The 283962-nt window shown below is 40.4% G+C and overlaps 3 protein-coding genes and 1 long non-coding RNA gene across 11 annotated transcripts; 1 reads left to right on the top strand and 3 right to left on the bottom strand.

The window, feature by feature from the left end:
- Nucleotides 1–23618: 23618 nt before the first annotated feature.
- On the bottom strand, nucleotides 23619–26096 carry LOC116238292 (uncharacterized). The gene is made up of 3 exons (XR_004168934.2): nucleotides 26010–26096; nucleotides 25671–25742; nucleotides 23619–25147 (listed from the first exon to the last, which is right to left on the bottom strand). It is a non-coding gene; the product is annotated as an uncharacterized LOC116238292 (long non-coding RNA).
- A 78954-nt stretch (nucleotides 26097–105050) lies between these two features.
- On the top strand, nucleotides 105051–239109 carry ADCYAP1R1 (ADCYAP receptor type I). 7 transcript variants are annotated; one of them, XM_090143276.1, is made up of 19 exons: nucleotides 105051–105433; nucleotides 139405–139573; nucleotides 163129–163234; nucleotides 187953–188060; nucleotides 200756–200791; nucleotides 201406–201447; nucleotides 202675–202778; nucleotides 203254–203351; nucleotides 203798–203930; nucleotides 205819–205972; nucleotides 209657–209717; nucleotides 214733–214802; nucleotides 215522–215613; nucleotides 220623–220664; nucleotides 226766–226819; nucleotides 229588–229668; nucleotides 234956–235085; nucleotides 235284–235325; nucleotides 238752–239109. In XM_090143276.1, exons 2-19 carry the CDS (start codon nucleotides 139523–139525, stop codon nucleotides 238959–238961), a joined length of 1614 nt encoding a protein of 537 aa, XP_089999402.1. In that variant the 5' UTR covers nucleotides 105051–105433; nucleotides 139405–139522; the 3' UTR covers nucleotides 238962–239109. The 7 variants fall into 7 exon arrangements, with proteins under 7 accessions (XP_089999402.1, XP_089999403.1, XP_089999401.1 ...); XM_090143277.1 differs by having other exon boundaries at nucleotides 229585–229668; nucleotides 238765–239109; XM_090143275.1 differs by having other exon boundaries at nucleotides 229585–229668.
- Nucleotides 175777–177362, bottom strand: LOC116238208 (uncharacterized). 2 transcript variants are annotated; one of them, XM_031607767.2, is made up of 3 exons: nucleotides 177198–177362; nucleotides 177023–177083; nucleotides 175777–176854 (listed from the first exon to the last, which is right to left on the bottom strand). In XM_031607767.2, exons 1-3 carry the CDS (start codon nucleotides 177360–177362, stop codon nucleotides 176271–176273), a joined length of 810 nt encoding a protein of 269 aa, XP_031463627.2. In that variant the 3' UTR covers nucleotides 175777–176270. The 2 variants fall into 2 exon arrangements, with proteins under 2 accessions (XP_031463627.2, XP_031463626.2); XM_031607766.2 differs by having other exon boundaries at nucleotides 175777–177083.
- A 14151-nt stretch (nucleotides 239110–253260) lies between the features above and the next one.
- Nucleotides 253261–276653, bottom strand: LOC116238269 (vasoactive intestinal polypeptide receptor 1-like). Its single transcript, XM_031607842.2, has 13 exons — nucleotides 276564–276653; nucleotides 267593–267692; nucleotides 264606–264713; nucleotides 263748–263857; nucleotides 261537–261634; nucleotides 260641–260773; nucleotides 260116–260269; nucleotides 258671–258731; nucleotides 256943–257012; nucleotides 256000–256091; nucleotides 254895–255024; nucleotides 254045–254086; nucleotides 253261–253449 (listed from the first exon to the last, which is right to left on the bottom strand). The coding sequence occupies exons 1-13, from the start codon at nucleotides 276609–276611 to the stop codon at nucleotides 253261–253263; spliced, it is 1335 nt and encodes a 444-aa protein (XP_031463702.2). The 5' UTR covers nucleotides 276612–276653.
- Nucleotides 276654–283962: the final 7309 nt, after the last annotated feature.

Raw genomic sequence — 283962 nt, 5'->3', positions numbered from 1 at the left:
AGATGGGGATTCATCATTCTTAAGTATTACACGAAAATACAGTGAAAGACAGCTCCTGCTTTCAGCATTAAAATGTCTGAAATGAGATGGCAGGATAATGTCAGTAGTGAAGAGAGCAACCTGACACCATGAAGAACGTCAAGGGCAAAAACAACACAGACATCAGATTGCTGGAGCTTTACTACTCCATGAGGTCATACTGGCTTCCCACTCAGTGAATGCTCTAAATAAATGCCAGCTATGGGTAATGAACGCCATTACTCTAATTAAAAACAGAGCCTAGTTTCAATGTGTGCCCTTTGAGGATATGCCTGGACTTCATCCCCGTGATGATTGAATACCTTGGAATGGCAGAATCATAGAATCATTTGAGTTGGAAAGGACCCTTAAAGGCCATGCAGTCCAACTCTCCTGCAATGAACAGGGACACCTACAGTTCCATCAGATGATCAGAGATATACATGCCATTAAACTCCTGATTAACTAAGAGACAGAGACAGAGGTACACGTGGAAATTAGGAGGGAAACAGGATGAAGATTAACTGAAGATTAACAAAATCTATTACTTCTTGTCTTCTCAAAGCTAGGCAAAAGAGCAAGAACTTACAGCTTTTTTTTTTTTTCATTTATGCTATCAAAAATTAGATGAAAGCTATGATAACTCTTCCCTTCCTACATCCCCTTCCCCATTCCCTTCCCATCCTTCTATGATTCTATGATTCTACAAGCATGCTCTGACTGAAAGCACTTGGGTTTAATCACTTTCCTACTATCTTAACCAAGAAAGAAAGAAAAAGAACTAACCCAAACTTACTGATTAAGTGCACATTTAAGTGGTGCTGCTTATGCAGCTCAATTCCCAATGAGAATTTTGTCTTAGAAGGGATTCTTATGTCAAAAACAGCAAAAATAAAAAGGCTTTTCCTGAACTAAAAGTACCTTAACAGCTTTCTGTACCAACAGACTGAACAGTAAGCATAAATGCAGCTGTTACATCAGTTATGTATCAGCCTGACAGGCCTAAGTATAGCTAGTTCTGCTTGTCTTGTGATTAATCTCAACTAAAAGTAGGTGACAGTAATTGGTGTTGTTGGGAAATGAGTTCTCCTGAGAAGAGAGCAGCTCTGTGAATGCATAAAAATGCAGCACAGCCTGGGCTGAGAGCTTACAGCATCAAGGCAAAACTCCACATCCAGAACCGGAGAGAGAAATTATGCATCTAATGAAATATACATCTGAGGAACCCCTTTAAAATATTCAGCTAGAGTCATCCCTACCACATCTGGGAAGGCAAAAGAATTGTGTTGGACAGTAAGCCACTTTTAGTAGGTTGCTCCAAAAGTAATGTCTCCTATTTATTTCCATGAAAAAAAAAAAACAAAACAACTGCTACAAAGAGCACAACAGCACTGTTTGGTAGAGCATAGTCTCAGCTACAAAAAATTATTTTTCAACAGTCACCACCACTCGCTATGCATTTTCACCAGCGATGAACAAGAGTCTGCATGCTGCACTTGTACAAATCTGCACTGGCAGAGATGACCCCCTGTTTCTGTCACCACTGCTGAAACGCACCCCCCACCCCCCACTGTGCTCACATCCACCTTCTGATACCCATAATCCTTGCCAATGGGTTCTATTTTTCCTCACGGGGGAATTCAGTGTGACATCTTCATATGCACTTTCACATCAGATGCCATTCTAGCAGACTGTCCCTCTGCTGCCATCTGTCACAAGGCAACAAAATGAACTGGAATATTGGTGGGAAGGTTCAACCTCCACTGCCATCCCACCATCTTCCTCTGACATCAAGGGCCATCATCATAAAACAGGAGGCATTATTTTTGGAGCAGCCCTCATAAATTCTTTTTGTAAGACATTTTATCTTTTCTTTCTAAAAACAGTTTGATTTTTTAGTCACAAATAATGTAACTTCTGCTTCTTGATTTCTGCCGAAATAAGTCTCTAGCTCTGTGCTTTAATTTTAGTGTGACTGTTGAGAGCTGGAGGTGGAGGCATTAACAGATGTTAACTGAGACTTCTCTAATTTTAATCTAATAATAGATTGAGTGGATTTGACAGGATTGAATGAAACAAGATATTATTCGAGCTTTATTAATACAGCTCCATTAACAGAACATAACACTTCTATCCTATGTACTGCTGATCAAGACAAATGTTACAGCATGCAGAGTTGGATACAGATGATGTACGAAGTAGAAACAAGCAAAACAAAGACATATCTGCTTTACGGCTGAATTGTGGAGTAGGTTGGAATACAGATATTCACTTTTGCCTGAAGCTTATCCCTATTTTATCATGTCTGAGCTCTACTTATGCTTGTCAGCTTGAAAACTAATTATTTACCTAGTGAGTCAACCATGAAGTTTTTAGAAGGCACATGGAAATGGCTTTGCTGATGGCTTATCTTAAATCTGCTTAACTTTCTGATCACCTTTATATTTCCAAAAGACAATCCAGTATTGAATGAAAGCCATACCTCTGCCTCTGGTTCTGCTTTTCCAAAGAGAGCTCTAAGGTTTTGGTTTTACATTGCAATCATTATGTATGACCCATTGCTTTTCCCTCTGAAACACCACCTTAGGCTTTCAGAAAACTTCAGGAGATTCTGAGCTATCAGAGAATCTTTAAAGAGTAATAAAGGAATAGTGTGAGTGAGATGTGGAACATGCTGAAACAGTATTAGACCAAATTGCATTTATAAGGAGGTACATATATGTGAACTTCATGTCTACCACTTGGAAAAAGTGGTAACATCTGAGATGTGGAAATGGCATATTTCAGCATAATACACCAAGATCTTTTGTCTTGGGGCTTGCAGGTACACGAGTTTCCAAATTCAAGTTATCTCAGCATATTCAGCATGCAAAGAGACCGTCATTCAAGACAATCTTCAATCAAGATCATCATCTCCAAAGTGAACTTTCCCAACTTTCTAATTTTCTGAAGGATGTAAATATGATAAGTTCCTAACTTCCTGACTGTACTTTACCAAGAGAGTGGTGAGGTGCTGGAACAGCTGCCCAGAGAGGCTGTGGATGCCCTGTCCATCCCTGAGGTGTTCAAGGCCAGGTTGGATGGGGCCCTGGGCAGCCTGGGCTGGTATGAAATGGGGAGGTTGGTGGCCCTGCATGTGGCAGGGGGGTTGGAAATTCATGATCCTTGAGGTGCCTTCCAACCCAAGCCATTCTGTGACTCTGTGACTGAAAGACTGAATAAAACAACAAATCCAGGAGAATTAGGCAGATCCTTTAACAACTATGCATATGTATATATGTACATATGTGTATGTGTCCTGAGCACCAAAGCAGAAGGATCTTTGGGTGAAGCACATTCTTCTGTGTTAGAATTAGCATTTCATTTCAATTTTTGATGAGCTGTAAGTTAGAAAAAGTTCTCCATTTCTTGCTTTGACCCAATTAATTTCTTGCAATTTTTTTCTCCATGCTCAACTCTGTTATGGATTTTATGTACCCAGATTCAGCATCTAGAAGAAATAGAAGTTTCCGAATAGAATTTTTTGTGTGGGATTCTAGCTATACAGTAGGAGTTTTAGACATTGGGGGTTTCATTTCTGGAAGATAAATAAATATGTTATTGCAAAAGTGTATTAGCCTTTCGTCTTCAGAAGGCCTAATGAGAATTTTCAGTAAGAATCAACAGTACTGATAGGGAGGAAAATGAATGTACAGAAATAAAGAAGACTGCTTTTGTTGAGCTGCACAGAGAATCAAAAGAGTCTGGGCTCAAAATTAAAGTACCACAGTGCCACTATGGAGAGAGAGGATTTTAAGTCAGAGATCTGAAAGCAGAAGTTGCCTAGAGGTGTCAACTTGGGTCTCTGGCTAGAATAACTGACATGCCTTTAAACATGAAATATTCAGTCTACGAAATCATGCCTACACCCTTTCATCTCTCTATTCCTGCTCCAATAGCTTCAAGTTCTTGGAGTTCTCCTTGAGTTTTGGGCTGGAAGTGGATAAATCCTGCTGTTTTGGCCATATTCATCCCAACTGAAATCAGTTAATTCCTGTTTGTGAGGAGTTTCACCTGTTCCTTACCGGCTGCTTTTGGCTATTCTGATTGCAGTCAGTTGTACTGATGCAAGTTTTTAGGTTCAGTGGAAAGTAAAATGGCCTTTTGAGAATTACTAATGCTCTGTTCTTCTTCTTGATCCACTTTCCTTGTTGTTGGTTTATTTTTGGGTTGTAATTCTTGGAAGATGATCAAGATTCCTTTCCTGTTTAAAATTGAGAATTCTTTTGATGAAATGTTTATTCATAATTAACCTTAATCCTCGGAAGTCCATTTCATGTAGTCTCTGATCATCCAAAAACTTGATGATAAACAGGAAGACTTAATTATCTTTGAAAAAGTAGCAAAAACTGAGACTTGATTTCTCCATGGATAGGAAACCAGCTATCGAGTGTCGAGCCTAGATTTGCCTCTCTAAATTAGTAGATACAGAACTTGCTCCATGTTGAACTGTGCTTACATGCTCAGATTCAAGCCACGCATTGTTACTGATGGAACTGCCACTGGATAGCTTCTGCCATAGACCTGATTGTCCATACTAGCCAAAGAAAATACCTTTCAGCTTTTAATCAGTATTTTGCATATCTGTTTGAATATGACTGTCGCATCTTCTCCCAACTTGTGACTTGTTGTTGTAGTGAGTGTATAGGTTTTGTGGAATTTTTTAATAAAACTTCAGAAAATCTATCTTGGAGCACGCAGGTGAAGGGAAAAGGAAGATAGTGATATTAGAGGAATGTCTGGAGATCTGAAATTGAAACAACCTAATGTTTCTTTGTAAATGGGAAAAGATAAGTCCCATTCTGTCTAAAACAGGAAGGAAAATCCCAGAGAACTATTCCCATACATAAACCAAATAGCATATGAATAACATTTACAACTTCAATCTATCTTCTTCCTTGGAGATCCCAAATCACAGTAGATAGACTGCATCATGCATATTATTGGAACTCGGAAGTTGAAGTAGGTAGAAGCAAAGTAACTGATGAGCAGACTATTACCTGAGCCAAGAAAAGATCCTGTGTCTCTAAAATTAAGGCTAGTGTGCCAGCAAAAAATGGTCACAACAGCAGTAAACCATTATAAGTAGTTTTTAAATATAAGTTGCTTCTGCTTTTCTGGTAGCAAGATGCTCATCAGGTTTCTAGCTAACAATTCACTTCTGTTAGTGGAATGGAAGAATGAGACTGAGTCAGGGCTGAGACTCCAAACATTCTCAAATTGCTGCAAACTCCAAAAATGTTGATTTCTGTCTGTTACAGGAAAGAAAAAATGAAAATGAATAATAGGAAAAATAAAAAATAAAAAATCAGACTTGGAGATTTCTGGTCTTTCCACTGAACTTCCCTTTGTATGAGTCAGAGGAAGGTGTGAAATTATAAGATGATCACCTTGCAAAGATCTATGAAAATCTAATTAGATAATCAACCAAGTCTGAAGAATGATTCTTCTCACCCTGAAGTGCACATCTAGAATAGATCAGGCAGTCAAACCTCAGAATTGTTGGCTGTAAAGTGAGGTCAGCACGACCAACTTTGTTGCAGAACTTCACTGCAGATGTCTAAAGCCAGATGAGAAGCATCTCCTCATTTATTAATTCAAGCACAGTATTAATGTAGTAAAGGACAAGCACACTAGCAAAGGCAGCGAAACAAAAGCTCTTCTGAGTAAAATCTCTACTGAGATAAGCAGCAGAGATGCCAATGATAAATTGGGCTGCATGTGGAACACAATGAAAAGTATTAAGTTGGAGTGCATTGACTTGTGTGTGAATTCATTCAGTAGCTTCAAAGGGAATGTATGTTCAATTGTGATGGTTTGAGGGGAAAAAATGTATTGTCACAATCGAAAAAATTCTAGTGCCAGAAGATAAAGGAAATCGTGGAAAATCTGTTATATGAAGGATTCAGAAAGACTGGGATTGTTAGCATTTGGAAGGAGACAAAGAAATACAGCAATAAAAGCTGGGTTCACTGTGGTTGTGTGCTTGTTTTGTCACAGATGTTCAGGGCACTAACTACCCTAACAATGGCATCCCTAAGATTGGTGTCCAGATCTGGGATAGTCACCTTGGGCTGCAATAGGAGAGAAAATGATTATTCTATACTTCCCATTAGCAAGTGATATTCTTCCACGTCTTGGGAAGCAGGGTCTCAATGTGTTTAGCAGACATTTGGGAGGACAGACAAGTTGAGAAGTGGTACAGGGGGGTCTGCTTCTCCTCTCACTGTAGAAATGAGCTATGGACCTCACTATTGCATCAGTTGAGTGACGCTGCTCCAAGATGACTAAGATTCAAAGAGAAACACAGTGATTACATGCCTGAAAAGAATATCCAGATGTAGCACAAACGATAAAATTACACAGGAAGGCTATAAAATCTTCAGATTTGAAAAGATTAAGCTAGCCTTTATTTTTCGTTGCTCGGAAGAGATAATCTGGTTTACAGAAAGTAATATCTGCTTATTACGAACCGTTTTACACTTCTCTCCAATCAATGTTCTTTCTCAGGAAAGAAGTCCCTAGGCTATTTCTCTGATCCTGTATGGACATTTTTATGTTGCTAGAGAAGATGGAAGTCTCCATTTGCATTTAACATGGGATTTCCTCTTCTAGATGGAAATCATCCAGTCTCATTGATTAAGTGCAATTTTCACACTCTTCAGTACAGCTCTGCGGAATTTAATGACTGCACCCAGCCAAGCAATATTCTCTGGATTTGATTCACTGTACATATTAATTTTAGAGCTTGTCTCAAAGAACCTTCATTGATTTCTTCATCATATATATACAAGTCTAACCTTGTTTGACTGGTTGCCTGAAATGCAGTGCCATTATTCAGTAAAACAGGAATTAAGACAGGCTGATGTGGCTGAACGGAATTAACGGTTTAAAAAAATTGTCTGTCTGTGTTGATGCATTTGAGAAGAAAAGTGTTGGGGATTCTGAGCACAGTGAGACCTGCAAGGCAATTTGTAAAGCAAGTTACTTTCAAGAAAAAAAAAACCAAAAAACCTGTCAGAATGGTACAATGGTACATTAGGCATGATCTGATAATAATCCCCAAAATCTCTAGAATGGATACAAAGAGTAAATCCATGGCTGTGATAATGCAACTATGGATTTCTGACCTCGTGGATTTAGAAGAGCAACTAATGCCATTGCCAAACTAGTTTAAAGCAACAGCTGGAGGTGTGTAAGTTAGACTAGCTGAAAAGTAAATGTTCAGAAAATGTTTTGAGATTTCATGTCATTTCCTTGTGATAGAACACTCTGAGGCATCAGCAACTTCATTTTCCATTGTGGTGAACTTCATAGGAGAAGATTTAAAGACAATCTCTATATGCTTTCTTCCAGAAAAGTATGAGCCTAATGACCCATTTTATTAAAAGCTGAATTCTAGGAAGTCTAAGTAGTCATGGTGTGTTTTTTATTTATAATGCTTTCATCTGTAAGCACTGTTATTTTTGTCCTTATCCTGTACCTTTTACCAAGCTCGCTCTTCTTGTTATGAGTAATGACACATTTTTCAATAAGCACTTGTTTACTTCTTTTCTCAGCACTCTGCAAAGATCATACATCAACTAGGCCTAGGTCTCAGAAAAAGACATTGTCTCATCATGCAGTGTTTGGGAACACTCTGAAATACCCCATGAGATCGTAGTGGGTGTGGGCTGAGGGTGGTGCAACACAGCACTGAGCCAATTCCAGCCTGGCAATGGAATTGCTCGGTGCTTTGTACCATTGTACCATGACAATACAACTTTTTGGAGAATCATCTTTTCCTCAATCAGTTATACTGAGAAATGTTAGCTGTTCCCAGATTATTGGTGTTTCTACACCATGCTTTCAATTCCAGTGCTGGTTTGTGAAGAAGCAAGTTGGGGTGTTGGCATACATAACATAAATATACCTTGGCAATGCACACCATTCAATCCAGCACATTTCAAGCCAGATTAATGGCCTCCTATTTAGCATTTCTCAGTAGCTTCATGTCTCATCTCACTACAGAGATTGATGATAAACTTTGGAGCACCAGACTGAACTGAGCAGAACAGATTAAATCCTGTTGCGCTGTAAATATTAAGATCTTAGGTTCTAAAATACACAAACTGATCTAATGCCCCAAAGTATCTGGCCGATATTGGTGAAAGATGAATAATCCTTCACTGTAGCCCACACAGTGATGACACCTCTTTATTTATTATAAGGTTGAATTTATTCACATATTTCTTGGGAGGAGAGGTGAGTTTAGCTCTAGAAATAGCTACTCTGGGATACAGATGAGTAACATCTTAAGCTCATTAAAGTATCATGTAATTCCTTCTCCTTAGCAACCCATGGAAAGTCCTGCTCTTCACTCATGACTTCAGGCATTTTTTCCGAGTGGTGTAAACTGAAATTAATGCAATAAATTAAGAACGTCTGAGAAGCTTTTTTTAAAGTATAATAATTACTCTAACACATCATTTCCTGTTATTTCACTTTTAGCAAAATTAGCATGTCAAACTTACTTAAGTCTGCAAGACAGATGTCAGAAGTAGTAGAGCTAGTTGTGAGATATTCCACCTCCAGAAATTACATTGATTGGCACTCGTGCTCCACAGGGTGCAAACGTCCCATTAGCTAAGCTATTCTTATATACTCATGCACAGTCTGATAGAATCATAGAATCATGGAATATCCCAAGTTGAAAGGGAGCCACAAAGACCACTGAGTTCAACCCCTGGCTCCACAGAGGACCACCCAAAATTCAAACCCTGTGTCTGAGAGCATTGTCCAGATACATCTTGAACTCTGGCATGCTCAGTGACATGACGACTGCCCTGGGAGATGGTTCTATGCCCACCTTTCTCCTTATATCCAACCTGACCTTCCCCTGTTGCAATTCATTGCATTCCCTTGGGTTTGATCATTTGTCACCAGAGATGGGAGAGCATGTGGGTGCCCACCACCAGCCTGGTTCAGTATACAAATTGTGCTGGTGCTCACTCATGGAAGAGTTTAGAGGCAGGTCAGCTTTGTAGTGATGTAACCCTGACACATTCTTCCAGTCTCCAGTGATCTGTACTTTAGAGGCTTCTTGATGTTAGTAACCTTCAATAGACTTGAAGCCATTGTAAATTTCTTAGGAGCTGTCTGTACCTGAAAATGTTTAGCCTCTGAAGTATCCTTTGACAAAGAGGTCCAGTAAAAAAAAAAATAATATATATATACACACACACACATATATGTACACACATATATATAAATATATAATAAATACAATATATATAAATATGTTTTATGAAGAAACATGTGCTTATGATTCTATCCATGTGGATCATAAAAAAACATCATTTCTGTTTTCCCAAGCAGTCTTTCAGAATCTCTCTCCCTATTATTCTCATAGTTCAGGTCAATTTGATAGCACTGGACCTGCAGAAACTCACAGGAGAGTACATGAATTCTCCAGTACCAAATCTCCATACAGAGTGATGAATTTTTTTCATCTACAAATTGGAACAAATTTAAAAATGTTCAGCCAAGTCTAGTAAACACATCTTAGTGTTTTCTGTGTTTGATTTTAGTTCTTAAAGTCCTTACTTGTACATCATCTTACACTGTTTGAACCCCAAATCTGATCATCACTAAGCAGCAGTGATACTTTTTCACCTCCAGAGATTCATATCCAACCAGAGAACTGTGGGTTAGCCCTGGTGCCCAATTTGGATTCAGGAGACTTTGCTGCCCTTAATGGAGCTCTCTCCATTTACGTTAGCCAAAAAGCTCAGCTTCCAAGTGAGTGTCGAGTGAATCACCTCTTGATGTGAAGTGTTCTTTAAACTAGGAAAGCCCATTTCGTGTTGCTCCTAACAGCTTCTCACTCATGCAGCTGACACTGTTCTCAGCTTCCTCACAAGCGACACGCAAAGAGGCTACTTGAGCACAAAGTAGGAGCTGAATAAAATAGAAGCATGTCTGTGACGTTACCATAGCAATCAAAGTTCATGCCTGATGCCAAAATGGTGCAACTATAATCACTGATCAAAGAAAAGTGCCCAGTCGCCATGGCAACTCAGTAAGGCTTGTCCTTCAGTTTTGATATCTCCACGATTCAAAGCAAATAAAGATATCAATCAATAAATAAATATCTGCTAATGGTCAAAATAATTAGAGATTCTGCATTTTAATATTACCTATGACTGTGACGTGGTGAAGTCAAACAAGTCACTGAAACGCCATCAGCAATTCCTACAGCTTTGCTAGTAGACCATACATGCACCACAAACACACTGGACACTGTTATTTTTTTTTTTCTCTTGACATGTGAAAGTATTTCATGGCCTAGTGCCTGCTGGCACGTGCTTTAAAGCATCTTCTTAGGTGGCGTGGGGATGGCTTTGATGCCAGACAGCCTGAGAATATGCTGCCCAAGGACTCAGAGGTTTCAATAGTTCTGAAAAGAACAGAGTAGAAAAAGCCTTCATAACAACAGCAAATCCCAGAGGAAGTCACTTAAAAATTACTATGTTATTTTTCTTAATGTAAAAGTATGATTTCTGCATTTACAGTGTGTATGGGTGAGGATGTGTGTCTGTTAGCCTGAATGCCTATTAACCAGGAGTTAAAAATACCAAAAGTCCATTGAGGAGAAGAAAATATTTTAATATAAAGTACATATAATTGGCAGGACACTACTGAGAAGCTGGATTTTTGCCTGGACATAAGTCAGTCCTTATCACATGATACAGGCACCAGTGGTTGCGTTTCTGCCACTAGCATTGCAAGTGTGGGAAAGAAGAGAATCAAAGTAAAGAGCCCACAATTTCAAATATTTTATTGAAAATAAGTAAATAAATGAATACAAATCTTTTTGTCTTCCCCCTTATATCTTCTGCATTAGGAGAAAATAAATGTCTCATATCATTCTTCATTTCCACTGATCCCAACTGGAATGCAATAGCACAAAGCATTTTTAAGCAGTTTCAGAAGCTTCCTTCTGTACGCTTTTTCCGTAGCACAACAAGTTGTTCAAATAAATCCAGGTTTTTCTATGTATCTTGCAGATACTCAGCAATGTAGAACCTACAGACGCTAATGAAAAAATGTAAAGAAAAGATTGGTAAATATCTTAGGGGAGTCTGCTACTTCTTCCTTTCTGGAACAGGATGTATTTGTGCTTTCACTGCAAAATGCTCAAAATATCAATCTGAGCATTAGTTCTCGCCTGACAAACTCCTACTACTCGAATTGCAGAACCACTTGCCAGGGAGTTATCTATGACTAAGTCATTACAGTTGGAGTGAGGACCTACTCAATATTTGTACACATCTTTTATGATGATGTATGAACCGATAAAAAGCTTCTTTTCTCAATGCCCTCCCTGTCCTTAAGTATGACCCTAAATATTAACTACCATGTAGGTAACAAAATAACCTTGGCTGAATCGGATAGTTTGATAGTATGAGTGATTTTGTATGTATGACCCAATATTCTTTTCACTTTAAAATCCCTTCAAAACTTCATCCATTAGGAGAAATGGTTGTTTATTCCTATCCTCTGTTTCCGACTTATACAAATATTTACCCACATTGTGTGGGTATATTCAGTACACCCTCTTATATTCAGTATATTTAAAGCAAGTTTGACTTAACTATGTAAGAATACATAGTAAAAGGAAAAAAAAGTAAAAGTTTCCCTCAAGTAGGAATGGGTATTTGATCCATGTAAGGAAAATTCATCAGTCTTCCTGGGAAAGACTCTTGGAAAAAAAAAAAAAAAAAAGCTTTGATCAGTTTCAAAATGATCTCAGATTAAGACATTAATTGAATAGAAACTTGTTGTTTGAGAAAGCTCTAAACTGATAATCCAGTTTCAGACGGATATTCAAATCAACTTTAAGAGCCCTATAGAGTCAAAGGCTTCCTTCCAGGTCTTCTATCAGCATTTCTGCATCTGCTGTGGAGAAAGACCTTCTTTCAGAAGTACTGAATGACCACTCCTTCTAACTTTAGAGGCAACGTAATTATAAATACATTTGTTTCTATTCACTTGATGCAGCTATATATTACTTTAAAACATTAAATACTTTCTTAGATGCCTAACGGTTGCAATACTGATGGCACTCGACCATTTCCATTTAAGAAGTCTGATGTGAAGCAGCTCAATACCAGATCAGTCCAGACGTGAACTTGCAAGGCAAGAAAGGCGACTCGTACAACTCATTTCAAATACATTCCAAAAATACAAGGAAGATGACAGGGTGATGTGTTCTGACATTCCCAAGGTCAAATCAAATATCATTTGTACACTCCAGCAGATATAATGTTGTCTTTAAGAGTAGTTGTTATATCATTATTATCATTATTATCATCATCATTATTATTATTATCATTATTAACTGGTAAGAAATGTGCACTTATATTTGAGTCATACTAAATATGTTTTCATGGGCAGTCCAGCTGTGCACAGATCTTGCATGATGGACACCATAACCACCACCTGGCTCACACTTTACTTTCAAAGAAGTCGTCTTGGTTTCAGTCTGGCTGTGATCAAGACACTGCTTCCCTGTGTTGAGCATTCATTTACACCTCATTTGTGAGATGAGGACGACTGCTATGTTCATTTTATCACAGTTGCAAATGTGCTAATTGTCACCTTCCGCATCGTATCTCTGCCCTCCCAAGCAGAATGGTGGAGCTACTCCTTCAAACATACGAGGGAGAGTGGTCACAAACCCGATCCTTCATCAAAGCAATACTTATTCCCCATTTTCCACTTCGCCAGTCCTATGACACCTACATTGAGTCATATGCTGAAGTAGCACAAGAGATGAGTAATTAAAGCTTTGTTGAGTGTTGAAAGATTCTTTACAGTGGAACAAGATGTCTTTGCACATTTATAATGGCTCAAATGCATCATTCATTAAGGGGTATTGCTGTCGTTCAGAAATGGCACCTTTGAAAAGAGATTTCAGCTGGGGCTGCATTTTAGCAGAGCTTTGTGTGTGATTCATGTGAAGAGTCAAATGCTCATACACATGTATATATTTATATATATATATGTATTTCTGTATGGCAGATGATTCAGGCTTTTATTTCCCAGATGGCTGCTGCAACCTAACATTTCAGAAGCAATGTTAAGATCAATTACATAATTCCATGCATAACAAATTTTTCCTGTCTCATAAAAACATTTGTCACTGTTATGAGTGAGATGAAGTGGATGAGTAAAACTTTAGGGTGAGTGCTTGCAAAAGGGCAACCGTGTAACCTTATGGCTTCGGGGTTGAATCTACCCCAGAGAACTAAATCTGATCCCTTAAGTCAATAGAGGATCTCAGTGAGCCCTGACTCCTAAAGCAGAGAACAGAGGAAAACAACTGAACTCTATGAAGATTCAGAAAACTTGAAGAGCAGAAAAAGCTTTGGAAGCGGAAAGCTGCAACCCTCTGACAAATGAAATATGAATATACCTTCACCTCACCTCACTTTTGCCAGCAGAATCTACCTGTTCCCAGCTGCTACACCAAACTGAATGAGTAGAGGTGACCTGAGAAGAGAAGACCCCCACGGATTCAGGTGCAATTACTTGGTTCAGCTGAAAACATCAGTAGTGCGTGTAAGAATGGAATCCCAGAGCCACAGATAATAGAAAATACTTCCTCCTCTGCTGAGTGCTGAATTGAAGATCTGTTGGGAGATTGCTGCTGTTGTATGGCTGAGGCCATTGTCAGCTTTTCACTGAAAAGGCTGCGCCTGAATAAAAGGAACAATTTTTAATGATTTGTCTGAGTTGATTTTAGCAAAAGCAAACACTGCTCTGATATGCCACCAGTATTTCGATTTTTCTACTAAATTTGCTTAAGCTCCAGCTTATGCCAGGTGTAATTGGAGTGTTTGAAATGATTATTTCAGGAAGTGATAGCCTTCTTTTGAGATGGCATTTGCCCAGGAGAATTAAAATGAACAGAGATTACTTATGACACCGATTGATAAGGAATGAAAATGTGCAACTGACACCAAAGGCTGAGGAGAATTATGGCTCAGATTGATCCTCAGAGTGTGACTTTCATGTAAACTGAAGTAATTCTCTAGTTGTCTTTCTGTCTCCAAGCACTGCAATTCTAGGAGGATCCAACTGACATCTGCCTCAGATGAAAGTCCACTCAGATAATAGAGACCTCATGCAGTGACCACTAAGCAATGTAAAATTGCCATATATATTGCCAAAGCAGTGGAATTAATTAATAACCATAATAATCATCAATGGATAATTTGAATTTCTCAAGTCAAAGACTAAGCAGATCCTACCTCTCTGTGCACTCTATGAAGCTTTGGATGATGTATGTAGAAGGCATTCAATCTCCTCAGCTGTGCTGGATGCAGATGTCCCAGATGCTTTACCTTTCCATAGTCAGAAGTTAGCTATATATGCATATGCAGCTGTGAAGTGGAGATGATGCAAAGTTGTATGAGGTGTGTGGAAGCTCAAGAAGGATTATCTCAGTAATTGTGGATATTTTTCAATATAATGATAATGTTAGAGAAGAGGTACTAAACTTCCTTCAGTGCTTTTCTTTTACAAGAAAAGCTTGTATTATCTACCAACCAACCAACCAACCAACCAACCAACCAATTTACCTACCTACCTACCTACCTACCTGTCTGTCTGTCTGTCTGTCTGTCTGTCTATCTATCTATCTATCTATCTATCTATCCATCTCCCATCTATTTGCCCCAGTATATCTGACTATCTTTCTATTAATTTACTTACTTATTGGCACGTTAACAATGGCTTGGAGAAACGTAGTCTGAAACTGACAAGTATCTAGCCCTGTTTGTTGCTGAAGACATATATTACAATATGGAAAACAAATGCTATTACACTTCGCAGTTGATTCAGGGTTGGGTAGGCCAGGCATATCAAGTGTTTGATAATTAAAGAGCAGTCTCTAATACATGGCTTCAAGTCTTTCTGTCTTGAAGGGGTTAAAATAACCCATTGTTCTTTCTTGTTGGAATACATATTTACTGATATCTCAGGACTATTATTCTTGCTCATCTCTGTTTTCTGAGAGAAATTGAGCAGCTGCTATTATTGATGAGCCCTAAAGGCCCCTATCTCTGCTCAGGTGTCAGATATTAATCTTGAAAACAGTAGAGTTCTTTAGATTAAGGGCTGGAGAGAGAGAGAGTTTTCTGCCATGATGTAAATGGATGCAGTGATTTTTTAAAAAATAGATTGAAAAGAAAACTGATTTTTAGTAGCATGTAAAAGCTCTTATTTATAACAGCAGGATATGTATTTTCTTACTTTTTTACTGAGTAATAATTGGGTTGTCTTGTTAAATTTACTACTACCAATCTGGTGTGTTGAAAGAAAATACTATACTCTCTTTTTTCCTCTTTAGTTTATTTCCTTTCTCTTTCCCTTTAGAATGTTTTGAATAGATTACTTTATTTATTTTTATATGTACTTTTAACTATCAAGTACCTCTCTTGGAAGGATATTCTCTGCTTCCTGGTGTTATTGATGGTACACCATGCTCTCCTGTTCTCAAAATCTTCTCTATCTCAGATCAGGCTTAAATGAAAGTGCAGAGCTAATACAGTGTGAAATAAGCAATTACCATTTTATGTTTTATTGGAGATCCAAAATGTGTGTTTGTGGATCTATTTAGACAAGAAAACTTTGTTTTCAGAGACGTGGCTGATTTGAGTCTTCGAAATGATGAATCTTGAATTACTCCAGTTAGCAATGCCTGAATGTTGCATCAGGACTGGAGCTTCACAGAAAGGTTATGATCTACACATACCTAAAAACACTGCATTTCTTCAGGGAAAGAACGGATGTGAAATCTTCACCTCGATTTTGGGGAGTTCTTTGCTGTGCCCTTTATTATTTTCTCATTCACCTGTTCATGATAGTCTACTATCTGTGTATATGATAAAACATTCCAAAACAAGTGGATGCTGCAAGGTGGGCTCAGCCATGCCGTCATGGAGGACCTAAGATGGTGCCATCTTAACCATATCAGACCCAATGCATGTTCCAAACAAGTCTTGATCAAGTGTGCTTATTACACAGGTGTTCCATACCTCCTACAAATACTGGTTTACTATAGTTTAGAACCACGTCAGGCACTGATCCTCTGACCTCTCCTAACAAAATCCTGTTTTAGGCTTTTTACGGTAATACAAGCAATGTCAGCTTCTTAAATTCTTTTGCGGCTCTGGAAAAATGACAAAATCAAAAAGAAGAAATGTTAACATGGTTTTACTTCTGAGAGCTGATAATCAGCGATCTACTGCATTTCTGTTTGTGTTTTCAACAGTAGGTTACTCTCCATGCAAGCAATGTGAGATCCTTGCTGGTTTCTCTTACACCATGTTTAGCTCTAGGCAGTCTCACACACAGTCTTTTACATGTCTGAAATTCTCTGTGTGAACATTTTTGTCCTTTCTTAAAATATGCTTCTCCCATGAAGCGCAACATAAACATCTTGCCAAAACATCCACCCATTTCTTTCTCCATCTGCTGCTCCTTTTTTCCTATTTGGACATTAGTATCTAATTTTAGATATATCCTACCAGACTGAGGGTGTTCAGCTGAAGGCTAAGTTAGAAGCCTCGTCATCAAATCGTATTTCTACTATAGGAGAAGGAGAAATAGCACGTCTTTTTCTCTTTATTTCCTTCTTTCATCTCACACTTGCTTTGGAGAGGCCCCACAGTGCCCGTCTGGCTACCAGCTGATTCTCTGGGAGAGACAACATGAATAGAAGCTCAACTGATTGATTTTTCAGTTTGCTTTCCTAAGCAGACATATCTTTAACAGTAAATGGGAATATATTTTCATTAGGATATAAATAATGATGAAATCTGTTGTGTTTTTAGATTAGACTTTTTGTTTATTTTTTAAGAATTAAAACAGAGGAGGAGGATTGCTGTCAGAGCTTGGATTTTGAAGGCATATCAGATTTTCAGTAAAGTTGTGTATATTTTGTGCATGAGATAAAATAAATATTAAATAAAAACTAATTCCTTAACTCTATTTATCTGGTACTGATATCATGAAGAATTCAGGATATTTGTTCCCCTCATTTTTCACCTGGTCTCATGTTTTTGTATAAAAAACACATTTATTTTTTGTTTCAAATACCAACGCATTCAGCAATTCCTCTTCTGAAATCACTCATGCTGCTTTCCAAGAAGAGAAGATGATGGTGGGGTGTCTCTGCTTCCTACAAGAAGGTATAATGTAATTTCCTTCAGAGTTTTAAGAGTCTTTCCTACTTTGACTGAAACTGCTGCCCCCATACATGCATAGTATTTTTGTTTTATCGCTGAGCATGTTTTTTAGGTTCTATGCCAGAAAAACCCCTTAAGATTGCATGCATCACATCAAATGTGCTCTCTGCGTGTGAACACTGCCTGAGCTCAAAGGAAAACATGTTAAAGCCGTCAGGAAACTGTTGTTTTCCAGATGGCTAATCAAATGAGGGACACAGGCACGCAGGAACTCTCTCCAAAGGGATTTATTAATAATGGATGTTACTGACTTGCAGCGGAATGGGACAGAGAAAAGGAGAGGGAATAAAGCTGATACCGAGCGCAACATAACAAGGAATCTGAAAGCTGCCTGTTCCTTTTTAAAAATATCATTTTTCATAAATGTGCAAATGTCTTGATAGATTACTTGCTTGGAACAGGAAATAACATGAAATCATGAATAGTAATTAAAAAAAAAAAAAAAGAAGAAGCTGGGCTTGAACAGGAGCCATTTGCTGTGAAAGACAATGGAGAAATTCATAATTGTTGTCTCAAATCCCTTCCAGTTGAGCTGTGAAAAACTGTCCTAATGAAGCCTTCACTGGAAGAAGTGTCATCTTGCATCTGTTCTAATGCAGGGCATTTCTGGAGAACCTTGTAATTCATGACTTCTAAGCATTGCATAAAGATAAGGAGCTTCTTGCCAGATGCTGGGATGCACCAGAGATCTCCATTGCCATGAAGTCCCATTGAACACACTCAAAGACCAAGCACTGCAAGGCTCTTGGAAAACAGATTCAACCTGAAGACAGAATTAGATGACCTGAAGAACTGGCTGAAGTAGTCTCAGCTGCAACTGGGAATGACTTGCCCTCAGATACCTATTATGGCCCTCCCTTGATACCATCAGCCCCTTAACACTCACCACATGGGAATCCATGCTTGTGTTTCTGCTGACAGTGTGTCATATCATAGTTTATTGCATAAAAAAAAAAATTATTTCAGTACTTACCTGCCATGCAGTAAGTTATTATTGTTTGTCTATTTTCTCCTGCATAAGCTTGGTATACTGGCACATAGACAGAGAAATCAGTTGTTGTGTTACAGCATTTAGGAAGTAAAGCTCAAATGTTTGAAAAGTTTCCAATGGACATAAGCAGTTCAGAGGCAGGAGAGGAGGTAGAACCGTCTGGGCATACTGTAAGATTTAGATGTGTTACATTTTACACATGGAAGATGTAAAAGCGTATTTCTGATAACTTTAATCTAATACTCTCAGATACCAAGAGCAGCAATGTTCGAGCAAGTGGAACTGTGTTAGCTCAGTGGGAAACCTGGTAATTATTTGGATTCCTAACTTACATGCTGTACTTGCCCTGCTATTACTGCCCTCCCCAGCTGTGACCTTCACACCTCTCAGTCACACTTCTTGATAACCTTGGAAATGGACTCTTCACTGCTTTCCTCGCTTACGTTAAAACTGAGACTCACCATGAAGTTTGTTGCTGACTTTTAACTGAGTCTGGAGGATTCCTGGCTTGTTTTAGATTTTCTTTTAGTATGACACAGACGTGGCTTTATCTTCAGTGTAGTTCTGGCTTGAGTGGCTATGTTTTTGATACCAAAAGTGCAAAACAAAATACAGGAGGCAGAAATAAATATTAAGAATGAGATCAGTGAAGCTGGTGGGAGGATGACAGAAAACAGCCGTGAGCGGAAGCATGGACATTTCTGGATGGATATAAACATTTTACCCATGAAGCCAGTACAGAGGTAGAAAAAGCAGCCCAGAGAAGCTCTGGGAGGATTTCAAGATCCATTCAGAATAAAATCTGAGCAACATTTTCTGACCTTGCTTTGCACAAGAGTTTGTAATGGAGTCCTCCAGATGGATGAAGACGTGAACTACCTTGTGATCCCAAGCAGGAACAATCAGAAAACATCCTGAAATATTTGAGAAAGGGCAGCTGGATGTGTTTATATTAAGCTGTTTCTTCACATTCCCCATAGTACACAGAGATCTGTTCTTAGAGAGGGGATCATACCTTAGAACATCTGTCTTAAAGAAGCTTGGTAAATCACACCAGCCTTTTTCTGGTGAACACACAGAGCACCCTGTGATTGACTTAGATCAGAATCCTAACTTTCACAAGTCCAAACTTCAGTTAGATAAATCCACCTTAGGTTCCAATTTGCCCCTCAGACTGCTGCACAGAGCTATTAGATCAAATACTGCAGTAACCACTTTTTCATTGACTGCAGTGGATTTCTCATGACGTCTCTAAATTATAAACTCCCCGTGAGGCTTTCTTTCTTCTGTTAAGCAGCAGTGAATGAGCAGGTGTGTGGGGTCAGTCCCTCCATACAAATACATCCCCCTTATGTGCTCCAGTCTTGAATCCGTTTTTGCCTTGAGCTCTCAGTCAAGCAGAAAAAGTCTGCAACCTATCTCAGTTTCACTGATTGCTGTGTATCATCTGTAACCTCAGGACTCAAAATACATACACATGAAAAATATTTCAATCGAAATGTTCAAGCAGATCCTTTGTTACATTTCTTGCATGGTTTCCAAAACCTGAAAAGGCTTGAAACCTAAAATATATAAACTTAAAAGGAGAGGTTTTTCTTGATTTTCTTCTCCTTTCTTGCTTTGAATTGGATGAAATGGGGCTAAAATTTGTTTCTGTGATTGAGCTTATACAAAGCTGCATACTCACTGAAAAGTCTTTGATTTCATTTCTTTATTTATTTATCTATTCCACGTGTATCTCTTGTAGCACTGAATTCCCCTCTAATTCTTTGTGGACAGGGGATTTTCATTTTCGTGGTTTAGTTATCTAATTTTCTATGACCATCTTCCCTTTCCCAACAAGGAGAGGAGCCTTCAGCATTCCCTTGGAAGAGGAAAGGGATCATGGAACACAGTTATTTCTTTTCGGTCATTTGTGCTTTCTCTTGTGGTGCTGATCAAGTTTGGTTAGCTTGGTCAATGAAAAATATACTATTAAAATTAAAGTTCTGTAGCTTTCAGTACATCCTTGCCAATTGTGAATTAGCTCTTTGACAGGATAACATTTCAGATTTCACTTTTCAGTAATATCTTCTCCTGCCAAAAAAAGGTCTTTCCAGTCACAACATGTTTGAGAGCCATATGACATGTCTGTGAAGGCTGCCTTGGAGCACCAGTATGCAGCAAAGCTGAAAGTATTCTGAGCCAGAGCTAGTGTGGAGCCTGAAAGCATAGGAGATGCAGGGCTAGGGAATCCTTTGCATTACAAATTTAGCAAGTAGATGCAGATTTCTTATCCTTTACTGTTTCTTTTCATGGTTGGGTTAGGTTCTGATATTCACTCCTGTTTTTGAACAAGAGCCCATTGGCATGTAAGATGCATATATAATCTCTAGTTCAGGAGTAAGCATTTTGTTTGCCTTCAGCGTGCTGACTGAGGTAATTATGATCTGATCTTTAGCCTCCCCTAGGGCAGCTGTGGGATATTTTATAGGATTTCATACACTCATATCTCTAGCACCACTCCTTTGCAAGAAGAGAAAGAAACATGATTCATAGCAGATTTGACCTAAATTGCTAAGGGCTGAGCACTACACAACTGTCACTGTAATGTGGTTGCATGGGTTGGGGTCAAAGAGTGCTAGAGACTTCTTAAGCCCTCTTCAGCCACCAATAAATCTGTCCTGTGTTCAGACACACAGAGTAGCTGGCATAATATCTCAGTACAAGCAGTCAGGAAAGTCTCCCCACTGCACCAACCCTGTTCCCACATTCATCTTCTGCGGTCCAACTCGTCCATTAGCTCATTTCACCCCGAATCTGAAAATCATTTCTGGGATGAAAGGATGATCTTTATAATTTGGTGAGAATTTTAGTAAGAAATTTGTTTCAGTTTCAGCACAGCAGAGATCGTAACAAGTGACAAAGTGGCCAAAGTCCCCATACACAAGGAGACATCACTGTGACCTTCCAGTGCTGAAAAGAAGCTTACAAACAGGAGGAAGATAGACTTCAGGACAAAGAAGAACAGCTTTAAACTAAAAGAGGGGAAATTTAGGTTAGATGCTAGGAGGAAGTTCTTTACTCAGAGGGCAGTGAGGCCCTGACACTATCCAAACCTCCATCCAGTGGATGGATGTTTAAAGGGAATTTTACAAAGCCAGCACGTACAAAAAAACAATAAAAAAGAAACTTCAGGCTAAAAAGTTTGTCTTATGAAAATATGAGATTTTAGAGGATAAAAGTCAATACCACCTGAGGTCTGGAAAGCCACACTACTGAATATTTCTTTTGGTGGAGTGTGCTGTGGGATGGTGTAACAGGTGGCTAGATAAACTGAACAGGTTATTTACAAAACTCTGCCTTTCTGAGTGGTTCAGTGTGTGACAAGAGATCATAACTTCTGCAGAAGAATGATGTTGCATGGAAAATGGGATATCAAGAACTGGTTCCCTTCATGGGCTAACTCTTTCACTCTTTTTTTTTTTTTCAGACAGCTATCAGTTAACACTCAGATGTTAGTGATCCTTAATAGTAAACTCTGTAGATTGTGTAAGATGTAAAAGTCAAGTGAAAAACTGCTCTTAGTACCTCCATGCACCTTCTGATTACCAAGAAAGCTACTAATCCTATAGGTGAATTTGCTGTGATTCCTTGTGAATGACACAAAAGACACATCGTGGCTCTTTGCTGCATTCATCTCAAAGAACGTAAGAAAAATTACAGCAGAAATGTTCTTCCTACATTAAAAAAATAATCTTAAAAAATCCAGAATGACTAAGAGAAAATAAGCAGATAATAATTCCCTGAAAAATAAACCACTGAACAACCGGCCACTGAACAAAACTGGGAAATCAACCTCCAGTATCATTAAATGGTTTTACTTGCAGGCTCTTTGGTTCTGCAGTAAGAATGTAATTCAGTGTGAACTTTGGTAAGAGGATTTAAACAAAGAAAATCGAAGCAGCCAAACCAATTTTAGAAAAGCTCTTGTTTTATGCACTGCACAGGACTTGGTAGAAAGCCAGTAAACATGTGCCTGATGGGTGTTCTGTTCCCTCAGAAATGAACTTTGGACAGGAGCTGCTAAGCACTGTGGCCTGATCCATGACTGCATCCAAAAATATCACAGCATCTGGTTCCTACGCCCTTTCCATTCAGTTCTGTTGATGTGTGGACCGTCCAGATTCTCTGAACAGCACCACAAAAGAAGGGGTATTCAGCCCCTTTTCCATCCTTGTTTCAAGTGGAACCAAAGCTTTCACTTTTGATTCAGGCAGCTTTTATTAATGAGCTTGGCAGGCAGTTTTGACTTGCCTCATCACCTCTCCTTCCTGCTCTGCCCCTGCACTGGAGTTGTACCAGAGACCAGAGGCAAATGAAGACAAGACCATCCAACTGGAGGTGATGGGAGTGAGGCAATTGTGGGCATCATCCAGTGCCCTTCTGTGAAAACTCTGCCATCCACTCTGGCTTGTATCTCAGATGTATGGCAAAATGCCTTTTGCAGAGGCACAGGGTGCCCTGGGGAAAAAGAAAGAGATCATTTGAAATCTCTGTTAGTCATGCACAATATTTGCTCTGGGCTTGTCATCCTCTTTCTTTAGGTGGCTTGGTTTTATCCTCTTATGAAGAAAAAAAAAACCCTTATATCTTCCAAGCTGATACATAATCCTGCCTTCAGAACTTGAACTGCCTTGCTTTTGCCAAGATGGAGTGCTGTACTTTGGGTTTTAGAACTCTTGCCTCCCTTTGAAGGTGTATTCTCTGCTACAAAAAGGATGCAGACTGGCCAGAAAGCAAACTGCATCTATAAAATTATTAGAAGCATGTGTTTCCTTCCTCCATAGTACTTTAAAAGAGTGGCATAGAGTACAGATTCCTTTCTGTTACAGGGGACATTAGGCAGGAAACTATTAGTATTAGTTCTTAAAAAGGAGTGTTTTAACTCCCCCAAACCAGACAACAACTGAAACAAAATAGAAAAATGAAACCTTAGAAGGAAAGCAGGAAGGAAAGGGTTCTTGACTGCAAGTCAGGGCTCCTGAAAATAGTGTTCTATCATCTCATAATCTGCTCTACCTCTGAAGTGTTGTAGGGTAACGAATGAATCTTTTGGCAATTTTGTACCTCTGCTTTCCACTCGTTAAATCACTGACAAATGACTTTGTCAGCCTGCGGAAAGTTGTCGAGTTGTAAACCTTGGGGTTAGAGATGTGAAGAGGGGGAAAAGAAAAAGCTGTGCAGGGAAGCCTTTATTTCAGTGCTCAGAGATTAATGCTTTAAATTGCTATTGCAAGCTAGTAGCAATGATGAAGAGTACATGTTATAGATAATAATGAGATAATATGTTTGCATAAAGTCCAGGTCTATCTCAAAAGAAACCTGTGGATTTACATCTTATTCTTTATCACTAGATTTCTCATTGGCCTCAGGCACTTTTTTTTTGTAAAGACAAAAGCTGCACTGAAAGTAATGCCTCCTAATTTATGACGTTGGCCCATGATGACAGAGGCAGATGGTGGTGGTACAGCAGAAGAGGCTGAATCTTCCCACCCATATTCCATTTACATTTTGTTGCCGTGTGACAGATGGCAGCAGAGGGACAGTCTGACAGAACGGTGTCTGACATGGAGGTGCATATGAAGCAAAGGGGTGTCGTTGAATTCTTTCATGTGGAATCATTGGCACCCATGGATATTTGTCAATGGTTGCTGAATGTTTATGGAAACTACAGTGGATGTGAGCACAGCAGTGGTGACAATGACAGTGGGTCACCTCCACTGGTGCAGGTTTATATGAGCATGACATGCAGCTTCTTGTTCACTGCTGGTGAAAATACATAGCTAATGGTGGTGACTCCATTTAAAAACAGCGTTTTGTAGCTGAGAATTTGCTCTATCAAGTAGTGTTATTGTGCTCTTTGCATCTGTTGTCATTTCCATGGAAATAAATTGGAGGCCTTAACTTCTGAGCAGACTTCATACATGGACTCCACAGACCTGAGCACCATTTACCCTGAAATCCTGAAGCCTTGCCCCCCCTCAATCATCTGGGATTCTTCTGTGAAGGCATTAAATATTTTGTGTTAGTGAAGCAGCCAATGCTTTCCTTCCCCTGGATACAAAGCAAGTGGAAAATTTCTATGTTGAAGTCTGGTAAGCGTGTCTAGTGTCTGATGTTCTGGGCACATAGAGAACATGAGGAAAAGGCATCAGTCGGCTTTGTTATAAATGACAATATTTAGAGCAAGGCAAAAAATAGACCAGCTAGTCTTTTTCTCTACACAAGCTTGCCGTAAACAGTTTTGTGCTGGATGAATCTCACCATTCAACTCTTAATAAATTCCAGGCTGGGATTTGAGATTTAACTCTCTAAAGGGTCATCAGTGAAAGGAGGATCCAAAAAGCCACAAGCTTGCAGGGTACATAAGAGAATTGCACAGGTCATGTAACTTTCCCTTTCTGCAAAATCTTTGCCCTGTATTTGTATAAATGGATCATAGTCTACAGATGCAGAGCACAAGGAATGTGCTCCCAAAGGAAAAGATCACGCAATTCATTTTGTGCAACCAAGTGAAGAGGATCCTGATATTTAAGATCTCATTCAAATTGCTTGAAGTGGAAGGATGTAGTCTAAACCATTCCTGGGGCTTTACACAAACACTGTAAATACCATGTCCCACTGATATTTGTGAGTGACGTGCTGAGAGCTGATGGAGGGTTTTTTCTTGCAGCTTAGCAACAAGGAGTGACTGGCAAATTCCTCTGCTCTTCAAAATCAATGCCACTTTTCTGGATCATTTCCTCATCTTCACAATCATCTGTCAGAACAGTAAATTTACAATATGTTCCCAGGGTCTGCTGCAAGCTTTGATAGTTAGAGGATGAACTTAGCCATTTCAAAGTCAAACATATTAAGGTTTTGGATCCAGTACAAGCACTAGCTTGCTGGTGACATTGTTAATTTGGATGCCTTTTGTGCTCCAGACAGCTTTTTACTTTGCATGCAAAATATCACTGTGAGAACACGCACTGGTTGATTCATGCCCTAACAATGCATGTTTTTTATTTTGTCTCTATCTATTATTATAGCACCTGTGAACTTTAACCATGGATCATCACGATCCTGTTGTGCATCACAGAATAAAAAATAGACTCTGTCCCAGTGAAGTGATTGCAACTAACAAAAATATAGCAGATTGAGAATGGACACTGATGAGTGGGCAAGCATGGGGAAAATGAGAGAGAGAACTCATTTTCATTACAAGTGTAACTTTCGACAGTAGATTTGATATTTTTTTATTGGGAATTAGGTGGAAAAGAGCTATGTCTACAGGTACTTACAAGGAACGTCTCGAGAGCCAGAATTACCAGGTACTTCTTTGTATCCATTCCAGGCAGTAGGGATGCAGAAGTCTGTTGGAATTAACTCTACTTGGTTACTGAAAACTATCACTTTTGCAAAATTGAGTGCAATGTAATGCTGGTTTTCATTAGAAAGGTATACTGATTTCCTTGAGTTGAAACACAAAACACTAAATTGAGAAACTCAATTTTATACCATCTTTCTATACAGAGAATAAAATAATGATCTTCAGTTACTCTGCTTTCTTTTCCTGCTTCATGTAATTACCACAAAAATAGAAAACCAACGCCCCCTACTTATTTTCAGGCCAAGCTTACCTTGTCTTAGATAGCAGAAAGATACGGAAGCAAGTTGCCTTTTTGATTCCAAGTCAGTCTTTGATCTTGTATCAAATGTTCAATCCACAATTAAAAAAAAAAAAAAAAATTACTTAATGCTTTCATTGAGAATAAAAGAACCTCAAAATATCTCAACACTCCTTCCATTTCATAAGACCTGACAATTTCTCACTTCAGAACATCTCAGATAAGCAAACACACCTCAGCTGTGTATGGGGAGGACTTTAAAAGGAGGTAATGAGTGGCTTTTGTCAATTACACATCTGCAACTATTTACACTTTCTGGGCCTGATAATAAGGTGAGGCTCAGCTCTTAATAGGCACTGTGCTGTGGCTTTTCTCCAGAAGGAAGGACTTATTGATCAGATATGGTCTGATTATTTTGGTTCTTATGAGACACGCCCTAAATGGCTGAAATGATGCTTCTGAGTTTCATCATTGGTTATGTCACTGAAATCAAAAAGCAGCTTTAGGAGGCTACCTTCTTAGCATGCTCAAATGTATTTCCTTTCCATGGAAATTGGGCAGATTGTTCTGCAACTGGTAGCTGCAATATAAGGTTTCTCAACTTCATTTTTATCAGAAAATGATATTCAAGTAGATTCCAAGTCTTCGGCAACTGAATGTTTGCAGCTTATTTGACTCAAGCCCTCTCCATGGTCCTAATCTTGTTATGGTATTACTGATCTCTGTAAGTCAAACTGCACTTTTGAACAGCCAGCAAGTCTAATTTAACTGTGTTTACTGCTTCAACTTCAAGATCAAGACAGACTGAGAAGACTCCTTTTTGCTAGGCATAAACTAGAATACGGGAGGTTCTCTCTGCCCACCAGGAAGCATTTCTGTGTTGTGCGGGTGATATAAGGCTGGCACAGGTACCCAGAGAGGTGGTGAGGTCTTCTGCTTGAGGAGGAGAAAAAAAATAAAATAAGAAATGTTATAAACTATTGTGATATGGTAGAACTGTGATTAGAAATGGAGTGGAAAGGTTTTATATTTCTTAGCTTCATAGAGTGCGTATTCGCTGACCTGGCTGTTGTGTGATAGTACACTTGATAATCAAGTGTCAGTGCTAAGTGGGTAACTGTGATGGGTTGTATGCTTTTCAGTGATTGTAATTATTTGAATTGTATGCAAATTTAATTTAATTAGCTGACAATACGGGTTAGAAAATAATGCCTTATTAGAAGAAGAAAAAAGAATAGGAGAAGTATCTAATATTATTGACAGATTTAACTATTCCTCTGAGGCAAATAAGAGTTTTCCTGCTTTCATATGGTCCACCTTTCTCCTTACTAGGGGCACTTTAGGAACTTGTTACCACTTAGATTTCTGGCCTTCAAACTTCAAGTATATTTACTTTCTCAATGCAAATCTATTTGTGCATATTTACGACAGGATTGTCAAGGCTTTTGCTTTCTAGTTGAAGTACTTGAATTGCAAAGTATAGTTGGATTTTTAATGTATTTTTGAACACCTATCACCTATTTGCCAGCTCATCCTCTTCTCCCACAAATGCTCAAGGGATCCTACAAGGCATTGTGGTGCCTGTTAGGGTCTGTACAGATAATCCTATCTGCACTTATGTTGCTGTATTGAGTGCAAACTGGGGCACTGATTTTGTCCAGCACAAGAAAGTGAGTTAAGTTGGAAGCTAGGACTCTGAAGGACCCTTGTTTTTTTCTATAATCCATCCACATTTAAAATCATACTGATTATTTGCCAACCTGTGTCACTTTCAGTTCTGGTAAGTGGGAAGTGTCCTGAGTCACAGTGAACTTTTATGTAGTTATCAATAAATTCTTGGTTTGTTATTAATTGATCCCTTTCTTTTTCTTTAAATTACTGTTAGCCTTCTGGCTGTCAGAGCTTCTGTGTGTGTTAAGATGCATTTTCTTTTTGTCTGTGGGATTTTTGTGTATCCAGGACAGGTTATTGAGAAACTAGACTACATGGCTGGGATTGCCAAGCACTCCATCTCCTCCTCTTTGATGAGGATGGCTGACCAAAAGGAATACTGTCCTTCACACATATAGTTCTTGAGCCTACAGCCAGCCTTAACCAATGTGCTTTTTTAACCTAACATTTCATTTCCACTATCTTTGACTTCTGGCTTTTTGGAAAAAGATCATCAGAGATGTTTTAAAGACTGAGTTCTGTAGATGAATCATGTTGAGCTGTAGTGCTTGGAGAAGTGCATGAAGGATGCTGGAGAAAGGGGGAACCTTAGTTTTGGTGACCAAAATAAAAGGCAAATACATCATTTTTCAGTTATGTGCTCCAGTTATTTGAATTTTATTTATTATCCAGTGGTTACAAAGATGGTGACATTTGCAGCTTCAGTCAGAATAGTAAAATACTTAATGACAAAAATTTTAAGGTAAGTATTAATTAGAGCAAAAGCATTCTTCCTGCATTCCAATCATTTTCATTTCCACGCTGGGCATATTCAGTTATTTTTAATGGTCACGTGTAGCATAAGAACCCATGACAATGTGTGTTAATTTATGTACCGACAGCTGATGCACTGTTCATATTTCTGTCAATAAAGCAGACTTCTCCTGGGCCCTGTATTCTTACAGCATGAGAATGTTTGTGCAAAGTATTCTTATTGTGTTTTGCATGCAGTCTTAAACACTCTGGAGATCACTAAGCATATGGTAAGTATTAGAAGGGATTCATTTGGAGGCCGATATATAGCATTACTTGGTCTGCCCTTAGAGGCATCGTGTAATCTGAAGCACGATTCTGCTGTTTGCTCTTGATAGAGTGGGAGACTTTGGCATCATCCTTAATGAAAATATACAGCCCAAAGGGCTAATCTGCTGCTGCTTTGAGGCTACAATATGATGATTCTGTATCCATTTCCCAAACCTTAAAGGATTCTTCTGATCGTTGTTTCTGCCAGGGATTTGTGAATGAGCAGGAGAATTATCTTTCTAAATCCTCAGATGATTGCAGTAGCAGATGCAGCGTTTGAGGTGTAATAGCAAATTTGTATGATGTGAGCTCCTCTGATCTGGTCTGACAGCATGCTGACAGTCTGGATGTTATCTTGCACTTCCCATACTGGATTAAAACAGCAGCCAGCATTGAAGAGAACAAAAGTCAACAAACTTATGACTTACTGCTCTCAAAGTAATTGAGTATCAGAAAGTTTGGAGGTTTTATACATGTGTATATACAGGAGAAGACGTAAGAGATTCAGGTGAAATTGCCAGTATTTTCTATTGTTAATTTAACCTTGGGGAAGTTATGCAATCAGTTTTCTCATTTCATGCAGTAACAAATAGCTTTAAGCACTGTCATATAGGCACAGAAACAAGAAGATTGTGTTCAGCAAAGACATCAGACGGATGTGTGAATTTTCAAGTACTCTACCACTTTTCTCTTGTCTTGTGGTCTCTTCTGTGAAGTGTTTTCTGCAGTGACAAGAGGACAAGAGGCAAATTCTGTATTCCAAGGTATGGTGCTGAACAGTTGCAGCCATGGTAGCTGAATTTCTGAATAAGTGAAAATTTGCACAGGCCTTCTTTGCTTTTTGAGATATGTACATCTGAACCTTGGTACCTTCTTCTGAAACTGGGAGAAAGGCTGCCTCTGTGTGGCATAACTCAGCACACTCGGTGCTGCTTAGATATGTTACTACCTCAAAAGCAGCCTTAGTTCTACGTACATCTTGGGCATACAGCCCTGGGCAGGAAGATCTTCTTCTCCTTCCTGTTAGCAGGACTTTGGAAGAGCTTGGAGGAAAGGCTCGTTACGTTTCTGTGCCTAGATACAAACCTGGTACAGGAACCTGAGGCCACTAATCCGTTTTGAAACCACTGTCCAAATTGTCTGATTTGTGTGAGGGGATATTACAGATCAAAATGGAGATTCTGGGTGGTGGTGTGAACTTTCCAGTCCTGATGTAAGTAAAGTAAGTGGCCTAGACCATGCTTTGAAGGCCCACAGCAGCTGGGATTGAGTGCAATAGATTTGGTGTCTGAAGCAGTTATATCCAATCCCTTATGGTGGAAAAATTTTACATCCAGATCTTGCTCACCTTGTGAAAATAGGTAAAGCAAGGATAACATTATTAAACCAAAGAATGTCTAAATAAAGTTCTTTTTCTCCTGAGCATTGGGGGAAAAAAATAAATAAATAAATAAAAAATATTGAGACAGTGCAGTTTGAATAAGGATATTTCCATACCTATCTTTCTAATGTCTTTTTTTTTCCCCCAAGAAGATAAGTGAAAAAAAATGACTTGGATGTGGTAATGAAGTTCTACTAGAAAGACATTCCCAGCCCTCAGTAGCTCAGTATTTGCTTCTTTGTCTGAACGCGATTCACATCCATCACTTACCAACCTTTCAGGCATCTAGCAGGTGCCAGAGAAACAAAAGATAGGTCCTGAAATCCTTGATGGATGCCTGTAGAGCAGTGCAGCTCATGTAACAAATGGTCCACTACTCAGGGTCTTTTCATTGCCTTTGACTTCATCATGTGAAATAAGATATCCTTGATCCACTTTTTGCCTAATGGGTGAGACAAGTAGGTTTGGTATGAAGGTGTGAGAGTTATTACTGAGCTGTAATCCTCTGTACTAATAGAACTTTAGAAATTGGTAGTGATTCCTACCATGACCACCAGTGTCAGTCAATGTATCTTGAAATAAGTGACTCTTCAAGTGCTCAGAAGCGTTGGGTGATGCTGCTTTCTTCTTTCTAATGCTAACAAAGCCAAGCCTGTTCTCTTCCATCCTTCATTTACCCTTCTTCTTTGCTTATGGGGCATTATATACTATGTTTCCCACAAGACACTACATCTCAGCTGCCCTAATACTTCTTCACTCTGTTCTGCATAGCCACGATTAAACCACAAATTTACCCTGACTTTATTTCACAACATTCTATACTCTGACAATTCTTGTATGTGACAGGTGACATTGTGCACAGAGAAGTGATCGCTGTTAGATTTGGCCATTGGCTTTCACATTCTTGTTGGAGAATTCTTCTGCTGACAGTGGTATTTAACTGTGTTTGTAACTTGCCTGCTGTTGGCTCCCAACGTGGTTTTCATCTGCTTGCAGAAATAGCTTCAAAATTTGGTTCAGATTAATTATCTCTATGGTATCTTCCAATTTGGCCCTTTAAATTCCTTCCCCTGTAGCCTATGGTGGGCTGGAGACAACTTCGTTTTGTTTCAAGAAACAGTATTTAAATAATGGTCTTGTGCTTTCCCTACTATTCTCTACTTTTTCCTACTTGGAAATAACAAAGTCCTGTTTTGTGCTGTGGATAGTGTGGATAAATACTGAAAGCAAAATGTAAACTGACAGCAGAAAGTGTCCATAGATTGAATCTTTTCCCAGAATAATTATTGTTTCTGTATAATACTTCCTCTCTGAAAAGGGTGATAAATCATCTCAATTGTGTTGAAAATACTTGTATTTTTAAAAATGTAAGACTCGTCTTCAGTTTTGTTCCTAAGCTGATTATGTTTTATCCAGCCCATTCAGAAATAACATCAGACCCTCTAAATTGTGACATGGATAAAAATTGCATGAAATGAGTGCTCAACAGCAAGGGTACCCAGCAGGTTGCTATCAATCAGTGCAAAGCACAGCCTTACACCTGAAAAGCTGAAGAGATGGGAAGCCCAACGAGATGATGAACTGGATGTTTAATCAATTGTTGAATGGAGAATTCTGGAGTCACTGCAAGGTAAGGGAGGGGAAAACAATATCTGAAACTTTGTCTTCTTGACCTTGGAAAGGCCACATCCTGCTTCCACAAGCCTATTTATTTGATCATCTCAGTCAAGAGGATTTCAACTGCTTCTTGCAGAAAATGAAGTCCTCACCTCTGCTGGTTCTCTGATGCAACGCATGCCTTTTCACCACTTAAATTACATGCACGTATAAACCCTACTTAACCCTCTCAGAGTTGCTGACACTCTGTGGCATCTTTTTTTTTTTCTGGTTGACTTTGTATCTAGAGATGGAACATAGCATACAGAATTAGTGCCTTCAAACAGTATAGTACAAAAACAGCAATGTCATCTGAATGAATATTTACTTATGTTCATTTCCTCATCAGCTTGTTTTTTTCACGTCTGAGACTAAAGAAAAAGGCCAGAGATTTCTTGGATAAGACAGCCATCCCCACCCACACAATCACTGCTGCTCATTTTGTCTTGCTAATGGACACAATTCAGGAATTTCCTTAATTGAAGCAAGAGTATTTATTTATAACCTGACTGATTTTTTCCTTTTTCCATTAAAGGTAGAAAAATTTGTAATATATCCAAAAATACCCAATGTCTCTTCTGAAACAAATACTGCTTGATCCTTTAAAATCATTGTTGCATTTCTAAATTCTTTTTTCCCTACTATTTTAAGAAGACATTGCCCATCCATTTTAATCTCATTTTTAATATATTGTAACTTTGTCCTTTACTGACTTTGAAATTCAGCCACATTCTATTCAACCTGATTGTCTGGTGATTACCATGATTATTACTTTGCCTTACGTTCTGTGTAAATGCAGACTTTTACTACTGATGGTTAATTATTCCCATCTTATTTGAATAACACAGCTCTGTATAGCTATGGTACAATGGCGTATTCTAGATAACAGCAAGAGGGAGCATTGGTCTGTCAGTGGTCCATCTACCACTTCCTGAATTAGGAGAATATACCTTCATTATAGCCCTCAACTTCCTGCTGTCCTTTTCTGCTCATCACAGTTTTTATGTTTTCCATTTTCTTCTTCACCTCTTTCCCAATATTCCTGTTATTTACTGAGATTTCTTTCTGTCCTCCCTCTCCTTCTATTTTCCTGCTCTTGTTCTAATAGCAAGTCTTAGTCCATGTTTGTTCTTCTCAGTGTCTCTTCAGTTGACTCTACATCAGTCCAACTTCATTTCCTCCCAAAGAGAGGGGAAGACTGATGTGAAGCTGATGTGTCACCATTCTCTGATGTTAATGTGTTGTTAATATTTTTTCTCCTCCTCCACTCTACAGACTTAACTTCCTCCACTGCAGGAACTACTACTGAGCGCTGTGCTATTCTGAACTCTGTTTTCTTTGAATTGCTCAACTCCCAGTGGAGGCTCTTGGCCATGATAAACTACTTGATAAAATTCACTTTCAAAATTCATTTTAAAACCCAAATTTATTGACAAAAGTCCTGATCATCGTCTGAAGGATAAAGGAATTTTCTCACCTGTTTTTCTACTGTTGTTCGAAACAGTAATTTTCCTTCTATAAAATTATTCATGTGGATTCCCTAGATATTTAATTAATACATATATGTACTTTCCAGTTAAAATGCTTTCTTGTGGTCTCAGTCACTATCTGCTTTAATTCTTTTCTTCATAAAACATCTCCATAATATCTAAAAATTAGAGTTTGTTTCAGTTGAAAATTTCTAATGAGAAGTAAAAAAAAAAAAAAGAAACTTAGCAACTGAAAGCCGAAATTAATTAAAAATGAAGACTCCTTAGAAAGCAGCCAGGAGTTCAGACACAAAAACAAGGAAACTTTGAAGAAGTAATGCTGGGAATAGGGAAAAGTAAAAGGAAGTTAAAAATATAGAATCATAAGAATTGCAGAATTGTTACATAGTTATTATGCTCTTTAGTTTGAGCCTTAATCTATGAATATCCTAGCCACAAGGAAAATGCTTGTTGAATGTTTTAAATATGTACAGTTTCCTTCAGCATAGCAAACATTAAACACCAATGTCTTTTTTCATGCTGAACTGCTGAGTCTTCCTGCCCAACATCTTTCTTGTTACTCATGATGTACCCTGGAGGACATCAGTGGATGTTCCATACTTCCTGATTCAAAGTGCCACCTTGGAATGTCATCTCAATTTCAGTCATTTCAGTCAAGCATATTCAGAGATTAGCCATAGCACATTGTCTTTTTGGGTACCTGGAGCTATTTTTTTTCTTTGCCAGTGTGGTGGCTCCTTTCTTCCACCAACAAACATCCTCAATTCTGTTGAAAATGCTGGTTTGATATTTTTTGGGTGCTTTTTTTTTTTTTTTGGGTGCTCCCTCTCCCTCTTTCTTTCCCTCTTCCTCTCCCTCCCCTTCACTTTTTTTTTTTTTTTTTTTTTTTTTTTAACTCTTTTTATTTTTTACCTTGAGTAAGCCTCTTGCTGCAGTTTTGGACTTCAACATAATTTTATTTTCTGCTCTGCTTCTTTCACTCCCCCCACCTGTTTGTTTGAAAAGCTCAAAAAGAAGACGATTTCCATCCTGTGCCTCCTTGAGTACAGCTTCTATCATCTTTATGTTGAAAAATGATCATTGAAGTCCCGAGGGCTACTTTCCTTCATTTTGAGTAAATACACCTTATTAAGGTCCTTCTTTTTCTGTTGCTCGCAGCCACGTTTTCAACAAGGACAAAAATTACACAGAACATGAAAGACAGGGATGCTTTTCCTTTGTTCCATATATGCTGCCTGTAAAAAGCAATTAACCTTTCTGGCTGTGATCCTATCGCTGTCTCTGAGGGATGAAAACTGATTTTTAGTTTGAGAAGAGGTCTGAGAGATGCTGAAGCTGTAAGTGCAGAGCTCACAGGTTTTTCTGAAGGTAAAATACCAACATGAAAGGTCGAGGGAAAACAAATGGAATGAAAACGTCAAGAAGATGTTTGAGTCCAAAATCTGAGCTGCATTATTTCATTTATCTTCCCAGATGGAATGAATAAACACTGAAAAAACACCACACAATTTCAGTTGTCTCTGAAATATCAGTAACATCTATGTGCATTAGCTTTTGCTCAGGGTAGCATTGGACAGCCCAAGGAGCACTCCTGGGCATAACTTTCATCTCTTTACTTTTTGTGCTATCAAAACAATCCTTTTTTTTTTTTGAACAGGAATATTTAAGAGTGAAACCATTCCCTGTTTTTCTGCTGAGGTGATGTTACTTAGAACGGAGATACAGCTTGCCATGCTCTGCCACTCAAATTGTCACTTCTAGATGCATTTTCCACTTTATCGCTTTCAAATTCAGCATTGGGCTTTTCCCACTGGGAAGATCAATGAATGTCAGATGTTTTCAAGAACCGTGGATATGTGGCACTGGGAAACACAGCCAGTGGGCATGCTGGGGGTGGGCAAGGCTCGACGTGGGGATCTCAGAGGTCTTTTCCAACCTGAATGATTCTCTGATTCTATGTTCATTGTTCTCTTCATGAAGATACAGAAAAATAGGCATATGTACTAGAGGTCACAGTATCTAAGACTATACTTGCTGTTTCTGATTCTCCAGCTGGACGAATAAAATTAGAGGATATTTTATAAGTATTGGACTAATTCTTTGGTGAGCATAGACTGTTGCTGACAGGTTTTTAAAGTGTTTTAACAAGTGAGAGGCGTAAGATTGACCGATGATCTCATTAGTCATAGAATCATAGAGTCACCAAGGTTGGAAAAGACCTCCACGATCATCCAGTGCAACCATCATCAATATTTCCCACTAAACCATGTCCTTCAGTACAACATCTAAATGTTTCTTGAACATCTCCAGAGATGGTGATTCCACCACAGCCTATTCCAGTGCCTGACCACTCTTACGGAGAAATTTTTTGAGTTTGCTTGGTTTTAAATTTGCAACAGTCTGTCATGTTTGTGCAAGTTATACTCAAGGCGCATTAAAGACGCATAATACAATATTGATTTTTCTCTTCATTTCAGCTACATATTTCTTGCACGCATAGCCTAGAAAATTTTTAACTTATATTTCATTCCTCCTACTCTCAATATGTATTCTTATCAGTTACTCTAAAAAAAAAAAGAATTCTCAAGCTGTCTTTAGTATAACTAAGTCTCTCAGAATGCAGTTTCTAAACATGAATGTTTATTTTTCAGAACAGCATCTTTGTGCATTAGTAAAAGAGGAATATACATTTGTTGTCCAGTTTACAACGTTGGGAACTCAATGAAGAGTCATAAAATCATAGAATGAATCACAGAATGGCTTGGGTTGGAAGGGACTTCAAAGATCATCTACTTCCAACCCTCTGCCACGGGCACAGATAATAAGAACAGCCCATCACTTAATGAGTAGTTGACAATATTTCAAAACTCACTTCCCACTCAGTCTGTACAGCTGATCTTTGATGCATGTTAAGAGGGGACAGCAGTAGCAGTTACAGAATTCATCTGGTGAGAAATACACCCATTTCCTTACAAATGGCTGAAAGACAGATGCTTTTTGAGTAAAATTATCACATACATGAAAATGCACTTTGAATTCCTAACAACACTGAAAATAAAACCTAGCAGATTGAATCCTGATTATGTTTTGTGCAATACATAAATGCATCATGTCAGCTTTTATAGTTAACAGATGTCTGCATCTGGGTCTTTCCTTTTTTCTTAAGCTTTTGTGGTAATTGCATGGAACTGCAACATCCTCTATAACTAAGCAGTCCGTAGTGCTGATTCCTAATTTCTGTGCTACAACCCTCATGCTTAACATTTTGCAGTCGTTTTTTTTCACAGTAATGGGATCTTCTTATCTTACTGCTTTCAACCCTCCTCCACATGAAGAGCACTAAAGCCTCCTGAATGCCATGGTTTATCAAAACTAGGTCGCTTCCAAAGCTCCAGCTATGTTGAAGACTGTCTATGGATAATGTGACTCCAGTGGGACATGTGAGACCTCTGAGGACCACTGCTCATAACCAGCTACCAGTTAGTCTTACATCTATTAATGGCTGCCTCTGCAGCCTGCTGGTATGGCCACTTTTTCAGACACCTGATCCAGTCCATTTTGGCTGGAAGGATATTTTGGACAAACAAAGAGATCTTATGCGTAATTTATGCATGCAAGTAGATTGCCTCTGTGCTGGGACTTATTTAAGGGAACAGTTGCTTAGTATGCATCTAAATCTGGAGAGGTAGGAAAGGTAGGGGGCTCATTGTTTTTCAGTCTTGTGTACTTTACTCCTAAGAACTGTTGTTCTCCCAACCAGCCATTCCCTGCCAAAATAACTGGGGAGATTCTCCTTCTAACCAGGAGGTTCCAGCAGTACAGACACAGCTCCAAGGCAAATAACTCCTCCTCCATGCCTTTATGACAGCAGTGCAGCAGCATGGTGATAATACCTCTGTCCTGCTTTGTGGGCTGTTGTGCTCCTGCTTCACGGACTTAAGCTATAAGAGATTATCAGAGCTAATTTACAGACAAACTTTGCTGACACCAGGCACACGCTTTCCCCCTGTGTCTTGCTCGCTGTATGAACCAGAACATTAGATAAAAGTCTTTTCAAGGTTGGGTTGTCGGTGTTGCTAGGTTACCACTCTGCTGCAGAGCTTTGCATGCATATTCACAGAATGCCTCGGTATTTTTCCCCCCAAAAAGCCATAAAGTTCTTATAAGGCATAAAGTTCTTACAAAACATGTAGTTCTGTAGCCACTGACAGAGCATTTCCTTCTGTTTGTGAGGTGAGTTATGCCATGAAAATACCATCGCATAATCTGACGTGTTTTCCTTCATACGTTGCAATATCATCTGTTTCAAAAACATGTACACAACTGCTGTGTGCAGCAGCCAGGCTGCTGGTGGACAGTAATCACCAAAGAAAGCAGTTCTCACATGTTAGTGCTAGACAGGAAAAAGCTCTTGAAAATAAATCTTCTTTTTTTTCTACTTGTTATTTGCCCTTGAGATCTACATGTGCACTGCTGAAACTAAACAGTGGTGAGAAACAAGCACTGTTGACAGTAATCTATACTATTCAATTTTTAGCATGATTTCTGGCATGGTTTGATCTAGAATCATAGAATGGTTTGAATTGGAAGGAACCCTTGAAGACCATCTGGTCCCTGTGATGCACAAGGACACCCATAGCTCCATCAGGTGGTCAGTGGTGCCCTGTCCCAAGGTCAAGGGATGAGGCACCACCACCTCTCTGGGCAACCTGTGCAGTGCCTTATTATAAATAACTTCTTCCTTATATCCAGTCTAAACCTCTTCTCTTTTAGTTTGAATCAATTTCCCCTTGTCCTATCACACTGATCCTGCTACAGAATCTGTCCCCTTCCTTCTTACAGACCTTTTAGGTACTGAAGGCTGCTTTCAGCTCTTCCTGCAGCCTTCCTTGCTGCAGCTGCACAGCCCCAGCTCTCAGCCTGTCCTCATAGGCACGTGCCCCTTCCCTCAGGTCATTTTCATAGCCCTCCTCTGGACACATTCTACTGTCCTGTTCTGAGGACTCCACATTTGGATGCAGAATTCCAGGTATTCAATCCTTACACCCCCAGCTTGTGATGATAGTAGGAGTTCCACAAACCTGCTGTAGCTCTTACCCTTGGCTTTGTTGAATGCCATGAAGTTCTCTTGGGCCCACTGTTGACCTGTCTAGATGGCTCTGAATAGCATCCTGTCTCTCAGGCATTTTGACCACACTACACAGCTCAGTTTCATCTGCAAACTGCTGAGGGTGTTTGATCCATTGTCAATGATCCACCTGATCCACCATCAATGTCATTGATGAAGATGGTCTCAGCACTGAGCCCTGAGGGACACCACTGTCACTGATCTCCATCTGGACATTAAGCCATTGACCACCACTCTCTCAGTTCAGTCTCACAACCGGTGCCTGATCCACTGAATGTTGTGCCCATCAAATCCGTATCTTTCCAATTTGGAGAGAAGGATGCTGTATGAGAATGTGCAAACGGCCTTACTGAACCCTGGGTAGATAAATCCATGCTAACAAGAAACCCCCAATAACAGATGATGAGGCACATTTTGGTGCCTGTCTGAGAAAGGTCTGTTCTGAACAGGTACACACATGACCACCGAGTTCTGAGTAGTAGAAGACTTTAACACTATGGAGCTGCAATGCTGTAACATTTCTTAACCATGTTGTCACTTTACGACTTCACAAAAAATTGATCCATTCATAAAGTAAAAACAATTCCTCATAATGGTCCTTAGAATTCTGTAACAGTTGGCCTTCAGGGATCAAGGTATGTTCAAGGTTGTCACCTCAAATTTCAGCAGAGACCAACTAGAAGGATGTTGTGGCAAAGTGTGGCATTTTACATGAGGGGTGATTATGTTTCTAAAGTTTGAGGATTAAACTTCCCAGGCTCTGGAAGAGTTCTGGTTTTCCTCAGTATCTGCTATCAGATCTGCAAGCCTCAGACTTCAGTGACTCCTTTGCCATTTCCTCATTCAATATATAGAGAGTCATTATATATCCAGATCAGTGGCAATGAGTCACAGACATGAAGGAAACCTCTCTCCAATTCTTGAATTGCTTGGAAAGGAGCCTCTTTTTTGCTGCCATACAAATCCATGTAACACTCAGCACCTTAGAAATAACTTCATACATGCTGCTATTACATATGGACACCTTATGCTACATATGTTGCATATTACTATGTTGGTATTTAGCATTTGTAGTTTATATTTGTATTTTATTATGTGTATTTTTCACTCCCACTACTACACAGCCCATGGTTTGACTACAGCTGTCACTTCAGTTAAAACTTACAGTGACATTTTCACTTTCTACCCTGCAGGGAATGAAAATGTGGTCCACAAACAAAATATTTTCCATCCAGTACACAGTAAAAATGTTTTTTGTCTTTGTCATGTCTGGCTACTGCTGTATATAACTGTCATTTCTTTTCTTCTTAATGCTTTTAGGCAGTGTCAGCTTTCTTCCACATGCCAGGCTCTCCTAGTAGAATCACATCTCTGGAGGTGAGGCAAATAGCAGATCACGGAAATGAGAAAGCTTTCACACGGAAGACAGTTTGCTGATGACACATGCTTGTTTAAGGCATCAAAGTTCTCTGCAGCAGGACCAAAATCATCTTGCATTGTTGGCCAAATCAGAATTGTTCGTCCAATGTTATGGTTCTCAGATTGGATCAAGCCAAATCATTGAGTGTGAATCATGTGAATCGTTGAATCATAGAATCATTAGAGTTGGAAAAGACCTCTAGGATCATCTAGTCCAAACATCCACCAACACTGCCCACTGAACCATGTCCCACAGTATCACTAAGTGGTACTACCTAGTACCAGCTGCTAGCTTTAGGTAGATTTTATGAAGATTAAAGAATGTTGGTAGTGACTGAGTTGGATTATCGTCCTCTGTATGCTGCTATCACCATTATCTGTTTGTTATAATAAAGCTATTTCCTGAAAAAGAAGATGCACTTGTTTCTGTCTTTTTGCTCACTGAGTTCAGGTTTGATTTCATTAGGCCAAACCCAAAATTTTAAAGTTTGTGATGGTTGCTATATTTAAAATAATATATTATTTTCTCCTTTTCAGTGTTGATCTTCCCCCAGGATGTTTGATGTGAAATATGGTACCCATTCTCATCCAGGTGCTTATCACAGAGCCTTACAGAACCAAGCCTGGATCCCTCAGCAAGGTACAACAACTAATAGGGCATGGGATTTCCTGCAAATTCCTGACACTGCTAAACCAGCATCAAGATGGCAATTAAAGAGAGAGGAACAGATCCCAGAGGTATTGACTGAGGAGTGGATTTGTACTCATTAATGTGTTGTCCTCTCTCAAAATTGAGTCTAGTTATTTTTCTTAACTCCACATGACTTCTCTAGGCTACTTGTTCTGCTTTCAGAGATGGAGACATTTGCAGAAGCTGAAATGCTTAACTGTTGGTCTCCACATGCAATTTTTGGAATTTGCAGCTGCAAGCCTGAATTGCATTCATTAATATTGCTCTCCTGGTGATCAAAACACTGGCCAAAATCAATCCAGTGGGAATCAGAAGCAGAAATTGGAAGACTCTTGATCTGGAAGATAGTATTTGTGGAAAAGGTAAAGGTTGAAGTTGTGGTTGGTATCTATATATGTTTCCTCCTGCTATTTCATGGACTCTTCCTGCAGGTCCTTCCTTACAAGCCAAGAGGGAAAACAAATCAATGAATGGTTGCCCAATCTTATTAGACTAGACCCACATAGGGTGACATCTGGAGAAAGCATCAGTGCTTCAGCTAGAAATGAGAGAGAAAAGAGAATGAGTCTGCACGATGAGTTAGAATTGACTGGAGGCACCAGAATGGAGCCATGCTGAATGTTTCTCCTACAGAGGGGACATCTCTGTGTGCTTCTCTTCAAGTCCTTCGTTCTGTGCATGTGGGAGTTCTGTCTTCACTGGCATAACCCATAGGAAAAAAAAAAAAAAAAAGATGCTCCATCCCTCTGTCAGAACAGCACAACCTAAACATGAAGTTCCAAACCTGAATGTTTTTATGAGATTATTCTCACGTTCAGTGTCTTTTTGCTGGATCACAGAGAAGTTTCCACTTTGCAGAAAAAATGGAAGATGCTATTCAAACTCTGACCCTTATGTAATGACCCTTCATGAGAGAGGGAACCAGGGAACCTACATCGGTGTTTTTCATGGGCAGACATGAAGGAACACTCTGTTCCTGGTCTGTATGTTTATATTCTCTGCTGGATTTCAGAGTGTGGTTCTCCCTCCCTTTACTGGAATGAGGTGAAGTCCTTTGCTAAATCTCATTTTACCTGAAAACCTAAACTTCTGCAGGTACCCCATGCACAAAAATTTTCATCCCAACACAAGGCTGTCTCTTGAATTCAGATATTCTACTCCCAGTTGCTGTGTTCCCACAGCACCTTCTGTCCTATGAAATGGACTGATCCTCAATGAACATTAAACTTCCTCTGCTTTCACCAAGAATAAACAGCTTCTCAGATGTACCTTGTTATCTTGGCAGTGCTATGTTCACATGGCTGTTTTAGCTGCCAAGAACTTTCACAGGCCACATGCAGGATGTTTGAAAGAAATTGTTCCCATTTTTTCTCAGATACTTCTCAGAATGTAGGCACTGATGTGCCTTCTCAAGGCTGGAGAGACATCTGTGATTTCGACGAGAAAGTTTCATCTCTTGTCTTTGAAATATCAGCAAGGAGTGTCTCAAAAAGAAAACATAATAGACTTTCATTTTGCCTAACATCCAGCTAGCCACAGGGTCTACCAGCCTGACAGCTTTTTCATTTCTTTGAGAACTTCTGGTATTTTTTTTTTTTCTGTTCCTGCTGGGAGCAGTTTCATTATCAGCCCAAAGGTACTTCAAAGGCAGAAAAGCAGCCCTAGGAATCTACACTGGCTCTTGAACATGTGCTTTCTACTTGACATTAGCATATCTGGGTTCCAGAACAATCAACTTTTACTTATTTTTTCTTTGTTTTGGCTTTTTAAAAATTATTTATTAATATTTCTTGCTTTAATAAACAACTTTTACAAATTATTTTGTTCTTCTTTCCTTGTCATCCTCACTGAATCAATGGAACAACTTAATAGCTGGAACACTGCAACTGCCACTCCTCCAGATTGGTGTTGATGGAGTATAGATTATTACAGTGAAAATGACTGCCATGTGCATTGAGGAAACCTGTAGTTATTTGGGATAGAACATGAGAGAGAGCAGAAGAAGAAGAACTGAGGTGTTGAAAATCAAGCAGGCAGTAATGGCAATTCCAACTTCCAGTGCCTTGAGGAATTGTCCGCTGTTCTTCCTTTTCTCTAAAGTGTGCAGAAGAGAAAATCTCATCACCTAAGCCTCCCCTTGTTTACCCACCCAGCCAACATGGAGCAGCATACACAGAGGAAAATCTGGCTGCTCTTCTCAGAAGTTTGCATCTGGCAGTTATCTCAGATGTTTGTCTATGATTGCTATTGACCTCTTCTCCCTCATAACTAGCAAAAGGATGAGGAGGAATGGCCTCAGGTTGCACCAGGGGAGATTCAGACTGGATGTTAGGAAATATTTCTTCTCTGAAAGAGTCTTCAGAAGCTGGAATGGGCTGCCTAGTGCGATGGTGGAGTCATCATCCCTGGAGGTGTTCAAGGAACGTTTTGATGTTGTCCTAAGGGACACGGTTTAGTGGGGAAATATTGCTGGTAGGTGGGCAGTTGGACTGGGTGATCTTGGAGGTCTTTTCCTATCTTGGTGATTCTATGATTCTGCGATCCTATTTGCAAAGTCCCAACTCCATTGCCATGCAGCTCTCAGTGAAATAGTTTAGGTGAGTTTTTTTGTTGTTGTTGTTGTTTGTTTTTTTCTGGGGGGTAGGGTCTAAATGAACCTCTTTGCAATGTTTTATTCAGTTCTCCCCTCTCTGCAACTCACATCTTTCCCATTTTCTTTCCATCCCACTTCATGCTCATTTTTCACTGTTCTCATCCCTGAAAGCTCCTGTTCAGCTCTTGTTTGATTGCCAGCTTCTTTTCTTCCCTACCATTATATTTTATTTCCCATTTCCAAATCAACAGTCTTTAACTTTGCCTGTTGCAGGCGGGTGGCAGAGCCTGCACCAGCCTTAACCAGAGAGCTTTTTCTTTGTCAGTATGCAATGACAAGGTTAGTTTTTTTCCAAAGGCAATTCAGTTTTTCAGAACACCAGCAGGCTGTGGAATCAATACATGCAGTTAGATATTTTCAGTTTTAAAGTGTGGCTCCCAGCAGAGTTGTGTTAACAAGGTCGGCAAACTTACAGTGCTTTGAATTTGTACTGGGAAGGAAGGGTACAGTCTGAAAACTGAACATGGGGTAAACAACGCATGCTGTCTTAACTGTGTTTTTGACAAGAAGTTTTGTACTACTGCCTTGCACTACTATTAATTAGTCATCTAAAAAAGCTATCAGTAATGACGGAGAGAGCAAGTTAAATTTTAAAAGTTATTATTGGATTGACTGTGCTGTACCACTGCATTGAACAATGAGCCATGAAAGCCATTACAGCACAAAGTTTCAAATTGAGTTTATAAAAATAAAATGCTGGAAGAAAAACTGCAGTGTAATCTTATAGATGACTTCTAGGTTTAGTACTCACGGGTGTCTGGAAAGTTTCCAAAAAAAACCTTCCAATAAGTAAAGAAGAGGATTTCATGAAGGAGACATGGCTCCTCTAGATCTGAAAGTCACATCTCAGTGGTGCCTGGTGACCAGAAAACCTGAAAGGTTCAAAGGAGAATCACCCTCCTGTTATCGAGAACCCAATCTCTTTGGTTCACTGTCTCTGAAATATATGTTTTTATTTATGCTTATAGAGTACTTTAGGGAGGGGGAAAAAAGGTAGTTTTTTTCTTTTACTGCTGTTACTTTCCTAAGGAGAATAAATACTGTCTGTTGTTATAATTTATGGTCCTATTCCATTACTGTATGGAAGCTGATGTTCCTTATCTACTGAGATATGAATTTCCATGACTGCATGGAGGCTGTGGACCAGGAAACAAACTGAAGAAATTTTATGTCAAATTTGAGACAATAGCTTCTTGTAACTCAGTTTCAAAACCAAGGAATGTGAAAGGATGGTCCTATTATTCCCATGTGTCACCTCTGAAATAGTAGCTCCAATGAGAGCCCATAGAAACATTGCTTTATTCGTGGAGGATAGAATTATGCTCATAAGTGAATTGTCCACTTATCCACACATGCTAATTCTGGACAAGGCTTACAAGAGAAAACCACCAGGGCACCTAGATGGACAAAACCATTGGATGAGAAAATCTGGGAGACAAATTTGGTCTCACCATTTACTGCCTTTTTTGCAGTGCCCAAGCCATTATATCCACTCTGGAACGGATAGATAAATCCTTTGGAAGAAGGGATTTGGTAACAATGCGCTGTGAAAAGAGGAAGAATTATGGCACTGCTTGAAGATGATCTTTCAGTAACTAGTTGTGAGAAATCAGTGGTGGAGAAAATTACTTTGGATATGTATCTGTGTGTTTGCTTTCAACCTGCTCTTTCTGTTGCCAAATGAGGACGATATCAAGTAACCTGTATCCAAAAAACTGACTCAGCGGTCTAGATACTGTGGGATGTATATATGTCAAAATGAGAGATACAACATTTTTCTTTCTCCTGATACTAAAGTGAGTCAACATGCCAAGAGCTAAGAGCGCACAAGAAGAAGTGAAGAACATAAATGCATTTTGAAATCAAATTACAGTCATAAACAGAAGACAGTATATGTCCAGAATGGTCTTTAAAGATCTTATACGCCAAGAATTTAAGTTTTTTACAACAATATTTTCTAGCTTATTCATTTCCCTTCAAAATATTAGCAATTCCCTCATTCTGCTGACTGTTCCATAAAGAATAGGCCTGATGTGCATTCAAGTTGCATAAAGCACCTCAAAAAACTAAACTTGAGTCAGTAGACAAGTTCTAATGTGAAGACTCAAGGGCTGTTCCTGATACTTCTAAGGTTTTTAAGGCCTGACAAGTGCCATTAAAAGCTTCTAATATGTTCCCTTGTACAAAGCAGGGCATATTATCTTATCCAGATTTGCAAAGCTTTGAAAAATGGATCTCAGTTTCAAAATTACAAGGAAAAAATGCTCATAAAAGCACCTATGATATTTCTGCCTATTACTTTAAGTAAATGAAAGTTTGCAAATGGACTGAAGATAGCAGAGAGTTTCTGGAAGATGAGGAAAGTGGCAGGTTTGGAAATTGAGTTTTTAGCTTTGAAAGATGAGAGAGTGAACTAGGAGAGGATTTTGTCATGCCACTGACTTCCCATCTGATAACACACCAGACAGTCACAGGGTTACAGAATCACAGAATCACAGAATCACAGAATGGCCAGGGTTGGAAGGGACCTCAAGGATCATGAATCTCCAACCCCTCTGCCACAGGCAGGGCCACCAACCTCCCCATTTCATAATAGACCAGTTAATACCAGCCCAGGCTGCCCAGGGCCCCATCCAACCTGGCCTTGAACACCTCCAGGGATGCACAGGGCATCCACAGCCTCCCTGAGCAGCTGTTCCAGTACCTCACCACTCTCTCTGTAAAGAATTTCCCCCTGACATCCAACCTAAATCTCCCTTCCCTTAACCTAAAACCATTTCCCCTTGTCTTGCAGTTATCAACCCTTTCAAAGAGTTGATTCCCCTCCTCTTTGTCAGCCCAATGGACTTTTGCAATATGTAGCTCACTTTTCTCTCTTCTTTCAAGGCACAGGAAATGGAAGAAGTAAGAAGTGCCTTTTACATAAAATAACCTAGAGTGTTTGGGACCATCAGCTGGAAGGATCTTGAAATGCATATGGCTGTGTAATGTGGGTTCACCATGGAAGTGACTGAGGTGGGGAAACGTATCAGGAAAATGAGAGATTCACTGACACCCTTTGCTGTGCTTTGCAGTGATGATGTCACAGAGTGAATTGGTCTCCCCTAATCCCTCACCTCATCCATCCCTTTTTCACCATAAAGCACAGAAACTGAAGACCACTCAGAAAGCATTAGATCTACTGCTAGGTAGTCAAAGCTGAAAGAAGGCCCATTTTATAAGCAGCAGAAATAAAACTGGCTGACTGGTGTTTAGCAGAGATTTGGCACAGAGAGCTTGGGCTGAATGTGGCCTAGTTAGAGAGCCAGCAGTATTTTGCAGAGGCTTAGGAAAACCTGTACTCTTGCCTGCAGTCAGTTGGAGTGAACTTAAACACCACGTAACACCAGATTTTTAAACTCATTCTATGCAAACTTCCAGCTTTTTCTTAACTCATCTATTTTTTATCCCTTTTTCCCTCTTCACACTGCTGGCCAGATTTTCTCATCATTGGTGCCTTCAGTTCTGCAGTAATAACATCTCTGCAGTTTGTTTGTGTTCTGGTTGAGTTCATACTCCATAGAGCATTTTCCCCAATGTCAGCTGGATCCTGCTGGGATCCACAGAGCGGCTCCACATCTCTGAAGTCTGTAAGAGGCAGATGGGTATTTTTCTACAGCAAAACAAAATTGGATAAGAAGGAAGCTGTGGCATCCAAGCATTACTGGTAGGATTGACGATGGCAAAGCGAAAGGCTGATCAGGTATGCTGTAGTCTATAATTATTATTGTTGTTATTTGTTTTCTTCCATTTTTGCAGTTTATAGTTGTAGAAGATGGGATGACAGGAACTGCGACATCCCTGACAGGAAAAAAAATGCCTTTGAAATAAATGAATGAATCCTGTACTCACTGAACAATGATACTGAACCTCTCCTTGCTTTGATGATCCCGTGTCTGTGGCAGAAACATTAAATGAACATTTGGACTCTTTTCACATTTATCACATTCGTGTGCAGACTCACCTCCCCCAGCACGCTGGGTTTTCAGATCATTAGCACAGACTTTCCAGCTGAGTAGAAACGTCTCAAGGTGCATTCAGGTGGACCAGTAGGATGAAATGCCATCTTCGTTCAGTGTTTGTGATGCTCTTTGTATTGTGGCAATCCTGAGAGTTTACCCGGTGTATCATAACAAGTAAGAATGGACTACTATCTGGTAAGGTGTGTCAGCCTCAAATATATATACAACTAAATTGCTATGCAATGTATAGATAAAGATGCTATTAGAAAGGGTGGGAAAGACCTTGCTGATGTGTCATTCTATAGCAGCTAGCAATAGAAGGGAGAAACCTACAGGAAATATGCAAATCCCATTGGAAAACTGGGAGGTAGCCTCTGAAGCACAAACTCTCACTGCTTTCAGAAACACCTGCAAAGAAAGCAAGAAGATGGGAAATGATGGTAAACGATTCAACTCCTTCTTCCCTCTTCTCCTTAGGTTACTGTTATCTGTACAGTGTGTGAAAGGCTTGTGGTGATGGACAACCTGCAGAGGGACTAAACCTGATGTGTCAAACTCTTCCATCTTTTACTCTTCTCTACAATACTTCAACTACAGTGACTTTTGCCCCTGGTTTTATATGTTAGACTCGATATAAAATGCCACCTGCACATGTTTTCCAAATGGCTGAAGCTACTGAAACAGGGCCTCCCTTTTTTTTATAGCATTATTTATGTTGAATCATTTGACAACACATCATGGTCAGTGATGATACGTCCTTCAGCATGCAGTGCTCAGTTACTGGCAGAATTAATGGACTGGCAGTTCTCTCACCTTTGATTTGATAATGGTTTTCCCATTCTGTAGGCTGAAAAATCTGCAATCCAAACTATAGAGTGATGAATGTGAATCCCTTGTTTTTCTTGGAGTAGAACCCGAAGTCTTTGGGGCTACTCTCAGTCTGTTCTAATGATATTTAATAATAGCAAGACTTTGGTTGGACTGATAAGTCTGGAAATACATTTCTTACAGTTCTGATGGAATCTGTTTCACTTCAGTTGACGCATCAGACTTTTTTTCTGAGAGTCTTTTGGGCAAGTCTGTTTACCATGATTCTCCTGAGGATTTAAATAGCAGCATGAGAAGTGAGATACCATATTAGCTTCCACAGTATGAGCTGTCACCTTTCAGTTTATGGAGGTGGATGATGTTTGCATCCTGGCATGCCTGAGCAATGGTCTCATTATCCCAACTGATGGCAAACAGCTGTACCACTTCTCTGACTGTAAAACTGACACATTCATATACGTTAATGGGGTGCTGGTGTCTCTTGTTTGTTCACACAATGACACTGACTGTTAAGCATTTGTGCTGTGGTTGTGGCTGTTGTCAGCTGCTGCTGGCTGGGAAACTGGAGTTTCAACCAACACGTCAGTGGAAAGTGCAGAAAAAGGCACTAATCAAAATGCTTGCAGAAGAAATAAGTTCATCTGATATCTTCACACCATTTGACTGTCTTCACTTGGGAGGGGAAAAGACTTCAGGGCTGTTTGAAAAATGTCTTTCTGACCTCCATTTTTCTTGTCTGTTTCATGTCATGCAGGTTCAACGTGCTTCAGCATCTGCTGGGCAGCTGCAACGCTTGCCAGCTGCACAACTGATTAGGGAAGTGCAAGATGCCTTGCATTAATGCTTTCTGTAGAGCAGCAGAGTCATCGCACCGCCATGGGTTCTGCTGTCACTGACATGAGAAAGAATCATCCAAAATTCTCATAAATGTATTCCTATATCCTCTGTGAAACAACAGCACTGTTTCTCTGATCAACCAGAAGCTGTTTGGGACGATGTCTCCTTTGTATTATGAAACCAGAGGAATTACAGAGATGGCTAATGAACATGAATGCATGTCTACATAACCATCCTCCATACTTAAGTCAGTTGACAAATAAGACTATGGATCTTGGGAAATGTCTGCCTTGCAGGACAATGCACTCTGTCAATAAAATTATGTTTTATGAACTCATTAGGAAAGAGAATAAACATGAAAAACAGGGGCTCAATCCTCATCATACAGACTAGCCTAGTGTGAATTCACTAATTCATCGCTTAATGAGGTCTGTAGCTCACACGTTTTCTAACTCATAACTCATCATTTGCAATTCATAGCTTGTAACTCGCAAGACCCTGAGCAAAATAGTTCCCTAGCTGGTAGTGAAAATGCTCATTCTTCATCTTCCTTCATGATGCACATGCTCCCAGTATCATACCAGGAAGTATGAAGCTATCTGATCTGCTTCAAGACTTTTTGGGTAAGCTGATATATCTATACCTTCCAACTTGGAAGTTCGGTCTATACCACTTCTGTATTGATGGTAGGTGGATGGTTGGACTGGACAACCTTAGAAGTCTTTTCAATCTCACTGATGCTATGATTCTGTGATTAAGTTAGTGGATTCTGAAGAAAATTCCAGTCAATCAATACACAAGGATTATGGCTGCAGGAATCAGCAAGCTGCAGGTGGTAGCGGGTGCACAGAATCATAGAATCATAGAACCACAAGGTTGGAAACGACCTGTAAGATCATCTAGTCCAACCATCTTCTCATTACCACTGCTACCACAAACTAAACCATATCTTGTAGCTCCTCATCTGGGCACCTCTTGAACACTGCCAGGGACGGCGGCTCCACCACCTCCCTTGGCAGGCCATGTGTAGACATAATAGCCTACAGTTCTCCTGTCCATCGTGTCAGGCCTACGTGTTGCTCTCATGTTGACCTCATGGCACCACTCCGAGCATACATCAGCCCTTAGCTTGGTGTTAGCCAAAATCTGAGTAGGAGCTGTGTGAACAGACACAGCAATGAGCTGGAAAACTCCTGAAAACGAGACAGGAGATGTCAGTAAGAAGTAGGTTTTTCAAATGGTCTGTCATCTGCATGACATAAAACTGCATAATCAGCTCTGGGATTACCATCCTGGCTTGCCCTACGTGCTTTACCTTTTTTTTAACATGAACTAGATTTTGCCCTGAACATTAGTGAGGTTTTTGACAAGTGCAAGTTGAGGATGTTCAAACCTGGTAAAGACTGTATAAATCTGGCAGAATAAACTGAGGCCCGAGTTTTGAAAAATCAGTACCTGAGGTATGCTGCATGTAGGTGCCTTGTGTTTTGGGTACTAATCACAGAAGAATGTACAGGAGTTGTTTTCTGAATATTTCTGAGATTTATATGGTTATATATATTTTTTTCCACTCTGAGTGAAAGGAGACAGCGTATTATCTATGATTACTATACACAGCAGTCTTGTTTACAGAATTAACCTGTGAGCAGATGTATCAGTCTACAAATACCCTTGAAAGGCATTTCTCAGAACAGATATTTTGCATACAAATGGCTACATAAAATAATCCTGAAATCTTTCAGCCAGTTTAGAATGCAGCCAATTGAAAATGCATGCCTGGGATACTTCACAGCTGCCTCCATGCTGGTTTCATAGGCTCATCTGGTGGCTAAGGAGCAGGAACACAGGTTTTGGTGCCTCCAGGAGCAGCTTTGTGCCATGTTGTGGACAGTTTCTCACCTACTGCCAACAGAGCTTCCAATGCTGTGCATGTGGGAGGCAACATTAACCACCAGAGCTGACACTACTGTTCAATAAATGCCGGCAGGATAAGGAGAGGTGGGGGATTCTTTGGAGGAGGTATTGATGTTTCCTAGGCAATGCTGACAAAAGCATGCCGCCTCTAATTGGCTCCACTACAAATATTTACAGCTGTGAAAGGAAGTTTGCTGATCCCACAACGGTAGCCATGGTTGCCTATCATTTTAGCTGCTGTTGTGCTGGTTAGAAACATGAATAAGTTGCAAGAATCCCTTGCTGGCTTTGTAACAGGAACATTTGCTGACCCAAATGTAGAAGCCAATTAAGCTTGAAAGCTTCTGTGTGTTTTTCTGGTAAGTTTTGCCATTTGTCCTGTTCATTAGCAAAAATAACATGGTGAGAGGCTACAACAAATGCAGGGCTGGCTCATCGAATCCAGAGCTAGTTACCATTTATACTGATTGTGTGTATATAAATAACATATTATGCATCAATATGATATCAGTGTGTTTCTGTATTAATTACAATTCTCATCATGGCACTGTCTGTACACAAGCCTATGTAACCAATCAATCCCTTGAAGTAGAAGTGTCGTACAGCACATTTTAATATTTGTTCTGAAATTACCTGCTCATCTGTGAGTGTTCTCACCCCTGGTGGGTGGGAAAGAAGGTGGAGGCAAGCTTTTCTCAGTGGAAGAGCAAGATGCAACAGGCACAAACTGAAATACAAGAAATATATCGGGTAGTGAGACCCTGGCACTGCCCAGAGCTATGGGTGCCCCATCCCTGGAGGTGCCCAAGGCCATGGGTGGGATTTTGGGAAACCTGACCTGGTGAGGGGCAACCAGTCCATGGCACGGGTTGGAACTGGATGGGCTTTAAGGTCATTTCCAAACTAAGCCATTCTATGAAATGTCTTTTAAATATAAGAAAAACCTTCTTACCATGAGGGTGGCCTAACACTGGAACATGTTGCACAGAGAGGTTTGGAGTCCTTGGAGGTGTTTGAAAACCAACTGGGTGATCCCTGGGACAACCTGCTGTATGTGGCCCTGCTTACTCAGGGCAATTGGATGAATTCTAGCTGACCTTTGTAATGTTGAAGTTTGTCTGTCCTGATGCATACAGATTGCATGCTTATTTTGTGAGTTGAATCTGAATACAGCTGGTAGATTTTGTTTTTCAGAAAGTGACAAAAGTGACATGAAAGTGTCCATGAAAGTTTTAATCGCGCATATCCTTGTTGTTAGTTGTGTGTTCTAATGGAAGAAGATAGGAAAACGATTTGACCTGCTTTCAAGACTGAAGTAGTGCCACGTTTTTCAATAAGTTAATGTCCCCAGAGTTTGCTAATCCCTGCATGCTTAAGCTTCAGCAAAAAATAACATTTTCAGTGAATATCCAGGGTGCAGAATTGTCTGGCAAACTGAACAGCCTATCTTGATAGTCAAGGGCCATTAGCTTGAATGTTTGCATGAGTTTGTCATGGGCACTGCAGTAGGCAAGGCTTCACGTTGACATTTAGTGCTGAATGTATTTCTTTTCAACCGGATAAAATGTGGGCTGCTGTATTGTGCTGATATTTATTTCCTGATTTCCAGCCAGTTTCTGAAAGCGGTTCACAAATTATTAACATCTGTTTACTTTCAATCTAACTCTAGAAAATCCTTACTAGGTTTGTGCCTCCTTAGTGCAGTGTTTGGATGGACCTTGCTGCTTTTGTCCCCATGGTCAGCATCACGCCGTAAGCTGAGACCTGTGCTGCTGACTGCTGGATACGGGGCACAACGCTGCTGTTCAGTGGAGAGCTTTCTGTAAATATGCAATGTGGTCTTGCCAGTAAATTAAAGATTAGCTTATGTGTTATTTTTGCACATCAGCAATTTCTGAGGAGAAAATTCCATAGCGGTTTGCTATGCGGATACTTCTGAAAATTTTGAATAAGGCTTTAACTGTTGATGAATTATCAAAAAAAAAAGTGCATGTGCAAGTAAGTATAGTTTTGGTGGTGGCTCAGAGCACTGCAAATGAGATCACACAGATATCTCACTGACAAATTAACAAACGTGTCTAAAGTTCTTTTAAACTATTAACATGCCTAGTGGTGTTGAAAAATCTGCTGTGCACGGAATTGTGATATTGCTTCAAAGAGGAACAGCAAAGCACTCCATCCAGTTTCAGGACTTTTCCCTTTCCTTTGTCTCTTGAGTTGTACACTTAGAGGGCACCAAGCACAGAAGTGCAGGCTTCAGGAACGAGTGAAAAACAGGTTTCTTTCAGGATGGACGTGGCACCTGATTGAGCTGTGAATGTCCCTATTTTGGGAGTTGGACTAGATGGTCTTTAAAGATACCTTCCAACTCTATGATACTTATGTGATTCTGATATTTATTTATGTTATTTCTTTTCCGTATGAACTTTTTCCTAATTTTGCTCTATCTTAGTTCCTCTGCCTTTCATTTGTTCTATGTCATTCCAAACTCAGACTCACATGGTATTTTTGACTGTAGGAACTCCAGATAAATCTTGCTGCTGGATTAAATAAATCCTTCCTTTTCATTATAAATGGAAATACAAACAAGTTTTACTTGAGATGTCTTGGCACAATCTTTACCACCTGTCACATTTTCTGATGCTAGGAAAATAGAGGTATACCTTTTTAGTTGTATATCATTGCACACACTTGGTGTGTAGAGAAGAGAGGGCTATCCCATCTACCTGTGAAAAGCAGATCCCCTTTTTGTCCCATTCTTTTTACACTGGTTAAGGTGTTTCACTGATTTTCAGGAATTCCTCAGCTTTGTTTGAAATATCTACCATCATTTTCAAAGGATTTCCTAACTGGGCGGTATAAGATGTTTATGGTTGTACATGCAGAATAAATGAATATACAGACTCCAACTGCTAAGTTCTTTTTTCTTTTCTCCCAGCATTACGGTAACTGCTCTGGTCTCTGCAATCTGTTGCTTTTATACCATTTTCTCTTTCTTAGGACACTTTATTTAGGAAGGTGAGATTCACCCTTTGGAAAGAAGCACTCATGAGGTTACCAGAGAACAATGTATATCTTCATAAATAACGCTTATGAGAAACTCCCTTGAGGATGTGTAGGAGCCACATTTAAGGTCAGGACTTCTTCCTAGGTCTTTGCTTGGGATAAATGTGCCCGTGCAGCCTTGCACACTGCTGAATCTTACCTTACCTTTCTAACTCAACTTACTGGTCTGAGCTTGGTTCTGCTCCATCATGACAGATTTGTCTGGTCACCCGGACTCTTGGATGATGATGGCTACTTCATCATCCACCACTGGACCTCCACCATTCTCATCACTCAGGCACCCTTGTGGTGAGGGCAATGTCCTGCTCCCCTTGCTGGTACCCTCATTTTCCTGACACATTTTAAAGGGCTCCCTAACTCACCTTGCTTCCCGAAAATGTGAAAGTGAATGGATCCCTTTTTGCTTGGGAATCAGTAATCTTGGCATAATGCAGAATAAATCCCCTATACTGCTGTTAGTTTTCCTGATGGGAGCCTCCATAACAATGAGACAATTCAGAACACTGTGAGGTACAGAGTATTAATGGATTATTTCATGGTATGGATGTTTCCCTGCTATCTCTATAAATGACTGACTTCTGGCCTCTAGACACTTTCAACCCAGACAATGTTATATTGATCATGTTCCCAGATCTCTTTTTGTGTCAAAAACTGCAAACATAGTAGTTTAGTTTTGTTTTGGATTCTCTAACTAGGAACTCAGTGTTTAGTAGTAGAGTTTTCTAGCTATTTTTCCTCTAGTGGTTGATGAGGGAAACAACTTTTTGTTTTTTGAGTGGCACTTTCAGGAGTTTCTCAATCATTCTGAGAGGTGTGTGAGGGTAATGAAGGCAGGGGAGGCTGAATAACTAATGGCAGCTCTGATCTTTGAGCATTTTCTTCTCATGTGCAAAGTGACTTCGAAGTTTTATATGCTCTTAGGAAGTTTATTTGTTTTTCTTTTGTTTGGTTGTAATTTTTTTTATCCTGTTTGACTGGCATGCCCAGAAGCAAGAAGACTGCTTCCCATCTTGTTTATTATGGGATAATGTGATCCACATGTACACTTATCATTTCAGTGGATCTTATCTACTATTTTGGACATGTCCAAATGGTAAAAAACAGAGACATTAAAGAAGCGAACATTAGCCATGATGCAAGGATATTGTCTCAAATGATCTTAAAACAATTAAAATATAGATAGCTTCCTGTCACAACCTTAGCTGTCATGCCGTGCTAAAGGACTATTCTGATTTCTATCTTGCTACTGACCTTACTCAATGCCACTTATAGCATATGACATATGACTGACATACTATGTCTGACCTCTTCACTGTCAAAGTATGAGAACTGTGTAGGATTAAACTGAATTACACTACAGACTGTGTATTGAGTTAATGTATTACCACAAGCTTTTCATGGGATAAAGACAATTAAGTAACCCATCTTTTAGATACTCATGTTTATGGAGGTGGTATTGTAAGTGTGAAATTCTACCTCTTGTTTAAAAAAGAAGTACAGAGAATTAGCTCAAATTGGATTTTTAAATGGCTGAAATTAGGGGAGATTATGTTCTCTGTAACTAGCGATAGGACTAGAGGGAATGGCATCAAGTTGCACCAGGGGAGATTCCAGTTGGACATTAGGGAAAATTTATTCTCCAGAGGAGCAGTCAGGCACTGGAACTGGCTGCCCATGGAGGTGGTGGAATCACTGTCCCTGGAGGTGTTCAAGAACCATTTAGATGTTATACTGAGGGATGTGGTTTAGTGGGACATATTGGTGGGAGGAGATGGTTGGGCTGGATAATCTTGGAGGTATTTGCCAACCTTGGTGATTCCATGATTCCATGATTCTATAACAGCAGTGGAACACCCATATATTTTACTATACACAGAGAATGAATGTGTTTTGACTGTGGAATGTGTGACGTTCTTGGCCTCTGCCATGCTGGCCCAGATTTGTCCTCATCCATGTCATATCTACCACCTGATGCACAACATATTGTCATTCACAATCTACTTGTGGTATTTCTTTCTTTTTCCCCAACAATCTTGAAGAAGCTATCGATGACAAATAATGATATGAGAGTTTAATGTTGTCTTTTTTGTGTGCATCTTTTTCGGGTGCATTTTAAAAATTGAGTGTCGTTTCAACACCTGCCCAAAAGATTTAAACACACAGATGCCAGACCCGTTGTAGAGCCACAACTTCTTTGTTGTACCAATGGTAAATGGGAGAAGGAATGCTGCAAAACGATACAGATTTCCACGGATAGAAATTAATACTGCTGCTAAGGCTGAATTGTGATTTTTTTTTAATCCTGAATTTAGATATGCTAGAAGCCACTAAATCTCACTGAGATAAGACCACATAAAGTTATAGAGGAAATGAGTAATGCATCTATCAACATAATAATCACAGAGGACAATTCTGAACAGCTCTGAATTTGATGAAAACCATCTCAACAAGCAATATCAGAGCTCATCTGTATTTATTTACAAGTTGCTTGAATGCATACATTTCAAAAGGCTTGGTTCCTTCTAGCTTTTCAAGCAAGGTGACCCTGACCTTTTCATCATTTTCTTTATTTCATTTATTACTTTTTAAGAAATCTTTGCGATTCTGTAAATGAAATTGGAATTCATCATAGGAGTTCAGAAAGCAGAGAAAAGATGGAAGAGAAGTGAAGTGAAGGCATTCTCTAGCACCACAAGGAGGCCTTTGCAACTGGGTGTTGCTTCCTGCAGTGAAGTATTCCTGGGAAACAGTGAAAAGAAACATGTTTTACAAGCTGCAGGAGAGAAATCAATACAAGAGTCAGTGTGAAAAAAGCACTCGTTTTTTTTCTCACTAAGCTATCTAAGCAAGGTCAACAATAATATTATTTGAAAGACAGTGTGCTGTATGAACAGTGCATGAAAAGATTGGATTTTCCACTCAATGAAACCTAATTGTGCTGTTGCTGCCTGCAGCTGAATTTCTACACGTGCGTGGAAAAGACGTGCTGGTAGGAGAATGCAGAACCAAGTTCTGAGCTTTTTAGAAGATGATGGGCTTTGGATGAGATCCTTAAAATCAGTAACCATGGATATGAATATTTTCTGTAGAGTGCTATGAGCAGTGACATAAAACGGGTCCTGATCTTATCCTGGGTTATTCCCCTTTTGTGCCCAGCACCCAGTGATTACTGTTATGAGTTCAGTTGCAGAGCTCTGCCCAGATGCAATGTAATTATTTCATTTGTGAATCATTTAGTCTTGTCATTCAGGCTAATCATCTTTCCAGCTATTTATAGGCTGCAGCTGCCAACTGGAAAGCCAGCAAACATGGGAACAGCAGAGAAAAAAAACAGTGTTTTAAGTGCCTGTAGGCTGCTACTAAATGCTTTGACCAATCTTGAGGCAGAGCTAATTATTCCTTTAAATAATAGTTTCCTTGCCAAACAAGACATTGTGGTAACCCCACAACAATCCTCACCCCAGAATACAGGAGATACAGGAGCCAGGGAGGAATTTATATGTTATTGCTCTTTTGCTGCTGTATGTGCCCTTATATTTTTGGTACGAAACATCATCTAAGCAGAATCTCTACTGATCTGAAAAGAATCATGCAGAAGAGGAGAAACAAAATAATTTACCTCTACTGAGATAGATGCAAACACAAGGATGGCTTTTCCTTCCATCTGTCTCAAGGCTACTCATTGCCTACAGCAGAAAGATAAAGGGATTTATACTAAGTATTACATCAAAATACTTCATATTCTAGATCCTCTTAAAGAAATGGAAAGGGAGTGCTTCTGCTCTTAGTTGCGGCAACACAACTTAAGGATCAGAGCCTGGAAATTACAGCTTTTAGCAGAATATTAATTTTGAAAGTTGCCTTTTTTGTTTTCTGATGCATGATGTTGCAAGATGAGAAATAGATGTATCTGCATATACTTGCAGTTAGTAGATCAGTCCAAAAGCATTCTAAGAACTGCTAGAAACTCCTTATTTTCAAATTACTGGCACAAGTGGTGGACAGTGTGGTTTAGGTCTTCATTTGCTATTTGCTTCCCAGGTATATTGGGTTAAGACAGAAACTCTGAAACAGGATTTAAAAAAAAAAAAAAAAAGTCCTTGTAGAGGATAGCAGAAATAAGGTTTCAGGCTTCTAATGAATGGAGAACTGTCCTCTGTTTCTCCCTAAAGATTTGTCACAGTAGGAGGCAGAACTTACTTATTACCATTCAATTTGGGTAGCTTCGGGTCTCTGGTGACATCATCACTGTTTCTCTTTTTATATTGAGATATTACCACTGGGCTGATGAATCAAATCAATACAGAGGTGAAACCACATTCAGCTGAAATCCTGTGAAAGGCGGTATTTTACACGGAGCCCTGTAACTGTTCTTTCTTCACAGTTGTTCTCACTTCTGCCAGGACGAGGCGCTTGTTGAGGTTGGGATGAATCAGTCAATGGCTGTGTAGTCACTGACTAACAGCTTCTTGCTGAACTTCTAGGCTGAGGAAAACCAATTACTTTGTTAACTGGAAATTCTGTGTTACAATACCTTCCATGTTCTTCCTTCACTTAGAAGCTGTTTGGAAGTTGTTATTGAGCTCAATGTCCTGAATACAGAAAACATAGGGTGGAACCCATCTAGCCTGAATTTAAGAAGTTAAAGGGTAAATATCAACTTTTAAGCTCACTTTGGAGTCAGAGGAATGAAAAATGCTTTTTTTTTTTTCCCCAAGTAATTTTGAATGGATTAAACAAATCAGCTCTGCAAGTAACTATTTCTTCCCAATTATTATAGATCTGTACAGAGCAACTTAATAGAAATGAATAAATCAGTTATGGTGTTAATTTTCCTTGCTGGCCATGCCTGAATCCTGCAGAAAAAAAACACATGAAAAAATATCAATTTTTTGATAATCGAAATATCAACTGCATGAAACAGTTTTTTTTACTGAAGCAATGGATTTGCACATGCCTTTTTTCTTCCCTTGCCAGAGACAAAGGCAGACATAGTTTTACCTATTCCTTCTGCAAACCAATATTCTGTATCAGCAACCACACAGGGAACAGAATAGTGCAGAAGCATAGTAAATTTGACCAATTTGTTTCCTCTGTGTGTATGAAAATGGAGTAAGATCTACAAGCTCTTACATTACTCTCAAGCTTTCTTTTCCAGTAATGTTGCTCAGTAGCTTGCTGTTTCATTGCTTATTCATAGCAAGGAACTGCTCAAGATAAGAGATAAAAATAAATCAACAGTGTTTATTACAAACTCTGCATTTATTTTTAAAGGTACTGTGCATGAACAGCTTTCCCTAAGTCATGTTGTTGCTTGCCAACTTATCAGGCTGTTGAAGATGCTGATAAGCATGCTCTAAATGCCTTTTTTTAGTTTCTATTAATAATTGTACTCATTGGAGATAACTAACAAAGGCAAGTGTTGGTTAGTTGTGCAATGAGACATAGAGATTAGATAAGCACTTGTATGGCACGCATATGCTTCCCAGGTTTTTCAGAGAAAAAAGGTGAATCTCTCTTCCTGTCTACAAGGTGGAGATGCTTTCACAATAAAGTGGCTGCTTTTGTCAGCTTAAATAGCTATCTGAAAAGACTGCTCACCAATTTACTACCTCATAAAGCTGGCAACTAAATCCAAGAGTTGCAAGCAATACTACGGAAAGGTATGACCAAAATTGAGAATCCAGCTATCCATAACATTTATTTTGAGCCTGCAAAAGGTTGCTCTTATTTTGCTAAAATGCTGAGAGGACTGCCGCTCTCTGTATCTTCACAGAGCTGGAAAATTTCCATTTGTAGTATTCTGAACCACGCGCCAAGTTTCCACCATGCCTCTGTGTTTATTAATGAAGATCCAGTTGTCTGTTGTTTCTATGGGACCATATCAAGCCTGGCATTAACCTGGCAACATATATGTCTCTATTTGAGATACATACAGCATATTCTTTGACAGTTGGTGAAGGCTTGATCACCATAATCAGCAAATTCTAAGGCATAATTTTACTCATCACAATGTAGATGTAGAAAACGGATAAAGCAGATCAGTCTCTAAATGTTTCACTGTAAACTCGCTAGCTGCCCAGTTAGCTGCTCAACGTGCTGTGAAAAAGCAAGCAACGTGCATGTTTATTGCAGAGGAGCTGGGATAAATGGACATTTACGTGAGTCCCTCAGCTGGTCAACAAGCCAAGAAATGATTATAATGCCACCAATGAGATGTAAGGTAGGTTAGCAATGAATTATAACTGAAGACAAAGAAGAGCATATGAAAAATTGGAAAATTACTATTTAGCTGCTATTTTGAGTAATAGAGTCCACACATTCTCTGGTGGTTGGTGTTTGCTGCTACGCTGGTCCTTTAACCATAATAAGCCTTCCAAGTTCAGTCTTTCTGATAGCTTTCAAAAAATGTGATTCTCACTATCGTCACTGGCAAGGGTTTCTATGGCATTTTCTTTGTCTTCTCATTTTGGTTTGGTCTCTTTAGCAGATATGCACCAGGGATGCTGAGAAACTGAAAGGAAGGTAAAAAAGATTTCTGAGCAATTCCATGCCAGAGTAATGATTTCAAGTCTGTGCAGGACATACTGGAAGGCTTACAAACAGAAAGCATTGAGCATCAGTAGACCTCCCAGAGAGGGAGGAGAGTCGCCATCCTTGGCAGTGTTCAAGAGGCATCTGGATGAGGAACTACGAGATCTGGTTTAGTGCTTGTGGTAGCAATGGTGATGGGAGGATGGTTGGACTAGATGATCTTGCAAGTCATTTCCAGTGTTGTGATTCTGTGATTCTATGATTCTAATCCTTTCTAAGATTCTATGATACAGAAGAATGAGATGATAGCAGGCGTATCAGAGATGGCTTCAGGACTCCTTGCAAGCATACACACAGCTCCTGGTATCCACAGTAGTCGATCTCATTTTGGATTGAAGTTAACTGGCAAGTCATACTCTTTAGGAACAGAATATTTGTCTTTTAAAGATAAAACTGTTATTCAGTGTATTATTGTGACAGGTGACTACAAACTTTTTCAGTTAATGAGAGGCTTTTTTTCAATTTTTCTATCAGGTGGACAATTTTGTTTGTTGTTTTTTTCTTTTTCCTTTTTTTCCTTTTTTTCCCCTTTCCCTAAATGGCAGAGTGAAAGCTGATGTGAAGCATTATACAGAGAAATCTACAGCCTGACTGTTCCAGACTGCTGTTTGATGTCCTCTTTCTTCCCAAAGTTTTTATTTGACAATTGAAACAAGGTGAGATAAGCATTTTGAACATGCAAAAGGAGTGAATACTTCACATAAACACAACCATGAATCACACACAGACTGAGTGGAATCCATAATTTCATCTTGAAGAAGGCAGTAAGGCTGAAATCTGTAGATTGTATCTTTTGATGATTAGCTTTGATAACAATCACTGAGAAAAGACTGCTTAGGAGAACTGATTAACTTCATAGGGACTTCTGATTCTCATCTTCCGAGCAGATTTATCTTAAATTTACAGGGTTTTTTAAGGTGAAAATCCATTTGTTGTACTGATAAAGGAGCTGAAGAACGAATGCTCCAACACTGCATTTCACTTAGCATTGCCCACAGATACACAACGTCTTCCCACTGAAGATGAAACGCATGTAGAAATGCACCTTGCTTTGGGCGCCTGTTGAGTACTTGAAATTCACCATGGGGCAATTACAGTTCAGAAATATTTGCAAACATCTGAAAGACACCCGAGCTGATTGACAAAAGACTGAACATGTCCTTTAGTTCCACCTGAAGCTCTCCAGAGTTCTTGGAAAACCTCCATGAATTAATCAGGTTGACAACGCTTTCAGTTAGGTGGGCACTTTGGGTCGGAGTAAAAAGGCTTTGTTTTCTTCCTGCCAGAGTGAAGGCACAATGCTTTCTTTTCTTCATGCTGAGAATTTTATTTGGTGGAGGAGTTGCTACATGGAGGGCTTGAATTCTTTTTCACAGAATCCTTTTTTAGAGACAGATGTACAAAATCAAAAACCCAGCTGGACGGTAGAAGAGGAAATTCTCGGAGACTGAGGCAGTAAGAAAGACCAAAGAAAACAAAGTATTTTTCTTTGACACAAAAGGAGACAAGCCAAGAACTTGTCAAGGATGCCTGGGTCAAGATTATGGATGGCTTTGGTTTGCTTCACCTCATGTACCTTAATGTTGGTCAGATTTTGGTTTCAGGTGATCATTAGACTTATCATACAGCCAATAGATTTCCTGCAGTACTGAGTTTAACTGAACTTTTTTAGAAATTGAACTGATCTCTTTTTAGAAGTCCAAAAATTACGGATCTGTTCTTTATCGAGTCTGTCACTTTTAGGCAATAGAAAGAAACAGGTACTCTCCAGATGGTCAGTCAGCTCATTTCAGAGCTTTGGAAATGAGATCAGATGAGCTTCTCTCTAGAAATGTTTGTTTCACTCCTTTGACTCCTAACAGCATGGGGTTAGTACAGCCTGTCACTGATATAGAAATACCTTGTTAAGCAGAGAGAAACAGCTTTCTTGTCCATGCATAATGGACAGCTTACCTGCAGACATGTACATATAGGGGGAAAAAATGTCATTAACTGTAACTTAATTGCAGTACTGAAATATCAGATGAATCCCACTTAAAACCACAAGTTTCTCTCCTGTTCTTGTTACCCAGAGTGCTAAACACCTATACAAGTTTCTACAGAAAGGAACATGAGACAAGATGACACCTCCTCAGTTTGCCCAGGATAGCTGAACTAGGTGGGATGCACTTACCTAAATAGAGGTACCACATTTCATCTGCAGTGCCTTGAGGTGTGTGGTATATGCTGCTGGTGTATAGAATACAGGATGGAAACTCCAGAGATGGCTCCTTTGCTCTCCTCTGTGTAACTTCCTCCATGCTTTCTTCTAGGCTCAGTGGCTGCTGGTTCTGATGGCAAATCCTAAAACATACATTCTTATTTAAACTCCTTCTCATTATCTGTGAGAAGGCTGGTCTTACTGTGGGGAGCACAAGAGCAGATGGATAGAAATCCAACTTATCTTCAGTGTATCCTAGCATATCAAATATTTCTTCTATTCTATTCTGATTTTATATTTCCAACCTCAATTTTACTAAAATGTCTTATGGTAGTAACAGCAGTAGGAATTTCTTCTTATGTTGTCATCATATTGAAGCAAGTAGATAAGCACAATATACTAAGACTAGGCTACTTAGTCTCTTTGCTCTCTTTGGTCATCATAAAAAATATATATATATTGTGGCTCTGAAAACTAATACAAAAAGCTTTATTTTAGGCAATGAAATTGAAGTTGATGGAAAGAATTTTCTCGCATAGTAATGGTGGCATGGACCCTGTTTCAAACATCTCAGTCTCAGTGGTTCAGTGCTCTGATTACTTAACAGAGAATGGTGGTGAAATAACACTTCGGTTTGATTTACCCTGAAAGCCTCAGTCTGCTCATGCTATTTATGCAGAAACTTGACTTCATTTATGATCTATGGATATCTTCTGTTCATGCAATTTCAAAACAGTGTATGCCTTGGCTACAGCAGGAGAATGCTGAATTGTTTTCACTGAAGCATAGAATGGCTTAGGTTGGAAAGGACCTTAAAGATCATTTAGTTCCAATCTCCTTGCCATGGACAATGGTGCCAGCCACCAGGTCAGGCTGCCCAGGGCCCCAACCAACCTGGCCTTGAGGACCTCCAGGAATGGGGCATCTGCAACCTTTCTGGGCAGCAGTGCCAGCTCCTCACCGCCCTTTGAGTATGAAGTTTCCTTTTAACATCTATCAGAGAAACAAGCTGAAAAAAAGCAATGCAAGAAAATAACAGCATAAGGAAGAGTAAATAAGCCTAGATGTACTAACCCCAGTTTATTCTCTGTTCTATTCCAAAAAACACTTTCTGCTTCTCAACTCACCGCTGGTGAATGGTTGGACTGGATGGTCTTGGAGATCTTTTCCAACCTTGGTGATTCTATGATTCTGTGATTCTACAGGGACAAGGGGAAAAAAAAAACAGTGACCTATGAGTATAGAAGTCAAGTTGTTCGCTTTGCCTGCTTGTTCCCTCACACATTATTTGGAAGAGAAAGCAAACTGGAATACTGCCAGATGTCTCTGCACAGAAGAGTCCTCATCTGACACAGAGTGTTTCCTACAACAGTTTGTCTGATGGGATTCATCTTGCCTAACCTTCACCATCTAATAATTAGGTATCTAATCTAAGCCATTCATTATGTTATCTCGAGTCGATGCAAAGAGAAAGGTTGGATGAATAGCCCTCTGGGGGGGACTTGTCTCTGTGTGTTGACAACAAAGTCAGCTTAAATGACTGTCTTAGAACTGAAAGCTAACTTTTTGGCAGCTAAAATTAATTAGATGAATCCTAGCATCAGCTGCACTACTGTGAGTAGCAGACTGACTCAGAGTAAGTCATAGCTAGCTGTGGCACCTGAAAGGCTTGGCAGAAGCCAGTACCTTTCTGCCTTTAGCTCTGCAAAGTTTGGTTTAATGTATTTTCTCTATATGTATGTTTTGGGGCATCCAAGCAAGTTCATAATCAGGTTAGGAAGAATAGTATACAATCATTTCAACATGAAAGATAAGTAGGCAGTGAGGTGCATCTCTTTCAGATCTAGAGCTTATGATTTGGAAATTACTCTTTGAATTCATTAGTTTCTAAAATACAATTCAAAAAATATTAATCCTCTCCAGAATTAAAGTTTTCATCTCAGTTACTCAGATATTTGCAGACAGCACAGTTAAGTATGGCTGCTTTATATATTTGCTGTACACGGATCATCAGTTAGAGCTACAGATGGTCCAGCCAATACCAGACATTTAAAGGGGATGATGGAATTAAGCACTTATGTTCTCCCTAGGCCCTTTTGTGCCCCACTCAGGTTGTTGGGTACCTGCTTTGATCATAGCTATGCTGAATCACATCTTGAGATCCATTTCTATCTCTTTTGGGAGAACATGGTATCCCAATACAGCAGAGGGGTACGTGCCTACAGCTCACACAATTCAGTTATTTGACTAAAATCTGGCATAAGGGAGCTTTCCTCAATACGTTTTAGGTCCAGACTCAGAAATGTTTGCTTTTTAGTGCAGTGCTTTGGCATTTAGAGGTTAATGGTGATTGTAACAAGGTGACCTCCAATCCAAACTGTTCTATGATTCTATGGTTTTCTTCTCTAAGGATGGCTGTAACAATAGTTTTAATTTCATATGGCTGCATGTGTAATTTTCGTATAATAATCTAACAACTAGTTTTATCTCTTATTTACTTATCAAGCCTGAAGAGCTCATTTAATGATTAATATGCACTAATTGTAAAACTATGTAATTAAATCTATTCTATATAGCAAAAACCTTAATTTCTTTTAGTTTTCCTTTTAAAAACACAGAAACCTGTAAGGAAAGAACAGACATTTATAAAGTACCCAGTCTTTGGCTATTACTAGTTAGTTTGGTTTTTCTTAAACTAAAGACCAGTACTCCTCACTACAGCTTCCTTTCAGGTGGTTTTTGCTATGTGCTGGGTCAATCTTTTAGCTAGACACATGTGTAACTTCAATGCAAATCAAGACCTATTTTCTTATTAGACTGGATTCCACAGTTCTGATGTGCATCCTAAACCATGATTCACTGACAGATGCTAGAGATGAACAACTGAATGAACCAATTAATTGAAGGTTTAGCTTTTTAAGGAAGGGATCCAGATTCTGGTGACTTATAATCCTACCTTTAAACCTTGAAGTAGGAATCAGTACAAGACAGAGCTGTCTTGTTTCTTTCCTGCAGCCACAGGACTTGTTGATTAAATTGTTTGTGCTGGCTAAGCTTTTCAAATGATGTTTTCTAGAAACAAAGAGGGTAGCCCAAGCATTCAAAGCAGGAAGCAGAAACTAATTTATAATAGGATTAACTGTGCTCCACCACCCTCCCTGTGGCCTTGCTGGGCTTTCTGTAGCAAAACCTCTACTACAGCTGCTCCATTTGATTGCAATTCAGTCCATGTCTCCTCTCTGCTGCAAGTCAGGGACTGGTTTTGTGTTTGGGCTGTTTTGTTTAGCCCCATTACTATGCATAGCCACCTCCACAATGGATGTCTCTTGGTGTAGGAAACAGGTGATGCTCACACAGACTTATCTGCCATGTACATCTCTGAAATGATGAAGCTGCTTTATGCAAAAAATAATAATAATAATAATAATAAAATCAAGAATGGTTGAATCTGCTTTCTTGACTCTACCTGGAGGTACAGTAGCTGGAACAATACTCAGTCAAAGGGTGAATGACTAAATTTAAGTGAACATTCACGGATATGTGTTTCTGTACTTTCTGTGCTTGCTAGGTAGCTAGTTCTGTTTTAATTGCCCAGACGTTTGCACCTCATTGTGTTTGCAACACCACAGGTTGTCTTGACTCAACTTCATTACAGTTCCAAGAGGTGTGGTATTATATCTGGCAGCTCAGTGTGGATATGTCAAATGGTGTTGCCCATCGGGAGACCACAGAATCAAAGAAAATTCTTACGTCAAGGAAAAGTTTTTATCGCCAGAAAATAAGCTACCAACTAAGCCTGTCATTAGTGGGTTATCACAAAGTCATAGTTATTTCCAGTATATATATGTTAGCATTGCCATCTTGATTAAACATACATTTTACTCTTTTGGAGTTTCTAATTAAAGTGTAGTGTGAATGAATCTGTAGTAACCTTTCCACATTACCTTTTTTTCCCAATATCAGTGCTAGAAACTATTATCAAAACCATTGCACTAACAGACATAAAAAAGATTCATCTCCTTTGAGATACACTCCTCCTGCTCCAAATCATGATACTGGGATAGAATTTTGATCATCTTGCTGAAGAGTTGAATGTTTTATTTAGTTATGATAGGCTCATTTTACAGATAAATAATTACCAGCCAGCAACTCAGGTCATGTCAACCTAAGCACCAGTAGAATTTTAGATATCTTACATAGGTCCTTCTATTGATTGAAAGGGTGCCGAGAACAAGAAGCTCTGAATTAGATACCTATGTCTTAGGAGTCCGTGTTAAAATAGACAGTTATCACATTTGGTAACTTAGCAACAGATAATTAAAAGAGTACTTGGACCACCCAAGGTGGCTAATCAGTGGAGTGACCTGAGTGGATGATTGGAGACTGTAAAAGGAAAAATCTCTTGTTGGTTGCTGTTCAGAGTGCACTAGGCAGAAAAGGGCTTAAAAAGGTAATATTTCTTAGGCAAATAGAGCAAAAAATCAAATGAAAGTGATTTGAAGCAGGAAAGAAAAGGACAGAAAGAATCACAGAGCTATCAGAGTAGAATAGCCTGAGTTAGAAGGGTCTCACAAAGATCATTCAGTCCTACTTCTGCAGGACCACCCAAACCCTCTAAGAATGGTGTCCCAATCATCTGTGGATCCCACATCTCAGGACCATGCCTATTGCCTTGGAGAGCTGCTCCATGCCCACCATCTTCTGGGGCACAGCCTTTCCCTCACCCCCCACCCCAACTTCCCCGACAGCTCCATGCTGTTCCCATGGGTGCTGTTACCAAAGAGCAGAGCTCAGTGCTGTCTCTTTGCTCCCTGTGAGGAGTTGCAGGGCCATGAGAGGCTGTAGGGCCATGAGGGGCTGCAGGCCAACATAGAATCACAGAATGGCTGAGGTCGGAAGGAATCTAGTTTCAACAACCCTGCCATAAGCAGGGCTGCCACCTGATCAGGCTGCCCAGGATCCCATCCATCCTGGTCTTAAGCACATCTGGCGGTGGGGCATCCACAACCTCTCTGGGCTTGTTCTATCACTATCAGACAATGTGAAAAGTCAGTCCCCCTCTTGCTTATAAGTTCCATTCAAGTACTGGTGGGCTGCAAGCATACTTGAGGGTGCACTCAATCCCATGTCTATGTCATTGATAAAGATGCTGAAGAGCACTTGTCCCGTAACGGATGCCTCGTAGACATAACTCATGACTGGACTCCACCTGGACATAGAGCCATTGACAACAACCCTCTGGATGCAATTATCCAACCCATTCTTTAACCACATAATAGTCCAAAGTCCAAACCCATATCTCTCTAATATAGAGATAAAGATGTGGTGCAGGACCGGTCAAAAGCCTTGCACAAGTCCAAGTAGATGACATCTGCTGCCCTTCCTTTGTTCACTAATGCTATCTATCCATCATAGAAGGCCACCAGATGGGCCAGGCATTATCTGCTCTTGGTGAAGCCATGCTGGCTATTTTGTACCATCTCCACCTCTTGCATGTGCCTTAGCATCTCTTCCAGGAGAATTCGTTTCATGATCTTCCCAGACACAGAAATGAGGCTCACCAGCCTGTAGTTCTCCACGTCTTCCTTTCTCCCTTTCTTGAAAATGAGAGTGATGTTGCCCATTTTCCAGTCACTGTAGATTTGGCAGCCACAATTTTCCAAATGCGATGAACAGTGGTTTGGCTACCACGTCAGACAGCTCCTTCAGAAACAGACCCTTGAAATTGTCTAATTCTCCAAGTAAAAACAATTTGTTGAAGCTCACTTTCTTCAGACAGATTTTCATGAATTTTATTACTTGGAAAGTACTTTGAAAGAATCATGAGATGAGAGAATCTATAGACAATTAGCATTTTTATTTTTCCATCTCTTTTTTTTTTTTTTTTTACTGTTTTTCTAACCAAATGGACATTTGAACTCACTTCTAAGAACAAAGAGATACAGGGAATGACATTAACATCTCGATATTTGCTGTTCCCAGTAATTGCATTTAGCAGAGTATTCAAGGCAGTCTTTTTTCTTAACACAGTAAATGCAGTGGGTCAGGTAAATGTTACAATTCACAAAACACTGAGCGCCTTACGGTACCTATGGTAACATCAGGAGCATGTGGGGAGACACACACTGGAGATGCCAGTCTTGAGTATGTAAACAAGGCCAGGTTCCATGTGCCTCCTATCAAGAGTTTTTAAGAAAAGGCAGATTTTTAATCCCTGATTCTCTCAAAAACAGTTATTTATCAACAGAATTCAGAATGAGAATGATGTCCATGAAGTAATTCCTTGTCAGGATGGTTAATGGCTGGCAAAATTATGAACATCTGGTAAGAGGGTCTAATAGACTGACAAGTCCAATCTTGTATTCACCTTCCAGTCAATGAAAGATTATTCCTTTACTGCCTTCCTGAGAGGTCATGACCACTTTGCTTATGGTGAAACATCACAATGTGGACAGGAGAAAATCTTAAACAGAATAATAATCAATACAAAGACACAACTGATGTTGATAGATGTTGAGAGTTTTCTTGGCAAAGTTATCGGGGCTGTATACCTCACCTCTGCAGTAGGAGTTTGCAGATTAGTGAGATTCTAAGCTTTGATGATGAATGCATGCAAAGAACCTTCAGCTGTAGTTTCATTATCTGGAAAAAAGGTTTAATGATACTTTTAATTCCCTCCTCTTTCAGCTTGGAGAATGAAATGGATTCTGTGGTGGTTAATATTAAATCACTGGGACAGGATCAGGCCTCTTGAGAGGCAAATAATAAGTCTTATGTGCTTACTAAGTGACCATGTCAGAGTGCTATCTTCCCTCCCGAATGAACTTCTAATTATATATTTTTATAAAAAGGCACTTAATAGAAAAGGGAACAAATGTTTCAGCCTTGGGACTTCATTTCAAGGTTGCACACTATACAGAAGTGCATTATGAAAAAGCTTTTATACCAACTGTAATTAGAGATAATTGGCAACACTCTAGCTGTTCGTTTTCAGGAACAAGGCACAGGAGGTTATCTCCGCTTCAAATGCCCAACACATTTGTGCCTGCTTGCATATTTTTATAGCAAAGACTTCTACATTTTTACTTAAGAATGTGAAAGCATAATTTACAGCATGGCTGAGTGCAATGTATCTGCAAATATGCAGTGCAGAAAGCCCACTTTAGCTTAGATACTTGGAGAATATTGAGTGTTCTTGTTGCATAAAATGAGATTGTGCCTGATGGAATGAATTCAACTATTGATTGTATTTTATAGGATTTTAGGAAAGTAACTTCTCTCCCTGTGTCTTGAATAAAGCTGCTCAATTCTTAGATGATCAATTTACACTGAATGGAAGAGTCAGACTGTATGTTCCAGACAGCTTGTGAAGATGAGAGGCTGTAGTGGCTGAGGATTTTGAGTTCCACAGAATCACAGAATCATGGAATGACTTGGGTTGGAAGGGACCTCAAGGATCATGAAGCTCCATCCCCCCGCCACAGGCAGGGCCACCAACCTCCACATTTCGTACCAGCCCAGGCTGCCCAGGGCCCCATCCAACCTGACCTTGAACACTTCAGAGGACTTCATCTCCCATATAGCAGTACCACCTATAATAGAACATAAACTTTTTCCTGCCAGTCTCTTGAGTACTGGCTATAGTAAGAAAGCAAAAACTTTGACACATCCTTGAAAATGTACATAAAAATGCATTTTAATACACGCATAGCAGCATACATATGCTCTGCATCTACTTCTGTATGTGTGTAGATATAATTATATGCTCATAAGTATGCTTTATTATTTTTTTTTGCATTTATTGGCTCTTCAAAGTAGTTGCAAGTCAAATAAGTCTCTTCCAGTTGTAACAGCATTGGATTTCTTGTTATCTTATATGGGAATTTTGTCACAAAGCTTTTCATGACTAACCTGTAAATGTTCACATCTTTTACCATTCATCTCAGACTCTCTTTTTAGCTAACAGATGGAAGAATAATTCATATTACCTACTATAGACTTTACCTGTACCCAAACTGCTTTTTCCCTTCCTTCTACTATAGGGGGATCCAGGATTCACTAGGGCAAAAGTAGACATTTGCAACAAATATCTGCATTTAGCCTGGTCAGTCTCCATTATTTGTTATTTTTAGATGTAGATGGTGCTGGGCTGCAAGTAATGGGTCAGACAAACATGAAATATAAAGTGTTATTCTGCTTTGAATCTGAAATATGGGACTCAGCTCCAATGACTTGGTATATTTAACACAGGAAGTTAAAGGCAGAACCAAGAACAACCCAATATTTTGCTGATTTACATGCTTCACTTACTACCAGCTTAATTAAAGAAGCAATTAATACCAAAAGAGCAACAATTAATAACTTGACCTAAGCAAATGTTTGAGTTGTCATTCTGTTTCAATATTTTTATGCTTACTTTAGAGGAGGAATTACTTAGATGCCATCTGTTTCCTGTTAGATGAATTTTAAGAAAAATAATAATACAAAAACACATTTTGAGTAAACCTGATGCAAATAAGTCTTCAGGAGAAGGCATGGCAAGAAAGATGAAGCTATGACTTACAAGGTGTTGGCAAGAAGAAGGTGAAATTTCCCATACGCTTATGAGTATTTTTGCTCAGAGAGAAGATCAAAGGATGTTCATGCTTTTTCTATTTCTGCTCAGTGTTCTGCAGTTGTGGAAATATTTTGCCTAATGCAGTGCTATAGTCCTTTGGGAACTGGACTGAGTCCACTGAACACACTGCTCACCATCAATTTGCCCATGCTTACTAATGTTTATGTAAAAGACTTCTCAGTTTTAAGGACAAGTTCCTTACCCTGTTTTTGTGCAGAGTCATAAGCTAAAAAAAAAAAAAAAAAAAAAAAAAAAAAAAAAGGAATAATTTAATGAGAAATGAATATACCTACTTGGAATGCTTTTTACTTAACATTTTAAAGAAATAAAAGCCTAAAAATAAGCCTGAAGATTCACGGCTTGAGTATTGCATGAGCATTCTCTATCGCAAATTCTAGACATTCGGAGTATGAGACTTGTGGAAGCTTCTAAGGCAGGCAGATCCTGTAATTAAATATCCTTAAATGAACTGTCTCTGCTAGGAATGTCATTGACATTGATACCATTTTAATATTGATAGTGGATATCTACTAGGTACTCCACAGCAAGGATGCAACCTGTACATGCAGGAAAAAAGAATAAGTAACATTTTTGCAGAGAATCTGAAGAATTAGGTTCATTTAACAAGACAGAGATTGTAATGCTAATAGACCCTTGTTATCTGTGCTTCTCTCCTTGCTCTTTGACACGGTGAACCTACATTAGTCTGAGAGGGACTAAACTGCTGCTTGTTTATTTATCATGTGTTGGTCCCCCAGGGCTCAGTACTGGGGCCACTTCTATTCAGCATCTGTATTAATGATCTTGATGAGGGGACTGAGTGCATCCTCAGTAGGTTTGCAGAGGAGACCAAGTTAGGAGGGAGTGTTGATCTGCCTGAAAGGAGAAGGGCACTACAGAGGGACCTGGAGAGACTGGATCGATGGCAAACTGCATGAGTTTCAATAGGGCCAAGTGTCAGGTCCTGCACTTTGGTCACAACAACCCCAAGCAACCCTACAGGCTTGGGGAACAGTGGCTGAAAGCTGCCTGATGGAAAGGGACCTTGGTGTTCTGATGGGCAGCTGGCTGAATATGAGCCAGCAGTGTGCCCAGGTGGCCAAGAAGGTCAATGGCATCCTGGCTTGGATCAGGAATGGTGTGGTGAGCAGGACCAAGGAAGTCATCCTGCCCCTGTACTCGGCACTGGTGAGGCCTCACCTTGAGTTCTGTGTTCAGTTTTGGGCACCTCAGTACAGAAAGGACGTGGAGGTGCTGGAGCAGGGCCATAGAAGGGCAACAAGGCTGGGGAAGGGCTTGGAGAATATGGCGTATGGGGAGAGACTGAAGGAAATGGGGCTGTTTGGTCTGGGGAAGAGGAGGCTGAAGGGAGACCTTATTGCTCTCTTCAGTTACCTGAAAGGGATTGCAGCAGAGAAGAGCTGGTCTCTTCTCACTGATGACAGATGACAGGACAAGAGGAAATGGCATCAAGTTGTGCCAGGGGAGGTTTAGGTTGGATATCAGGAAAAACTTCTTTACAGAAAGGGTTGTTAAGCACTGGAATAGGCTCCCCATGGAGGTGGTTGAGTCATCATCCCTGGATGTGTTTACAAACCATTTGGATGTGGTGCTCAGGGGTGGTTTAGCGGAGGGTTGTTACAGTTAGGGTAGTATGGTTAGGTCATGGTTAGACTCAATGATTTTAAGGTCTTTTCCAACCTGAGTGATTCTATGATTCTGTGTATCCCAGTCAATAATTTGAGCTTTGAAAGCATTATTTTTGTCCATTAATTTCCTGTATATCCGTATGTGAAACATTAAATCCTGAAGTGCCATCCATCATGACATATAAAGAATTTCTTAATGAAAGTTTAAAAGAATACAATTATCTTGTTGGGTTTCTAAGCAGGATATGTTGTTTGAAGTTCAGCTGATAGCAGATTTTGAAACTTGAACAAAATATCTATTGAACATATGCTCAGTAATCTGGTTAATCAACATGCTTAAAGTGGCACATGGGTTGCAGCAGTCTGCTCAATCATGGGTAGGAAGCATTCCTTTCCTTTTTAATTGTATTGATTTGGCTAAGTGAAATATTTGCTGAATTCTTGTCAATCAAAAGAAAGTACTACCTTCTGCCTTTCAAAATTAAGAAACACCTTGCTTTAAAAGTATCTATTCTACTGTGTTAGGGAATTACATTTATTAAATATACGGCAGTTTTTTATTGAAGTAAACGCCCTATTATCTCTGAAACTAAAATACAAATTCAGGGAAGAAGTGGTCTTTCTTCATTGTTTCTATTCCAAACATTTGTCAAGCTTGTTTTTTAATATTGTTTTCAAATTTTGGTTTGAAATATTCAGTAACAGTAATAGAAGACTTAATTTCACTCTATGAAGAAACTAAGGACTATATAGTGATTGAAAGAAGGAGAGCTCCTCAGTTAATTCTGATTTCTCTGCCTTTCCTGGAGTCATTTTATTCAGCTGAAGATCTAAAACTAAATGTGCATTCCAAGTGCAATAAGTAATTCCTTTAGTTTCATGGAATTCAGGGTAAAATACACTGAGAAATGAAGAGTAGCTTGGTGTACTTTTAACAGCTGGAGAGAAGAGAGTAATTAAACAATCTCCATATTTATACAGCATGACAGCAAAACTGTGGCTAGCTATATGAATGTTCACTAGACTTCCCTGTTTGCCAAAGAAATTCAGAAAGGAAAAATGAGGATCTTCATTACAGGAAATTTGCAAGATCTTGTTTCCTTTCCACCCTGTTGATTCTGTTGATATTGTTAGCATAATTTATATCCTTGTAACATTTCCTAATTACAGTTGGAAATGGTTAAAAAAATTCAGGGGCTGGAAGACAGGTTTGCAAAAGCTTCCTTTCTTTAGGAAGCAAAATGATGAAAACTTCTTTAATACTTTGCATTTTGTAAGTTGTTAGTGATGCTGGGCAGATCAAAGTGGAACTGAAAGCAGATTTTGGTGCAGTAATTAAAGCAGAAGAGGTGTATCATTAGGCAGATGCTATAAGGCTGTATTTCTAAGCAGATCATTGTAAGAAAGCATATGAAAGTCATGGGGGTTTGCTAGTGTGTGTGTTTTTAAGAATAGCTCACCTGAGCAGGAACTGTTTTCTAAAGGTCAAGCAAGGGGATGTATGAGAAACAAGACAGATTTTGTAGGTCTCTGCCAACTCCTTTCAGCTATGCAAGCTTTGCAAAAAAACATCTGCTGTTCTCAAAACCTGACATTTCAGAACCCCACACAGTCTCAGTGCTGGTCTGTCTCAGAACAACCTTTCCACTCAGCAGTGCCCAACCTTCTCAGAGGGAGGAATGGTGCAGAAGGTATTGCTTAATTGGTATGAAATCAAAAAGGGATCATCAAAACCTGACAGCCTCTTCTGCTGTTCCTTCTTCTTCCTCCGCTTCTTAACATCTCTGCAAAGTTTTCTCTCAATGGCCAGGCCAGCAAAAGAATGCCAGACTAATAAGGGAGAAAGTTCTAAAGTATTATGTGATAGTCAGATGGTTCCTTTCAGTAAGTAAAAAACATCCTGGGGTGTGTATGGATCCCTCCCCTCCCCTCCCCTCCCCTCCCCTTCCCTCCCCTCCCCTTCCCTCCCTTCCCTCCCCTTCCCTCCCCTTCCCTCCCCTTCCCTCCCCTTCCCTCCCCTCCCCTCCCCTTCCCTCCCCTCCCCTCCCCTCCCCTCCCCTCCCCTCCCCTCCCCTCCCCTTCCCTTCCCTTCCCTTCCCTTCCCTTCCCTTCCCTTCCCTTCCCTTCCCTTCCCTTCCCTTCCCTTCCCTTCCCTTCCCTTCCCTTCCCTTCCCTTCCCTTCCCTTCCCTTCCCTTCCCTTCCCTTCCCTTCCCTTCCCTTCCCTTCCCTTCCCTTCCCTTCCCTTCCCTTCCCTTCCCTTCCCTTCCCTTCCCTTCCCTTCCCTTCCCTCCATTCAACATGGATGTCAATGCCTCACCAATGGAAAACTGAGTTGCTCTCCCAGTATCTTTCCTTTATAACTTTTATATAACTGTTCTACAGTTCTTGGGGAGAAACATTACTGTTCCCCTACTTAGTCCATTTCTTAGTTATAGGCACTTCTTCCATGCTACAAAATGAAAACTCAAAAGAAGTGCAGAGTTTATTTCATGCTACAGTCAGAGACAAAGATTTTTAGCTGTCTGAGACTCTTTTTGTTCCTTTCATGTAAACAACTGTAATGATCTTGAAAGGCTGATAGCTTAATCTCTAAGGAATAGCAAAGGTGAAAGGAAAATGTCATACTCTGACAGTAATTGCATAAGTATGATTAAGCTAAACTACTGAATGGATGCCTATGAACTTTGATTGTGGTACAGCAAAGGAAAAAGAGAATTATTTCCTCTCTCAGATGAGCACACAGGAAAAATATATTCTAATTTTTGATACAGCAAAAGACAGGAATGATACCTCAGCATTTTACTTACAGAAATACAATAGGGGGATTTAGAATCGTGTATTTTCACCGTGCATTATCCAGAGTCACCAAGGCTATAATTTAATTTGTGATAATGGAGAGAAATGAGAAAAATGTGGATGAAAATGGTGCTACATGCATGTGTGTGTGTGTGTGTGCATAAATACAGCAGTATGAAGTGCTAAAATACAGTGAGCTCTCGCAGGAAACCATGAATGTTTTGGAAGCTGTGCAGACAGCAGAAACATGACCTGTTTTTCCTTTTCTTCTGTAGGGAGACAGGAATACTTAGCTTGATATAGCAGTGTTTTCATCCATCTTTGATTCAGTAGTGCTATCACATACTTATCCTCTTGGGTCCAGATTCACTACTGGTATAATCTGACCCAACACCATTGATTTTACTGGAATGACACCAATTTACTGTGTTTGAGAATAGGCTCTGCCAGATTTCTTCTTCTTGCTGAAGCAGTTTCTAATGTGTTGCCACTTTTGGTTGGTTTGTGTTTTTTTTTTTCATTTAATAATAATTATTATAAATGCTCTTTCACAGCTTATTGAACCAAGTAGTTTACATACAGTCAGTGCAGCAAAGGTTAACATGCCAGGTTTTGCTTCCTGATGCAAGCATTTAGACTGGGGCCACCAGGGAAGGATTTTACAGCACTACAAATTGCACGCTGCAATCTCTGAAAAAAAAGCTAATTACTTCAGATGAATTCAACTAATACCATATCAGCTAAACTCTCAACTACTGGTAAAAGCTAGAACATATTCTCTACAAATGAAAGACATACTTGTACTCTGATCTGATCAGCTAGCCATGTGTTGTAGTGGTCAGAATCAAGTATTTCATACAAAAGTGTAAATTAATCTGAAGCTGACAGACTCACCATAATTTCAGCAGTCCAAGGAGGACTCCACTTTTTTTCGTGGATTCTCTTATCCATTAAATTGTTCTCATCTTTCTCAGTTTCCACTTATCCTGCAAAAAGGCTGCAAGGCAGACAGCAAGTGATTCTTCATATTCCTAAAGCTCTAACCTGGATGTAATCTACCCCAAGGATTCTTTTTAATTTTGTTTTCACAAGAAAGAGACATTAATCAGTGTTTTCCAGACAGGAAGCTGTAAAAATTGGGGCCTCTAATACGAGAAAGACATGGAGATGTTGGAGAGGGTTCAGAGGAGGACACAAAGATGCTCAGAGGGCTGCAGCACCTCCCCTACAAAGACAGGCTGAAGAGAGACTGGAGAAGAGAGGTGCTGGAACAGCTGCCCAGAGAGGCTGTGGATGCCCCATCCATCCCTGCAGGTGTTCAAGGCCAGGTTGGATGGGGCCCTGGGCAGCCTGGGCTGCTGTGAAATGTGGAGGTTGGTGGCCCTGCATTGGTGGGGGGTTGGAGCTTTGTGATCCTTGAGGTCCCTTCCAACCCAAGCCATTCCATGATTCTATGAAAATTGGTAACAGTTTTACATATACATAATTTCCTGCACCTCTCACCATGTGTAATCAATGCAATTGTGGATGTCAGCTTCTTCCCCCAAGGACTCCCTGACAGCCAATGGACAAAACCAGCCCCTGTTGTGCATGGCTCGTCTCACCTGTGTTAGATGTCCCTTTGAGGATGAGCAGAATGGCCGCTTAGAGTCCATTGACTGAATTGATTACATCTCCTGAGGAGGCCCATGGGATGGCTCAGGCAGAAGTGCCTACTTTGCAGATGCTTATGAATAATGAGGTGAATCCTTTCCTCTCCATTGTGACAGATCGTTTCTGTTTTCCTTGAATACCAATGCTTCAGCTTTTCAGCCCAGAGCTTTCTCATTGCTTCCTTTTTATTTATTTATTTAGTAGTAGTAGTATTAAGAAATGTGCACGCAAAATCTGTGCTGCACTAGGAATTTCTCTCTCTCTTTTTTTTTTTTATGTTTTCACCCAGAATTGCCTTTTTCCTCTGGCCTCATAATTATCTCCACAGCAACTAATGGGGATCTCAAGCAAAGGATTATTATTTCAGTTGAAAAATAAACAGCAGGAGCAAACACATGGCTGCAAGCAGGAGAGATACTGTCTGGTCTTCTTTTCAGAGGTTTTGAGCATCCCCAGCCCTGTTTTATTCAAAAGAAATGACTCCAATGTCAGCTTGAGAGCATAACCCTTTTCTTAACCTATCCTTGCTACTAAAAAGCAGGCAACCAGCAGTCCATCAGAGAAGCTCTTGAATCCCAATACATTAATTTGAAATTTAGATCTGAACTTCTGTGTTTGCTCACAAGAGCAAAAGAACTAAAGACAATCCACCATCAAAATGAAACTGTTTTTTAAAAAGTTTATTTTCTGATATATTCAGGACAGTGTAAGCTTTGAAGGCAATGCCCAGCATTCATTAGCCAGGAAAGTGAAAAACATCATTCTAACCTTTCACAGGAATGACAATGACAGAAAAAATAACATTTGCCATGTACAAGCAGAGTGTTCCCAATTGTCGTGATATTTATTGTAAGTCTTAGAAATGCAGGTTGAATTCATTTCATCTAAGTTTAGCTACATAAAGGCATCTAAATTGCCTGCCTCTGCTCCCACTATGGTCAGTGAAAAGAGACTGGTTTCTTCTGTGTATAATTTTGCCTAGACACCTCATATCTGATATAAACCTACACTGTGAGACAAAAGTCTGAAGATAAATGAACTCCCTACACTTCTAGCTTTTTCTTAACACCCCTGTGTTAATACAAATATAGAAAAGAATGGCTATCAAGTAAAAAGGAAATAAAAAATATCCACCTTTCTGATGAGAACTTTAAAACACACAACGAAATATCTGTAGAAATAAAGAAGCAAAATAAAAATAACTTTTTTATTTTAAAAGTTTTTTTTATTTGTGTCCAATCCTCCTTTTGAAAAGCTGTTGTTGCTTCAAGACCTGTAAGCACAACTGCTAGGTAAGCATTCCTTCAATGGAAAAATGTTATTCTCCATCTGGGTCACATTTTACAATGAAATCTCATGCTACCTAAGATGAAATGTTGATGCATTGACTGGCAGTTCTCTGGATCGAGCCAGCTGAAGACACTGCTTCCCTTCCAGACCTCACAAGTCCATCTTTGAGATGCAAATGGCCAACAGGAACTGCCAAAAGGCAGTCTGTTATGGAGTTTTGTAGCAACCTCTTTAGGCATCTGAATTAAGAAGTAAATACAGGCTGTATTCAGGCTCCCAGTGCATTGCTGAAGTGCCACGTATAAGGTAGCTCAGAGTGACCAGCTCTGTATGGCACAGAGAACTGACAGTGCAGCTGGATGGAGTCATTCATCCTCTATCTGTGGTGGCTGATGGACCTTACCTGCAACTGTCAGTGGAGGGAACCCTGCTTTTGACCTAGATATTCTCTCAACTGCATTCTGTCAGGACTTCTTAGAAAGGAACAGAACGTTTACTGGGTTAATTTCCTATTCAGCAGACAACATGGTTCCATGGCTGGAGAAAGAAAATATGCGTCGGGTAAAGGTCATATTGGTCTCCTATTTTGCCAGGAAAAACAATTACTTATTCTGGTTGTGGTTATAGCATTGGCAATTCAATTAAACTGTTCCTGAGATGCAGCTTCCCTGGAGGTTTGCCCAAGATGAAATTGCACATACAGTGATCTTCTGTCCTCTGTCCTGCTGTAAAAACATATGGTCATCTAACAAGCTGTAAATCCTTTGGTGAAATGATTGCTTTTGAGCACAGCCAGAGGACCATGAGTGACTGAGTTTAGAGAAGTTACTGTGTTTTTATGCCACAATACCACAGCTGACTGTTTGCTTGCCATTTCTCCACCAGCCTAAAGGACATCAGCAGCCCCAGTTTATTTTGAACTGCCAGAAATTACCAAAAACCACACCTCAGCTGTAAAGATAGTGCCACCCACATTACAGTGTACATTTTGTGTGAGCTGATGGCCAGGAGCCACATTTCACACACTCTTCAGAGAATGGGACGTGCCCACACTTTCTCAGCTACCCACACTTTCCATCCACATTATTAGCAGGATGTATTCATGGATTTGCAAATAGAGCAAAAGAACCCTGGGAATCCCACGCCCCTCCTGAGCTGCTGCAGAAGATGCAGAAGAATGAAGGCAAGGCGTAGTTAAAACACAAACCACCCAAAAGCATCGACAGAATGCAGTCAAGGAAAAACAAGCTGAAATCTGAGAAAACATTAAGAGGTCCAATCAGAGCTGGGATTGTCCAATTGAAGAAAGCATAGAGCAAGTGGGCAGACCATCCTTCCTTTGTAAAGGATGTGGGTTTTGCACTCTATGAAACAAAAATTCCCATTTCTCAGGAGCAAAAGGGTGGAGTGTCTTGGACACAAACCTCATTAGAGTGGCAGATTTGGAGACTTCAGAACAGTTACTTTGTTTGGTAACATTTATTGGTTTTAGAGAAACCAGGCAGGATGAAAATTTTGTGCAAATTCTTGGTGATTTTAATGGAAATGGTGAATGGAATAAAATTTTTACTGTTCATTTTCATACCTACCATCAAACGCATGCATGTTGAGCTTGATGATCCTTGAAGTCCCTTCTAACCCAAGCCATTCTATGATTCTATGTTGACTTATTTGTGTGCAGTGCGTAATGGTTTGAAAATACCTTGAAAAAGTACAGATCTTGCATTTTGGACAAAATATGCTTTGCAATCAGACATATGCTAAAAGGAAGATGACCAAAAAATCACCCATCCCAAGCAATGCTGAATAGATCATTAGGCTAAAAGGTCCTTGTGAGAGATGACAGAAGTCATCTGATCATTTGTGCTGGGTTTGCCATATGTTTTTGCCCTACTGCCAAAGAGATTTCCGTAAGATATAGAAAGGTAAGGCATGGAGGTTTTGGCAAGTCAGGAAATATTCTGTATGTTGTGTTGCAGACTAAGACTGAAGATGAAAATCACAGAATCGTTTGAGTTGGAGGGGATCCTTAAAGGTCATCAAGTTGAACTCCCCTGCAAAGAACAGGCACATCCACAGCTTGATCAGGTGCTCAGAGCTCCATCCAGCATAGCCTTGAGTGTCTCCAGGGATGTGACTTCCACCACCTCTCTGGGCAACTTATGCCAGTGCCTCACTACTCATATTTCAAAAACCCTTTTTTCTTGCAATCTAGATCTCTGTTCTTTTAATTTGAAACCATTTTCCCTTGTCCTATCAAACAGGCCCTGCTGAAGAGTGTCCCCTTCCTTCTTTCAGCCCCTTTAGGTTCTGAAGGACCACTCGCAGGTTTCCTTGGAGCCTTCTCTTCACCAGGCTGAACAGTCCCAGCTCTCAGCCTCTCCTCTTAGGGATGTGTTCCATCCCTTGAAAAATCTGATCTGCAACAGAACAACCTGGGTGGAGATTTGATTTTCATGCTTTTTACCTTCTGTAGTCTTACCAGCTCATCTCACCCTGTTCAACTCTAATTTGTGTTCTAATAAGACTTAGTGAATAGCATTGAAGGTCTGGATGTCTTTGTCGTGCATTTGTGAAGCACCAAGCAGAAGTTTGTTCTTATTAATGACAGGGGATTCAAGTCATTATTTGCATGTGTCATCTCACACTGAATAATCACTACATACTTAGACAGTTAGTCAAAAAGCAGCTTGCACTCAGTCCATTCAAATGCCTAAATAATGACAAATGCCTAAAAAATCATTTCACATTTTCTCTTTTTATATATTTCTTCTGTTCATGGAGTAAAAAGGTACAATGATAGACTGAACAACACATTTCTTACAGTGAAAAAGGCTTTTTTTTTTCTTTTACTTTGTGACAGTTGCAGATTTTCTCTTTGTTCAAGCTAAAATATAAGTAGATTTTCTTTCCTTATTAAGGAAAAACAAGCTTTTTGGTTTGTTGAAAGCACTCTGTGTTCTAAAACACAGAGGTGAGAATGAAGGCTGCAGATGAATATGGTTTTGTGCTTTGCATTTTCCCTCTATCTATGCCTAGATGATCTATCATCATCACTCTTAGTCATAAGGTTACCACGTATTTTATCTTCACAACCCCTTTTTTCCTCTTGAGTAACAAAGTTCACCTGTACCTTTTCAACATGCAAACAATCTTGAAATATTTTCCTGTGTGATGACTCCATCACCCTTTTCTCTGTCTAGGGGCCTCAATCACTAGTTATCTACACAAGTTATTAATCCATTCTCCAAGGTAGAGCCCTAAACCATTTTGCAGTCTAAAGCACAGTGACTTACTCAAAGCATTACAGAGTATCTCAATTTTAGAATCATATAATAATTTAATTTTGAAGGGGTCTCTAGAGGTCTTCTGATTAAATTTCCTGCTCAAAACAGCACTAGCTTCAAAATAGCATCAGGTTGCCAAAGACTGAATCGAGCCAAGTTTAGAAAATCTCCTAGGATGGAGGTTTCACAGACATTTTTTGGCTTCTGTTCCAGTGTTCAGCTTCTTCTACCGTGATTTTTCTTTCTTGCATCCAAGCTCTCTAACTGACAGCTGCCTCTTCCTTTTGTTGTGCACCTCTAAATCTGTTTCAACCTTTTTACATGCTCACATTGCACCACTGCAGAAAGCAGTTGGATTCCTATTCAGCCTATCCATAAGTTAAAAAAACCCAGCTCCAATCTCTTCTTTCATGTTATGTGCTCCAGCTGAGCGTTTTAAAGACTTCCACTGGACCCTCTCAATTTTGTCACTGCCTGTCTTGTACTGGAAGACCTCAAAATGGACGTAGTACTCCAAAATCATCCTCACGAGAACCTCAGTCATAGCTGATGCCAGTTAGAGTTCAAACTGTTGACCACTGCCCTTTGAGAGCAGACATTTACAGAACAAATGATCTATGTAAACTATTTGGACTAGTTAGACTAGTCCCAAGCTGGACTGTAAAAATGCTACAGAAGATCATATTGAAAGTTAAAGTAATGATAAACATCATTTATAACTCTCCACTTAGCAACAGAGCCACTCATGCTCTCAGAGAAAAAAATCAAGTTAATTAATTACATGTAATTCTGTGTACCCTCCTCTTTGTCCTCTTTTAAAGATTAGCATAGCCTTTTTGCCTTTTTTTCCTCTATTTTTTAGGCATTGAGGTAGTGAAGTGATCTTGATCACTGCAATCTTTCAAAGAAGAAGCAGAGTGACAGCATTTTATCATCTAGCTCCCAGCTGGATACATCCCAACCAGATGCAGGACTTGTAAGTGTCCAATTTACCAAGCTCAAGAGTCTGGTAGGCTCCCAGATCTCCATCCCAGTGCTTGAATTTATTTCTGTTTGAGAAGAGAGATTTTTTTTTTTTGTTTCTCTCTGAATTCATCACCCTAATTATTATGAGCAGCCACAGCTGAAGCAAACAGTATCTACAACATTTCAATTACTGCTCTATTGAAAACACTCAGGGCAGCATGTATTCACTCCACCTCTTCCACCCATTCTCCTTTTCCTCCTCTCAATCTTCAAACAAACCAGATGGAAGCGAAACTGTGTGCTGTAAACAATACATTCCTTTCAGGTCACCACAGTGAGGCGTGTAAAATGGACTGACATTGTGCATAGCACAACAGAAGCTAATTTTACTTGACCGTCTTGTCTGAGCAGCTGAACCTGTGCTTGAAAGAAAAACACACAATGAAAGCAGATTTGCCTGTCGGTGTGGATGATCGTTTAGCTCACTTTTCCTCATCTAAATACTTACCTGAAAGCAGCATGGGTTGTGGATACAGCTGTCAATGCAGATCGGAGCATTTGCAGATGTGTTCTCCTCACCTGGCATATGTCCCCCAAAGGCTGCTGGACACACAAGCAAAGCCATAAGGTGCAGACATTCTCTCTCTGCCTTGGGAGATCAGGGAGAAAGTTACAGTTCTTGCTTATAATGGATGAAGACCAGACAAATGTTCCCTGCAGTGAACTCACAAGTGAACTGGGTTTCTTCTAGGGCAGTGGAGGGCCACTCTAAGCAGTGGAAGCAGGGATGGGTGGCTTGGGAATAATAGAAGGATGTCATCTGGCTGTACAGGGATGGGATCAGGAAAGCCAAAGGGCAGATGGAACTGAACATGGCAAGGGATGTGAAAAACAACAAGTAGGGTTCCTTTACATATAGAAGAGACAGGCAGAGGGGAGTGTACCCCCTCTGATAAATGAGAAGGGAGAGCTGGTCTCCTCAGACACGGAGAAGGCTGCAGTATTTAATGAGTTCTTTGCCTTGATCTTCGTGGCCAGTCAGGCTTCACATGCCCATTGTATCCCTGAACTTCTAAGTGGGGTTAGAGGAGCAAAATACCTCCCAAGCTGCTCTCCATCATATTTGAAACTTCCTGGCTGTCAGACAAAGCCCCCAGTGACTGGAAAAAGGGAAACATCACTCCCATTTTCAAGAAAGGGAGAAAGGAAGACCTGGGGAATTATAGGCATCTAACTATAGGTTAGATGTTAGGAAGAAATTTTTTACTTGGGGTGGTAAGGTGCTGGAACAGGTTGCCCACAGAGCTTGTGGATGTCCCATGTCTGGAGACATTCAAAACTAGGTTCAGTAGGATCCTGGGCAGCCTAATCTGGTGGTTGGCAACCAGCCCATGGCAGAGGGGTTGGAACCTGATGATCTTTAAGGTCTCCTCCAACCTAAGCCGCACTATGATTCTACGATTCCTCAGTTTTGACCTCTGTGCTGATGCTACAGAATGATGAGGCCAAAGCTAAACCAAAATCTGGTCTGTTACCTTCAACTGATGTTATATTACACCTCTATATAACCTCTTCCATCACCTTACCAACCCGAGTAGATAATTTCTTAATAACCTGTACTTAGATGTCTGTAGTTCCCCAAGTCTTCCTTTCTCCCCTTCTTGAAAATGGGAGTGATGTTTCCCTTTTTCCAGTCACTGGGGACCTCTTTTGACAGCCACGAATTTTTACTACAGCTGTATGTAACATCAGCTGAAGATAACAGACCAGATTTTGGTCAGTCCAAGTTAGTAGCATCTAGATCACGAAACGTGTGCACCAGTATTATAGACATTCAACTCTGAGGTAGGTATCACTGGCTGCTCCATTTATAGGCACTGGATGTAGAGCAGGATTCTGATTCCTAAATAAATTGTTGCTGGTGTCCTGACAGCTTCACGGCTGTGGTCCAAGGGTACAAATCTCTCATACATCCTGCCACATTAGCTATATCTGAGTCAGTGTCTGGTGCACTCAACATAAGAGCATCTCAGATGACAGTGGGCTCTTCTGTGTAGGTAAATAGACACTTCCCCTGAAGTTTAGGATGGTGAATCTTACTCACATGGGATAATTCATTCCTATTTCTGACTATTTTTGATTCAGCTCCAAATGGTTAGAATAAGATTCCTATTTTATCAGAAGGAAAACATTAGAAAGCTCCTTAATTAAGACGTTGTTTTATTCCTTTTTCAAAGAGCTCCCTGAATGACATGGGAAACAAACTGAAATTTTAATGACAAATGGGATTAATATGTTGGTAATTTTATCTTTCCAGTGAAAAGACTTTTTACTCCAGATAAAGGAATGTGTTTCTAAATAGATGTTTGATGAAAAAAAAAAAAAAATAGAGCTATAATTTTAACCAGCTTCCTTTCCTTCTTGAAAACATTTCTTTCTAAAAAATTGGAGGAAGGGAGGAATTATTTATTTGCCTTTTTGAGTCATCACTGTTCTCATATTGTTAAATGATTCCTATCACATTGATGTCCATCCCATGAAAACGATGTCTTCAGTGTATTTCATGAAATAACCCTGCAAACTACATTTTAAAACAAAGAAATGTTACTGAAGACCTTAGGATTAGCTCACAAGAATATTCAATTACACAATTAATGAAAACAATTTCTGTGTAGAGAGGTTAGGACCTATACACTATTGTGCTTGAATAACACTTCACAGCGTAGTGTTACACATTGTAGGATTTATTTTGTTCCTGTGGGTCTCATTAGGAGACTCTTCACCACCACAGCTATGCCAGAAGATGAAGATATAATAAGGAGATACACATTTATCTACCTGAACTGCATGGTGGGACAAATCTATGCCATTATGCACATTATGGCTTCTTTAGGGTGGAAACACAAGTTTACAGATGGGAATGAAAAAGAAAATCTTAAGTCACTACATGAGGTTGAGATGGTCAGGATGGCTGATCCACGATGATCAGGATGATGACCTTCCTCACAGTTTAGACAAAGCTATCCCCCAAAATTCACAAGATAAACAGAAATACAAGGGTGAAAATCACCCTGATTGAGAATCCTCTAAATTTTACCTTAAATTACCAGTCCAACTTCCTTTTTTTTTCCTGTACTTATTTCAAGAAGGGTCATGATATTATTATTATCACTATTAGTACTGCCATTGCTGTTGTTGTTATTAACATAACCATTAATAGTGGTGAAAAGACCCTAAATAAAATGGCTATGCTCTTTTTGAAGACAGACCTGTATAAAAAATTACCTTCTTCCCCATCTCAGCTGGGAGCTGGAGCTCTCAACAAGGCTGCAGTTTCAGTCAGGTTACATTGCTCTAACTGCAGGCTGCTAATAAAAAATTTAGCCTTTGATGTCGGCTGGTTGTTCAGCACTATGTCCTATCACCTTTGCTTATGCAGATTTGCCTTGAGCTATGTCTAAATAGACTGCACAAATGTCCCTCTGGTAAATCTAAGAAATCCAAGGTGGCTTGCTCGAAGCTGGACAGGTAACCACAAGACACCATGGACAGGATAGGAGATTCTGCCTAAATACCATCATCTTGGACATCCGTGGGGAATTTACTTTTTCTACAGGACTCATTGAAAATCTGTATTTTTATCTTGTCTAACAGCCAAGTGATAGACTCTAAATGTAATTTTTAAGCAAATAAGCCTCCTCTTCATGACTTTTTGGTTTCTTGAAGGGTACTCTGATGTCTTGGAGATTCATGATCCTTGAGGTCCCTTCCAACCCTGGCAATTCTGTGATTCTGTCTTCCAACTGCTTGTCTAGATGGCATTTGTCTCCCATAGGTGCTGAGTGATATCTGCCAGTCTCACGTGGATGTCCCCTGTAATGCAGGATGGCTGAGAAGTCATTAGAAACTGGAAACTGGAATAAAGCAATGAAAATTTAATGACACTGATCAAGCTTTTAGCAAAGATCGCTCTGATTAATTGTGATCCCAATTGGAAGAGGTTATGAAAAAAATCAGTAAAAATTAGCAGGAAAACTAAAATCAAAGGGGAAGTGACTAACTTCTCTGTATATTATCCACATCTCTTGAAAATTTCAGCGTCCTCCAAATCAGGATTTCATCTTGAAAAGAAGACAGAAGTAAGAGAAAGTTCTTCACAGGAAAGCAACAAAAATGACTGCCTGTCAGAAGGTAGAGATGGCACACAAGGGAATCACGATAATGGCAATAAAAAACTTCCTGTGAATGTGAAAAATACGGCAATGTAAATATTATTTACAGAGTGCAGAGATGTCTGGAGTATAGTCATAACTAAGTACTATGCTGCCGAATTACAGGCATTTTATAGAACAAAGGAGATGCAAAACCCACAAAAAAAGCCATTTCCTTCTGAAAACGTACTGTGGCTCATTTGTCTCGTTGTATGTCTCTGTACTTTTTTTACCCTTTCTTTCTATCTTGTTACTGTTCTTTTTCCCTTAGAGAATGTGAGCTGGAGCCCTTATCATATGATCCCTATTGCAGATCAAAACTATAGAACTGAAGGAGTCATGAGATCTGTTTATTTGTTTCTGCAGATGGGGTCAGAAGTCAGAGGTTTGGAGCAAAAGAGAGATCCTAATCTCCAGAGTTTACATTTGACAACCATCCTGAAGTGATGAGGATTCACAAAGCTTTGCAGTGACCTTCTTCTCTGCTTTTTTGCTTGGGCTTTTCATTCTGCTTGGGAAGAAGTTTGTATAAAAGTTATCTTCCTATTAGTATGTTCTTCTCTTAAATACACGAAAATCTAATCAACTGGAGGTGGAGAATTATGTTACAAATTGTAACATGAAAAATGTCAAGAGATGAATCTGCAAATTACACATTAAATGGAGTTTGGATATGCAGTTAGTATTTTTGGCATGTTATCTACTATTTCTACAAAACCTGTGTTTTTGAGCAAAGTCTGCAGCAGATATAAAGCAGTCTAGCTGCTCTTCCAGGAGAAAAGTTGACCTCTCCCCTTTCCTCCCCTCCTTCTCTCTCTTCTCATTTGCTTCTCTCTCATTGTTGCTGCTCTTCTTATTTTTGCTATTTTGGCATTGGTGTTTTTTTTTTTTTTTTCCCAGTTGAATACAATACAAAATACTAAAGCACCTTTCTTTTTATGAGATATACAGAAATAAGGCTGAGTAGGAGAATCACATGTATGAGATGTCTCTCCTATTCCATTTCCTTCCCATACACTACAGAAATATCAGATCATCTCTGTCATCTTCATTACGAAAAAAAACCAAACACTTTTTTTTGTCCTTCAACTTGTGATTTATATAATGAATTTTATTTATATATTGATTTCAATATAAATATCTTCCTCTTGAGAGTTAGTCCCTCTTGACTCTGCGTTCACTGGAAAGCCAGTGAAAACAGTCACCAGAAAACAGAACACAATTTATCTCATCCTAAAATAAATACTTTTTATAGGCTATATGCTTTGCACCTGAAAAGTTCCTGTTTCTTCCAGCTGATTACCCTGGGCTTCAGGAGAGCTACTTTTGACCTCTTCAAGGACCTACTTGGAGAAATTCCTTGGTCTAGAGCATAGGAAAGTGAGAGAGCTGGTCAACACTTAAATACCACTTCTTCTGAGCTCAAGATCAGTGCATCCCTAATAGTATGAAATCAGGGACGGGTGGCAGGAGACCTGCATGGATGAGAGAGGAGCTCATGGACAAAAGTGAAGAGAAGAAGGTCCACAAAATGTGGGAAAAGAGCCTATCTGCTTCAGAAGAATACAGGAATGTTGTCAGGGCCTTGCGGGGATGCAGTGAGGAAGGCTAAGGCCCACTTGGAATTAAAATTGGAGGAGGTCAAGGATAACAAAAAATGCTTTTTTAACTATGTCAGTAGTCAAAGGAACACTAGGGAAAATGAGGATCTGCTACTGAATGAGGTGGGTGCCCAGTTAACAAGGGACACTGGGAAGGCAGAGATACTGAACGCCTTCTTTGCTTCAGTCTTTACAACTACGACTGTCCCTTGGGAATCCCAGATCCTGGAGGTAAGAGAGAGAGTCTGGGGAATGGAAGATTTCCCCTTGGTCAAGGTGGATCTGATCAGAGTGTGTCTAGACTAAATAAATCCCAGGTTGGCTATAAGCCAGCAGTATGCCCTGGAGGCCAAGAAGGCCAATGGGACTTGGAGTGTATTAAAAAGAGTGTGGCCAGCATGGTGAGGGAGATGATCCTCTCCCTATACTCTGCCCTAGTGAGGCCACGTCTAGAATACTGTGTCCAGTTCTGGGCACCCCAGTTAAAAAAATGACAGAGATCCCCTAGAAGGCATCCAGTGGAGGGCCACAAAGATGATACAGGGTCTGGAGCATCCCCCGGATGAGGAAAGGCTGGGTGACCTAGGTCTGTTTAGCCTGGGGAAAAGAAGACTGAGGATGGATCTGATATATGCTTATAAATATGTGAAGGGGGGTGGGAGGCAAATGAGTGAGGCCAGGTTCTTCTCAATGGTGTATAGCAATAGGACAAGGAGTAATGGCCTAAAAGTTGATCATAGAAAATTCCATACAGATATGGGAAGGATGATGGAGCACTGGAATAGGCTGCCCAGAGAGGTTGTGATGTCTCCTAATATGGAAATATTTGAGACCCATCTGGATACTGACCTGTGTGACCTATTGTAAGGTACCTGCTTTAGCAGGAGGTTGGACTTGATCTCTAGGGATCCTTTCCAACCCCTGTGATTCTGTGATTTGGTGAAATACTACTTCCACTCTTTTGTTTTGGTTTGGTTTTTTGCATAGATGGACAAAAGGTCAGAAGGTATCTTATCTTCTCTCCAAGACCTTTTTGAAATCACTGCTTGTCAACACACGCTCCACGTTGTGTCTTTCATTCATATTTGTCAAATGTATAACTCCAAATCACTAGAAATCATTGCAGTGGTCTTCCTGGATTTAAGTGCTCCTTTTGCTGTCATTAAATTATTTGCTGTAAAATAAACCTCCTATGGAAGTAACCTTTTTTTTTATTTTTTATTTCCTCTCCATGAAAACACAGATTTAATAATAGTCAGCATCCTTGTTATTGTTAGTCATTAGAGCTATCTTGCATCTGAGCCTACATTTCATCTTGCATCTAGGCCTTAATGGGATGCTGCAACTGTCAATTAGTCTCATTGCCTGCAAAGAAAAAGAGACTCAGAGCTGCTGGCCCTTGTAATACCTTTAGTGGTGATAAAAAGGAGATTTGGACATCAGAAAATGGTTGTATTTCAAACAAAGCGTCTGCATTTTTTTATTCCAGCCCTGAGCTCCCCTCCTGATTAATCCCTTTGTGTGGGACTGAAAAGGTTGTCTCTGCACTCTATGAAACCATATTTACATTTATCACCAGTGAGCCGGGTAGAATCATACAGTCAGCTTCTATCATTCCCTCTTAAAGCACCTACATTTGTTGCTAAAATGCTTTAATAGATTTTTTTAGGACTGCCTGTACCTTCTGTTGCCAGTTAGGATTGGCAGCGCAGTATTTTACTATCACCCCTTCTTGCATTTAGAAAACCCTCCCTACTTCACTTTAATGGAAGTGACGTGTTTCATGGCTTCCAGCCCTCACCCTACATCACTGAGCCACCTCACACAGCAAGGAAGTGCTGCTACAGCTGCTGCCTGATGTGTGGTGGCAAAAACACCCTGTCTGGGGCCTGGGGATCCCAAGCAGCACTTCTGTTCCATCACTGCTCTACTCTACTGTGTTTTCCTCTGCACAGGCTCATGATATGCAGCAAGGGACACAGCAAGATAGAGATAACAAGCCCAGCTATAAACTTGCCAGAAATCAGAAAAGCAAAACATGCTGTAACAGATCCAAGGCACTCAGGGGCAATCCAACTTTGATTTGCTGCACGTGTTTGCTATTCCAGGGTGACAGCAGGGGTAATTCCCCGATCCTTTGTCTTACAACCATCCACTGTTGGAGATAAATCAAGACTCTTGGGATTTGGGGCACACTGCAGGGCTCAGAGAAGACATTTTTTATTTCCTCCCAAAGGAGATGCAGGTACACATATATGTCATGGAATCATGGGATCATAGAATGGCCTGGGTTGCAAAGGACCACAGTTCCAACCCCCTGCTATGTGCAGGTCACCAACCAGCAGCCCAGGCTGCCCAGAGCCACATCCAGCCTGGCCTTGGATGCCTGCAGGGATGGGGCATCCACAGCCTCCTTGGGCAACCTGTTCCAGTGCCTCACCACCCTCTGGCTGAAAAACTTCCTCCTAATATCCAACCTAAACCTCCCTGTCTCAGTTTAAACCCATTCCCCCTTGTCCTATCACCATCCACCCTCACAAACAGTTGTAACTGTTTACATGTCCTTTGCTATGGTCTCACTGCTACTCACCTCATGCTAAGTTGACTTGTGAGTAAGTAATTATTGCCCAGCGAGGAACGTTCTGTGAAATGAAAACTTACTTGAAAGAAGAGGAGCTTTTCAGGACACAATTTAGAGGCCTTGGCTAAAAGACAAACAGAAGCTGTCACCCACTCCTTGGAGAAACACCTACCAGAGTGAGACTAAGTTTGCTTACATGCTAAGAAATTAAAATGGATGTTACTTTGAGATCAGAGGTATTCTGAACAAGGTGGATGGAAAGTAGCAGAAAGGTAACCAGACTTTGGAAAGAGGGAGCTGTAACAAAATAGGATGGTAAGTAGCTGTTTTACTGATGAAGAGATAAAGATGGGCCCCAACATTACACTGCTGAGTAAATATTGCACGATAAGAAGATTCTTTCCCAGATAAAGTGAGTGATTTGCTGTTAGCAGGTGCTGTGCTTTTCTTCAGTGACGCAGAATACGAACCCAGTACTGACTGCCAGAGGGCATTGCAGGGCTCTGCGATGAACCACACCACAAAAACAGAGGATAATTATTATTTCACCATCAATTTGCTCGTTATTCAGGAATCTCCAGGATGTCTGATTCCCCCATAGAGCCACTTCTGATTCATAGTGCAAATTTCTGCCTATGATTTCCGCCTGCATGTTATGAAGCGTTTCAAATCACAGTGATCACCGGCAATTTTACTCGGGGACAATTCTGTGCAAAGTGAAAATGATTGTGTTAAGCCAGCCTGCTTGTCTGGCATGGTTTGGAAAGCTTTCTGAAAAAAATAACAAATAAAAAACCCCAAAAGAGATGTCCTCAGAAATTGCAGCTCCACAGCTTAGTGTTGTCTTTACTGCTGGTGATGACATTTCGTTGCATTTTTTTTTCTTTTCTAGATTTCCAATCCATGTTTATTCAGAGCGTTTCATTTTGATCCTAACGTGTGAAAGAGCATCAATGATAGATTTTTTATTGCTTGTAAAAAATAAGAACTAGAAATGAATAAAAGGAACAGTCAACCTTCAGAGGTGCTGCAGCTGGAATGTGTTTTCATGCTTATTGCAGAAATACTACATAATGCTACAATGTCACTGCCTCTGAGGTTCATTCAAATATTTATCAGCAAAACTGATGCTTGAAAATGACCTGTGATAACAACAGACACAGAGAGAAGCAGCTCTCATTTTGGCTTTTGCGTGCTGATGGCAAAGCCTTTCTAATATGTGGGTTGATGCAAACCCGAGTGCCGGGTGCCAATCCCAGAGAAATCAGTAGCATCCAGGGGCTGTGCAACTTGTGTGCAGGTGTTATCATGTATTTCTTTGAGAAGGAGGAAAATGGATTTCAGAGTTATTTTGTGGTGCCTTCTAGAAGGGATCTGTGCCTTAATCATCATTTTTCATACGGGGAAACGGAGGAATAGAAGGAGAAAGAGCACAATACAGTGGGTTGATGTGGCATGGAGGGACACAGTTAGAGGGCATGGTGGGGATGGGATGGGGCTGGACTAGATGATCCTGATGATCATAGAATCATAGAATAGCTCAGGTTGGAAAAGATCTCAAAGATCACCAAGTCCAACTGCAACCCATCCACACTACCCCAACTCTAACAACCCTCTGCTAAATCATGGCCCTGAGCACCACATCCAAACAGTTTTTAAACACATTCAAGGGCAGGATGACTTCTCTAGTCCTGCTCACCACACCATCCCTGATCCAAGCCAGGATGCCATTGGCCTTCTTGGCCACCTGGGCACACTGCTGGCTCATATCCAGCCAACTATCCATCAGTACACCAAGGTCCCTTTCCATCAGGCAGCTTTCAGCCACTGTTCCCCAAGCCTGTAGGGTTGCTTGGGGTTGTTGTGACCAAAGTGCAGGACCTGACACTTGGCCCTATTGAAACTCATACAGTTTACCTTGGCCAATCAATCCAGTCTATCCAGGTCCCTTGTAATGCCTTCCTACCCTCAGGCAGATCAATACTCCCTCCCAGTTTTCCCTCTTTTCCAATCTTAAGGATTGAAGGATTCTAGGATTCACTCGAGATCGCTAACAGCTTTAGCTCAGCATAGCCCTACTCCAGCAAAAGAATCCACCTTGGCTTGATTTTTAATGCATTTGCAGGGCACATATTTTTGACTTAAAAGGGGAATGTTCGTGGATAAATTACTGCAGAAAATTAAACGCAACACAGAAACTTCACAAGATGGAAATTTATTCTGTACGTCGATGTAACGGTATTAAGCACACAAGTAGTTGGTGAAAAGCCAAGGATATCATGAGAGACATCTGAGGGGTGTATTTTATCTCTGGCTGTTACATGCATTTAAAAACAGCATGAGCAATGTGTATTCTAACAGGAGCTACTGACCTTAGTCGTACTGAGTATGGGTACATATGGAGGAGAAGGCTATAATGACAGTCTCTCCACATTCATACGGTAAACATTTATATGGCAGACAGCTTCACTTAGCAGAACAAACATATCTTACATATTCACTTTCAGCAAACACAAAGTATTTTAAGAATCTCATCGCTAAGAGGAAATCGGTTGAATCTCAGATTTTTATCTATGCCATCACTTCTAAAACTTTTCTTTCACCACTTCTTATATGGAAGTTGGGGAACTACTCCTGAAGGTTGAAAGATGCTCAGCCAAGGCGCTGCAAAGTGCTGCAGAAGCTTTTGGAATAATGCAAGGGAATCAGATGAATGCCTAACTAATCCTGTTCTTTGGAAAGGCTCACAGAAGAATGAGGCAATGAAGAGAGGATGTAAAAGAATATAAAGGCGGATGAAACGAGTGTCTTTAAAGAAGCAACATGGGTGGATGGAAGCCAGAGGAATGAGAAATAGAAGGGAGATGAAAACAGCTGTAATTGATTAAACTACAGATTTCAGAGCTGGCTGAAGAGAGGATGCTATAGCCTTTATATTGGGTTTTATGCTATTTAAGTAAGAAAATAATCAGATTGTAAGGTGGAGATTGAGTGAATGAATATGTTGATGCGAAAAAAAAAGAAAAAAGAAAAAAAAGATTCGTCATGGACGTAGATGGCATTTGATTCTTGCTGATCTTATTGTAGGGCAATACACATCATAAATTGCCAATACTTTAGGACAAACTGCTAGGATCAGCCTGTGCTTTAAATGAGCAGAGAGCAGGTGCAAAAGTTGTGTGTAAAATAGGCAACATGTGAGAACTCTTTATTTCAAGTGTAGAATACAGCTAGCTACTCGACATTCTTTTGCTTCCAACCCCTAGCTTTTATTTTCCTTCCCTCTGCAGAGTTTGACAGGCTCCTAGGAGTAAGTATATTATTACTGTGAAGATGTAATCTAATTTAGTGCTTTCATATGTTCATATTACAACAGAGGAAGACAGAAAAAATTGTATGAACTTGCCTTTGATTGTTTGCATAGTTTTTTCATGGTTAGGTAAGGGCTTTGTCATATTTGATGTAAGGCAGTCAACGTTCAGCTGAAGGAGAGGAAGACAGTTTACATAGAAAGGGAAGAAAGCACATATACATAGAAAAAAAGCTGGAAAGAAAGAAAAAAGAAGACATCTGCATATAATTAGCCTTTATGATTCAGCAACAAAGTATATTCACTATTACAGAATTTGGCTTATGAAATGGGGAAAAATCTACTACTAGTAATAGTCACAAACATTCCTTTGATGCAAATGTAAGTAGGATAGATTCTGTAATGGTTAAGGTCCCATCTTTGCTTACTGCTAATGACTCATGGTAGAAGGCACTATCTTGTACAATAAATCATTGTAAAAACCCATTTGGATGGGGCCCTGGGCAGCCTGATCTATTGGTTGGCAACCCTGCCCATGGCAGAGGGGTTGGAAACAGGTGATCCTTATGGTTCCCTCCAACCTAAGGCATTCTGTGATATGCTGTGTAACACCTAAGACCTGAAATAGCATAGTAAGAAAAATAATGTTAATAAAAAGTGTAAGAAATGGAGGCGGTGAAGAAGTTCTGAAGGAAATATGAAATGATCAAATCACATTCTCCAAATAAAAGATGACTGGATTATGCCACATAAATAACTGTCTCAGGTAAAGCAACCGTACGAAAAAACACCATGAACTGCACTTAGAGACATAGCAGTGACCTTCTTCCATTAGTGCCTTTTCTTTATGGCTTGACTAGAATGGCTTTGAAGTTCATACAAATCATACACCTACTGCAGCCCATACTAGGATGCTATTTGGTTCCAGCAGCTCCTGTTTTGAAGGAAAAGAGATCTCCTAGTTTTCTATACCTGTGATTTTTTTCCAGCTCTAGAAGAGAATCTCCCTCCAAAGGTCTTTCATGCAAGTCTAGAACAGCAGATGTTAGACTCTGGTCATTTTGAATGCCAGAACCAGGGACTCTGACCACAAGATTTGGACTGTTCCCACTTTATAAGGAGGAGTGCAGTAAAAGATTTAACTCAATACATCCTGTGAGATGTAGTAGAAAGAAATTAGAAGAAAACCATTTGACTGCAAGGTTAGGGGAGCCATCTGTCTATGCCTACAGGTAAAGCAAGGCAGAAAGATCCAAAGTGACAAAAACAGCTTATAAACCAAGACAGTTTAGATGGGAAGTGAGACCTTTTAATTCAGCAACAAGCTGGTCATTAATTACTCTTGCAAGGTCTGTCTGAGGAAGATGTAATGCATCGTTCAGCCACTGCAGAAGAACCTGTCTGAAAGATGGTGGAAGGTATGTAATGCTTGGAAACTGGATGGACCAGTGACTTCTCCCTCAATGGGTTTTCTAGTGCCTTTATGATACTATAACTAAGAAGAAAATGTCAGGGTCAGAGCTTATGCCACAAATCCTCAGTGTAGCAACCTATAGGGCAAGAATCACCTTCAACATCCTTCTCAGTTTGAGGCATGAGTTGAAAACTTTCTAGGGTGGATCTGATTTTAAGAAAAGAATTTAGAAATTCTGATAGGTTTCTGCGCTCTGCAAATACAGCATGAACCTCTGAAAAGAGTCTTCTGCTTATCAGCTGCCTCCTGATAAATGTCCCTGAACATTTTTGTGCTTAAGGAAGGCCCTTCCCATTCAGTTTTCAGTGGGCATCTATTTATTTTAGTATTTTGGTTTATGCACTTAATCTGGTATGATACCCACTCTCCTAAGATAAGTATGAATAGGTAATACTCCTCACACATGTTCTTATTTATGGTTGCACAATTTCAATTGAAAAACAAAATAAAACAAACAGAACCCACAAAACCTTATATTAAAAAAAGAAAATCAACTATTATTAAAACTTTTCTATGTTGAACTTCATCAAACTTGGAGGTGGAAATTCAGAGAAAGTTCTCCATAAATCCTTTAAAACCTCTAGCTACAGATTTTTAATTTACCAGAGAAGTCATGATGTTTTTGCCTTGGTATATTATATACATGCTATATATGGTATATATATACTACATGCTATATGGTATATATGCTGCTCTTTCTGATCCTTTGGTTGGCAAATAAATATTTTGTCGTAAATGTTTTAAAGAAAAATGTATCTGAATTTATGTTTTAAGAAATAATAAATACATTGGCATATATTTTTCTTATATTCTGCAAAATCTGACCAAATCATTGACAAATTGTGCTATTTGAAGGTAACTCTCTCTTTTATCTCCCCTCTTGCCTTTCCTCCCATAAGCCTTCACCCCCAAAAAACCCAAACAAGCCAAAATAATTAGACAAGAATACTGTGCTAAAAACTGCACTTGGTTGCTGCTTTCCATTGACCAGAGCCAACAATACATAACACATCTTCTGGGTTTAATGCACATGGGAAAGCGGCGTAGCGATGAGCGGTCGAAGATGGATCTTATTTCTTGAAATTGTTCATTTTGTTCTTAGTTTTGTTTTCCCTTGCCTTTTGGTACCATCTGACACAATGTTCCTTCTCACATAATCACAGTGCGGTCAATCTACGTGATTTGGCAGCTCTTGCTGTCCAAAAGAAAGATGCATCCACATCTGGCTCTTTTAACTTACCCTAACTTATGTTTCTCATCCTCATGCAAAGATCACCAAAACCCTCCACGAGAAAAACGTATTAAGGAAGAGGATTAGGTGGGGCTGAAGTCAAGAAATACGCCCTATAGTTATTAACAATTTTTTTAGTGAGCTTGTTTAATCAGAAACTCAAACAAAAAGAAAAGAAAATCATATTTTTCTCTAGATTTTCTTCAGCTTTGATTGGTCAAATTTCAAGACTGCATCTCAATTTAGCATTGACATTAACCTTAAATCCACACACGTGTTCATTTCTTTATCCAATCAAAGAGCAGTAATATTCCATAACTCAACTAAAAATCAAATCAAGAATTCTTATGTTTATGGACTGGAAGCAGATTCCAGGGTGTCTTCCATGCACAGAATGCTTTAGAGCTCTTCATCAGAAAAAATGCATCAAGTGAAGGACAGATTCAAGGAACTGAATGTAATAATTTGTTCATGCCTAATAACGAGTGAGACGTTCATGTAGAAAGAGTATCTTTGCAAATCATTTTCTCCTCAATAGTAACACATCTCATATCAAAGTATACGTCACATATAACTTGAGGCATCGCAATGTGATTCATAGTACAGACTCTCTGGGCTCTTATTTATGGGCTGTAAGCAGACAGGGCTGTCTTACACGTACCCTGACACTCATAGGAAAGATCCATCTCTAAAGATGGATATAAATATATATTTCCTTCCATAAAGCAAGGAAAGTCCTAAGAAACTCAGTCATGTAAGTATCTCATGTGAGGCTGTAAGAGCCACATAGTAATGGAGAGGTTATAAAGTTGACTTGCAAAGAAAGCTGGAGGTTTTCAGTTCACATCCGAAGAGCAACTTATATAATAAATTACATAATATATATTTAGAGAGAGATAAATTTATAACATACACTTATATAATAAATATTCATATAATATATATTTATCACTCTGGATCAGTCCAAAGCATCTTTTTGCCCACATAGTTTGAAAAAAAAGATGAGTTTTCTTTCTAGATCAACTCAAACATTTTGTTAAGCATGTCAAATTAGAGCCTGAACTGTCACAACATTTCAGTTGGAAAGTACTGAAAAGAAACCTCTCTGTCCTTTTTTTCCACTTATTCATCAAACAAAACCTAATTACACAATAATTTTGACCCTTAGCACTGCACTTTTTCTCCCAGAATTCTAATTTTGTCCGAATTAATCTTAAATATTTGTTGTTCTGACTATGAAGCTCAAGGACAAAAAGTTGAATGTTGAGGTACTTTGACTGAGGACATCACCATATACTTCTGAAAGATGGTAGTCACAATTTAGATATCTAGAACTATAAATGCAAAAATATTTAATCCTTTAAATAAATAAGCCCCCCCCCCCCCCCCCCCCCCCAAAAAAAAAAGCAAACAACAACAGCAAAATAAAAGTCCATATAGCTTCTTTTGGAGAGTGGATTGTATGGCAGTGTATGACAGTAGAAAATGGAAGATGTCTGCACTGCTCTACCAGAAATCCATGTCCAGCCTTGAAAGTCTCCAGAAAAAAATAGAAACAAAGGGCAAGCATTAAGGTACAAATGCCCTAATCTATCTCCTAGCAACTGAAATATGTCTCAGAGATGTTCTGAGCAAAAGTAGCCTTCTGGTATTTAACTACCTTTATAGACCTTTCCTCTATGGATTTGCTCTGAACCCTTGGAAGCTTGTAGCATCTGCCAGGTCATATAACTTCTTAGGTGAATATTCTTTGTGTTGTTTTGAGCCAAAGGTCCCTGATTTTGTTTGATACATCCTTGAATTAGGAAGGAGAGTGGACATTTTTTCCTTATTCACCCTCTCAGTGCTGATTTTTTATAAACTTCTACCATTTTCCCTCTCAGTAGCCATGAGGAATCCTCATCAAGCCAGTTCTTAGAGATGATTCATTCCATACATTGAATTCACTTTCCAACCTCCTGTTCCATTTTCTACATTGCTGTTTTGCCTACTTTCTCTCTACCAGTGATTCTCATACATATTCCCTTCCGTAGACTCCCCTTAGTGGGGATGTAACTTTCACTGGAGAGATGATTCACGCTATTTAATTTCTTTAACCAGCTGATCATGAGTCACAGGAGTCTGTCAGAGGACCAGTTCTTTAGCTTGCTTACCTGGGTAGAGGAATGAGCAAATTCTGCCTTTGTGTCCAGTGGGCTGATGGATCCAGAAAGTAGAAAACAGGGAAAATGGCTCTGATTTTGATAGTAACATTTCTCCTGACTTCATGAAAGGTACAATATAAGAGCCCTGCACTGACCACTTGCACTAAACACTCTTAGCAAGCTAACGGTATCTCAGATATTCGCTTAGGACTTCTGGCTTCACTTCCATGTACCTACATGCAAACGAAGCCTGCTGTGTGCCTTCTCCTTCACATTTTACAGAATAATCAAATCAAGTATGGCATCTTCTGCAGAGAACAAGAATGAAGAAAGTGGGTAAAATCCATAATGGAGGGAGTGGAGGCAGATAAAAGGAGGAAGAGCTCCTGAATGCAGGAATTAAGGGTGTTGTTTCAATTTAATTCCCTTTCAAGGCATCCAGATCAACAGTCTCTTGTCCAGACAGCTAAGGGTGAATTTACTGCAGCTCATCTTCTCACTGATGGCTTCTCTCACACCCTCTGCTTCTTTCCAGCATCCTGAGATAAACATGTATGTGGGCTGAGCTGCCTTAAATTTACTGAAGGGTAAAAGTAGGTACACAACAGTATACCTTCTGCTCTTTATTTTCACACTTTAAGTTACCTCTTCTTAAGACAATATCGTAGACCTTTGCCTACACACCAACCATGTCCCAGTTAATCATACAGATGGTGTATTCTGTATATACTGTATTCTCCTGGGATGTGGACATAGTTCTACTAAGAGAAATGTCTTAAACAGTACAGCTCATTTCCATAGCTAGAAAGGGTATAAATGACTGTCTTGTCTTACATAATTAGCTGTTTTCTCCCACTCTTTACCTCCATTAGATCTTGCCTCCAGGAACTAGGAGGCATCTATTTCTGACTGCTAGCAATCTACTAGTTGATAGGAAATTACTAAGGAAAATGCAGACCCTGGTGTAGCCCTTATCCTTGTAGAGAACAGGACGACTGGTTGAGTAGCTGAGGCTCCTCAAACCTCATAATGAAAGATGGATTTATCTTGTCAAACCTTATAAGCTTACTCTGTGAGTGTTGGCAAGCTGGGCTAGTGCTCACAGAATCACAGAATCACAGGGGTTGGAAGGGATCTCAAGAGATCATCAAATCCAACCCCCTGCTACAGCAAGTACGCTATAGCAGGTTGCACAGGTAGGCATCCAGATGGGTCTTAATTATCTCCATAGAAGGAAACTCCATCACCTTTCTAAGCAACCTGTGCCAGTGCTTTGTCATTCTTATCATAAATAAGTTCTTCCACAGATTTGTGTGGAATTTCCTGTGTTCCAGTTGTTGGCCATTGCTCCTTCTCCTACCACTACAGACCACTGAAAAGAGTCTAGCCTCATCCAATTGCCTCCTGCACTTTAGATATTTATAAACATTGATCAGATCCGCACTGGAGAGAGATGGGTACACTTAGGACACAGTTCCTTTGAGCTATATTCAGTATTTCCTTGGGCCGAGATGGATCAAGCTTTGCATTCCAGTTGACTGCATTGATGAGACCTGACTCTAATATGAAGGGGTAGATGGTTAACCAGCTGAGAACTAGCTGTTAGGTCAACTAAATCACACCTGAGATGTCAAAATAAAAGGACAAGGAGCTTCCAACGATACCTTTACCCTAGTCCCACAAAATACTCTTGGAGCCAGCTTGCCAGTGTCCTGACCCTCTGTAGGGTGACAGAAGGATGGCTGTCTAGGTCACTTAGCAGAAAACCATGCTTTTCTTCCAGGAAGCCTTCTTCTGTCCCCACCAGTCCCTCATGCTGGCCAAAATAATTGCTATCATGCTTCACACACACTTAAATAATGAAGAGCTATTTAATGGACTGCTCATGAGGATAACAAAAAAGCACCAATTGCCTGAAAATGGCTTAATTGTTTTCAACCAAAGAAAAATTCTCTTTTTCGGAGAGCAAAATTATTCAACAGACTCTCCTACTACTTTAGGAGGAAACCTGAAACGGATAGCAGTCGAAATCATCTAAGGCAGTCCAACTGTAGTTGGATGTGGGCCACCAGATGATTCTTCTGGCCTGCTGCCCTTCTCTTGGGAAAGGCAGGGAGCAGATGTTGTAGCAGCACATAATAATCCGAACAGCTGGGAACCTTCTTCCATGCTTAGCATTCCAAAGGGACGTTCCATAGTGGGACTTCTGGTTTTTTTTCAGGTACGACTGTCATAAATTCTGAGAGTTTTTGAAGGGATCTGGTAAATGCTTTTTGGTTGTTTTGTTTTGTTTGGAAAGGTTATTTATTTCTGCAGGATGCTTTTCTTGGGACGAACAAATATTTTGCTGTGCAGGTTTGGGATACAGAAAAATGGGGTCTGATGAGATCCTTCTGAGTAGTATTTAGCATCTATGTCTGATTTATTTACTCTTGAACTTCTTTATACTGCATGGAAATCTAGCTTGGGGACTTATCCTTCGTAGACATCCAAAGTAGGTGCAACGGATGACATAATGAATGCACTTCTCTGTCTTTAATTTAAAGAATGCACAAGGTGATCAGATTTTTAATTCATACTCTTTTTTCCAGTTATATTTAGCAAAGTTACTCAAAGCTGGGAGATGTGGTTACGGAAGTTGGTATAAAAGGAGAAAGAGAAAGTGCAAAGTAGAGCTTTTGAAAAGTCTAGATGATTATTTGGACTGTTCCACCATGCTTCCACAGGGCTGGATGCATTCATAATGTGTCTGTGCATTCTTTGCATTCTTTTCTCAGAAGGCACCTATAGCCACAGGGCTGTTATGGTCCCAAGGGACAAGAATAGGGCTGCCTCATTCAGTGCTTCTGCCTCTGGACCTACATCCCTCCAGTCTGCTCCATATAGATTGAGAGCCACAGGGACTGTAGCACACAAGTACATAACTGAGTCACGGATATTCTCACTGGATAGGTAATGGATTTAGTTGCTCCTTTGCATAAATTGCTTTGTTTTTATTTTGCTTAATCTGAGAAAAGGGTAAAGGCGAGGAAGATTTGAAATGAATTTGTAATCTAAGAAAGCTGGAAGATAGAAAATGAAGGTGAAGGGTTCCCACTTTGGGAAGAAAAACAGTATTGATGTCCTAGCACTGGGAAATACTGAGGTGATCAGAAGAATCTTATCTGTGGGCAGCTGCTCCTACAACACAGGAAATATGTGTTGGGATGCAAGATCCATATCAAGTTCCTGATGTGGATCTGTGGGTCCTGAGAGAAGTATGGTTGACAGCTGCAAAAGCAGTGTGAGACAAAGTGTTTTCATGGGATATCCTGCCAAAGGGCTCCTCTACTCCTGCTATAGCTGTTAAGATTCTGTTATTGACCATTTCCCAGATCTGGAGAGGCTTTACCCTTGAATGATGCTCTCTGCAGAAGAGAACAGGAACAGCATAACCAATATGGACCCCTGGGGGACAACACCTGTCACTGGCCTCCATCTGGACATAGAGCCGTTGACAGCAACCCTCTGGCTGTGACTATCCAACCAGTTGTCTATCACCGAACAGTCTATCCTTCAAACCCTTATATTTCCCATTTAGAAAGGAGAGGAGGACATCCTTTCCATCAGCTCTGAATGGATGTGGGCCACATGTCCATCTAGATGGCAAATGCCATCTAGAAAACACTGCTTAGAATGAGCTGCAGTGAGCTGCAGGGCCATGAGGGGCTGTAGGGTTGCCATGAGGAGCTGTAGGGCCGCCATGAGGGGCTGTAGGGCTGCCATGAGAGGCTGTAGGGCCGCCATGAGGGGCTGCAGGGCCATGAGTGGCTGTAGGGTTGCCATGAGGGGCTGTAGGGCAGCCATGAGCAGCAGGACCATGAGGGGCTGTAGGGCCATGAGGGTCTGTAACACCATAAGGGGCTGTAGGGCTGCCATGAGCTGCAGGGCCATGAGTGGCTGTAGGGCCATGAGGGACTGTAGGGTTGCCATGAGGGGCTGCAGGACTGCAGTGAGCTGCAGGGCTGTGAGGGGCTGAGGGCTGCCATGAGCTGCAGGGGCACGAGGGGCTGTAGGGTTGCCATGAGCTGCAGGGCTGTAGGGTTGCCATGAGGGGCTGTAGGGCCACCATGAGCTGCAGGGGCATGAGGGGCTGTAGGGTTGCTATGAGCTGCAGGGGCATGAGGGGCTGTAGGGCTGCCATGAGGGGCTGCAGGGCCATGAGGGGCTGTAGGTTTGCCATGAGCTGCAGGAGCATGAGGGGTTGTAGGGCTGCCATGAGGGGCTGTAGGACTGCAGAGAGCAGCAGGGCTGTGAGGGGCTGTAGGGCTGCCATGAGCTGCAGGGCTATAAGAGGCTGTAGGGCCATGAAGGACTGTAGGGCTGCCATGAGGGGCTGCAGGACTGCAGTGAGCTGCAGGGCTGTGAAGGGCTGAGGGCTGCCATGAGCTGCAGGGGCATGAGGGGCTGTAGGGCTTCCATGAGGGGCTGTAGGGTTGCCATGAGCTGCAGGGTTGCCATGAGGGGCTGTAGGGCTGCCATGAGGGGCTGTAGGGTTGCTATGAGCTGCAGGGCCATGAGGGGCTGTAGGGTTGCTATGAGCTGCAGGGCCATGAGGGGCTGTAGGGCTGCCATGAGGGGCTGTAGGGCTGCAGTGTGTGCTGCAGGGCCATGAGGGGCTGCGGGACCATGAGGGGCTGCAGGGCTGCAATGAGCTGCAGGACCATGAGGGACTGTAGGGCCACAAGGGAGCTGCAGCCCAGAAGCCCTTTAGTCTCCAGAGCACACTGTGGGCTCACATCCACCATGCAGCCCCTGTGCCCCTTCTGCGGGGCTGCCATCCGGCCTCTTTTTCCTCATTCTGTACATAAATCCAGCATACGTCCCGTTAAACGTCCTGCTTCGCTTCCCTTCAAGTCCCTTTTGTCACTTTGCTATCGACTCTCTGCAGTTTGGGGAGAAGCTGCCTCACCTCACCTTGCACTCACACGTCCTCCGATCCAGGGGCAATGCCTGCCTCCCTCCATCCACCCCATCACCCCGTTCTGCCGAGCCAGCCCCGCTAATTAAGACGAAATCAAGCGGCGAGGCAGCACAGATGGTGCTGAGGGGACAGAGAGAAGGAGGAACCGAGAGAGGTAGAAAGAGAAAAACAACAACAACAACAACAAAACCCAAAAAATTACAAAACAAAACAAACGGGGGTGGTGGTGAAGTGCTTGATTTAAGAAACTCGATTTGAATAACCCCCGCCTCCCTCTGCTCTTCATTGGTGCCTTCGTTCTCCTCCATATTAATGAAGAAGCCGAGGAGAGGCGATTGGCTCCGCTTCCCTTTGGCTTGCTTCAGGCACTCGGGGGAGGAGGTGTTTGCATTTCTCCGCAGGAGCAGCTCGTTTTGCAGAGCATTGTCTGGGTACGAGAACCGCACGCACAGACAGACAGACAGAGTGATAGATAGACAGACACACAGCGGTACGGGGGGGAGCACAGCACAGCTCCGACCCGCAGGCACACAGCATCCGAGCCGGTCAGAATCTCCTTCTCCTCCCCCCGCTTCCGTAGCGAGAAAAATACCCCCTTAAAAAAAGCAAAAAAAAAAAAAAAAAAAAAAAAAAGCAAAAAAAAAAAAGATTCTTCACCCTCCCCCCCAAAAAAACAAAAAAAAACAAAAAACAAAAAAAAAAACCAAAAAAGTTTGCAAATCTCCGGCTTGCCTTCTTGCCTTTTTATTATTATTATTATTATTATTATTATTTGGATTTAGCGATGGCAAATTCCTTCACGGCCGGGACCTGGCCCATCCCCTGAGCAAAGCAGCCTGGACATGACCGGCAGGCGAGGGAGGAGGAATCGTGATTCCCTCCGGAGGCTCCGACCCCTCCCTCCCCCCTCTCCTCTCCTCCTCCGGCCGGTGCGAGCCCGGCGGGGGCAGCCCGGCTCCGGCCGCTCCGTTCCCCCGGAGCAGCTCCGCGTCCCCCCGGCTCCGGCCCCGCCCCGGCACGGCACGGCGGGATGCAGCATCTCCAGCATCGGGACGGATCCCTGCTGCAATGGTAAGTGCTTATCTCCGGCCTCTCCCGGGTTGGGGAGCCGCTCTGTTCGGGGATGCCCGAGAGCCGCTTCTTGCAGCCGGCTCGTTTCGGAGTGACAGTGATTTAGCGGCTTCTCCCTGATTTTCCCCCATGTCCTGAGAATGTTTTTTTTTTTTTTTTTTTTTTTGGGGGGGGGGGGGAACGGCAAGCAGGCTCTCTGCCTCCAGCCAGGCTCCGAGAACGCGGCCGCGAGATAGATGGGTTTCTTTCGGAACGAATAAATCTCCCTTTGCAAGCGGTGACAGGTTAACGTGCTTGGTATGGGGATCACGTCTGATTTTAACACAATATGGCTGGTAAATAAAACCTGATTGCTAACAGACCCGCTGCTGCTGTTGGCATTTTCAAGCTCTAGGCTACCTTTGCAGTTCTGCATCTTCACCTGCCACACAAACTCCAGTTCACCCTTCAACCGGTGCACCAGGACTCTTCTGTTTTTACTGCGGGGTCGTAGTAAAAATTGCTGTTAATGTGGCTTTGACCTCCGCTTGCACGCCTCTGGGCACTTCTCCTTATCAGCATTGGAACAGCTGGCTCTAATACCAATTTTATGCACTGCATATCTTAAGGGAGAGGGGTAGGCAGACTTTTTACATGCGAGCAGTTCAGGTGTGTGCTGGAATCCGGAGAGTTTACTGCCAGGGAGAGGATAATGCAGCGTGGTGGTCAGGTGTGGAAAATGCATGAAAAAAGAGAGAGACAGATGTGTTTGGAGACGTAGTGGTGTTTGTGGCGAGACGATCCATCCCGCTGACTTAGAAGTACATTGGGAAGAACTCCCTGGAAGTCAGTAGCTTTCCTCTGCATCTGATCTGCTGGTAAACAGGACCTGACCCTTAACGTGAAGCATTCATCGGAATTGCTCTGTAGGTAATTATGATAGTAATAAAAAATAGTCACCGAAACGAAGAAGGTGGCAAAATGACCTGGTTCTTTCCTAGGGCATTATGGAGTGCCATCCGTCTTGTGTTTGCTAATTACAATGCGTGTGTTGGAACGATGCTGCAATAGGCAATGTAATTGAAGATGGCTTTTTTTTGTCTATTTGTTGTTTATTTGTCGTTTGTTTTAATCTGCCGTTGTCAACCAAACAACAAATAGATTTTCATCTGATGTTATTTGGGTTCACAGCCATCTCGGTGTTGTGTTCTGCCTGTACCAGTCGGGTACTGTGGGGAGATGTTTCTGTGGTTAATCAGAGTGAATGTATGATTGCCTAAGGTTACTGTCAATGATAGCAGGAAAGCAAAATCCTTAAAGTGGTGTTGATATAGCTATGGATAAAGAATGATCCATATGCATTATATAAGCATCCTTGGTTGATATGAAACACACTGGAGCTGCCTTGAATGAAGTTGTCCTAAAGGACGGGTAAAGCAACGCTGCTCCAATTTGATGGGTAATTAAGGAATGCTATTCAGTGCAATAACAGCAGTTGGATTAAAGTTGATGTCTGCTTGTATCCTGCTTGTAGCTCTGGCTGATGGTTTTCTATCGTGTTTTTTTTTCCTGTCTCTATGTTCTGAGAACAGGGGATGCTGCTTTGTTGTTCAGTCGGGACAGCTGTGATTGTTCTGCTGTTGTAGTGGCAATCTATCTTGGCCATCACGGAGCGCAGGGTTTGTGTTGTTTTCTCCAACCTAAGGCATGTGTGCAGCGATGGGAAGGATAACCATTGGCAGTGAGCAAGCTCCAAGGTTGTGGGGGGCTTCTCAGAAAGCCAGTGACCCCAGACAGGGACTGGTTTTGTGCTTGATTCTCGGCTCCAGCCTTCCATTGGGGTTTCTGCGAGTAACCTTAAATCTCCCTGTAGATTTATGATGCCTGCTGTTCTCATGGCGGTGCCACAGCCGCCTGTAGCTCTGCTGTTGTCAGTATGCATGCGAAGCTCATAAACACGAAGGCAGAAGCTTTGCTGTAGGATGCTACCAAGGAGAGAAGCTCAGAGATCTCTGAAATGGTCACGTTTAGACTTTTTTTTTTTTTTTTTTCATTGCATCTCTCTTAATTTGGCTGAGTGAGCCGGCATCCTGGAGATATTTTTTCTGGAGTTGAGTTCCATATGTGCCTACGCCTTTGATCAGTTGAGCCCCATGTCCTCAGGCTGATTCATTCGAATATAGCAGATTTTGTTTTTCTTTCCTTCCTTCTGAGCACACTTAGTACAAACAGTCTAATTCCTAAATTAGCTCAGTTTATCTTCTGATGAAACCAGAATATTTGAGTTAAGAAACTCAGAAAAAGTAAACACACGACACCATCACACTGTCTATCATATATGGCTGAAAGATCTGCAGAAATATCACATTTACTCCCATTTTTTTTTCCCCTGTCATTCTCAGGAGAGGTAAGCTGATGGCAAGATATAGCAGTCAGTGGAGATAGAAGGTTCACTTCACCCTAACACTTGGCCCAGAGACCACAACATCAACCTTTACAGCAACAGAGTATGTTTTTGCATTGGTTTGTGTTCCTTTATTTCCATTCCCAGTTCTCCTTGCACATCTGACATCCAAGCATCCTGCGTCACCTGTGAAGGCAGTAGAGATGTGAGCGAGCGCTGAACTCAACAGGATCTTTCCACACCGATGCAAAAAGTGCAACAAATCTACCCAAAGGGGTGTAAATGCACCGGTGAGAAAGTCTCTCTTTCATCCTATCCACGGCTGTAGTCATTTTTACTGATAATAAGCGGGCAAGGATGGCTTAACCTTCATTCAGAGTGCTGCTATCCTATATATACGGCACCCCCTGATGGGATACATTTACAGCTCTGTTCTGCTCTTAAGTGCTTTGCGTACAGAAAGGTATTTGGTTGTCGAGGATCACTAACAAGTGCTAGGATTGTGGTGGCTGTTGAAACAGATTGGATTGTTGTTGAGTGGGCACAAATACATGGGAAGGAAGGCAGACCTTTTTCAGAGCGCTTTGCTGGTTGCACACACACACACACACACACACACGCTTTGCTTTGCACGTGTTTTATTCTCCGACCACCTTTTGCTTTCTCAGTTTGTCCATCCAGCTTCTTTGGCTTTATCTCCACAAAACAAATTAAGAACTCTTAGAAAGCAAGATGGATTCTCTGAGTCTTGTTCACTTAATTCACTTCAATTCGTTTGCACTCAAGGCCAGGCTGGATGTGGATCTGGGCAGCCTGATCTGCTGGTTGGTGACCCTGCACATAGCAGGGGGTTGGAACTGGGTCCTTTTCAACCCAGGCCATTCTGTGATTCTGTGATTCAGACGATGGGCTGATCTGTAGAGTAACTGGATTGGTAATTTCAGGGCACTTAAATCATACAGCTTTACACTGTAGCATGTAAAGCTAACATGGCTGTTGTGCTGGGAATATTCTTTTGGATAGGAGCATAAACATCCAGGTGCAGTTGCAGGGGCTGCTGTTTGGTGCTCTGATTCTATGCTAGCATTGTTCTCCTGACATAATTGTACCATGAAACGAACTGCTTGGCATTTAACATCAGAGTTTATCTGCCCTGGGGTCATCCCAACAATCTCATTGCTGCTCATTCACTCTTGGGTGGGTTAGGATATCAGGGTGTGTGTTAGGGCTCTGATCTCAAATTGCTCTGATCTCTTCATTTGGCAGATTTTTAATTAATGTTTTTTAGAAGCGTGGACAATTCCACTTAAAATCAATTTTTTTTTTTTTTTTAACAATTTTTATCAACAATTCTGCTTTGCATTATTGTAACTCATAAGTCACCCTAAAACCAGCACTTAGAACACTAAAAGGGGATAAGTGGTTGTATGGTTTAACTCTCCTTCTCCCTGATAACAATTCTGGGAGCAGTGATTATAATATTTCTGTTTATAACGTGTTGTGAATGGGAAATTTTGAAGTCTAAGAGCTGCCTATGGAGCATGGAGCACACATCTCACTGAAGGTTGGTTTGTCTGCTGTTGAGGTAGTCCACAAAAAACCATTGTGATTAGAGAATGTTGGGTCACATTTGCTTATGAGCTGAAATGGAAGGATAATTATAGGCTGTTATCTGTGATTTGTTGGGCCTGCTAAGTAGAGCTGAGGGTAAAGGGAGGAAAAGTCCTTTCCATCTGTATGGTGGGTTAATAGCCCAGGTTTTTATTCTTTGCTTCCTCGGGATGAGACGTTTTGCTGCTTTCTTTTCCCTCCAAGGACAGAATATCTGACTTGTTGGGGATTCTTAAGGCCAGTGTCTCGTTGATTGGAAACTTGGCAATATTGAGTTGCCCCTTTTCAGGGAGTAGGCATGCAATGAGGTGTAAATTACCCCACTCTCCATGTGAAATCGTGGCTATAAGGGATCCCTTACTGAGCTGTCATTCATTTCACGTGGAAGAAGGCTTTCACTCACAAGTATCTGGCAATCAGGGCTGATGTTTGTCTATCATGGAATCATGGAATGGCCTGCGTTGCAAAGGATCACAATGCTCATCCAGTTCCAACCCCCTGCTGTGTGCAGGTCACCAACCAGCAGCCCAGGCTGCCCAGAGCCACATCCAGCCTGGCCTTGAATGCCTGCAGGGATGGGGCATCCACAGCCTCCTTGGGCAACCTGTTCCAGTGCCTCACCACCCTCTGCATGAAAAACTTCCTCCTCATATCCAACCCAAACCTGCCCTGTCTCACTTTAAAACCATTCCCCCTTGTCCTATCACTATCCACCCATGTAAACGGTCCTATCTGCTCTCACTTAAGCATCTGAAATTAGATGGGCCCATCCAGGCTAATCCCACACCCCTGTGTTATCAGTGGGAAAGGTGCATCATCACATCCCGACGTGGAGGGGTTCCTGCAGCACAGAGCTGTACGTGCTGAATCAGCCACGCGGTCCGTGGTATCTCAGAGATAACCCTCTGAAGCATAATCCTTCTCTTGCTCCCATCTTTGCTCACAAGGAAGACTGCTTTCATTTTTATTTTTTTTGCCAGCTCGTAGCGATAGCAAATCCTGAAAAAATGCTCCGATTTCTCAACAACCCAAACCTGCAGCTGTGACCCCCCAGCTTCCTCTCCCCCATTTTCCATTTAGCCACCAGCAGCAGCCGCAGTCCATTGCAGGGAGAATTTGTGCCACACATCCCAGGCAACACCTCATCTATTTGCAGCTCTTGTTTTTTTTTTGGGGGGTGCTGTTTTCGTTTTTCATTCATTGATCACTTTGGATCTCAGGTGCTTCCCTGGCATATTGACACTTTCCGTCTTCAAAGCGCATCCAGTTTCTAGGAGGGATTTGCCAGCTGAAGCCTGTGTGTTGTTTTGTGAGCAGGTGGGGATGCATCAGGACAGGGGAACGTTCAGGACGGCGACATGATTTTCTGCAGGCAGATGCGAGCTCGTGCTGCCTGTTTTCTGAGCCAGCCAGAAGCTCTGCAGTGCTCCAAGCCTGATCTCATATACCCTTCTTGTGAATAGCTACACTATATGTTGCAAGAAGATGCAGATGGATGCTGACCAGACCTCTTTTACTTAAGCTTGGCACCTTGCAAAATACATTTCGGCCAGTTTGGTGCACATGATATGCTTAAAATTAGGTGACCTGAAAGCCAGACTTTGCCATAAATCAATAGCTTAATGCTTTCTTGTTACAGTGAATCCACCCTCTGTCCTAAGCTAGCACAACCCAACTGCCAGTTGATAAATGGATTTAACTAGCTCCTTCCTCCTTAACTATGGGCTGTAAAAATACTTACAGAAGTCCAAATAATGAAAAAAGAAATGTCTACGTGCACCTCTCACAGCACAGTGTTACGTAGGCTGGACTTAAAGTTGCAGTAGTAGCAGATAGTTCTCCACAGCAGAAAGAGATTATATTTATTTGGAAAGGCAGTTTAAAATAACTAAGATATCCTTAACTATAAATTCCTTTTCCTAGAATGGTAAGGCTTTATTAAATTAGAACACTGATATTTCTGCTCTTGCTGGTACTTTTTTTTTGACGTATGTTTACACAGGTTTTTTTAAATTACTATTGACAAATTAAAATAACATTCATGCTGTTAGGTAAAAAAAAAAAAATCCTTTTAAAAAGCAATTGTAATGATGGCATTTATATATGTATATAAATTCTTAAAGAGATACTACTCGAGTACCAAAAGCCAAGTATGAGTACATTGTATGCTCATTTCTAAGATGTTGGACACAAAGCAAGACTTTCTCTCTTAGAGTTGGCCTAGAAACAAATTACATAAAGAAGCCAGCACAAGTGCATTATATAAAAGACCAAGTTAAAGTTAGTAAAGTTACTCATTTCCTGTGTTTTAGGGAGCTGGGTCTTTGGATTTCTTCCAGTTTTGTGCTCCAACTTAAGATGCAGAGGAGATGAGAGAACATCAGAAATACCGCAGATGCTTAAGTTCATCATGACTAAGGCTGGGAATGTGTCACAGCTGTCACCCGAGCCTTGAATCCCACAATCCACACTCATTCATTCGAATTGCATGAAGCTTGACAGCGTGGATGGTGTTTTTGTGCTCGTGAATGGGTTAGTTAACCGAGATGATTATGTACAGTGGGTGAACAGCTGGAATAGACTTCGTTTGACAGAATAGTGCTTGATGATGGCAGAGGAGGGAGCAGCATGAAAAGCCAGTATTAGCTAGGATGAAGTTGCTTCTCTGCACCACTCAAATCTTGGACACTGGTCTAAATTCTATTGCTTGTTGCCCTTGCTTGCACCACAGCAGGTTGTAGTAGTGATGGTGATGGAAAATAGCCTCTGGAGACATCCAAATCTGAATGTTACATGAGAGAGGGGAAGAAATGAGTATCACAGCCTTTTTGGTTTCCCAAACAGGTATAGCCCTGATGGATTTTCACACCCTGTCCTCTGCATGGAAGAGGTCTTCTACTGTGTTGTATAATGCTGACCAAAAATGAGATTGAGCTTTCAGATTTGAGACGTGTAAAGATAGGTGTGCATTCTGAAGTGTGTATCAGAGGTATGTTCCTGTTGACAGTGAACTCAGGTGTTTACTATAGAGTGACTTCCATTACTCTTTAGCTTGAAAAGTCATGAATAAACACCACTGATGTGGTTGAATCTGCACTCCAAATCCTGCGCTGGGTTACTAATCCTTTCTGGTGGTTTAGAATGAGAGTGGTCCATTGTGGCCTTGGTGATCTTAGTAGAAACTCAAAGTATGTGTTTGCACACAGGCCTTGGGAATGCCCTTTGCTCTTGCTGTTTCTGAATATCACAATTAAGACACTGTGCCACGAATGAATGGCTGCATTGCAAGTATCTCTACCTGGCTCCAGATCACTCTTGGAATTACACTGCCTAGTACATCCCTGAGGCTCCATCTGCCTTTCTCCAGATTTAACTACCATAAGCAGCTGCTGATCATCCTGTGGCTGACTAATCTAAAAGGTTTTTTTATCCCCCTTTGTCATTTACAGTTGAAATGCTCCCATCCTGTACTTCAGCATTGACCCTGTTTCCTTCTGCTGCTTACTCATCCATGCTGACTCTATTTACCTTAGCTTTCCCCCATCATTCATCCATCTTTGGTACAAAACGACTTTGGGTTGAAGTTCCCCATCTCCTTAGTGCTGTTGACTTTCCTACACAGTTGTCTCAGCTTCTCCAAGCTTTCTTGTTTGGGATGGAGAATATCAGCTCCGCATTTGTATTGGTGAAGGCTTTTATGGATTTTCTTTGCTTTATTTTTTCCATCAAGTTTTCAGACATGGAGCTGTGTCCGAGGCTATTAAAGCAAAACATGACCTATTTAAAGCAAAATGCTTCCAAGCACCAGGCTTTAATATTATTCTGACAGGACCAATGTCTTAAAGCTCTTCTGAAAGAAAAGCTCTCCTTGAGAGATTTCTAACTTTCGAAGATCTATTTGATCTGTAGCTTTCTGATCTGATAAAACAAGCCTCACATCTTCCAAACAGAAGCAATAAAAGACTGTCCAGACTATGAGCTTCCCTTTTGACTGCTGTCTTAATTATTTTTTTGATAGATTCTTACATTGACCTCTTGCTTTCCTTTCCACTGTCCCGTCTGAACTGAGCATAATTCAGCTACCCTCCCCGAGAGACTGAGACAAACCTCAATATGTGTATTCTTAAGCTACTGTGCAGCAATTCCATGCACACCACTAGTGCATAATGTAATCCAATTGATCTGACCCACTGCCAAATCTATGCACAGCCACAGAAACCTAACAAGTGAAATACGTGTAAGAATATGGATACGAAAGGAGATGTGGTAGCTCAACCACACAACTTCCATCAGAACATTTGTACCACATGCCTGTATTCTCAAAAGGTAGAAAACAGAAACTCACTTGAGAGCCAATGTGGCATCCATTTTGTTGGAGAAACTCTCAGCTAATGTTCTGCATGATGGACAGACTGTGCCATACTATGTCACACACCAAAGCACTGAAATTTCAAACATTTCAATTAAGTCAGAAGTTTTTTGAAATTTTCCAACATTTGTATATAATCTTACATGACTTCACTTTCACTTGGCTTATAATTGCTTGCTCTAAATGTAATTTTTTGTGTTTGCAGAGTTCTGGGCTGGAGATAACGACCATTTTTCATGTGCTGTCTTTACAGGCAGTGGAATCCCAAAGGAGATTTCTAAGATTATTATGTGGTTTAACATCTTTTTTGCTTTTCTTCCATCACTTCGTAATTGATACTGGGTAGGAAATGATGTGGGAGGGCCAGGTAAACCAAGCAAAGTCAAATGAGATTAAAAAGTCTTAAAAAGTCAAATAAGATTATCAATTTTATCAAAACTGGCCAGATTCAAAAGAAGATGCAGGCATTTTCTGTCTCCGTGTCCAAACTGATCTGTAGCCTTCTCTCTAACAGTATGTTCAAACTTGCATTTTATAGATCAGTTTTAGGGGATTTAAGCCAAAATACTAAAGCTTGTGATTCATGTTCTGGTTCCAGCCTGCAGAATATTGTAGAGTTTCATTCATGTCCTTGCCATTTCCAAAATGCATCGCCCTTGTGTGCTTCTGCTTCTGTGAGACTCTGAAGAATGACCAACTTTAGTGCCTCAAGATTTGCATTTAGCTGCCGTGGGTACAAGTTTGGACCACAGGTCATGCAACAGAGGACGAAGCATCAGTTCAGACATGATGAAGATGAAGGGATGCAGTTGGAGGTGGCTGAACCTGTCTTGTTTTGCATTTCTACAAGTCCTCTCAACATACAGCAATCTCCGTTTTTCCTCAGAATGCATCTCAGTATGTCGTTTTCATGGCTGCTGGGCCAACTTGGCATCCCATCACCTCCCTACTTTGATTTGCAGCACTTCTGAGTATTATAGCAACTTTCACGGCATCTTTTTGTATTCTGAGATCACGAAGGCTGAACAAAATGATGGAGATGAGACAACGCAAAGAAGTATCTCATGTTCTAAATAGAGCTGCCATTAGTGATGTCTCTTTAAGCTGACCTTCCACAAATGGCTTCTCCCTTAAGAAGGTACAAGCTCCTCTGTATTCAGGAAAATGAGACATTGGCCAGCCCATCAGATAAACAGATGAGCAAAAGAGTAAACAAATATGCATTCCTCTGACTACTTTCTTCTCTCTCATGTGCCATGCTTGTTCTGTACCATTTTTACTATGCGTCCTCTTTGGGCATTGGGATTCAGTCTCTTTCTATTAATGCTGTGATTTCAAGTAACATGAAGATGAGATGCATGTCTGGCAGGCCTGTGTTTTTTTTGCTAAGCTTTACAAAATGTTCTCTTTGATTCCACACCTTATTCTTTATCGTCTGTATCAGCAGACTGCTTGTCTTTACTGACCCAGAAGTAACAATAAAAATCAGTCTAAGTACAGCATGACTTTGTTCCACCTGCTGTTTGGAATATTCCCTTCTTAGTTTACCACAAGCAGTTTTGGAAGAGCTTCTGTGTTGTGCAATGAGCTGCAGGAAGTAACCTGTGTCATTAATAGGAACAGTGCTGAGATGTTTGTCAAACAACTTCTTCCTGCTTGTTCCAACTTGGCCTTACTACGAAAGCACTGAATCAGGAGGTTACCCTGATTTCTTAACATCTCTCAGCAAATATCCTACCGATGTTCTTCACATTCTTTTAAAATAAACCATTTAGTTGAATCAGTCCATACAGTTAAACGAATTTCTTCATTTGTTGATGTCTTCAAACATGCTGTTCTAACAGCAGTGAGAGCTCCCTTGCAAAACCACAACACTGAGGCATCTGCATTGCAACAGCTTTCTGCAAGTTATCACTTATGCAATCATAGAATTGCTCAGGTTGCAAAAGACCTTAAAAATCATCAAGTCCAACTGCAACCTAACCATACTATCCTAATTCTAACAACCCTCTGCTAAGGATCATAAGAATATAGGATTCAATTCCTTTATTCCATCTCAATCAACTTATTGTGACATTCCCTCAACTCTCCTCATGAATTTAAAAAACAAGGCATTCCAAGCCAAGACCCCAAAGTGACTGTGCTACTCATTAATACATTTACAGCGTAATAGTAATAATAAAAATCTTTTATAGATTTATAGAATTTAAGTGTGAATATTTTCTCTTCTTCCTCCCAGAGATTTCTTAAAAGTACCATCATTATCCCAAACTGATAGATAATAAGAAATAATGTGCAGAAGATGCACCACTCTCTTGAGTGCTCAGAGAAGTAAAATATCATCCTCAAACTTATTTCAGATGTTCAGGTTTTGCAACGTGTCTTTTTATTTTTATGGTATGTAATGACACAAATTTCTGTTGTCTTTTCGAGATAAAATAAGTCTCCTTTGATGTGGAAGAAGTTGCTTGCAGTAAGATTCAGTAAAAAATGCGGTGGTGCATTTGCTTGATTCAGCACTGTCATGAATGGCAATTAGGCTGGTAATGGTTGGGAAAATAGATAATTTACACTGCTGTAATGGGAGGAAAGCAAGAAGAGTCTGCTGTACACCTGAGGAATCTGATTTCCAAATGAGCTGCTCTCTATGTAGCATTTAATAACTATTTAATAAATAAATGTCAGAAGAAACTTTTCAGATTATGCTCAGGGAAAATCACAGCCCAGAGATTGTTCCCATACAGGCATCTTGGATGAGGCCATTCTGATTTGGGGGTCAGTTAATATATAAGAATGGGAAAAAATGATGCCATATTACTTAACTTTAAGGATAAAGAAGGGTCTCAGACTTGACTTTTATAGCATTGTATTGGTAACATTAAAGTTCGTTTATGTTCAAGAAGCACTCAGAGTGTTTAAGAAACATTGTACTAAGGGACATGGTTTAGTGGGAAATACTGATGGTAGGTGGAGGGTTGGACTGGATAATCTTGGAGATCTTTTCCAACCTTGGTGATTCTGTGATTCTGTTTTCTTGCCACCGCTATGAAATTCAATTGGCTTTCATGGGATGCTAAGTTAATTTCCTTAGGCTCCTTATTCACAAGCTGGTAGCTGACAAAACACTTCTGATACAGAGATGGGTGATGAATTTAGCATAAAAGCAAAGGCTCCTGGCTGGCTGGACATATAGATTTTTACATGCGTATGGGATTGCTCAGTGGTTATTGAACTGTTGCCATTGACAGATGGATTCACTGTGGTCCAGCTGTTTGCTTGGACAGAACAGCTTTGCTTTTAGACCTTTTAAGCATTTCTGGACAAGAGACCACTCAAAGGAGAATTAGATGGAGACAAGTTATGCTTCTGCAGTAGAAGACTGTAGACTGCTAGGAGCTAAGGACACAGCAGAAGCAACCCTTTCTATTGGATAAATACAGTAGTACATAAGCCTTTGTGAGCTCCTGCCAAGGAGCATTAGGAGGTAGGATCTGATATGGACACCTGTCAGCAATAATGAGAAAGTATTTACAAAGCTCAGATGCTCTGAAATGTTTTTATATTGGTGGAGTCTTTCCATGTATTCCATTTGGCCCATTGTCTGCATGTCTTGAATGAGTCCCTGCCGATTAAACTGGATAATTCTGTTCCTTAATTATTCAGAATTACTCTTATAAGCTATATCTCTTTTCAAAGAATTCAGAGCCTATTTGCTTCTGAGTCTTCAGTGAAGCAGGTGATGGGATATCTGCATGCTTGTCCCTGTTTTGATGAGTTTCAGCAGAACACATTGTTTTGCCCTTTGGGATATAAAGGGCTATGGTTGTGAGATACATGGAGGAGTCAAATTTTACTAGCTCATATCCCAGACCTCTGCATTTTGACCATTAAACAGTAATTAAATTATAGAAACAATACTGTGCAGATTTTGGGGCCAACTGGAGCCAAGCAATGATGGATTCAATTAGACAATCAAAAGGACATCTAAAACCATGCCACAGAACTTCGGTTTCATCTCAGTGGTAGACACAAAATGTGCAAAATATTACTTTAACAATTCTTCTCTGCCTCAATCATGGCTTGGGTTGGAAGGATCATGAATGTCCAACCCCCCACCAATGCAGGGCCACCAACCTCCACATTTCACAGCAGCCCAGGCTGCCCAGGGCCCCATCCAGCCTGGCCTTGAACACCTCAGGGATGGACGGGGCATCCACAGCCTCTCTGGGCAGCTGTTCCAGCACCTCACCACTCTCACAGCAAACAACTTCCCCCTGACATCCAACCTCAGTATTCCCTCCCTCAACTTCAAACCATTTCCCCTTGGCAATGCCTGGGCACTGTTCAAGGATTACCAAATTACATACATCTTTCCCAGCAGACATTTCACAGTTGACAAGCCTATCTGAAGGACTGAAAACATTAACCAACCCATGTGTAGTCTGCTCTGTGCCACCTGGCCTCAATGCCAGAAAAAGTTAGTCACTTTACTCTAAATTGTGATGGGGATGCAAGGAAAGCATGGCTGAAAATAGCACAAGTGAATAGACAGAAAAACTGTATCTGTCTTGTGCTTTGCACTCTCCTGAGCTCCTGTGCTATTCTAGGTGTCCTGGTGGAGCTGTTGGACCTCAGCAGGAGTGTCCTATGGTGACATCCCTTGGCTGAGTCATGACGGTGCTCTTCTATCTCACTTTCTGGCAAGTGTGAACTGTGGCTTTTCTGGAGCATCAGAGTGCCGTCTCCACATGATGTAACCACTCAGCTTAGGTAAAGGAGGAAGGAGCTTGCTTGGTGGGCAGACCTGATTCTCTGCAGAGCTGGGAAGCGTGTTCGAACAGCTGTCTGCATATCAAAGGATGTAAACTCGTAAGAAGTTTTTTCCTTAGTGACAATAACAAGAATGATTTTAGAGTGTTTTCTTCACGTCTACTTGTAGTGGTTTACGTACGGTCAGAAGCCAAAGAATGCAACTGGCATTTCCCAGCAGAAGGTTGGTGGTTTTTTTTTCCCTGTTGTATTTTGTAGCTTACACTAGCTAATAGGAGATCTTGTTGTTAGCACAAGTACAAAAAATGTGCAGTTGGAAAACCTGGAGAGTTTTGAGATGTTACAGAATCACAGAATCACAGAATTGCCAGGGACCTCAAGGATCATGAATCTCCAACCCCCCTGCCACACGCAGGGCCACCAACCATTCCACCTAATGCCAGACCAGACTGCCCAGGGCCCCATCCAACCTGGCCTTGAACACCTCCAGGGACGGGGCATCCACAACCTCTCTGGGCAGCTGTTCCAGCACCTCACCACTCTCTCTGTAAATGTTACGAGGTCCTAATGAAACAGAACTAACAAGGGAAGTAGCTGTGAGCTATGGCAGAAGGAAGCCCTAAGATGCAAATCCCTGCAGGCAGTACTAAGGAACAAACTGTATTGTAATGTCCAAATTTGGAGTGCAGTTAGCATAAACTTCTTCTTTGACTGCAGAAGTGAGCTAGGTACCTCAAAGAGTGAGTGCCATCAAAATACGATTCACGTAATGGATGTGCTTGGCTTGCTTCATTGAATGTAGGAGATTAAAACATCTCTGCTTATAATTTAAATGCCAGTATTTAAGCAGGGAAAACCCAAAGCCTGGTGACCAGGAGCAGTGCAGACAGTTCACTTGTACCATGTGGTATCTAATTTGCTCGAGACATCGTGTAATTATAACCAAAGTGGAACATCATGAGGAGTATCATTTTTCCTTCTGCAGTCAGAGCTTTGGGGCTTAAAATGTTGGGGGTGGGTTTGTGCATTTTCAAACACGTGTCTAATTTCTTTTTCAATTCTGACATGGTAAATGATGATTAAAATTTGAATTTTTATAAATAAATCAAAATGCATCCACGGCATGTTTTGTAATACAGCAAAATGGATTAGGATAGTAACGAACATGTACGCCCACTTAAAAACTTTTTAAATGTCTTCCCCGTGTTATCAGAAAGAATTTCCAAATTGCGCATCACGAATCAGTTAGCATCAACACTTCCCTTGGGAAAAAAGCTAAAAATGCAAATGACAGAAATAGTGCTTATTAATATATAGATTGCCCATTTGCTATTTTAACATTTCGATTCGAACAATTAATTTAAATGGAAATCATTGGCAACTAAGCGGGAAGGTTAATTAAACTTAACATCCTGCTTTGGACTGCTTGCTGATATCTACATTTCACATCAGTGGTTTGGGGCTGAATTTCAGTCTCTCCAGTGAGCTGTCCCTTGCTCTTATGCAACTACTTATTTCAGTAGCCCGTCGCTGTTAAGCACTTCCAGCCCAGACTTGAATCTTTATCCTTTCATCAAAAAGTTGATCAGGATTGACTCAGCTCTGAAATGCCTGGGTGATAAAATCCGAGATCACAAACTGTGCACTGCATGTGTATTTTACATTAAACCGCTCAGTACTATCTAAGAAAATGAAAGTGATTTTTCTTAGTTCCAGCCTTCTGGGCTCTTTTGTGAGTGAACGTATCAGAGCAGAATACCAAATTAGGAATTAAAAGATTTACTAGGTTAAATCTCAGAAGTCCCATTTGGGATGCAAAATGATATGTTGGTTATGTACTGAGGAAGGAGGATGGAGGCAGAATGGAAAAAAGGCCACAGTAAGAGTTTAACAAATTAAACTGGCAACGCACCGTTTAAATGTGCATGATAAGAATACATTGATTGAATGGCAAATGCAACAGCGAGACAGTTTACTGCTTATTTTCTTACTCAAGTATGTTTTCTTGTCCCATTTTCACCAGTTCCGTCAAGAGGGCAGGATGAATTGACCAACTGATAGTTACAATTACGAGCATCAAGAGTGAGAAATAATACATATGAGAAAACAAACACAAAGCAGTTCTATCCTATGAAGTCCTGGATTTAATAAATCCTGTTGTCTGAAGTATGTGCGGTGACTGTGAGCTGTCTGAAGGCAGCACCACCTCCAGCCAAGCCCACCATCTTGTCACGGTGCTGAGCTGATGGTACGAGCACTCCCTAACCTGGCTCAATTGGTTAGGATCATCAATCTCCAACCTCCCACCAATGCAGGGCCACCAACCTCCACATTCTACAGCAGCCCAGGCTGCCCAGGGCCCCATCCAACCTGGCCTTCAACACCTCAGGGATGGACGGGGCATCCACAGCCTCTCTGGGCAGCTGTTCCAGCACCTCAGCACTATCAAAGCAAAGAACTTCCCCCTCACATCCAACCTCAATCTTCCCTCCTTCAAATCATTTCCCCTTGTCCTGCTGTTATCTCCCCTTTCCAAGAGTTGACTCCCCTCCTCTTTGTAGGCTCCCTTTAGGTCCTGGAAGGCTACAATGAACTCACCGCGCAGCCTTCTCTTCTCCATGCTGAACAAGCCCAGCTCCCTCAGCCTGTCTTTGTAGCAGAGGTGCTGCAGCCCCTGATCATCTTTGTGGCCTCCTCTGGACCCTCTCCAACAGCTCCCTGTCTTTCTTGTACTGGGGGCTCCAGACCTGGATGCAATACTGCAGATGGGGCCTCACAAGAGCAGAGTAGAGGTGGACAATCACCTCCCAGTCCCTGCTGGCCACCCCTCTGCTGATGTCACTTGTGGGGAATTGGGTTAGGCAGCACTGGATGGGACCCTGGGCAGCCTGGTGTAGTATTAGATATGGAGGTTGGCAGCCCTGCCTGCTGGACGGGAGTTGGAGCTTTATGATCCTTGAGATCTCTTCCAACCCAAACCATTCAATGATTCTATGAACACTCTTATGACCAGCACAACAAACAATTGGTGGCAACATGGCATGGGTTAGTGGCTCTAAAATATTCTTTTCGGCATAGCTACAGCTGGAGAGAGTGAGATGTCCACAGCCTAACATAGATGTCAAGAGCTGACAGCTGTTGCCAGCTTTTGTACAGGATTTAGACACGATGGTGGGCAACTAATTACCAGAGAGGGTCAACAGAAGGAAAGAAACCACGTGTTTTTATGAAGGAATCTCAGCTGCCCTTCGGTTAATGGAAGCGAGTTCTATTAACGTGCTGGAAAATAGCCCAAAAGGGAAACAACGTGAAAGAATTACAGAGAGAATTCTGTGTTACTGCCTGCATTGGTGGTCAGTGGAAGTATATTTGGTACTCAGAGCTAAAGTAATCCCATGTTTATCTCTTGATGCTGAAGCTGTCTGGAAGTGAAGTACTGAGTCTCTTTATTTCTCACTCAAGTCACTCAAGATGTTTCTGTTTATCTCTTCATAAGTTTGAGCTTTTCATTTGCTTTCTAGCTTCATTGATACAAGCAGTAGGAGTGGTAACCCTAGTACAAATAGGCATTGCATCTTGAACATCAACGTAGTTTCTTTGTAGGTAAAATAACCTTACAAGGCTTGGATTGCCTCTGGGGTTTGTGTACATGTGAACAAACTGGGTTGTTTTGTTTGTGTTCTGTTTGTTTTGTCAAACATCTTTTAGAAGGGGAAAAAATGATGCTGTTTTTCGTTTTAGAGACATGCTGATCTGTTTTAGAATACACAGAGGACTCTGTCCTTTCGCAGTGGAGTTGGATGACTGACACTGGATAACGGATTGCTGCACTTAGGGTTTATTCACCTACATATTTACGACTTGCAAGTCCTAATGTCTTGTTTTACTTTGGTTTGGCTTGGGCTTTTTTTTTGGAAGAGCTGGTTTAATGTCATTCTACATACACACATAGTCTTTAATTTTCATAACTGGCTTGAGGATAACACATAATACAGCCATCCCACACAAAAGATGAGCCAGAATTATTTCTGCAAAGCCTGTGACTGTTACCCACCAAGGAAACAGAAACAATACTGTGCAGATTTTGGGACCAACTAGAGCCAAGCAATGATGGATTCAATTAAACAATCAAAAGGACATCTAAAACCTGAAGCCACAGAACTTCGGTTTCATCTCAGTGGTAGACACAAAATGTGCAAAATATTACTTTAACAATTCTTCTCTGCCTCAATCATGGCTTGGGTTGGAAGGATCATGAATGTCCAACCCCCCACCAATGCAGGGCCACCAACCTCCACATTTCACAGCAGCCCAGGCTGCCCAGGGCCCCATCCAACCTGGCCTTGAACACCTTCAGGGATGGACGGGGCATCCACAGCCTCTCTGGGCAGCTGTTCCAGCACCTCACCACTCTCATAGGAAAGAACTTCATCACTCAAATGACTCTTTCATTTCAGGACTGTTTCCTGAATAAGGCAGTCTTAGCCAAAACACTCAGTTCTTTCAGGAAAGTCAAACAGCAGCCATTTATCCAGACTTCATCATAAATGTTGTTCAGTTTGTCTAAGAGACTCTCACTGAGCTGACTTCAGGTTATCAGATGTTTACTTTTATCTGCTGAAAGAGGAGCATTTCCTCCCTCTCCCTTAGGTGCCTCTAGCCTGCTCTCCCCATCAAGTGATGCACTCCAGAGCAACATACAGACTCGTCCCATGCTTCATTTCCTACATCTGGCTGCAAACTCTAGGGACAAACGTGAACTTTGGAATGCAATGAAAGGAATATCCTGAAATGTGAACTTACCTTTTCTGCACGTAGAGACAGAGTGTTTTTCTGTTTGTTAGTTTATTGGTTTTGTGTTGGTTGGTTGGTTGGTTTTTTTTTGCCTGATGCCTAAGGTGAGATGCTGGTCTTTGCTGCAGAATACTGTTTCAGGCAACAAAGGAGCCTGAGATATATCAAAGTGGGCTGAGCAAATAAAAAAGAAAAAATAAATAAAGGTGACTCAGAGTTTCTTTGTGTTACAGCTATAGGGTCTCTGAGACTGCTATTATGTTTAAAATCAGAGATGTCTCAGAACAGGTTGCCCAAAGAAGTTGTGGGTGCCCAAGGAGGTGCCCAAGGCCATGGATGTGGCCTTGGGCAGCCCGATCTGGCAGATGGCAACCTTGCCCACGGCAGAGAGGTTGGAACTGGTTGATCTTAAAAGCCTCCTCCAACCTAAATCATGCTGTGATTCTATGAGGTTAGCAGGCTATCAGCCAATGCGCAGATGAACCATTTAACTCCAGCCAGTGTTATTCTAGCAAGTTTTCCCATAGCACTGATGGTCTTCCTTTGATTTGCACTGTTGTCCCACCTTTAATCCTTCACTTTTCTGGGGATGGGAAAACCTGTGAAGCCTGATTGTACATCAGTCCTCACCATCTGCAGGCAAGAGGGTCATTAATAATGCAGCCGATGGAAATGAGGGCTTAGGGACGTGTTTATTTTTCTTCTTAATAAATTGCATCCTTTGGAGGCTGCTGAAGTGGGTTTCCCAGTGCTGGAGATCAATAATGCTTTCTCTTTCTTAGGTTGTTTTTCTTTTTAAAACGTTTTTGTAAAACACTGGCTAGGATGGGCAGGAATTGTGTTTCTGTGAGCAACCAGCCTGTGGAGTGATGTAGTTGTTTGAATAGATGGAGGAAATCATCTCTGTAGAGCATACAGTAGTGGAATAATGAAGAGCTGCTTTATTATATACTACCATGAAATAGCAAAAACGTTGGCCAAAATCCTTTGTCCTGATGAGTTTCTAAAGGATCAAAATTTCATCTCTGAAGTACTTCAAGGGCACATCACAGAATCACAGAATCACAGAATCGTAGGGGTTGGAAGGGACCTCCAGAGATCATCGAGTCCAACCCCCTGCCAAAGCAGGCTCCCTACACCAGGTCGCACAGGTAGGCGTCCAGGCGGGTCTTGAATATCTCCAGAGAAGGAGACTCCACCACCTCCCTGGGCAGCCTGTTCCACTGCTCCGTCACCTCACCGTAAAGAAGTTCTTGCGCACATTGGTGCGGAACTTCCTATGCTCCAGCTTCTGGCCATTTCCCCTTGTCCTGTCTCCGCACACTGCTGAAAAGAGTCTGGCCTCGCCACTTTGCCCCCCACACCTCAGATATTGATAGACCTGGATCAGGTCCCCTCTCAGTCTTCTCTTCTCAAGGCTAAACAGACCCTGTTCACTCAGCCTTTCCTCATAGGGGAGATGCTCCAGGCCCTTCACCATCTTTGTGGCTCTCCGCTGGACTCTTTCCAAGAGATCCCTGTCTTTTTTGTACTGAGGAGCCCAGAACTGGACACAGCACTCCAGATGAGGCCTTACCAGGGCAGAGTAGAGGGGGAGGATCACCTCCCTCGACCTGCTGGCCACGCTCTTTTTAATGCACCCCAGCATGCCATTGGCCTTTTTGGCCAAAAATGCACACTGCTGGCTCATGGCCAACCTGTCGTCCACCAGGACACCCAGGTCCCTCTCTGCAGAGCTCCTCTCCAGCAGGTCATCCCCCAACCTGTACCGGTGCATGCAATTATTCCTCCCTAGGTGCAAGACTCTACACTTGCTTTTGTTAAACTTCATCTGGTTTCTTACTGCCCAGCTCTCCAGCCTGTCCAGGTCTCGCTGAATGGCAGCACAGCCTTCAGGCGTGTCAGCCAATCCTCCCAACTTCGTATCATCAGCAAACTTGCTGAGGGTGGCCACTACCCCCTCATCAAGGTCATTGATGAAGATGTTGAACAGGACCGGTCCCAGCACCGACCCCTGGGGAACACCGCTGGTTACAGGTCTCCAACCAGACTCTGCACCGCCAATGACAACCCTCTGTGCTCTGCCAGTCAGCCAGTTCTCAACCCACCTCACTGTCCACTCATCTATCCCGCACTTCCTCAGCTTCGTTATAAGGATGTCGTGGGAGACAGTGTCAAATGCCTGATGATGGTCATCATCACAGTAGGACATTATCACCTTGAAGTCTAAAACCACAGATTTTAGTTAATTTTTTTTTGAGCAGTTAACCTAAATAAACTTGCTTACAGTCACTACTCTCAAAGCGTTGTTTCTTTGGTGTCCTTTGTGCTGCATTCAAATGACGTTAAAACCAACGCTGGGGGAAATGAAGACTGGAAGGTAATTTAGACTTGACCTCATGTAATGCGAGGAAAGAAAGGGAGACTGGTGAGAAAAGGAGAAAATTCTTTGCTGGATGCTTCATACTTTTTGACCTTAATTGGCTTCCCAAAATAAGATGCTACTAATCAGCTGAGTGTAGCTTTGGCAAACTTTTACTGTCTGGGCTGAAATTTTGTATGCTGTGTGTCTGTCTCAAATCTCTTCCTTTATTTCCCTCCCTCCTTCTTTCATTTCAGATAAAACAGTTGATTTGAAGGTAAAACTAAAGCAAACTTTTTTTTTTTTTTTTTTGCATTATTTTTGACTCTTTATTTAAGAATTTCTAATATCTCCGTGCCTTGGAAATGGAAATAAAAAATTCAGAGGAACTAAAGGCTGGCTTCTGGTATTGCCAGTGTGTCTTATGTTGTCTGTCTCAGGTCCATGTTTCTCTAGATTGAATGTCCTTGGATACACTCGGAGAATTTTCAGTCTGCTAATATACTTGTACTAAGGAACATGGTTTAGTGGGCAGTATTGGTGGTAGGTGCACAGTTGGACTAATGATCTTAGAGGTCTTTTCCAACCTTTATGATTCTATTAGTGAATGGAATTGATCTCACCTGCCAGATGGTGTATAGCGTAGTCCTTCACAGTTGAAATTGTCTGTTTAGGGTCTCCTTGGTAAACATGGGAGAGAAACTGATGAGCTGAAAGTATGAGCTCATCTAAACTGCTGTGGTTCACAAGAGGCCGGTCTTAGATGAGAACCTTTCATTTCACAGATAGGTCTGCATCGTGAAAAATAGGTGTGTAAAGGATGTATTCTCTGCCTTCAATCACGATTCCTTATTTCAGAAATATATGTTCTGTCAAAAGAGATGACTTTAGGTGTAGGCTGCATTTCCAGCAGACGTAAAATACTGACTTTGGTGGTCCTGTGTCCATAAGAACTTGCAGATTTCATTGATTGTGATAATGAAGTAAAGAAAACAACCAACCTGAAGTTATTCTCTATGTTAGCGTGAAGTTGCTGGAGGTCAAATTTGTCTCTTCTCAATTAAGACTTGTGAATTACACAAAGCAAATTATCTAAATTAACTACTGAACTGAACAGGTGGGACAAATGTTACCTGAATTTAAATGTTCTTAATATAAAAAGCAATGACTAGTCTGAAACTTTCCTTTATAGAAAACGTTGAGAAGTAGGGGGCAATTCTTATGATGCTTTAAGATATATAATTTCAGAAGATTTCTGATTTCGGGTGATTTGCATTCTGAAATCTGCTGGCTGTGCTGGATATATCTCACAGACTGCAGAAAGAATCTGTGGAAATGAGTTTTAGATGTATGTATTTTAATGAAACGACACCCATCCAAGGCCCTGACAGACCATCCTTGGGGAAGGGATATTTTCATTGTGCCTTTGAAACATGAGTCAATCTTTTCCAAACCAAACAGTGGGAATTTTGGAGAAGAGGCTTAACCTAATTGTGTTTACATCCTTAAATGCTAGGTTTTCCTGATGTCAATGATAGTACATCTTCAAGCTATTCACTAAAAGTGAATAATGTTTTGGTTGCCTTCTGGACCACGTGGAATACTCTGATTCCACAAGATTTCTAATGTGATTTATATGCAGTTCTGTTGGATATGATCCCATGAGGGGGGTCAGGCACTGCAATGGGCTGCCCAGGGAAGTGGTTGGATCACCATCCCTGGATGTGTTCATTTAGATGCTGTGCTGAGGCATATGGTTCAGTAGGAAATACTGGTGTTCGGTGGATGGTTGGACTGGATGATCTTGGAGGTCTTTTCCAACCTTGGTGATTCTGTGTCTCTGTGACCATTCTGTCGATTTGTAAACTGATGCATCACACATCTCAATATCCATAATCAGGGTTTTTAGCTTTCATCTCAATTGCCACATTCAGTAGAGCAGAGTCATCTACTTTTTCAAGATCCTACAGACTCCTGTCCGTGCAGCTTTCATGCTTTATATAAAAAAAATTCTGCTGTAATGAACTGAGGTTTCACTGAAACAAAACCAAAGCAATAATGGATGCAACTAATCTGTGCTAATTGTGTTCTAGTGGGTTTCTTTTGTTTTGTTTTGTGGGTTTGAGGTTTTTTTTTTTAGAAACTTCTTGGAGTAATAAGAGAGCATATCAGATCTCAGCCACATTTTTTTCCATTTGTGCAGACGTTTATGTGTGTAAGTATGTTTGTAGTAAACTATTTTGGTCCTGTATTGTTCCATCCTTCCCAGGTATTTAATTAAGATTAGATTCTGCTGAATTATCTGTTAGAATTGTCACATCAAAATCCACAAGCAGATCATGAAGACAAATACAGAAATAATTGACTTTAATCACAGGCTGAGAAGGTGGTTCTGTGGGAATTAATCACTTCCATTCATTTACATTTGGCTTTTCTAGGACAGTAGTAGGGCTGCTCTATTCAGAGTAATAGTGAAGCAATGATGTGGAAATCAAATGGAAAATTTACATTGTCTAGATCTGAGTTTTTAAAACATAATTCTCGTAAGAACTGTTATAGCTGTGAAGCTGTAACTGCTTTTGCACCTTTTTAAGGTATTCTGAAATTGGATCTCAGCTGAGACATTGTAAGTAAGTGTTGAGAGCGATGGCTTAGAAAATCAGTTTTGTAGCATGGAATAATTTTGCAATATTATCCAAAATATTAGGGTAATTTCCAGCTTGTTACAGAAGCATTTGCAGTGCCTGTTTTTATTATTATTATTGTTATTATTATTATTATTTCCCTATACAAACAATCCAGAGAAGAAAATGGCTTCGGTGAACTCCGCTGAAAGGCCTGGGGTTGTCTGCAGCATTCTCTCATCATTGTGAGACAGAGTGCAAAGCTTGTCGAGGAAAAAGAAAAAAAGGAAGAAGAATCCCACATTTTCTCTAAACTCACTTCTTTCTATGTCATTCGAAAGGAACGAGATCTGCTTTAGAATCATGGAATCCTAAAATCACCAGGGTTGGAAATGGCCTCTGAGGTCATCCAGTTTAACCCTTCATCTACCAGCAGTATTTCCCCACTAAGCCACGTCCCTCAGTACCACATCTGAACATTTTCTGAGCACCTCCAGTGATGGTGACTCCATCACCTCCCTGGGCAGCCTTGTGTTTGAGTGGGAGATTTCAGATATTCAGATCATACAGTGTCCTCATTGAACCGCAGCCTTTTTTGACTGTCCTTCTCTTTCTGGAAGATGCTTGCAGGGTTTCTCTCTGCTGGGTTCTGTCCCTACACTGATTTTAATTTCAATTGCTTTTTCTTCCTCCTTTGTTTATACTTCTGCTATGCTCAGCACTGTCCCTACTAAACCCAGGATTCTTATAACCCAACCAAACTGGTTTTATGCTTTATTGGCTTTTCTGTTTACCGAGATGAGTACATCTTGTTCCAGAGCAAAGCTGACCCATGTGCTGCTGGAGTGAATTGTTCATCTTTTGTTCACTCTAAAGGGAGCCAAGAGAATCCAGTATAGATGTAGATGTTTCACTTTCAGACAGCTGAATTTGTCTGATGTGAATTCTGTCATGGGTGTTGCAAGACCACATGCTGTGGAAGGTCTTAATATTGTCCAAATGTAATGAGACCATTAACCACAAAATGGGACACAGCTGGGTGAATCTTAGGCCAATTAAGGTACATTAGAAAATGAAGACTATAGGAAATGTGGATGGAAGAAAAAGGAATTATGGAACTTACCAGAGTTTATAGAGTGATTTAACATTATCCTTCAATGTAGGAATGAAACTCTTCTATAAAAACAGAGCCAAAAATTAAAAAAAGGTTTTTGTATCTCTTAAGACAGAATAGGGTTGCAGTTCCAGGCCTGTTTTGAGAGACATTTCCCTGACAACTGAACAGTATATGCTCTTGAGTCACCAAAGGGGAATCATTTTTCAATCCAGAGAGGAGTCAGGAAACTTATTATATCCATTCTTTTTTCATTGAGATAGATTGAACTTTGGCTCATGAAATCTTTCTGTGTTGTTGTTCATATTTGAGGAGGAAGCCAATGGGTATTCACCTGGGACATCACTGCAGATTGCTAAGTCCAAGTACTCAGTGAAGTACAAGCTGTTGTACTCAGAATAACTCTGGACTTTGTGAGAAAATAACAATAACAAGAAGTGAAAAAAAAACAATGAGAAATTGCAAAGAAAGATCATTTGGTCATCCTTTCTGAACATGGTGATTTTTCAGACCTCCAAAAATCCCTCCGCTGGTGCCTAAGATCTGTCAGACCAAAGTCATGCATGCATTTAACTTCTCTGTCACCGAGCAATTGGTTATTGATTTTACCACCTTCTGCTATGTCCCTTTTATTTATTTTCATCCTCCTAACTAAGAGCATACAGCGCCTTGCATAGAGACTAGCTTGGGCCTGGAAAGCAAAGGTAGGCTAGTAGTGATAGCTTTGTGCTCAAGATAATCACTTCAGCTCATTAAAAGACCTAACTAAGGGCATTGCATTCAATATGGATATGTACATAGAATCATAGAAGCATACAATCACCAAGGTTGGAAAAGACCTCCAAGGTCATCCGGTCCAACCATCTACCTATCACCAATATTTCCCACTAAACCATGTCCATCAGTACATTTCTTCAGCACCTCCAGGGTTGGTGATTCTTCCACCATCCTGGGCAGACCATTCCAGCACCTGACCACACTTTTGGAGAAGCAGATTTTCCTAATGTCCAACCTGAATTCCCCGTGGTGCAACTTGAGGCTGTTCCCTCTAGTTCTGTTGCTAATTACATGGAAGAGGAGGCTGACCTCCACCTCACCACAGCCTCCCTTCAGGCAGTTGTAGAGAGCAGTGAGGTCTCCCCTGAACCTCCTCTTCTCCAGACTAAATAATCCCATCTCCTTCAGCTGTTCCTCGTAAGATTTATGCTTCAGACCCCTCACAGCTTCACTGCCCTTCTCTGGACACACTCCAGGGCTTCAAAGTCTTTCTTGCAGCCCAACACTGGCTGTTCTCAGCAGTCTTGTCAGGACGTGGTTCTTTTGTAGTCCTTAGCTGTGTTGTGCTTATCCTTCTGATATCCTATTTCCATATATTCAGTTCTAGAGGAGGGTGTGTAAGTAGTTGTCAGACACAGGGAAGGAAACGTGGAAAACGCAGGGAACATCATAATTCAAGTGGTGTTTCTTGAGCAGACCTCTAGCTAGCTAGTTGAGTCCAAATCACAGAGACCAGTGGCAGTGTTGACTATGAATGAATTAGCAGAGACCATACGAGCCCCAGTGCAATACTGAAAAAGCAGTAGATGCACCTATGGTTAGGGAAGGAAATGCAGATGACCTATCAAGGAAATCAAATTGATAAAGAGGTTGTTGCAGAATTTTGATATGCCAGGTGGGGACCATGTTTTACTGGTTATAGTGTAATGCTTTTAAAGAACATTGCCGAGTAGCACTTAAAGCTCTGCTGGAATGGAGCAGCATGTAGTTACCTTTATGATCTCGTGTTAGATGCATATTAGTTCTGAAGTGCTGCAAACATTACAGATGCTTTGTGAGGGTAATTGACCTGCCTGTGATGATGAAGAGAAAGCTTCTCATGCCATAATTCTATTTTAACTAATGCTTCTTAAATACAATGTAGTTCAAAAATATTTCATTGCAACTGAGTGCATTAAACTGGGTGCAGTTGGGTGCATTAAGAAGAGCATGGCCAGCAGGTTGAGGGGGGCGATCCTCCACCTCTACTCTGCCTTTATGAGGCTGCATTTAGAATACTGTGTCCAGTTCTGGGCTCCCCAGTTCAAAAAAGACAGGGATCTCCTAAAAAGAGTCAACAATGATAAAAGTCCTGGAGCATCTCCCAAATGAGGAAAGGCTGAGTAACCTGGGTCTGTTCAGCCTGGGGAGGAGAAGACTGCAAGAGGATCTGATCAGTGTTTATAAATATCTAAAGGGAGGTGGGAAGCAATTGGATGAGGCCAGGCTCTTCTCAGTGGTGTGCAGCAATAGGACAAGGAGTAATGGCCTAAAACTCGAACATAGGAAGTTCCATACTAATATGCAGAAGAATTTCTTTATGGTAAGGGTGACGGAGCACTGGAACAGGCTGCCCAGAGAGGTGGTGGAGTCCCCTCCTATGGAGATATTCAAGACATGGGGTTTATCAGGGAGTTGGACTCAATGATCTCTTGAGGTCTCTTCCAACCATGTGATTCTGTGATGATCCATTGTCTTTAGTTAAAGAAATGGTGCCATTTTCCTACTTCTCTGTGGAAATCAACAAAGTAAAGGCACAACAAATTTGGTAGAAAATGGAACAGAGAAAATAATCCCAACCAAGGTAAGAAGTGCTGGTTAAATTTTATTGGTGATATTGTATGGGAGATCTGCTAAGAGCAGCTTTACAAAGGGAGTTGTGAATTGCATTCCATAGTCTCTACTTTGAAGTCTGTAGGTGATAGACTTGCAAAAATAAGCTAGAAAAACTTGATGTATAGATAAATGATTCACTTGTGCCCACCTTGAAAGCCTGTGCCTTTCCCACTTTCCAGTGGAGACTTCTAAAGTCATTAAAAGGTCAAAATGCTCAGATAGCCAGAAGAGTCCTTTAGATATCAGTAACTTTCAATATTCTGCTGTTCATTCATACTTGTATGGTTTGAACATCGTAATATTAAAGAGAATTGTCATATAATTTTATGTGGGGTTTGTTTAAACAAAGTATGGGTTAGTTTCATACACTGAGTTGAGGAAAGTCATAGAGTTTCAAAGCTCAAGAAAAGCTGGGCTTGATGGTCAAATGTATGGAATATAGTAAATATGAATTTTCAGCAAGTTTTGATAATGTCTTTATTGAAGACATTACAGACACTTTACAGAAAGTAGGTATCAGCTGAAATCAGAACTGAATGTCCTAGACACGATGGGTTTACCTGAACATAACAGATTTCCATACCTCTGCTGGTCTGTAGTAACCTCCTGTGTATGCTCTCAGCTTGTGGTAAATGCAGGGCATCAAAACTTGACTTACTGGAAACAAAAGAGAACCAAAACTTAAATATAATGCCTTGGATTTGATGTGAACCAAGAATATGCGTATGCTTACTGCATATTGCATGAGAGAGAATAATTTTCTGAGTTAAAAAATTATGCTGTGTCTGAGAAAGAGGAAAAAAAAAATAGGAGGATTATGTGGTCTTTTCCCAGAAGTAATAATGAATACCACAGGGATTTATGTTAGAATAATCCAGACGATCGAGAATTGATTCAGATATTTTGAAGGTGTTTGTTGGAATATCTTTCCTTAATTGGCTGAGGGATGCTTATGTAAAAGTGTTCTAGAATGGTTTTGAGAAGTTTCTTGAAATGTTCAGAAAATTCTATAAAGTTAGAGGATTAGGAAATAGAAGAGCCGATAGGGTACATATGATAAGTGTACTTTGTAAGGACCAGCAGTTTTACATCTTCAGGGAATTTCAAATTAATCGAAACCACTCAAAGGAAAAGAAAAAGAAAAAAGAAAACTCTACCAAAATTATAATTGAGTGCAGCCAAAGTAAAACATGCAATAACTTACTAGACTGTACTAACAGAAGGAATAAAGATAGGACTGGAAGGAAGAAAAGGCCATGACATTGATAGAAATCAGCGCCCAGTTTTGCTTACCGTTAGCACTTTGGTGTCTTAAACTTCACAGATGGAATTTTCTGTTTATCCTAAGCACACTGAGTAAAGAGACAATATATATATATATACATATATATGCATATACACTGTGTCAAAGCAGTAACTTTCGTTGTCTGAAAATAGCATTAAGATATGGGAATTGTTCTGGAGGATGCTTAAATCTACTCTGTGGACTGTAAAGAGAGACAAGGTAGACTGAACTGAACTGTGTCTGAGATGTGGGTAGGTTCAGAGCTGTTTAATGTTTTAATGACCCGAATGAAAGGGCACAGTGCATCCTCAGCAAGTCTGAAGCTTCCTCAAGCTCAAGAAAAAGAAATACAAAGTCCTTACCTGGGATGGAACAACTCCATGCACCAGGCTGGGAACCACTGATAGAAAAGGAGTGTTAAAGGAGCTGGGGTTCTTGGTCGTTGTCAGCTTGATTCTGAGCAAACAACGTGCCTTTGTGGCAGAGGACCAACAGCTTTGTGGGCTGCATGAGAACAGGCACTGGCAGCATGATGAGGGAGGTGATCCTTCCTCTCTCTGTATCCAAGAAGAGGCAAAGAGAGCTGGGACTGCTAAATGGAGAAGAGACGGCTCAGGAGGATCTCATCAGTGTGTAGAACTGATGGGAGCATATAGAGAAGAATGAGGCATGCTCTTCTTACTGGCAATCAACGAGCAAGAGGCAACAAGCACAAACTGAAATACAGGAAATTCACCTTTAACACACTAAAGCTTTTTACTGTTCGGGTGGTCAGGTACGGTTAGAAGAGACAACCTGTTTGCATCTGCCACCAATGAATATTTTATTGCACAAGACTCATGCATCAGTGTTAAGAGCACTGGCTGGATCCTTCCTTGTGCACAATTCTAGAAAATCCGGGTTGCTTTTTATCAGCTTGTTCAGAAGTGTGGCATTTCTGGCTGATGCCATGAAGACATTCTGGTGTATCTGGAGGGGCTGGCCTGTCCCCTGTAGCAGCAAATGCTTTCTGAAAATCCATCTTTTTGATTAAGCCCCCTGATGTCATTACCATACAAAGCCTGTTTTGTCACTGACAACAGGCATGTTGAGTGGAAACAAGGACTCCAGGGACTTTTTCATTTGGCACACAGAGGGAGAAAGGTGAATAAATGTCTTCTTGGTGTTTAAGGGAAAGACAGAGCTATATTCTCAGGTTCTGTGAATCTGTGCAGATTCAGTAACCTCAGTGTGTTTACAAAGTTCAGTATAAATTAAACAAGACATCCCCAAAATATTTAAAATGCTAAAAATAATAAGTGATTTATCAGAAATAGTAGAAAAGACATTATATTGTTCTTGTTGTCTGCCTTTATAAGATTGTTCTTTGCTGTCTACTTTGTATGGGAGATTTTAGTGCTCTTGCTCCTTAGGAGACTTATTTGGTATTAAGTTTTCTGTTGGTTTCTCTGTTACCTTAAATATATCAGCATCAGTTTATTGACACCCTGAACTAATTTGTTCTTAATCTTTTGTGGTAACTTAAACATTGCTATTTGGGTTTGATATTGCTGATCCAGAAGAGACGAGAGGTGGAATTATTCTGTCCAAATATAGATGTTGACAGTGTAGATGTCAACATATGAGCTAGCTGTTAAGAATTCCTCTATACTCAAGGGATAGGAGTTGAATGTTTAAAGTAGACAGCTAAAATAGGTCAGACAAATTGCTTTGTTCCTGTGTCTACTTCCTTGATTGTATAAAAAGAGACTTGACAATGAGCTCATACATGAGTACATGTCTTCTAGATTTCTAAACTTAGCTGACAAGACCTAGGTCATTGAAGGGTTACTTCTCTGTCTGTCTTTATGTCTTGCTTGTGTGAGTCTCAGTTGACATGAGAGAGGTTCACCATGTTCTTTAATATAAATTAGGAAGATGACATTGGGGTAATTTTGGAGGGAGATGATAAAATGCTTTGAATTCCACACGTTATATTGACAGCCTACAGGTGATAAACGGTGTATCAATTATATAACCACCTGTTCATATCTAAGCCAATAATACTCATCTACCAAAAGCTGTGCCAAAATCAGCCACGGAGTTCCCTTCCCTGGGGAGAACTCAGAAGCACTGATGGAGTGGTATGAGGGCCAAACTGGTGATGGCTGGAGTATTCTTGGTTGCTTCTTTCTTTTACACCTCATCATTCTCCATCCATGGTGTGTTCTGCATAGAGGAATGCTCCTCATGACACTGAGAAGTGCTGAGATCACTGCACGCAATGTGTGACTTTGCTGCAAAGCAATCTGCAAAAGTGTGATTGATTTTGCATATCTCAGAACCTTTCAGATTTCTGCACTTGTACTGTTCCCATATGGTGCAGGAGAAGGATGTGATGGGCAGCCCTGACCAGATGCTGAATTAAGATTAAGAAAGTAAAGAATTCACATTTCATCACCTCTGGACAAGGCCACTGTTGGTCAGCTTTGTAATTTATTGCTTTCCTTGCAGACCTCTGGCATGCATCCTGGAGGTCCATAAGGAGGAGCCTAGCAGATCTGATTTTTCTTTCTTTTGGGTGAGATCTCAGTCGCAGCTCATAACTGCTTCATATAGTCACTGAAATCCTCTTTCATTCATCCTACATTCATTTCAGCTACTGTATAACAATTTCATCTATTACTTGGTATGGTGAGAACTGGATCTTTACAGATGTGATCCTTTTATACCTACCTGTGTTTAGGCACATCCTACTTGGATTGGCACACATGGCACTTCTCCTTACCAGCATTTAGGCTTCTGTATCGTAGTCCATGGGCGTCCCTAGGGACACTTGAGTCCTTTTTTAAACAGGAGAAAGAAATGACCACTTGCAGCAAAACACGTTGCCAGAGCTTTTCCAGACTTCTCCTTAAGGACCCATTATTCCCCACGGAGTAACATGAAGAATTTGCTGTGGCATGGAAAACTTCTGCAGTGGAGATATGAATCTCTTTCACAGATGGTGTATGACTTTCCTAAGCCATCAGTAGACCCCCAACAAGTCTTTTGTAATTCCCGTATTTCAGCTGTGCTTGAAATAATTCTCTGAAGCCCTTTAAGGATAATATTTCTTTCCTTCATGTGTGCAACCCTTGTGCTGTGGGCTATTCTGGCTTCACAGATTTTAATTACGGTAGCAAATGCAGATAAAACAACAACATGAAGCACCAGCGTCTCTAATTTATGAATGAAACCACATGATGTGGCTTTATGAAGTCTTTTTGATCATTCAGACTTTCCTTTCAGGCCTTGTATTCATATTTTTATTTATTCTCACGGTACTGAATGGAGATGGAAATGCTTTCGTAGATGTTGTCCCTACTTCTGAAAAGTTTTTCTCGTAATGATTGGCTGAATGTACTTATCTGTGAGTTAATTATCCTTCTGTTGCTAATAGGTTGACTCTGCACCTATGTGTGGTGTACAAAACAGGAGCTGCTACACATTATATACAGGTTTCTCTGCAGGTCCAGGGCACAGGTTCATAGGCCTGGTGGTTGGTATTACCTAAAAAAATGCTTAAGCTTCTGTGGGTGACACAGAGACCTCGGTCCAGTTCTTGATGTGGGTTTCCATGACTACCTTGAAGGCAAAAAAAATGAAGCTGATTCTTTTTCTCTGCAAAATGTCAAAGAAACACAGCAAAATGGTTAGCAGATGTTCTCACATCTTTAGAAATTTCTTTGAAGCTAACAAACAGAAAATAGAAGACAGCCTTTATCCATTCTTCAAACCTAGTGAATGCCAGCTGGATCTTCAACCATTGGAAGGAGTGTATTCCAAAGGTTAACAATTTACCACAGGTTATCCTTCCATCCATTTAGTCAACCATCTCCCACTCTTCCTTTGCATTTAAGTCTTGTTTTTGACTCATTACAGTGGCAGAATCCGAGGACAAAACTCAATCATTCTCTGGCCTCTCTGGCAGGAGCTGCAAATTATCAAGAAATAATTTCAAATCCAAATGTCTGCTAATGTGTCTGCCTGGTTGTCTGCTGCTTCTGTTAATGCAGTGACTTTCTTTTTCCATCTTTTCACTGCTGAATGTCACCATGGATGTATTCTCCTCCTCGGCTGAGATTTTATCAGTCCTTCATTATTTGATAAACCATCAGAAATGCAGTTAAGTAATTAAATTCAGTACCAGAGCAGGCTGAGAGTGACTGATGGAGTGAGGATGGAAGAAGGCAGATCAGAGAGAATTTTATGAATCATTGTTCTCCATTTAGTCAGAGTCTGGATGGAGAAGACAAAAATCTAAAGAGAACTTAATTTTCTATTCTGTTTTTTAATTGAAAGACTCTACTTTCTAAATGCTGATATCTTGGCTGTATGTTGCAATTAATATAAACACGGAGTACCCACTGACTGCAAACGTTCTTTCACATTTGCCTTTGGCACTCCTTTATTTACTTTCTGTCTTCAGTCTGTTTTCTTTTCAGCCTTTTCTCTTTTTTCCACATTCTGATTTTTAAGTGTTTTATTGTTTCTGTAGTTGTTTACATGTCCCGTCCCTATGACTTTTTTTTCCCTTTTTTCTCCATTCTCAAACATTTACTTACCTCTATAAACATTTCTCTCGTTAGGAAGATGTCAGTCATGTTTATGCCTCCATAGGTGATGAACGGTGGTGTATAGAAAACCTGCATCACACAATAAGAGTTTGAAAAGCACCTTGCATTCAAAGTTTTCATTTAACTGTAGGACGAGGAGAAATGGTTTTAAGTTGAGAGAGGGGAGATTTAGGTTGGATGTCAGGGGGAAATTCTTTACAGAGAAAGTGGTGAGGTGCTGGAACAGCTTCCCAGAGAGGCTGTGGATGCCCCGTCCATCCCTGAGGTGTTCAAGGCCAGGTTGGATGGGGCCCTGGGCAGCCTGGGCTGCTGTGAAATGTGGGGGTTGGTGGCCCTGCATTGGTGGGGGGTTGGAGCTTCGTGATCCTTGAGGTCCCTTCCAATCCTGGCAATTCTGTGATTCTGTGATTTACAGGTGTAAACAAAAGAGATAAGAATAGTTCTCTGTCCCTGAGACAAACTGGTGTGGCACAGCTCATGCCCAAGAGCTAAACTCCCATACCTTCCTAAGAAAACAGATTGTGTCTAATCTTCATAGGCAAAGGACCTCAAAGTGAGTTCATCTTAGAGGAACGAGGTCTAGAAGGTAGAGTTAAAATGAAGGGGATCCGTCTCAGGTAATGAGCAAATTCATTTTAAAACATGATGGTAGGTAGGGCACCAAGTTGAGACCTCTAAGCCTAAGAGCACAATTCATTCCTTCCCATTCCTCTTACTGCATGTTCAAAAAGCTCTCAGACTCTTAACAGCTCTTGCCATGAATTTTGTTATCTGGACCAGTGATCTTTGAGAAGAAATCACTAAGTTGTACAGCCTCTTAAGAAACCCTCAGTCATGATTTTGAGCCATTACTGAAATTAAGATCAAGTTCTTTACAGAAGAGTGGTGAGGTGCTGGAACAGCTGCCCAGAGAGGCTGTGGATGCCCCGTCCATCCCTGGAGGTGGTCAAGGCCAGGTTGGATGGGGCCCTGGGCAGCCTGGGCTGCTGTGAAATGTGGAGGCTGGTGGCCCTGCATGTAGCAATGGGGTTGGAGCTTCGTGATCCTTGAGGTCCCTTCCAACCCAAGGCATTCTATGATTCTGTGAAATCATTACTGCAGAAATGAAGCATACAGACCCTTTGACCAGTTCAAAATGTTCCATTATTCCTTCCCTATAGATACAACAGAGCTGCTGTTAGAGAATCTCTTCCAGCACTTTCTATGATGCAAGCTACTGATCATACAGCCATGTTCTTTGGCTTCAAATTTAATATCCGAGCTGATCTTTAATAACTGCAATCCAGACAATTATGACTGACCTCTGATATATGTAGCTTAGTTCAACACAATCTCTGCTTTCTTTCCGTTTCTTTCTTGTACTCTTCCATGTCTGTCGTATTTATAATCATTTTCCTCTTTCACTGCAGAGATTTGAGTCTTGACGTGAAGACACTGACAAGAAGATCTGCAGAGAGTGTGTGCTTCAGCCCTAAGTAACTGTGTCAGAAGCTAAGCTTGACTAAAGACCAAAGTCAAGAGACAAAGATGGCCATCTGTTGGAAGAGCTGCTTCTTCACTCTTATATTGCTTCCCATGGTAAGGATTGTTGTTCTTATTTACACTGCCATTATTTAAATGTGTGTTCCCAAGAGCAGCACTTGCTAACAGTGAAGGTTCTGCCATTGACACTAGCTCTGGTTCTGTTTCTCTGTGGCCACATAGATTCTGTTAAGCATTCTCTAGCTTCCTTTGTAGATGCAATTGGACTGCGAAGCCTAAGCCTTGAGGTATCAGCTGATGCTTTTGGTTGCCTCCATTTTGAAGTGGTCAGTGTTCAGAGAACATGTGAGTGGGCCTTAAAGATAGTGGCACTCCAACTCGTTAGTCACTCTGATGAAGATATAGAGCTTTTTATGAGCAGGACAGGGATTTATTTGTGACATGAATCTTTAGTTACCAAATAATGTGCTATCCTTTGAATTGCTCAGTCCTGACACATGTCAGGGGATTGATCACATTAGTATATGCTTGCCCACTGCCCCCATCTACATTATGGCTCTATCTAGCCTCCTATAAAAACTGTAAGAACGTTGAATAAAGCATGTTTTCTTTCACTTTGCAACCATAGCCAATGGTATACGACCTGTATAATAAATCCATTTTGCATTTCAGCTCAGCTCTTAGCTGGATCATTGAAAACTGTACTTTTCATTACGTCTCAGGAAGCATTTCACAAAGGAATGCTGTGAGAAACAGCACTACTATGTAAATGCTCTATCTGATTCTTATTAAAAGGTTTCTGTTGCTTCCATACAAACGCTTTGCAAACGCCTAATATTCTTTGCTATGCAAGTATAATGTCTTAAAACATTATTGAAATAAACTTTGGTTTTGTTTTTAAGTAAGAATTGCTTAAATTCTTAAATTGTGATGTGACCAGAGTATCTTTTAACAGTATTTAAAGTTTCTTGCTCGTGCATATTGACTGTGTAACTTTTGCAATGTGAAAGAGTCAGCATATAGCACTCCTCTTGATTTTGTCACACACGAATGCACATTCTTTCCTCTTGGGTCTTATTTAGAGGCCATTTTAATTGACTACAAATCTGAAGTGTAGCGTTATTCAAATATATTATTCAGAATGAGAATGTTCATCTAAATAATTTAGCACCTCACTTTATAAATTCCTGATATGTGATTATTTTTTTTTTCCCCCTCAAATGTTGACTATTCTGTTACTTAACTTCCCTGGGCAGGTAGATGGCATTATTTACAGCAGTCCCTTAGGAGCTCCCACCTTACTGCTAAGCCTAGGATGACCTCAGTGTTGACTCAGCAATAAATGTCAATGAGATGCATCCCATGTTAGGTGAAATTGGAGAGCAGATTGGTAGTGCTTCTGTATTTCTGGGTAAGAAATCACATTTTTCAGACTGGAACAAACTTATTTTTGTGATCATGTGAGTTGAAAGGCAAAAGGATTTTTTTTAATGGCCAGTGATCTTCGGCATTTGAAGATTATTGGCATCCAGCTTGAGACAGACAACAGGTATCTTCTTATTTAGAAGTGAACTATTTTTAATTAAGGAAAATAAATGCGGCTGAATGTATTTCTTGAGCTTTTAGAAGATGGATGACCTTCCTGCTGAAGTAAAAGGACAGCAAGCTTCCAATTCTTAGCATTTCAGGACATAACTGTGATCGCTGAGCTGGATAATTAGCGATCTGCTCCAGCTTCTGGACTGAACAGCTCCCTAATGAAATTCTGTGAAGCAAACCAGAGTTGGGAAGAGTAAGTATGATTTTGTACGTGAGGTTACTTCAGTGTTTTTTATGACTGCAGGACTTTCTCATAATCTGTAAGAAGCCAGGTAATAAAATTAGTGATTCCAGAGTGAACTTGTGTATGTGCATACACAGTTCTTTGGTCAGTGAAGGGACTTATTCCCATGGCAGATGTTCTACCATAATTTGTGTGTAGCATACATTCTTCTACAGTTTGTTTTCAAGGACAAGAGCTCAGGAATGGCACAATGTTATGTATGGTTCTTCCCTTGCTGAGAATTTCTATCATGCTTAGGGTAACGTTTTCCCTCTGTTGAGTCTTGTTTTCTCTTTGAACCATTGCTGATATGCTGGGCATGTCCTTAAATTTATACCATTCTATCATGCAGATATAGAGATTTTCTACCAAATCAATGAGAGTGAAAAGTTTGAGTCAGTTTGCTTGTCATCTCATCCTCCAAAGGGTTCCTAAAAAGTCTTCTTTTGCCTTGTTTTTCTCTAACCACACCTGGTACTGTTCAAGAGATCTCCATTTACTTTCAAGGAGAGCTGGTTTTTTTTTGTCTGTGGGTTATTTCCATCCCATGAGCTCTTGAATCTGTGCAATGGCTTGAATGTGCAGTTTTTGCTTTCAACAATCGATTGTCCACCTGAACTAAGGTCCACAATCATGAGAAGGTGAAAAAAAAATAAAGGCAAAAAGTGTCTTGATGGAACGTTCTAGGTGCTCCCAGTTCTAGGCCCAGATCAAACCCCAAGAAAATACTATATGAATAAAAATTTAGATGTGGCCATATGTAGACATGGACAATTCCAATTATCAGAGACCAGAGTGGTTTCTGGTGTGTTTAACAAACTTTTATATTTGCTTACTACAAACGTATTCCTCCTTCTGTTTACTGCCTGGGACTTAAAGCAAGATCTGGAAGAGTGGGAGCTGCTAGGCCTGTAAACTCCTTCAGAGCAAATTCTGAAATCTACTTTTTTTCCCATTTAAAATGTTTTCCTAACTAAAATCCTTTTGATATTTTAGATGTTTTTAGTCCTTCTGTTGTTGCTGTTAGCTAGGCTGCTTATTTTCAGTGCAAAATTGCACTGCAGCCACATCATTTTCTATGTTTTGTCTTTCGTTTGTACACCCGTTTTCTTCACCTAATTTATTTTCATTCTGAATTCATGGAATCATAGAATTGTTTGAGTTGGAAGGGACCTTTCAGGGTCCAACTCCCCTGCAGTGCACAGGACACCCAGAGCTCCATCAGTGCTCACAGCCCCATCCTCTGACCTTGAGTGTCTCCAGTGATGGGGCATCACCTCTCTGTGCAACCTGTGCAGTGCCTCACCACCTTATTGAAAACAGCTTCTTCCTTATATCCACTCTAAATCTTTTAGTTTGAAACCATTTCCCCTTGTGCTGTCACTGCTACCGTCTGTCCCCTTCATTCTTATAGCACCCCCCTTCATGCCACTTCACTGTATTTCTCATTTCATTCAGTTGTGATAGCAGTAGGCATGTTTTTTTGTTTTTATTTGTTTGTTCCGTGTGTTTGTTGTTGTTGTTTTTTAAACTGGAAATATCAACAAAAGTCATCATAAAATTAGTGAAGAGATAGGATCCTAAACCGAGGTTCCTTCGTCTGGTTCCAAATGTACTTGAGAAACAATGAAATTCATGAGTCACAAAGTTGGCTTAGTGTATGAACTGAATTTTAAATGTAACTGCAATGCAGGTGTTCCAACTGTCTGAAATAATTCAATCAGTTGCATTTCTTCAACTAATACTTGGAAATTCTTGTGGATGCATCTGTAATATTGCTAAGCTTAAGGTTTCAAATGAAAAGATGCTTCTTGCAGTGTTTCGTTAGCTGGTGAACATATTCTCAGTGGCCTTTAAAGAAAAGTCTTTTTAAAGACTAAATAAAAAGGGAGAGATGAAAAGAGAAAGGTGTAAGTGATGTCCCTTGTATACAAGCATTGAAATTCAATTGCATTATGGGGTGAGGCGAGGTGGAAGTGTAGGCAGCATCTCATGGATCAGAGAGCCAGATCCTGAATGGATTGTTTTCAAGCCCCCATTCATTAGGAGATGAGAAGAGAAACTAATTCTGTTTACTGTGATAATATATCTCAGCTTTTCAAGGGTTTATATTCTGCACTGAAGAGAAGTTGCTGTATTAGTCCTTATCTGTGGCTGTTCTTTCCAGTGCTGGGCTACGTTCAAGTACGACCATCTATATTTCAGTCCCTTTCATTTTTTAATATGAGAAACTGTGTATAAAGACACATTCACCAGTTCTGCTTCTGCTATGTTTGTTTGAGTATCTGTAGCCTAAATGAGAGGTTCCCTTCCCAGTGGAGGCAGAAACGTGTATGGTTGTGCTGGGCTCTGCTCTTTAAACAACCTGGTTGTGTTGGGCTCTGCTCTTTAGACAACCTGTTTTTTCCGTTTAAGACTTAATGAACTGGCATTTAATGAGTTTATTGGTCTTGTGATTTGTAGGAGCTCATGATCCTGTTAGAAAAGTCAAATTCTCTGCAGGAATACGGCAGTCTTTCACATGATGCTCTGTTGCATGGGAGTTGTCTCTTAGGGAATACCACAGCAATTCCCTGTACAATCATGGCTGGGAATTCCAGAGGAGGATCTTTTCAAAGCCTGTCACTTGTTTAAAAATAATAAAATGGAAAAAAAAAAAGGTCTTAAGATATGTAATACTGGGTAAAGTTTCAAAGATACGGCTCATAATTTGTTGTAAGGTCTGTCCCAGAGATATCAGAGGGGTTCTGTGTTACACAATGGCAGCAGTGCCCTTCAAACATCCCAACTTCAAGCACTTCATAGACGAACAAAAATTAGGATCCTGGTTCCAGACGGTCCTTCCCCTGTCAGCAGGTGGGATGAATACTTCCAGAAGGTGACTGATTGCACCTGAGAGTTCAATAAATCTCTTTGTTTCTCCAAGAGAACTTCAGGTGTTGGCACTCCAAGGATGCCTGGGGCTAGTAGGAGCCCTTGGCATTACATGGTTGCTCTGTCTCCTATGCTGGCACTTGAAATCTCACCCCAGGGACTCCAGCTGTTAGTTAGGATTATTACAGAAGCTGAAGAAAAACACACTTGGTTAAAATGTTTGAAAGCATATTAAGCTTATAAGCACAAAATGTGAAAGACAAACAAGAACAAAAGTAAAAAAAAATGAGTTTTCTACCTACCTCTTTTTCACAATTACTACACACACACACATCCATGGGTAATATTCCTTATTTAAGCAGGTAATCTGTCCAGGTCTTAGAAATGCACAGCAGCAGGACATGAAGCAGAAAATGGTTGCCCTACATTAATGCTTTCATTTTTCTGCCCTCTGGTAGTTGTAATAGTTTCTGTGACAGGCAAATAATACGATGACAACACTGATTTAAGGCCATTAATATGATTCTTTTCCCTGCTGGTTTTATATTCGTGAGCTTGGAGAAGTATTGGGTGAACAGTTCAAATCACAAATTAGGAAATAAAAAAGATGTCTTGGAAAATGAGCCTGTAGAAAGAAATCAAAATCAGTGATTTTTCATATTTCTTGGCTATTAATATATAGCGCTTGGAGGGATGTTATTATTCAAGTCTCTAGCAAGTGTGCCACTGACCTCTTCCTCCTTGGGTTTGCAGAGTCAGCAGTCTAAAAAGGTTTTCTTTAAGGTCAGGTTGAAGAGGTAGTTGTGGTGCAGAACCGAAGCTGCATTATAGAGAAGGGGGAGATGGAAGCAAAAAAGCATGAAGAAAGGAAATGAATAGTAGCTAAATAAATACAGCACAGTGCAATCACTTTGCTGGAGATCTGGCCTTTTATATATTCTCCCATCCCTGTCACCTTTCTGTGTAATGAATTGCAATTTTTACTTTTTCTTCCCAATCTGTAAAGAGTCCAGTGCTTTGCACTATATGGCAAGAACAGGGACCTTCCTGAGGATGTAGGGCACCCAGGATTGGTGCTTGCCCCAGGGTTACAGATGGCAAGGCCATCCAGATGAGCAGTCCATAGGTTGCTTCTGAAATCCCCATTGGAAGAGGCAGAGGATGGAAGGCAGGATGTACTGTGCCTAAGGATGATTCTAGGGCTTCTCTTTCAAACCATTAGAGACAGCTCTTTAATCAAGCTCTACGAAGCCTATAAAAAACACTGCCAAATGTAAAGCCCAAGTGTTGCTATCCTTACAATCCCTGGAGGCTGAGAACACTGCTTAACAAACCCCTCTTTGTCTCTGTGGGCAAAGAGTGAATTGCACACTCCAGGCTCGCTTCTGCTCATGAAAAGAGAACTGGGGTTTGGTTACATTTGCTTTTTTTTTTTTTTTTTTTGCCATGTTGGAAGTCGTTTGGAAGAGAGAATTGGTGAGATATGAGTCCTCTCCTGCACTAAGCATAGTGATGTCTGTGATATATTTATTCTTTGTCATATGCTGGTTGAGCCCAAAAAAGAATATTGCCATTCTAATGAATAGGAACTGTCTGTGTACTTTTTTGTGCCTGTTAGAGCTGAGCTGTGTACTGATGTCAGCAAATGCAGCAATATTTAGCCATCTAAGTGATGGATGTCTAGTTGAAGATATTTATTATTAGTAGTACCTACCAACGATAGTCAGTTGTAAGAGGCAAGCACCTCCAGACATTGGTATGACCTCTCATAAACCCTCCAATAATCTCCTTATTGCAAGGTAATTAAAAATTAGCTTAGATGAGGCTTCGGTTTCCTTAGCTTTTAGAAAACTCATCTTCATTAAGCAGTTTTTATGAATGTCACGTGGATGTTGAATAGATGACTAAGTCACCCTTGCCCAATTGATTGTCTTGCGTTATCATTATCTTGGGACTCATCATCTTTGTCAGGTTATCACAGATGCTGTTTATTATCTTTCCTGAAATACATTTTTAAAATCAACAATTTCATGTGTTTTCTTGCATGACTGACGTCAGATGTCAGTGGAACATTGTATCTCTATGAAAAAAAAATAATGAAAAGTCCATACCATTCAATACTTCACTGTCTTTAAAGCAATGAAAGAAAATCAGCCCTCGTATGCAATCAGTTCACTCCTTCCTCCAATACACCTTATATAAGTGTGCTGAACTGATGAAAACTTTAAGACTGCAAAGTGACTGGGTTTTTTTCTTTTTACTGCTTCTGGCTTTCCTGATAACATATTTATGCAATGTCCTCTTCCGTCAAACATTTCTCTGTATGCTGACTCAGCATCTGTGGGCATCTGTTATTCAGAGGTTATTTAGGCTAAATGCAGTCCGGTGGATTGGTTGTTTAAAGACTCCTGAAGAAGTTTGTCAGTCATGTGAATTACTGATATTTGTAGATTTGGGAAGGGAAAATACAGGGTTATCTATTTATTTCTTTGTTTTTACTTTATTTTTCTTACCCAAAGCACACGTGTAAGCATGTTATGTATTTTGGCATAAAGATGTTCAGACCTTTATTTTGGCTTTACTGTTTGTAAAGTGCTTGCCAGATAAGTAATAATGTGGAATGCATTATTGATAAGATTAAAATACACTGAAGTTCAAAGTTATAAGATAGTGTTCACTTCCTCATAAATATATATTTCCTTGCTGACCTCTGGCTGATCTGGTTTTAGTTACAAGATTTCAATCATAGAATCATAGAATCACCAAGGTTGGAAAAGACTGAGTATCATCCAGTTCAACTGTCAACCTACTACAAATATTTCCCACTAAATCATGTCCCTCAGTACAACATCTAAGTGTTTCTTGAGCACAATTGAACAAATAAAACATGTTTTTGTACTGCAGTACAAACTCAATTCCCGTGCAGTTCTGGGCTAAAGTAGCCCTTTTTAGTGTCTCTTCAACCTATGTAGATACACAAAATAAAAACCTATTTACCCATCGTGTATTGTCTATTATGCCTGAAGTAGCAGCAGATACACTCCGTAAACTACCTTCAAGCTCATTTAAAGTAACTGTTGGATCTGCCTTCATGTCTTCCATCTAGCAGCTTTGATAAAAATCATGGTGAGGTTATTATTCACTATGACCAGCCACGGCAGCAGGCCATTCCCTTGTCCATTTCTTTTGCAGAACAGCGGTGGGAGGGAAGGCTGCAGCAGTGGGAATGGGCTGTAAGATGGTGGATGGACTTTTGATATTCTAAGGAAGTAAGACTTAGGCGATCACAGCTGTGAATGTGTGTTTAGTTTGCCATTTTTCCAGGTCATCTGTCTATCTGTCATAGAATCATAGAATTTGGAAGGGACTTCAAGGATCATCAAGCTCCAACCCCCCTGCTGCAGAAGGGTTGCGTTCTCAGATGAATTAATTTTCCAAAAGTTTGATGGGAATTCTTTGTTAAAGACAGAGATATTGTTAATTCTCTAAAGAAAAATGAACTTCAGAATAAGTTAAAGCCATAGAAGAAAGCACGGTATCCAAACAGGATCTCATCTGGGAGATGCTAATCCATACGATCAATGACTAAAGCCTTATGCTACTGATCACAAAACTCATCAGCTTTGTTTTCAAACAAGATCTTACAGCTAATTCAGGTATTATTGGATCCCTGATGTTAGAACAGTAACTTAAGACATGAGAGCTGGAAGATCAAATGCTCCTTATGCCTCAGATTAGCGTTTACTTTGAGTAGTGCTTCAGCTTCTTGTTCCTTGTTCTTTGTGAAATGAGGACATCTCTGCTGCTCTGCCTCTAAAAACCACAGATGAGTATGAAGCTGTGGAGAAAGCACTACCTCCTGAGTTTTCCTGCACTGATACAAAGTCCTATGTAAATCTCCATCTCATGAATGCTTTCATCTTTATATCAGCACATGTATTTCTTCTGCACTTCACGCAAGTTTATTTGTTCTGCTTTTTTTAATTGTGCATACCAACTACATTTTTTTGAGATTTTTTTCCCCTGTGAATAAAAGGAGTAGATGGACACCAGAAACTACAATATTGGTTTTGCTTTGGTTTTCTCACTGTTACCTATTTGTTAAATCACTAATTCTGCATATCTTTAACAACAGGACACAAAGACAAATGTTCAGCCATGGAATTCTCTCTTGAGTCCATTTATTGCTGTTAACAGAAGCCAAAAAAACACCGTGTGGATGATAACTTGTATTAAAGGAACAGGTTGTTGTATAGTGAGGTCAACTCCTGCTACATGGTAGTGCTTGCAACTGGAGGCCTTTGGATGTTGACCAGTGTTAAGTGGCGAGCTTCCAACTGTGATCATTTGGGAAACAAAGAGAATCAAAGAAAAGGAATTAAATCTGGAGTTTAAAGTAACAAAAACAAAGGGAAAGTGGGAGTGATGTGTATCACAGAATGACAGAAACACCAAGGTTGGAAAAGACCTACAAGATCATCCAGTCCAACCATCTACTTACCACCAATAGTTCTCACTAAACCATGTCCCTCAATACAAAATCCAAATGTTCCCTGAACACCTCCAGGGTCAGTGACTCCACCATCTCCCTGGGCAGCCCATTATATACCGACCACAGGACGGTACCTTGGGACATGATGCCCCTGCCCTTGGAGGAATTCTTTTCTTTTCCTCCTTGCAGTACTTGGTGCAGCCAGACAACCTGTATCATGAGTTGGAGCAACTGCAGGACTTGTTGCAGGAATTGGAGTTGGAAAGTCCATTGCATTGTCAACAGATGCAGAGGTATTGTCTTTCCCTTGAGGATGCTGAATAGTGCTGAACCATGTTCAGTAGACATAAGCCAGGCCCCAGCACACTGCGGTGATTTGTGTATGAATAATGTTATTCTAGAGGTAAAGTTCTATCTTTCAGTATTTCCTGCATTTGGAAGGCAGGTGTTCTTATTCCTGTAACTTTTTCATATGTGGAAATATGAAATATGGTTGTCGGTTAGCAAAGGAGTAATACAGGAATTCTGAACACAGTCGTCTTGAAGATGAAGTAAATAGAAGTTAACATATATTGGAGTCACCCAGAATAACCCACGAGGAACAATGTAAAGTATGTTCTACCAGTTTTGCTTTCAAGTCTTTTTATTGCCTTAATTATGAGAGAATTTTGCTCGCATGGGAGGGGAAATTCTTCTCTCTCTCTCTCTTTAGTATGTAGTCGTCATACTGTATGTCCATTTATTTATGCTTTCTACTGATATCAGGATAACCAAAGCAAACTGAAATAACATCCCTCTATTTCTGACCCTACCTATGCAAAAAACGAAGCTTTTTCATTAAGAACAATTTGAACCAAATCAAAGGATTACTTCAGTGTTTCCATATCTCTTTTTCGTATGTCTTACTGCAGTTCAGAAGTAAGCGAGGTTGAGAAAATGTAGATCACTTGCCTTAGAGAAAATGCTTTGCTCATCATTAATCCCATGCACATATATATCTGTAAAGGGAAGGTAAGGATCCAAACTCCCTGAGGAGTAAAAATAAAATGCTCTGTGGAAATGAATTTTCTCTCCATAATTAGAAATACGTTATCAGAAGTGAACTTCTTTGGAGGAAAGCATATGAGTTAGGGAGCTGGAAATGAAGACGATAAGTCTGATAGCTGAGCAATTCTTGCCTCTTTCCTGAGGTCATGTTGCACATATTGTGTGACTCTCACCAGACACTGCTATTATCTGAAGAGGCAAAAATTAGCTCATGCTGCTGGGATGCGTACTATATCAAGACTTTTGGAATCCAGAATCGCTGAAAATTTCATAAAAGAATTCAGGGAGATTGTGGTGTGGTCACTGTCACTGAGAAAGTAGCGTCCAGCATTTCTGAGTCCAAATACACAAAGTTAGTGGACTCTGTTAAATCTGAATACAGAAATATTCCAGAAGAGCCTTCCTGTCTTTCTCCAAAATGACAATTTCAGTCCACTGGCAAATTAAATTTGGGAGGAGAGACTTAAATATATTGGTCAACATTTATTATCTTTTGTGTAAAATAGTAACCATGTATCCTAGGACTTCTAAGTTTTTATTGTGTTTTAATATTCCCTTCCCTTCCCTTCCCTTCCCTTCCCTTCCCTTCCCTTCCCTTCCCTTCCCTTCCCTTCCCTTCCCTTCCCTTCCCTTCCCTTCCCTTCCCTTCCCTTCCCTTCCCTTCCCTTCCCTTCCCTTCCCTTCCCTTCCCTTCCCTTCCCTTCCCTTCCCTTCCCTTCCCTTCCCTTCCCTTCCCTTCCCTTCCCTTCCCTTCCCTTCCCTTCCCTTCCCTTCCCGTCCTTTCCCTCCTCCCCTTCCCCTTCCCCTTCCCCTCCCCTTCCCTCCCTTCCCCTCCCCTTCCATTTCTCTCCCCTTCCATTTCCCTCTCCTCTCCTCTCCTCTCCTCTCCTCTCCTCTCCTCTCCTCTCCTCTCCTCTCCTCTCCTCTCCTCTCCTCTCCTCTCCTCTCCTCTCCTCTCCTCTCCTCTCCTCTCCTCTCCTCTCCTCTCCTCTCCTCTCCTCTCCTCTCCTCTCCTCTCCTCTCCTCTCCTCTCCTCTTTTTTTTTTCTTTTTAAATTTTGACACTGAAAAATTGTCTCTTGTTTAAATATGCAAAAAGTTTCCCAGTCTGAAATGTCTGCGCATTGCAGTCAGCTGCAAACAGCACAGCTGAAGCATCTGTTATCCTTGGAGAAAGCCCCTGTGCCACAGTGTTCTGCATTCTGCAGCACGAATGCCCTTGTACCTGCCAGCCGGGATGGCTGCCTTAACGCTTCAACTGCCTGCTGTGTTTTGTTGGGGCTGAGCACAGCAGGAGAGTTGTAGCACGAGGATAATGGAACGCATCCAGAATCTGTCCTTATTCACTACGATATCACCTATCTGAGCAAGTTGCTGTATAGCGGCAGAGCAGAAAATGCTGGAGCAGAATCTAGGTCATGATAAGACTCTGAAAGTGAGACCTGTGGCTTAGCTGTCAGGATCTGAAATGGATCCAAGTCCTGCGGGTTTATTTGGAACAAAGTCACTCTTTAAGGGGGAGATCTGTTCTTAGAAGAAGACCATCTCTGTCACCATGTGTTGTCCCTCCTTAAATCAAACCACATCCTGCAGTGATGCAGGAATTTGAGGCTGGATATGCAATCTGGCACTTTGCGGGTTTTTTTGTTTGGTTGGATTTCTAGTAATTTTTGAGGCTTTATTTTGTAACTTATCGTATATCAGAATGCCATGGAACCTGATTGAGGCTCAGCTCTCACAGCACAGCACAGCACAGTCAACAGTGGAATTTTCTAAGCATACCTCATGAGCAGGACACAAATGATGCATGTATGCAATAGTCAGAGAGCAGCTAGCAAGGCAGAGGCTGAGTGTTGTGGTTTTACTGGGACCAAGATGTGGGCTTCTGCTGATAGTTACTCTGGATATGCATTTCTTTCTTAATGCTGTATATGAAAAGAGTGTATTTTTCTTTTGTGATATCATTAGCAGGCAGTTGACGTCCAATATTATCCTCAGTCACTGCATGTTCTTGAGCAGAGCACATTTGAGCTGCATCCATGTCACAAAGCATGAGCCAACTTCAAAGCCTCATGTTCTCAGTTTTGGAAAGTATAAGTAATAGGATTAAAGGCAAAGGCCAGATGTTCTCTTGTAAAGAATTATTTGTCTATGTACATGAGTCGATGAGTTGGGTACTTTAATATAAGAAGGTAAATGCTGCACAACAAGTAATGTGGCTGCTTGCATTCAGCAATGTCTGATGTATCTTAATGCAGGTATTTTGCTTATGCTTACCAGCAGCCAGGATAGAACTTCTGCATGTACAGAAGTTACTGTGAATCAACAAATTTATTAAACTGCTGTCTCTGTGAAAGGACTTGTGTTGGTAGAACTGATCAGCCCTTCCTTTAGCAATGGTTTACCTACCCAGAACTTCACAACTATTGTGATATTGCTGCATATCAATGGAGAATTCTCTTCTCTTAGATGAGATAGAAATGACATTGAAATGCCATTTAAATGCTATTATTGAATATTGCTAGATATTCAAATACTGAAGATCAACTGTGATGCATGCCCAGTGATGGTGCAGTACTTCTGCTGGCCTGCCTATAGTGAAAATACAATGCAAAGATAACAGTAGCTGGGAGGGGATTCAACAGGACGATGTCTACAGCTGCACAAGTCGTCATAGGCTCTCATTTCTGTTATTATCAAGAAACAAGTACTGAGTCTGCAAGTATTTTTCTATAGCCATCAATACTGACCAGCACTGAGTGTCTAAACCATTAATTGACTGTTAGAGGTGCTTCTGATAATTCTCAATAGCATTTATGCAGTCCTAAATCTGGAGTTAAGGCACCCACCACGTAGGCAGACAATTGTAGAGATAGGAACCTTTCTTTATTTGATCACCTAATAAAAGTAGAATTAGCCACATATTCTCTGTGGTATAAATCCAGGTGGAAGGATTATTGTGGTCAATATCTTTAGACAGGCAAAATTTTGGAATATTCAAACCTATGGAATACTCAGTGGCCATTGTTTCAATGTCATCTTCATCCATCAGGAATATGTTCGTATATCTAACGTTCTTCTTTTCCCACATCCCCTTTTAAAACATTGATTGCAAGATAGTGAAATATTTCATATCGACATCTTTAAGCAGAATAAAAACATTTCTTGCTTCTTAACTGGATTACTTGAATTGCTCCCTGTTTTCTCAAAAAATCAGTGCGATTAATCTGTTCAATCTTTTTTATTTTTTTATTTTTTTGTATCAATGCTAAATGACTTTGAGTGTGACCAAAACTGACAAAGCACAGATATATCATACTCTTTACAGTCATAATTTGGGACAGCAGAAGAACAAGTCATCTTATGAGCCATGACACTGCCAGATATCTACTTACAGTCATTGCTACACAGTGCCCATAGCCCAAGAAGAACCAAAGCCCCATCTTCAAGTTTCTTCCTCACTTGCTCCTCCTAAATGCCTCTTAAGCTGAATCTTTCTCTGAAAAATGGAAATTTGTTGCTGGTAGTGTTGCTTTTTTCTGTGTACGGTCTCACCGATCATCATTAGCAAGTTTTTCCTACACGGCCTCTTTTCCTTTCTAATCCCTCTGCTCAGCTCTGTACTGGCTCAGCTCACCGTGTTGATGCTCCAACACACCATTCACTGTTCCTTCCTTTCCTTCATGAATACAAACTTTATTCCCCTCCTTGAGTTTTTATAGAGGACTAGTGGTGAAACACTCCAGAGACCAGAGTGAGAAAGGAAGGTTTGTTGAGAAAGCTAATCTAGGCGAGATCTTTTGTACCAGGTTTTGATTCCCTGTGAGATCTGAGAGTTTTTTTCCCATTGGTTTTTCCCCTCACTTTGGCACAATATCTGAACCAACATCTCTTAGCACTGAAAGGAGAAGGAGGAAAATTGAGAATGAGCTTGAGTACTTCCCGTTATTACCCGTGTTGTAATAAGCTCTTTGCCTCCGTTCTTCAGTACTCTCCCCAGTCCCAAAGCCCCTTAGGGGAAAATCAGCTGTAGCACGATGCACTTACTGGAACCACCTGTGGGGAGGACTGAAAAGGAGAAATGTGTGTGATAGTTGAGGGCAAATAGCTTTAATTTAATTAGTGGATTAATTAAAGCTTTCTCCCCTGGGTAGGGTATATATGTGTGTGTGGAGAAAGTGTTTCCTCAGCCTCCCGTTGCTGTTCTTCACGCATTTCTGTTCCAAGTGTGACTCAGATGGGGTTTCTATTGAGCTTATTGGGAGCCTGCACAAAACAAATTTCCTGTCTAAGATCTTTTTTCTTTGGGGTTTTGTTTAAAGTAATGAAGTATCAATGGACAAATAATAACATGCAGTAACAAAACTTGCCTTGCAAATGAATGTGGCATCCGGCAGCATGACAAACACAGAAATCCCAAATGCTTTTCTGTTTATCAGTGTCCTCTCAGTGAGGCAGGTCTTACGTTAGCACAGGTTCCTTCTGCCTTCCCATAGTGAAATTCATCATGAGTTTTCTTCAATCTGATAAACCATTCAGCTGCTTGACAGCCTTGTCTCTTCACACTGTACGCAGATGCTGAGGAAGTCAGATTAAAGTCAACAGTGTCCCGGACTTAATAACAAGACCATAACCTGTAGACCTAAAGTTATCCCTTTCTATCTTCAAAAACTTCCGGTTTTTGGCTACTCAATACACAAAAGATGTCAGTCAACTGGAGTGAGTTCAGAGGAGAGCCATCCAAATGGCCTGTGAGGAGAGGATGAGGAAAACAGCCTTGTGTAGGCTGCTGGGGATACCTAGTAGGAGCCTTACAATAACTATAAGGAAGTCATCCAGAAGATGGAGCCAGGCTTTTCATCACGATGTGTGTCATGACAACAAAAGACTATGGGTATAATAGAAAGTATTACTGTTTTACCTTGAGGTGAGGTGAGCATTAGTGTAAATTACATAGAGAGGTCTTGCAGTCTCCAGGTTTTCACCTGAAAAAAAGAAAAAAGGATAAAAACCCTCCAAGACACTTAAATCCCATTACTCTTGGATACTTTTGAAGATGAGTGGAAATTGTGATGTTGTCAGGAGACTATCAAGTTTTCAAGACTTTGACGTTCCTTAACTTTGGAGAGGAAAGTCTTAGGAACAGTGGAAGAAATGCATAATTACACAATATAATAACAACCAGAAATTATTATCAATCTTTAGTTTCACTTCAAGCGTGCTTGTGTCTAGAAGGATTTCTAAACACTTGTCCAGTGAGTGGTTCCATCCCTTCAGTACGAGGCTTCAAGAAACTCACAGGCTTCTTCTGGGGAAACTGGCTGCCTGTGGCCTGGACAGGTACACACTCCTTTGGGTAAGAAACTGGCTGGAGGGCCGTGCTCAACGGTGGTGGTTAATGGAGTGAAGTTCAGCTGGCGACCTGTTTCAAGTGGTGTCCCCCAGGGGTCGGTGCTGGGGCCCATCTTGTTTAATATCTTTATTGATGACCTAGATGAGGACATTGAGTGTACCCTCAGTGAGTTTGCAGATGACACCAAGCAGGGAGGTGGTGTTGATCTGCCTGAGGGCAGGGAGGCCCTTCAGAGGGACTTAGATAAGCTGGATTGCTGGGCTGAAGTGAATGGAATGAGGTTCAACAAGGCCAAGTGTCGGGTCCTGCACTTTGGCCACAACAACCCCATGCAGCGCTATGGGCTTGGGGACGAGTGGCTGGATGATTGTGAAGAGGAAAGGGACCTGGGGGTGTTGGTTGATGCTCGGCTGAACATGAGCCAGCAGTGTGCCCAGGTGGCCAAAAGGGCCAGCGCCATCCTGGCCTGCATTAGAAATGGTGTGGCCAGCAGGAGCAGGGAGGTGATCATCCCCTGTACTCAGCTCTGGTGAGGCCGCACCTCGAGTGCTGTGTTCAGTTTTGGGACCCTCACTGCAAGAAAGACACTGATGCCCTGGAGCGTGTCCAGAGAAGGGCAACGAAACTGGTGGGGGGTCTGGAGCACAAGTCCTATGAGGAGCGGCTGAGGGAGCTGGGATTGTTTAGTTTGGAGAAGAGGAGGCTCAGGGGAGACCTCATCGCACTCTGTAACTTCCTGAAGGGAGGTTGTGGTGAGGAGGGGTTTGGCCTCTTCTCCCAGGCAACGAGCAGGACCCGGGGAAATGGCTGCAAGTTGTACCGGAAGAGGTTTAGGTTAGACTTAAGGAAGAACTTCTCTCAGAGAGTGGTCGGGCACTGGAATGGCTGCCCAGGGAGGCGGTGGAGTCGCCATCTCTGGCAGTGTTCAAGAGGCGTCTGGACGAGGAGCTGCGAGATCTGGTTTAGTAGTTTGTGGTAGCAGTGGCAGTGTGAAGACAGTTGGACTAGATGATCTTATAGGTCATTTCCAACCTTGTGATTCTATGATTCTATGATTCTATAAGTTGGTATTGCTGGCCATTAGAGATAAAGATACACTTTGGTTTAACTCAAGGTGTTGGTTCCTGTGGAGGTTGCCAGCTATGCTGATAATGTCTCATCATGCTTAAAGAAAGGTTTATCAACCAACCCATCTACTGGATAGAAGGACAAGCTCAGAAATGGATTTTCCTGATGTTGCATAACACGTTTTGTCCGGAGTTGCCACTTCAAAAGATACACACTGAGCAAAGGGAGCTGTTGATTATGCTGCAGCTGTTTTGTAATCTACAGTAAGACCTGCATCTCTGCAGGAGCTGCCAATGTTAAAAGATGACCGTATCTTAAATTCATGGAAGCCCGTTTGAAAGAGATCAGTGTTCTGTTTTGGTAGTTTGCACTGTTGGATTCTTGCTGTTACTTAAAGCATTGTACAGTCGTTCCTTGGTTTGAATAAGTTTTTAATCAGTTTGCCCTTTTGCTTAGTCTGAAGTGTTTTGAAATGAACAGTAGTTTGCATACTGTTTACCCAGGCAGACAAAAACACAACCAAGTAACAACATAAGGTTTTCCTGGAGACAACAACTTACTCAGCTGCCAAGCCAATGCTGTGGGTACCCATGATCATGTAAATCAGTTCTGGGGAAAAAAAAAAAATCCCACAGGTAATCACAGCTTCTTCTGAAAGACCTCTACTTCTAACAGTGTTTTTCAAGTCTTGGCTCTGGTTTGACCAGAAATACTTGCTAGGAATACGGAGTAAATCTACTGATATTGTTTCTATTGCAAAGTAAGCTTTTTCTTTCTTTTTTTTTTTCCTTTCTGAAATGCCCACGACTATTAATATATCAGTTTTTGAGCTCACTTTAAAGCAAAGAGTCACAGTAAAATCGTCACCAAGAACAATTCAGTACAAAGCGAATGATCTTACAAACATAAGGGATTAAACATCTTGCTTGCATTACTTTGCATCAACTTGATATTGATGTAGAAGACTTTGCACAAGAGATTTAGCGAAGCAGCAATAGTGATGGTTTGTTTGCTTTCCCCCAACCTCTATTTTTTACCCTTCTCCTCATTTCATGGTGCCTCATGTGAGACATCTGGAATAGTATGAAAATAATCACTTTGAAAAAATTATTTTAAAAAAGGGTCAGACCTTTACAGGCAGAAAATGGAAAGAAAAGTTCATGCTACTGAATCATTCTATTTGATCAAGTCTTTGTAAAAATGAAGATGCCAAAGGAATTGCATAGTTCATTATCACTTCCTTATTATGACTTCAGAACATCTTGCCTGACCCTGGAGTATCTCAGGAAGGCTGCTGACTTTTCTCACTCCTGTGGTTCCACTGAGTTAACTTGTAGAGGGAAATGATGTTTTAAAACAAATATGAATGTTCTTACGGAGAATAAAATGAGCAGAACTCATTTTTGAATGTCTGTATGTGGTCAAAGTCAGCTCAGCAGTAAGATGATCCAAATGAGTTAGGATTATTCTGGGACATCTTTCACTGCTCTTTTTTTTTTTTTCTTTTTTTTTTTCCAGATCCTTCCTTATGAAGAAAGGTTGAGGGAATTGGGCTTGTTTAGCTTGGAGAAAGCTCTAGGGAGACCTCTTTGTGGCCAGTATCTGAGGGGAGTGTATAAACAGGAGGGGAAATGGCTGTTTATGGGGATGGATAGTGATAGGACAAGGGAGCATGGTTTGAAACTGAGACAGGGGAGGTTTGGGTTGGATATGAGGAGGAAGTTTTTCACCCACAGGGTGGTGAGGCACTGGAACAGGTTGCCCAAGGAGGCTGTGGATGCCCCATCCCTGCAGGCATTCAAGGCCAGGCTGGATGTGGCTCTGGGCAGCCTGGGCTGCTGGTTGGCGACCCTGCACAAAGCAGGGGGTTATAACTAGATGAGCATTGTGCTCCTTTTCAACCCAGGCCATTCTATCATTCTATGATTCTATGATTCCAGCCACCCAAAAACCTCTCTCATGCACAAGTTTTTATCAGTGAATATGAATGTGGCACAAGGATTGCGTTCCCTTTCACAAAGAATGTCCTGTCATGTCTCTGAGAAGATGCTCATGTACTTGATATATAACTTAGAAAATGAGTCAAGTGCTGAAGTGTAAAAGCCTTTTTCCATTAGGTGTGCATTACAGGGTCCAAAATATCCTGACAAAGGGCAAATATAAAGTCCCGTGCTGACAGCAGCAACTGAAGGTGAAGTGAGATACCCTAAGGCATGTTAAATGGCCTAGACATCTGTACTGAGTCTTCTAACTTCTTCCCCTTAGTTTTAGCCATATGTCAAATAGGTATACATGCAGCCAGGACAGCTGCCTAAGCGTGGTGCTCAGTTTAAGTTTATATGTCCTGTTTCTCAGTGCCTGTGGTTAGGAAGCATCTTCCTAGTGCAGTCCAGTGCTGCTCTCTTGGAGCTGTCTACTATCAGCCTAGCTTTGTGCTCCTTGGATATTTTTTTAGGACTATTGTCTCCCCATTTGCAGGTTTACAGGAAATGAGGACCCAGGAAGCAATGTCACTGACTTGTACCACCCCATACTTAAATCAGGGCACAGTCACTTATACATGCTGGGAACAGATGAAGGGTTATTACAGTGCTCTGTAGATAGCACCAAATTTATGCACCAAATCAAGCAGCCTGCCATCTTGCCTTTGCTATGCAGAAATCGTGTGGAGAGGAAGAAGTTGCTCACAAATTTATCTTCACCTCTCTTGTTCCCAGTGTTTGGTGTTCTTGAATTGAAAGGAGGAGAACACCTCCTGCTGAAAGAAGTTGTCTACACTGACTTACTTCCATTAAAAAGTGCATGCTAGCCTTCTGATCTGCATAATGCCTTCTATGAGGTTGCTTCCCTGGGGCATCCACGTGTTGAGGGATGTCTTGTTTGAACAGTTGGCTCTAAACAGTTTCTAATCTGATCTATGCATGTAGCTAGGTCAGGTCTGGAGGTGTGCAGCTCAGGCTTGTGCACTAACAGTGGCTTTTGTAACAGAAAAGTTCCCATTAGAGCAGCACCTTGAGATGTGAGAGAGTATATTTATGCTGTTACATGATAACATGACTTATTAAAATTATTGTCACTCCAAGGGATCAACCATCACTCATAGGCTGATTTCTGTGGCGATGGCTCTAATAAGAATAAAAGAGGAATAAATGAAAGCTGTGTATTGCACATCTACAGAGACTTTGAGTGGTGGTTTCACACTGATGGTCAGATTTACTCCACCACACTGATGTCTTTACCTCCTCAGAGCAATGGGGAAAAAATACAGTGGAAAAAAGCTCATGAGTTGAGATAAGGACAGGGAGATCACTCACCAATTACCTTCAAGGGCGAAACAGGCTCAGTGCAGGAAGAATAATGTAATTTATTTAGATTAGAGCAGTGAGAAATAGAAGAACTAAAAATCTATTGAAAATACATTCCTTTTCAAAACTGGTGTGAGTCAATCTCCTCCACTTCAATGAGAATAATATATATTTTTTAAATTTAAACGTGAACTTCCTGTGTTTTCCACCTCCTTTCTTGATTTTTTTTGGTACGTATCAAAATATTTCTTAACAGCACGTGTCACTGATATTTTCTGGGAAGCAGCCACCAGACTGCCTACAACGAGTTCAGGAAATCGTAAATGTCCTTGAGGCAAAAGAATTGACATCGTGGGGCCATGAAGTTCAAGCATATGCTGCCATTTCGGCTGTGCTCTGCTGTTCACTTGTTAAAGACTGACTTGACAGATGAAAGGCATAAACTCTGCCAGTACGTAGTGAGTGGAGACACGTGAAACATATGGATCCTTTCAAGAAAACGTGATAACCTCAAAGCGTCTCTGCCTTCAACAAAGAAATGTTTTGTTATAAGCGATCCAAACATGGCTTTATTTTCTCTGAAAAGACACTGCTAATTAGCAGAGATGACAGGCAGCTTCTGTTCTCTCACTGAGGTTGCTCTTTTCTCCTTCTCTTTGTTTTCTGTCTTAGTTTCATTGTTCCTTGATAACTTCTTTAATGTCTGTTAGAATCATAGAATTGCTCAGGTTGGAAAAGAACTTAAAGATCACCAAGTCCAACCACAACCAAACCATACTACTCTAACCACATCCACCACGTTTGAACACATCCAGGGCTGATGGCTCAACCACCCCCATGGGGAGTCCATTCCAGTGCTTAACAACCCTTTCTGTAAAGAAGTTTTTCCTGATATCCAACCTAAACCTCCCCTGGCGCAACTTGATGCCATTTCCCCTCGTCCTGTCACCTGTCATCAGTGAGAAGAGACCAGCCCTGCTCTGCTGCAATCACCTTTCAGGTATTTGAAGAGAGCAATAAGGTCTCCCCTCAGCCTCCTCTACCTAAACAGCCCCATTTCCTTCAGTCTCTCCCCATAGGCCACATTCTCCAAGCCCTTCCCCAGCCTTGTTGCCCTTCTTTGGCCCTGCTCCAGCACCTCCATGTCCTTTCTGTACTTAAAAACTGCCCAAAACTGAACACAGAACTCAAGGTGAGGTCTCACCAGTGCCGAGTACAGGGGCAGGATGACTTCCTTGGTCCTGCTCACCGCACCATTCCTGATCCAAGCCAGGATGCCATTGGCCTTCTTGGCCACCTGGGCACACTGCTGGCTCATATTCAGCCAGCTGCCCATCAGCACACCAAGGTCCATTCTGACTAAAGAAGATGCCAAAAATTGAAGGGTAAATCACACTCTTCTGTCCTTTGATTATAGATTGAATCTAAATCTTCTTTTTAAAGGACCCATAGGATAAAATTTGGGCATGGTGGGTTTCTAATGTTTCATATCCTTTAATGGACTTTGCATCCATCCATCCACTTATATGTTATGAACTCCAGTGGGCATTCAACATCGATGATATGGAGCTTCAGAGAATTCTGCAGCTTAACAATAAGCGTGTGAAGAGACATTTCTTATTGTTTCTTTGTATTCTGCCTCTGCAGACTTGTCAATTACAAAATAAAAGCTTTTGTAATCTGTACATGCTGAAGTGTATAGGAACTGTGAAGTTCTTATATTGAGACAGCTCCCAGGCACTCTTTTCAGACATGGACAGCTTTGTGAAAAGAAATTTCCCTATCTTCGATGAGGGTCAGGGGATGATGTAGTAAAAACTGTTATGTTTTTGAGAGATGGCAGAGGTCTGTGACAGGATATATTTTCCAGGCCCTTGGGAGCCCTTAAAACAGAAAGTGTTTTGTTTTGAAGATAAGCAACTCTAATATGGTTGTGCTTGGTGTGTCCCATGGGGCAGAGGGCTTAAATTTATTACTGGGACTTTGGAGATGGAACTGTGTAGCAAAAGCAGTTCCTTCCATTGGTGAGGAAGGCTTTCCATTAGAGGTTCATTATGACATCCTCTCTTTGAGGTAGGGTTGGTAATGGTTACAATGCCAAAAGTCTGCAAGTGGGTCCCTGCCTCTTTGCATAGAGAAGAGCACAACAAAGTATAACCATACTTGGGTTGTGTATGCTGTGGGATGTGTTGTAAGCATGTATTAGAATCATAGAATGGCTTGGGTTGGAAGGGGCATCAAGGATCATGGAGCTCCAACCCCCCACCAATGCAGGGCCACCAACCTCCACATTTCACAGCAGCCCAGGCTGCCCAGGGCCCCATCCAACCTGGCCCTGAACACCTCAGGGATGGACGGGGCATCCACAGCCTCTCTGGGCAGCTGTTCCAGCACCTCACCACTCTCACAGCAAACAACTTCCCCCTCACATCCAACCTCAATCTGCCCTCCTTCAACTTCAAACCATTTGCCCTTGTCCTGCCATTATCTACCCTTGTAAAGTGTGTGCTGGTTATTTGATGCATTAGTGTGCCAAACCATTCCCTCCATTTCATCTACTGGTTGTGAGGGAAGTAAAGGCAATCTGTGTGGATGGGATGCCAAAAATAAACTGAAACAGATTGGATTCAGGTGTTCTTTTCCCTACTTGCTTGTTTCTGTTTATCACTTGGCAGGTACACACCACTCCCTAAGTAATCCTCCATTATCTAGAGTGAAGAAAATGGGATGGGAAATACAGAACAACCAAGTAGCTTGCAGTGATCTGGGTTGGCCTACCCCATCTTCAACTAGCGTGTGGATTTTCATGAGACTTTCCACTGAGTTTGATTGGAACTTTAGCAGTACCCCTGTGAAATGGTCTAATGAAACCTGAGATTGTGTTTCCCTTGAATTGATATCCCCTAGCCACTTTCTGCAGCAGGAATGAAATCTTTTATTGATTTCTGAGAATGGGTCCCATTTTCAGTTTGTTGCTGCTTTGGGATTGCCTGCATTCTGTTGGCCACAATGTTCCTCTTGTACATTCATTTATCTTTTTTTATTTATTTATTTTTTTCCTCCTTTTTTCTTTTTTCTTTTTATTGTAGTGGGCTGCCTTAAGTCTTAAAGATAGAAAAGAAGTTTTGGATCAAGTCATTTCAGTTGCATTGGCATTGCGTTTTGCTCTTGGCAAGCAGGCTGCCTTGTATTCATTGGAAAGAAAGGAAGAAGGAAGCATTAAAGAATGGACGGGGTGAAAGACTGGGAGCAAGAACTTTAATTTAGTTTAGGGTCCTGAGTGAGGTTAATGGATTGTGTGAGACTCATAAGAGAGTGGCAGAAGATCAAACAGAGCCTCAAATGATTTCTGATTCCTCTTTACATTATTTCTTTATTTGGAGGTAACCTTGCTTCTGCTTTATATGAGGAAGAAATGCAATAAAGCAAAGCAAACACATTGCAGATTGCACTTTGGTAGAGAGCAGCGTTAAAAACACTGTCTTATGAACACTCTTAAGCTTTCTGTCTAGAACAAACAAATAAACATCAAGAAGTCCGCTGCAGTTTCCTCTCGTCTATTAAAGATGTTTTTATTACTTTCTTCTTTCTGGAAGGGAACATCAAAACTTCCCGATGTCTCTTCATAAACTCTCCATCTATTTTACATTCATTACTGCTCTTTCACCACATTTTTTTTCTCCCATTTCAGGTTACAGCAACACATTCTAACTGCATAATTAAAAAGGAGCAAGAAACCTGTCTGGAGAAAATACGAAGGGCAGCTGCCTTGAACCCTCTTAATGACTCTTCTCCAGGTGAGTTTCAGTTTGGGATATGCCATATGCATTGATGTGAGGGTTTCCAGACCTTTCCTGTTATGCCTGCAGGATTTTCCAGCAATGTCATTGCAAACATCTTTCTGGAAAAAGTGCCGTCACTGCAGTTATTGAAGCTTAAAGAGACATTGTAAGGACAGAAAAAAAACTCAATCAATTGGGACACACTATGCTGATAGGTGGTTATTATCAGAGGTCGGGGATTTGCTTCCATACATTAGGTGAAGCAGTGACATATATTGACCAAATGAATCAAAACCATAACGACAACAGCAGCAAGAATCAGTGTGCCTTGGAAGGAAATGTCTTGGTAGGATGTTGGGGCTGGGGATTAAGCTGTAAGTGCTTCAAGTGCTCTACAACAGCAATTGCTCATTCCCCCTCATCACCTCAGTAATAAATTTTTGCCTCTCTATCACATGATCTGAAGACCTTTACAGGGATTAATGTTGTGGTGACTGTAATCTTGATAGAGATCGCTAAGAAACTGAGGCAGCAAGTAAAGAAATTAATGGTTTAATATCCTGTCTCGTTTCCCACTGACTGCAGCAGGAGCTGCCGATGGCCAGCACCAATGAGAGAAGGACAAAGAATGACAAAGCAGCTAATTGGAAATCAGGGCTTATTTTCTGAGTCGTGTCCAAACCGCTTCTGCTGTGACTTGAATGGGTAAAACTGCCGAGAACTGCAGATAAAACATGCTGTGTGTGTCAGAAAAGAGGGGAGATCTCCCTCCTCTTTACCTGGCTGCATATTTTAGCCCAGAAGCAAGAGAGGGGGTATGATGCAGATAACAGAATCATAGAATCATAGAATTGCTCAGGTTGGAGAAGACCTTCAAGATCATCAAGTCCAACCACAACCTAACCATGCTACCCTAATTAACAACCCTCAGGGTCAAAACATTCCATTCCATCATGTAGCTTGTTCTTTATAACTCACATCCAGAATAACCCTCTGCTTTTTGGTAACCCAGGTACTATTCAAATCAAACTCTGTGTCTTATCTATCTCAAATTCAAAGTGCACAGCTCAGAAATAGAGGAGGTCGAGTGCCTTTGGGAAGCCTTTTGCATCTTAGTGTGATGAAAATGTATCACCCACACGGGCAGGGAAAGATTACATCCTCTCAAGCACTACCTCAGCAAAAGAGGTAATGCTCTTTATTTTGTTCCCCATCTATTTTTTGGCTCCATCAACTTTTCCCAGGTTTACTATACTTTTATCTTCTGGAGCATGTGTCAAGTGAAGAGGGGCTCTTTGCTCATTGCTTCACATTTTCTCTTTTCTCTTGAATAATACATGAAGGTAAACAGGTGATGCCTCTGCAGTGGGAAGAGAACTGTTGCATGCACAAGGGCAATGAATTTGAGTTTCATAAATTTGCCCACACTTTTTTTTGTTGTTCACAACTTCCAAAGGCAATGAGTTCTACTGTGTACAAGACTTTAGAAAAAGAAACCACATTTCATCTGAGATGTTTGCTTTCCAGTGAACAATTCTGGCTTTTTTTCTTGCTAAAAAGCCATTTCTTTCAAGGGATCCTCTTTGCTGCCCTTTCTCCATACCTTTACTAGTTCCTGTGGAAGTGTTTTACATGTATTTCATTTCATCTTCAGTGCTGGTACTGTAACATCCCACTCTATAACTTTTAAGCCCTCACCTTCTAGACTTGCTTTTCAAGTCTGATCCTTATTTTAAGCCATATCGTGCCACTCTCATTTCCAGCAAGGTGTTATCTGCATTATTGAAGGATGGGACATCAACAGACCTGTTTTCTCAAAAACTTTGACATACTGCTTACTCTGTTTAGAAGAACACCTTGCTGGTGACTGCTAGCAATTGATGTACCAATATGACATACTCACCCCACAATGAATATTTGGAAAGCACCCAATTACTTCCAAAGCATTTTTGCTCCCAGTCTAAGTGGAATCAAGTGCTACTCACCATAGTTGAACCTATCTTGTAAGTCACCAAGCATTGCTTGGACAAATGTGATGAAGTGGTAGTAACTTTTTCTTAATTGTTTGTAACAATAAGACATTAATGATGGCAGTGGTTCATCCTCCTAATGAGCTTAAACTATACTGCCTTGCTCTGAAAGCAATGTAGCTCCACAGTCTTCTGTTACATGTGATAAAAAGTCAAATAACTGCATGTAAAACACAAAGCCAAACTCTGTAATCTATATCTACTATTGTAATCTACAATATCTAAAACAATTACATCACAGAGTGCTGTTTAGTGGGCTGGGATTGGGTTGTTGGTAGGACCAGATGATGTTTTTCAACATGGATGATTCTATGATTCTCTGATTCTACAAATCCTACTACATGGGGGGTAAAAATTAATGATAGTAATAGTAGATTCTGTTGTCCATTTCTCTGCAGCAGTGTTTCGTGTAGCAAAAAGCACTGCATGAAAGGCAATGCACTACCAAGTTTGAAGTGGAAGAACATCTTAAAAGTTCCTGTATTTTGCAGTAACTCAACCCTCCTGCCTTTGCTTTGCCCCTTGCTGTGTTCAGCATCTGTGAGTGCAGACATAAACTAAATGGTTCCCCATAGCTCATCTGGATGAGGTCCAACAGAACACAGTTCTCAAGCTGCAACTGTAACCACGGGTCTCCAAAAGCAAGGCTGGTGCTCTATTAGAGAAAACAGCCGGCCCTAAAGTATCACGGCTCTGATGTTTTCACCTTTTTCACCCACTCTGCTTCTCATGCCCAGCTGTTATGCTCATTACTGTTTTATCTTTCACAGTACTGTTTTCCTTGCCTCTGCTGCTGGGCTCTGTCTGCAGTGCTTCAGAAACTGACTGCTTTGAGATTTTCTGTTGTTGTTTTTTTTTCCTTTTTCTTTTTTTTTTCCTGTTATTTTATGTTGACTGTTTCCAATTAAATGCTTTAAATTCTTCAGATGCCTTTATATGAAAAGAAATAAGGAGCATGTGATTGACCCTATGTGTACAAACCTGCCCAGCCATCACTTACAAAGTATGCTTGAAAAACAGAATTTGAAGAAAATGAGATCTCAGCAGGACCCAGAATCTGACTTCTTTGCTCTAGAGAGGGAATTAAAGAGATAAGGACAGATAATGAAAACCAAAAGCTGAAAAGAAAGGAGGAAGAGGAATGATTCCTCAGCGTCTCCAGGTGGAGGGACCAGACTATTTCTTGTGCCAGTATTTTCAGTCTCCCTTTGTTCCAGTTTTTGTCTCTGTTTTATTGTGGAGCTGCACAAGTTTCTGCTGGACCCTCTTGTAGCTGTCAGCAGTCCTCAGTGGACTTTCTGCCATGTAGAAACTGATTAAGAATCGTAGAATCACAGAATCATAGAATGGCCTGGGTTGCAAAGGAGCACATTGCTCATCCATTTCCAACCCCCTGCTGTGTGCAGGTCACCAACCAGCAGCCCAGGCTGCCCAGAGCCACATCCAGCCTGGCCTTGAATGCCTGCAGGGATGGGGCATCCACAGCCTCCTTGGGCAACCTGTTCCAGTGCCTCACCACCCTGAATTAGCTGAATCCCAAAGATTTATAACTAATTTCAGAGGTAAGAAGAGGCCTTTAAAGATATCTAGTCCAGCTCCCCTGTCATGGGCAGGGACATCTGCCATTAGACCAGGTTGCCCCAAGCGCCATCCAGTGTGGCCTTGATTCAGGGATGGGGCATCCACAGCTTCCCTGGGTAACCCATGCCATAGGAACAGGTTGCCCAAGGATGCCCCATCCTTGCAGGCATTCAAGGCCAGGCTGGATGTGGCTCTGGGCAGCCTGGTCTGCTGGATGGTGACCCTGCACATAGCAGGGGGTTGGAACTGGATGAGCATTGTGCTCCTTTGCAACCCAGGCCATTCTGTGATTCTGTGGTTTATAGAGCCTGAAATGTGTTATCCTAGAATGAGATGAGGGGTGATACATCACAACATTTTGAACAAAAAGAAAAAGAAGTGATGAGGTCTCATTGGTGATTAAGTGGTTCATGACTCACTGCCAAATTAATGTTGATGTTGTAGCCCTAGCTAGGTAGTCTCATTCCCCCTCGACCTTCCTCTGAAATAATTTGAAGGACAGTAGCATTGCCAGGCAAGTCAAGTAATGCAAATGGCATAAGTACATGTAGAGATACAGTGTCTACAGCTGCTAAGAGGAATCTTATCAGCAAGTGCCCTGTGATACAAATCAACAAAAGAGAAACTGATAATGGCACCAAAGGGTAGAAGGTGGTAATTAGGAGATAATGGAGGTAATTTAGGGAGAGAGGAAACCACAATGGACTTTGAAAAGTGTTTAGATCTTCATATGACCATCGTGGATCAGTTTTAGATTTTCATTCCCCTCCATGGCTCATCAGCCTCCTGTTCTTTTGGGACCTTTTAGTTACCTGCTCTTGTATCCCTTGGCACCCCTGTGAAGTTGTTTCATTATGTGCCTGTGCATGTGTGCATGTGTCTCCCTTGTTGATGCAATTGTGCACAAAGACTAGATTTGTTCTTCTCACACCAAGCTTTTAAAACTGTTAAATTGCCAGTGCAGGGAGGGTATGGCTCAGAATGTGTCTCTACCCCTAAATGTTTTGTCTCCTATTGTAATCAAGATACTGACACTGATAGCTTTGATCTGCCTGAATGGGCCTATCTTAGGTCAAAGATGGTTTTCTGTGCTGATGGATCTATCCATGTGACACTGCATAGAGTCTCTTCTACTGTGCTCAAATAGAAACAAGGAGGAGTTTCAAGGTAGAACATAGAGACCATGCAATACTGGGATAGAATCCATGTCCAGATATCTATCCTGCATAGAGAAACAAGACACCTGTGCAACTATCAGTATCTGAGCTGTGATCAAGCCTTACTCTTTCTTAGGCAAATAGACGAGAAACAGATTCACTGATCTTTGTTTTCCAACCATTGTCTCCTTCTTCGGCTCCTTGCTGAATGCTTTATCTGTCAACAGGCTTCAGAGAAATCTGATCGTTAGATGCAATGAATGGATTCATGTCACCTAAGTATAGCTGTCTGAAGTAGAAACCAGTTAATGCTAGTTATTTAGAGTCTGCTTATAGTCAGTAGATGAAGACAGATGCTTTGAAGTCACACTTAAAAGTACTAACAAGACTTAAACTTGCCTTATTTTAGACACCCATCTTATCTTGTGAAGATTGTGTGTAGAAGTGCCAGTTTCTCTCCACTGCCTATTAAACCAATAATTACAGGACGTCTGAAGTTAGGTGGTATGAATCATACTGATTATAATGTAGCGGTGTTGGAATTAACAGAATCTTTGCCGTCTGGGCATGAGGCAATCTGCAGGCTTTTTAAAGAGCCTTGTTCTCAAATGGAGTAACAGCAGCTATAGGGGATAGTATAGAATTACAGAATCACAGAATGGCCAGGGTTGGAAGGGACCTCAAGGATCACGAAGCTCCAACCCCCCACCAATGCAGGGCCACCAACCTCCACATTTCACAGCAGCCCAGGCTGCCCAGGGCCCCATCCAACCTGGCCTTGAACACCTCCAGGGATGGACGGGGCATCCACAGCCTCTGGGCAGCTGTTCCAGCACCTCACCACTCTCACAGCAAACAACTTCCCCTTGACATCCAACCTCAATCTTCCTTCCTTCAAAAGAAGTATATTGGAATTTGATGTGTGCCATTCTGAAAATACTGTTAATTACAAAATGTGTGTGAGCTACTATCTCCATCCCATAAAATCCTTACAGTAACAATTCCCATTGTCTTCTTTCAAGCTGTCCCTTTTGTAATCCTCAGAACTGCCAGGAAGTCCTTCTATAATAACAGAGGAACACAGAGAGTCAGTAAGGTTGGAAATGACCTCTAAGGCCATCTCATCCCATCCTCCTACCTACAAAAGTAGAAGGTAGAATGGATTTTGTGTGGGCAATTTGGTAAGATATTAACTCTGATAAGACTGATTTCTGGGAGAAGGACTAAGTAGATGTATTTATCTGCAAACAGTTTGTTCATTAATAAAACGTAGGTTCCGGTGACGTGTTTGAAGAATTTCTGCTGAAAAATAATGGAAAATAAATGTTTCAGAACATTTGTTTCAGAAATATAGGAAATATAGCTAACTAAATTTAAATGACATTAAAAAAAAAATGAAACACTAAAGTTAAAAATAGAAAGCTAAAAATAAAAGCTCCCGTCTGCCTTCTCAATGCTTTATGTTTCTTATTAACCAAAAAGAAAGGAAAAACTCCTACCACATAGATGAATGTGGTTTTTTAAATTTATTTCCAACTTTTTTTCTGTAATTATCGAAGCAAAATATCATTTATTTGTGCAGCTCTGCTTGTGAGTTCCACGTTTCTATGGTGACAGTTCATTAAACCACACTGCATCTCTTTCTCTTTTGTCCAAAGTTCGGTGGTGCCATAAAGTCTGATCTTACCTTCCACTGCTCAGCACACACAGACTGGAATTAGTCTTAGCTGTTTTAAGGACGTGTCTCTTCACACTGGTACAACGAAGGATCTTTAATCCATCTGCAGGTTCCCCTGTTGATGGTAATGATGGACACGTGTTCCTTTTTGTGGCTTGGTGTTGAGAAGGGTATGGAGGCCCTGGAGCAGAATCCCAATGGAGGGCTGTGAATTTGTAGAACTCCCAGTGCTTCTCAAGGAGAACCATACGGAATGGTGCTCCAACTTGTGACCTGCTTCAGGAAAGCTTGACCGGGCTCCCCCTTTTTTTTACATGTGAATATTATGGTCTGCCAGTCATCTATTTGAATGAGATGGCAATGATGGTCATTATCCTGCAGCATCCTTCCATTTCCACCTGAGTTGAAAAGGCCTAGCATGGCACAGTCCAGAAAATGAACGGATTGTCTGGGACACAGTGGGAGTTGTGTGAGCATGCCATAAAGGTGCCACTGTTTGAACTTCCTTTCTTATTTTTCTGTAGCTTGCTGTGAAGATGAGAACAGTATCAGGGCAGATTTCTGTACCATAGGAATTTTTATCACGGCTGTTGTCCCCAAAGCTGCCTTCACAGTCAATGGACAAAAGTTGGCTTTTTGAGGGAATGAGTCATCAGACCTATTTCAGATGTCTACTTTCAGATGATTGTTCTCTGGGATTACCTCTTTCTGACTACTACTACTACTACAAAAAAAATTGGCGGCCATTCAAATGTAGATGTTGGCAGTCGGTCAGATGAGTCTCATTTTGGAAAGCACATTCGGCAGCCTTTATGGTTAGCACGAAGTTCAGTGGCTTTTAGTAGAGAACCTCAGTGGGAAGATTTTTTGTGAGTTCTTAAGAACAACTTTTTCACATGCTGAATATTTAGAATTACTCCTTTTGGGATCTCTGTGTATATTCTGTAGGATCATTCAGGAAGCTGCAATTATGGGCCAAGTGCTGGAGGAAAGATTTAGACTGTTCTTTACTTTGAAATGGTTTTGTGTTTGTTTTTTATTCTTCACTTAGCACTTCATCAAACACTGAATATTCTAACAGGTGGCCGATGACTAAATTCACCCAACTGTACAATTTCACTTCTTTCAGCTCATTCTGAGATATATCTGCTTCCTCTTAATATAACTCCCTTACAAACTTAAGCCAAGAACTTCATTATGTAAAACTGCATAGTCAATAATATATGTAATTGAATAAGTGTAATAATTTGGACTGCTGACAGGTTTTGCATATCGATTTTTCCTCAGCAAAATAAGACTGAAGGGCAGTGAGTTAAATCATCCTCAGACAAATAAGCAAGCTACAGCAGTATAATGAGTTATTAAGTACTCCATCTGCTAAGCAGTAAGAAAATATCTGCATGTATTCCTAACCATGGCAAAAATGACATAATTCAGTTTTACTTGCAGAAGTAAAAATAAAAAAATAAAAGTAAAAATACCTTAAATAATAATGCTGTGAGCCCTTGCTCTGTACCTATGCCTTATTTCTTCTGTTTGTATTTCTTCTTCATCGTAGACTTAAGCTATGCCCTTTCTTTTGTCGAGAATCACAGTGGGTCACATCTCAATTTCTATATAGGATGTTGAAGAGAGATAAAATGTGGAGACAGTCCTCTAATAACTGCTTAACTTCACGTTCTTTTCCATCACTGAAGGAGCAAAGTGAGGACTGCATGTCCTATATTCATTATCTAGCTTCTGAGCTAGGGAGAATGTGGGTGGGAAAAGGGAGATCCTTGGCTTTGCCCATGGGCAGCTAGCCACTACTGCTGACTCTGAATGTGTGTGATAGTTTTTGCTCCTGCCAAAAGGGAGGAAAAGAGAACGTGCATTTCCTTCCCCAAATCCCACTTGCAAAATAGAAGGAATAAGAAAGGAAAAACGGAAATATCTGAATTTTTGCACTGTTTTCCATCCATCCTTTTGTGAGACAAATGAAAAACTCTTCTCACATATTTCATTTTTGGGGTCGTTTAGCATAACTATGCTTCATTCTAGAGAGAAGAATTTTTGTATGTTGTACTAGAAGAAACATGGACTTGGCTTATGTTGTTTTTATGCTTTCCAGCTTGAGATACTACTGTCTAATATGAATTCTACCATAAAAATTCAGTGATGCAACACTTCCACAACAAACTCTAGAGGTTAAACTCAGCTTGTGTTTTCTGGCTGAAAACCAACATATAGGTTCCTTAGTAAGAGAGTGGGAGATGAATTGAAGAAATTGATGCAAAGGGACTTAACAGCAAAAGTTTTATCACCATTAAGCAGATATTCATTGGCAGTGCTAGGGTAACATTGGGATAATGCTCCAATAATGTGCCCCCAATTGATTGTTTGTGAACAGATTCTATTTTCACATGTATTATATATTCATTACATAACCAAAATCATTATTCTGTCCACTCCCAATGACTGCCCAACAGATATAGCCTTATTTGGTGGTCTTTGATGTCATCTAGCATTCTTCTAGCACTGTGATGGTTTGTTGTTGGTGGTCACCTCCAACACAACAGTCTCTACCTTTAACCCACTGATTCACCTTCCACAGTTGGCTCATCTCCATGTAAGACACCATGCAAAGACTCCCTGTGTCCCAAAGGTTGCTGTAGAATGCTGGGACAACCTGCAAAAGTCTCTGCACACACAGATAAGGAAAACAAAGGGAAACGTCTTGATGCTGTATGTCACATTTTAGATAAATTCCTTCTGCTTTGTGGATTCTGGCTTCTTTTGATGTTGATAAGTGATAAGGATTCCACAAAACTGCTGCACAGTTTTTCCATTGCTGTGTGTTTCTTTTGCCTTGTTAAAGCAGAACAGTCTTATAACCTGCCTCCCCATCTACAATGCTACATCACAGTTATCACCCACAACATCTAAAGGATTCTATGGTGTTGCAAGCAAGCATTAATCATATTATACAGCAATTCAGTGGCTATGCTTACAAGGTGTATTATCACAATATTTTGTGTAATTACTTCTTCAAATCAGAGGAAGAGGGAGATTCTACAGCCCTATCTCTATCTTTGATGTGTATTTTAATTAAATCTGTTAATTTGAGACATTTCAGAATTAGGATAATATTCATTCTCTCCTACTGATGTGTGATATTTTTTTTCCATTTCAGATTTACGAGAATATCAAAAGTTAAGGTCCAATTCTAATTACTGCTTGTTTTTCTTTAGTTTTCAAGGATATACCTTACTCTTGCAAGATAGTAGGAAAGGCTTAGAGTTTATAAAAGCTATCATCCAGACTGCACTCTTGACATCACAGTGACCTCAGTTAAAATAAGTATTCTCTTCTTCTCATCTCTGAATTTTGTTCTCAAATGTCATGACAACTTGTGATCTTGACAGCTTGATGAATACAGAGTGCCTTATACACAGATTTATAGATGAGTCAAAGCCATTACCCATCTCTTAGACCATATTGCAGATCACAGAATCACAGAATTGTAGGGGTTGGAAGAGACCTCCAGAGATCATCAATGTATTTTGATAGGTCCTGGGAACAGCACTTACTCTTACCCAGGTATAATTCTGCTGCTCTCAGTCTACAACCTCATCTCCCACTGACTTTGGTAGGCATTTTCAGTGTGTAAACAGAACAATAGTTGGCTCTGTATTTAGGGGAAAACAACCTCCTTGGGGAATGGTTGGATCAGTGGATATTAGACACCTAATCTGTTGGCTAAATTAACTGGCTAGTCTTCCACAACTCCTTACATAATTGATAGACAGATAGTGAGATTTGCGTAGCAGCCTGGTCTGCTGGAGGTGTCCCTTCCTATAGCAGGGGGTTGAAAATACATGATCTTAAAGGTCCAACCCAAACCATTCTGTGATTCTACGATTCTATGATCCAAAGCTGTGTTTCCCATCTACCCTTTCCCCTGCCTTTCTGATTACACAAAGAATGGTTTCAAACTTTCTAAGTGCCACTCCTTAGCAGCTTGTACTTTTGGTAACCAAGCCACACGTTCCATACTCACAGAGTTATTAGAACTTATTGATCTGCTTCCTTTACGGAACAGCAAATCAAAGGTAGCCTAGTGAAACAAAGGAAGCAGAGATCATAAACAAAGCAAAAGACGGGGTTAGAATAATTCTTATGGTTGAGGGAGAAGCTGCAGGTAGCATGAGTATGTGATTACCAGGGCAGGAGTGTGTGTATGTGTGTGCCAGGGGGGGAGAAATATTACTAGAAATAAAAGGCAATTAACAATGAAATGCTTTACAAGAGAAAACCCATTATTAGAGTGTGCGACAAGAGAATGCCCAAGTGATGTGACAAGAGCAAAGCCAACCTGAAATAATGACCACAAACGATTAATTAAAACGCACTGAAGGACTGTTGCATACGTTTTGAGGACATGCCTCATCTTTGTTCCCAGGACACAGAAATATTGAATCAGCTCCAGGTGTTTGGTCATGCAGCCAAATGACGAATACGATTCTGTCCCTTTTCTGCTAACCTGTAAACTGCTTAAGACAGAACCCATTGTTATAATTGAATAAGCTAGAACAAAATTAAATACAGTGCTGCCAGTGCGTGGAATTGATTACATAATCATCCTTATACAGGATGTACCAGAATCATTTACTTGTTTCGCATTATTATTCAAGCATCAAGAACTGATAAAGAAAAGTTAAAATGGTAAAATCATGATAGCTGATTGCTGTGTATGAATAAGATGTCCTGCTTGGTTTATAAATGGGACAATTGCTTGTATGCTTTCTAATGTTTCTTTTACATTTCACTTAAACACTAAGTCTGAGAACAAATAAATCTATGTAAATGGTTGTACCATAGACCTATATCTATAAATACCTTCTACACATTTGGATGTTGAAATGATGTGACTGTTTCTATCCCGTAAGTGGTCAGGTAGTAATGGCAGCTTCAGCAGTCCTTAATAACTGCCTCCCATTTCTTCCTCTGTCCTCCTGATCTTTAGGCAGAGATGGATCCACAACACTTGTTCACAAAGGATCTGATCTAACTGTTAACAAAGGCAGGGGAACAGTCTCGTCTCCAGTACAGATTTTGCATTAACACCACTTAGAACTTTCTGTGTCAATCTTCTGTGATTTTCTGGGCATTCTCACCTAACACATTTCATGTATTTAAGACATTGGAAATATTTTTGTCTTCTTCCTGGTTATGTTTATGGGTTTTGTTTTTATGTGCTTTACTATATGCTGTCAGGAAAGCGGTGTTCTGTAGCTTACATAATACAGAGTTATGTGTAGAGTGTAAACATTTACTTTTCCAGGATTGAACACTTCCATGGTCTCTGGTGACTGGGGACAGTGCTGAGCTAGCTGTGATGGCACTGGACATTTCTTCCCATTCTCTTAATGCTAAAAACCCTTCTAAAACCAACAAGCCGAACAACAACATGAACAAAGCATCTATTGCTTATTACCGAGCTATCGGGGGAACAATCATGATATTTTTCTGTGCTTCATCAACACCTTCGTTCTTGTTCATCGTGCACTCTGCCTCCATTTTTATCCATCAATACCCCTCACATTGCATTTTTCACTGCAGGTTGTAAACTGCCCAAATTAAGCCATCTGCCTTTACTTACCTGAGATAGAGGAGGATTTAGGTTGCATATTAGGAGGAAGGTTTTCAGCCAGAGGGTGGTGAGGCACTGGAACAGGTTGCCCAAGGAGGCTGTGGATGCCCCATCCCTGCAGGCATTCAAGGCCAGGCTGGATGTGGCTCTGGGCAGCCTGGGCTGCTGGTTGGCGACCTGCACATAGCGGGGGTTGGAACTGGATGAGCATTGTGGTGCTTTGCAACCCAGGCCATTCTATGATTCCATGATTCCAACATAGCTAGGGTTGGAAGGGATCTCAAGGATCAGAATCTCCAACCCTGGCACAGGCAAAGCACTTTTTCTGGCTTCAAGAAGCCCCCGAAAGAGTGTTTTGTCAGCCCTTTTTGCTTCAGATCCCTTCCCCAGTGCAGTCTTAGATGCTCTGAAGCTGTTCTTCGTAGAGAGAGCTTGCTCTTATTGCTAAAAGTCAAGAAATAGGGATAGCAATTCTCTGAAGAATAGTGTGACTTTTATTAAATTATCATTTTAAAATTCTGAAAGACCTCAAACTGAAGTGGTATGATGCAAATGATGATCTTGTGTCTGAGATTGAGTTCTCTCTTGGTATGCCAACAATAAATCCATACAATGACAGCAGTATTTAGGTGCTGGCAGGTTTCAGTTCTGCTGTCTCCTTTTCTGCAGGCTTGAAGCTGGCCCTGCTGTTGGTCCTGCAGCTTCTCCAGCTTCCATCTAAACTCTGGGAAGTGCTGGGGAGGCAAAACAGTACTCAGAAGACCTCTTGGCCTCACTCTTCCACCAGCATTTCCCCGCCTCTGTTTGAAGGATGTTCTTGTGCATGATTGCCCCTTTCACTGGTGCCAGCGTGCAGGAAGAGGTTACAGGTGGTTGCTCTTCAGTTTCACTGCCGGACTTGTTAGTCTTGGGCCTGTTTAGGGACACCAGGAGCTGCTGGTACAGACTTTCCATAGCGAGCATGTCCGATTTCTCAGTGCTCCTCTTGTCTCTGAAGCCAGTTGAAGGGCTGGCAGGTTTCAGTTTTGCCATCTGCTTCTTTCTCCAGGCTCAGAGCCGGTCCTTGGGAGGGTCTTGCTGCTGCTCCTGGTTTCTTGTGCACTTTGGGAAGTGCTGGGGAGCGCATACGCCAAAAAAGCCTCTTGGTCTCGTAGTCCCACCGGCGTTTTCTCTCCTCTGTTTGAACGAGGCCCTCCTGGAAGACCATCCCTTTCACTGGTGGCTTTGTGAAGCTGGAGATCTCAGATGGCAGGTCTTCAACTCCACCGCCTAGCCTAGGACGCTGACTGAGCGTCCTGGGGATCCCACGTGCCACCAGAACCTGCGGGCGCTGGTCCTGTCTGGGAAGCCTGCTGGGTTTCCCCACAGAGCTTGTGGTACCAGTGGCAGAGTCCATATGAAGAGAGGGACATAGAGTGCGCAGCAACAAAGGCCAGGTCTTTCCTGACTGGATGGGATGGGGCAGGATGGGATTGCCCTTCCATCCTGATGCTTGCTGCTGGGAGCAATGTGGCTTGCACGGGGGGCTCCTGTGCCTGCCTGCCTGCCTCTCAGCACCTGTAAAACAAGGAGCAGGTCTGAGCCACAGTAGGGCAGGGGGCACCGGTGATCTTCCAGGCCCACCCGGCCTGGCTGCTACATGACAGAGACTGGTACGAAGCTTGGCTTCTCCCAGGGAGCTGGCCCTGCCTGCGAATGTGCCAGGCTGACCCACAGGGGACTCACCTGACTTTGATACCACCACTTGCAGCCACCGCGTCCACCATTGCTGGCGCCAGTCAGAACCCTACGGACACATGAATGTGGCACAGTTCATGAGGACTTGCGGGGCAGCCCTCACCCCCCACCCAAAGCCCTGAGTCACCTAGCTCAAGTGACTCCCACCCTCAAATTTCCCTACCTGTCGGCGCCAGGAAATGGTGAGCAGAGACACCCCAGCCACCAGGAGCAGGAGGCTGGGGATAAGGAGAAAGCTGTCGACAACCATCGCTGTAAGCTGGTCACGACCGCACTGGGAGAGACAAAGTGCTGGCGCTGGCTTACATGGGCAGAGCCATGAGATCATAGTCCGGCGGGTGGGGATAACTCTGTGATGTCACAACCCCGTATGGAAGTAGGCTGGCAGTAGCCCCCAGCATGGGGGTGGGGTGATTTATGGACATAACTTGTGTATAATCAAAAAATACATACAATTGGAACTTTAACAACAAGTGAACACATGTACCAGCTTGCAGACCATCCCTGAGATGTGCTGCTGCCATCCTTACTTCAAACACATCTTACTTCAAAGAGTTAGGCACAAGTGAGAATGGGAAAGTGGTTTGAGTTTGCTTTTAGTTCTCACTATCCCAGTTCCTTTTTAATGGATAATTAAATGAATCCTCTTCAAACTGAAACTGCTTTGTGCAGAGTTGTACCTGGTGTGTGACCTCCCCCTCCTTAGCTGAGTTGTTTCATCATATCATTCACCCCACCACTGTGAGGAGGGTAAGCAAGAGAGCAGTTGGAGGGGGGTTGAGGGGGACCGTCAAAGTCAGTGCCCCTACTACTTCAGGATTCTGATAAGCTATCATTCCAGGCACTGGTATAACTGCTTATCTCTGAGCAATGTAGATCTAGGTTCTTCAGGACAGCCTCCAGCAATATAGACAAAAAAGGCATTTAGTAACTCTCCCTTCTCTGTATCTTCTGTTATCCAGGACCCACCTCATTCACCGGTGGGCCTACATTGCCTCTAGTGTTAGTTTTGTCTGCAGTGTATTTGAAGAAGCCCTTCCTGTTGTCCTTGACAGCACTGGTAAGGCCACACCTCAAGGACTGTGTTCAGTTCTAGGTCCCTCACTACAAGAAAGACATTGATGCCCTGGAACGTGTCCAGAGCAGGGCAACAAAATTGGTGATGGGTCTGGAGCACAAGTCCTATGAGGAGCGGCTGAGGGAGCTGGGATTGTTTAGTCTGGAGAAGAGGAGGCTCAGGGGACAATTTATTGCACTCTACAACTTCCTGAAGGGAGGTTGTGATGAGGAGGGGTTTGGCCTCTTCTCCCAGTCAACAAACAGGACCTGAGGAAATGGCTGCAAGTTATACACGTGGAAGTTTAGATTAGACATAAGGATGAACTTTTCCTCTCAGAGAGTGGTCAGGCACTGGAATGGCCTGCTCAGGCACAGAATCACAGAATGACCTGGGTTGGAGGGGACCTCAAGGATCATGTAGTTCCAACCCCCCTGCCTAGCAGGGCCACCAAACATCACCTTTACTAGATCAGGTTGCCCAGAGCCTCGTCCAACCTGGTCTTGAACACCTCCAAGGACGGGGCATCCACAACATCCCTGGGCAGCCTGTTCCAGGACCTAACCACCCTCCTAGTAAAAAACTTCCCCCTAACATCCAACCTAAATCTTCCCTCTTTTAACTTAAAACCATTTCCCCGTGTCCTGCTATTATCAGCCCTTATGAAGAGTTTACTCCCCTCCTGGGAGTAAGTTCCCTTCAGATATTGAAAGGCTGCAATGAGGTCGCCCCGCAACCTTCTCTTCTCCAGGCTGAACAAACCCAACTCCCTCAGCCTGTCCTCATAGGGGAGGTGCTCCAGCCCCCTGATCATCTTCGTGGCCCTCCTCTGGACCCTTTCCAAAATCTCCATGTCTTTTTTGTACTGAGGGCTCCACACCTGAACACAGTACTCCAGATGGGGCCTCACAAGAGCAGAGTAGAGAGGGACAATCACCTCCCTATCCCTGCTGACCACCCCTCTCCTGATGGAGCCCAGGATCCCATTTGCTTTCCGGGCTGCCAGAGCGCACTGCTGGCTCATGTTAAGTTTCTCATCTATCAGGACCCCTAGGTCTTTCTCTGCCGAGCTGCTCTCAAGGACAACTCCCCCCAGCCTGTACAGGTGCCTGGGGTTCTTCCGGCCCAAGTGCAAAACCTTGCACTTTGCCTTATTGAACCTCATTAGGTTCACCCGAGCCCAGCTTTCCAGCCTGTCAAGGTCCCTCTGAATGGCCTCCATTCCCTCCACCGTATCGACTGCACCACTCAGCTTGGTGGTGGAGTTGCCATCCCTGGCAGTGTTCAAGAGGTGTCTGGATGAGGAGCTATGAGATATGTTTTAGTAGCTTGTGGTAGCATCCACAATGGGTGGATGGTTGGACAAGATGATCTTATAGGTCTGTTCCAACCTTGTGATTCTATGATTAGATTTATACCTCAGTGATGTTTTCAGTGCTCTCTGAATACTCTACGGACAGAGTCAGAGGAGTTTATAACGAAACAGGAAACGCACTATGTGTTAACATGCCTCTTAATGAGCTTCTTAAAATGCATTTCTTTTCTTTGTTTCCTCCAGTAGACCATCAGGTCCCATGGGCTCTAATAAGGAGTTGTTTGACTCACCAGTGCCGCAGTTTCCAGGAGAGATTATAGAATTTGCACACTGAAAGAAATTGAGTTATTTAATTCAGTCATTTCTCATTTGCAGAAGATTTGAAGGAGTAAACAAGTAATAAATGCCTCTCGAGTGCATCCACGTTGGCGTCACTGTGGTTACATCAAAAATGAATTTGGCCCAAGATCTGTTATAATTTATCTCCTACGATTAAAGTGCCTTATCCTTTTAGATAACTCTATAAAGTATAAGAAAGCAAGAATAGAGGGAGGACAGAGTATGAATATGAAGTGGCAGCTTTCTTCTGAACTCTGTTACAACTCTTGCTTGGAAGGTGTTTAGCTTCACTCTTACCATTTCTTCTGTTTGTTTTGCTTTGTTTTGTTTTCCAGCTCTTAAAAGCTTCTTAGCCACAAAGCTACTATGAGACCTAAGTAATTCCTATCTGTAAATGCCTTTCAGAGAAGCTAATATAGAATGCAACGTAAGTTCTGAAATTGCCAGTCATTTAGCCATAGAGCTTGGTTGCTATTTTCAGTAGTTCAATGCCTGTTTTGTTTGGTTTATTTATCCTTTTAGAAATAAGTCCAAATTCTTATCTAATTGGTTAGAGAGCTGTTCACCTCAGGTTCAGTCTGAGTAAGTCCCATTGAAAATCTTGCTTAGCTCTGCTGGGATCTCTTTAAGTTCAAAACACAACCCTGTAATGAGAGACTGTTAGAAAGACTGCGTCCCATTTTAGTCCCAGTTCAGTACTGTTATGAGTTACGCTAAAAATTAACAAATGAAGAAAATGTTTGTTCCCTCCTGCCTCCATTTGTGGCAGAAAAGACTTGAAGTGCTGAATTTATTTCTGGGAAACCTTCATGCTCAAAAGACCCGTTACCAAATCCTCTTCTCATCTTCTTCCATACAGCCAAATACTCTCTGTATTTACAAAGGAACACAAACTCCAAAGCACCAAAAAGACACGCCAATAACATTTTTACTTTATCTGTATCCATGGCAACTAATAAATGGCACTGATCTTTACAGATGTCTTCTTCACAGGCCCGTAAGTCTCACAATGGGCCAAATATAAACTATCTATGGGTGGCAAAAGTGGCAGTGGACTTTTTAACCACACAGTATGGGAAGATTCCTTCTTACTGCAATGGTTGAAAGCCGGGATTCACTGTAAGGCCCATGGATACCAGTGAAAAATTAACATACATGTAGGTTTTGCATAGAAAGTTTAGAGACATGTATGTCTATCCAGTTGCTCCACTAACATGGAAAAAATATAGCCTTATTTTTTATCTGAAACAGTTCAGAAAGGTTGGATACCACTTGTACTGCTCCATCTTGTCCTTACTTAACTGCTATTCATAGGCAGACTGTGTGTGTGAAGGATGGGATCTGGCAGGAGACGGAAATGGTTTGTGGAAATACACATCTTTTTGGGTCTCACTCCACTGTTTTCTTCTCAACTAATTCTATAGCCATTATTTTTCCTGCACTCTTTCCAGAAGTGACTTGATCCAAGTGACTTAAGGATGAAGATTAATAGCACCGTGATGTACGCAAAGCCTTCTAGGCACTGTGGTGTAGGCTGTCTTTTCCCTTCTCTCACAGCTTAGAGAATTAATGGAAAACAGAGTTGATAAAGGCAAGTGCCTTATCTGCGCTTCTCCTAAGGAAGGAAGGAAGTGAGTCAGACGTGGTGGTGGGGCAGGATGATGATAACCATCCTGGCTGCCACCAGCAATGAGAGGAATGAGGGATGCCAGCTGTTCCTCCAGCAGTAACCCATGATCTCCCACCACCCGTGTCTTGAGTGATGCCAGATTATCCGCAGCTGGCGAGCTTGGCACTGGGTCAGCTTTTGGCAGCTCGAAAGAGTTGTTCTGTCCTCCAGCAACACCAGAATAAAATCTCCCAATTTTCTGAGTAATTTCACAACGTTTTTTTGGCATCCAGAGTTGCAAAATGGTGACTTTCTCACAGAAACCGACCCTTTTTAAAGAAAGTTTTTCTTTAAAAAAGAAAAAAAAAAAGAACCCTCTCAATTTCCCAGATAATTGGCTTTTTACTCTTCTGCATAATTAGATGAAGAAATGTTCCAAAGGTTTTGCCAAACGGAAGTTTCTCTTTAAAACTCTTCAAAGCTCACCTAAGGCCAATTGGTTGGCAGCACTTAAAGGATTTTGGAGATTTGCTTGGATGAGGTTTTCTTGGCTGGTAACAATGCAAGAAAAGCAATAAGCGTGAGCTTAGAATAAATATTCCGCGATTGTAAAGAATTAAACAGCTTTAGGGAAAGAAAAAAAAAAAAGCTTTAGATATTTCTAATTATAGATAATAGCTCCTGCCATTTAGAAGCTGATCTTTTCTACGTATAAAGTATTTAAGGAAAAACAACAGTAATTTGGTACTAGCCTTTCCTGCTGAGGTGCGAGATGGAGGCAATACGTGGGCTTTCACTGTCATGAGGAAAATAGTTCTGTGGTGGACAAATGAGAAGATGTCAGTTTTCTTTTCTCCTTTGAGACTGCAGTGATTAGTGTATGTGGTTGTGTTTATTTGTTTTCCTAACGTAAACAGCAGGAATAACGTTCTGATTGGTAATTTGTGTGGCTCCTAAGTTAGGATACACCGAGGAGGTGTATTGAAGTTCTTGAAGGTGTATTGATGTTCTTTGCATCATCTTGAATGATGCAAAACATCCGAACCAGGTGAAATCCCTCCTGTTGAACTCTAACTAAAAAGATTAGCTTCTGATTCTAAAGTACATGATTTAAGCCTGGCATTTAATCTCCTAGATATAAAGCCAGCTATCTCCAGCTCACCTTTTTTTTCCACTGCTGTGCTGTAAAACTCATTGTTGTCATAGAGTATTCCGAGTTGGAAGGGACCCATAAGAATCATCAAGTCCAATTCCTGGCTTTATACAGAACCACCCAAAAATCAGACCTCATGTCCAGGAGCATTGTCCAGCGTTGTTATAATCAAAGAAAACCCATTGTCTCTTTTACTTTCAATTTTAGTTTTTAATCCAATCTGGGATTACCTTGATAGGTGAGAAGTGAACCGTTTCAGATCATTTTATTTTTAATATCTGTTTGACAATAGTGCTGCATGCAGGAATTCTTGGATCTCTGAAAGTATAATCTTATAGAGGGTCTGGCTCAACTGATGATGTCATATTGTAGAAATTATCACCATAATTTATACAGTTATCAGCATATAAATGATAGACTTTAAATATTCACAACTTCGTCGCATAACTTGATAACCTAATGCCAGATCAGTAATTATCTAGAGAAAGGCAATGGAAAATGTTAATGCGGGCAAACTGTTGGTAAGGTTTCTTATTCTTTGTAAACAGCCCTCATTGAATCGCTTGAACTATACATGTGGAATTCCTCTGGACTTTAAAAAGAGGCTGTTGAATCTGAGTTCTGATTGTGCTGCCTGTCTTGAAAGACAGCAGAGACGCCATTGCTTCAACAGGAGCTCCTACAAGATGTATCTGCTTTGAAATGTCAACCAGCTTCAAAGATCCTGGCCTCATACCCAGCTTTTTCTCAAGCTTTTATTTAGTTATTTACCTGTTTGTAAGAACAGAAAGACCTTGTCTGGTGTTCCTTCTCTCCATGAAGGTCCTTATATGTAGTATTGCCCTTTAAAAGTTACTGCACATGACATAATTCAGTTTAATATTCCATCTTGTAGCATTGTGTTTCCTTTGATATCACTCTCCTGAAGACGATACGACCTTGAAGGTGATATTTTAAACTAATAACTGAGAAGAACTGAAACTAAACCTGAACATTGTAAGCCAGATGAATTGACTTTTACCTCAAGCTTTCATTTCTGTACATGAAAAATACACAACTATCAGAATTACGTATTTGCATTTTTTTTCTTAATATCTCAAGGAAACAAATGTTATGGAAATGTGTCATCTATTCCTTTTTTTTCATATGTACTGACCCATAAGCTACGATTCTGATTCTGTGAAATGCTTTTGCCCATTGTTCTGTCATTCTTTTTTCACCCCTTCTCCACCCGAATTCAGCCAACAATTTTAGGGCAGTTGAATCATTGCAAGGTTTGATGGAGGTGTAGCAGTCTCAAAGTTGAAGATTTGTGTGGACCTCCATAAAAGGAAGATGACTAGAATCATTTCAGTGCTGAGCTTAATTTGAAAATTACAACTGAAAACTCTGCAGTGATAAAAATTCCATTATTTTCTCCTTGCTGTGAAATTGCACCTCTCCCTTAGAGAGCTTTTCTTTTTCACTTGTTGTCAAGTCAGATGCATCCTTAGGTCGGTAGGTATATGAGGCAACCCCATCAGATTCAAGAATATTATATTTAAGCTTAGTTGTCCTGAGCTTCACATGAAATCATTAAAAAATGCATATAGTTTTCCTTAGCTGAAATTGGGATTCAGGGGGCAGCTATTTGGGATAAGAATTTTTAGCCTCATTCTATTGAATGAATGAATGAATACTTACAGAGTAGTTCACCACCACTGCCCAACTAAAATGAGATTATTCCTAATGGAAAGTATTGCTACTGAAGGGCTACAGAGGAAACATCATTTAGCTGAGTACACTTAAACTGGGAAGTCTAAGCTGCCTGAAGTTAAACTGATCCTGACTAATTCCACAGTCAAATCAACCACTTTGCATTTCCTCTAGAGCCAAGTGAGGCTCTGAAAGATGGGCTGTGCCATTGGAGAGAAGGTGACCAGCTGAATAACATGAAACATTCTTCTTCTCATGCTCTTAGGAGGGTCTAAATAGCTTTCCAAGATCAGATGCCAAGCTCTACATCAGCTGGGCTAGCTGAGATGAATCCTACAAAGTTCAGCAAGCAGATTTCTGTCTGCAGGCTCCAGCATAGACCTAGGAAGGTAAAGCAGAATTTACGCTCCCTGCAAGGCATCCTGTATTAAGATCATTTTTACTTATTATCCTTATGCTCTGGCCTACATCAAAACTTATTCTTTAAAACTACGTGTTGGCATTATTTATTCCAAACATGATAAGAACCAGGAAAATTAGTCCACATGGTGCTGCCCCTTGCTTCTTGCAGTGCCTGAGCCACCTCTTTCAAAGCTAGCTTGGGTATCCCTCCATCACATGGCAATGGAGACATACCATCAGAGCCAGAGGAGAGCCCTACTGTGCAGTTTCACACTCAAATCACACTGATTTCCGTGGGCAGGTTTCACCCAGCAGGAGTTCCTGGCTGTGTTGTGATTTACAAATGTAAGGGGATTGTCCATGCTGACATGTATTATATTCTATACATATATATATTTTGTGTGTGTGCATTCTTTGCTCTTCTAAATGGTTGCTTTCAAATATGGTTTTACCAGAAAGAATCAGGCAACTTCCTTACTGACAATGAATTCTTTCCAATCTTTGTCACTTGCTGGGCAAATTACTTGACTTTTTTTTTTCCTATTTCCTTCTATTTCAATGCCAACACATCAGTGTTTTCTAGTAGAACAAAGTTATAATGCCTTTTAAAATTGGAATATTTTACTTACGCTTGATATTGCCACAATAGCGGACTACTGTTCAGTCTTCTATGAAATATTTATTCATTGTCTTCTCTTTCTTCTCTGCAGTATGAGAATTTATGCTCATTTCTCTAGATAGGTTTGCAGTTTCTGTTGTTATTTGGTAACAGTAGAATTTTGGAAAACAACTGATGTTAAAGTAGTAATAAAGAATAAGAAAGCTTATTCTAGCACAGCCATTTAAATCAAGTGAGCAAGGCTAGCAGGTGGTTCTCAGAAGATCTCATTAGCCTCTTTGATTGTCTCTAACACCTCTTGTAAGCAAATGTCTCATTACCATAGATATTTACATATGCTTTACTTTCATACAGATTGCCACACATCAGTGAACTACAAACCTATTACCAAAAGTCTTTGGATTTAAATGGTAAATACTATTCCTGCTGTGTGGACAAACGGTAGCTATCAAAGACAGTAAAATCTAACAGCGCTCAATTCGATCTTGATTTCCATATTTAGTATCACCGAACTTTTCAAATCGTAAAAATCATGAGGTCTTTGAGCCTTTCAGAGAAATCCAGTAGAGTCATAGTATGCATACAATGAGACACTCATCTGGCAGTGGAATCGGTCTGGAATACGAGTGGAAGAAAGATGGGGAGAGGAAAATGTGAAGGTTTTTCTGGAATTTTATATACTGGAATTTTATATACTCTGCAGTTTATTTTATGTAGCCTCATAATCATAGAATGGCTTAGGTTCTATGGGACCTTAAGACCATCAAGCTCCAACCCCTGCAGTGGGCTGCCTGCCTCCACAGCTCAGGCTGCCCAGGACCCAGCCATGGCCTTTTGTACCACTAGGGATGGGGCACCCACAGCTCTCTGGGCAGTGCCAGGGTCTCACTGCTCTCTGAGTAAAGAATTTCTTCCTAACATCTAACCTAAATGTCTCCTCTTTTAGTTAAAGTCCTGATCTGATGCTACAGCCTTCCTGAAAGAAGGGTTATATCATACAGATATTATCATACAGACATCATTATAGCATTGTAGTTTGACACTGACCTAATTCTTCAAACCCTGTCCAACTCATAGCTTCCCCATCCACCACCCATGGTAGTACCTGGTTCATATTTTGTGAGGACTTGATTTTCTGCCACTGAAGCTGATGGAAATAAATACACTTTAAAGGCCAGTTCTGTGCATACATTCTCATCCGATAGCAATCCCCTACTACTGACAAAATTGATAAAGCCCACACTGTTTTTTTAGCAGCTGAACACCCAACCTTCATTATATTGAACTTCTCCCAGTCTGAAAATATGACGCTTTGAAATATTATCTGCTTTTATAGAGGATCTTATTTTCTCAGGCATGCAGTCAAAGAGAAAATAAATCAACAGAACCCCACACTTTTCTAAGTAAGGAACTTGCACCTTTTAGCAGTTGGTAAGATTAGATGCTCAATCCCAACATCAAATGCAAAGAACCCTGAGAGATAGTTAAGTGGGCTGGATGATCTTAGAGGTCTTTTCCAACCTTAATGATTCTGTGATCTGGTCTGTCTTTCATTTTCTGTTGAGGTAGAAAATGATCCGTATTTGAGATTTCTTTAATGAGAAATTTTTTTGGACATTAGTAGGAAATACAGGGAAATTTCTGAGCTTTTCTGTACACTAGATAAGTTTTCTAGGTTTATAAACTAGTAAAATGATTTCAGCTTTACACAGCTACAGACTGGATTGTGCACAGAAAACTTGTGGAAAACCAGTCCTAATTTGTCATATTTCTGATGTTTAATACTATTCCTTTTCCTGTGTCCCAAGAGAAAAAAACTCCCATCCCTAACATTATCACTTCCTATTTCTGCATGCTTCTGATGCTAAAATTCATCCAGTTCCATATAATGACTGGAAACTGGAAATAAACATTTTCAGGGCTAGAAATAATAGGCACGGTCCTGTAACAGGAGGTTGGTTGTGTATCACTCAGATCTTTAATTAAAGGCTGATGACAGTAAGCCTAATATTTGAATGATTGTGGAGGGTCTGATTCTGGGTTATGCAAGAAATCCTTTAGCTATTTTGCATTTAAATGCACTAAAGATTGCTGTAAAGACAATGAATGCTGCAGGAGTGGTTCTTTACATTTCTATACTGAGTATTTTCCTAATGAACTGAACAAAATGAAAGAGAGAAGCTTCATTCATGTACATCCCAAAAAACAACTCAACAAACAGCTGTGGGATGAAGCAGAATCTATTCTCCAATTTCCAATCACCTCCCTGGGCCAAATTCCAATAAGTGTCAGTATCCAACCTATGATGGGGATTGAAGTCTGCAGAAATTCACTGAATTGAAATCAGAGATGTCAGTCAAATCCCCACAGATTTAACACACTTTTTGGTAGACAGATAGTGGCTGTGAATTCCATGCTAAAGGGAGAATTAGTTTCTGACGTATAATGGAGTAATTTAATTGGGACTAATTTCACTTTTTGCCAGAGTGGAGTCTGTCCATTACTGTATGATGCAACTGCATTGTACGTATGCTTATGCTATTCTTATCAATGCAAATTATTTTTTGGGTCAGGGAAAGCTTATCAGAAAGTGATACCGTTTATTATTCTAACCAACTGCACACTGATGGATAGAAGGAAGAACCAACCACTAAAACCATTCTGTAAACAAAAAGAAGGGAGAATTTGCACCATTAATCTTATCTTTTTTGCCTCTCTCTCTTCTATAGGTTGCCCAGGAATGTGGGACAACATTACATGCTGGAAACCTGCAAGTGTGGGTGAAATTGTCTTTGTCAAGTGTCCTGCTCTGTTCAGATTTATCATCTCTGAAGATGGTAAAGTCCTTTCTCCATGTTCTTTGCTTCTGCCTGATAGAACTGCATGGCCAGCAGGCATATAAAGCCTGATTTCAGTTGCTACATTTAAAGGGAAAATAAGCACTGCAGTGGCCTGGGGTTGGTTTGAACTTCTGTTCAAAAGAAAGCAGTAAAAAGACAGGATGTTTTTGTGTAGATGTATGTGCATATGTTGGGTAGAAGGGGGAAAGATGTGTGAAAAAAAACTGTCTCAGTCACCATGAAATTATTGCAAAGTCTAGTAGCTAAACAGGGCGTTCTGCCCTTGGGTGTCCACAGAGATCAACAAGACCTGAGACTGCATGAAGGTGTCAGACAACTAGTCATTACAACTGGAACCTATATTAGAAAATAACTAAAATTCAGAGCTGGGTTCTGTTCATGCCAAAGGAATGGATGTGCATGAAATGACCAATGAGAGGAGTTCCCATCTTGGAGGCCCAGTGGAGGGTTAGTGATAATTAAAAATTCTTGTGGAATGTTTAAGTAGAGGAGCCCCATCATGCCTTTTTGTTTTCTGTAGAAATGAGATGTCAGCTTCCTATTGCTCCTTGCAGCAGGCACCAGCAACCAAGCAAAGAAACAAAAGTAAATAAAAGGTCAGAAAATTGCTCAGGTTGCAACTGTGGTGAGATGGACTGTTTCTGCTTGGAGAATCACAGAATGGCCAGGGTTGGAAGAGACATCAAGGATCATGAATCTCCAATCAGAATGCATTACTGTAAGAATTGTCCCTTGTTAGTTAACAACAAGCCTTTGCTGATATTTAGCAGTAATGTCCATCTCATCCCAGCATCCATGTAGGCCAGCATAGATCACTTAATGAGCACTTCTCATGGAGGAAAAACGTCATCTTTTTCCTTCTGGGATCCTTTTCCCAAAGATTATTTTGCCAATGAATTATTCGTACAAAATCTTGAGTCCAAAATTCACCTTCCTGGTGTTACTACAGACACTGCACAATTTGTGGTAGATGGTAAATACTTCATACACAGCTCTGGGCATGCTGAAATCCTCACCTTTAAAAACAGACATTTCAATTCATCTTAGATGGTGAAGGAAACTCCAAAATGCTCTTTTGAAATGGAGAAGAATTTTAGGGTGATCACCTCCTCACTAAACAGACCCATGTGAAACTCAAGTGTCTTCTCTCAATTAGTAGAGTGGACTCCATCTGTAGTCAACTTGGAGAAAGTAAGAGAACGAAATCAATGGAAGACAGTGTGTTTCACTTCAAGAACATGAGGTTAATTACCATTTGGAGGTAATCTCTCTTTATCCAGCAAGTAATAAAGACAATTCCCTTAAATGGGGCATCATTTTTGAAGGGAGGAAGACAAGTCCCTTTCTAAAATAATCAGTTATAAAAACAATATTATTCCTGTAATTCTGTGTGCTTCAATTACAGTGTGTATAATTACACATAATCTTGACTGCTGCAATATTGGTCCAGTATAAATTCAGTGAGTACAATGACACTTACTGAACCATCACAGTCAACCATAATAGAAAAGACAGCATAGAGCTTCTAGGAGGATTTGTGTCCAACATGGGAAAGGAAATATTCTCCCCTCTTTCACACACACACATATATATATGTATTTATATATATATTTTTTTTTTTTTCACAGATATATATATAAGTATGTATATTTATTTACATTATTCTCCATGACCTTGTTATCTGTTTTCATTGACTGCTTGTCATTCAGCCTAATTGTCAGACCAGTCTTGGTCATCCTTTGCGCAAGATACACATTCAACCAAAAGTTTTCACAATCCAATTATCAGTGACGTTTGCAGCCTGCAGGCATAATGCTTTTATATCATTTATTGTGCATCAGCAGATGGCTGATTTGCTGTTATCTTCTGATATAACGGCAAGAGACCTGCTGCTCAATGCAATGCCTGACCAACCTTCAATTAGGACCCCTCCTGTTGGGTGGCTTGTGATGTGCTTCCTCTACCTGTCCTCAAGATAGGCATGGTAACCTAGGCAGCACTTTTCATTCCCTTTCTTTCTCTCTTTTCCTTCCCTTTTGGGGTTCAGTGATAAGAGATGTCAGTAGTTTGAGAACACGGAGAGATGCCATCTGCATCTACAGCACAGGAACTCTTTCCTCTCTGCCAATCTACACCTCAGCTGCAGACCTTTTTAATGGCTCTCTTTATTCCAAGGGATATTTCACAGGATCTTAGAATGGCCTGGGTTGAAAATGACCTCAAAGATCATCTGGCTTCAACCTCCCTGCTATGTACAGGGTCACCAACCAGCAGACCAGGCTGCCTAGAGGCACATCCAGCCTGGTCTTGAATGCCTCCAGGGATGGGGCATCCACAACCTGACCGGTCAGTCTGTATTTCCAATGCTCATAACTATATCCCACCCAAATACAGCACCTTCTCCCTTCTATTGATGAAATTTCTTTTCCGTAGGGCCATTGTTTCTGAAGTAACAAAGGTTTGGAAGGCTCTTGAGAAATCATCTAGTGTATCTCCCTTCTCAAAGACAGTGTCAGCTCAACATGGTCTATTCCAGCATATAACATTTTAACCTTAATATCAGAATGTCTTTTCCCATACTTTTTTTTAATTGAAATTAATATTCATTTTAGAAAAATAGTAACACTGTACTTCAAAGAGAAAAACTGCCATAAAAAAAGGCTCAATACATAGAAGGGCTGAAATCAGGTTTTTGAACGCTTTGCCCAGAATTTCCAGTGCTGTTTGTAAATTGTACCTCACATTTGGCCTCCAGGAGAGTGATAACATGACCCTAAGGGAGGAGTAGTCAGTCCAGTGTAAATATATGTTCTGCCTTCTTGATCTCCTTGCAGTTTCACTACTAAAAGTGACAGCTGTTATTGGGTTTTTTGTTTTTTTTTTTTGGACATCTGTTCAGTAGGAACAAAACCAAGATTCATAATTTGTTAGATAAACAAATAAACATTTAATCTGGAGTTGTTTGAAACCTCTGCAGACCCAGCTGGATTTGTGCTAGTGACCCCAAGGTGGAAATACCTACATCCATAATCACTCTTCTGGGTGAATCAGGATGAATTTTCAGTCTCATTACTGCTAATTTTAGCTAACCGAGTATATTTGCTTCAATGAGGGCTTAATGAAAAAAGTCACATATTATGAAGGTTCCTTAAATAAAGGGTTATTAGATAATTAAAATGTTTCTAAGACATGGCTAATCACATTTTATAAATCATTACAGTATTCTGTGGCTGCTGCTGTGTTTCTAGAATGTGTAAGTAGGATAGGCACTGACCCCTGTGTCCATTAATTGTACATTCATTCTTAATTCAGCACAGTTTTCAGATGACCAGAAATCGTTTTTACAAACAGTAGCAATGATTCTGATTTATGTTTTTAAAATGTTTGTCTTATGAAGCACTGAAGCAACTGTAGGTGCATCTGCTTGGATTAAATAGGAGAACCACACACAGCAGCATTAATTTTAAAGAGTTGTGGGAAAGTTATCTCACTTGGCTTTGGAAATCTGAAAATTATATGTGTAAAACTGGTCACATGGACTTCTGGTTCAGTGAGGGAAGTGTTAGAATCATAGAATATCCCAAGTTGGAAGGGATCTATAAGAATCATTGAGTCCAGCTTCTGATAAGTAATTATGGAAGGTATTTCCTCTGATCTGTGTCAAATTTGTATCTTGAGGTGAATGAAATCACTGGAGGAGCCTCTTTGGTTGCTGAATTTCTGAAAGGAATTTGGCTGTCTTGACTTGGCTGTCTGATTTCTGCTTTCAGTAAGATGAAAAAGAAGTTGGACTTAAAAACTAACTGATGAAATTCCAACCCTGTCATCCACAGAGATGCTTTGTTGAACAGTTCAGTGGTTCTAGCTGTAAAGACCACCTCTTGTTGTTCAGGATTTGAAAATATGCTCTGCTACGACCTTCACTGCAGTTGGATTGAGGACTGACATTTGAACTGCTGATACGGAAAGCCTAAAGTTAAAATTTCCTTTGGAAATCCCATGATATATCTTGTGACCCTTCCTGGTAACATTTCATTTTAGTTCTCCTTCAAAATAATGAGAATTTTTTATTTCCTTCCAGATTCTCTTTGTGAACAAAAGGATTGTTCTAAAAATCTCTCCATCTGAAAAAGTCATTGTATCTCCTCAATCTTTTCCAATGCAGTAGGTTAAAGATTTACAATGGTTTCTGTTCTGGAGGATTCCTAAATATTGGAGGTTTGTTGTTAGTTGGTTTGTGTTTGGTTATTTGTTTTCTTTTATGTTTTTTTTTTCTCTTCAAAATCCATTTTTTTCCATCGATTCACAGTTTAATTTTCATTAGAAGCAATAATTTCCATCCTTCCATGTTGCTTTTATCAATTATGTTTTCTTCAGCTCCTTCCGAGTGCTCACCCCAGAGAAAACCCCTCTAGCATTAGAGGACATTTTAAGTATTCTAAGATATCTTTGCAATTAAGAAAGGAAAAAAAGAAATGGGGCAAGCCATGATGTGTAGTTATCTACACTGCCAACTAGAAAATGTTGTGTTTTATTCTTTTCCTTTCTTTATTTATTTTTGCAGGCAGTGGTGATGTGTCTGACAGAGGAAACTCACAGATGCCAAGGCTTTTCCTTCCTTGCCCCTCACAGCTGAAAAATTTTAAACAGATAAAACCTGTACACTAAAGGGCCATTGAAAGAAACCCAATAGCCAGATCAAAAGTTTTTAGGTCTCTGATTTGCAGTAAAATCTTATACAAATGGTAACAGGCAGTTTCTGAGCATTGCCGTGTGCTTCACATTGAGAAGTTGTCTTTATTTCAAAATCCAAATGAATAATATGATTAGCTCCTACAGAATCGATCAACTATACAGACTGTTTATCCAGTGCTCATTCTAGGACATTGCCTGCTACATCCAAAGAGCATGACTGACCTTTGCTGGTACCAGGATTAAGGCTTCTAATTAAAATTCAGTGAAGTAAAGAGTCCATCCAGGTATTGTAGAGTTTAAGGGGGAATGATATCCCTTGTTGAACCCAAATATTTGCTGGGCTTACTGCTGCTCTGCCAGTCATGTGTCTTCATTGCTCAGCCACCAAGCTTCATTGTCCCTGAGACAGAGCTGAAAACAGCCCATTACTGAACCCATTAAAAACACTGAGAGCCACTCAACTACTTTGTCACCAGAACACCAACCCTCCTATATTTTGCACAAGATATATCATGTGGGATTTATGAATGCAGGGTTAATTGGATTTGGTAAGCCATCCGTGGCTCTTTTCTCCTGCCTGAGTTTGGATGTTATCCCTAATCAAACAAAACAAGATGACACGACAAGGGTTAATGAGAGGGGCAGCAGTACTAAATGTGCAAATGTGGGAAGTGTTTCTGTGTCACTTCTGGGAAAATCGTCCTGGAGTACTGACAACGTGTGGTACATAACTCCCAAACAGGGTGAAAGGACATGACAATTCGTTGTTCAGAGTCTTTGCAAATCAGTTGCTATTAATTAGGCCTCCTTGTTGATGTATTTTTATTTAAACAAAAAGGTGATTTTTAAAGATTAGAGACCTTCTAACCAGCAGAATGTACTTGGAAAGATCCTGCACTTATTTTCTGCTGAAGTAGATGATGGAGGATTTGTTTGATACTGGCTGAAATTAATGTTGGCATTGCAGCTGCCTGAAATTGGAAATCGTGTTTGCCTGTCAAATGGGCAAGGGAAAAGATCAATGCAAAGGTCGAGATTTTCTGTTCAAATACATCTCACCCTGATGGGTGTTTTAGCATCCTCTATGAAAACAGGGGGAGGGAAACCACTAGCAGCAGGAAGCATTCTGTTTTACAGAGATGGGCCATCCCATAGTATGTCCATCTTGGGAATAAATAATTGTATGCTCAGCAAGTCCCAGATGTAGGAAAGAGTTACAGGAGACTTATCAAGTGGAGATGTTACAAACTCTCTTTCCAGTCTCTGCGTTAGTAGTGCTTCCTAGATAGCAAGTTCTTTCCTATTCCTGTTTCCTATTGGGCTTTCCATGGGCAATAAAGCCATGCAATGACATCAGCTTTTCCAAATCGAGGAGGCCATTCTATGATATGATGACCAGCTCTTCTCTAAAGGGTAACCCTTAACCCTAACCCAAAATACAAACCCTTAACCCTAACCCAAATTGATAACCCTTAACCCTAGCCCAAAATGCTAACCCTACCTAAAAGGGTAACCCTTTATCATTAACCATGTCTCCTCTGCCACAGAATCACAAAGTCTGTCTGCAGTGCAGGATATACTGCTAATGCAGGTATTGCCATCAGAGAATACTGATTGTATCTATGTTTCCAATCTTTTAGTTAAGGTTTTGTGAATGCATTTTTGGCCTTTCCCACAGAATTACGGGGACAGAGGGTTCTGATCCTCACTGAACAAGTTCAGTAGCAGCGATTGCTCTAAATTCTTCTCAATTCAGTTAAATATCAAGTCCTTGGTCCAAGGCAAGACAACATCCTGCGGTTACCAGGGGAAAGCTGTAACACAATTCAAGACCTTTGCCCACTGTGATCTGAAAGCTAATTGGCTCTGGAGAATTAAAAAATGGGGCTCCTCTGGAAAGTATCCAAGGATGGAACAAGGCAAGAGCTGCTAAGCAGTTTGGAGAACACTTAGGTGTGCAAAAGATAATGCGCTGTATTATCACTGTTGGTGCAACGTGGGCAGCTGCTTCAACCTTAACCAGCAGCCTCTGCTCTGTTGCTGTTTCTCCTCCCTTTGTCTCAAATAATTAAGGAAGGAATTCCATTTGATTGCAAGTCTATGGTGTGATGAGCTCACATTCACTCTTGCCTTTAAGCAAGAGCTCGAATATGCTTACTTCTCTGAGACTTCTTTCACAACTGATAATCTGCCTTGGACAATATGTCTTCTTTTCTTTGCTTCTTGCTTGAAAAGCTTTTCTCTGAAATATGACCCATGCCCTTCTCTCAGCTAAGAGCCTCTTTGATAGCATTTGCGTTGACCTCACATGCTGATGGATGCTCCTCTGACAGCCAGCCTGGTAGGACGGATGCACTTCATGTTTAAACGATGCCTACTAGTTGCTATGGTGACCTCAGTCCACTGACAGTATCGTAGCCTTCGATAAAGAAAGGGAAGGGAAAAAGTCAAAATTTCCCTTACATGTTGTTGGTCACGTCTATGCATAAGTCTTGCCACAGCCAGGTATGACAGCCATACACAACCTCATTGGCCTTCTCCCATGATCTCCAGCCATAGTGCTCTGGTTCTTCTCACCAACCTGTCATGAAACCACATGCCTATAAGGGGCATGAGGGTTTGTATATCAGCTCCACCTCTGTCTTCACTGAAGTGTTTTGCACAAGCCACTGGTGAACAGAGAATGAAGAAAATTAGTTCTCCTTAATTGTTCTCTTCCCCCTTGACCACGACAAAGGCAGTACACAATGCCTTTGATGAACGAATGACTTCAATATGTAGTTTAAAGTATTGTCAGTGGGGTGTGAGGCTAGAGACAGAAATAAGGGGGTAAGTTTTTAGCCTATGGAAAAAGTATGGGATCCTCTAAGTTCTCTCATTCTGAACCTTGCCTGGCTGCCACTTGCTGTAGATGCATGGAGCTGATCCTGACTGCTGCTGGCTGAACAGATTGCCAGTGTAGGGGAGTAGCATGCAGCAATGGAGAAAGGGCTCGATGGGAGCAGGATGGCTGGTAGATTAATTTCATGTTTCTAAATTAAATGTTAGGTTTCTAATCGGTGCTGTAGAAAACAGGGAAAAATTAGATCCCTGCCTAGCTAGCTCGTCATTCACAGAGCTGGATATGATGATGACAAGTGATCTGGGGAAAGGTTTTCCGTCACCCACCCCTCCAACAAATGATGCTGAGGTGAGAACAGAAATATGCTTGAAGTGTGGGAAAGATGTTTTAGGACAGAATGGTTTGTTAAGCCTTTCATTCCCCTTCTTGAGCTAATAATGGGCAAAAGCTGGAACAAAAGGGTTAAATGCGAGTTGTTGTGCTCAAATAAACAAATCTATGGGAGATAAAGCAGTTGCCATGCCAGCTGACACCGAAAGCAGCCAGCACAAAGTTGGCATGTAGGAGCTGATCTAAAAGGCTGCACAGAGCACGGAGGCTCATCGTACACAGCCTGCTTCTTGGCTTTCACTTTGCCAGCCCTGTTCCCTTCAAAACAGAAGCAACAATTCCTTACATTACATTTCTCATCCTCGTTGGAGGATAGGGAGAAGGTATCTGCTCTTTCTAAGGCCTAGCAAATGCAAAACAAGGAAAAAGATAGGATACATATCAAGAAATAGGCATGAAAGTGCCAGGTCTTCACTACTGTGTGTAGCTCTTGGTGAGTCCTTGAATTTATTTTATTTTATTTTATTTTATTTTATTTCATTTCATTTCATTTCATTTCATTTCATTTTTCCTATTTTACCTCATATGAAAAGTAGAAATAAGCAATATTTTCTGTTTGATTTCTCTGTTCGGTTTTTGGGACTAGCAGTTCCTCATTCTGGTGCATCTTCTTTAGTGCCTCTAAGTAGTACTGCAAATAACACCTAATTAATAATGACAGCTCAAGCACTAATGGAAAATTTGCCTTACTTCTCAACAAATGAATTTCCTACTCAAGCTGGTCAAATAATAAATAACACTACCTGTCAATGCACTGGACAGCCATCCTTTGTCAAGAATAGCATTAGCTTCCTCAGGAGTTTATTGACTAATGCAGGCAGTTATTGATTTAAAAATGGTTTTCTAAGATATTGTTTAATGGCTACCATTGGCTCTGTCTCTCTGTAGTCTGTATTGTGCTGTTATTTAATTGTATGCGAGGAGCACAGGCCTTGAAGAAAGTCGTGTATATAAGCCTTAAGTTAAAAAACAGGCTAGTAGTCAAAATGCAGCTGAAAAGGGTGTTTTACTTATTCTTCAGTTCTGGGAGAGTAATATAATTCATCTAGCCTGCTCTACAATCACCCTCGTGGACTTCGCCTTTTGCATCACTCAGGCCTAATGAACCACTTTTTCATTGTCTGCATCCCAAGAGAGAAGTGTTGTAAGAATTTGTGTGAAAGCTCACCCAGCAAGGTGCCCTATGTTTTTCCCCATTACATTGCTGACAGCGGAGCAAATTTGCTCAGGACTTCTGGAGAAAAAAAAAAGTAGAATTTCAGTGTAGCGTTGAGAAACTCAACCCACAGTCTTCATACAGCCCCAGATCGACAAGCTCAAGGAGGCTGTGGATGCCCCATCCCTGGAGGCATTTAAGGCCAGGCTGGATGTGACTCTGGGCAGCCTGGTCTGCTGGTTGGTCACCCTGCACATAGCAGGGGGTTGAAGCCAGATGAATATCGTGCTCCTTTGCAACCCAGGCCATTCTATGATTCTGTGATTCTGTGTTAAATGTTAAGCACAGAAATATTCCAAATAAAGCCCATTACACTCTTCATACCTGTGAGTAGCCATAGCCATTGGTATGGTCGTGTGAACAGTCATATTCTGGTGGTGGGTGATTCAATGCACAGTGTCAGCGAGAAAGGCAGGGCCAGCACACGTAAATCTGAAGCCCCGTGATGGCTGTATGCTCCTTCACTGCATGGTTATTATGCATATATACACATATAAGCACATACTATTTTATATATGTGCATGTTATCTCACCACTCATTAGGTAGACTTTGACTTTTCACTGTAATTCAGACCATAATGTTCAATGTAAATCTAATTGACGTTCCAGTGGCGCAACTTATTAGAGAGAATTAGTTTGATGGATCAAGCTTGAAAGCCTTTGTAATAAAAGGCTGTACTGGAACATTCCTCAGTGCATTAGCAAGGACTCAGATGTAGACAAATACGTTAATAAATGGCAAGCTTGCTCCTACAGCAGTCAGAAAGTTAACATCATTGAAAATGTGAATCCCTTCATGTTGCCCAAACACAGTTAAAATGCAATAACAATCCGGCTGTAGACAAAACGGTTAATATAAAAAGCCTCTTAATTTCAAAAAGCTACGTTAACATAATGTTCCATTGGTACTGAGGTCATGATAGTAAAAATGAATTCAAATTGGGTATTCTACCATCACTGCAGCCAAGTGTGGCCTGTATTAAGAGTCAAATAATAGCAGGTTTTATGGCCTCCTTTTTAGGTTACTGGGAAGAGCAAACAAACAAAACCCAACAACAACACACTTAAAGCACTTATAATTCATTTTTATCTATCTATCTATTTATCTATTCATCCATCTGACCATCTATCTATCTGTCTATCTATCCATCCATCCAGCTATCTATCCATCCATCCACCCATCCAACCATCCATCTATCTATCCATCCATCCATCCATCCATCCAACCATCCATCTATCTATCATCTATCTATCTATCTATCTATCTATCTATCTATCCATCCATCCATCCATCCATCCATCCATCTATCCATCTATCTATCTATCTAGTCAGAGCCATCAGTGTAATTTGCCAAGATACCAGAAATACCAGGCTTCTATCTACTTAACAACGCTCCTCTAACAAGAACACTGTAAAACTTGTAGCATCACATCATAGTTTTTAAGTCACTCTGCGGCACTGGCAAACTACAATCACATGTTTGTGAGTCAGAGGGTTGTTTGGAAAATTTGTTTTTGCAGCTTTTTCTTAACCTTCTTCTATAGGTCATCAAAGGAGCCAGGATTTTAGGTGAGGTGACCTCCTCTAAGGAACAAATTCCATTATGAGCTATTAACTTGAGTGGCATTAAAGGATAGACATGGACAGTGATCCAGGAACAGTGTCTTGCTTTTTGATACTTCACCCAGTAAAACCACAGGCAAAAATTCCCAGGGGATATCCTGAAGCTGGCCATCTCCATTCAGATTTTAGTAAAATAGACATATGGCTGAGTCAGTCATTCTTAATAAATCTCGTATTTGGTTGGCTCAGGAGAGACGTAGCTCTGTCCAAATATTCTGCAGAGGTATCCCTGCTGTTCTGCCCAAAATCTTGAGCAGAGTCATGGTTTGTCTGCAACATCTGGTGCTTCAGTGCCATGCAGCAGGTTAAATGAGCTTTGCTGAAAAATGCACTGCTGACTTATCTTCAGTATTCGTAGTATTTGAAAACATCCAAGAAATCTCATATATGTGGCATCTGGAAAGCTGCTGGAGTTGGGCAGAACAGCCAACAGACAAAGGTGTCATCACAGCATTGGGGATTAACCCTTCCGTGTAATGAGCTGTAGGATGTGTAGGTTTGCTGAAGGTTGATGCTGAATACATCCTTTCAGAGACGCATTACAGCCTACTGAAAGGGGGGATGCCAGAAAAGAAGAGGCCTTAGCAAAAGCTTTATCTTTGTTTTCTAGACTCCAGCATCATCTTCACACTAAGCCCTTTTATTTCCAGCTTAGATCTAAAAGTATCTCTGATTTATTCTAAAGCGCGGAGAGAAATCAACGGATTCAAAATTGATTGTGGCTTTGAAAAGGTGTAAAATATAAAATGCACTTCAGGCTGTGCAGGAAGGAGTCCCTTTTCTATTTATTTTTTTTTCCCTTGGATGCTGTCTTTCTCCTTTTCAGACCTAATTTTGTATAGAATTTCACTTTTCAATGGAAAGCCACTTGCACAAATAGGAAAGGTTTTTGCAGTCCATGCTTAAGAAATAACTGCGTGTTTGGGGTTAAAGAACAAGCTGAAGCTCAGCAGTTATTCTAAGGGGGGTACAGTGCTAAGCTATGTTATATATTTAACCCGATGTGGAAGCCTTTGAATGGCTGACAAGGATTTTTCTCTGGTCCTGTTTGATCTGTGGGTGGCTTTTAGAGCTCCTGCAGGCAGCTTTGAGTCTCACTGCATGCGATGCAGCAGCACCACACAGCGGCACAGGGCAGCTCTTCTGCACTCAGCCTGCAGCATCCACCCAGCCCAAACCCACCAGGAATAAGGAAAATCTGACCGGTGCAATTGGGGTTAAGCACACATCAGGCTGGGTGGGAGATTGCTTTGGGGTAATACCAGCTTTTCACAAGAAAAAGCATGAAAAAAGGAAATGTAAACCCGAACTTGTAAGATTCCCTGTTCTGATGTTTGTGTTTCTAATATGCAGATCATGGATTTTGACACATTCTCTTGGAAATATGTGGCCTATTCTTATTTCAGGACCTTTCTCCCTATAAAAAAAAAAATAGAAACAACAAACAGGTCATGAATTAAAAAAAACTTAATAATGCAGTGTGATGGACCATCTTCTGAAAACCACTTTCTAGCTGTAAACATAGATTACTTGACTTGAAAAACAAACAAAATTCTCCTGCAGTTCTTTGCTAGGACGAGAGGGAATGGCCTCAAGTTGCGCCAGAGGAGATTCAGGTTGGATATTAGGAGGAATTTCTTCTCAGAAGGAGTGGTGATGCATTGGCACAGGTTGCAAAGGGAGGTGATGGGGTCATCGTCCATGTAGGTTTTTAAGGAAAGAGTAGATGTGGTAATAAGGGACATGGTTTAGTGGGCAGTGTTGGTGATAGGTGGATGGTTGGACTGGAAGGTCTTGGAGGTCTTCTCCAACCTTTATGATCTATAGGCTTTTCTACATCCATTCCTCTTACAGGCAGCAAAGCCTCAAAATCAAATTAATTGTTTTTCTTCTTCTCATTTCAGGTTTGGAAGTAGACAACTTGGGGCAAACTCATGCAGGTAAGGACCAGTGGTGCTGATTACCTCCTACACACCTCTGTTCTCATAAACCATCTATATAGGACATGATAATCTCGGATTACTGAAGACTTATTCTGCGTAGCAATTGTTGTGATAATGAATACATGTAGCTCTCTGTAACACTGAGATAGAAAAATGAAGTAAAAATTTGATATTTTTTTAGAATTCGCTGTCATCTTAGCCCAGAAACACAAAATTAAAACTAATTATCATTTGATGGATGGAAATCATTTTTCATGAATTTTGTCCGTACTTCAATATCTATGGATTTCTAAGGATTCCTAGAAATGTAATGCTTAACCTTTGTATTTTTTTAAATAAAATTCTTCCCAGTTCGATTTACTGTCTTTTTTAGCCATGTGCTCACTGCTTTCAGTAGCAATTTCTAAATTTTATTGCTTCAATCTTGATTTAAACTTACATGTAAACCAATGTTTACTTCCTCAAAAGACAGAATTAAGAATTTTTTGCCTTTGGACCCAAACAAATAAAAATCAAATGGATTCTATTCACTGACTTCCACAGAGACCAGTTGGGGTCCTCATAGAAAATGCATACAATTTCATACCTATACTGGATTTCCACTTTTATAGGTGATTATGACCTGCTGGAAAGCACAGCTGAGACTCCCCTAGGTAAGCAGCAGAACCATGGAATGTTTCTCTCTTTTATTTTAGCTCTCTTAAAAAGGAAGCTCCAAGCTTTCTCTCCTGCCACTTAGGTATTATTTTCTAATCAGTTCTAGGTATTATTTTCTAATCAGTTCTAATGATGATGACACATTTTCTTGATCTTACATTTTAACAGTATTATGAAAATGTATTCATCCATTATTGAGTCTTGTGCTCCAGCGAGAAAATTGGTATAAATTATATCTACCTGCTGAACAATAGTTTAACTAAACAGTGTTGAGGAAACTCAACACCATGATTCAGTGGTTATTCTCCATGAAGAACTGGGGATGAATGTGAAGGATTAATTTACCAAAATTTGCCAGGTAATGCAATGTAAAACGATTGCAGTGATTAAGTCAGTGTATTCTGCCACGTGGATGGCAAACGTTCTCTAAAAAGAAGGTCACCATTAGTGTCATAAGCTAATTGACTAAATTGCTCTAAGAATGTGAGATAGCATAATCTTGGCATTAAAAAAAAAAAAAAAACACCAAACAAATACATGAAGAAACAAAAAAGTTTCTCATTTCCATCAATTCACGTCATAGTACTGCTTAGACTAAAAAAATAAAAAATAGAGAAGTAACAGCTGAATAAATGAAAACTGTTCTTTTGTTTTGGAGAGGAATAAGTGCAGCCAGAAGCCCAGCTCTAAGTTTTTTACCTGGTCAGTGAGCTCTGACTAAAGTAATGGTGCTTTAAGAGTGCAACGAGGAGACATCCCACCAGTATCAAAGAGAATATCAGGAGATGCTATCCTCTTCTACAGCCAGCTCCTGCTTCCAATGCAGTCTGAAGCATTTGGGCAGTACTGGTGGATGCCATTTAGGACTGCAAATTTTGACACTGAAGCTGCATTTCCACTCTGCCTTTCGGAGTCAATGGAGAGACATGGACATTCAGCTGACTCTGTTTTTTGTATCTACTTCAGAATGTGTTCTTTGGTGCCCTGACTGTGCTGGTTAGATCTTTTTTGCTCTTTGGTGACCAACTGGAAGGAAACATCTGTAGTGCCTAGCATAGAACTGGGTCATTAAAGATGTCATTAAAGATTAAAGGCTTTGTTAAAGCCTTTTTTGGGTACTCTAATAGTACTCCCACTGGTACTGTGGAGTTGTCTCAAGGGGATAGAGGGTATATCCTTCAGCAGTGTGACATTCCCAATTGTACCTGTTGCACTTGACGTAGGGGACATCAGCAGAAATTGCACTGAAGATGGCTGGTCTGAACCTTTTCCTCATTATTATGATGCCTGTGGCTTTGATGAAAATGAAACAGAGTCAGACAACCAGGTGGGTGGTGTTCTTATAATATAAAAGAAGTGGGAGTTGGGGGAAGCTTCCTTTTGTCATGTTCTGATTATCAGATATTTATGGGCATAAATACATGAGAAATAAGACTTGTATCCTTCTTAGCTCAGTTTATGTTTTCGGAATATGAATGTTTGCTGTTGATACAGCTTGTAATGTTTAGAAGCGTGAGTTAGCCCCATTTCATCCCCTATTGACAAAAGAATTCCTTAGCAAACTAGTATTTTTTTCTACACGTAGTGGTCACAGAACTATAGACAGCTTTTGCTAGCTCACTGACACATAAACTTCACAGCATTCAAAGCCAAGGGTATGCCAACCACAAGGCAGTGCTCTGATACGCACTGAGATACCAGATTGAGAAATATCCATTGAGAAACAGATCCTGCTGGTTGACACAGTGAGGAAGAAGTGACCACAGCTGAACCGTTTAACCATGTGATGTTTGTCTTCCAAGGATTACTACTATCTATCCGTGAAGGCGCTGTACACAGTTGGATACAGCACGTCTCTCGTTTCCCTCACCACTGCCATGGTGATCCTGTGTCGTTTCAGGTGAGTTGGGACAAGAGCAGTGCAAGTGGCTCCACCACTGCTGAAAATAGGCTGGAGCTTATTGACTCCAAACAACATTTCAGCTTTTATATCATAGGTTATACGATAAATGGGAAGCAGCCCTTCGGTTGTCAGGTTGTTCCCCTTGTTGGACCCACTATGGTTGTAATATTTCAGTAGACTCTAGATGCTGTTGCAACAACTCTCTCCATTGAACTGGCTCTATTTTATGCTAATTTGCATAGTTTTGCAGGAAAATCCTCCTCTTGGTTGTGTTTAGGGTCATTATTATCCACACTCCTGCCCTTCAGATGTCTCTGTTCTTAGTACCCAGGTACTTGGAGTTCTGACCATAGGTGTAGATATGCTATTTCCACAAAAAGAAAAGAAGATATATTTTTATTCTCCACCACTGATTTCCCTTTCTTTTATTCCTTCCTCTCTAGGAAGCTTCACTGCACTCGGAACTTTATCCACATGAACCTCTTTGTTTCATTCATCCTACGTGCAATATCAGTATTCATTAAAGATGGAGTTCTTTATGCTGAGCAAGATGGCAACCACTGTTTTATCTCCACTGTAAGTAAGACTAAAATCAAGCCCTTTTCCCTTTATTTTTTTTTCCAGTATGAAATAACAAAACAACTGTGAGGCAGGCAGCAGTCTGTTGAGTATCAGAGGCTGAGGAGCTATTGGGAGGGAAGGCAATTGGTGGTAAACTTCCCTCCCAGTTCACAATAAAACTGTGAATGGGATAGTCCCACATAAACAGCACTGTGCATTAGCACAAATCTACAAATTTCATTTTCTGACTTTGTTTCTCCTGGTCATGAATCTATGTAGTGATAAATGGGAAGAGAGCAGAGATGGTTTCCTTCATCTGGAGACTGGATTTTCTCCAGAGCCTTATTTGCACTGGATGTTAGGAAGAGTCACTTGTAAGGCATGTGAACATCCAGACACAAGAAAGTAGCCCTGAAAGTCACATTAAAAAAAGATTGTTAATATTAAAATTGTTAATATTAGCTATGTGTTTGTCTCTGGAGTTGTTCAGTGTGTGGTTTCATGAAGAGCAGTCTCTTTCACCAGTGCACTTATCTATATTTTACATGTGAATCCAAACTCCTTTCACATTTAAGGGTAATATTGCTTTGATGCTAACTCATCTAGTGTAGTGATGATGGAATTATACTGAGTTCCCAAACTGAAATGTCCTTCATCCACCCATTTATAATATAAATTCTCTGAGTCACTTCCACAAGAAAATCACACCTGTAGTTTCTTAGCCTCTTCTTCATCATTAAAACTAGTTCCTGCTTTAAATTCTTCTCTGTATAAAATCTGAAACCATATTAGATCTGCACTTTGTTCATAAGTCTCTTTTTTAAATGCCATCTGCTTCTTTGTCCTAACACACTCCAAATATAAAACATCTTACAATGAGAGCTCTGATGGCCACATCTTCAGCTGGCACAAACTGGTAGAGCTTCTATAAAGGAGCTCTTGTTTTTCTAGTTTAGACATATTGGTTTCAGATTTGCCCTGGAGAATGGGATGGGAGGGGATGGGATGGGATGGGATGGGATGGGATGGGATGGGATGGGATGGGATGGGATGGGATGGGATGGGATGGGATGGGATGGGATGGGATGGGATGGGATGGCAGTTTGGAACCAGTCTGAACTGACAGCCTCCACTGTTCCAGACAGGAGCTCCCAATTTATATACTAATTTTACTGTGAGTATTTGAAAAGTCACTTTGGTAAGTCTAATGATGTCTCACTGGTATGAAACTGTCAAGATCAGTGTGTCCTACACTCACAGAGCCAGGTCAGAGCTCAGTTTCCACTTAAGGCCTTGCCATTTTTTTTCCCTTTTTTTTTTTGCCCATTATTTTTTTCCCCCCCAGTGAATGAATGAAAGTTTCTATCATTTTGCACAGCAAACTGCTCTCCTTTCTTTACACTTACGTGAACATTTCCATTATCTTTCCCTGATGACCATGCCAGAAAGTGCAGTTCTCAAATGTGCACACAGGAAGATGCATCCATTCTGATCCTTCTCAGGGCTTCCCACATTCCTCCTTCCTTTTCACCACCTTCCTTTGGTTCCTTAGCATACCACTGGATTCTTTTCTTGACTGCACTTAATACTTGGGAGGGAGCTCCAATCTGGCAACTAAAGTCCATTGCCAGCGCAAACTCCCAACTTATGTAAGAGGTTCCCAGGCTGTCTGCTGGCCACCTCCCACGGGTAAAATTGGCCACCTACCCTTCACAGCTTTTTCCTCTAAGTGGCCCTTGACATTCCTTTCAGGATTGTAAAACTTTACTGTTAAAAGTGTGTAACAGTAGTTACACACTGTGTTCTTTTCCGCTAATGGATTTGGAGAGGTTGATTTTCTCTGCTAATCTCAGGCAAAACGGCGTGAAAATAACATTTTTTTTTTTCCTTTGGTTCTCTGCAGGTGGAATGCAAAGCAGTGATGGTGTTTTTTCACTACTGTGTCATGTCCAACTACTTCTGGCTTTTTATTGAGGGGCTGTACCTTTTCACGTTACTGGTAGAAACCTTCTTCCCAGAGAGGAGGTATTTCTACTGGTACACCATTATTGGCTGGGGTAGGTGATATTCCTTGTGTATAACCTATCTCTTTATCCTGAAGGCAGGCATGTGAATGAACCATCTAATATTCCTGTATACAGATCCAAAGTGCAGGTTAAGTCTTTGTTTAGCAAAGCCAAACCATGCTGTGCTTATTTAGATAGACTTGGATTGAAACGTGGAGGACACCACATCCCTTGCAGATGTTTCGTCCACAGTTCAGAACTGCCTTCTGCAAGATATGAACTTAATACCAAGTTCTCCAGCTTAATCAAGGCTGAAATCAAGTCTTGTCCATTCTCTAAGACTTCCTTTGTGCCTTTCTCCCACCCAGTAGAGAAATTGAAAGCACGTTCATAGGGTACCCACATATGCCCCTCATACCTGGGTGGCAAATGGAAACTTGCAGTGTTGGGAAAAGCTAAGATTTGTTTCAGAACATCGATTGTAAGGTGATAACTGGGCAATTACTTTTAATGGTGGTTTCCTGGAGCTAAATTGATTCTGGTAGCATGTTAATGCAAACTGTAGTTTGCAGAAAAATCCATTCATTTTAAAGATGCCTGAAGAAGGTTGAACTCCTTTTTTGTTTTATACAATGCTGTTTCTGTCATTACCTTGGAAAAAAAAAAACCAACAACACAAATTCATGCATAAAATCTGCATACAACCCATGTACCTTAAAGGGTTTTCTTTTGAATAGGAATTCCATGCTATGTGGACTTCCAAGTGGTCTGCAGCTTGTTAGCATTTTGCTTTGACATTGCTTAGATTTTTTTTTGTTTGGTTAATGTTTCATTGTTTTTTTCCTCTTGAGGCACTGTACCTACCCAAAAATTCCCAGCTCCTGGCAAAGACTCCCTGCAATGGGGGCAAAGGGATGGAGAAGAGAGAACAAATAATCAGAAATAGCACACCAAGGCTGGGAAATTATTGATGAAGGGTTTTCAAAGTTCCTTTGTGCTCTGCACAGATGTTTGATTACACTACTGCTGAAATATAAGGTTGTTCTCCTAGAGAACTTGGGGATGAATACACAAAAATATGATAATTTAAAAAGAAAATGTATATCTTTGCAAGACAGATACATATCGGTGGTTGAGTTACTTTAGCTGAGTCTGCACAAATTTCTTGTCTGTCAGGGCATCTGGATGTGAGCATATTGCAACACAGCGTCTTGACTGACAGGGAAAATCATGATCTGTAAAAAAGAGCTATCCAGATGGACTCATTCTTTCATGCAGCCTCAAAATTTACACTCATGTTGAATACTGTAACTAAGGTCTAGCTGTTCAGTTTATAGATGCCACTTCATATTCAAAGCAATATCGAATGACAACCATTAATAATACTAAGAGAACCTCCCAGCATGGGCTGTTGTATTATTTTCAAGTACAGTATTTTGTTATTTCCTGAATATCTCAAGTTGGGTAATGGTTCCCCAGACACGGAAGGATCAATTGATGCTTTGCAAGAACAGAAGCTCCTCCAGACTCTGGATTCATGTTTTGAACCCTTGTAGGACAAAAAAAAGCCCCCTGGCTTATAGCTGCTAGGAAAGTGGTTGCACTGAAGCAGCAGTAGGCAGCAGCTCAGCGTTTTGCAGCATCTGGATGTTTATCTGTTTCTCAAAATGTGCTGAGCTCGTCAGTGTCTGTGTGTAATTAATGAGAACTACATACGGTTGCATTGATCCAGTTTTGCCCTCTTAAATATGCGAGGTGCTGGTAAGCACACTGGGTAGTTTGCTGGATGGAGAGGGCTGGGCAGACAGAAGATTCCTCTGGAGATCCCTCCTAATGCTCCTTATTGAAGGCAGAAATGCAGTCAGCAAGAACAGCTCTTTCCTGCAGCCCTTCGAGTTTCTCTGTTTTCAGATATTACTTAGAAGACGAAAAGGTTATGATGACTGTATATGTCTCTTGGATTAAAGAAGAGTCAGTGTGTGTGTATTCATACAGCAGATAGTTCAAAGTCTCAAATATGTTTTTTTAAAGAATATTTTTTGGAGACCTTGAGTGTAATTCTGCTGTCCTGTCTGTGTTCAGAGTTGGAAATCAACTTCTGCCAGCAAAAAGTCTGTACTGCAAATAGTTATGCACTATGTAGCATGTCAGGCTCGTGCCTGATATTTTTTATTACTATTATGCATCTGGGTGCACAAAGACCTTAATGTTTTCTAGGTATTCTCATGTGAGAAAAGCAGGCATCAATTTAAATTACAACACGCATCATTTCTTCAATCCAAAGCCAATCATTTCATTTCTTCTCATCGTTTTCTTTTCAAATATTTCTGTGTACACTTTGTGACAGAAGGAAGGCTTCATCCATCACCGAGGTCTAACAGGGATATTTTTATGTCTGAGAGTGGGAATATGAGATTTGACAAAGGCTCACTTAAGCGGATCTAGCTGAATGACTAATTAACATGACATCAATGCAGCTTTGCAGAACGTATAAAGCGTAATTGTTCCTGTCAACTCATGACAGCCTCGTTCACTGCTGCGTGCTGGAGTTACCAAGGTCTTTTGCTGTGTTTGCTTTTCGGTGCTTGATCTTTCCACTGGTACCTCAATAAATGACCACTTTTCAGTGGTACCTCAATGAATGACTTCTTTCCAGTGGTACCTCAATAAATGACCACTTTTCAATGGTACCTCAATGAATGACCACTTTCCAGTGGTACCTCAATAAATGACCACTTTCCAATGGTACCTCAATAAGTGACTATTTTTCAGTGGTATCTCAATGAATGACCACTTTCCAGTGGTACCTTAATAAATGACCACTTTCCAATGGCACCTCAGTAGATGCAGACATTTTCCCAGTCAATGATTTTCTTTGCTATAAAAGAGAGAAACAACTTACCCAGAGTTTTCCTGCAAGAAAGCATTCACTTTTAAAAATATTTCCGCTGAATAAACATCGTTTTTGTACTTTCAGATGGGAAAATGAATCCAGGCTTCTCAGTGGATTTTTGGTTTAATTTGTATTTTAATGTATTTTTTAAAGATGAGAGAAATCTCAGAAGTAGAAGGGAAATGTTCTTGTTCCCAGGGTTTGGGTTTGTTTTGCTTTGGTGTTTTTTTTTTTTAATCGTTTGTTCTTAGTTTTGTTGTTGTTTTCTTTAATTCTTATTCAGGAAGAAAAAAGAAGTAAAATTCCTGTGAATGAGAGAAAACTACTCTCTACTGATTTCTATTGGTTGAAAGTAAAGCAAAAGTTTCTTATTTATAATAGCAGGGAAAACGCAACATATGCAGCTCATTTAGAGCAAAAGCACACAGGAATATGAAGAGTACAATAATGCCATTACAGCATCTGCCACTCTGCAATCATTGCAGGGTTATAGGAGCTCTAGACACAGAAGCTGATGTCTCTGCTTTTGTTTTGCACAGGCTACATTTTATCGTTGAAGCATCAAAATGCAAGACGTGAGCTTTGAGCAGTAATGATCTGAAACAGCATTTCTATTTTCTATTTCTATTTCTTTGCTATTACTGACTTTATTACCATCAAGGCTCACCTGTTCTCTGACTGAGGTAGATGTTTCTAGAGCTCTGAATGACTGCAGTGGGTTGTGTTGTTTGGTGCATGAGTGCTCTCAGGGAATAAAAGCTTAGTGGAGGAGCTGCTAAGAAGTTCTCTCTGTGGGTACTGACTATTTCTAGGCTGATAATGACTTGTCTTGTCTATTGCAGGCACCCCGACAATTTGTGTCACTGTTTGGGCAGTGCTGAGGCTTCACTTTGATGATACTGGGTATGTATCATGATGTGAGAACACGTTTCAGGACAGTGACAAAGGGGAAATAGAAATCTAGTGGTCAAAGCACACACAAATGAAAAAAGCTGAGCGGTTGACATGCACCACTCTGGGGAAGGGATGCTATCCAGACAGGCTGGTGAGGTGGACCCATGGCAACATCATGAAGTTCAACAAGGCCAAGTGCAAAGTCCTGCATCTGGGTCAGAGCAATCCCAAGCACAGATACTGGTTTGGTGGAGAATGGCTTGAGAGCAGCCCTGAGGAGAAGGATCTGGGAGAGATTGTTGATGAAAAATTTACATGAGTGAGCAGTATGTGCTTGCAGCCCAGAAAGTCAACTGTAGGCTGGGTTGAAGTGTGACCAGCAGGTCAAGGGAGGTGATTCTGCCCTTCTACTCTGCTCTCATGAGACCCCACCTGGAGTACTGCCCCCAGTTCTGGAGCCCCCAACACAAGAAGGATATGGAGCTGTTGGAGCAGGTCCAGAGGAGGGTCACAAAGATGCTCGGAGGGCTGGAGCACCTCTCCTGCAGGGATAAGGTGAGGGAGATGGGACTCTTCAGCCTGGAGAAGAGAAGGCTGTGAGGAGAGCTTCCAGTACCTGAAGGGGCCTAAAGGAACCAACTTTTCATAGGAAAGTATGGTGACAGGACAAGGGAAAATGGTCTAAAACTGGAAGATCGTAGATTTAAACTAGATATTAGCAAGAAATTCTTTACTGTGAGGATGGTGAGACACTGGAGCAGGCTGCCCAATGAGGCTGTTGATGTCCCCTCCTTGGAAGCATTCAAGGCCAGGTTGGATGGGGCTGTGAGCAGCCTGGTCTAGAGGGAGGTGTCCCTGCCTATAGCAGGGGGTTGGAACTGAGTGATCTTAAAGGTCCCTTCCAATTCAAACCATTCTATGATGAATTAATTTCCCCTTCCATTTCCAGTGCTAATTTGAGTTTTGGAAATAGCTTAAGCCAAGTGTTCAACCTGGAGGTTTTTTGTTTGTTTGTTTGTTTGTTTTGTATAGTCATTGAAACAACATTTATGTCCTTATTCCTCTCATGAAATCGTGAAGGACATCTGTTAACATGTGTCAGACCCAATGGCTCCTGCTCAGTTAAACTTGGCATACCTGGTCTTAGAATCGCTATCAGGTGAATTGCATGTATGAGTGCCTGCTCCTCTCCAACTGATTATGAGGAAAGACAAAAGTGTTAAGTTCAGCTCAAGAGTATTGCAGATACCTGATGAGTGAAATTTGCAGGAGGAATTGCTGAGCTCCAGTTTTCGAAAGGAATTCACAGAATCACCAAGGTTGGGAAAGACCTTCAAGATCATCCAGTCCAACCATCCACCTATCATCAATAGTTCTCACTAAACCATGTCCCTCAACACAAAATCCAACCAAGTGAGGGTTTTATCTTCCCCTCAAGAATTTTTCCACAAATCTAATTGGGGAGATGAGTAGGAGTGAGGCAGAAACCCACATTTAGTCTTCTGCATTAAAAATAAATTAATTAATTACATTTAGGAAATGCAGTAAGTTAAGAAAGAACTTAAAAAGATAGATTCTACCTGAATGTTATATTTTGGTGGGGAAAAATCTACAAAGATCTTGACATTCTTTGCTAAATAACCTGAAAGAAGATCAGCTCACAGAGATGGTCTTGTCCATGCAGGTAGCCATTAGACTGACTGGTATACAGAGCAGCAGGCATATCTGGTAGGAAGGTGTTCACCCTAAAAATACCAAAGGATCCATGTTTCTTTTCATGACAGCTGTGTTTGAAATTGGTCACACTGTAGGAAAAATGCTGGTGAGTGAGGGATTCTGGGCAACAATTGGAAAATCCAGTCATGGTCATTTGAAAACCTCAATCTATGTGAATGATGTCATTACGTGCTAAAGTCCCATCTGCAGTAGATTTAGGCTCGTATTTAAAGTTCTTCTTTTATTAGAGATACTTGGAACCAAAATTTGCACAGTGCTTGCTGTTCTTTTTCATCCTTGTCCTATCTTGCTCTTTTTGGAAAACACATAAGACCCTTCCTGCACTGGGGATACCAGTGCTTTGTCCCAGTGTTCTCTTTTGACATCAGGACAAATCAGATTGTTTATTTCCTTGAAAAACAAGCCAGAAACCCCCATTGTGTCATTATTATGATTATAACAGAAATCCTAGATGCATTAATTTCCTTCAGAGCTCAGCAGTCCTTGTGTTTTGCTTATAGGGGGAGTACCTCACATAAGGAAAGGAAGAAAAAGAGCAAAAAACACCCCTTCCTCTCTTAGTTACAGAAGCTGTTTAGCATGCAGCACGTCGAGTCAGATGCTAGCTGAGTGTCTCAGTGGTTACTTTTTAAAAATCAGCAAGCATTGTTCTGGAAGTGGGGGAAAAGCCAGCACGAGCCTGGAAACATTGCAGAAATTAGTGAACTGGGAAAGCACAGTGAGAAAGGCATGGACTGAAATACAGGCTCAGAGTTTCCTCCTGCTTGCTCCTTATGAAACTGGCAGAGTTCCCTTGATTTCAGCTTGTGATTCACATCATTGTAAGCGACAAGTCTGTGCAGATAAATGTAACTGTCTGTTTATCCAGAGCAGTGCTACTGAATTAAATGGAGTCATTCCAGATGTACACCAGGGATGTAACACAGATGAGATTCTGGCCTTTCCGAATGGAAACCACATCCCTCTCTCATCTCACTGGCTCTCTTTCTGTCATCCATCCTGAAAAGCAGACCTCTGATCTTCACTATAGCAGTGCATTCGTAATGACATTTTCCTTTTGGTGATTCTCATCAGAAGATGGTGGTTTTTTCCACCACATCCATCTTATCGATGTCAAATGGGCTGGACCAAAAATTTCTTAATAAAACCCTTGTGTAAGCATGAGCAGGTTCTCTGTTGACATCTACAACGTAGACATTGACAACTTAGTTTGTCATGTAGACTCATCCTGTGGAAGAGTCTGTTTAGAGCAGAAAAGGTATTTCTAGAAGAAAATATATCACTATAGAGTACTCATTTAAAACACAGCAGTAGAAAAGAAAAGAAGAAAAAATACCCACCCTCCAAGTGCCTGCTTGTCTCAGCTGGAGTCTAAGCTAATCAGCTGGACTGGAGATATCTTCAACAGATAACTAAAACAAGAACAGCTGAGTCCATCTTCTATAATTCCACATTTCTGAGACAAATTGACATATATTAATGCCTAGTTATATGAACAGAATATCAGAATTTGCCCAGATTCTTCCAGAATTGTTTGACTTGCTAAAAATTTTCAGGTTGCATGAATATACATCTTGGAGACGCTGAGATTTGCAAATAGTGAGAAGCAACCTGACCTAGAAATGCATGCAAAGAGTTTCAAAAGTAGTTACTGAATGTAGGTACTTTTATTCTTTGGAATACAACTGTTGATAGCAGAAAGTGTCTTATTTCAGATATATGGAAGGATTGTCATTTCCAGACTGTGGGTTCCCTCTGAACACCAGTCCCCTTTCAGACACTTAAGTGGGACATCAAAAGTGAGATAACTTAGAAATGCTGCTTTGAAAATCTCAACCATCAGTCCCATAGATTTTAGGGAGATTTTAAGCTTTTGGTCTTTGGGCAGAGAGAAAAGTATGTAATTTTGTGCAAATGAAACATCCCATCTCTACATTTGCTTTCTTCTCCCCTGCTCTATCAAATGTGTAGACCTAAAACAAACCTATTTTGTTTGTTTTTTGAGAATCTAGAAATGTTGCATTTGTCAATTCAACTGAAACTTCTAAACCAGACATAGCTCAGCTCTTGGACTTTCTCTCACTTTAACTTAGATGATGGAATTTGAGCTCTGCTGCCTCATACTTAAAGCTGTGTATAGTTTTGTTTAAAGTAGAGGTTTTCACTTCCCGCTCCACATGCCACCATTTGAATGACACAAAAGTTGTGTGAAGCTCTCGTAGGATCAGCACTGTTTTATTCTAAATGGTTTCTTGGCATCTGACAAATGTACCATGACAACCACTGCTGGGACTTTTGGCTGTTGTCCCAGTGGGACGGAAAGAAACTCAGGTACAAAAAAGGCATTTTTCTGTGTTTTTATGTTTTCCAGAAAGGAAACAGGAGAGGAACAAAGCGGAGACAAAGAAAATATGTTTTTTAACTGGCAATCAAAATTTTAATGACTTAAAGTAGTGCAGTGGGGGTGGTGTGATGTGGCAGGGGAAATAACATTTCTTGTTTCATTATTATTGCTTTTCTAGCTTTAAAATATAGTTTTAAACCCATGTATATGTGGGTCCTGTATTTAATTTACTCCACAGGTAAATATCCAAATGCACGTAGGTGGAATAAACTTAAGTATAATCCTTCAGTGAATTTGGAGTGTTGTCCATATGGAGGTAGAAATGCCATATGATTTAGGAGCACTCCAAACAGCTTAAAAAAGGAGATGACAGCAACTATTGCCTACAGCTTGAAGCTCCTCAGGTGAATCATTGCTCCTTGGTAGGATGGCACCTGAATGACTGGAAAACCATTCCTGGATGTGTATATGACTAGTGCTTGGTACATCTTGGTGTGCTAGACGTGTCAGAATCCTCAGATCGGGGTCAGGAACATTTGTGTCCATTAACCCTGGACCTTTTTTGTCTGCTAACCCTTTATTCTGTCTACAGAGATGTTGACCCAAATAGGTAATCTTAGAATTTTATGGTTGGTGGACACAGGAATAAACACAGAGGCATTTTCCAAAATGTCTGAATTATTTTGTAACCTCTTACAATTGGAATTGCAAAAAAAACCAACAACACTATTTACTCCATTTCAAATGAGTTGGGTAAAGGCTGTAAAAGAAAGCTTTAACGGGGCCAGTCTATGAAACCTTTGAACCTAAATGAAGTAATATAGCTACAAAGCCAATATCCTACTCTCTGCCTCCTTAAAAATCTTTGTGAGCTTATTTACTTCCATGTTATGTCTTAATCTCTTTATTTCCTTCTCTTTCCCCACCCCATCGCTGACCGTAGCTGCTGGGACATGAATGACAACACAGCCTTGTGGTGGGTGATCAAGGGTCCTGTGGTTGGGTCAATCATGGTAAGTAACACTTGGAGGAGGCTGGCTGCTCCAGGTAGTAAATTAAATTGTGCACCAAATATATGTGGTTTGTGGCACTTAATGAGTTGTTTAGCTTACTGGACATTGGTACCTGCTTTTGGGCATGCTGAGTTCCTACCCATACTACAGTGACAGTGTCAGCAAGGTCTCCGTTGACCGTTGTGGGAATATAAACAGACAGATGTCTACATCAGGTGCAGTGCTTCTCTTTTTAACAATTTGGACAACTATCTAAAGCACAGTAACCTTCAGACACATTCACTGTAACTGAACTAATAATACTGGGCATCTCCAAGCACTTGTAATCTTCATGTAGAAAAGTAGATAGAAAATTATACTGAAAGAGATGTTCAAGCAAGCAACATAAAACCTTAAATTTCCTGGTTTTTTTCTGGCCTTAAGAAGCTGGTTGGTGACAACCAAATCTGAATTGAAAGTTATAACTATAATTATTACAGTGTGAACCTGTGAGAAAGAAGATGCTCAGGATGAAGTGGAAAAAAAACAACCAAACAGATATGAAGAAAAACATCAAAAAAAAAAAGACATTAGATGTCATCTCATTGTGGAACAGATTCAGCCAAGTTGAGAGAAAATAACAGAAGTCAGGAGTTTCAAGAAAGGGCTGACAGAAAGTCTCATCTCAAACCTGGAAAAGCGAATCGTGGTCATCGTAATGTCCTTTCTTTTTCCCCCAGATAAACTTTGTGCTTTTTATTGGCATCATTGTGATACTTGTGCAGAAACTCCAGTCACCTGACATTGGAGGCAATGAATCCAGCATTTATTTGTAAGTACAAATGAAGCAGTAATCAGCCGAGATTTCTAATATACACATAGGAAAAAATAAAAAGTAAAAAAGACATTGGAGTTAATTTGATTTTTAAAAGTCACTCAATCGATTTGGTTGATTTAGAATTTTTTGAAATCCAAAGTTCACCAAAGTGCACTTTAACACTGCCTTTAATCCTTTGTAAAAAGCTTAAGGGAGAAAAAAAAAAAAAACAACACCAAAAAACAGAAGAAAGAATAAATATTGAATTAAATATTAGTACTTATTATGTACAGATCAGTCATCTGTAAATTAACATACTGACCAGGCATAAGGATTATTACACTCACAGGACAGATTTTAGTGCTTCGTATGTTCCATAGGCACAGAGTTCACTGAAAGCAGTGAGATTTGGTGAAAAGATTTCAGGACCTGTAGTCTGAACTCTATTTTAGATCTCCTAAATTTGCTTATGCTCATGTCTGTGTTTCTGGTAACACTGAATCTGTTCCAATTAAGCTAAATGATTCCCCACTTAGAACTGGTTAAAAATGAAAAAGAAATTTTGAAAGTTTTCCACTGCAAGATTTAGAACTGTATTAAAGCTTGTTTTAAAGCTCATATCCTTTTCTTCCACCTTATTATAGGGTTGAGGTTGGTCATTTGAGGCAGTTTCTGTTCCTAAATCGAGTGCATGCAGCCGTATACAAAATTATTTTGGATGACTAGTGAATGGGGCAGCACTTTTGGTGTTTTCGTGGCTTCTCAGTCTAAACACCACAGACGTTTTCCACGCAGGTTTTTATGAGCTTGGACATTTTCCTTATATATAAGTAATATATTAAATTCATTCCTCAGATGCCTATTTACAGAACTAGCACTCAGGAGGAAGCGTAGTGAATACGTTGTCTCCCACATGTAGTTTCCGTTTGGTTTTCATGAAGACTTCCCATGTTGGGTGCTGCTGAGAGGTCAAATGCCAGACATTTAACTGTAATTAACACCCAAGATGTGCAGGGGTGATACTGATTAAGCACTGGAATAGGCTCCCCAGGGAGGTGGTTGAGTCATCATCTCTGTGTTTAAAAACCATTTGGACGTGGCGCTCAGGGACATGATTTAGCAGAGAGCTGTTAGAGTTAAGGTAGGATCATTAGGTTGTGGTTGGACCGGATGATCTTTAAGGTCTTGTCCAACCTGAGCAATTCTGTGATTCTATGATTAAGACTTGCTGACTGCATGTTTGGTATCTGCTGCACATCATGCACGTATGGAGCAAAGCATGCCGCAAACTCCCGCGATTTTGATGAGATGATGAAACATCCTTATCATTCTTGATCAATATGGTGACTGAGTTTTACTGAGGTTTTTTTCCTATGTGTATAGTTAGCAACTAAAACCAAGAGAAAAACATCATATTTTCTGTTTCATTCGCTGCCATTATTTTTTCATATTTTTTTGCAACTTTCTAAATGGGTGCGTGTAAATCGATCTTGCATTTATGTATGTGCTATGAAGTGGAGTGTTGTTTATCCAAACAGACCCAACAACAAAGGTATCACACAGAAATGCAGTGAATAAGTCTATGCAGGTATACGCCAGGCATACGTTTTATCTGTGCATGCATCTCCTCTGGAAAGGGAGGAGAAAAGGACAAGGACAGCTCATAGAATGGTTATGTCACCATATTGAAATCTCTGCAGCATTTTAGACTGTCGTCCATAAATAAACATTTTCCATGTCCTATTTTGCTGTTCCATATTACTGACTGTTTAAAGCTCATTTTATTATCCCTGAAATATGCAAAATACAGATCGAGTATTTCCAGTCCTTTCCCAGTAGGCCGATAAACCTCAAACAAAATGCATGCTCATGGCTGTTTGTTTGAGCCTTATCTCCTCATGCTGATAGGCTGTTTTATGAATACTGCTTTTCTGTTCAAACCTGCCAAGTGAAATGGGAATGTTTCCCCATTCTCATCTTGAAATCACGGATATTATTTGCGTGGAGGAAAAGGCAAACACATAGAACTTTGTGGTAAAGTTCTCTTTCCAGCAGTATCTGGCTGAACACTACAGGCTTTGACAGAATCACTATCTTTATAATGAAAAAAATAAGAAAGCATAGTTCAATTTCCCATTCAATTCATCCCATCAGACCAAACTCTTAATCCAGACCTTTATTCCACGACATATTTAAGTACTTAGTTCAAAAGACTGATGAGCTGTGGTTAAGAAAGTGTGCTCAGCCCATTTCTGAAGGTGATAGCATGGAAAAACTACAGCAGTAACTGAAATTTGCTCTGGTGTCCATCTTCCACTCATTGGAACAGCCTTGTAGCCAAGGCTTCCATCACCACGACTGAGCCCAAGCAACTAGGAGAGTGCTTTTCACTGGATCCACCTTCATCCCCAGCTGTAAAGAATTTAAACCTTCTGCTGTTGTTTAATTTACACCATCAGACCTTGCACTGGTGGAGGTGAAAGATGCTGAAAGAATCTCTTGCTTTTCCTGGCAAGAACGAGAAACTGAAATCTCACACGATGTTTGCAGTGATTATGTGCTCAGCAGAGAAGAACGAGGCACATAACAAAACATTTTGCTGCAGCAGAGTCTTCAGATGCTTCGAATTCAAAAGACTATGTTGAAGTTTGACCCCTGGCTCCCCAGAAATTGCCATGGAAAATAATCCATGATCAGATTATGAGCAAATGCTACAGTGGTTAGAAGCCTCCCATGTTGTCTGTTATGCACCTGTAACTCAGGGACTTTGGCTTTCAAAAGCAAAGAAAGAAAAAGACTAAAAGAACACAATAATTTGGCTTTTGACTTCGGAGAAGATTAATTTTCTTCTTATGTATATGGCACATGCTTAGGTTCAGGCCCTCTTAGTGATCATTTTCTATGAGAAAAATCTGGATCCAGGTCCATTTTATAAACGCTGTGGTCATAATTCTGCAAATGACTTAAGCGTGTATTTAACTTTACAAGCCTTTGGGATATGTTTAAATCCAAAGATTAATTATATATTGTTACCACTGTGCACTCCTAATTAAAAATTCCCACCACTGAAGTTAGCTGCGAGCTATGACAGGAACACAACAGAAGATCTCACTACCAGGGAACTCATGCTTAATTAATACAGTGTAGCCACCAGAGATGGCAAGCCTTGCTTTAAAAAATAATAATTTGTGTAATTCGCAGTGCTGTAATGAGCCCTTCATTCCCCTAAAAATTTGGTTTCTCTCTAAAAGCCTTCCTGATGATTATGATTATGATTATTACACGCATTAGCCTTTGCCTTTAGGCTGACAAAAACTTGGAAACGTAGCGAATTCCTAATGATCTTCTGCAGCAGTCAGATGCTCTAGCAATTGTAAACTTCCATTTGATATCAGCTTGTATGTTCAGTCATTCCTGAGCATCTCATGGCCATCCAATCCTCCATCACACGCCTTGTTCCCCTCTGAGCTGCCTGCATGCTGCTGAGCCCATTTCAGACTGAACAGCTCAAAATGTGTCCAACTATGGAAGAACTATAATTCAGTTCTTGTTTTTACTGAATTTTCTCGATATAAACTCCTCATTATGTTTGCAATGACTGGGGGTTAGATTTGTCAAAAATATGTAAGCAGCTGCAGTAGAACTTAGAAAATAGAAGTCACCATTTACAATTTTTTTTTTTTTTTACTTCAAGGATTCCTTTCCTCCAGCCATGAATTCCAAGCATCGTTCATGTTTTCTCCCAGTAGTCAACATAATGTTTTGTTTTTTTTACCTTTCAATATTAGGAGTGAACAGCCAGCCTTAAAAAAGGACATATCTTTGTATCTTAGACCATGTTCTAATTTCAGTTAATCTTGTGTCAGTCCTGAATAATTCCACCAAATTAAGCATCAAAACAAGCAACAGGTTTTTGTCTGAGTGAGAAGGTCTGATATCCTCAGTTGCTTGAGAAGTAAATAGTGACACTGTTTGTATTCCTTGTCGAATTAAACAACTATCTTCATAGTCCAGGTGGATTTCTGGCCCCATTTGGTAAATGGGGCATAAAGAATTTGAATTTATTATAGTTACAATCATGTCATTGTTAATCCTGTAGTACAAGGATCTTGGCTTTGTACCTGTATATTCAACCCAGGTAGATTTTACGTAGTGTACTTTCAGAGAGAAACACAGCCTGAATTTTAGCCATATCCAGCTGCATACTTTGTAAGTATTTTGAAGAAGTAGTAAACGATTTAGAGACACTGAAAGCTAAGTAGCATTGCATCAGGTGTCAATAAATCCAGTGTGCACTCACACTGGAAACACAGGGACTGGAAACACACAGTCACAGCCTTACACAACCTAGCTGGCTTAGCACATGGCGTGTCACATCAGCCCCTGTTGTGTGCATGGATATTCAGTCCCCAAACCAGGATTTTAGGAAATAGTTAATAAGTGATTCTTCATTGTTTTTCCTGTGAGCCAGCAGTGTGCCGTATGGTCTGACAGAATCTGCTTTCGAGCATCCTAGTTTCAATCAAATTGTTGTAAAGTTCATTCATTCACCTCCCTGAAAGCCATATTCCATTAGAAATGCCTACACAAACTTGAATCCAGGAGCAAATGCATACATCCAAATGCACAGCTGCATTGTCGAAACCTTCACCATAGGCAGAAGATCCTCTAATGGCACTGATACCATAAACCCTTGCTGTAATTAAGTAGATATGCATGGTGTAGATGCATGCTGGAATAATCCTTAAGATTAAAAAGGCCCACACATTTCCATCAAGTCTTTGCTTATTTATCCATTTTCAAGTATCAAAGTACATTTGACCAGAAAAAATATATATATTTTTTTTCTTTCTTCTATTTTTGGTCTTGAATAGTATAACCTGGGAGGGGGAAGCTTGTTTCTGCTTTTGCTTTAACAGATTCTTCATCATAAATTTTGTATCACATGTTGAAAACTCTATGAGAAAGAAAATAAACCCCACATATACCTAGCTAATTCAGGTCTACGTCATTCCTCCAATCAGCATCTTGCTGGAAAGAAAGGAGAAACATGGCATATATCATAGGTAGGTATGATTTTCCCTATGGTGCAACCTAGAGGGTTAGGGCAGGAGAAGCAATGTTGTAACACAAATGTTTTGGTAAACAACACTCCTCTGCAGTTCACCTACACAAAGTCACTGGACACTCAATGATTCATTCTGCTACTGCTTTGTCTTGCTGCAAGTGCTCAGACTGCCGGCATTAACAGCTATTGACAGGGTCCTCATGGAAAGCAGTCTCACTTCTGACAAGAAAAGGGCAGGTGGTTGATGAATGGTATACTCGTTAGCAGGGCAATTTAATTTCTTAATGTCAGGTATTATCAGTTGGGTGCTGGAATGCCCACTAACCCAGTAATGAAGAGGTCTCACGTCCCCCTGCTAACCCATTTCTACCACAAGAAAATACAATGGAAAACACAAGCAGTGATCATTTGGTGTCAGTGCATGATCACCAACAACCTCATTTTCATTCCTAAGAAATATGAGGAGTGCAGGTCTCCACTACTTGGATTCTTACCACCAACTCATGATGAATTTATTTAGCGTACTAGAGAAAATGTTCTCATTCACAACTACTATACTTTCACTGACATGTCCTAAAAAAAACCAATTATGTTGGGGGTTATTTTTCATGTGTGTCTGTGTGAGGGGGGAAGTTGTCCTTGGTTTTGTTTGTTAGGTTTCTTTAGAGGCTGGGAGCGTTCATTCATCAGGTAGGGATGCGAAAATAAAGCAACTGAATAAAATCCTTAGGAATCTAAGATCATGTAGGCTACAAACCATAATTAGCAAGAGTATAATTGCACAGGAATTCATTTATTTTCAGGTAAAGTAATTCTGCTCTGGTGGTCTACCTACAGACTGACTGTGGTCTCGAGAAGTGTAAAGTCAATCAGCACAGAATAAATTGTGTATGAATGCTTCTGTATTGCTCCTGTTGAACAGCTGAGGCCTAACGCACAGAAGTGGCTACTTAAAATCCACCCAGGTGCCTGTGGCAATAGAGGACCTTAAACATTCATCCTCCATCCCCAAGGTTTTTTTTTTTCACCCAATGTGCATCTTTTCCATTCTTACCGTGCTGATGGGATCAGGCCTAAAAGTATGTCCACCTTGAAAGAGGTTTTATTTCATACATCACTCAGCAGAGGGATGTTCCAGAAGTAGTCAGTATTTTTAAAAGGAATTCCATCCATTTCCAGTGGTATACAAACATTTTGCTGGAGGTTTGACAAGCTCTCATTTTGAAACCACTGAGCACAAAACTTGTTCCTTGTGGTTACAGGATCATCTGTGATGAACAGAATGTTAAAAAATGGTCTGCTTTTGCCATTTCAAGACCTTGGAAGGTGGTTAGAGTGCAAGTCCATTGCGCCTTGGCCTGCACAGGAGTCATCCATACAGTGGAAGCTGACAATTATTTTCTATTTTGAAATAGGAATGGAAAAATAGGACAACTCTGTCTTCTGTGCACATTGCTATAAGGTGTTTTTACAGTTACTTTCATGGTTTCAATGCAGATGTGGACAGAGGAAACAGCTCTGATTCACAGTTCACAAATTAGATGAATATTTTGAAATCTGCTGAAGTTTCTTGTTCACCATTTGTTAATTAGCAACTCAAAACTGCTGTTTGACTCTACCATGCTTCTGTGGCAGTCTCAGAAAATGAAGTTCTGTATCCACAGACTGTGTCCTAAATGAGCAAAAGGCAAACTTTTTTATCCTATCTGTTGCAAGAGCTAGCTAAGAAATGAGTGTTTGCATAATTAAAAAAATTCACAACCAGGTGGTCCATCTCTAGAAGGATTAAGATGTGTAGGTCAGTGAGGGAGAGGGCAAACAGCACTACATTTATTTCAACATTGTGGAACCTAAAATCTTGTGGCTTAACAGCCATATTTGGTGTGGAATGGCACTCAAGATAACTGAATGCTCAGACCAACATTGTGTGTGTGTTTGTGCCTTTTGACACATGAAAATATATGCCCTTATCTACACATATATTATTTAAAATGCCATATATATATATCCAAAATAGTTCCAGCATTGCTTTTTATGAGAACACAAACACTTAAGCAATGTGCACAATATAAAACTTCTTACTTTCATAAGAAACCAACTACACTGACTAAATCTCTATAACTTTAGCCATCTATTTAATTTACTAATTAGCAAAACTAAGGTAGGCTTCCTAAAGAAAATGATGTACGGATCTCAAATGTGTTTCTAAAGTTACTGCACTTCACCGAGGTGATTAATGTAATTCTGATCTGCGTTGATAAATTTCAGTTGTCACTGAGGTCAGTGAGAGAAGAGAATGTCCAGCACTAAAGGCAACGTGTCTTCATGAATTGCCATCAAAAAGCAATGTGTCTTCATAAAATGCCATCAATTTGAATGCAGTTATGTTCTCTATCAGAGTATTTTATTCACTAGGGATGATGTTCTCAGTTATTCTGGAGATTCAGATAATTTTCCAAAAATTTCTGAGCTGTTGAGATCCCTTCCAATCCCTACAGTTCCATGATTCTGTGACTTGGAGAATCCAGACATGACAAAACAAGACTCTTTTCCCTCTCCCTTCTGCACTGCTCATAACTATGATAGTTGTTTTGAAGGCATTGTGAGGCTGGAAGGGAGAAACTTGGAATTTTTCTTGTTTCAGATTTGCACCTTTGTTTCTTGGAATTGGCTATTTAGTGTAAAGGTAAAAAGGAGAATGGAAGCAACTGGCCATGCTATGGCTGTTACAAGACTGCAGAGAATGGGGAATAATTCTGACATCTCTGATCCTGAACGTGCTTTCAATTTATGTCAAAGCTTGATGAACAACAGCATCCATGGTTTTCCATTCACTCTTTGCTACCATTCACAAAAGGAGTTTGAATTTCCCTCAGTGTCTCTGCTTCTCCTTACCATTGATTTCTTGTATCACTTTAGCAACTAACACGCTTCATATTCTTTGGTTTATGGTTTGTGGGCATATCCTTGCCAGGACATAGTCCCTTAGTGCCTGAGATATGGAAGGGACAAGAAGAATGGTGCAGACAGAAGAGGGTGTTTTTTTGGTTTTGTTTGTTTGTTTGTTTTAATCTGAAAGAGTGAACTTCTCATGAGGCTTCTGCGAGAGATATTGTTCATAATAGTAATTATGTGGTGGTAGCTGGGTTACTGGTTAATTGTACAGAACAAATTCTTGCCATAGAGAGTACAAGCACTCAAAGGCTGAGATTACAGTGGCTTAATGTTGAATTCAGTCTTAAAGAAACTGGTTTAAGAAAATGTATTTTTACCTATGATTGGGCCAATATAAGGTTGTATATATGTCTTAGATCCTAGTCTTACTACTTCACTTGCTGTGCACCAGTGTCATTACAGAGAGAGCTTCCAAACTAATTCATCTTACACATTTCTGATGAACACTGAGATTGTTTGGGTAATCAAAAGTCTGCAAGGACAGGCCTTTTCAACCAAGGCTTTGTTTTCTTTTTTCATTAAGGATGGTTAAGGAGATAGTCTGAAACTTGGATCGTTTCCCATAGGAATAGTCGATGGTGAGCAAGGCACGTGAGGCACTACGATGTCACTGAAGCTACAGAGCTTCAAATTACATAAACTCAATGTAGTCACCCCAGTGCTGAGTTCTGCCAACTGACCAGGCTAAGATCTGTCTGTAATGCTTGAATGTCCACTTCTGTCAGTTTGAGACAAGAAATGCATTGCAGATTTTACTTGTTTCCTTGGTTTAAAGACAACAAGGCATAAGCTAATCACAGATATTTAGTGGCTGGATGTGGGCATGCGTAGTCATAATTTAAAAATGCAAACCTAAATTCAAGGCAGATTATTTAAGTATCTTGTTTGGTGTAGTACATTTTTCTCACTAAACATGCTATTCTACCCTAAAGTTACATTAATGCATGTCCATCAAAGTTGTTCCATCATGCATGACATTAGATAGGTTCTAGAGCCAGTGAGTTTGTGGAAATATGGTCTGCAGAATTAAAATAGAAGAAGGATCAGAGCTTGTAACTTCAAAGTTACAGATTATTTAAAGTCTGTTTCTGATGAAAGTATTCTATTCTTTAGTACCAAGTTTCTTTTCTAGAGCACAGCTAAACATTAAGCTTTCTCTCTTCACTTTCTGAGCTCTGTGCATGACAGTTACTTTTTCTATCCTTGTATGACCACCTATAGGTGTTAGCAAAGTCAAGAATGAGCAAGGTAGAGTAGATTTTTTGCAATCTTTGACCACACCATTTCAACTTCAAGATTCAGTTCTGGGCAAAAGTCAGAATTATTGGCCAAGAAGTTCCAGTTTCAGTTCCTTATTGTTTAACATCTCTTTTCAACTGCATCTCTGGTCTGCAGTCAGTAATCCAGCCTCATTCTCTGGAGAGGTGACAGTGGTTTCCTCACAGACATACCATTTCCATGTCATTTTTTTGTTGTTCTAATGGCCACACTGGCTTTCAGTTACAATGATTGTATCTACTTTCAGTGGAACCTTTTTCTCCACGTTTTCTTTATGTATGGGAGTTTTGAAATCCATTGAACGATCTTGTGAGAATTCCTGCATGTCGTAGTTTTCATCTTGAAGCTCATTGCCTTTGAAAGTACATAGAAGCAAAAAGTGAAAATCTTCTTTATGTTCTTCCAAATCACTAGGGAAAAAAAAGAAAAATCCACTGAGGTGTTTAAGACACAGTTACTCAGAACAGAAAAGAGAAAGGAAACTGACTTCCCTGATGTTAAGCAAATGGAAGATCCCTCAAAGAATAAGAGACCAAGAAGCCAGATTAAAAAATAAAAATAAAAACCTACGTCCATTATGGTCAACTGATTTCAACTGATTTATCTGGACAAAGAGTGTGAAGGAAATGTAATACTTTGCCTTCTTTTATCCAAACTTGTTTCCAGATGGTTCCCATGAGTCAGAAGATGACCCTAGAGTATCTCAGATCCCTTAGAGATGTCAGGAGTTAGTTTTTCAGTTTAATGGTTTTATCAATAAGAAGTAGATCCATACATAAATAGACTCACATCTTCAAAACACGACTGGCCTTGGACTTTTGAACATGCTTTCAATTGTAGAGCTTTATTCAGAGCAGTCAGTAGAAATCTACTAAATTTGGCCTGACAAATCAGGCTTTATGGTCTGTTTCTCACCATGGACTGCAAATTGAGCACAGGATGACAAAGTTAGGGGCAGATATCTATAATGTAAGCTTCAAAAGTTAGACAAGATGAGACTAAAGGACAATCAGAGGAGCACCAGTGCTGTTCATTCTGTGTGTGGATGAGAGTGGTGGGTGAGTCCACTTGCACGCTGTGTCACTGCTGCAAGGTGGAACCCTTTGTTTTCTGCCCACATCCAATCTGTAAATTCAGGATTTCTCTAAAGGTAGTTTTTGTTTTGGTCTAGCTGCAAAAATTCCTTCTTTGAAATGGAAAAATTTCAATTGAAAAAAAATCCAAGAAAATATTAAGCATGAATATTAGATGGCAGGGTTGCATGTTTTTTTTTTTTTGTTGTTGTTTATCTATTTTCTCTACAGAATTTCTATTTAATTTTGATAAATTTTATACTCATTTTCAACACTTTATTTCTTTATTACTAATTTGTTTCTGCATTCCTTTCCTACTGCTACACCTTGTGGTTTTTTTCTTTTTCAGTGCCCAGGGTGCTAATCCTATCTGTATATGTAGAAGTATTTGAGCAGGGTGCACGAAGGTTCTTAATGAGACACAGTTTTAATTTCTATGTTTATTCTATTTTCTCAAGGGCTTTACCTTTATATTCAGAGAAAAGCCAGAAACTGCCATTCCCCATGTGTTATTAATGACCTAAACCCAGAACCCTGATTTTTCATTATGTAGCCACAAAGCCTTGGTTTAAATGAATAATTGTTCCTCTGAATCAGCATTCTCATGTTAGCTCTCTTAAGCACCCCTGAGAAGCCTGCAAAGCCTTGACTGAATTGCAACAACCTTGTATATGGTCTCATCTCCATTAACAGCAGCAGGGTGTTCAGTCTGACAAGGTGGTCTTCAGCCACATCATGCATCACTCATTTCATCCTGGGAATGTTTAACATTTTCTTTCCCCTTCCACCCTAGCACCCTCCCTCTTCCTCCCAGATGCAGCTGCAGTCCATGCACAGGACCCATGCGGTGAGACTCAGCTTGTTTGCCTTTAGCTGTTTAAAGTCTCGTATTTAATCTAAGTAGTCTAGTCGTTGTCTATGGTCAAACTGGGAGACCTGGGCACCTCCATAAGGCAATGCATCCTGTATGTCTTACACACCTCTGTTGCATAGGTCAACCTGACCTCTGGAACTGCTCAGTTCTTTCTGTGATTGAGTGAGATAAAGGAGGTGGTTCAAATCCTTCTTAGTCACATGTAGTTAGATGTGACCAGTTCCATTATGTCTATGCCTACAGAGATCTGAGAATCCTGCCCTAATTCGTCTAATGTTTTGATTTCTGTAGTCTCATGTATATTAATTTTTCTCTTATTTTGCAATTTTTCTTTTTCTCCTTTCTGTTTCCTGACTCCTCTGTCTCTTCCCTCTTTTTTTTCCTTTCTTTCCATGAGAGTTTCAACTTTGCTTAAAAATCAAGAAATAATGGAACAATTAAAAGTGGGGGGGAAAAAAAGAGGAAAGCTTCTGTCAGTTCTGCATTCTAAAAATTTCACGTGACTTTTTAATCTCAGATGACATGGAGATGATTCAAAATGAATTAGATAGGAATTAGAAAGAAGTGCTAACAGCCTGCTAAAATACTAATGTTTTCCTAAACAAGTCGTTTTCCATTATGAGCCCACATGTGAATTTAACCTCATTGGCAGTAGAGCAGTAGTTATTTACAGAATCAAGTCTTACCTTTTGGTAATTGCATCAGAAAAACAAATGCTGTCAAGGTAGTTATACTCATTGTGATGAAAATCAACCCTTGACATGTAAAACAGGGCATAATCAATAAAGGAACAGGTCTTAATCAATGGAGATTTTTTTTGTTCCAGATTACCTCTGCAACTTAAGAATGTCCTTGAAGAAAACATTCCACTACAGCACCCCATGAGTGAGATTTTTAAAAGTGATTGTTGACTTCAGGCATTTCCTTTTCAGGTTATGCACATTAAGACACCTCCATGAGCTTTAGCTCTCAGTACATGCTGAGAAGCTCTGTGGTGGTCACAGTTGTTTTGATAAAATGTGTTTCAGATGAGGTGATCCAAAAATGAGACTCTCAAAATCCATCGTTGCTTTTGAAAGTCTCCGCCATAGTAAAGAGAAACCTTCTCTAAAACTGTCATCCCCACTTTCAATCAGTCTGAAATATCAATTAATGCACAGCTCAGTAAAAGATAGCAGAACTGCAGAACTTTATCACAGACGTGATTTTGTAGAAGGCACGGTCATTTTTGTAGTTACTTTTTCAATTTTATCCAATAAAAGAGATTCTTTTAGCAGATTGAAACACAGTTATTTTTTCTGTCTGCTGAATCTTTGCTGTACTTTTTTTTCCAGTTCTTAAGCTATAATATCTAATAATAATCTCAGTTGTTGATTACCTCAAAGGAAAACCAAAACCAAATCCAAAAATCTCCATTGAATGGAAATTACTTAAAAGTGTTGACAGTAGACCGAAGCTTAAATTGTTTTCAGTTTGTTTTATTTCACAGTTCAAACTTATTTTCCATCTATGTCTCAGTGAACATAAATCTTAGAGCATTCATATTAGCAGAGCAACAAAAACAGAGTTTGGTTTGAATAAAGATAGATGCTTGCCTTGTAGGCAGAATATCTGTTATAATCAATGGAGATTTAGTCAGGGCAGTTAGTGGACCTTGTCCATCCCATCCTAAAGTGAATATCCAGAATAGGGCAGATATATCCTGACCAACGAGTGTGTACTTCTCTCTTGACTACATATGATGATTCTCCCTTTGATGATTCTCCATGGAACAGGAATGTCGAGCTCACCTAGACATCCAACCTTCCTTGAGGTGAATTCCACCAAAGCAACCGTAGATTGAGAACAAAACAAAACAAGCAAGAAAAACACCCCTGTAAATGTCAATAACAAATTGCTGTTTTCAATTCAAATGGTTTTTAGTCTGTCATAACAGCTGGGAAATATCTCTCCCTCACGTCCTTCACAGTGTTTTCCCATGTTGTTTCAAGATTAGCCTTCTTAGCAGCTGAGTCATATTAGCTTCTATCTGGCTAATTTTAAATGTAAACATTCTGTACTCTATAGTAGCCCTTTCTAGAGTGCAGCATGCTAGGATCATATTGTGACCATATTGTGCGAGCCTGCTGCTTTTACCACCCCAACTCTCTTAGTCTGTGAGACAAAAATAAGAGGTACCTCTGAATCAGCGATGAGACATACTTTGCATCCTGAGCTCATACATCAAGAAAGCTGGGCAAAGAAGTGCTGTGATGCCCTCAGCTAGGTGTCTTAAAAAGAGATTCACACCACCACGAGTACCTACGCGTGAAAACGAAGAGCAGCTGATCCAACTTCGCCTTAGATTAGTTTCCATCCTACAAGTTTATGTTATATTTTAATGTCCTCCACAAGCGTGCAGTCAACTTTCATTTAATATATTGTTCTGTTATCCTCTGTACACTACCAGACTGCCAAGGCCGTGTGTATTTTGGACATGTAACACTGCCCGCCTGCCTCCAGGTTGTTCCATCTTTGATTTGTCTGTGGGTCAGCGCATCCCAATTGCCAGTGCATTTTATTTTCACGTTGATTTTGTTTCTTTATTGCTTCAGTCAAGCAGCTGGTTTGTGCTGTAATTCCATCCCGTCGTGTCCGCTTTCCATCTTTGTGATTTGTCTCATGAAATATGTTGAAAGTGACCTACCTTTGGCCTGTTCACAATATGCTGAAAAAAATGCTAATCTTGTCATATTTAGCAGCTGCGTTCAGAAATGCTACTGTAAGCCTAAGAGGGCTAACCAGCACTCTTGCAAGATGTCAGAACTATCAACCATTACCCTGTAAGTGTACTCAATCCTGTGACATTACTGTATTTGTATGACGCATGTTGCAAGTAAATGATTTGATATGAGCAGAGTGGTAGTAACTGGAGAGCAAGCACTCCTTTGGTTCTTGTTGCATGTAGAATTTTTTGTTACTCTGTGCTTTTGCTGATGCACCATGATCAAGGATTTTAAGGCTTTTTTCTTTCTTTTTTTCTTTCTTTTTTTTTTTTTTTGGAAATTTTGTGATGATCTCTGATGCTTCTTATGGATAGTGCCTGTATAGAAACTATTAATAGTTGCTCTTTATTATGCAGGAAAATGTTGATCTCTGGTCATACTGAGAGGAAATGTTTCACCCAAAGTTTTCTTGACAACGTGGGTAGAGCAGGGTTGAGTGAATCAGACTCTCAGATGGTGGAAAACATCTTATTTTTGTGGAACACAGTGAAGTTTTGACAGTATACATCCAGAAATGAAGATAAACTATGGTTAACTTAATATAAACTTAATATACTAACTTAACATGCAGTGTCTAGTCAGAAGTCATTGCAGAGACTTGCCTAAGGAGGGTAAGGCAGCTAGAAAAGTGAAAAAACGTATTAGTTTGGAGGCAAGAATTAATCACTTTCTCATTGTGCATCTTACCCTCTGTTACTTGTGCCAGAAGCCCACGGGACTCATTTAGATGAGATGGGTACCTTCCAGAAATCTCTTACATTGTGTGCTTTCCGATGGATGCCCTCCTAAACTGTACAGCAGGCTTATGAAAGCAGAGCAGCACTCAGGGATCTCCTGCTGCAGTGATCCACAAGGACAGCATTTCGCTGAAGAACAGAATTTGCTGACGTCATTAAGGAAAAAGATATACTTGATAACTTGTAGCTGCTTATTTTATTAGTCTACCCACTAACAAAGCCCATTTTAAGCAGGAAAATGGGCATTTGCTGTTTATGATTTTCCCACCTCCTCAAGGTACTTAAGAAATGGATCAGTGAAGATGCTGAAAAGATTCGGTCAACGATCTGATAGTGTGTGAAAGCAAAGCAAAGAAATAAGGACTAACAGACAAGCAGTCAGCAGGTGCATTTTCTGCAGGGAGAGAAGCTTGAATCTAACAGAAGTAGTGGTAAAAATAGGAGGTACATTCAGGAGGAGATACTTTTAAATATAAACCTCATCACTTACTCTGCATCACGATGCAATATAAACTTCACATTGGGCCTTTGCAGGGAAATAAACTTCATGTGAAGAAGGACTGACAAGTCTCTGAGGTGGAATTCTTTACTTGATGAACAGCAGGAGGAGTTCAGCCTCTACAGAAGGCCAGAAAAAACTCTCTGCCCTTCTCATAAACACAATTAAATCATCTTTTTCATACCCCAAAATGAAAATTTCCATAACCCTCCACTACTTTTCAAACCCTTGGGCTGAAGATGTGATTTATGCATGGAGGGATTAAGTCACAATCAATATATTTAGGTGTTTCCTCAGATATTAAAAAGTTGGGTAGATGTAATTAAGCTTCCAGATGGGACACATCTCTGTCAGGGAGGATCCTGAAGTTCTTGAAAGTCACTTTAACTGCTCTTAGCATTCTTTAGATAAAGTAGGTACTCTGGTTTATTAAACAGGAGGTCTCCTAAGCATAATACTAACAACGGCATCCTGTATCTTCATGTTTTGTTCTTTACCTTTCTATTTGAAACACTCTTGCTAGAAATTTTGTATGTATTCATCACCAAGTTAGCACCAAAGTTATAGAACTTTTCTGATTTAAACATTACAAGTCAACGTATCACAATTTTATGTCACAAACTCAGTCTAGATCCCCTTTGTAGTGAGTGGCGAAACATAGGGTGGGATGTTTTAAGGCCTTCCTTAGGGAGATAATTCATCCATACACATAAATGCCTGTTCCTCTTTATTGACAGTAAGGGGAAAGCAATTGTAGAATTAATTTACCTAAAAATATTAAATAACTTTAATAGATACATTCTGATAAATAGATGCATTCAATATATATCAGTGGAGTTTATACAGGAGTCGCTACTTAAAGAGACATCTATAACAGACAAGAACTATGCCTTGGAAGTGCATTATTCCTCTGCATAGGTCTTAAAGGCATTACATTAATAATTTAAACACGGAGATCTATTTTGTGTGCATCCAAACCTTTCTGCCATGAACCTTGTACAACATGACCACGACAAGCCTTCATTTCACCACTCCAAAAGTTTATGTTTGGCCAAATTAATTCCACTGAAGGCATAGCACTTAAACCAGACAATTCCTACTTCCCAAAGAGTGCAAGTACAGTCCTTCTTCAGAGGCTGTGGTTTTGAAGTTATTTTGCTTCTTTTGACAGTCTGTGACTGACAGAATTTTTTTGACTCAAAATTAGCCCAATGGAAGCACCTCCAGTCCCAGTAGAAGTGGCACAAGGCACAGATTCAGTGTGATGGGAATATCTGGAGAATTTGCTCTAAGCTGTAATTTTCTCCATCTCAGTGATGGAAACCAGACTAAAACCACAGATCTCCTCACACAATCAATTCTGGAGCTACAGGTCCCCCTGGTGTAGAAGACTTGTATTTTCTCATAGCTGCCTTCATTCATGCTAGATAACATCCTAACATATCCAAACCAGATTTCCTTACAGTTATATCTACAGTTCTGAATCTTGAGATATACATTTGCTGTGTCACATTCATAGAGGCTGGAAGAAGCTATTCAGACTCATTGATGCCTGTTTCCTATTGTGCACTGTCTCAAAGTATTTATTTTGTTCATTTGAAGAATAGTTACTGCATTCATATAGATCATAGTAACAATAGTTACTACATTCATTTAAATCATAACATCATAACTAAGTCTTCTAGACTAAAGCTTTAAAATGTGGATTAGGAACAATCTACAACACTTAGTAGAAATCACTGCAATTCTAGTCTACAATCCAACATGAAATGAGTTTTCATTTCCAATTTCCAATTCATTCCTACTTGTGTCCTATGTAACATCCATAGACTCTTCAGCAGTCCCCTGAAAAAAATGGGTTTGCAATGGCAAACTAAATGCATGGTTCCTCCAGAGACAGGTCAAAGTTAGATGACCCTTCTATTTTCTCTTTCTTTTACTATAAAGATATCTTTTTGTACCATTGCCTGTGACTTTTTGGACTAATGTTCTATTGGAATGTACTTTCCATACTATTGGAGAGAGTCTAATTCATAAGATGCTCTTTAGGAAATTAATGGCTGAAAAAATAGAGCGCCCACCTCAACAAAAATTGCAATATACCTTTTTTTAATTATTATTTTTTTTAATAAGTAACTATGAAACATTCCTCAACCTACTGGAGTATAAACGAAACTTTCTCCACACCTCTGGAGAACACACCTCTTCCAAACATTTCCCTTTAAACCCCATTAAATGATTATTGTCGCCAGTACTTTCGGATCTATCCCCCAGGCTCCTTCCTTGTCTGAAAGAATACAGGAAGAGGATGCCAATCAGGAGGATGCCATCCTCCTGTTGCACTCCTGAGAATTTTGTTGTATCTTTAACATCTCATTTCACCATTGTACGTAAATTTACCCATCTCACAGTGGTTGCTTTAATTCTGTTTTCTTCCTAATGCTCTTAGAAAAACACAGTTCAGCAGCAGCAGCAGCACAGCCTCAACTAACATCTCAGTTTTTTCTTGTTATTAAAGTCTTCTTTTCCTTTTGATGAACCACAGAATCACAGATTGATGGATCTTAATCATCTGCAAGTTTCAGGTTGTGCTACTTCTTACATTTCATGTATTTTCCTTATGACAACTGTGACGCTGTTGAAGACAACATCTGAAATAAGTTGATGATGGCATTGTATTTCAAGATCCTACAAACTAATTCTGTGACTAATCTGATAGAATTAATGCCATAAAACTGACTATAGAAAGAGCTTTCCTCTGCATCTTTCCCAAAATGAGCCCCCTATGGCTGCAGAGAGATAAGCCTTACTAACTCACAATAATGTTGTGATGTTTGAATTGAAGTATCATTTATCCTTTTATTGTTGTTGTAATTAATTCTGAACTGAAACTGTAATAGACTTTGAGAAAGAATGCGTGTTTATTCAGTTTACTACCTCCATTCTATTTCATTATGTTCCATTACTAGTTTAAGACACTTATATTCTTTACATTCTTTATGGAGATAGCATTCTATAATCTTTTTCACAGTGTTAGCATTCCTTTTCATTAATCTGATTGCATGTTCATAGAGTGTGAGGTCTGGAAGAGACCTTGAAAGGTTTTTCAGTCTGTTGCTCTGATTTTAAGTTACACAGATTTACTTCTGTGTAACTTATTTCAGAGGGCACCAAAGATGGAGACTCTGTATGTCAACTCACTTCAATGTTTTCTTTTTTCTCTTGTTAAAAAGCTTTTGGCCAGCGTCTAATGTGATAACGTGTGAGAACTGTGTTCTCCTGTTTCTGGGGTCTTTCACCCAGACTTGAAATTTAGTCTGCATCTGACTGAGGCATCACTAGTGTTTAGTGCCATCTCGGTGCAAGGTCTGTGATGTGCTTTTTGTCATCAGCGCCCAAAGTATGACTGAGGGACACTAGCAATGAACTGATGTCCCATTTCTTGCTTAGTATTGGATATAACAGGAGAAATTATCAGAATTCTTGGAGATTTTAATTCTCTTCACAAGAAAAATGCATAATTTTTAGGATATTTTAAAGCATGTAATGATCCAATTCAAATCAGTCTTCAGTATACTCCATACGTGTAAGCAAATGGAATATTTGAATTTGAAAATAGTATGGAGCACTTCTGAGGGTTTTTCTGGCTTTTTAGATTTCCTTGTCCTCCATAAAGCTCCTTAACTACCTTGAAGAAAATCAATATTGTTTTTCCCCCAGACAAACCCTCCAATGGAATGACACAATTTCGTGAGTGGTTTATTATTGTTTTGTGGTGGTAGTTTGAATCCCATACCAAGATGAATTTCTTCATGAAGAATGAAATCCCTACTTACAATAATACAAATCAAAATAACAGTACAGAGTATAACACATTACTAATTTACTGTAATTGTATCAGTACGAGGAAATGGGAGCAAACTACAGTGTGTGTGAAATCACTATTAGGGAACAAATGGGAATGCTGAATATTTGTTTGTATAATTATATGGCGTATATATTTCCCGAAAGGGAAGCGATGAAACAGTTTCTGTGTTTTCTGCTTTAATTAAAGCTCAAGCTGTTTATTACAAGGCTGCATTAAAGTTCTTTCACTCTATTGTAACAGGAGATTGGCTCGCTCTACACTACTGCTTATCCCCTTGTTTGGAATTCACTACACGGTGTTTGCTTTTTCTCCGGAAAATGTCAGTAAGCGGGAGAGACTAGTGTTTGAATTGGGACTGGGATCTTTCCAGGTGATTATACAGCGAATTCTGCTTTCGTTAAAAAAGATCTGTCTATTCATTACTCTGACTTTGCATGCATAGTTCTCAGACTGCCAGTTTACTCACTTATACGTATGCTTCATTTTGTTTGTTTATTAAACTCCAGCTGTTATCCAGCATTTCCTGAAGGGTTTGAATTAGTTTTTCTTTTCTCTCCCATTTACCTAGGGTTTTGTTGTTGCTGTTCTCTATTGTTTCTTGAACGGGGAGGTAAGACTTTTAATATTTAACCTCCCTCATCCCACCATCTCTATTTCCATCCCCATCCCATTTCCTTGTGGGACTAACTGCTATTCTAATCCCTCCTTGTAAATCATCATCTACATATTCCTTCATATCTTAGTATGAATTTCACAGTTTCTCAGCAAAAGAAGGAGGATGCATGAAACCAAAACATTATCCTTGCCAGGCTCAGATTAATGCTTCCTAATGGAGGCAATTATTTTGTTAAGTTTCCCAGGAGTCATGCAGTCAACAGAAACGCCTTGAAAGAGAAACTCAGATCTTAGCTGAACTGACTCTCTGTCTGCAGATGCTTCTGTCTTCCTATTAACTACACAAATATCCATAAATGAGGAGGTTCCTAACTTAGTCATCTTACTTAAATGGTTAACGCTAAGAGAAATTAATCCTGGCCAATCTGACGATGCTAGTAAGTCACTTAGACCTCTTCTCACAAAATGAAGATTGAGCACTTAGTGTCACCTGACAAACTCTTTTATCACATCTACAAGTGAAGGATAATGTAGTTTTTGTATACAGTCTTTCTTTATTGACCAACTTCACAAAGCGATCAATTTGCCCATACTGGAAGGAACTATTTGTCCCTGAAACCAAAAGTCTAATGCTGTTTTTCATTGTTCTGCTATAGACAAGTAACACTTCTTATATAATCGTAGAATATCCTGTCTTGAAAGGGACACAAAAGGGCCATCAAGTCCGTTGCATGGCTCCTCACAGAACTACATAAAAAATAAACCGTGTTTTTGAGATCATTGTCCAAACACTTCTTAAATTCCATCAGGCTTGGTGCTATTTAGTAACTGAGATCACTATTATTTTTAGTAATGAAGTAGTAATGAAGGCTTAGGAAATCTTAAAGTTCTAGAATAACATTCGAGTGCTTAGGTGTAGCTCCTTAACAACTAACTTTGGGGTAACGGCTGTGTGCTCTCTTTGTAATCTGTGTAGAGAAAAAACAACTTCTGGAAGACTCTCTGTCTCATTCCAAAGTGGTATTTAAATCAGATTAAAATAATAGTCTTCCAGAGGTGTGTTTATCTATAAATTGACTAGTTCCTTGCTTAAACTTCTAACATCTGACCATCTAAATTAAAAAAAAAGAAAAAAGAAAAAAGATGAATCAACCCCCAGACACTCTATCTTGCCTTCATTCCTTGGAGTTCCACTAGCTGATATTGTCTATTTTCAGTCTATAGTACTAAAAAGCACTGCAGCTGTAGAGGATAACAGGGAGTGCTGCTGTCGTGGCTTTTCACATTACATATTCCCTTTTCATGGTGTTACCAAGCTGTACTCTGAAAAACTTGACTAAGACGAATCTACCATGATGAGTAGAGATATGAAAACCTTTTTTTGCATCTAACAGATCAACACTGTCTTTACCTTCCTATTGGGCCAAAGAGACAATATTACATACTATATTGAACTACAGTTTAAAGTAGTGTTTGTGAAGAGTTCTCCATCTTTGCATTTCTGAAAGCCTGAAACTGTTTCTTGTTGAATCCATGTTTGTGTGAATGCATTTGTGTATATTTGTGTGCCAGTTGTAATTAGGCCTAATTTCTGATTCGCCTGTTCTGATTTGCAAATTGAAATTATCCTGACTTTGTTTATTGAACTAAATGAATGAGGCGAATCTTTTCTCCATTAGTGGAAATAGACTTCCTACTCAATTCTGCCTAAAAGGGAATACATACTGTTCATCCACTCTTTGTTTCACGGATTCAGATTTACTGTGTAGTCCAGCAGGAATAAAACCACCTTCTGTTTTTCTATTTAGGAAGACTGGAATAATTTATTTTACCAATTTCATCGCAGTAGATATTCCATGTTTATTCTGATACAGTGTGTAATAAGTGGTCTCTAGCTCAGTGGGATTCTAACTTCTTTATCCAAGAGATTCTTTCTCAGATGAAAACAGCAATCTCCTCGAGTTCAGCAAACATATGTATACTTTATCTTTGCTCATGGCCATAGTCTGGAAGACCATGAAAGGACTTGTAGATGTGCACTGTTCATGCCTCCATGTAGTTGAAGGTGTGCTCTGAATTACGTCTTCCCATAGATCCTCTGGTGGCTGCATTCACCAGCTGGCAATACTGGATATCTGTCTTTTCTGCCTAAACCTGTTGTTTCGTGTATTATTTTTCATGCACACTCAAAAATAGCCAGAAGGTCTGGTCTTAAACAAATCTTGGCATAAGGACATTTCAAAGATTGTGCATTGTAACCTCTGTGGTTTTTTTTTTTGTTGGTTTGGTTTGGTTTGGGAAGTGGTACTTAACCAAACTAACAGATAGATCCATACTCTATCTAATCTATTCGTATCTATACAATAACAACAAAAAAAGAAAATTAGAAGTATTAGAAGGAGAATGTAAGTTTTCCAGTTGGATTTTTCCTCCTTGCAGTTAGTGCCCATACTGTGAACGCACTTGTACGGCATGTTGGAATGTGCTGATCCATTATAATAACTGTATTAGTCTACAAAAATCTAGCAATTTCTGCTAAAGGGAAAAAGAAGTTTTGATACACAAGCTCATTGAAGGCTGGAAAAAAATGTTAGGAGGATATCTCCACATTTGTCAGTTCCTAGGTGATTTCCTTCCTAAATATGCTACAGGATACTGTTGGAAATGAGTAACCAAATGAGTAAATGTTGGTCCAAGCCAGTACAATCTTTCTTATGCTAAGTCCTTATTATCTTCTGTACTTACGTACACATCTGTTCCCCTAGAAAGATCACCAGGAAATCGGTGATAAATGAAAAGCAGAAAAATTATCAAAGTGGTTATTAATTTTTGTTTTTATTAATTTTCTAACTGGACATCTGAACACAAATTACTTTACTGTGCGGGATTTACTGTGCCCATGAGAAAAAGCTCCAGGGAAAGGAGTATTTCATAGATGTACGTGGACTCAAAAGCTGTTGTCTACTTAGAGGTGAGCTGAACACAGGAGGCAAAGTTTTCAGTAGACATGCATCCATTAACTGCAGGTGAGAGACCTTTGTGGAACAGGTTATTTGATTATTATCCATCATCTTTGGCTCTTTGCTACGTGCTTGCCACTGGCCACTGATGAAAATGAGATAATTTTCTTTTTTCAGAAAGCTAAATCAAAAACCATGTTTGAGTTAGTACCAAGCACATCTTCTAAGCACCTGTGGGCTCATCCCAAGTCATCTGAAGTCAGAAACTCAGAACCCAGGCTGCTTTCCCCACGTCATGCCTGGCACTCTTTCAGGCATGCAGAAATCACTGTAGGTTTCTCTGAAGTAAGGAGTTTAATAATAGCCTTCAAAATTGCTCTTTTTTTTTTTTTTCTTCTGAACTTGATAACTTGTCAGCATGTCCTCGAGCGGCTAAGTACATAAAAAATGACCTTTTGAAGTTTCTCCCTAAAGGTGCAATCAGAAATAAAGAGAAAATGGAGGAGCTGGAAAGTCAACCGGTATTTTGCTGTGGATTTCAAACATCGTCATCCTTCTCTAGCGAGCAGCGGAGTGAACGGGGGGACACAACTCTCCATTCTGAGCAAGAGCAGCTCTCAGATTCGGATGTCCAGCATAAATGCGGAGAATCTAGCGACATGAGCAGCTAAGGAAAACAAATCAATCAACAAGCAAACCAAAAACCATCACTTTAAAAAGAAAACAAAAAAAATAAACATTGTTTTGGTGGTGGTGTAGGCTTCCTTCCCTTCCCTTCCCTTCCCTTCCCTTCCCTTCCCTTCCCTTCCCTTCCCTTCCCTTCCCTTCCCTTCCCTTCCCTTCCCTTCCCTTCCCTTCCCTTCCCTTCCCTTCCCTTCCCTTCCCTTCCCTTCCCTTCCCTTCCCTTCCCTTCCCTTCCCTTCCCTTCCCTTCCCTTCCCTTCCCTTCCCTTCCCTTCCCTTCCCTTCCCTTCTCCTTCCCTTCCTTTCTCCTTCCCCTTCCCTTCCTTTCTCCTTCCCTTCCTTTCTCCTTCCCCTTCCCTTCCTTTCTCCATCCCCTTCCCCTTCCCCTTTCCTTACCTCCAGAACATTCTTGATGTTTGTAGAGGTGAAAAAAGTGAAGGAAGTGTATATATATATCTTTTTAACAATCACTGTAAATACACAACTGTACTCAATGCCATTAATGGAAAAGTATTTAAAAGATAAAAACAGGCCAAGCCCACTTGCTCAGTGATATACATTTCAGAGCATCTGCAAGTAATCCGTTGTCAGTCAAAAGTAACAAGTGATTGCTGTGCAGTTTTGATCTTTGGTTGCCAAACCGATCCTAATCCGTGAATGGACATAGTGGTCATTTTTCAAACTGATTTTCATTTAGTTTTGTATTTGCATTCTTTTTTTCCTAGTCGAACGTATCTTAGCCCATCACCTGACTTTTCGCATGTGAATTTCCGCGGTGTTTCTTTTTTGAGTCTTAGGATGGAGCTAACATGCTGGAGTTAATCATACCAGCCAGTTCAGGAAGAACACCAGAGCATTTAACTTCGTGGTTGGATTCAGTCAGACATACCCAAACTGCTGTGCCAATGTAAAGCTATACAGCTGTCATCAGTCGATGGGGGAACTCCAGGCAAGACCGATGGGATCAGCTGACTTTTTCCATACCCAGGGATGCTTCTGAGAATGCTTTATGTTCTATCTAAGCTGTGAGTTTTCTAAAAGGGCCATGTAGTTGAGATATATCTATATTTTTGGCAATGGTTGACTGAGAGTTGATTGGTGGATTGACTGAATTGTTTGAATAATAAAAATAACCCCTCCTTCCCACCTTAAGAACAAAAGTCAGTTCCAAGACAGCGTTTTCCTCCAGATAACCGCGAACCTTTTGCATCCATGTCCAAACACAGCATGTTTTTGTGTAGTACTGTCACGCGTCGTGGTGCCTTTGCAACCTGGCTGACTTCTACGTGTCCTGGTTCTTCCCTGCTAGAGGCACAAGAGGGACCTGGCACAATCATTTTGGAAGGTAAAAGTCTGCTTTTGCTGAGCAATCAAACTGAACAATGAGACGCTACAGAAAGAAAGGATGAAGCCTTTGGATGACTTCCCACATCTGGCGTTTTTCTCTCTCTTTGGATAATTCGTTTTAACATTGATGTTCTTACTGTTTCTCTTTGAAAACCTAAAACATTCTTTCCAACTTTGCCTTGTAGTTAAAGCCACGACTGGTGCACATCTACTTCAGTCAAATGTCGATGATGTCAATTCTTAACAAGTCTTTATACAGCTCATAAAGGCTTTGATAACTGTATTAGCTCTCTCTTCATTTTGGATTTATGAACTGATATACATATATATATCTATATATATGTGTGTGTATGTGTGTATGTGTGTGCATATATTAAAAAAAAATGAAAATGACATTTTAAATGTGAAAGTATGAACTGGAACTAATAGTAACCAGGAAATTTAAAATTCAGGCTTGTTCATTAGAGAATCATGGGAACAACAACAAAAAAAAAAAAAAAAGGAAAAGAGAATGGTTACTATGAGCTGGAGTTTTAATTTCACTGGTTTTTGTTAGTTTGGGTAAAAATGGAGTTTTAATGTCATTTTAAGTACAGGTTTTTAAGAATAACAATAGTTTCCTTATTTTTTTAAAAGGAAAAAAAGGGTCAGAAAGTTGCAAAAGAAGTATTAATTATAATACTTCACTCTTACATAGTGCTTTATGGGACATACTCTGTTCTTGGTTGTAGCAGAGTAAATGAATGTAAAAATAATTTGAAACAGGCAGAAGTGTTGAGATTGACTTCACGTCAGTACAAGATCATACTCTTTTAAGACATTTACGTTCCAGTCAGATGCAATCTACCCTGGCACAGAGGACCAGCAAAAAAAAAAATTTACATCACTTTACTTACACCCAAATGGGAGTTAGATGGTACAAATACCTTTTTTGCAGCCTTGCTGCTCTGAGAGCAGAATTTTTCCCCCTCTTCCAGACCGTGTGCAAAAAATCTCTGAAGTATTTTAACTGATAGATCAGAGTTTCCTTTTCCATTAGATTCTGCTAAAAGCTATCTGATAGGGTTCTCCAGGGAACTCTTTGCATGCCAGAAGGACACTGAAGAGGAAGAATGGCAAAGTCAGATCTATCAGGTAAATGAATACTTGGGACTTGGGAAATGAATTATCTAATATTAGATGAGCATATAATGTTTAATTTTGTATTTTCTGTAGTATGGCCTTTCAGAAAGAGTTATATTGACAATATTGTGTATTATTAAAAAAAAAAATCCTAAAAATATATTTTGCATGAATAGCTGATGGCTAATTTTCAAGCATTAATAAATTCAAAACTTTGGGAGGGGGGGGGAAAGGAATTAAATAACTGTCTCTGGTTGGAGAATTTTTCCACGTTTCAGTCCAGAGCAAGAATGCGTGTTTTATAATTTTCATTTTGAGTTTTATTTGACTTTGTTTTATATTATTTTACTTGATTGAGGCTTTTTCTGAGCTTCCTTTTGGATTCTGCTGTTTTCCTTCCTGTTCTGCAGTGCTCTGAAATTTGAGTTGGTGGAACTCAGTCCAGTGCCTTATGGGCATGTGTCCACAACACCAAAACCACCTTTCAGTCATGCACAATGGAGACCGGGTCCTCAGCTATGTTAGAATCAGTACAGAAAAACATTGCTATTGTTAGAACAAAGCCACTTCACTTTGGCTTGGAGTTTGGCTTCAGCGCAGTATTAGTTATCGCTGTTTTTGTATTCTCAGCAAGAGAGGCCAAGGACTGAATAGTCCCGAAGACTTGGACTTGCCTCTTACAGAGCCAGTGCTCTGGAGCAAGGCGAGTTGGAGGGCAGTGGAGAGGAAATGTCTGCCATTGCAATCCCTGTGTTTGCTGTTCATTGGACAAATTGAAGCCCTTGGTACCTTTCACCAGCACTGAATTTATGAGAAGAACTAATATATCTCTACATATCTAATATATACTATATTATACAAACAACCCCTTCTATTATGATTTCTTTTTGTTGAAAGTATTGATACGCTTGCAAAAACTGTTCATAGAATCATAGAATGGCCTGGGTTGAAAAAGAGCTGAAAGATCATCTAGTTTCAACCCCCCTGCCATGGGCAGGGTTGCCAGCCATCAGACCAGGCTGCCCAGAGCCACATCCAGCCTGGCTTTGTTCCCCTTATTCAGTCTGACTTTTTCATTGTTACTGGAAAGATCACGCTTCAGGTGTACAGAGTTATCTAAACCAGGTTCTGATGTTCTTTGTGTTGAATGTAAGCTGAAATGTTGGACGCGTGCAGCCACCGCTCACAGTGGCTGCCATGTCTCTTCATTCCAGAATGGAAGAAACCCAAAGGTGGTTTGCTTCTAGGTGTCTGTAAATATCAATTGAGTGCAACTGTGCTTTGTTTGATTTTCACTGTGACAAATGGAGCTAGAAAGGCATATGCTATTAACAGTATGTAATTAAAAGAGAAACAAAAGTGTGCAGTGCTCCTTGAGCCATTTTTTTCTACCATGTCCATAATATATTTCTAGTCTAATTTTCTTCATGTTTGTAACTGTTCAGAAGCCTGCTGTACTGCATCTTTTGTGAGTATTTACTGTTTTATTATTGACTTTTTGATGTGGAGTGCTGGTATGACAGAGCAATTAACATCCCAAAATGAAAACTAAGATGTGTGTTTCAAAAGGCTTGTTTTCTTGTTGCCTGGTGAGCTCAGCTCTTTCTGCCTTCACCTGTATGTGTTCAGCAGTGGGTGCTTTTATTTCATACAAGAAGTGTACCCAAGTTATTCTGCTTTGTGTAAGTGCTTGTATCTGAAAAACAGGTGTTCAAATGTGGTGGTGGGAAAAGGGAGAAAGATGCAAGCAGTGAAATTCACGTGTTGTATTTGGTGTCCAGCTCCTCTTTTTCAGCAGCTGTTCATCACAGAAAGAAAAGAACCAAGTGTGGCAACCACATACTTAGTTCTATTTACTAAATGATAGAAGTGGGCAGGAAGTGACTTGGCTGATAATTTGAGATAACACTTGTAAAAATGAATTCTCCTTGGACTTTCTCCACCATCAATGGCAAGTAGGAAAAATCTTCCAGATAGATTAGTAGAGCAGCTCCTTAATCACTTACTCAGAGCACAGCCGGGTTCTTAGTCCTCTTCAGAAGTAACAAGAAGGGTATGGATCATCAGCCTTTGTGCACTGACTTTTTTGCCCAAGATCCAGCAGAGTTTTTACCAATTAATATGATAACTGATACGATAGAGAAATGGATTTCGAAGTGCTCCACAGCCCAGGGGAATGAATTCAGCAGGTTTTTTTTGCAGGCCACTTTCTGTTTCCAGATACATTCAAGCCAGCTGGAGCAATTATATTTTGGCCAATGTAGAATGTTAGAGAATCACAGAATTGTAGGTGTTGGAAGGGACCTCAGGAGATCCTCAGTCCAACCGTCCTTAAAGCAGTTCCCTTAAGGAGGTTGCATGGGTTGGTGTCCAGATGGGTCTTGAATATCTCCAGAGAAGGAGATTTCACCACCTCTCTGGGCAGCCTGTGCCAGTGCTATCACATTCATATGGAATTTCCTATGTTCCAGTTTATGCCCTTTGCCCTTCGTTCAATCACTGGGCAGTGGTGAGAAGAGCCTGGTCCCATCCATTTGATCCCCACCCTTCAGAAACTGATCAGAATTGATCAGATCCCTCTCAACCTCCTCTAGGTGCACAGCACAGGGCTCACAGCCTGTCCTGTCATCAGAAGGTGCTCCAGGTCCCCACCATCTTTGCAGCCCTCCACTGGCCTCTCTCCAGCAGTTCCCTGTCCACCTGAAACTGGGGAGCCCAGCACTGGGTGGCCTACCCAAGCAGAGCAGAGGGGAGAATCACCTTCCTTGTCCTGCTGGCCATGCTCTGTATAATACATGCAGGAACGATGGACCTTCTTGGCCACCAGGGCACACTGCTGGCTCATGATCAACCACTGGTCAATGCTTGGTCAACTGTTGGTCAACCATTGGTCAACCTGGGTACCACTGGCCTTCTTGGCCAACAGGGCACATTGCTGACTTATGGTAAACTGTTGGTTACCTGCACGCCCACATCTTTCTCTTTTTGACACTGTAGGTATCAACCTTCCTTTTTAAAATTCGGTAACAGTTTTATTTTTCTCACCTGTCACTCATTGGAAAGTTACTGTAAAACTCCTGGCAGTGAGAAACATTTTTCTAATTTCCAAATTGAAATAACTCGTGGCTTGCTTTTGCTCTTCTTCAAACTAGTCTTGCCTCCAGTTCATTTCACACTTCTTTAAATATGAATAGCTTTATTTCACATAAAGTCATAGAGTCATAGAATGGTTTGGGTTGGAAAGGACCTCAAAAGTCATCTGATTCCACTTCCCTTTCTGTGGGCAGGATTGCCAACTACTAGATCAGACTGACTGCTCAGGAACTCATCAAGCCCGTTGGTTTAAATTATTTCTCAATAGTGTTTCAGAGATAATTGCTAATGGCAGTAGTCGTCAGTCAGTGGAGATTTCAGAGTCCATAGACTGTTCATGAAATGTCAGTGAAGGATCATTAAGGAATATAAATTAATACATTATATAGAGCAATGGAAGTTTGTAAGGTTTCTGAAGGACCTTTGTCTTACCCGTGATTATTTAAAGGCTCCCACAGACCAAAAAAAGATTGAAAACCTGCTGAAAGCTGATGGTGAGTTGTTATGAGCTGTTTTCTTCAAATCTGATGACTGTATTGAGTTTCTCAGCTTTCTGCATACAGCACTATTCAGTCTATGATGAACTCCTCAGTGCCTCCCATTGAACATATACTCTGAAAAATGGTGGAGAAGAGCTGGCAAGGAGAGCATGACTACTGTTGGTCATCTCTAATCACAAGGACTATTAAATCCTGCTATTGTTCAACAAATTAAACTTCTCCCCACTTTGAGTGCGTGATTTCATGTTATTAAGACTCTCTTTTCCAGTCTTGAGGTTTGATCATATGAACAAAGTTTCCAAAGAAATTAGGGCATATAAAATCATTTGCTCTCTGTCTGATTGTGGTCATGTGATACGCGTTTCTGTGTCCAGAAAAAAAAAAATAAAAAATCATGGTATATAGTATACATGCAGTGAAAAAAGACTTTTTAGGAGTTGGGCACGTGTAGCCTGTTCAGAATTGTATTTAAGAGTAATGTTGGGAAGATACGGAGTGTGAGATAACAGTTAATGATGATCTGATGGTAAATTCCATACATATCTGTAGTAATAAACTACATTTGGCTAAATACACATTGTACTTTGTGTATGGAAACTCACCGGCAGGGCTTAAACAATGTTTTGAACCTTGTGATCCTTTCACTTTCTTATGATTAATATCACAAATTCCTATCGGCTTTCTTTCGGGGTTCATCCACGTGAAGAATTACTGTGTGATATGACAATATGTGACACTCTCCAGTGTCTGAAATGACTTAGGCTTCTGGAATTTGCCTTTTCTGATGGACTTTGTCCTTGCAGAAGAGTCTGAAGAGGCCTTTGTATACCAACATAATCTGTAAAAACAAATACTTAGCGTGTTCATTCTTATCCCCTTCTTTTTGTCAATTTAGTGGCAACAAAATATCCCGTAGCTCTGAGATCTTATCATATGGAAAGTTGTATTTTGGCTTTTGACTGTGTCAAGGTACAAACATACTGGCCTGTTGGGTCTAATACTTATTTTTTTGGGGGGTCAAAACTGGTTTAACTGGTAATGGGATCTGGGGTTATACAGCTTTGTTACGAGGTGGAAAAACATTTATCAATTGCTGGTTTCTAACTTTTTTTTTGTGTGTGTGTTCTGAAAAATTGTTTTTAACATGTAAACTGCTGTAGATGACACAATAAATGTATTATCATTTTGTATAAGTCCATTCTAATATAAAATTACATCAAAGAGAGCTTTTTGGAACTCATGGAGAAGGAGTCTCTGGATTCTGCTTGGCAAAGTTAGTCCTGGAGTAACCGGTCATGAAGTCTTTACTGTTGGTGGTCTGTGCATGTTTTTCCTTCACCATCAATTAGTTGAGTTGTGCTGGGAGGATGTTTAACTCACTATGTAAATATCAAGGATGCATATAGCCTAATATGGCCAAAAAATGAATGCAACACGCTATCTGTTATACCTAATAATCTCTGAGGTTCTAAAATGTAAACCACAGATCCTTTGGGGCCTGTGTATTATTTCTAAGGGGTCAAAGCAAGAAAAGAAAAACTCATAAACGGGCATCACTGGGCAGTAGGGTCCACCACAGCCCTTGTGAGGGAACAAGGAGACCAGATTCAAACAAGTGTCCATCAAGCAAGTTTGTGATGACAAGGTAGGTGGAAGGCAGGTCACGATGTCGGGCTGTGGGTCAGACCCAAAGCAGCAGGCCCATGGTGGGAAAGGACTGTGGCAGATCTGGAGATCAACATCCTATGGTGTTGCTTTAGGAACTGGAATGAAATGGGGTTCAAGGTCCATGGTCAGACTGGGGGAAGCCCTGTTAAAAATATGTGAGTCATTATTTTTCTGTGTCATTATGAATGAACACAGAATCATATCATAGAATTATAGGATCGCCAAGGTTGGAAGAGACCTCCAGGATCATCCAGTCCAACCATCCACCTTCACCAATATTTCCCACTAAACCATGTTTCATCAGTACAATTTTTATTTAGCAGGGCACAGTCATCAAATTCTATCTGGGAGTTTCTATTGACTCTTCCAGTAGTTGAGCAGTGAGTAACTACTGGACTTCCAAACAGCTGGATGCATCTTGACATTTCAGATTTTAGTCACACAAGCATTAGTTGAGCTTGACTCCTCTAAAATCTGTTTTTAATCTTAACACAACAAGGGTATTTATTCAACCACTTTGCAACATGGCCTGAGGATGAGTTTTCCAGACAGGAATCATTTTTGTACAGTAGATGACAAGAGAGTAATAAGATGCTGTTAATGCAAGCACATGGTTAAGCCAATTGCAAGGAAGCTATGATGCTCCTGTAGTAGGCTTTATATATGGCATTGAGTTTATGTAATGGAGTTGGGCTACAGGAACTGGTAGACATGTATACGTGTGCTGGACTTTCAAACTGTCCAAAAATCAATCACCTCTATTGGACAGTGCAGATGTCTTGGATCTCTCAAGACATATCAGATGGCATTCAATAGTTGTATTCATACAGCCAAATCTAAACCTAGATCAATAGCCATTTATAGACAGTTATATGGTTGGCCAAATGTAAGTGATCACTTTGGCTCATGGGTTTCACTAACTGTGGCTTAAACATCTAAATCCTGTAGGTGCTACAACATACAGACACTTACGTTTAGCATCATAACCTGTGGGATGAATTCCACCAATTCATTTACAGACAGTATTGCTTTGTTACCTCAGAACATACTTGTCCTGAAGAAGATAATTTTCTCTCATACTTCTAAAACAATTGGCTGTCTTTCAATTAGTATGACATTGACTGAAACTCCACTCACTGTGGAATGTAAGAATGGTTTTCATAAGGCAGAGCTTTAGAAATTTACAACGGCTTTGGCCATCCTCAACCACCTTTATCAGCAGTGAATATCTGCTTGAGGATGAGATGAGCCAAGGCCTGGTCTCCAGAGATTGTATCTATCAGCTACCTGCTGATTTTAAGTGGAGAATAGCTCAGAGACATTGCCAACATCAGCTTTCAATGAGAGGTAACTCTATAGAATCATGGAGCCAATAAGGTTAGAAAAGACCTTCAAGATCATCCAGTCCAACTGTCCACCTACTGCTAATACTGCCCACTGACCATGTCCTTCAGTGCCACGTCTCCATGGTTCTTGAACACCTCCAGGAATGGTGACTTCGCCACCTCCCTGGGCAGCCCATTCCTGGTCCTGACACTGTTGGAGAAGTTTTTCCTGATATCCAACTTGAACCTCCCCTGGTACAACTTGAGGCCATTCCCTCTTGTCCTATCCCATGTACTCAGTTTATACTAAACATGTTTAAATGATAGACTTCAGCAATGTCCACTCTAAAAATCCAAATCCCACTTTTACGATGTCTTGGCTGACTCTGATCCCAGGATGGGATCATAATACATAAATACTGATGTGCCCATCAGTTGTTGACTCCAGTTCCTCCATTCGGATCTTTTTCTGGCAATAATCAGACTAAATGTTTTTCAAGCACACGGCTTTCATTTTGTTTTCCTTTGTTTTGCTGGGTTTATTTTTTAATTTTTTTAATTTTCTAATTTTCTATTTTTTAGATACCTTCTGCTGTTTCTCTGCGCTGCTCTGAAGGTTCAGGTGTGGGTGGATTATGCAGACTTGGGAATTCAAACCTGGGGAAGCTCAGCATGGGCAGAGGAGGCAAGCTGCCTTCATGGGGGACCTTTTTTAATTTGGAGTCCACACAGTCAAGTTTTCAGGAAAAAAAAAATGCTGACACTGTAAGAGTTCAAAATCTGCTCTTAGTGAGAAGTTTCAGTCACTTCATCAATCTGTCTCTGTTACAATCCCAAGAGAAATGGATGAAACTGCTGCTTTCAATCTTCCCAGCTGTTCGCACAATTTGCAAAGTGATTTTAAAATAATATCCAAAGAGTTAAATTGTGTCAAAGATGCCAGGCAATTAGAGGAAGACATCTTTTCCCAGCTGATATGCTTAATGATCATAGAATCGTCAAGGCTGGAAAAGATCTCTAATATCATCTAGTCCAACCATCAACCCATCCCCACTGACCATGGCCCTCTATGCCACAAATCATGGACTTCAGGATGTCTATCCAAAACCACCTGCCTGGCAGGCAGAGCTTTTTCCCAGTTGGATTTCCAATGGGTGTTACCTTGTAGCATGCAAGTCCATGCCAAAACAGACAAAAAAACTCCCCCCCAAAATCCCTGGGACCGCTCTACTTTTGCAGCCCCAGCAAAGCATCTCTCAGATGCTGTTTCCCCTCTTGGTCTATTGCTTCTGCTCCTAGAGTGGGGAAAATCTCACAGCTCTCTTCATAACAACCCCCTTATTTGAGGAGATATTTATGGACCCTTATGCTAAAACAGAGGTGTTAAAGCCAAACTCCTTTTAGGTTGTGTGAAGACCTACAAAGAGAGACCTAAAATGTGAGCAGTGTTTCATTCTCGTTATGAGCGAGCCATGTCCTGCTTCCAACTTGCCAATATAAGACAGCAATGAGGTAATTTACTGAAAGAACAACTTTCAGATCAGTCTGACATTCGGAAGAGGGCAAATCTGTGCTGTGAGCAGCAAGCAGTGCTTGAGCACAATGCTCAGTGGTCACTGTGCACATTCAGCACAGCCTGTGCGCCACGAGGCGGCAGTGCCTTCCCATAGATGGCACAGAACTGTTTGATGGCCTTTGTGACAACTGCCTTCACTGCCCTGGGATGAAGCAGTACATCCCTAGCACATTCCTTATCATGCACACATCATCACCCACATCAAGTCATTATCTCAGAAGCGTTTGCACTCCTTGAGATTATCAGCCTCGTCACCAGGTTTTCCCAAGCATGCCCTTCTGCAAATTATGCAGTCAATGGTTTTTTTTTTCATATGTGCAGAATAACTTAATATAACCCTCAATTCCAGCTTATGGCCTACACAGCCTGTTCTAAAATCATAGAATCATAGGATGGTTCACTTTGGAAGGGATCTCTAAAGGCCATCTGGTCCCACTCCCTGCAGTGCACAGGGACACCCACAGCTCCACCAGTGCTCTCAGCCCATCCCCTGACTGCGGGTGTCTGCAGGGATGGGCACCACCACCCCTCACTGCAACCTGTGCAGTGCCTCACTACCATTACAGTAAAAGACATCTTCCTTAAGTGCAATCCAAATCTGCCCTCTTAGTTTGAAACCATTTCTTCGTGCCCCATCACAACAGATCCTGCTACAGGGTATGTCCCCTTCTTACTTAAAATGTTTGAAAATACAAGACATGGAAATGCTGAAAGCATAAAGAGGGATGCAGGAACTTTCTCCACAAGGTCCAGGCAGATCATATAGCTTAAGTTGCTGGAGAACATCTGAGGTACTGTGTTGGTTCTCTGTGAGATGAGTTCCTGTTCCTGGATCCTTGGTCCAGCACAGAATCTTGTAATAAAGGGAAGGGATATGTAGTGCATATGGCTGGTCTGAAAGACAAATGCAGGTCATTCTGGGAGCTCAACTGGGAAGTGGGAATTGCTGTGTAACACAAGGGGGCTCATACATTCACCAAATAAGCCACGAAGATGGGTGAAAGACAAAATAATGGGGGGAATTGTTCTGGGAGCAGAAATTTCCAAAACATCAAACCTCACGACAGTTTTTAAGTGTGAGTTTGGTGTGAGTCTTTGTTTTTTGAGGAAATGTTCTCAGGTTAGTCAAAAGGAGAAGCATAATTCACTCCAACTTTGCTAATTCCAAAAGCAGAGGAAAAGAAACGGTGTGCCTGTTCCTTCATATGTCATACAACTCAACGCTGTTCAGTGCAACTATTGCCTAGAGAGAACATTCATAAGTAGTAAGATATCTGAACATAAATTTATAGAAGCAGGCTACCACAGAGTTGCATCTTGATGACTGCATCTTGGAAGGGGAGTACGACATTAACTGAAGCTTCATGATCAAGGTTCTATAATGTAAATATTCTCTTGGGTAAAGAGGTCATAATTATTTATACTCATTGGCTTCAGATCTGTGTAACAATAGCAAACACAATTACAACACCCTGCGGCAGGGGGGTTGGAGCTTGATGATCCTTGGGATCCCTTCCAACCCAACCCAACATGATTCTGTGATTCTATGATTGTTGTTGTGTTTTTTTGTTTGTTTGTTTTTCTTTAAAGTCCCAAAGGAAACACAGAAACTGATATAAGACACAAACACAACAGTTTTAATTATCACTTATATTTTATAGATGTAAATCACACAACTGTGTTCAAGTCACTGTGCTACACAATGTGCTTATCACGGGAGCCAGGTTCACTTCTACAAGCAAAACTAATAGCTTGTCTACAAGCAAAATTAATAGCACTATTAGTGATCAGAACCGACAAGGTAACACCTTGTGCAAAGCATGTGATTCATTGGGACAGAGGAGTTACATGCCTAAGCAATAAAGGAGTGGTCTGAATTATGCGTATAGAAACATTTGTCTCTGCTGTAGCCAAGTGATTAAAAATGAAGCAAAAAATCAAGAGTTTTCCACAGTCAAATGTCTCCTAGCCAAAATAATCAACCAAGAGTTCAGTCAAAATAATAACAAAAAGGGGCAAGAGCTCTGCTTTTTGAAGCTAAACCAATATTCCAGTTCATGGAAAGTGTAGCCTGTACTTGAATGGGCAGAATCTTTAGCAGTGCTTTCAAGACTGGATGCAGGCACTTTGGGGAATGGTCCTACCTTGTAATGAACTACAGATGTGTTCTGTATACCTTTTGCACACCGTTTTAGGGAGTTTGATGTAGAACCCAACTTAGTCCCACAGAAAGAGAAAGGCCACCCTGGAAGTGATGCAGTGATATTAGCACGGCGTTAATTTGACCTGATTTATTAGACCATACTCTGCATCACTTCTGACCTCAAACGCATACTTCCATTCTTCGTTGGAGTGGTGATGAGCTGAGGCAGAATTGAAATCAACACAGCAATCACAGAAGATAAGTCCATCCTCCAAAGGAGGACACAAAAACAAAAACACAGTTTATCTGTGGATTTAATTCATGGATCCAGCTAACCTTCAAGGATATTGCAACAAAAGGTTTATTGCAGCTACACAAGGACCAGTGTCTGGTCACAGATACACAAGGCTTGTAAATTATTCTGAGCTCAAGGTAGACCAGCTGGGATAAGGTTCGCTGTGTGTTCTTCCTTTGTACACACATAATCTTCCTAATGTTCTGCTACTTCAGCTTTTGTCACGAAAAAGAAAAGGTTTGGGGTCCTCTGGCCTGACTTAATCTCTCCACTGTACAGGCACAAAAGAAAAAAAAAAAACAAAACAACACGAAGTAGATAATGTAATTGTTGCCAGCCTTTGCCACTCTACAACTCTTTCAAATGAAGACTAATTGCAGAACTCGTAAAAACTGGAAATTTCAGGAAACACTGGCAAAGATGTGACAAAAGTGCTGGACATGGAAGAAATGAATGTAGCTTCTTTAAATTGGGTGTTAACCTATTGATGTCCAAGAGCTATAGGTCTCTCATTTCACAACAAAAATGAAAAAATAACAGGATTTTGTGTGTTTAGGGAGGGTGGGAACAAGAGTTGTGATGCTAATATGTACCAGGTGAGAAAAGCAGCTCACATTCCGGATGGGAAATTTTCAGAAATCTGATGATGCTATGGGAAGTTGTTGAAGTGGGTTGGAGTGGATGGAACTGGTCCAGAGGAAACCATGAAGGTGATCAGAGGGCTGGAGTACATCTGATGTGAAGAAAGGCTGAGGGAATTGGGCTTGCTCAGCCTGGAGAAGAGAATGCTCCGGGGAGACCTTAGTGTGGCATTCAGTACTTGAAGGGAACATACAAGAGGGAGGGGGACAGACTTTTGTATGCAACTTGATAGTGATAGGACAAGGGGAAATTGGCTTTAAAAAGGCTTTAAACTAAAGGAGGTGAGATTTAGGTCAGATGTTAGGAAGAAATTCTTTACTCAGAAAGCAGTGAGGCCCTGGCACTGCTGCCCAGAGTGTGCTCCATCCATGGAGATGCTCAAGGCCAGGTTGGATGGGGCCCTGGGCTGCCTAATTTGGTGGCTGGCAATGACCTCATGGCAAGGGGATTGGAACCAGATGATATTTAAGGTCCAATCCAAGTTACTCTGTGACTGATTGAATCTTTGAAAGCCAAGAAGAATCCAAAGTGGCCATGTCTTAGTGCATTCACAGCAACTCTGCCTTCTAGATAAGTTCAGACAGAAGTTACACCGTTCTGGTAGGCAGGTGTTTTCCTTTTTGGACTGATTTTTTCAAGCAGTGATAACTGAGTGACATAGTTGACTGGACTGTTTTCTCTGGACACAGTCCCACGTTTGTGTGTGAAGCTCAGGTATTCTTGATACCGCCATTTGCACAGCTGCTTCTTGAGTTCACTTTGAACCTACAGAGAAGGAATTTAAAAACAAATAATCAGAAAATAAAGACAGAGTGAGCAATGAAGATAAAATATACCAATATTTTATAGCATGGCTATAAGGCCTAGGTGCACTCACATCAATCAAGATTAAGCCTTAATGCGGTTTTAAAAGGACTGAAACTACATCCACATTCACATTGAAAAATAAAGTTTCCAACATTCAGAAGACTACAGGGGAGTTACTATTGGCCATTGCTTATTTACTGGAAAATTGAAGGGAAATAAACTTGTGGGAGAAAATAAACCAGAAGAAAGTACAGTGTTATAGGCTTTCCATCAAGACACTGTGATAACTATCAGAGGTAAAGCAGAGCAAATGTTCCTTGATTGTCACCAACCATTTGTAAAGGGTCACTGCTTCATAGCTGATTCAGCTGTCCTTCTTTCAGAATTATTTGAATACAGTTAGAATCAAAAAAGGAACTAAGGGAAAAAGAGTTTGGGGTATTTCTGCATTTGGGAACGGATCAAAGCGCAGATCCATTTTGGAAACAGGAAAAAAATAAGAGATAGCCATGTTTTTTAAAGGTTTTTATAATCTCATATACTTGCTACTCACCTCCGCATTTGAGAAGCAATATAGAAGTGCTACAAAAAAGCCCTAGGACAGGAAGAATAGAGAAAAAAAATAATCATTGTGATTTGGAGGATAGAAACAGGGAAAAGCATCATCTTTTATTGAAAATTTGAGTAAGACAGCGACAGTATATTTTTTTCTGTTGTTCTGATTTAGGTGACATGGCACTATTTACCGGGTTTTCATATTTGGATTCAATGTTTCAGCAGAATCCAGGGTATTTATAATATTATTAATGTTAGCCAGCCCACATCCAAACCATTCTGCAGACTGTGCTAATACTGGTAGTCACAGCTCTGAGCACTGTTAAATTATTGATGTGGTAAATTATTAATATGGTCCATGGCACAGATTTGGCTTAGGCCAACAGATATTTTTCCAAACAGTGTCCAACATGGAAAAGGAAACAGGGAAGTGTTCAGATGATGGACTCGCTACTGATGAAGGGTAAGAGCAGAATAGATTGCTATATATTATCATTATGTTTTCAATCCTCTTATCATCCTCTTTGTTACACGTGGAATTATTTTCATTCGGTCCTTCTTAATCCACAGGCTGATGTTCGTGGCACTCAGTCATTGTTATGCCATAAATGTAGGTACATCTTTTAATGATATGAAGAATGAGTCAGAACTAAGAAGTACTGTGAGATTTTAAATAATGAGATAGGGGAGCAAACAACATAAAGAGCTTGTTTGAGAGTGAGATGGAATGTGTGCGCTGAATTTAGACACATTATTAACACCTACTCTGATAGTCAACCTAAATAATGAAATAGTGTGGTGCTTCAGCCCAAACCTCTCAGGACTCATAAACTTTTTGTTCTGCTTACCTGAAAGGAACCCAAGCCTAGCTCAATGTAAAGCCGAGCTTCCAAACCAGTGCTCTCTGGGAAAAATGCAAATACGATGTAGTGCACTCCAAAGAGTGGGATCAAGAGTAACGTAGATTTAGCAAGTCTCCTGGCAAGTCAAGGATCAAAGAACAAGGCATTTTTAGATGTGTGAAATTAGTGACAACAGTTAAACATTGGAACAAATTTTACTACAGTCCAGAATGGATGTAGTTGTGGAATATCCAATGAAGTTGTGGAAAGATTGCTTTCTGGCACTGCTACTGTCAGTATCTGGCCAGCAAGATGATCAAATCAGCATGTGAGTATTTCAGACTGATCCTTATGTGTTCTTCTCCGTGATACACATACAAAGGCTTGAGGCACCAAACTGGGGATTCTAATCCACCCTCCTGAGACCAGTCTCAATCCCTTGAAGGTTTCTACCATGTAAATGCCTAAACTTCCACAACTGCCAAGGATGATCTGATTATTACTGTCCATGAGGCTTGAATCTGTTGCTTAAGCATTGGTGCTAGAGCCATGGACAATGCCCTAGGGCTTTCCATTTGATGTTCAGACCATTCTAGATGGGCATAGTCTTGCACTGTAACTAAATGACATCTTGGGAAGAATCGAGTATCTTGCTAGTCCTCTGACTGCATCAGTGAGATCCACACTGATTTTAAAGAGGTTAGTAAACAAAGCAGACTACATTCAGTCATCAGTAGACTAATAGCATGTTATTGTCGAGGATTTAATGAAAATTATCTGCTTCTTTCCCTGTCTGTGTGGAAATGTCTGGAAGCAAGATGGATGCATTACCTGAATACATTTACTCATTCAAGTTTGATCTTTTTGCAGCTGTAGTACTTTGCATTAGACTTCTCACCCTCCACCCCCTCGCATGCCTCTCAGGTTCCTACTTCCTCCCCAAAGAAAAGACTTGTGATATTTGGGATAAAAAGACAAGTTTAGTTTACTGTTTCTTCTGAGGACTTCTCCTTCTGTATTGTAACCAGGAAAACATTTGTTTCCTTGCCTGTAAAAAAACGTCTTAGAGCAGCTAAAATGGGTAAATTTCAAGAGACTCTACAATACTTACACAAAGTGGCTTGAATTGCTCCCCCCTCCTTCTTGAGATTTCAATTTATGGACTAGAATTCTGATGACATTAATAAATATAATGAAGTTAATCTGAAAAGGCAAGACAGAATCTGTAAATTTACTACAAGTCAGGAAGTATCTTCAATTGATATAAATTAACTAAAAATCTTTACTAATAGGAAATACATAAACCAGTGGACATTTGCTCTCAGATCATATCCATATCATTAGAAATAATATTACTTTCTCCCACCAATTTATAGTTATATATAAAGATAGATATGATCAAAATTTTGCTGGATGAATCAAGTATACAAATCTCAATATTGCTGCGTGTCTGATGTTATCTCATTGCATTCACTGTCAAGTCTTAGAAGATTCTTTAGTTTAAGTAGTCTCTCCAGTTTCCTTCATTAATTATAACAGAGATTATAATATACACATTCTTAAATGACATACTATTTTCTTCCTAAATTTAGATGGAATGAATTTGCACATGAGACAATTCTTGTCTTGAGTTTACATCATAAGAACTTATTGTAAAAATACACTAGATAAAATGACCTATAGATATTCCTTGAATTAAATCAGTTTCACATTATCTATGAGGTATCTATGCCAATATGGATATCCTTTCTTCAGAAATAGAACACAAAGATGCAGGCAAGAACATGGTATATGGAATGGATGTGTCAGAGTGATTCTGTTATGTCCTAGCATGACTCCAGAAAATGTCTGATATACCCCCTGATTTGTGATTTTGGATTTTTGGAAAAAAAACAAAAACAAAAACAACCAACACTATAATTTCCAACTCCTTGACATTCAAAAAAAGTCAAATATGGCATATGACATTGGTTTTTTTCCACTTTACTGGAAGGAAACACTAGTATAGCTGTCAAATTTCAGAGCATGCTCAAGAAAAAAATGCAGAAACATACCAGTACAGTTAACAGAATGGGGCCCTTGATGACCCATAACACCACTCCATTTTCATCATCATCCCAACATCTGAAAAGGCAAACAAAAGCAATAATGTTACCTACACCATTTGAGCTTTTCACAACACGTAGAACTATTTTCGTCACTGAGCAGGAAAGTGATGGACACTGTTTTAAATGATAATTCCAAGACCTCTAGCAGTATTCTTTCCCTGATACCTCCCAGAAAATTTATGTGCAGCCCAATTTAAAGGAAATTTATTCCCTTTTTATTCTTTTCTCTTCCAGTTCCCAGACACAGAACACTGAGCTGAATAATGCTGGAGCTTACAGATGATGGCTTAACCCAGCACGTCTGAGTATAATGAGTATCTTTAATGTAAGTTCAGATCGTTAAGCCTGTGAATTAGCTGTTGGATAAGAAAAGAGTGGTTCTGATACTGTGGTTTGAAACTACATCTGACATCAGAGGAGCAACCAAATGAACGATGGTGTCTGCAATGAAAATGTTCCAGCTCTATAAATGTCTTCATTGGAGTTATTCCACTACACTACCTTTGCAATGTAACAGGATGTTATTGATCTCTTTTTTATAACGGACACACAAGTATGTTAGAGTAGAAAACAGAGTAGTTTGCTGGAAGGGCAAAGTTCCGGTGCTCTTCATTCTCCTCTTCACAGAATCACAGAATGGCCTGGGTTGCAAAGGATCACAATGCTCATCCAGTTCCAACCCCCTGCTACATGCAGGGTCACCAACCAGCAGACCAGGCTGCCCAGAGCCACATCCAACCTGGCCTTGAATGCCTGCAGGGATGGGGCATCCACAGCCTCCTTGGGCTCTTCAACTGTGAGAACGTGTCAGAGCTCTTGTTCACACTCTTCAACTTCCTCCAGAGCTTTATTTATAATGCCTTTGTAATTGTGCCAGGCTCTTCTACTACAGATTCAACAAATAAGCCCAGCAGTCTGGCCATTCTTTGGAAGAGGAGCAACAGCAAAGGAGGAAAAAGGAAATCCTCCTCACACTTTTCTGTGCACATACTATGGAAAGGATGACCACTTACAAAGTATTACAGTGGAGAATGTCTACTGCAGACACACTGCAGTAATTAGATGAGAGCAAAATACAATGTGTAGACTATAGGACTTATTATTTCTGCATCACTTAATCAAGTCCTAACATAGTAGGTATGAAGCAGTATCTCTTCCAACTTATCATCCATGTGAAATGACATGAGGGCCTTCAGGGCAGCTCTTTGTAAACAGTGTACTGATTATAATTGGCACTCGTGTTCAAAGACGAAAAATAATAATGAAAAAGAACTGAAGGAAAATGACACACAGAACTACCTATGAAGACATAACAATGTCTTTAGGAGGTGCAGCTTTGAAAAGGTTAAGGCTAGCAATTCATGGCTGTTTTTAAACAGAAGCAGTGATTTTCTTAAAATGCAGTTATTTCAAGGATTGAGCACTGGGAAACTAAACATAATTTCAACTCTTGCTATGGCATTTCCAGTTTTAATTACTCAATATACGTACATCAAAATTAGAGGTCTGAAAACTATTTTCTTGCATTCTTGTCAAGTTTAAAGATTAGAGGCACACCTTTGGAACAATATTCTTGCTTATCTGTTCTTAACTTCTATTTCTTTGTGTGTTAGTAAATCAAAATAAAATATAAATTTAGATGACCTTGGCTTCCTTACTCAAACACTGACTTACCCTGTGTTTTGTTGATGGAGTCTTGTGAGGACCCAAGTAAGCAACACAGCAGTGGGAGCTCCTAGGCAAATCAATGTGGAAAACATATTTTTTAATGCTGTGTTCTGTATTGCTGGAAACTTTATTGAAAGAATATTCACAGTGCAGCAGATTGGACACCCCATTAAAACACAGACAATGGGCAAGTCTAATTTCTTTACAGAAAACTCTCAGTTCAGAGAAAAAAAATCCATGTAGAATAGCAGAATGAAACCAAAATGAAAGAGAATTGGGGGTGTCATAGAACTATAATTTCAAAACATAGTTTTAAATATTCAAATTAAATTAGCTTTATTAAATATTAGATCTGACATTTTAATTAACAAAGAGGAATATTTGTATTCATAATACCTAAGACCTGAGTTGCCCCGAGACATTTCTTACTTTTGATGGATTATAGGACATGAGCATTGCTGCAGTATTAACTGAGGTGTTTCTTTGTTATTTCATGTTAGCTGTTATTAATCGGGACCTAAGTGTTTAGTTTCTGGCAATCATAATTCAAATAGCTCCAAATTAATATCCTTTTATAAAATTGAGTTGTTTTCTTTTTAATAAAGTCAAATGAAGTCTGAGAATTTGAAGAAGGGAAAATTATAATGTAACTTGTGAGAATTTGGATTTTGCTCTCAAAATGAAAATGCTGCATAATCTCTCTAAGTGTCTCTGTTTTAGAATAGCTGATGTGAGGTGCAAGATAAGAGAGTCGCAGTAAGCAATTCTCTGCACTGAAATAAGTTTTGTGCATTACATGCACCTATTCTGATATTGGGGGATATTTTAAATCAAAAACTCAAAAGATTCCTTAAAGACACAGAATGTCTCTGGGAAAAAAAAAAAAAAAAAAAGCATTTTTGATTCCTAGACCTGACCTCATGCAATCTCAGATTAATCTCTTTCTGCCTCATAAAAGCAAAACGTCAACTTAAAGTTGGTCATTCAAACTTCTTTAGTCAGTGGAAGGAGACAAGATGTTTTCAGGCTGTTATCCAGGCACATTAGTCATCATCTGCTTGAGGAACGGATTAATCACCACCACAGCATGCCTACCTCACCCTACTGACTGCAGAGAAACCTGGAGAGATAGCTTAGGTTAGATGATTAACTTATAATGGCTTTAGTTGCATGAAATTAATTCCAGTCATAAAGAGGAGTGCAGCAGTCTTTTGAGTAGGAATATTCTAATGCTTCTAATGATCCATTCTACCTTCTCCTTCAAAGTTTTAAATGGCAAAATATCTAACAAGGTAAGAAATATGGATAATGGTATGGTTTTAATGTAGTGCCCCTGCATGAAAAGGTACCTTTCTTCAAAGGAAATTATCAAAGAAAACCTCAGAATATTTTATTTAGTTCTAAAAGTAGGTGGAAATAGTAAACAACATGAAGTGGAAAGCAGTACAAACCCCAGCCAGCAAAGATGAACCACCATACGTATTGCTTGTCTGAAACAAAGGTCAGCAAAAGCAGTGTCTGAAGGTATATTCCTTCAATAAGAAGCCAGAAGAAATTGGCTAAAATACTGAACTGGAAGAATGCCACTGCAGCCTTACAAGCTACCTGGAAATAGAAAGGAAGAAAAAAAATCATTAGATGTACTCTCCATTGGGTTTTGGTTCTTGACAAGTATAAGCAAAATTAAATTCTGCCAAACAGAAATTGAGGAATTTAATAGAAGGTTTCAGAAATTCTGATTCATTCAAACATCTGGTTATATTTATGATTATATGATAGAAATAAATACTGCTCCAGTAGACTCAACAAGGTTGCACATTACATACTACAGCTGAATGTAACCCATAGCACTTGGTCTTGTTTTAAGCTTATAGTTCTTGCAAACTAAAGAGAAATGGGATTAAGAAATCTCTATGTTCTCTTCGAGTCACAAATCAAACATGAACTCAAGAAAAGAGAACGGGGAAATTTAGTACCGTTGACATCAGGCAGTGGTCCATAGTTTCATCTGCAAACAAAACGGCATCTTTGGTGAAAACAGCAATTGCTCTCAGGATAAAGGAAACAAACAGGTGCATGTGGATGTAATTCCGTGTACAATGGAATTTTCTGACATGAAAAAAGAAAAGGAAAATTGTATTTCAAGAGAAATTTCTCATGATCTCATCAAAACTCAGATAGGAATACAGGATCACTTCAGACACTTTCCGAGTTCAAATTCCCCTACATGGTCCTGCCCACAGTCTGAACTCGAGATAAAGGCATCTCCTTTATCTCAGATATGCAGATTTGGGTATATCAACCTCTACATCCTGGGTCTCTCTTTAAGAGAGAATCTGTCCACTCCATCTAGGAAGTTGCTTCTGTTGTCTGTGCTCTTGCCTGGAGATCAAGCTTAAGGCTTTTGTCCAGGTGCATTGAAGCCAATCAAAACCAGGATTCATTTCCTAATATCTAACATTACCAAACATGAAATATAAACGCCTTTAAACCTCTCTCCATTGCTCCTGATAACGTCTTTCACAGAAGGAATGAACAGCTTATGATGACTACATTTTCAGAAAGTGAGACATACTCAGTTTCTGTATAATTTGTCCTGTTATGTACTGAAGGAATATTTACATTAATAGCAAAAACAGCTTGGAGCATTTCTACTGTATGGTGCAATTAAAGAGACTAAGACAAACTGTCCAGCCAGCTTTAGCATCTGGGGGGAAATGACACCACACGAATATAGAAGAACTCATTGCCATTGACAGTATAACATCTGAGAAATTTTTGAAAATAGGTAAAAACAAAAACGCAGAGAGTTTGAAAGGAATTAGGATGAGGCTGTCTACAGACATCCTGAAAAGAGACCAATTATTTTTACCTGAAGGCAGCAAAGACAATTAGAGCTGTAATGAGTGAAGTCACTGATGCTGCATAGCCAGCAGTGTAGACACGCCAAAATGCAGAATAATATGATTTCTATGAGAAAAAGAAAACACACATTGATGCTGGTGGTTATGCAGCATGCATACTGGTGTGCTTCAGTAAGATACAATTTCCCTCACTGGTCAATCCTATCCCTTAAATATTGCTTTAGATATTAAAGACCTGACTTAGGTTTCTCCCTCCATCACTAACATGTTTTTGATATTTTTTTTTTAAACTTTGAAGACCTCATACACTCATGTGTGAGCCAGGTTTCACAGCCCATCAGTTCATTAGAAATAGTGACCATAAAATAGTCGAAGCATGTTAATTTTGTTAAATAGCTACAATTTATCCTATAGGTATATGAGGATTTGAAGATGCGTAACCTGATGTTGGGTGATTTGTAAATCAGCACCTTTAGATGAGAGCCATACTGTACTCCTTTTGGGCCAAGGGATGTTTCATGCTGACCTGAGTTATGGTTAAAAAAGAAATACAGCTTGCATGTTGCAAGGTGAGGAAACCAGAACTCTGTGAAAAATTCTCATGGCACCGTGAAAGTGAGAAAATTAAAGCCATGAAAATAACCTTGCTATCTTTAATTCCTTGGACAATTCATTCAATAGCAATATGCACATTTTATTCTGATTTACTACAGGATCCCTTGATTATTCAAAATCCCAAGAAACCAAGTTCTTGGAATTTTCCTCCTTGGAAATGCAGTGGACACTTTGTTCACTAATTGATCTACTCTTTGTTTCCCCAAAGACAGCATTTCTAGGTTGAGGCAATATATTAGCAATTTTAAGTAGATCCATAAATAAAATCAGGTAACCCTGACAACATAGGAATCATCCTGGCGTTTCTGAAATACTGCTAATATTTTATACGGTATTTTCAAAACAAAGGTTCAAATTAGAAAACAGCTTCTTCAACTGAATAAGGAAGTGTTTTGATGTGCTTTATATATTCTTGTAGGGTAGATTAAAAAAAATCCACCCTGTATACAGAAGACGCTTCATGTTCTTACTGAAGATGGAAAATATAAAAGAAGTAGCCCTTGTAGAACATAAGTGGGGTTCTTATCACCTGCTTCCTTCTATTTACAGAACAGTAGATCTTTTTGATCTTGTCTTCTCTTCATGGATCTTCAGGGTATGACTGAGATAACAAACCTGAAGGGCTTTTTAAGCATTTTTCTTTTCAGCTTCTCCACATAGCAGAGAAACAAATATTTTTTGGTTTACAGTTGAGGAATTTTGCTCCAGATATTTCTACTACCTATTAAAACCATGCTTCCGTTTCCAACTTTATGGAAACAAATGGATGAATCCATCTATGCCTATACTCCCTAAAGTTCCAGACAACTGAACAATTACTTCTGTGTTTGAGCAATTACACCTTAAGAGCCAAATGGCTTACACCAGAAAGCAAACAAAAAAAAAGTTGGAGTGTTAATGAAGACAGTCCTGTTCAACCTCTTCTATCTTGCTTCGATCCATGGATAATCACCTTTTTCCACTGTGGAGTCATGGCTCTGACCATGCACAAAGATGAGTTAGTCTTTTCTTTCCCAGAGTGGAGAGACATCCATTGCTTCTATCAAAATACCAGAGTAAGAGGAGTGAGCTGTGATGATACAGGGTCTAGTTCATTTGTATGAGATGTAGGAGCCTTGCCCAATGCAGAATGGGTACAAGGAGTGGGAATCCACCCTGTTCTCTTGTGTTCCATTTACCAAGATCAGAACTCATGAGCCAGAGGCAGTGAGCATGGCTTTAGAAACCAATACCCTTCAGCCACAAAGCAAAGCTCATCCACCAATGCAGTGTGAAGCACTGGAACCACACACAGTGGTTTCCTGTGGCAGGTTGGTAACTCTCCCTTGGATGATGATGTGGATTCAAATCCCATCTCTCAGAGAAACAAATTCTGTTGGACAGGACAGGTGATCCAGCCACAAATCGTTGAGTAACACCAAGAGAAACATAGGATGGAGAGCTTTATATTAAGCCTAATTTGTTACTTAATAGGTTTGAACTTAGCACTGAAGAAAGGTAATTACTGAATTCTGACGGGGCTCAGATGAGGAAATATCTGTCTACTCAGCATAAACAAGAGAGTGTGTTTTGGAGACATCCACAAACAGGAAATAAAAACTCACCTGATCCTCAGGACCTTTGCTGGAACTTTCATCAAATCCACAGGCAACAGCATATGATGGGAATGGTTCTGACCAATATGCCTCCTGCGTGCAGTTTCTCTGAAGGAAGCCTTTTATGGCAAAATACACCAGAGAATTAATTAGAGGATGGGGATGTTACATTGTTTTTTGTTTGTTTTTTGCTGTTAATTGTTTTTATGTTTTGACAAGAAGTAATTTTGATTCTTAAGGTAAGTCCTTGCCAATTTAGTTCTGTTAAGCACAACTAGCTATAGACAGTTAATAATCTGAACATTTATTCTCTGAAAATTAACACTGATATTCCCATTCATTTCAAGAAGTAGAATATCATTTAGGTAATATAGATGTTCTTTCTGTAAATTCAATCTTCACACAGACAAAACCAAAGTATGAAATCTATCCTGCATTTACAACATAATTTTTGTGTATGAAAAAAGCCCTGAGCCACTTGATCTAGCTTTGAAGTTAGATATAATTCTTGAGCCTGATCCTGCTCTGACTGAAAGAACCTTAGGAAGTTCTTTCTAAACTTAATTTTTCATGAGTTCATTTAGTCATTGATTCTATGATGTATTCCATTATAATAACCTCAGCAATCTAGTCCAATTACCCATAGTTTTTAGATCAAGGAGACTAGATAATTCAGTGCTGCACACGAAACAAAAAAGTATCAAATATCCACCATAAACCAAGATGTGTACGTGCATCATTACCCTGTGTTGGCAGACATGGGATGGCTTTGTGAATCATGAAAATGTAGAAGCTACTGAATCTTTAACTATTAGAATTTATTTTTAAAGCATGTAGAGATAAGAAGAATATGAAAAAAAGTCTTGCCATGGATATTGGTGATTTCCAAAAAAAATCTTGGACAAGGAATTTTAACTGTTTCCCCCAAAGCAGCTCTGGGCCAACAGCTTAGACCATCCCAATCTCTGGCGCATCCTGGAAAGGAAAAAAACAAAAGGATTTTTTTCTTCCTAAGTAAAGGAATTACATAAAGAGTTGATTTGCCATAATGAGATTGTCTGTGGCTTTCCCACTTATACGTATGCATGAAGAAGAGTCACAAGAGGCCACAAAGCTCTACAAATGATTGTGTTGCTTTCCTCTTCCTCTTGAGCGTATCATCCTTCACAAGTGCACTCCTACCTTCTGTTCAGAAAGAACATACATGAAATTCAAACAGACACAATCTGAAAGTCAGATCAACTGCAGCTCTTTCTATTGTCAAAAAAACACAGAAGTCAATAAAATAAAAATATGGAATTATTATTAGCTCTAGAGATTTTTCATTAATGGTTTCAGAGTCTAGATGAAAATCTAGATGAAAATAATTGAAAAATTCGACATTAATTTCTTGATTTCGCATTTAAAGTCTATCCATTTCAACTGACTTAAAAGAAAAACCCATAAAGGCTGAAATCCAGCTATCAGTCAGCCAACATTTTGGCAGTGGACTTCAATAGGGATTAGATCAATCCCAAAGCAAGAGAACTTCTCTCAGCATCTTCTGAAACAACCATCATTAAGAGCAGACCTGCCTGGTTCGTAGTCATAGGTTCCCCACACCAGAGGTGGCTGACTGAAAATACAGCACCACGTATCCAATAAAAAGTGCTATCAGAAGTTACAGATAATCATGGCTTTGTCACTGATGCCTCACATTGAGACTCCAGCTGCTGTCATGCAGTGGCTATTGTCAAGCAGGTGTGGGTGCAGCGCAGAAAAATTACCAACTACGTAAAGATGGCCAAAACAATTAAAAAAAAGAAAGCCAGCATCATGCTGTAGCAGAAACTAATCTCCAGGCAGTTATAAGGCAGATATAAAACAGTGCACGAGTTTCATTTTGGGAGGTGTTATTTTCTTTCACCAATTCTTTTCTGTTTCCTCTGTGACTGATGAGAAGGCAAATCTAAAATTGTCAGGAGCTGAAATGTGGAAGCAATATCACTTGCCTGTAGCAAAGCAGAGTTCCTCTCTGGCTTCAGAAAGGAGAGTCCTGAGATCCTCTCTCTAAGATATCCTCACACCACCCTCTTGAGAATGAAATTCCAGCTATCTCCAATTTGCCAGATGGGAAAATAGAAGCCCCGATTCATTATCTCTAATTTTAATTGTCTAAAATACATTAGCTAAACTTAGCTATTTTCCCCCTATAATCAGCATAAAGAGACAGGGACTTCCAGTGGATGATTCATCCCATATACTGGTGGCTCACCTCTGAGGACAGGATGAATCACTCACTGCATGTACCCAGGTCTCTCTGATGATTATAAACTAGGCTGCTAATTTGCAAATGAACAAAGTTAGGTAAGCTGAGCTCCATATAGACACGCAGTGGTCCACATGTCTTAGGAGGAAAAGGGTCCCTCTAAAAAGCACTCAAAAGCCATGAAGGAGCTCTTGGATAAAAATGTAGCCTATTTAACAATGTGGGATTAAGCAACAGATCCTTGTTTGGGAGTGGAACTGGGATGTTTTCAGTCTCAGGTTGGGCTCCATTTCCAGTGACTTAAAACTGATGGCTAGGCCACTGAATGCAGAGAACATTTTGCACGCCGTGGTTTTCAAAAGACTAATGAATGGCAATCACCTAAGACTCCATATAGACAACTGTAGTAGCAATTGCATCAAGAACGTCGACATCATTAATACTTAAGACTGCTTCAGTCACTCTTTCCTTTTTAGACATCAGAGAAGAATAGGCATTTTTAGAGCTTGATTTGCAATTTTAGAGCTTGATTCAACTGACCTGTTTTGCCCACATACTTCAAGAAGAGAGGAATTATATCCTGGGCTCTACTGATGACACTCATTAGACATTGCTGTGTACAACAAGAAGAACAACGCATAACAACTTCAGATTAAAAACTCTGTAGATGAATTCCACCAACTTCAGATTAAAAACAGCAGTGTAGATGAATTCCACCTCTGATTCCCGTCTGCTAGGAAGTAACTCTGTATGATTCGTGATCTTTCAGTTTATTTCCTGAAAACTGAGAAACAAGTCTGGAACCTCTACCAATAAGATAAGTACCATAGGTACAATGTTGAGCATTAACTGTTTTTCCTGAACTAGAAGAATGCAAGGTACCAAAGTAATTGGATAGGCTACAGAAAAAAAAAAAAAAAAAAAAAGAAATAGAATCATAGAATCACCAAGGTTGGAAAAGACCTCCATGATCATCGTGTCCAACATAATCTCTAAAAAAGTAGAAATACAATATTTTGAAGAAATTGGGAATTTTTTTATTTTTATTTTTATTTTTTGCTTCTAGCAAAAAAGATTTTCACCAAAGTCTGAATGATTTTCAACATAATTTAGTTTGAGCATGGTTTTTAGTATATTCTCTGGAAGCTTCTTCTATTTCAATGTTTTGTTTTTTTAAATAATCCAAGTATGATTTTCCTACCCAAACAACGCATCTAAACTTTTCAGAGTGTGAACTAATCATCTTAGTCTCATCCTGTAGATAGTAAAGAGAAATATGACTGCAAAGAATGATTCATCACATCCTAAAATAAGCATCTAAGCCAGAGGCAATGAAAAATTTTCTAGGGACATCTACCTTCCTCCACTGACTGTAAGGGAATCTAAGACGACACAACCTGACTCAGACATTGAGCTTTTAAAGATGCCTAAAAGCAGATGGGGTAAAGCTCCAGCCAACAGGAGAAGCACTTCATACCAAGTAGGAATAGAGAATAGGAATGTAGAATCAAGTTGTGACCCAAAAGAACAACTGATATCTTCACACCACACATCAGAAGTGATACAATTCATATTAAAGTCAGATCTTGGCCATCAAGACCATTACCTTTAAGATCAGGTGAAACAGATTCGTTCCTTTCTAAGCAGAGTGCCTCTTCTTTCACCAACTGCTGGAATATCTTGCATTCTGGATGGATTCCCACAACCTCAATGAGACAAAGACAAAACAACCAGGAATTCCAGTGATTACCAGAGCAAACAGAGCAGGGTTCCTTTCCAGTTTGTAACTTAGGATTTGTAATTTGAGGTGAAAAATCTTGCAGGCTCAAGCTGAATATTTTTCTGCAAAGAAGACATGTAAATGGCAGAAGGATGGACAAAGAGAAAAAGAAGCTGTGATCTTGAACATATATCAGTTTATATACATGTGTAGGTATGCATCCCTGCTGGGATTTTCCATGGCAGCCTGTTTATGTAACACCTTTTTTAAAAGTTGGGCTTTTATACCGGTTCCTCCTTATACCTGCATTTTTCACAAAACTTAAGTGCTCATTTGCACTTCAATAAACAAAACTAAAGCCCAAGTATTTACAGAAATTAGAAAAAAACAAACTCTTGATCATAGTTGGAACTGAATGACTACATGATTTTGTCACCATACTTCCTGAGGATGTGCACAGAAGTACTGCTTCCATTTCACCACATGAGGAAAAGAGAAAAAAAAAAGTTATTTTCTTTTGGAGCTGAAGGAATTACATTATTTCTCAGACAAAGATACCTACATTTGATCAGCTAAGTGGATTTCTAATCATCACCAGCACCACTGACTGGGTCAATTTCTTATGTACAGATACTTAATGTCATTTAGGCATTCTTAAGCATCTTGCTTAGCCTCCGTCTCCAACTCTGGAAACTTTGAGGTCCTCTGTAGGTCTACATCATGTCTGCTCGCATTGTGAAGATGCTCTTAGTAGACTAGAACATCTGATAACGATGGCAGGTAGTTCTTTAGGAACCATTAAACTCTAAAAAATTCTACATCGCTGGTGCCCACGTGTGACTTTGTTACTCAAGCTTCTTTTGCAGTCAGTAGAAATCCAAGGGATGTTTCACTTATCCAGGGAGGAGCAATGACATTCGGGGTGATGTAGGGTATCCCAAAAGTTTTACTGTACAATCAGTAGGTGTACAAAGGTTAAGCTTAGTATGATTATCACAATAAAAAGATAATCAAAATAAACGCTCACCGGTGTTGTAGGCTTGCAGTAAACCCCACAGGGAGCAACCTCCAGAAAGAAATCCTTCCTCAGTGGTAATCAGCTCTTAAATGGGATCTAGGAGAGGTAAAGCCAGGCTCCACCCCTTCTGGTAGCACAGGTGAATTGCCTTCACCTGTGCTCCCAGGGCTGACTCATTGCTTGCCTCAGGTGGTCAGTCAGAGGTTCAGGCCATGATCAACAATTCCCATACACTCATGTAAGCCCCGTGTTAATTTTGCCAGACCTATTAAAAATTTCAAGCACTCTGTCTGGGTTTTCTTAAATAGTTCTACGCGTGCACGTTTAAGCAACTAAATCAAAGTCATTAGAGTCAAGAGAGCCTAGAAAGCACATCAGCTGTGTTCAAAGTCTTCACTGGCTATCGTGGGATCTTCATGGCACATGGAATCATGGAATAGTGCAGCTCTTATGCAAGCTATTCAAAACAAAGCCAAAGGTTTTGAGGGCACTGATTTTAATTGAAATGATGGATTGAAGGATTTCTGAGAAAGACTGTAGGCTATTCTAAACCTCTAATGACATTGAAAACACAGTGCAGATGAAAACATCTGCTGCTTTATTGCCATTTCAGTCGCTGGAAGTTGATTTATTGGCTTTCAGAATGTTTTCAGTCAACAGTGGTACTGGAAGCCATGTACACTTTTTTTTTTTTACAAGATTATCTGCCTAGAGGAATAAAAAAGTAGGAACACAAATTTGTCTCCAAAAACATCAAAAATTGTGCCTACATTTGGGTTTTAAAGTAGCATGGACAAAGCGCATTTAATTATGGGTCTCCAGAGATGGTTCATACATCCTAATATTAGAACAGAAAAAAGAATTAAGGACACTGTATGAAAAGAAATTTAAGGCATTGGGTTTTTTTTCCAGGCATAAAATCCCTCCAGCAGTAATTTCAAATACATTTTATAAATCAGCATAAGTTATCCTTAAAATAGTACCTCTTGCTGTTCTACTGCAGTAACACAACTCTGAAATGTAATTTTTCAGATTTAATCTGAGTCCCGTTTATCACTTTACCATTTAAAATGCATTTCAGTTGTCTACATAACAAACAAAAAGTCTGAGTAGTAGGAAGAAAATGATTACTACATAAATCCATTACTTCTGCTTATAAGAATGGAGTCAGATGGACAGAAAGCAAGTCATCATTTCATTTTCTGAAATTCCTATATTCTGCTGCTGTTAATGAGAAATTTTGTTTATGGATTATTCTTAAGCTTGATGTTTGAAAGTTACAATATCTATATTGAGTCCTCTGGAAAAAGGCTTGAAAAGCCAGAGCACACAAAAATGAAATCAAACCCAAGAATGGAGAATTGAAATGCTTTTGAGATAAAAGCATTTGGGGACAGATGGGTTAACTTAACATTCCTCTTCATGCCAGAAGTGTAGGGAGTGGTAAAAGTAGGCAAATAATTACTAATAAAAGGTCTCAAAGGGGGAAGAGAGACCTTCTTCCAAAGTCCAACTTAAGCAACACACACAGCGCTCACAGGTGGAACACATAATGAGGAACAGAGCAATTTTGCTCTCCCAAATGCATTGTCAAATGGGGAACATGTGTGCCAGAATGCCTGCTGCTTGAAGGAGGAGGCTGTATCTCCTTTCTTCCCTCTTCTAGTAAATCCACACCTGCTGAACCAGTCCCTAAGTCACCATAACTCAGAGCTGCACTGAAGTGAGTGGAGTGAAAATAATTTACAGTGGTTGGAGAAGTCTGTGCTCTACCTATAGGGAAGTTGTGCATTGGTTTTACACTCTAAACTGTGTCTGCAGTGGTTAGGTGATGGGGTTTTCTAGAAAGTAAAGGGCCCTGCATTTCTTGTTTTGCCAGCTCAGGAACATAGTTTGTAATTTTGGATACATCTTCTATAACCACTGAGCTCTTGTAGGAAAAGTGTTTCTCCTGTTCACCTTATAAAGGGGTAATTCAGGAGCCAAAACCAAGATGTCTAATCTGATAGAGTCTTCACTGCCATGGTAATAAGCCAAAGAGGCTGCTTTAAAATGGTGCTTCAGTGATCATCATTTCCTGCTGGCAAGGTAATAACCTGGCTTTGAGTTTACTGTAAATTCCATTATAGAGTGCCTTCACCAGAAGGCTTATACAGAAAACTCAGCTGTTTCATGCAGCATTGTGGGCAGCACTCAAAGGAATGAGGTCTTGCATTGCTGAGCTACTGAGCTGGCTTGAACATTAGCAACCAGTCAGAGCTCACAGGGGTGTCTTACATTTGAGTTCTAACCACTGAAACAGTCTTGCCTGGAAAAGAAAATAACAATCAGAAGTGAACATGAAAAAGTTACTTATGACAAGAGAGGGAATGTTAAAAATCTGAGACAGTTCATAGAACCAGATTTTAGATTTGTAATTACTCTTGAACAACATTTCATTAGCATAGAATCATAGAATCATTATGGTTGGGCAAGATCTTCAAGATCATCTTGTCCAACTGTCCACTTACCACCAACATTGCCCACTAAACTACATTCCTTAGTACCACATCTAAACATTTATTGAATACCTCCACGGTATTCAAGACCACCACTATTCCAATGCCTGACTTCTCCGGGGAAGAAATTGTTCCTAAATATCTAACCTGAACCTCCCTTGGTGCAATAGGATGCCATTTCCTCTTGTCCCGTTGTTGCCTGGGAACAGAGGCCAACTCCCATCTCATCTCCACCTCCTTTCAGGATGCTATATCTGTCTTTCATGATCCCATGCTGTCTGGGCCTGATCCCCTTTGTCCCACACACGCTATGTGATTGCATTCATTCATAATGATATTGCATTGAAACCTTAAGCAGTATATTCAGTGATAGTAAGAAGCATAATTTTTTCTCTATGATTTCACTGACTTGACTGAATTTGAAAAGTCAAGCTAATGGCTCTTTGGACTTTGATTTTTTTCTGTTGGAGAAGATCAGACTTTAGCAAGCCCTGGGAAGAGAGCAGCTCTTGCAAAATCTCTTGCCAGTTAAAAGCAGCTGTTTGTGACAGCCCATCCAAAGACGGTGCCTGAAGGCTGTTGTGGAGGTAGAGAAACTGTAATTCAGATGGCGCATAAGAGACAAATCTTCAGTCATTAAAAAGTCTATTATCACACGAGGGAGAAAATAAGGATGAATTCTATGCTCTCTAAAAATAAGGAAAACGCTACAAAGCTGGGCGCTAATATATTAGTCACTTCTGGAACGGCAATTCAGTGGGATCAAAGAGCCAGGAGAAATTTGGTAACACTTCATCTTTTTGAAAATTCATTAAAAAAATGGAATCTGAATTTATTGGCAAGATGGAAACGTTTCAAGAACCTGAATGGTCTTTTTAGTGATCTGGTTAGTTTCTAATGCAGTCCAAGTCTAAAATCTGAAAAATAGATTATGTATCAAGTCCATAAATCCTTCAGTAAGAATATTCATTACTGCTTTTTCAGTCTCTGTCTCTACAGTTTGCATTCATCTCCCAGATCTCCTCTGAAATTGTCTCTGTATTCCCTGTTCTCTATGTCTGTGCTTCTCCTGTTCAGCTTTTCCTGATATGACTCTGATGCCTGAATATTTTCTCCCACATATAAGTTGTCTGCCCTTCGTATCACACAGACTCTCACCTTGGTAAACTAAAAATTACCTGGTATTTTGAGACACAGAAAGGCACGTTCAAATATCCTGCATTCCCTGCCTGGTTTTGACTGCACAATGGTCGCATAAGTTGGCCAGTAGTGTAGAAGACACAGTTCAGAGAATCAAAACGTGCTCTAAAATGCATACTTTTTTTTCTTCAACGTTGAAATGTTGATGAACATAATAAGCTCATAGCATGAAAGGCGACTCACAAAAAGATTTGAATATGCTTCTAATCACTGAAGGAGTCAAAGGAGTCATCAAGCACTTTCATAAACTTCTCACTCTGTTGTATATGGCTCATCAAAACCATCCATCAGGCCTGATTCTCTCCACCTGCCTGACACTTTTCTTAAAGCTCCAAATGATAATTGGGAAGCTCTGAGACTGCAGCCACAGGCCACATCCAAGTGAGAGATGATGTTCCCATGCACTCCAAAAGGAGCTGAGGCAAACCTACAGCTCCATAAGCTCCTGCTCATTTCAGTACCCACTTCATCATCACTGCAGTGAGGATTTTCCTATCCATTGTGACCTATAAGCGATGCCTGAGTATAATAACATGATAAATTAAAAACCTGCCTTCCTGTGCATCCCACTGTAGGGAATTGCTTTAGCAATGGGATTGGATGAGATTATCTCCAGAGGTCCCTTCCAACCCCAACAATCCTGTCATTTTGAGACAGAATTCCGTTCTATCAGAAAACTGGGAGAAACCATTAAAAAGTAGCCACAGTTTCTTACCTTCAAAGCTCAAATGTGAATGTAAAAACCAGCCAGCGTCCACTTTTTTTTCTACCATATCCAAAACCCATTTGCCATTTCTGATTTTACTGGAATGTAAGGCATGAGCTCACCACAGCAGTGCCATGGCTCCAGTCACCAACAACGTGTTTGGCTATCATAGAAAATCCTGTCCTTAACTTGAGAGTTCTGACACAGCCTCGATCCTCAAAACTTTCAACCCCAAAAGGTAAAGTCCTATTTCCAATCTTTTTCTTCAGCCAGTTAAATAGATTACTGCAGGAGTCTTTTTGGCTTAAAATGACTATCTAGAGGGTATTTTCAGTGTTTGTTTCCTCTTTCTAACTCGATTACCTATGGAACAAGAGAAGATGAGACACTGATTGCCTTACAGTCGTTTAGAGGAATATCTCTTCAAGATTGCTTTTAAGACATTGGAGTAATGCTTGAATGCTCCCCTGTGTATTGGATTGTATTTATGAGACTGTATTTAACTGCATAGCCTCATACAGAACAGTGTTTTTTATACACACATATCTGTGTACGGTCAGTGCATGTATATTAGTGCTATGTACCTATTACTCACAGGTAATTCTGTATGTGACAATACAGATATAATAGCTTATTTTGTTTGTAAACTCTATGTAATTAGTATTATCCTGAGGAAAATGAAATTGAATGTGTTACCAGCATAAATTTGATAGACTCTTTAATTACTACCAATACGTAAAGAATAGAAGCACGTTACCACTCTGGTATTTCAAGTGCTTAAACTAAAGAGAAATTTCTCCATTGCTGTGTGTAAAGTGGGTTAGCCTAAGGGTGGGGACCATATCACCTAATCCCAAAAAACTGAAAGCTGGATGTTAAAGTTAACTGGGAATGTCACTCCACCAAAGCCATAGCCATTGCTCTTGGAGTCTTTCTACCCTTTCCCAGTTGTATGAAGGGACTCAAAACAAGTAGCTTTAGACATTAATTCCAAGTTTTTGATGGATAATTTTGGATGATTTATTCAAGCTTCCCTTGATAACCAATGAAGGCAGACAGGCTATTCGAGGGAAGGATTTCTCCTACCTCTCTTTGAGGATGCAGAGTCTCACCATACAGAACCTGTCTCCCTCCATTAGTTCCCTCCAGAACAAAACACCTGAGCTGCTCCTTCCACCCCTCCAGCTGCCTATGGATGGGGAACTTAAGGTCACTGAATCCTAGAAGAAAATTGCATATCCCTTAAACTCAAATTAGTGAGTAGTAGCTATGCCAGGAATTTAAGCACCCAGCTCCCTTTTATTGGGAGCACAGCACCTCGCCATGGATTCGGATCTGTGTGCCTACTGCCTCAGTACTAACCCACCTCTGTTTCCATTCTCACCTCCACTCATTAAATCAGACAGAAGCCTTTTCCCAGAAATGTGAAAAGCTGGTAAGTGTTTGGAGAAGAAAGCAGTTCAGCTCAGCAGGGTGGATGGTGAATATAGTGTCTTTTCAGTGCCTCCTCCTCTTTTCCCTGAGATTCTGAGATCTTTAAGACAGGAAAAGTCCTTTTTATGCATTTGAGCACCTACTGCTCTCTGTTGCTTGTCACTTACAAGCAAATGATAATTTTTAATGTCAAGGACTACTCTCCAAGGCACAAAGGAGCTCTTGTGACATGCAGCTCCCTGTGGAGCTGATAGGAGCCAGAAGTACCTAAATACACAGAGGAAGTTTTCAGGATTATCCTTCTGGTTTATTTTCACATCTGAGTGAAGAACTCTTTGGAGAATCTGCACTATGATTATTTCTCTTCTCTGAAGTGTTCCTTTGGCATGTGATAAAACTGCTTGCCCCAAACATCCAAAGATCTCTGATCCTCTCTGACAACTGGGCTTTGGGTACAGATCTCCCCACCAGCCCAAGTCTGACAATGTGCAAGCCACTGAATTTAGAACACTGACTCAAAGTAGACAGAGTTCATATGTGACCAGTAATTCGATCACAAAGCCTACACGGAGCATTCAGTTTGTTAAACTGGCATTTGTCTTCTCTCACCCCACCTAATAAGGCATTTATGATGGGAACTGACTGCTGCAGTATGCTGAAGTGTTAAAATGCGTGGCAGCCCACAGGTGTGCGTGATACATCAGGTTAGCTCTGCTCTGCAGACATCTGCAAGAATACACTGTGCCAATGATATGTGTAAAAAGGGCCATCCAGCTGCCAAAGGCACTCTACCTGTAGCAGCAGGATGATTCAGTTTGAATAATAACCACAGGTAACAAGGTTTATGTAGCAAGAATCCACATCACAACACTTGCAAATAAAACTGAGTAAATACAGAGAAAAAGTGAGTGTTCCAGAGGATGAGAGGTAAGAATGAGCATCTTTTCACTTTTTAAAAGTGAAGGGCAGAGTCCAGTCTGTGACCATCTAGCATTGCTAGGAAAAGACAGGCTCTGTAGTAGCATTCTCCCCATCTGTCTTTTGCAGGACAAGATGAAATGCCTCCAGGGAAGGTAATGGTCTCCTCATTGACTACAGAGGGAGCCTGAATCCCAGCCTATGCTAAATATTTAACACTGAAATGGCTCAAGGTAGAATTAATGAGCCCCCAAGAATCACACAGGAAGGTTTGCAGACAACTCTTTGAGGCCAACGAAGAGGAGATATGACTCTACTTCCACCTACACCTGCTGTGGCTCATCAGCACAGGCAACCCCAGCAGCTGGCAAGGGAGGGATGTACACACTCTCTGTACATATCCCTCTGCTCATCCATCTTCCCTGGTGCTTAACATTACAATCTCACCTGCTGCCTCCAGCGCACAGCAGACACGAGATGCTTCGTCCTCCTGCTTGGTTAGAAGCAGCTGCCTTCAGGAGTAAAAACATCAGTGCCCTCTCAAAGAGATAAATAGCCCATACCCATCAGGAGAAAGTATTTCTTTCTAGTTATCCCCCCTCCTTAGCAAAGTAGCCTTTCATATGGCAAGGGAGACAGCAAGCTGGTCCCTTCCTGTCCCTCTGAAGCCATACTACAGCTGTTCTGATTTAGGATTGCTTTTCTATCCTTTGGAAACTGCACTTTTAATCAATGGGAACTGAAAGACATATTGATAACACTTTAAGGCTTGAAAACTATAATAATAATAATGATAATAATAGTAAAAATAATAATACTAGAAATTAACCTCCTTACTCACAATTGTGCTTTATTCCTCTTCCTCTTGTTTTTTCCTTTTCCTTTTTTTTCCCTCCTTTCTCTTACATCTCTTTTCTTCTGTCCGCTCCCCGCTCAGACAGAAGTTACCCTGTCTCTGGATCAACTCCCCCCCCCCCCCTTTCCATTCCCCCCAGGACTGCTCGTGGTGCAGCGATGGATCCCTCCAGCTGCGGGTAGCAACCAGATGTGCAACGCCCTGCCTCCATCCCGCCGGACACTCACCAGAGGCAGCAGCAGCAACCAGCACAAACTTCGCATCCTCCGCAGCATCCTCCCCTCTTCTCCCTCTGCCGGGGCTGCCAAATGCTTCTCAGCCCGCCCACACCTGCTCAAGATCCGCCCCGGAGCTCCTTGTACCTCCCTTCCCGACCACCGGCTCCTTCTCTGGGAGACCCGACAATTGCAACGTTTCGTGCTACGCAGGGTCAGGTGGAGGGAGGGATGCTCTCCAGCATCCCCTTTTGGGGTTTTGGACCCACCTCTTTGAACTTCTGCAAAAATGCACAGAGCTGGAGCACCAGCTGCTCTTGTAGAGTAGGTTTGGAGGCAGATGCTCCCTGTGCTATAAGTGATGGTGGATTCAGCCCTCGTTCTGTGCCTGGGGCTGCTGGCAGTGGGTTCTGGATGGGTCCACATTGTGGCATTCCCTCTTTATTCTCCATGAGGGAGTTTTGGCATCCAATTCACCTTGGGTGGGAGATCTCAAGCACCAACAGATGATTTCTCCCCCTAGGCTTCAGAAAGGCTTTTTTAAGACTCTTTTCTTGATCAAATCAAAGGTAACAGAAAGGATAAACAGTAATATTTAAATTTCAGAGTTCACAGGATCTGAGCACCGGTTCTGGATTTTGCCACAGAAAATACTGCACCAAGTTATACTCAGGAGCAAGAATGATGGGCATAACAAAAACATTTTTTTCTTGGTAAGACTGAAGTACTGCTTCATATTCCATTTATCACTCATTATTTCCCAGTGGGCTTAAACATTATTTGAGGATCACCTAAGCTACCCCGAAAAAGGCACTTAATATCATTTCTGAAACTCTATATTCCTGCAGCTGTCTTCGTATAGATGTCTCTAAGTCCCATGACTTTTGCCAGCTCTATGTAGATATTTCAGATATGCAACATGCCTTGCCTATGCTTGGGCAACTGTCAATGTCAGTGATATCTATTAATTTGTTTCTTTGTACCTTGGTAGTCCTAACCATATTGCTCTCCGTTGTAATGGGAATGTGTGGACTGCTGTATTAAAATAGTGAAATGTATATGCTTTTTCATCAGAATGTACCTTATCTAAGACATGCATATCGAAGAAATTTGGATCTAAAATCAAATAGTACTGCCAAGTCCATGCTGAATGTGCACGATAAGGACAACGACATTTGTAGGGTAACAGTGGTAACCCAATTCTCCTTTTTTCTTTATGTTTGTCTTTCAATAATGCATAAACGTGATCTGATCGTTCATCTGTACAGAGAAGCCTCAACTGCTTTCCCAAAATCATACTGGTTATAAAAACAAGTGGTTAAACACCCCAAAAATCATTCGGAGACTGATTTCGACAGTTTTTTTTCCCATCTCTAGTGGATGAGTTGAAGCTATGGCCAACTCTCATCAGTTAATACAATTAATAACTCTTACTCAACAGGAAGAAAAATTTAGGCACCATTACATGAGGCAGGCACCACATAGTATTATTGATTCTTAATTCTAACAATTGCAAAAGAAAATGAAAAGTAGAGATCTGACAAGATAAGAGGAGATCAGAATTCCTGCTGGATAGAGTTGAGCGTACAAAATCATAGAACAGAATAATTTGGGTGAAAAGGGACCTGCGGTGGTCTGACTCCAGCCAAATCCTCCCTTCAAAACAGGGCAAATTTCAGCATCAGGTTGTGTTGCTCGGGGACTTGGTTGCCATGTTTTAAAGCATATTTCTGTCGAGAGTCTCTCTATAAAAATGTAGATGCAATTAATGAATAACAGAGTGAGAGTCCAATCCAGAACGTTCCATCAGGATTCCATTGTTTCAGGCTCAGGTCACACTGATGGAGCCTTTTAGGTCATGACAACTAATACCCCAGTCTGGAGTAGAACACAATGAGAGACAATTCTGTGTTTGCTTTTTCTTTTGGGAGGGTAGTGCCTTGACATGGGTGGTCATTAGCAGAAGGCATTGCTCTCTCTGTGCTTCCTTGCCCCTATATTTCCTCTCCACCAGGTTTTCCTATCTGATCCCCAGCATTTACACCACAGGCCACATTCCAGTCCTTGAACTTTCCATAGACTAGCTGAAAACTCCTCTTTGCATGGGTTGTTGTCCATGCTGATACAGAAAATAAAACTTTTGTTGGGTTTCTCTAACACGTCAGTGTAACTAATGTTGGAAACTTCACTTACATTCAAGTCTCTGAGTTCCTCACTTATGTCCATTCGTTCTTAGACCAAAACCTTATTTAGGAATCTAATTTCTGTTCCTCACATTCACATACATTATGTGCTGTACTCTTTCTTGTTTTTCTACTTTTTAATCACAAAACGGGTCCTCTCCTGGTAAGCCTACTCTGCACACTTTTATATAACTCTTGCATGCATTAAAATGTCCTTTGAGAACATCAGAGGGGGATCTAATCACCACGTCCATCTGAAACTTAGTCAAGGGAGCAACAGACTTTTGATTCTTCCTAATCCCCATTACGGATGTTCTGAATCAATTAATGTCATTTAACATGAATGACTTGACATTTACTAAGCTGCTTAGAACCTTTTGTAGGAGCTGGAGGATGCGGATGCTCTTGTTACCATATGGTGCTACCTGAATAATGCTTTTCCCTAACAAAAACCCTTTCGAAATGCAACAGCCTTTCCTCTGGGTGCATACACAAACACCTTAGACAACAAAAGTGCAGCACTCCAGCAGTAGGTTGCAATATGAGCCATCAGCTGGGGAACAAAGGTGAGGCTACTGACATTTTCAAACAGTCTTTTGATGAATCTGACTAAATGCACACAACAAAAAGCCCTAGAGGTATGGGGAAAAGGCTGCAATTACTGAAAGTGCAGAATCCAGTGGTTAGACAGAACATGACATTGCAGAGCAGCCTATTGCAACTATAATTAAAAATAAAAGCTCCACTGTATTCAGAGGCTGGTGGGCACACAAAAAGGATGGAAGCATTATTTCAGCTGGTGATCTCTGTGGTGTTTAGGGGACTGCTAAGGAGGAAGATAAAACAGCTGGGTAAATGGTTAGGGGAGTGCTAAAGAGAACTCTGAATATCAGAAAATAAGTACATTTTCCTCGTATATGCTAGCTGTGTTATTTACTTTCTATTTTTCCTGGGTAAAACCGACTCCTGCTGTGTCCTTGGGTTCTGGATCCTACAGTCTGCTACCTTCACCCAGGCTGATCACAGGGACATTAGGCAGAGATGTGGTACTGTGTTGTTTTCTTTCATTGTCACAGAATCACAGAATGGTTTGGGTTGGAAGGGACCTCAAGGATCATGAAGATCCAACCCCCCACCAATGCAGGGCCACCAACCTCCACATTCCATACCAGCCCAGGCTGCCCAGGGCCCCATTCAACCTGGCCTTGAACACCTCCAGGGATGGACGGGGCATCCACAGCCTCTCTGGGCAGCTGTTCCAGCACCTCATCACTCTCATAGTACAGAACTTCCCCCTGACATCCAACCTAAATCTTCCCTCCCTCAATTTAAAACCATTTCCCCTTGTCCTGCTGTTATCTCCCCTTTCCAAGAGTTGATTCCCCTCCTGTTTGTAGGCTCCCTTTAGGTACTGAAAGGCTGTCATTATGGTTTAAATAGGGAATGACGCTCTGTCCCCCCAGTGTGTTGCCTCATTGTTGCTCTATCCTATTCTTTCTATCTCTACTGGCTCTTGTCTTCTTTCTAGTGTGTAAGATCTCAGAAGTAAAGGATCCACTGTGCTTCATGCTCTTCAACACAGAAGACAGATCCCAATGCATGGATGAGCCAAGAGCTGTTACATATTATTCTACTACTAATATATTGCAGGAATAGAGAGAAACAAAAGCAAAAACAAACCAACAAATAAACAAACGTATAAAACAAACAACTCATGAAGGATTTCTTTGGATTTTAGAACTCAGCTTGATGTTCATAAAAACCTGCTCTGATATTAAAAAGCACAGCACCCTTTGCTCTTACTCTTATTACCCCCATCTCAATCCATCTTTTTATATTATGGCAGAGATGGTGCTGCATCTCTGAAATTAAGCAGGTTTATGAAGAATCCCTACAGAAAATAGTTTTTTCTTCCTACCATTACATTTTTCAGCCAGGCGTTTTCAAGCCTGGTTTTCCATATGTTCTACAAATGGAAGAACTCTCAGAAGAGTTCTGGCCCAAGAAAGAAATAACATAGGGCTAAGAATGTGCAGCAGAAGGGAGCAGAACTTCCTACTTCACCTAAAAGAAGCATTTCCTACTTATTTGTACCTCAGAAGTACTTATGCACTGAAACAAAGTCCATTCTCACTATTTCTTCCCAACAATCATAAAATCACCAAGTTTGGAAGAGACCTCCAAGATCATCCAGTCCAGCCATCCATCTACCATCAATATTTCCCCACTAAACCATGTTTCTTAGTACAACATCTAAACCTTAATATCTCCAGGGACAGTGACCCCACCACCTCCCTGAGCAGCCTGTTTCTGTTCCTGACCACTCTTCTAGAGAAGAAATTTTTCATAATACCCAACCTGAACATCAGTTGGAACAACTTAAGGCCATTATCTCTCATCCCATCACCATAAAACAGGAGCAGAGGCCAACCTCCAGTTCACCACAGCCTCTTTTCAGGGAGTTGAAGAGGGTAAATAAAGACAATTAATTATAGCAAAACAAACACCTATTAAAACTGATGGCACTCAGTTGTTGATGAATCAAATGTGACCACAATCAGGTGTTGCTATGATTTTTTTAAAACACACTAGGACATGTGAAACTGCTCTGTGGCTGATGAGCAAGAAAACATTTAAGTAGATAGTTACTGCAATTTACCCAAAGACAATTATTTGCATATGCATTTTCTGTCAGACTCTGCTAGACAAGCAGAAAACAATGCTGAATACACCACAGCAGTGGAGAGATGCAGAAAGAAGTCGTTAAGAATTATAATAAACAGGACATTTAGGTTCATTTCCAGTGAAATAGCAGAGCTCTATATCTCAGCCATTGCTAAAAGGGAGCTTGCTGAGGTGAAATAGTATATGGCAACCATGAAAATACACTAGACACAAGGTCATGATAATAATATAAGTGTTACGGTCAGCTATAAGAAAGGTCTCCGTGTCTTGAGCTGTGTAAATAAATACATCAGGTTTTGTAGTAGAATAGCACCTTCCATTCCACCCGCTGTGAAACTTGCAGGTGAACTTTGACTAGTAAATTGAAATACCAGCATTTAATGGTTCTGGGATCTCTGTACATCTACTTCCATTTAAATGCTGTAGGATGTCCCACCTGCCCTCCATTTGCTGTCCCAGAGGTGCTCAATTATCCCATAGATCTTCTGACATACCTGCAATACCCATGTGAACATTTTGGGCCTCTGAAATTGCAGAAGTCCTTTAGTTCCTTCCTGATTGCTGCATGAGGAAAGACAACTGGCTTCTTCCCCGTGTATTTTAAGCTGTAAACTTAATTCTACCCACATATCTAAAAAGCTTCCCTGCATCTTATTTGCATATAACTACCACAAGCATGCTATTTATGTTCTTTTATGTTAAAAAAGGAAATAAAGGAAAGAGAAAAAAAAATATCACTCTTTGAATCTTTGATGTTTCTCATTCAAAAAGAAAAAATCCGTCGGCAATCTCTTCCCTACCTCTATTGTATCTTCTCCAATGAATAGGCAAGATGTTTTTTCAAACCTAAGGGAAGCTGCTTTTCCCAGTGACACACAGTGCAATCTTTGTTCCTATTAATAGTCTCCAAAGAGCTGACAACCCAGCTGTTCCTGTCCTTGGAAATAGTTTCATGTATTATATTATTCGTTTGTTTTCTTGCCTTCCTCTGGCTGTTTTTAACCCCAAATCACTTCTGTTCCTTTTCCAGATAAGTAGAATGACACTGATTTTTTTTTTTTTTCCACTAAAATATGGCTTTAAGGCTGAGCTTGGTGCCCTCATGAGGGCCAAGAACAGATTTATGTTTCTCCTTGGTGTTCTTTGAGACTACAGAATAGAAGATAGGTAAACACGAGTAACCTGTTTTTCACAATATAGGAATACAGTCACTAGTCTATGCTTCTCTCTGCTTCTTTTCTGTTTAATAGAGGTCATCTTTCATCCACACTTCAGTTTGATGGCCACTTTCTCCACTAACTTTACAGGGGGTTCAGACTACAGCTCATCCCAGATCCCTGCAGTAGCAGCTTTCCCCTCTAACTTGAGCCATTAGGAGTGTAAATGTGAACTGATTATTCCAGGTTATTTTCACAGTCACAGGCACCGTTAAATGTAATTTGCCTGACATAATTTAGATGTCTGCAGAGGACAAGATAATCAGTTCCCCAGGGTGTACTCCTCTCCACTGTCGCTGAAAGGAGGGTAGGATGATCACTCAGATGTAGATGTTTACTTTAGGGGTGAGATTCCACACACTGGCATAGACATCTAATGCAGGCATCTATCTGGATGTGTACGCTGGAAAAGTGAACTCCTGCTGTGTTTAATCGACACTCTAAGCTAATTACCTAAGCTTGCTTTACAGTTATGGGGATGAGATAGGAAGTTCCAGTTTGAAGTCCATCGTTCTTGTATCGTGGTGTGAGGCACAGACTCTTAGACCTGTATCTCTTAATCCACTTCAAAGTTTGATGAGAGGTGATGGTCATTTCAGAGATTGAAAGGTTTAGACATCAACACGTAGGTGCCTGAATGATGCAGATAAGGGTCAATAACACATCTGGGTCCATAATCATCTTAAAGATGGCACCTTCAGTTTAGTCAGTTCTTTAGACTCAATTGACTGTATCAGTTAAGAGCTCATTTGCTATTGTATAACTTTATACATCTCAAGGCTCAATTAAGCTGCCCGGTAATAAGTGACCTATGCCAATCAAGATGCCTTAGTAATTTCATTCACAGGAGGCTGGCCACAAACTTAATTTTCTTAATTGGTTTCCTAGGTGTATAGTAAAATATCTTCTCAAAGTAGAAAGCAGTTTCTGTGGTGATTTTCAAGATGCAAAAAGCTAATATAAACAGTTGGATGAGTGGTGTTGTAACTCATTTCTGTTCTTTCAACAGGAGATATTACTGTTTGGAAGCGAAGATGATAAGGAGAGCAGACCTGTCACGTGGGCAAGAGATCTATGGGGCCTACAGCACTTATCTGGTAATGCAAGCCAGAGTGTTCTGCTGTCAAAAACTGGTGGTAAGTTGCTGTGCCTTGCTGTGTTGCTTGTCACATTCAACATAAGGAAATAATAACAATTAATCATAATAAAAATAAATAATGGAACTTGATGCGTTCCTGCTTTTCCTGTTGTACAACACAGTCTTCTCAGTATTTCTTTCTAATATTTCATCTCTGTGGAGGTACATGTGTAACCACACCTCAATCC

This window comes from Phasianus colchicus, chromosome 6, assembly GCF_987193195.1.
Source record: "Phasianus colchicus chromosome 6, bPhaCol1.hap1.1, whole genome shotgun sequence".
NCBI classification, from domain to species: Eukaryota; Metazoa; Chordata; class Aves; order Galliformes; family Phasianidae; genus Phasianus; species Phasianus colchicus.
The sequence above is the reverse complement of the archived record's forward strand: the minus strand, read 5'-3'. Positions and strand labels throughout refer to the sequence as shown.

Coding starts and splice junctions, on each gene's coding strand:
- ADCYAP1R1 (XM_090143275.1), top strand. CDS start 139,523: ATGGCCATCTGTTGGAAGAGCTGCTTCTTCACTCTTATATTGCTTCCC. Junction 200,792..201,405: donor CTTGGGGCAAACTCATGCAG/GTAAGGACCAGT, acceptor CCACTTTTATAG/GTGATTATGACCTGCTGGAA. Junction 202,779..203,253: donor AAACAGAGTCAGACAACCAG/GTGGGTGGTGTT, acceptor TTGTCTTCCAAG/GATTACTACTATCTATCCGT.
- LOC116238208 (XM_031607766.2), bottom strand. CDS start 177,362: ATGATCTCATGGCTCTGCCCATGTAAGCCAGCGCCAGCACTTTGTCTC. Junction 177,084..177,197: donor CCATTTCCTGGCGCCGACAG/GTAGGGAAATTT, acceptor ATGTGTCCGTAG/GGTTCTGACTGGCGCCAGCA.
- LOC116238269 (XM_031607842.2), bottom strand. CDS start 276,611: ATGCTGCGGAGGATGCGAAGTTTGTGCTGGTTGCTGCTGCTGCCTCTG. Junction 267,693..276,563: donor GGTTGCTGCTGCTGCCTCTG/GTGAGTGTCCGG, acceptor TGTCTCATTGAG/GTTGTGGGAATCCATCCAGA. Junction 256,092..256,942: donor CCATTCTGTTAACTGTACTG/GTATGTTTCTGC, acceptor TTGCCTTTTCAG/ATTAACTTCATTATATTTAT.